Raw genomic sequence first — 288,358 nt, forward strand, 5'->3', positions numbered from 1 at the left:
AAGGCCAGTCAGAAGCGATTATTGTCTCCCCAGAAAAGCAGAACAGCCAGGACCACAGAAGAAAATAAAAGGAATGGGAATGAAAGTGAAGTGTGAAAGATGTTTATGGTACAACTACTTCTATACCAGACGTTCTACCCAATGAATTTGTTTAGAATAATCTTTTGTTTTCCTTTTTACACCCAATAGTGAATTCTTTATATTTTTCTACTTTTCTGCTTGGAATTTTAAAGGCACAGCCTAAAACTGCCACAACCAGAAATCACAGAATCACAGAATTCCAGGGGCTGGAAGGGACCTCAAAAGATCATCTAGTCCAACCCCTCTGCCAGAGCAGGATCACCTATACCAGGTCACACAGGAACACATGCAGGCAGGTTTTTAATATCTCCAATAAGGGAGACTCCACAACCCTCCTGGGCAGCTTGTTCCAGTGTTCTGTCACTCTCACAGTGAAAATTTTTTTCCTCATGTTTACATGTAACTTCCTATGACTCAACTTCCACCCATTGCCCCTAGTCCTGTCACTGGGCATCACTGAGAGGAGCCTGGCTCCATTCTCTTGTGTGATGGGTTAACACCCATCCTGAAAACAAAGGAGGGAAGGGCTTGCGAGTGCTTTGCCCTCCCTGCAGGGTGTTTTCCCCCTGGTAAACTGAGTCTTGGCACTCACTCTTAATGTGTTCATAAACATGAATGAGATCACCCCTCAGTCTCCTGTTCTCCAAGCTGAAGAGCCCCAGCTCCCTCAGTCTCTCCTCAAAAGAGAGATGTTCCACTCCCTAATCATTTTTGTGGCTCTGTATTGGACTCTTTCAAGCAGTTCCCTGTCATTGCTGAAATGAGGGTCCAAGAACTAGACACAATATTCCAGATGAGGCCTCACCAGGGCAGAGTAGAGGGGGAGGAGAACCCCTCTTGACCTACTATCTACACCCCTTCTAATATTCCCCAGAATGGCATTGGCCTTCTTGACCACAAGAGCACATTGCTGGCTCAAGGTCAACTTTCCATCTACTGGGACCCCCAGGTCCTTTTCCCCTTCACTGCCCTCCAACAGGTCAGTCCCAAACCTATACTGTTACGTGGGGTTGCTCTTTCCCAGTGTGGTGGTTTAGGCTGGGTGCCACTGCACAGGCCACACCTTGGAGGTCCCAAGGGGTGGGCCCAGCCCAGGGGGTGGTCACAGGGAACCAGGTATTCCATTTCCCATAATGGCCTGCTCCCCTATAAAATGTCTATGCGGGGTCTTCACCTGCTCTTTTGTCCCCTGCTGCTGCCTAGGTAAAATGGCGTGAGCTGCCTCCCTTGGGCCTGCCCAGGCCCAAGGCTGGGTTGCGGGGTGGGGAGGAAAGAGCCCTGGGGGGTTTGGGTGTACCCCCAGGTGGGGATGGGATGTTCTTGGGTATGTTCTGGGTTCTCTCTCTTTTGTCACAGTGCTTGTGGTTCTCTGTAAAACTTTCATTGTTGTTTGTTATTGTTTTCCTACTTACACTTTTCATCACTTTTGCAATCCGTTCATCTGAATCATTATTTCTGCCTGTGGTGGGGAGGGGATCTGCCCCAACCCATTACACCCAGGTGCAAGACTCTACACTTGTGTCCTGGAAGAGGCATTAATAAGACAGCTAAATCTGTTTTGAGCCACTGCCTCCCTCTCCTCCCTCTCTGTTGCAGGGTCTGGATTGAGGTCAAGGAGCCTAATAGGCAGGCACTGGTGACGCTGCTTGAGAGGGTGTGGAAGCTGAACCTGATCCTCAAGCCTCACATTTCAGAGAGGAAACTGCAGGTGTCAGATGCCATGAGAGAAGGTGTGTGCAGTTTACTTGCCATATAAACATTTTGAATTGGTTGGCGGGATTTGAACAGCTAATGTGCCATTGGGCAGTTCCATTTTCAGAAAGGGAATTTATAGGGGAAGACCTCCTAAGCTCATTGCTCGTTACACTCATTCCTCGCATGCTTGTTACTCTCTTATCTCTCTCCCCCATTCATTAATGGGATTCAAGGCAGTGACAAGTACCCTACTTGCTTCTTTCTTCAGGGCAATTAGCTTCTTTTGTTTTAGTGACATAGTGCTTGAGTTGGGCCTCCACTACAGCAGTGTGCTCTCTCATTTCCTCTAATTTTTGGATACTGCCCTGTGGCCTTTAACTAAGAACTCAAAACATCTCTTCATTCAGCAAAGATTTTGGTAGTTAGCAGCTTGTCAGTTCATGAGTAAATTACACTAATTTACCTGGTTATTTCTGAGGTTTATAGCTTGTTACCTGTTGGTAAGTTCCACTGTAAACTCACGGTGGTCCGTCTATGTCACCCAAGGCAGCATTGCTGTGTGGGTTCATGCAAATAAGGAGACTCCAGTTTGTTCCTCTGTATTCCATGTTCTGATTGTTCTAGACTGTCATTCTACTGTTTATCATCCTTCTATCATGTGTAATCAACCTTTCATCGATGGGACAAATGAACCTGAATCAAATTGGCTCAGGAAAACAATTTTTGATATTTAATAAATCATATTCATATTTTATCATATTTCCAGCCAATAAATCTATACAAACTAAAACCACTTGCCCTTGCTGAATTTCATTAAATTTCTTCCCACCCAGCTATCCAGCCTGTCCAAGTCCTGCTGAATGACAGCACAACCCTCTGGTGTGTCAGCCACTCTGCCCACTCTGCTCTGTCATCAGCAAAGTTGCTGGCAGTGCTCTCTGTTCCCTCGTCCAGGTCATTGATGAATGTACTGAACAGCATTGGTCCCAGTACTGGCCCCTGAGGTACTTCACGAAATAGAGGCCTCCAGCTGGACTCCATCCCATTGTCTACAACTCTCTGGCTTGTCCCTTCATCCAGTTCACAACCTACCTCACTACCTGATTGTCCAGACTACAATTCCTCAGTTTAGCTGTGAGGATGCTGTGGGAGACAATGTCAAATGCTTTACTGAAATCAAGATAAACCACAGCCATTGCTCTACTGTCATCTACCCACCTGGTTATGGCCTCATAGAAGGCTATCAGGTTGGGCAGATGTGTCTTTCCCTTGATAAAACCATGCTGACTGCTCCTAATGACCCTCTTGTTCTTGATATGCCTAAGGACAGAGCCCAGGATAAGTTGATACAACATCTTTCCAGGGATGGAGGTGAGGCTGACCAGTCTACATTTACTTGGCTCCTCCTTCTTACGCTATTTGAATGATGGAGTGACATTTGTTTTCCCCCAATCCTCAGGCACCTCTCCTGTTTGCAGTTGTCCTTGTGGGCAACTTTAACCTGCTGTGGATTGGACAGCAGCACCCTGAGCTGGGTTAGGAAGTGGCTGGAAGGCCGAGCCCAGAGAGTGGTGGTGAATGGTGCCACATCCAGCTGGCAGCCAGTCACTAGTGGTGTGCCCCAGGGATCAGTGCTGGGCCCCATGCTCTTTAACATCTTTATTGATGATCTGGATGAGGGCATCGAGTCCATCATAAGTAAATTTGCTGATGATACCAAGCTGGGGGCAGGAGTTGATCTGCTGGAGGGTGGAGAGGCTCTGCAGAGGGACCTCGACAGGCTGGACAGATGGGCAGAGTCCAACGGCATGAGATTGAACACATCCAAGTGCCGGGTTCTGCACATTGGCCACAGCAACCCCATGCAGTGCTACAGGCTGGGGTCAGAGTGGCTAGAGAGCAGTCAGGCTGAGAGAGACCTGGGGGTGCTGGTCGATGGTATACTGAACATGAGCCTGCAGTGTGCCCAGGCAGTCAGGAGGGCCAATGGCATCCTGGCCTGCATCAGGAACAGTGTGGCCAGCAGGAGCAGGGAGGTCATTCTGCCCCTGTACACTGCACTGGTTAGGCCGCACCTTGAGTACTGTGTCCAGTTCTGGGCCCCTCAGTTTAGGAAGGAGGTTGACTTGCTGGAACGAGTCCAGAAAAGTGCAACAAGGTTGGTGAGGGGCTTGGAGCACAAACCCTATGAGGAGAGACTGAGGGAGCTGGGGTTGCTTAACCTGGAGAGGAGGAGACTCAGGGGTGACCTTATTGCTCTCTACAACTACCTGAAGGGGGGTTGTAGTGAGGCAGAGGTTGGTCTCTTCTCCCAGGCAACCAGTACCAGAACAAGAGGACACAGTCTCAGGCTGCATCAGGGGAGGTTTAGGCTGGAGGTTAGGAGGAAGTTTTATACAGAGAGTGTGATTGCCCACTGGAATGGGCTGCCTGAGGAGGTGGTGGGGTCGCCGTCGCTGGGGGTGTTCAGGGCGAGGCTTGACAGGATGCTTGGTTGTATGGTTTAGTTGATTAGGTGGTGTCGGATGATAGGTTGGACACGATGATCTCGAAGGTCTCTTCCAACCTGGTTAATTCTATTCTATTCTATTCTATTCTATTCTATTCTATTCTATTCTATTCTATTCTATTCTATTCTATTCTATTCTATTCTATTCTCCAGAATTCCAGAGTGGAGGTTTTGTTGCTGCCCCTCTTAGTTTGACTGCATATTGAAAACTCAATTATTTCATGGTCACTGGACCCCAGACAGCCTCCAACCACCACATCTCCCACCAGCCCTTCTCTATTGGTAAAAAGAAGGCCGAGCAAAGCCTTACCCCTGGTAGGCTCACACAGCAGCTGCGATAAGAAGATGTCCTCCATCCATCTAAAAACCTTCTAGACTGCCTCCTCTCTGCTGTGTTGATTTCCCAGCAGATATCAGGCAGGTTAAAGTCGCCCATAAGGACAAGGTCTGGTGATCTTGAGACAGACTCTAGCTGTCTATTGAATAATTCATCAACCTCTTCATCCTGGTTGGGTGGTCTGTAACAGACTCCAACCAGGATGTCAGCCTTGTTGGTCTTCCCTCTAATTCTCACCCACAAGCACTCAATCTGATCATCCTTAATCTCTAGTTGTATGGCATCTAGAGCCTCCCTGATGTTCAGGGCCACCCCTCCACCCCTTCTCCCTCACCGGTCTCTCCTGAGGAGCCTGTAGCCATCAATTACAGTGCTCCAGTCATGTGCCACCACATTTCTGTGATGGTAACTACATCATAACTTTCCTGCTGTAACAAGACTTCCAGCTCCTCTTGTTTGTTACCCATGCTGTGTGCATTAGTGTACATGCACTTCAGCTGGGCTGCTGGTTTCATGCACTTCAGCTGGGCTGCTGTTTTCACCCCTGACTCCAGCTTACCAACCCAGATTCCTGTCTGGTGGGACCCCTTCCCCCTTCAAATCTAGTTTAAAGCCCTGTCAATGAGTCCTCCCAACTCCCTTCCTAGAACCCTTTTCCCTCTTTGGTATAGGATGTCTCATGTGCTATGATCTTTCATAGAATCACAGAATCATAGAATCAATAAGGTTGGAAGAGACCTCAAAGATCATCAAGTCCAACCTGTCACCCAACACCTCATGACTACGAAACCATGGCTCCAAGTGCCACATCCAATCCCCTCTTGAACATCTCCAGGGACAGTGACTACAACACCTCCCATGGCAGAGCATTCCAATGGCCAGCAACTCTCTGCGAAGAACAAACCTCCTCTGGTGCAGCTTGAGACTGTGTCCCCTTGTTCTGCTGCTGGTTGCCTGGGAGAAGAGACCAACCCCCTCTAGGCTACAACCACCTTTCAGGTAGCTGTAGACAGCAATAAGGTTTCCCCTGAGCCTCCTCTTCTCCAGGCTAAACAATGCCAGCTCCCTCAGCCTCTCCTCACAGGGTTTGTGCTAAAGGCCTCTCACCAGCCTTATTGCTCTTCTCTAGACACATTCAAGAATCTCAATATCCTTCTTAAACTGAGGGGCCCAGGACTGGACACAGTACTCAAGGTATGGCGTAACCAATGTTGAATACAGGGACACAATGACTTCCCTGCTCCTGCTGGCCACACTGTTCTTGATGTAGGCCAGGATGCCATTGGCCTTCTTGGCCACCTGGGCACACTGCTGGCTCATGTTCAGCTGGCTGTCAATCAGTATCCCCAGGTCCCTTTCTGTTTGGCAGCTCTCCAGCCACTCCAACCCCAGCCTGCAGTGCTGCATGGGGTTGTTGTGACCAAAGTGCAGCACCCAGCACTTGAACTTATTAAATGCCATCATGTTGGACTCTGCCCATCTGTCCAGCCTGTCATGGTCCCTCTGGAGAGCCCATTCACCCTTTAACAGATCAACACCTGCTCCCAAGTTGGTGTCATCTGCAAATTTATTGATGACTGACTCAATCCCCTCATCCAGATCATCAATGAAGATATGAAAGAGCATGGGGCCCAGCACTGATCCCTGGGGGACTGCATTAGTGTTTCTCCCCAACACTGACAAATGCACTCCATCTGTTGCGAGCAGACCTGGTTCCCTAGAAAGTTCCCCAAGATCAAAAACTCCAAAATTCTGTTGGTAGCACTAGCCTCTGTGCCACTTGTTACACCTACTTTCCTGTTCCTTTCAGTATTCCTTCCTGCAACTAAGGGTATTGATGAAAAAATTACCTGCTTCCCTGACCCCTCAACCAGTTTTTCCAGAGCCTTGAAGTCCTTTTTGATTACCCCTAGACCCGTGGTTTCAACATCATCTGCATAACTATTAAGGGATACTAATCAGGGGACTGTACCAGACTAGGCAGCCTTCTGGTAAATCTCTGACCCAGGCCTCAGGGAGGCAGCAGACTTCCCTGTGGGAAGGATCTGGCTGACATATGGGGTCCTCTGTTCCCCTCAGGAGGGAATCACCAATAACACTTACCCTCCTCTTGTTTTTAAGGGAACAAGTCCTGATGCAGGAGGCAGGCTGTTTTGCCTTAGGCAACACCTCAGATGGTGTCTCTTCTGTCTTCTCATTCACCTCACCCTCAACTTCCAGTGCCCTATATTTGTTTTGCAAGGGCAGGTGGGAAGGTGAGGGGAGTCATGAGTGGTTTACTTTGCATCTCCTAATAGGGACCTGTATCCATTTCCCACTGCTGTTTCAGTCACCTCCCTCTGCTAGGGGAGCCTGCAGAGCCTGGTTCCTCAAATCCAACTCCCTATCACATTCCCTTGTAGTACTAAGTCTAGCAACTTCCTCCTTCAGTGCAGCCACCAGGTTAAGCAGATAGTCGATCTGCTCACACCTAACGCAGGTGTTACCTCCATTGCCCTTCATTTTGGGTGCCAGGCTCCAGCACTCTCTGCAGCCAGTTGCCTGGACTCCTGCCTGCTTAAGTTTGACCTCAGTCTGGGTCAACACAGATCTTTTGAAAACAGCTTTACTATGAGTTACAAACATCCCTATCCATGGCCACTGACCAACTGGCAAAACAGAAAGGTGCCGCAGCACGTGCCACTGGCTACAATCGAGCGGGAAGCCGAGCAGCTCTCTGGCAAAATGGCAATCGTGCAACTCTGCCGCGTTTTGACTTTCCCGCAGCTGACGTCACAATCTTGAGCAGGCACCACTTGAAGCCATGGTTTACTCAGCCACAAGATGTTGGGTGATAGGTTAGACTTGATGATCTCTGAACTCTTTTCCAGCCTTATTGATTCTATGATTCTGTGATTTTATATCACCTGCATTCTCTTTGGCCAGACTTCCAACACTTCCCACTACACTGTATGCAAGTTAGAATACCTATACAAGACAAAAATGTGATTGGATGATTGGGTTCAGGGACTGGTGTTAAATAGATTGTGTGCTTTCTAAAACCTGTAAGACAGTGGTCCATACTGTGAAATTTTTTTTTCTGTAACATCTTCCTCAGTGGCTGGGGATAGGTGTGGGAACATTTGCCTCTCAGGCTGCAAAGTGACACCAAACTGGGGGAAGTGGCTGCTGCACTGAAGAGCAGGGCTGCCATTGAGAGGAACTGGAGTATGCTGGAGGAACAGTCCTTGTGCAGTCCAGGCTGGATAAATACTGAACCCTGTCTCTGAGAAAGCAGACCTCCAGGCATCAGTCCAGGCTGAGCACTGCCTCTCTAGACAACAGCTCTTCAGAAAAAGCCCTGAGGGTCAGCAAGCTGAACAGGAGTCACCCTTTGGCTGGCAGCATTTGGTACTGTAAGAACAGGAACTGTTCTCTGATTAGTAGCAGTTTGTTTACAATGACAAAAATAATACTAATTTATTAACACTTACTTAAATGTAACTTGTTTGTAAGTCTTTGTTTCAGCTGGGAGGAGCCAAAATCCTGTATTCCTAATTTGCACAGGATGGGTAAAATAGTGGTTTTTTTCTTTAACTGCATGTTTCTGAATGACAATGAAAGTCTCTTTTCCTGCCTATGCATTTGAAAGGGTGATCACCTGATGAGAAGCCTGAGAGCAGAGTCAGATTCTTTCACTGGGAGGAAGCAGCAGCATGTGCTGTGATTGTTTTGACTACATCAATTAGTGAAAGGTGAAGAGATGAGAGCCTGAGTGCTAGAATTTCTGTCCATTAGGCTAGAGGGGAAGCAAAAAAAACCGGCATAGGTGAGATGACAGATAAGGAACGTATCAATGGGATCTAAAATCCCAAAATTGTCCTCTAGCACAGGAAGAAAGTAGAAGTTCCTCCTTCCCTCCCCCAAGTGCTGGCTTTGCTCTATCTCAAACTGACCAGTAGTAATGCTATTTAGAAGAATTTACTTACTTTTATTTAAAAAAAGATGTTGCCTTAGTAGCTGCAAATATGTTTTTCTAGCCTTACAGTTCTGCATAGTTGGTGTTTGTAGTGTGCATTCTCTTAGAATGTCTGTAAAACTAGTTTGAGAGCTTTAAACTCTTACTAAGTTGCATAGTCCAAGCACATTCAATACTGATTTGGAAAAAAGTGTGAATATTTGAATGTAGATTTAAAAGTCAGACCAAATCTGGCTTTGAAAAGTACCCAAAGCTGATGGCATAAATTAAATTCCTTTTCTTGATAGTCTGTAAACACTAGGGAGTAATGGCAAGGTGCTCAATTGTATCTTTCCTCTCTTACTGTCCTATACTAGCATCAGGTGAAGTCAGGAACAAGGTCTGTTCAGAACATGGTCCTGCACTCTGTTGATTTTTCTTTCCTGGTTAATGAGTGCTTATGCATGATTGCACAAATGGAGATGCTTAATTTTGGGAACCACTGAATTATACTTATTGGAATACAAAATGTCAAAGGACCATACAGAAGATTTAAAAATATGCCTTCACAGTAAAGGATGCTGTCTCTGGGGACTTTGTCTGGATTAGAACAGAGATGTCAGTGTTACCAGAATGCAGTTTAGGTGTCTGGACAATGGCGAACATGATGTCGAGACACAGCTAAATGACAGGCAGGAAAGCAGGAGGGTAGCGCAGTATTTCTCACAGTAGCCAGATTTCACTTTCAGAGCAGCAAGCTTAAAATAACTCCTATGTTTGCATATTTTATAGACATTTGTCATTCTTTATGGTCCCACCATTTTTGAAATATTATAGAGATGCTGAAAATCAAGTCTGGTATTAGTGTCAAATTAACAGATACATGAAAAAGCTTCCAGGTCTGACCAAGAGACAAAGAGTAGCAGATTAGAATACACTGGAAAAAGTAAAGGAGACATTTAAAGATAGGAAATTTCTAAATAGATAAAGTTTCCAAATGAGCTTCAGTGAAAAAAATGTAAACCTGCGTACCTTGAGCTTGTACTGACAAGGAAGGCTCCATTTGCCTCTCTTTTAGTAAAAGTGAGCCAGAGTAATTTTGATTAACAAAGGCTGTGGAATGTCATATAGTTAATGGCATCCTGAGAGGCAGGGCATATCAGCTAGATTTAACTCCTCTGTGAAAAGTAGTTCATAAATAAAATCTCAAGATCTCCTGACAAAACATTTTCTGAGAAATGTAAAATTATAGATGTATGCTTGACAGTAAAATTTATACTAGAAGCAGTAAAAAGAACTTTATTAACATAAACAAGTCAAGTATCCTAATCCCTTTCAGAACTCTTAAGCTTCTCAATAAGATGAACTATGGACAAGAGAGTTGTCTTGAATATGATTTAGCCTTGGGAAAGACCCTTGTCAGCAGCTTTTTGAACAATTCTTTCTCCAAGGACATTAGAAAGGTTTGTACAACTCCTCCTATAATATGTTTACCATAAAGGCTGCATTTCTTTGCAGCTTTGGATGAAAAGGACAATGGAAATATGCATGGAAAGGGTTAATATTTTTTAGGCTAAAACAGATGCTCAATTATTTATCACATTTCGTGAAATTTGAAGGGCATTAAATGAGGGCAGCTGTACTGGCTCCTGTGTCAGGTTACTGTCTGACACCCAAATAACAGAGAAAGACCAGTTTTTCATGTCTTTGCCACCATGCATTGTATGCCTAGTGAAAACTGTCAATAATTATTGTGGGGTTTCTCCCTTCCTGAATGCTCATAGGTGACTTCAAACAGTCCTACTAGTACAGAATCAATACCTTAGCGCCAGCAGCCACGACAGAACTGTTATCATTATTGTGTTTATCCTCGATCAGGTTACACTCTTTACTCCTAGAGCCACTAAAAAAATTCCAGGAAGTGCACACAGCATCTCCTTGGCAAATTCTTTCTGCCTTCTACAGGTATTGAACATGCTTCATTTTTTTTCTTCTCATGGCAGGGTGCTATAAGTAAGAGATATACTGAGATAAAAATAAGCACTGAGAAAAAAGATTGCAGGGCATCAAAACACATGATTATTTCATTGGTGCCCTGACTTGTTAACTCCCCAAAATATATAAGTCTGTAGGAAAAATGGACTATGAAAAACTTTGAAATTATTATGATAGTAAACAATATACCCTTCCACTTATTTTATTCTCTTCTCAGACAAAGCACACACATGCAAGCTTACATTCAAAATGCCAAAGACAGAACCATAAAAAAGTGTGATTTTTTACAGACACATTTAGCCTACCCTTTAATTAATCAGCTGAATGCCTCATTTTTACTTCAACTCATTCACTATTTCTGGCTTTGTTGTGTCATTAAATATGACATTTCCACGTTTTGAAAAAAATGTCAAACTATAATGATACACCTACTGCAGTGCACTGCCTCTACTAAACAGAAGTAATGGCTGACTGACAGCTTAAGTCTCGAAAGGAATAATTTTTAGTAAATAGGAAATACATAACTTTCATTAGTGGCTTCAAAATACTTGTGGAAAAGTGAAACAACTTTCTTTTTCTACTTCCTTCCTGTTTACAAAAATCTTTAATCTTTTCTACTTAGTGTATTTCTTTTTATCAAGTTGTTGTTGTTGTTGTTGTTGTTGTTGTTGTTATTATTATTATTATTATTATTATTATTATTATTATTATTATTATTATTTTTATTATTATTATTTTTATTATTATTATTTTATATCTTGCCCTACGATCACCACAGACACAATGTTAAAACAACCGATTTACAATTTTGGCTTGAGTAAAATAGCTGTGTCATTTACTAGGAAAAGTGACATGCATTAATCACGGGTTTGTTCCTATTCATATTAGTAGTGAGAGCATAGGATTGTTGAGAAGGGGGAGAGTCTGATAAATGAAGAAATTTTGCAAAAGAAGATCATTTACTAGAGTTACTGCTCCTAGTTCACAGCCATTGCGACTTATATTGTAGACCTTTCATTCTTGGTACATTTGTGGGGTGTCTTTATTATTTTTTAATAAGTAGGAAGAAAGGAAACTCTGAGGTAAATATCAGTGAAAGTAATGGATTGAACTTGTTCATTAAGATCTGATTACAGATTTTTTTCAGGTGGGGTAACTTAATTTAAACAACTAAATTTCTGGTCAAACAAAGGAGTAAGGTATTCCTCAGAGATTTTCACCTTTGAGTGCTGATCTTCCTTTGACAATTATATAGGGCTAAATTTAGAAGCCAGTGTTCTGTTCTAGAAAAAAGCCCCATGAAGGCAAAGAAATAATACCAGCTGAGAACTTCCTTTGTCCAACAATGGAATATGTACAAAAATGGTTTAGATTGTCGATTCTCTTAGGGAGAGACAGCTAGGAAATGACTGTTCACTAAAACTGCAATGAAAAGGTCTTTTCTAATATTGTAAAATCTTCACGATTTTTGAAAACCAGGGACATACATACAAACTATTTATAAAGCATTGATTCTTTAAAATTTTATTTTGTTTACTTTTTTAATACATGGAGTGATGTACTTTGGCACATACTCCAAGGTGTCTTATCTATATTACTAAAGAAACATTTCACAGACAGCCATTACTTACAGCACTTTTCTTATTTCTTACTGCTGAGTTTATCTCAAGGGAAGTTAAGCTCAACCAGGACTTCAGCCTGAGCATTAATCTTTTATCTTCACCTTAATTTTATCTTTACCTTAATTTTATCTCAGTATACTTCCTTACTTGTATTCCCCATTTTTCCTCAACAGCACTTCTCAAAGAGATTGAATTGTCACCAGTCATCTCAGTAGTTAACTCCTCATATAGGTAGAAAGGGAAGACATTCATATTTCTGTTTAGAAAGAAGGCAGGGAGTGTTTAAGTTGATTTTGTAACTCAGTAGGACATTTAGCCAAATTTTACGGATTTGCTACGGTATCAACCTCCTAAATTTTGGGAAAACTGTTTTGAAAGGGGTCACCCTATGAACCTTTTCCATCTACAAAATAATAAACTACCTTTCTACTAGTGTAGAGGACTTTCTGTGGTAGTATACACTCAGCTACAACAATGGAACATTTATCATAATGTCGGAGAGTAAAGCCAGTGGCTGTAGACACGAAGAAATCTATTCTATTGAAAGAAGGAACTGTCAGTGAGAAATGAAAGGAGTTCAGGAAGAAAATGTATGTCATTGTAAACACTGCTTTCTGTGCGGTTTTGTATCTTGTGATCTCCTTCAGACAACTGAAAAGACAGGAATAAATGTAACCATTATGATGTACTGAAATAGCATGTCTCTCCTAAAAGTTTGCATAAATCATCCAGTCCTTAGAAATTCTGATAATATTTTTTGTTTCCATTCTATGTGTTTTTAAATTAAGTATCATAGATCAACATTGTTTTGATAGATATATGATGTTATTTCTTTGAATTACTTGAAAGAAAAGTGGAATGTAGGAACATATAATGTGAATTTGAAGTCATATGATGAAACTTTTCCATAGCCCAGTCTAGCCTTTCTAAAGACTGAGATATTCAGTGTGTGTCATGTTCCTGGATTCCAAACAGAAATGTATGTAATAATTCTATAAAGGAAGTAATTAACAGCAATGTAATGCTCACTTTTAATATGCCATTATATTACTGAGGTAATTGTGCTAAACTGGTACACATACTATTTAAGAAATCTACTTTTAACTCTGAACATAGTTTTCCACATGACTGTGAACAGTTAGAAGAAGTCATTGTCCAGTAGGATTAGCATTGCAACTTTTGAGACAGTTTGCACACTAGAATTTGAGCTAGTGGAAGGACCAGCAACTCTTTTACATTTCACAAAGTGTTTGCAAAATCTACTGATTTTCTTCTACTGGTACTGAAAAATGAAGCAGAGGGCTGACTTCATCCTCAGCTCCTAAATACACTGCAGTTACTCTATCTGCTTGTGATTGCAAATCAGAATTGGGATAGAAATAATATCAGACTATGTCTTTGTTTGGCTGAATCAATATCCACAACACTGTGTGCTGAATATTTGTGGTTTCACTTCTGATTTTTCTTTTAGCAGTGCTGCCATCCATAAATCCTATCTGCGTTTGCAGAAATCAAGGGTGAATGACCTTACAGTCATTTTTGGTGAATATGTGGGTAGTTTGGGAGCATGATAAGACATGGACTTCCCCCCCCCCACAAAACAATTCTTTACATCTTTTGAGTTAAGTTGTGGAGGCAACTAAGATCCGAGTTTCAGATCTAGAGTTCTTCTAGAACTCCCTAAGCCCAAGTTTCTCCATGCTGCTGTGTCCACTCAGTGGACACACCAGCACAGGCTCCTTTTGACTCTTAAAATTCAATATAGACATAGCCTCAAAGTTGGGTTTAGAAAAAGCAGTATTTCACTTCTGATGAAGTATTTAGAATTTTATCCGTCTAACAAAAGAACATTTATTGTTCCAAATCTAAGCCTAGTGTGGAAAGATTTAACTGTCTTGCCACTGAAAGCAGTAGGAAAAAATAAAGTTTGTTCCACATATTCAGACTTACAGAGAATTATTGCTCCTGTAACAATCTGAAGAAGTTAAATGATATCTTAATTTATATTTAACACATACAGAGGGAAAACAGCAGCAATTGAGAGTCCATTAAAAAAATTCTTTATCTCAGAAACCTGGCAACTCTTACTTTATGGTTTAAAATAAAAGCTATTTACATTTGAAAATAAGAACACTTAGTTGCTTGAATGAAATTTTTTGGCCCTCATGCTCTCCAAGTCCAACTTTTCATGCTGTTTCACTAATTTTTTTGGATCTGCTATCTTGTAAGTGTTCATAATATGTCTTTTAAAACCAGAGAAATGCCATAAACATGCTGGATAACTGGATTGTTGATAACTCTTAATAGCCATTGTGGTTCTGTCCTTTGTTTTCTACGCGTCTTTTCAATCTTAGCACTCCCTAGATGGTCTAGAATAATCTTCCATTGAAGAAACTACAATTTCTGGTGCCCTCTGATGGTCTATTTTGGAATGATATACACATAACTACCCATTTAAACATAATACTAAAATTTTTTCATCAGTCTTAGATATGAATATCATTGATATGTTCCTTTATTTCTCTTCTCCTTTTTGAAATAATATTTTTGAGACACTTTTAAACTTTGGTATATGACTCTCTAGCCAACCACAGGCATATTTCTAATACTTTATGTTCTTAAAATTGCGAATTAGCATTCTAGGGCTTTCTCTTTCCAGGTTTCCATAGCAACTCTTGTACAGCTTATTCATTAGAAAGAGTTCTGTTTAATTGATCTCCTAATGTATTGCTTAATAGTAACTGTTAAGCAGTCTTTTGTTTCCAGGTCATATTTAGGGTTCACATATTTGCATAAAAGCATTTCATTAGCTAAAACCAATCATTATTAGTAATTTTCTTTTTTTAGTTTAAAATAACTAAACCCTCATTGAGACTTTCTGAATAGCAAATATTTATATCTTGCTGAATGGGTTTTCACTGTGAGCCTGGGTGCTTTGTTTCTCTGAGCAGCAAGAAAATTACAGAGCTTCAAAATGTTAATCAGGAAAGACAAAAAGAAAGTGTTTTGTTTTGTTCTTTTCTTTTTTTTTTTCCAATTGAAATGTAAATGTGCAGTGATGATAACTATAGGCCACAGGCAATATTTGATGACAAAGTTGTAATGTATAAATATCCTTTAAAAATCACAGTAAGGCTGTGCCCAACTTGAATGCATTGGGATTTTTTTTTCTTTATGCATAATAATGTTTTTCCAACTATGGAAGTTTAAAATCTGAAAGAATTTTTTTTTTTTTTTTTTTGCAATTTGGTGCTGTCCAAAACTCTTCCCACTTAAGTCAGTCATCTTGATGAACATTTTTGCAGTCAAACATATTAATTCTTTTGGTTCCACATTCATTTTGGAGTTGCAAGGTAATTTTCAGCTTACTTGGGTACATGATTGTCAAGCGATTCACCTGGGGCCATATGTTAAAGTTTAGTTCTGAGAAAATAATTTAAATTCTTTCTGGATAATCATTGGTATAGATGACAAAATATATAGTTCCAAGAAACTACTCCTTAAACATCTTAGAAATCCTGGAATGATTTCTAATCAACTATCAAGACCTCACAGAAATTACAGGTTTCTGAGAACAGATCTCAATCTCAAAATATTCATAACCAGTTGTTCCTCTGAGTAGTTCAATGTAATAAGCATAACTTTATGGAAAAAAAATGTAATGTTGGTAAAAGAATTGAAAGAGTCTCTGGTTGAAAAAGAAAGAAAAGGTATTGCACTTGACCATCATATCCCTGGTAAAAATCATTGTAGTTATTGCTAATGTTTACAAAACATGATGAACTTATCCAGAAAAAGACATACATGCCATTACTACTTATGATAAATCATGGGCCATACTTAATTTACCTACTCAAAGCTTCTAGTTCTCATCTATACTAAAGGAAAACAGATGAGTACTTTTAGCATACTGGTAATTTAAAAATAGGTGGGAAGCATCTCTAAAGTAAAAGTTACATGATAGGAATGTTTCATTTGTTCCAGATACATGGGTCTATTTCCCAACCATTTTCTCTCATTTTGCAAAATGTCAATATGAAGAAAAGCTATGGCAAAAATCTTCCTGAGAAGGTCATTGACTGGTACAGATGTAGGGGAACTGACACCATTTTTTGCATACATGGAAACAATGTTAGTAAAAAGTGTTATGTTTTCACATGGTATGTTTGCATGAATAATGTGAATGTACATCAATTCTTTTTCACTTTTTTTGCATATTTGCTGAGATGCCTGTTGAAGGCTGAGGATCACTTTATCTCAAAGTCATCAGCAATGTCAAGAAATTTTACTACAGTCTTAGGAACATTATAGTAACATTTTTAGACTGTTACTGAAGAAGAAGATAATTTGTAACATGTAAACATTTTGCATTATATGTTTATGATACATAAAAGATTATAATTTTTCTGCAAATCTTGATGTAACTTCCAAATATTTTCTCTACATGGGTATGACTAATGAACTAGTCTCATAAAAAAATTAAACTACTTTCCTTCTCTACCTTCAGTAATTTTCACTTATTCTTTGAAAGGCTTTGATTATAGTAACAGAATAAGAACTTTATAGTCTTCAGTGATGACTGCTTCTTAGTTTTAGCAATCTGTCTAGTGAAACCAGCCTTAACAGTAATATACCAGCTAATACACAATGATCAAACACATAAAACAGCAGTAGTTCAGGGGCAGTTACACTTGCTTGACCATGTTGTTTTCTCCTTTCTTAGAAAGAAATGAAGCATCAAAAAGCCAAATATGTAAGATCTCTTAGTACCTTTGTCCAAATAGCACTCTTGACTATTGATGTCTGTGCACTCAAAGAAGCTTCAAGATTTCTCGACTATCTGTTGGTTACAGCAAGAGGGAGACAATCTATGATCACCAGTATTATTCTTTCAAATGAATTTATTTGCTCTGTGAAGTTCAGCAAACTAGTTTTTGAAACAGTATGAGAGGGACAGGATGTAGCAGAAGAATATGGAAGCTAGTACAAAGATCCACATTAGCCACCTTTAAAAATCTTCATTTTGGAGACCTTGTAGTTAGCACTGTGGTAAATCTAATGTGCCCTGCTGACTGATAAGGCTGAAGAGCTTGTGCATGATACTGCTGAAGAAATCTCAGTGTCTCACAGACAGAAAGTTACTTGTCTCTGGACCATTTATTTCTTACTGAACTATTTTTCTACATAGTAGGATACACAGTTATAGAACCTTTGAATCAATAAGGTTGGAAAAGACATCAAAGATTGTAGAGTCCAACCTATTACCCAACACCTCATGACTAACTAAACCATGGCTTAAAGTGTCACATCTAATCCCTTTTTGAACACCTCCTTGGATGATGACTCCACCACCTACCTGGGCAACCCATTCCAATGGCAAATCACTCTTTCTGGGAAGAACTTGCTCCTCACCTTGACCCTACACTCCCCCTGGTGCAGCTTGAGACTATCCTTTTGTTCTTTCACAGGTTGCCTGGGAAAAGAGACCACCTGGCTACAACCACCCTTCAGGTAGTTGTAGACAGCAATAAGGTCTTCCCTGAGCCTTCTCTTCTCCAGGCTAAACAATCCCAGCTCCCTCAGCCTCTCCTCATAGGGCTTGTGCTCAAGGCCTCTCACCAGCCTTGTTGCCCTTCTCTGGACACCTTCAAGAGTCTCAATGTCCTTCTTAAATTGAGAAGCCCAGAACTGGACACAGGACTCAAGGTGTGGCCTAACCAGTGATGAGTACAGCGGCACAATGACTTCTCTGCTCCTGCTGGCCACACTATTCTTGATGCAGGCCAGGATGCCACTGGCCTTCTTGGCCACCTGGGCACACTGCTGGCTCATGTTCAGCCTACTAGCAACCGGTACCCCCACATCTCTTTCTGCCTGGCCGCTCTCCAGCCACTCTGTTCCTGGCCTGTTGCACTGCATGGGGTTGTTGTGACCAAAGCGCAGCACCCAGCACTTGAACTTGTTAAATGACTTGTCTTGGGCATGGCACTCTACATATTTATCTTCCATTCTTACTTCTTTACAAAAAATATAATTCAACTGTCTTCCATTAACTATACTAACCTAACTACTAGACTGTAGCAGGAGACAGGCTACTGTCTCACATATAATCTTACATATGCAGACAACTAAATATATATGAGACATAAGTCCCACAGAATATGAATCAATAAATAAAGCAACACAAATTATGAAAACTATCACAATCAAGAACAATCTGAAATGGAGTGTCTACATCTTGTTATTCTTACTTCTGTGAATAATAGTTGCTCAGTTTACTATACCGTCTGCTTCTTTTATATGCTTTTATTTCTAGTAGCTAGTCCCCAGATTTGTTCCTCTTTCTGTTAGACAGCACTAAGGCTACTGCTCTAGTAAGACTTTCTTTTAATCATCCAGACTGTGGGATCAGTCTTGATCAGACACTGTTCTACTCTCTTGGATGTCAGTTTGATGACAATATTTGTCTTGTTCCTCCCTTTTTCACCAGGCCAAATATTATTATTTCTTTATGAAAAGGACCAAAAGTACCACTTTGGACAGCTTGCATCAGGAGCACAACAATCATTTCTAAACATCTCCAAGGTGAGAATATTGTGTTCTGGAGAATATTCACTCTGTTTAGGCAACTTCAACATACTACAACAGAGTGATTGCACACCTTCAATGAGAAGATTGAAAAGAGATATATTCTGCTGAATAAAAGGATAGAGATGTTATTTGCATGCCTAAAACCAAAGCATATCTGCCAATATATTAGAGTAACATTTGCTCTCAATTTTCAATTACATATTTGTTACAAACTTCTCTTTTTGGCACTGAAAAAGATGAAAAACATGAAAGACCATCAAGGCAACTGCCATTTTTTTTTAATATTGTTCTTTTATAAAACAAGTGAAATTTATCCCCTAATACTATTTTCCAGAATGTCTTTCTAATGGTTACTCTAATTACGTTGATGGCATAGTATCCAGTTTTTTATTAATCAATAAGACAATGATCCTTAAAATGAAATTATACAAGCAGCAACTAATCATTACCTCATATTTGATCTCTAAATTTGCAATACTCTGTAGCTTTCTCAACAATATTTTACATCTATAGTGTATGTCACAGCATAAGAATTGTCACTGTCAGATGTGATTTAATTTTTGTTCTAGCTGTATCGTTCTGAGCTGAACTTGGTATTTAAGGTGCAATGAGTCAGTAGCAGCAACAGCCACCATTCCTGCTGACTGTACTTCCCTGCAGAAGCTGCAGTTGTTTAAAACTGCATGCATATCCTGATACACCACTGCTCCTTTTCCACCTTTTATTTTTGTTTCTTTAATTATATTAAAAACAAAACAAAACAACCTAGAGAAAGAATTAAGTATTTGAAAAATTTGTGATACACTATGATCACAGTATAATTATTTAACTTACATATAACTGTGGTCCTCCCAAATATTACAGAGGAAAAAAAAATAAAATATTCTTCAAGACTGCAGGCACTTGTTTTTCTTCTAGGCCAGTGACCATGAAATAATAGAATTTTCAGTATTTGGTCAAACTAAGAGGGGCAGCAAGAAGACCTCCACTCTGGACTTCCGGAGGGCGGACTTCAGGTTGCTCAAGGAAATAATTCAGAGGGTTCCTTGGGAGAAAGCCCTTAAAAATAAAGGGGTCCAGGAGGGCTGGACCTGCTTCAAGAAAGAGCTGATGAAGGCTCAGGAGCAGGCTGTGCCAGTGTGCCGGAAGAGGAGCCGCCAGGGCAGACGGCCAGCCTGGCTGTGTAATGAACTTTTAATATAACTAAGGGAAAAAAAGAGGGTGTATAATCTTTGGAAGAAAGGTGAGGCAACCCATGGAATGTTTAAAGAGGTTGCTAGGGCATGTAGGAGGAAAATTAGGGAGGCAAAAGCACATTTGGAACTTAAACTGGCCTCTGATGTGAAGGACAACAAAAAGTCCTTCTATAAATATATTAATAGCAAGAGGAAGGGCAGGGACAACCTCCACTCCTTGGTTGACACGGAAGGAAATGTTGTAACACAGGATGAGGAAAAGGCAGAGGTACTTAACACCTTCTTTACCTCAATTTTTACTAGCTGGAAAGAACGTCTACCAGACAGCTGGCCTGCAGAGCTGGCAGAGGGAGCCAGGGAGCTGCATGGTTTCCCTGTGTTCCATGAGCAAGTGATAGGAGCTCTCCTCAGCAGCTTAGACCCCCACAAGTCCATGGGACCAGATGGGATCCATCCTAGGGTGCTGAGAGAGCTGGCAGATGAACTGGCCAAGCCACTCTCCATTATTTTTCATCAGTCCTGGCTCACTGGAGAGATCCCAGATGACTGGAAGCTGGCCAACGTGGTACCCATCCACAAGAAGGGCCGGTTGGATGAGCCAGGGAATTCCAGGCCTGTCAGCCTGACCTCAGTGCCAGGAAAGATTATGGAGCAGGTCATCCTGAGTGCAATCACACAACACTTAGAGGATGGCCAAGGGATCAGGCCCAGCCAGCATGGATTTAGGAAGGGCAGGTCCTGCCTGACCAACCTGATCTCCTTCTATGATCAGGTGACCCGCCTGGTGGATGTGGGGAGGCCTGTGGATGTAGTCTACCTGGACCTCAGCAAGGTCTTTGACACCGTTCCCCATAGCAAACTCCTGGCCAAGCTGTCAGCCCATGGCTTGGATGGGAGCACACTGAGATGGGTTAGGAACTGGCTGGAGGGCCGAGCCCAGAGAGTGGTGGTGAAGGGTGCCACATCCAGCTGGCAGCCAGTCACCAGTGGTGTGCCCCAAGGATCAGTACTGGGTCCCATGCTCTTTAACATCTATATTGATGATCTGGATGAGGGCATCGAGTCCATCATCAGTAAATTTGCTGACGACACCAAGCTGGGGGCAGGAGTTGATCTGCTGGAGGGTGGAGAGGCTCTGCAGAGGGACCTCGACAGGCTGGGCAGATGGGCAGAGTCCAACGGCATGAGATTGAACACATCCAAGTGCCGGGTTCTGCACATTGGCCACAGCAACCCCATGCAGAGCTACAGGCTGGGGTCAGAGTGGCTGGAGAGCAGTCAGGCTGAGAGGGACCTGGGGGTGCTGGTCGACAGTAGACTGAACATGAGCCTGCAGTGTGCCCAGGCAGCTAAGAGGGCCAATGGCATCCTGGCCTGCATCAGGAACAGTGTGGCCAGCAGGAGCAGGGAGGTCATTCTGCCCCTGTACACTGCACTGGTTAGGCTGCACCTCGAGTACTGTGTCCAGTTCTGGGCCCCTCAGTTTAGGAAGGAGGTTGACTTGCTGGAACGAGTCCAGAGAAGAGCCACAAAGTTGGTGAGGGGTTTGGAACATAAGCCCTACGAGGAGAGGCTGAGGGAGCTGGGGTTGCTTAGCCTGGAGAAGAGGAGACTCAGGGGTGACCTTATTACTCTCTACAACTACCTGAAGGGAGGTTGTAGACAGACGGATGTTGGTCTCTTCTCCCAGGCAAGCAGTACCAGAACAAGAGGACACAGTCTCAGGCTGCGCCAGGGAAGGTTCAGGCTGGATGTTAGAAAAAAGTTCTATACAGAAAGAGTGATTGCACATTGGAATGGGCTGCCTGGGGAGGTGGTGGAGTCGCCATCACTGGAGGTTTTTAGGAGAAGACTTGACGGGGTGCTTGGTGCCGTGGGTTAGTTGCTTGGGTGGTGTTGGATTGGTTGATGGGTTGGACGCGATGATCTTGAAGGTCTCTTCCAACCTGGTTTATTCTATGTATTCTATGTATTCTATGTAAATAAGTTCAGGTTAGAAATAAATTCCAGTTTTCCTATCATTCCTTAAATTCTTTAACTCTCTTCTCTCCAAAGAATGAACAAATTTAGAAAGAACAACTGATTTATCTGATCTCAGGTTCTCAGGAGTTTCCATTCTTTGTTGCAAGTGGCAATTTAGAAGCTTTAGCCATTTTTTCCTAACATCTGAGATAAATTATCAACTGATTCTCTCTTGGCTCAATAATAAAAAGCAGGGGAAAGTGTTTTGCCTTGTTTTCTCATTCCTACAATCCCTGTTGAAAAAAAAAACCCTCTCTCCTCAGTTTAATTTTGGTTGCCCACAATCAGAATTATAGAAGTCTTCTCTTACACCGTCCCACTGAGCAGCTTTCCCTTCATACCAGCAGTTATACCACCTGCATGACCTTGTCTTTAACAGCATAGCAACAAGCTGTCATGTGAGCATAATTTTTTTATTTGACTGTAGACATGATGAATAGAGCTATTTCCTGGGGGGGGGGAGGTGGGGGGGTGGGGGGGGTGGGTGGTGGGTGTTTGGGAAGTTAAAACAAAATTTTAAAAGACCACAATAAGAGAATGTCTCTTATGGATGAGATGTATGTGGTGTGCTCCATGAAGGTGAGAGTCTTGTTTGATGCTTCACTGCCCAGGACTCCCACTATTTAAAGGGGTGTAAGAATATTTGTATTATTCATAGTGTTAACTCCAATAAGTAGCACTTTCATTGTTACCTTACAGACTCTTAGGTCTCTTTCTTACTGAGATCATAATGGACCAGCACCTCCTGGTGCACAAGACCTTGCATGCAAATTAAAGAAATGAGAGAGCAAACAATTCTTATTATCTTTGAAAAAAAAAAAAAAAAAAGAAAAAACATGTCAGAAAAGACTTGAATCCTTGGAGTTTAGAAAAATTTACTTGTCTTTTCAATTAAGGAGAAAAGCTGTTCTTTCGAGGCACCTCAAAGGTATAAACTGTCATGGATTTAAAAAAAATAATTACCCAAATCTTAGCAGAAGAAATTATATCACCTCTAGAAATACACCACTTTAAACTGCAAATCCTCCTGTTTCACCCTAGGATCTATGATTCAGTCCAATATACAGCTGTGATTAGATTTAGTAATAAAATAAAAAAACACAGAATCACAGACTGATAGGGTTTTGGAAGAGACTTCTGGAGATCACCTAGTCCCCCACCCCACCTCCTGCTCCCCACCTAAAACAGGGTCACTCACAGAAGGAACACAATGTCCAGCCCAGTCTGGAATTTCTCCAGAGAAGGAGAGTCCACAACCTCTTTGCGCAGCCTGGACCAGGTCTCCAGCAACCTCACAGCAAACAATGTTCTCCTGTTTTTAAGGCGGAACCTCCTGAGTTCCACTTTGTGCTTCTTACTCCTTGTCCATTGCTGGGCACCCCTAACCAGAGTCTGGTCCCACTCTCTTGCTTTTTGCCCTCTCTTGCTGAACACTGAGAAGATTCCCTCTCAGGATCCTCTTATCCAGGCTAAACAGCTCCAGGTCTCTCAGCCTTTCCTTCTCACAGAGCTGGTGCAGTCCCCTCAACATCTGTGTAGCCTCCACCGGACTCTCTCCAGTAGTTCCTTTGTGTTGTGTCTGCAAAGTTAGAAAGGATCTGCTCATTGGTTTTCATTAATTGACAGCTAGTGACAAACAAATCAGATAAATCAGTCCATGCAAATATACAGTGGTAACATAAATTATTGAGGTAATTTGACCAAATTAAAAAAGTTTAAAAATCATATACAGAAAATAAGGCCAGAAAAAAGTTATAGAAATGCACCTCCTGACACCAAAGTGGGTAGTAATTTTGGCTTATTTCAAACAAATTTCAAACCAGAATAAGTGATGTCTTACAAGCAGGAAGAATATTTGATTTATGTCATTATTATTTGGAAACTTCACACCTAAAACCTCTACTTTTTGAAATAAAAGCATCAGTCAGTTAGCAAACCAATGAACTGACACTATTCATTTAAGGGAAAGAAAACTAAGAAGTGGCATTAAAATAAGCATATCTGTGAGCACAAGCTAGATAGTCAATGTGTAAATATTACCAAAAGGCTCCATTAATGAATAGGTACTATAAAATCTTTGAAAGAGATTTTCATTTGGATAATTTGTTTCCACTACAAATAATGGAATTGAATTTTCTGAGACTGGACCCTGGTCTTCAGGTGAGAGCATTTCCTAGTGAAAACATTTCCTTCTCTTCAGTGATGAATTTCTGGCCAGTGAGGTCATGTCGTCAGCTTAACTCGACAAAGTCCATGTACTGGGCATCTAAAGAAAGATGAGGATCCTGTCAGGAAGACATAAACAAAGCTATTTCAAAGACAGGGGAATTCTGATATGGCACTGAGGAAAGACAGAGAAATTGGTATAATAATTCAGGATTAGGTAGGATGAGAGGTAGCAAAACTAACAATCTTTCAAATGTGATTAGAATGAATTTCAAGCTTCAGTCTATAGACACTGATTTTCCTCCAGGACCCTGATGACTAAATATGTTTGATTTGATTGTAGGAGCACAGATTGATGATGGCAAACCATACATACAATTTAAAGTAAATAAACATTCACAGTCTAACTAACAAGAGTTTACAGGCTGCCCAATATATATTGGAAGATGTTCATGTGAACTGCTCTCTCTCTCTCTCTCTCTCCCCCTTTTTTTGAAAGGTTATAGCAAGTTTAATTAACATTTTTTTCTCAAAAAAAAAATAATAATCATAGACTTGTTTTATGTTGGTCTAGCAAAACTATTTCCTCCTTAATAAAACTGGTGGGGGAAAAAAAAAAAGAAAAAAGAAAATAGAATAAAAGATAAATGGGTTCAATAAATTATGTGTTTGTCTAAAGTTAGCAAAGAACACATCTCAAAACTAATGATGAGCAGAAAGGAAAAAAAAACAAAAACCAACACACTAAAAACTTATAATTGATAACATCCTGCATTGCTTACCTACATAAATTATTTTATATGGTACGAATGCTGATGTTTCTGCTAAATGTTAGTAATAAGTGCAGTTATTCTTGTAATATATATTTTAAATGATATTTGAATAAAGCTATGTGTGCTACTTTGGTGAAAAGAGCTCTGAAGAGTGTGGACTTGTACTTATCCAACCCAAGGAAAAAAAGAATATCTTGAAAAATCCTGTGACTTGCTTGCTCAGATTACCTGTTATAAATATATTTTCTAATGTTGCTTTTAGAAATTTGATCACCATCTTTTAATTACTTTGTATTCTTAATGTATGAGCACTTAGTGGTCTCTTCTCCCAGGCAACCAGCACCAGAAAAAGGGGACACAGTGTCAAGCTGTGCCAGGGGAGGTTTAGACTCGAGGTGAGGAAAAAGTTCTTCACTGAGCGAGTCGTTCGTCATTGGAATGTGCTGCCCAGGGAGGTGGTGGAGTCACCGTCCCTGGAGGTGTTCAAGAGGAGATTGGACGTGGCACTTGGTGCCATGGTCTAATCATGAGGTCTGTTGGGACAGGTTGGACTTGATGATCCTTGGGGTCTCTTCCAACCTTAGTTACTGTGATACTGTGATACTGTGATACTGTGAAATAGAAGGACATTGGTAGAGCCTTGAGCTTATTCTGTGAATGGAGATATTTGAGTAGGACATGTACAAAAGTACAGACAACACCACGTATACTATAAAACAATACAAAAATAATGCACAATGCGGACCTAGTTATATCCAGAATTTTGGAACGGCCTTCCAAACTTCATTTTGTCATCATATCTATTTAATTACAAGAAGAATCATACCACACATCACTTAAAAGGAATAGAAAAAAAGACATTTAAAAATAGATGGAATTTTCAGAGATAGAATTTTCAGAGAATTGTTCAAATAACATGAGATATAATTTGCAGCACTATAGCTATGTGAATGTATAGCAAATTTTTAATGAATAGTTGTATATCATTATGACTAGGGTCAGAATTTAGTACTTGAGTATTCTCTCTCACACACCATTTCACTATTGGGAATTTAAAAAAAAAAAAAAGAAAAGGAAAAAAAAAAAGACAGACAAAAATGCAATTCCTTTCTACCTGCAGTGTATTCTGATGACAACTAGTATGGAAAAACGTATTCATATCAGTCATCTATCTTCTTCCACTGTTAGGTTAAAATATTTTAATGTTAACACTTATATCTACATAATGATAAAATAGTTGAAGGGAGAAGTTTTAACCTCCTTCTCTGCCCTTTCATAATGTATGCTATTGTTCCAAAAATACATCTATTTTCAAAAGTAATGCATTTAAGAACTACATTTTTAGTGTTGTAAGTGTTCAAGAGTGTTGTGACCTGATAAAAAGGCTTAAATATGTCTAGTCTTGTAGCAACTTATTCACATTGTTCCATAATGGGGACTACGAGAAGAAAAAAATAGTGTAAAAATGTGCAAGAACTTTGTGACAAGCGAGTGAAGATTCCTCTACCACAGGCAAATTCCTTTACCACAGCCATCATCCAAAACCACAACTGAAGTAATTCAGCAGTTTGGCAGGGGCAAGTTCACATTGCTACTACTCATTGAAAAAAATTTTAAAAGGATTTGGATCAGATACAAGGATACATTGTATGTCCAGGCACAGAAACAAACAGACAACCCTTTACTGATGAACAACCTCCCTGAGTCCACTCAAATAATTATCCAGGGAGTATGAATGAAAAACAAGAAAACCAGAGCACAGGTTAAATTTCTGTCACCATACTTATCAATATTTCATGTACCATTCTTTCATTATGTTGTCTTATTATTTCTAAAGGACACCCATAAAAATTCCTAGCATGCAATGCCATTGATGTTAATATGCTCTGGGATACAATATTTCAGTTTATGAAAAGCTACATTTGTTTAGTGCATTGAAGCCTGTGTGTCTTGCAATTTCAACAGATATCCCTAAGGTCTTGCTACAGAAAACAGAAGTTAATAATTCTCTGTTTACTTTCTTTGATTCTACAGACTTCTGTTCCGTTATCACTCAGTTCCATATTTTCCCATTTTGAAGAATTTAACTTTTTATGAGTTATGTTTATGTTTAACTCTTCCACATATTGAAGGCAAAAACACCACTGATGACTCAGTCCTTCTTTGGAACATTTTCTAAATTGGTCATGTTATTTTGAAAATGTGAGATTAAACCCATGTAAAGTTGTCAATCCTTTCAGCTAATTGATTACTTTTGATTTATTATATAATCAGACTTCAAGAAGTTCAGTAGATTTGAAAAGTATTTTTGTTTCCAGAAAAGCTTTCTTTTCCCTTTGCTGCTATTGTAGAACCCTTCTTTGCCATTATAGAACTTTTTTTAATACTCTTACTGTTTTTATGCAAGCCATGCTAATGTGACCTCTAGATAATTCAGAATTTGTAGTCTGTATATCGTAAAACCTGACGTAAATTCTCTTTGCAAATATATACCATAGTGGATATCTATCTGTTCAACCCTAGGCAATTCTAATACTTTTTTATTTTTCTTTAGTTGCATATCTGTCATTATTCATTCCACAGCTTTGTTCTCAGGCTGATGCTTCAAATTATAACTGTTTGATTTGACAGACTCCTTAGGAAGGAAGTTCCTCAAACTAATTAGTAGTGAATACGTTTACATTTTTTTGAAAGATTTTTGTGTATGTGTGTCCACCTGCATACTCTTCACTCTTGTTGGGCTCTGTCCCCCATATAAGACAGAAAAAGAAATAGAGTTTTGGAATTTTATAAATATCCTCATGTTCATATGAAATCATTGTTAATTGTCATGACAGGAAGGCAAAACATTTCAGGTTTGCAGAAGAATTTTGTGAGAAAAGAGAAGGGGCAGAAATAAGTAATAAAAAGGGAAGTAGGATGAAAAATTTCCTCCTCAGTGAGCAAAGCTAAGAAAATACTAACTTTTACACATAGTTGATATTAGTTGAAAATATTTGTGTTAGCAGTGAAGAGAACAATTCAACTTTATGTAAAAAAGGGTCCACTTAGTTCTTTCAAAGCTGGTATCTATAAACATTATCTGATAAAAATGCTGTTTCTAACCAGATAACATTGAAATTATAGTACAGAAACTGCTACAAATAATAAGTCTTGTAAACATGTTTTAGAAAACAAATAAGGTTATTACACTGACTTCACTATTTTGCAATAATTGATACTTTGAGTTTAACAAAAAAAAAAAGAAAAAGAAGTTCAGTTAGGTGGGGTTTTGCCACCATTTTTAAGTGGCCATGCTAGTAAATTATTTGGTCTAATGGCACGCAGTGGTGTGCAGCAGCAGTGGTGAATGTACAATCAGTGTCTACAATAAATTTTAAAAGACAGAAAGTGAACTCACAATAGGAAAAATAATCAGTACCCTACAAATGATCATTTGTGCCAAGCTTGTAGAAATGAAGACTGGCACTGACTGTATTTACAGTCCAGCTATGGGGGTTTTTGTTATTCATGCTGAATAGCATTCCATTCTGCTGTGTCATTCATTTGTCTGCTGCCACTGATGGGATATAACACTCTTCTCTCTAAACAGGGCTATTGTAAAATGGCCCTAGATATTACATAACATCATCTATACATGAGGTAATAACCACATACATTTATACAGATAAGCATGAAATATTCTATGAATATATCTAAATATGGAGTTTGCCTATGTCTAATGTAAAGCTCACTTTATTTATTTCTTTATTTATTAAATGAGAATGCAAACTCAGTAGCATATAAACATTTAAAACCCCAGATGTTTAGCTTAAATTGCAACTACAGATCCTGTAAAATTCTCTGTTGGAATACTACAATCTGTTGGAAACAGATTGTAGCAAGATACTTCCACTATATGTCTAGATATTATCTGAAGTGATGCTAACAGCAATCTCTGATCTCAGTATTACTCTATTCATCTGCATATTAAAGGTAACTCAGTTGCTTTATAGGTTTCTCAAATATATATACATTGTGACAAGAAAGAATCATTGTGTTGTTTTGTGTTTTGTCAGTGTGCAATAGATACGAGATAAAGGACTTCATCTCAGTATCACACAGAACTACAGAAACATTCAGGTTGGAAAAGACCCTCAGGATCACCAAATCCACTCTACAGTATTCACCCCTAAACCATGTACCCAAGCACCACATCTAAATGACCTTTAAAGAGATCCAGGGTTGGTGACTCAGTCACCTCCCTCGGCAGCCCATTCCAGTACCTGACTACTCTTTCCATCACTTTTTAAAAATATTTTCTAATTACATTGCCCTCCTCTGCTCTCACTTCAGTACCTCCACATCTCCCCTGTACTGAGGTGTCCAAAACTGGACACAATACCTGAGGTGTGGCCTCGCCAGAGCTGAGTACAATCACAAGTACAAGGGGACAATCACCTCCCTGCTCCTACTGGTCATAGCATTTTTAATACAAGCCAGGATGCAATTGGCTTTCTACCTGGGCACACTGCTTGCTCATATTCCATTGCCCATAGATTAGAACCCCCAGGGCCCTTTCAGCCAGACAGCTTTCCAAGCACACTTCCCCAATCCTGTAGCATTGCTTGGGGTTGTTGTGACCCAAGTGCAGGACCTGGCATTTGGCCTTGTTGAAGCTTCTCCCATTGACATTGGCTCATGGATCCAATCCAGCTACTTGATGTCATCTGTGAACTTACTGATGACACACTTATGTTTTCATCAAGGTCATCAATAATGATGTTAGACAGAGTGGTCCCAATACTGAGCCCTGAGGAACACCACTTGAGACCAGCTGCCAGCTGGGTTTAACTCCATTACCACCATGCTTTGTGCCCATTTGCCCAGCCAGTGATTTATCCATCAGATAAATAATGGGAAGTGGCTTGGTGAGCACATCTGCCAATTCCCTCAGCACCATCAGGTGTAGCCCATCCAGCCCCTTAGACTTGTGTGCATCTAAGCGATGTAGCAGATCACTGACCACAGCCACAGTTACTGTGATGACTTCATTTTGATTCCCCTGGGGTTGCTTAGCCTGGAGAGGAGGAGGCCCAGGGAAGACCTTATTGCTGTCTGCAACTACCTGAAGGGAGGTTGTAGACAGGCAGAGGTTGGTCTCTTCTTCCAAGCAATCAGCACTAGAACAAGAGGACACAGTCTCAAGCTGTGCCAGGGGAGGTTTAGGCTGGAGGTTAGGAAGAAGTTCTACACAGAGAGAGTGATTGCCTATTGGAATGGACTGCCTGGGGAGGTGGTGGAGTCACCATCGTTGGAGGTGTTCAGGAGGAGACTTGATGGGGTGCTTGGTTGCATGGTTTAGTTGATTAGGTGGGTTGGTGTGGTGAAGGCACATTATGCCCAGATATTTAATCTTGTCCCGGCATGTGGACAAGTTCCCCCTCCTTCAGGACGAAGACAAAAGCCAAGGCATTAGCCAGGCCAGCACGCACTCAACACATGCAGTGCTCGTGCAAATACCAAGTATGGGCATAATTCTAGCTTCACGCTTTCTATAGGCTGAAGCCAGTTGTTTATGAGAGTGCCCATTGGTCAAACCCAGCCTTGAGGAATCTATAAGTATCACCCCAGTTGGTGAACAAATTGTCCCCTCTTTCACTTTGTCTCTGTGCTTGCTCGAGAGAGCAACTCTTGAGCCATAGCCTCTGCCATTGAGCTTATTGTTGTTAGCTTCTGTCATACCTGCACTCATACTGAAAGCCTCTGCATCGTGAGTAGCAATCGTGAGGATCATCTCCAGAGGGAGGACCTTCGCTGAGCCTGAGAAGGCCAGCGTCATCACAGCCAGTCGTACCGACCGGGAGAGCCCACCGTGCCAGTGGAGAACTGGACCAACCCCTGAGGGTAAGATCTGCCCAGCTGTTGGGGAGAAAGAATTTGATCAAGACTGAGTCTGCATATGCCTAGCCCCGCCACAGCAGGAGAGGAGCCGCCACGTGTGCCGCTCTGAGCCCTGTAAACCTCAAGGAACACTAAAGCACTGTTCATGCCTATACTGCACCAAACCTGGGACCACTCGGAACGTCCCATTATTCCTTTAAGCCCAGCAAACGATAAGCCGCCACTTAATGCAGCCACATTCAGTCCCCGAGGCCGTTTACATCAGCCCCGAGAACTGCCGTAGCCAGTCGACCTGATAGCTTCTGCCTGCTGCCATGTCTTCCAAGCCCGCCTACTGGCAACTGTCGCCCTGCCCTGTCATGCGAGCTGACTCCGAGGGCTGACCTGACAGGCCGACCCTGACCAGGACTGATCCCTCTTGTCTGGAGGGAATCGACAGAGTCCTGAAGGGAACCTGCTTCTGCGCTAAGCCCAGGTTCCATTATTCCCTCTCCACTGCTGTGGAGAGAGAAGATAATAACCCAACACTGCCATCCAACTCGACTAGAAACCAGACCAGCAACAGTAGTCTGCCGGACCTCCACCTCACTACAAACAGCAGCTACAGAGTATCTTCCACGTGCTTTCCATCCACTAGCACACAGTTCAAAGCATCCGCGTCTGGCAGAGTAATCACTGACGCACAGAAAGAGTATAATATTGCCATACATAGCCAGAAGCCACCCGCATCCCGCCAAGTCGCCATCTAGTTGCCAAGCGGCAGAACTGCACCCTTCGCTATATAAATATAGAAATGATCTATAGATAGTTCAATTAAGTTCTAATCATAACACTAAGCCATTTATGGAATGTATTTCACGAACATGCACTAGAACATGTATATAAGTTGGTGATTCATTGGTTATTAATAATTTTATAATTAATAAAAATATTTTCATATTTCATATTTGTAAATTTAATAACCTCTTCACAACAGTTGGATAATAGGTTGGATGCGATGATCTTGAAGGTCTCTTCCAACCTGGTCTATTCTTTTCTATTGTATTCTATTCTATTCTCCCTGCCTCATAGTTCATGAGACTGGGTGTCCAGGGAACCGCTGGATCCAGTGCTAAAGACTGAGGTAAAGTAGGCATTGAGCATATCAGCCTTATTCTCATCCTTAGTCACTATGTTTCCCTCTGCATCCAATAAAGGATGGAGATTTTCCCTAGTACACCTTTTGTTGTTGATGAATTTATAGAAACATGTTTTATTATCTTTAATGACTGTGGCTAGGTTGAGCTCTAGCTATATTTTGGCTCTCCTAATTTTCTCCCTGAATAGCTTCACTGCATCTTTATAGTTCCCATTTCCAGAGGCTACAGGCATTGTTGTCCAGCCAAAGGTCTCTATTCAGCCAGGCCAGACACCTCCCCTGCCAACTCATTTTTTGGCACACAGGGACAGCATGCGCCTGTGTCTTTAATACTTCCCTCTTGGAGTGTGCCCAACCTTCCTTTACTCCTGTATCCTTCAGGGTGGCCTCCCAAGGGACTTTGTCAATTAGTCTCCTGAACAAGCCAATGTTTGTCCTATGAAAATTCAAGGCAGCAGTTTTACTAACCCCTCTCCTTGTTTCCCCAAAGATAGAGAACTCAGTCATCTGAGTTCTGAGCCCTAGATAGTCTCCAACCTTTACTTCCTTGACAAGTTCTTCCCTGTTCACAAGAAGCAGGTCCAGGAGGGCACCTCCCCTGGTTAACTCCCTTACCAGTTGTGTCAGAAAGTTATCCTCCACACAGTCCAGGAACCTCCAAGACTGTTGTCTCCCTGCTGTATTATATTTGCAGCAGACACCCAGGAAGTTGAATTCTCCCACAAAAACTGCTTATAAAAATATTTCATCTACCTCTTCATCCTGGCTAGGTGGTCTATAGCAGATTCCCACCACAATATCACTTTTGCTGGCCTTACCTCTGATTCTTACCCATGAGGACGGAACCCTATCATCACCTTTATTAATGTGCATGATCTGCTGGATAAAGCACTGGCTGGGGGAAAGGGCCCAAAGAGTGGTGGTCAGTGGAGTTAAATCCAGCAGGCAGCTGGTCACAAGTGGTGTTCTTCAGGGTTCAATGTTGGGACCACTTCTGTTTAATGTCATTATTGATGACCTTGATGAAGACATAGAGTGTGTCATCAGTAAGTTCACAGATGACACCATCAGTAAGTTCACAGATGACACCAAGTTAGGTGGGAGTGTTGATCTGCATGAGGGTAGGGAGGCTCTGCAGAGGGACTTGGATAGAATGGATCAATGATCCAATATTAATGGAATGAGCTTCAACAAGGTTGTTATGAATTTATGAATTTATTCATATGAAGTTCTTACTAAAATATTAATAACATTTTAGTAATATGTAAAATTGCCCAAAACTATTAAATAGGTTTGATGTACGGTTGGAATATATATTTACAATGGGACTGTAAAATACTTAGTCAATACAACAATTTTAACAATTTTAAGCAAACCGGGAGGAATAACAGAAAGAGAGAATACCCAGTGCAAAATGATGCTTGGCTAAGGTGGGGGGAGACTTGACAAGAACCGCTAAGGAGGCAATGCAGTAATTATTCAGGGAGAGTTCAGCCTCAGGTAGGGGGGTGCTGTCTTGCTTCAGTTTCCATACAACTTCACTGAACTGCTTAGTGTATGAGGAATTCAATTCAGGAGCAAGTTCAGCTGTTGTGTATTAGCTGTCATAATTATGACCCTTACTTTCATATGAGGATATGTTTACATGAAATATTAACTCATCATCTTTAGAGTGGGTTAGGTAAGGATATTTATTCTAGTAGTAGCATTCACCTCAGTTTTATCATTCAATTAGTTTTTTTTCTTTTCAGATTCCGTCCATCAATATAGACCATTGTGGTCACATAGGATGAAAGACTCAGCTTTGTCAGATGTCACTGGCCAATGACTGCAGCTGCACTCCAGCACAAAACGTAGTTCATTGAGGCCCAGAGTGCATGGGAACAAAATCCAACCTTTAGAGAGGGTATCTGTGAAACAGGTTGTAGAAAACAGTGAACTCAGGTTCAGGTGAATTTTTTTGTCCAAGCTGAATAGTTAATGTTTCACTAATACTATTCACACACAATTACACCATAACAAACCACCTAGCTATTGTAAGAGATGTGAAGCTCTCTTAAACAAATAAAAAATTTGAGACTTGAAATCTCTCTCACTTATTTTTATCATAGCTTTATGATTTATTTGCTAATGCCATTCATCTGAATTTTTCTTTCTCCAAAATTTGTTATGTATGTCTGTATTTATTTGTTTTTAAATGTTTGGGTTGTTTGTTGGGTTTTGGTTGGCTGGTTGGTTGGTTGTGGGTTGTTTGATTTTTTTTTGTTTGTGTGGTTGGTTTGGGGTTGTCTCGGTCCGGAGAGGGAAGGAGACTAGTTCTTTTGAATATTCCCGTGCTGTGAAATTAATCGGCACAAACGAGGCCAAAATATCAACAGCTAGACTATTTATTACATACATAAAATGGAAAATGGAAATAAGAAGGGGAGAGGGAGAAGATAGAGAGGGAGAGAGAGAAGAGAGAGAGAGAGAAGAGGAAAGGAATCATATTACCACACCCCTCACCCACCCCAAGACAGTTTGAGTCTGCGGAGGAAAGGTGCTGCATGAGGTGCTAGGTTTGTGCTGAGGCTTTGGCTGGAGATGCGATGTGATCCCTCTGGGCAGCCTGGGTCTGTAGAGAAAGGGTGCTGAGGCTTTGGCTGGAGAACAGATGAGGTCCCTCTGGGCAGCGTGGGTCAGCTCCATGAGTAGAGGACATGGAGAGAGGGTTCAGTCTGCTTCCTTCCTTCTCAGCGGCATGGTCCTCCTTCAGCGTTTTTCTCTCTGCGTTTTTCTTCCCTCCATTGCGGTTTTCTTCCTCTGCGGTTTTCTTCTATACAGTTTTTAGTCCTTAGGTATGTGTCCGAGCATTGTCCCTCAGGAATTCAGGAGCCAGGAAATCATAAGTATCCAGATATCGTTCCCCAGGAAGTCTTTCTGTGTATTCATGTGAGTTTGGACAGTGGTCTGGATGGAGGGGGGGGGGGGCTCCGCCTCCTTCCTCTCCATCTCCCTGCCTACCCACTTATCACACATCAGGAGACAGGTGGAGAGTCCACTGACTCATCACCCTCCCTTCCTGGGGGTATCTGATAGCTGTCTTGAAGGCGTGATGGCTGGGTCCTTGGGTCATTGTTATAGGCCAGCTGCAGTCCAGTGTTATCACGAAGCAATCGCAAGGTGATTTGCATCCAGGATTGGTACTGTCTGGGCAAGCAGCAAGTGATTTTATCTTTGTTGAGTCACACCAGGAGTTTAGACTCTTACAGGGGTTGTTTTAGAAATTGTAGTTTAAATACTGACTCTGTTTTTTTCATGAAGTTCTTTTCCTTTCTCTTTCTTTTATTTTCCAGGGCTTTTGATCTTAACAAGGGCAAGATGATTCATGCTAGCTCCATGCAGCAAGCCTGTAGCATAAAACCACACTGGCTAAGGTGAGAGGGGCTCTTTCTTGGAACTTCCAGAAACACACTCTTTGAAGTATGTTTTGAGGCTACTATTAGTCTTCATACACAAAATTGAGGGTGAAGGACTGTAAATACATGGTCTAGTTGATGTGCTGGTGTTAGGTCATAGGCTGGACTTGATCATCTCAGAGGTCTATTCCAGCCTCAATGACTCTGTGATTCTATGATACCCAAATAACTAAAGAAATGTGTTTATATGTTTGTTTATGTGAGTATACAAGCATGCATGTGCATATCTGTTTGTCTATCTACATATTTCCTACTCATTCTAACAGGTTGAAGGGACTATTCACACCTAGAGACTAATCCAATTTGGATCAAAAAATGGTTTTGTGAAAGACAGGATATCAAGAGTTAGGGCTGGGCTAGAGACCTGGGGCTTTTTAGTCTGGAGAAGAGAAGACTGAGAGGAGATTTAATAAATATTTATAAATATACAAAGAGGGAGGGGACAGGTTCATCCCAGTTGCATCCTGTGACAGGACAAGGGGCACTGGGTGTAAACCACAGCATAGGAGGTTCCACCTCAACATAAGGAGGAACTTATTTATTGTAAGGGTCACAGAACACCGGAACTCCTCATGTCTCATGTCTCATGTCCCCAGGTCTCTTAGCCTGTCCTCAGAAGGCAGTGCTCCAGTCCCTTAATCATCCTTGTAGCCCTCCCTTGGACTGTCTTGAGCAGATCCCTGTCCCTCCTGAACTGGGGAGCCCAAAACTGGATGCAATATTCCAAGTGGAACCCAGAGAGGTTTTGGAGTCTCATTCCCTTGTGACTTTCAAGACCCATCTGCATGCATTCCTGTGTGACCTCCACTAGATTATATGGTTATGTGGCCCTGCTATGGCAGGGGTGTTGGACTCAATGATCAGTAGAGGCGCCCTCCAACCCCTAACATCCTGTGAGCTGATGAAAAGGAAAAAGCACACTGAACAGAATTAACTATGCACTAGCTCAAACCATGACATGACTGTAAAGCTAGAAACCATGCTACAGTTTAGAATAAAATATCTGTAGAAGGGTATCCATATCAGCTTCTCTCAGAGTTTGGCTCAAATTTCTTCTGTTTTGTTTTGCCGCAATACTTAGTATTGGACCTTCAGGAAACAACAATTCTACTTAGCACAGTCCTTGTTCAGAGAAATTTAATCTCTGGATTAGCTGTGGATGCTATAATAGGAACAGTAGAATGAGCTGTGGTCTTCTATTCACCTTCTTTCAGTACCTCAGCATTTTACCCTTTCCTTTTCCAAGGTAATTTTCTCAAATGTATGAGATGATTAATGAGAACAGCTTTTTTTCCTGTTTTCAACAATCCTATGTTCTTCTTGCCCATCTGTCCTTGCATAATTATAGTTCTGCTGTTCATGCCAATATTTAGGACTATGTCAGCACTTCCATTACAAACTCCAATTTTTGAGAGTTTGTAATAAGGCTTGTGCATTTGGTATTTGGCCGAAACTGAAAAGAGCTAGAAATCACAGTGGTCAGGGCACTGAATCCAAAGCATGAACAGTGATTTGTTTTGGGCTAGGCTCCATATCTGGCAAGAAAGAGTGGCTAACAACAAGTGCAAGTGAAGGTAAAGAGATCAAAGTGTCTGATAGTGCAGCTAAGCTTTACAAAATGTCAGAGCACAGTGCAAGTTAAGTAAGAAAGTCTTTCATAAGGCAGCCAAATCATGTTCCCTTTTTGGAAAGCAGCCAGTGTGGAGAAAATAAAAAGAGGAAGGACCCACAGCAAGGTTGGGTTTGTAGGTCTCTCAATGCCAATTTGTTTATTCATGAAGAAATCCCTAACATAAAGCAATGAATACCTGTGAATGCTTCTGCAAAAGAGGACAAATTGGTAGGGTATTTAAAGAAAAATTACTCCATTTTCAGTAGTGACTGGAGATTCTGATAGCAGGGTTATAGCCTGGATTCAGCTCGTGCGTTTTTATTTGTTTGTTTGTTTTGTTGTTTGGTTGTTTGATTTTTTTTTCCTTTTCCCTGTGCTGGAAACTTTCCAGCTGGATCCTTTTTATAGACAGACTCACAGAATCACCAAGGTTGGAAGAGACCTCAAAGATCATTGAGTCCAACCTGTCGCCACAGACCCCATGACTAAACCATGGCACCAAGTGCCACATCCAATCCCCTCTTGAACACCTCCAGGGATGGTGACTCCACCACCTCCCTGGGTGCTTAAATAAAGAATAAAAAGGAAATGCACAGGCAGTGGAAGCAGGGATGGCTGTCCTGGAATGAGTACTGGGACACTGCCCAGTTGTGTAGGAATGAAGTCAGAGAAGTCAAGACACACAGCTGGAGCTGAACCTGGCAAGGAATGCAATGAATAGCAAGAAGGGCTTCTATAGGTATATCAAACAGAATAGGAAGGCTAAAGAGAACCCAGTGTGACAAGCAAGAATGGCAAGCTAGCAACAACAGAGGAGAAGGATGACTTATAACTCCTTACCAGTCTTCACTGGCAGCGTCTCTCTCTCCACACTTCCTGAGCTAATGGACGAGACAACAAAGAATCCCACTGTTAGAGAAGATCATGTTCATGATCCCCTGAGGAACCTAAACATACACGTGTCCATGGGACCTGATGAGACTCATCCCAGAGACCTGATGTAGTTGCCAAGTTACTTTCCATGATATTTGAGAAGTCATGGTAGTCAGTCAAGATCCCTCGTGACTGGAAGAAGGGACACATTGTTCCTATTTTAAGGCTACAAAGGAAGATCCTGGGAACTACCAACACATCCCTTCTGTGCCTGGGAAGATAATGGAACAGATCCTCGGGGAGGATATGCTAAGGTACTTAAGAGTGCAGAGGAGATTTGAGACAGTCAGAGTGACTTTACCAAGGTCTGCCTGACCAACTTAGTGGGCATATGAGGTGGAATGACTACACCAGTGAACAAGAAAAGAGCTATGGATGTCACATATCTGGAATTCTGTAAAGCCTTTGACGCAGTCCTTCACATTCTTCATTCTAAATATGACAGATAGGGATTTGATGGGTGAATGAGTGTATTTGTTTTAGCTGCCTGGTCTCATGAGGAAGGACAAGAGGGGCTATCCCTCCCCCACCTGGCAGTGGCACAGCAGAAGCTGGAACTGGTGCTGCCAAGCAAGCTGAGGCAGAGCATTAACTTGTTATTCCATAATATGCTGACTTCTTGCTCACTCTATGAGGAAAGAGCTGGCTGGGGATGGAAGCTGTTTATGGGACTTGGAGTGTGTCTTATAGCCTGTTTACCCTTTTAGTAAAGGGTTTTCAGCTCCTGGTTTTTGTTGCCTTTTTCCCTCCTTCTGGCCTGGGGTCCTTCCCTTTCTGCCTTTGTTTGATCGTGGCATGTGTTATAGTTTATGAATTTATTGGCTGGAAATATGATAAAATATGAATATTATTTATGAAATATCAAAAATAGTTTTCTGCTCCAATTTATCCAGGTTCGTTTGCCCGGTCGATAACAAGTTAATTACACACGGTAGAAGGCTAATGAACAGTAGATTAACAGTCTAGAACAATCGGAACTTGGAATACAGAGCAACAAACTAGAATCTCGCTGCACACACGAAACTAAACAGCACTGCTGCCTCGGGTGGTATAGACAAACAACCGTCGAGTTCACAACGAAGCTAACTAGGAGGTAACAAGCTATAAACCTTAGAAACAGCCAGGTAAACTAGCATATTTTACTCACAAACTGCCGGGAAGTATCCAACAGATTTAGAGGAAATGAGAGGGCAGGCTGCTGCAGTGAAGGCCCAACTTTAGCACTACACCGCTAAACAAAAGAAGCTAATTGCTCTGAAGATAAGATCGAGTAGGGTGCTTGTCGCTGCCTTGAATCCCATTAATGAACAGGGGAGAGAGGTGAGAGAGTTGCAAGCATGCAAGCTTTGAGTGTAAAGATCGAGGTGCGAGGTACAAGCGAGCTACAAGCTATAAATTGCCTTTTCAGAAATGGAACTGCCCAATGGCACATTAGCCACTCAAATCCCGCCAATCAATTCAAAATGTTTAGGTGGCGAGTAAACTGCAGATGCCTTCTCTCACGGTGTCTGACACGTGCAGTTGCCCCTCTGAAATGTGAGGGTCGGGGCTCAGCTTCCACTCCCCTCCAGGCAGCCTTAAAGGCACCTGCCTATTCGGCTCCTCAACCTCAATCCGGACCCTGTAACAGAGAGGGAGGAGAAAGGAGCAGTGGCTCAAAACAGATTTAACTGTCTTATTAATGCCTCTTCCAGGACAGCATGTGGTTCGCACTTTGTCTGTTCCCCTGCCTGCTACATATACTGGTATTTTTCTTTGTATTATTTTTTACCATTTAAATTTTTCTCTATCTCCTTAGAGTTTTATGTTATCTTATCTGCCTCCTAAATCCTTCTTCTCCTTGTCCCACTTGGGAGGGGAGGGTGTTGTTGATGTGTTGTGCACTGCTGGTCCTAGTGATTCAGTGGTTTGACCTAACCATAACAAGTTTTTTTATCTTGCTCTCCTTCATGGGAATGAGCCTTGTTACACCAGACTGTGTTAAACCAGCACAATGATGAATCAGCTGGATGGTTGCATTCACAGGCTAATGGTCAATGGTACAATGTCCAGATGGAGACTGGTGATGAGCGACCTTCATGGGTCAGTATTGGAATGAGTGCTTTCTCGTATCTTGATCAATGGCTTAGTGTGATCAGGTGCACCCCTAGTGAGTTTGCAGACATCATGAAGCTGAGTGATGCAGTGAAAACACTAGAGTGGTATGGTGTCATTCAGAAGGACCTGGATAAGCTGGAAAAGCGGGCCTGTGTGAACCTCATGAGGTCCACCAAGGCCAAGTGTAAGGTCCTACTCCTGGGTTGGGCCAGTCCTCTGTATCAGTACAGACTGGGGGATGATATGATTCACAGCAGTTATACAGAGGAATTTCAGGGTACTGGGGGTGCTTGATGCAGTCCAACAATTTGTGCTCACAGCCCAGATGATAAGTCACATCCTGGGCTGCATCAAGAGTGTGGTCAGCAGGTCAAAGGAGGTGATTCTGCTTGTCTGCTTCACTCTGGTGAGACCTCACCTGAAGTACTTCATCAAGCTCTGGACCCCTCAGCATAGAGATATTAACCTGTTGGAATGGGTCCACAGGAAGATCGCAAAGATGATCAGGGGCTGGAGAACCTCTTGTATGAGAACAGACTAAGAGAGATGGGGTTCTTCACCTTGAGAAGTGAACACTCCAGAGAGGACCAACAAGACCAAGTGCAGGGTCCTGCATCTGGGTCGAGGCAATCCCAGGCACAAATACAGGCTGGGCAGGGACTGGCTGGAAAGCAGCCCTGAGGAGAGAGACTTGGCAGTGCTGGTGGACAAGAAGCTCAACATGAGCTTTCAGTGTGCACTTGCAGCCTGGAAAGCCAATCAGATCCTGGGCTGCAGCAAGAGAAGTGTGGCCAGCAGGTCAAGGGAGGTGATTCTCCCCCTCTACTCACTCTGGTGAGACCCCACCTGCAGTACTGCCTCCAGTTCTGGAGCCTCTATCACAAGAGGGATATGGGCTTCCTGGAACATGTCCAGAGAAGGGCCACAAGGATGATCAGAGGGCTGGAGCACCTCTCCTATGAGGACAGACTGAAGGAGTTGGGGCTGTTGAGTCTGGAGAAGAGAAGGCTCCAAGGTGACCTAATTGTGGCCTTCCAGTATCTGAAGGGGGCTTACAAGAAGGCTGGGGAGGGACTTCTCAGGATCTCAGGTAGTGATAGGACTAGGGGGAATGGAATGAAGCTGGAGGTGGGGAGATTCAGGCTGGAGGTGAGGAGGAAGTTCTTCCCCATGAGAGTGGTGAAGCCCTGGAATGGGTTGTCCAGGGAGGTGGTTGAGGCCCCATCCCTGGAGGTGTTTAAGTCCAGGCTGGATGAGGCTCTGGCCAGCCTGATCTAGTGTAGGGTGTCCCTGCCCATGGCAGGGGGGTTGGAACTAGATGATCCTTGTGGTCCCTTCCAACCCTGACTGATTCTATGATACTATGACCTTATTGCATATTTTCAGTATTTAAAAGGGGGCTTATGAGAAAGATGGGGACAATTTTTTTCAGCAAAGCCTGTTGTGATGGGCTAAGAGTTAGTGGGTTTAAACTGTAAGAGGGTAGAATTAAGCTTGATACAAGGAAGAATTGTTTTCACAGTGAGAGTGATGAAACCCTGCAACAGTTTGCCTGCTTCTTAACCTGGTGCAACCAGCAGGAGTTTATGTTCTTTTACCATGAATTGATTTACAAGACAGCAGACCTGCTGGTAACAGGTGGACAAAGCTTATCTTGGAAAGGTAAAAGTGAGAGCTTTAGAGTAGATTTGAAGATGGACGAGGATGTAACTGGGCTTGTCTGAGGGGCCCCTAGACATAGTAACTCAGTATTTATGGTGCAGCTTGTTAGACCTCTTGAGAACCAGAAGGCCTATCACACCTCAAGGGGGAAAGCTACACACTCAGCTACCTTCAAGAAATGCTTATACATCAATGCACACAGCATGGGGAATAAACAGGAGGAATTTGAGATTTGTGTGCATTCACCGTGCTGTGATCTTATTGAAATTACTGAGACATGTTGGAATACCTCACATGACTGGAAAACTGTCATGGATGGCTATTTTCTTTTAAATCAACTGGATATCCACAAGTCCTGATGGGATGTACCCATGAATGCTGAGGGAGGTGACAGAAGACATTGCTGAGCTGCATTCCTTCATCTTTGAAAGGTCCTGGAGAAGTGACAAGATCACTGAAGAATGGAGGAAAGTCAATGCCACTCCAGTCTTCAAAAGGGGCAAAAAGGAAGACCTAAGAAACTACATCCCAGTCAGCCTCCCCTTCATGCCTGGAAAGATGATGGGACTGCTTGTTCTGGCTGCCATCTGAAAGCATGTGGAGGAAAGAAGGTGATCAGAAGTCAGCACGCATTCTCCAAGTAGTAGTCATGTCTGACTAATTGGGTAGCCTTCTACAAGGGTTGTGACAGAATGGATAATTGAAGGGAGAGCAGTGGGCATTGCCCTGATTTCAGCAAGGCTTTCAACACCATCTCCCACATCATCCTCATAGGAAAGATTAGAAAGTGTGGGTAAGATCAATGGACAGTGGGGTGAACTGAAAATTGACTGAAAGACAGAGATCAGAGGGTTGTGATCAGTGACACAGAGTCTAGTTGGAGTTACATAACAAGTGATGTTCCCCAGGGGTCAGTAGCAGGTCCAGTCCTGTTCAATATACTCATGCACAACCTTTGAGAAGGACTATAGTGTACCCTCAGAAAGTTTGCTAATGACACAAAACTGGGATGGGTGATTGACACACCAGAAGGCTGTGCTGCCATCCAGTGCAACTTGAACTAGCTGGAGAGTAACTTTCTGAATTTCAACAGGGTCAATTGCAGGTTACTGCACTTAGGGAGGAACAGCCCCATGTATCAGTACAAGTTGTGGGCTGACCGACTGGAAGGCAGTTCTGTGGAAAAAGACCTAGGCATACTGGTGTATAACACAATGACCATGAACCAACAATATGCTTTTGTGGCTAAGAAGACGACAAATTACATCCTGGAGTGACTCATGAAGAGCATGTCCAGCACATCAGCCGAAGTTCTCCTGCTCTGCTTGCACTGGTGAGGCCTCATCTGGAGTACTGGGTCCATTACTGGACTCTTCAGTTTAAGGACATAGAACTGCTTGAGGAGGTACAGCAAAGGGCTACAAAGATGATTACAGAACTTAAACATCCCTCCTATGAAGAAAGGCTAAAGAACCTGGTGCTTTTTACTCTAGAGAAGTGAAAACTGAGGGAGGATCATATAAATACTTGAAGGGTGTCTGTCTGAGAATAGGGACAGTCTTTTTTGCAGTGGTGCCCAGTGATAGGACAAGAAGTAATGGGCACAAACTTGAACAGAGGAAGTTCCATCTAAACACTAGGCAAATATACTCTGAAGGTGGAAGAGAACTTTAACAGGCTGCTCAGATAAGTGGTAGAGTCTGTATCTCTGAAGTCGTTCAAAACTTTTTGGGACACCATTCCTTGCAGCCTGGTCTATGGGAACCTACTCTGGCTGGGAGGCTGGGCTTAATGATCTCCAAAGATTCTTTCCAACCCTTATCATTCTGTGATTCTGAGACAGAAGCCCCATTCCTGGAAATGTTCAAGGTCAGGTTGGATGAGTCTCTCAGCAGCCTGGTATTGTCAAAGATGACCCTGATCATTATGGAAGGTGGGACTAGATGAGTTTTAAAGATTTTTTTCCAACCTAAAGCATTCTATGATTCCATGATTTCTGTGACTTGTCACTCAAACAACACATTGACTTTTTGATAATCGGAGTCAACTAACCCCAAGACAAAAAGATCACCCTTGATTATATAGGAAAAAAATAAAACAAAGATACAAACAATGCGAAACAGATATAAATTTGGTTGCGAGAAGACAATACATTTAATATTATTTTTACTTTTGGAGAAGGAAGATAAGGCATGTAGGCAAAAAACAAGGCAGGGGCAAAAGAAAAGACATGGGAACATTATTAAAGTAGAACTATCTAAAAACTGAATAAACTCTAGGTTTTTCAGTCTTTAATGTAGTCAAACCACTAAATGTATATTTATAAAAACAGATTTTAAAAAAAAAAACAGCTAGAAAATCATTATTTATAAACTACTCTCATAATGATTTCACCATAAAATAACTCCATATTTATGAATAAATTATTTCACGCTCTGCAGTGATTCTGAGAGACCAGAACCAGAGCATATAGAGAGAATAGGACGGATAAGAAGGAAATTTTTCCCAGCTGGAGTAATGCCTGGAGCAAGAAATAAATGGACGTGTAACTGTACCACTGCTGAGCACACAGCAGCATTGCTGCATTTCTGCATTCTTCAATAAGCTTGGAGCAGCAGCTAATACCCTTCACACGGAGGTTTTAAAAGCATTTAGCATTGTCTGAATAACAATGGATTGATTCTTTGAACAAGGTTTAAGGTACAGGAAAATAGGAAGTAGTTTTATGTCTGGGAAAACTGGTTTCAGCTTTTCCAGGTTAAATAACCTACAGCTGCAAAGCTTCCAGCAGCCATCATTGCTCTTGAGTGAGTCTCATCAGCCTCCAAATTCCCATGTCCTCTGTCTTCCGAGAAGACTACCACTGTCCAACACCTACTTCCAGGACTTCTCAAATCTCTCCTTGGCTGCATTCCCCTTTATTCCCACAAATGCCACAGAAGGTGCTTTTTCCATCTAGAAGATATATTTTTTTTTTTTTTCAGAATTCTGAACATTTGTATAGCCATAAAAGATCTGAAAATTTCAGACTTTAGTTACAAAATAAACACAAATGTTCAGGTTCTGTATTTCTGGGAATACACCACTGCCTGAACACATTTATAATGGAATTTAGTAACAATTAAAAAATGTGAGAAAAACAAGTCTTAAGTCCATGTAATTAGGAGTCTGTGACAAAAAAAAAAAAAAAAGGACAAAAAAAAGAGGAATCATTGTTACTTTGTTGCCACATTTTATAATTTTCACATAACTTTCATTTCATAATCATTTTTAAGAAGATTCACTGTGCTCCTTATTCAAGTATTTCTGTATTAACTAAATATCCCTTTGCAAAAATCTCATAGAAATACATGTTTCTGTGGCATGTTGCCCCATTGTGTTTGAATCAGATGAGCAGACAGCATTATGAAATGAGAGTCTGACCCTTGATATACATAGAATACATAGAATACATAGAATAAACCAGGTTGGAAGAGACCTCCAAGATCATCGCGTCCAACCCATCAACCAATCCAACACCACCCAAACAACTAACCCACGGCACCAAGCACCCTATCAAGCCTTCTCCTGAAAACCTCCAATGATGGCGACTCCACCACCTCCCCAGGCAGCCCATTCCAATGGGCAATCACTCTTTCTGTATAGAACTTTTTCCTAACATCTAGCCTGAACCTCCCCTGGCGCAGCCTGAGACTGTGTCCTCTATCTGTATCTCCTGTCATGAACTGATACTAGAAAATTTTTTGTGAACATCTCACCTTTCATGCTGCAGAATTTCAGCTACACTGCTTGGAGGGGGAGAGGAGTCATAGTTTATACTCAGTACCTTTCCTTGAACTCTGCTGAGACTGGAGGAGGAAAAGGAAAATTTTCTGAGGAGCTTTCTAACACAAAATCCATTCTAACTCTTAATTTTGTAAATGAGAGAGGGAAGGCAAGGAAAATTGAAACAATTGTTGCAATACATGCTTACATTGGAAAGAACATAATGTAGAAAACTGGTGGTGAGAGATAGAAAACTAGCTTTTTCTTTCAGATCTGCATGGCATTGCAGAATGGATTTCACTATAAAACAGGTGAATATGTCATGTTCCTGTATATTTTACTTCATTCCTGTACAGCTCTTGTAGACTAAAACCTGCTTTATTAAGCCTCAGATAGAAGAGAAAACATCAATTTGCTATTCCAGCATACCAGGGAATTACAAGTAAACCAAAACGTTTGGTTTATTCTTTTGTTTGTTTTTAGGGTTGGTTTGTGTTTTTTTCTCAACTGCTTTATTCAGAAGGTATACATGTGTTACGTAAGACATTGTTTTAAATGAAAAAGAAAGAGAAAGACAGAAAAAGAGAGAGAGAGAAAAGAGAAAGACAGAGAGAGAGACAGAAAGAAAGAAAGAAAGAAAGAAAGAAAGAAAGAAAGAAAGAAAGAAAGAGAATGAAAGGAAAGAGAGAGAAAGAAAGAGAGAAAGAAAGAAAGGAAAGAGAGAAAGAGAGAGAGAAAGAGAGAGAAAGAGAGGGAAAGAAAGAGAAAGAGAGAAAGAGAGAGAGAAAGAGAGGAAAAGAAAGAGAAAGAGAGAAAGAAAGAGAGAAAGAGAAAGAAACAGAAAGAGAGAAAGAGTAAGAAAGAAAGAAAGAAAGAAAAGAAAAAGAAAGAAAGAAAAAGAAAGAAAGAAAAAGAGGAAAGAGAGAAAGAAAGAAAGAGAGAGAGAAAGAAAGGAAAGAGAGAGAGAAAGAAAGAGGGAAAGAAAGAGAAAGAAAGAGAGGGAAAGAAAGAGAAAGAAAGAGAGAGAAAGAAAGAAACAGAGAAAGAGAGAGAGAAAGAGTAAGCAAGAAAGAAAGAAAAAGAAAAAGAAAGAAAGAAAAAAGAAAGAAAGGAAAGAGAGAGAGAGAGAAAGAGAATAAAGAGAGAAAGTAAGAAAAAGAAAGGAAAGAGAGAGAGAAAGAAAGAAAGAGAGAGAGAAAGAAAGAAAGGAAGGAGAGACAGAGAAAGAAAGAGAGAAAGAAAGAGACGGAAAGAAAGAGAAAGAGAGAAAGAAAGAAAGAAACAAAGAAAGAGAGAAATAGAAAGAAAGAAAGAAAGAAAGAAAGAAAGAAAGAAAGAAAGAAAGAAAGAAAGAAAGAAAGAAAGAAAGAAAGAAAGAAAGAAAGAAAGAAAGAAAGAAAGAAAGAAAGAAAGAAAAAGAAAGAAAGAAAAAGAAAGAAAGAAAGAAGGAAAGAAAGAAGAAAGAAAGCGAGATAAAGAAAAAGAAAGGAAAGAGAGAGAGAAAGAGAAAGAGAAAGAAAGAGAGAAAGTGAGAGAGAGAAAGAGAGAGAGAAAGAAAGAGAGGGAAAGAAAGAGAAAGGAAGAAAGAGAAAGAGAAAGAGAGAAAGAAAGGAAAGAAAGAGAAAGAAAGAAGAAAAGAAAGAAAGAAAGAAAAAGAAAGAAACAAAGAAAGAAAGAAAGAAAGAAAGAAAGAAAGAAAGAAAGAAAGAAAGAAAGAAAGAAAGAAAGAAAGAAAGAGAAAGAAAGAAAAAGAAAGAAAGAAAGAAAGAAAGTAAGGAAGAAAGAAAGAAAGAAAAGAAAGAAAGAAAGAAAAAGAAAGAAAGAAAGAAAGAAAGAAAAAGAAAGAAAGAAAGAAAGAAACAAAGGAAGAAAGAAAGAAAGAAAGAAAAGGAAAGGAAAGAGAGAGAAAGAGAAGAAAGAGAGAAAGAAAGAAAAAGAAAGGAAAGAGAGAGAGAAAAAGAAGGAAAGGAAAGAAAGAAAGATGGAAAGAAAGAAAGATACAAACAAACATACAAACGACACGGCTGAGACCAGACCCTGTAAATATAAAAATTAAGAACAGATATTTTACAACAGACTATAATATATCGCTGTTACATGACGAAAATCAAAAGGTACTTTTTCATGGAAGATAATATTGTCATTAAAAATTATTTTCTTTGTCTTGAACATGAAAAAAAGGGTACTTTTCTAAAACAAAAAAAATCCAAGACTTTTCACAATACCTTAACATTATGACTATTGTGCCATTTTTATTGTCTCATGATATTCTTTGGAATAACAACATTGTGTTCAGTTGAACTATTACTGAAGTTGCTGAAGAAGTTATTCGGTGTGTCCATTAATACATTAATAAAACCAATCTCTTTATTTTGAGATGTCTCTCTGGGTATGTCATGATGGCATTTAGCTTTCCTGAGAGATAAATACCCCCAGATATTTTATCACCTCTGTTCCAAACTATATTTCATATCAGTATTGTCTCAGAAGTCAGCATTACCAGAGTTTGCTGTGCACTGCTCAAGACCAGAATAGCCTCACTGATAAAAGCAGAGTGAACAATGATTCACTCTGATTTAAAGTTCTACTTTCCTATTTATGCTGAAGACCATCAGAATGTCATCAGATGTGGCTTTCAAGTGAATTAATCCTCTCTAGTCAACATTACTGTTTCAGTGGCAAACTAGGGACTGTGTGAATGACCCTCCTCTTAGTTCAGAACTGATTAAGATTTTTTTAGATTCTTAATGTTAGTGAAAAATATATGATGTACATAAGAAAAATATTATGTCTAAAAGCAGAACTCCTTTCTAGATGTACCATGAATAAAGAATGGTTCTCTAACTTCCACTTATTGCTAGAGATCATGTCTCATTATCTGTATGTCTGAAAGCATCGTTATAATTTGATGAGCATAGTTATAATCTGGTGGTGTGTGTATGCAAGCAAATTATTTGGTTAACAAACTTTGTTGAATGTGTTTAATTGCACATGACTCTGCATTTAATAATCTTGCTTTCAGAATGTTGATTCCAAAATAGTAGCATTAGTCTACAATCTCTAAGCATGTGTTGCTAAATATTCCAGTTGGCAGAAATGGCAGAAATGCTTGAAGCTTAAAAATAGTCTTTATTGGTATTGCTGAATAGCTGAAATTCTCCTATAAAGACAACTTTGCAGTTTAAATAGGAAAACTTGCTCCTAGTTGTTCAACTACAAGTTGTGCTTGCCTTGTACTATAAGAAAATACAGAGACAATCTGTGTAGCTACTACTGATTGTCTATAACTGAACTGGTTGAGGAATGATAAAGTGAGTGAACAAACTGGTGGCAAACACAGTTGATATAATATCTAGAGAAGCAATATGTTCACATACAAGACATTGTGAACCATTATTTTTCTGTTTTGGTTTGCAATGGGAGCAGTTTTGTACAGAAGTTTTATTAATCTGGACCACTGAGAGGGCGTTTTAAAGTATGATTTTACAAGGCAGAAAGTTTTGAGTCAGAGGAAACTTTGCTTTATGCTGGAGATACATATGTAGCCTTACTTGACAAAGTAACTATCACTACAGTTTTGGCTACGAGGGGCCCTGCCTTCAAGAAAAGAAATCACAGTGATACTAGGTAATAGATAATTTCTTAATCTGATTTTTTTTTTTCCGTAAGAGATCAATTATACTGCAGATTCTGTGGTTATTTGAAGCTGCTGCTTATACTGATGACAAAGTGTAATTGAACACACTTTTATTTCGGGGCAGAAGACTACTGTTCTTCAATGTTCAGCAGCATAGCAAGCTATGTTTGCTGCTTGGTTTCTCAGCCAGTTAGCAAAGCTGAGTGAAATTATTAAAGCTTCTGGTAGCCTTGTCCTGGAAAATGCAGTTTTAATACTACAGGGCACCACCCTGAACCAGTGGCATGCCTTCAGGGACTCATGTTGGATGGTTTCTAATGCCAAAGAGGGCTTCAGCTTGACAGCAAGAATATAGCTGCTCAAAAATAAATGATCACTATAGACCATTAGTGAAAATAACCTGATGTGATTTTACTAGCAGCTGTAAATATTTACTTTGACAACCTGTTTTATCAAACTATGAGGATACAATTTCATGTCTGATAAGAGTGAAGGTCAATGTTTGTTTAATAAACTCTAAATAAAGAATTATGTGATACATTGTGCACATTTCACATCCAGTGATGCATTAATACATCGTTGTACTCTGTATAATCAGCTCAAATGACTTCCCCTCAGGAGACAGAGATTGTTTCACGTGTCTTTTTTTTATTATTATTATTTTTTTAAACACTTTAAATGCACTATTGGTTAAATGCCAGCCATCCAGCTAATATTTAAGTGAATCTTGTATGATATCTATTGAATTTTGTAATTTTAAATGTCTTAATGAGTGATAAACAAGTCCAGTTTATATTGCAACACAGCTTTTAAATAATTACCTGTTGTTCCTCCAGACAAACCCAATGTCAGACTGTCAGGCTCATACTTGAAATGCTGATATAACTTCAGTGTTTTTCATAGCATGTGTCACTATGACTGTTCTCTTGTATTTTTCTGCTTGCTTATTTATTTTGCCAAATATTATTGAATGTGGACCATTTTACTAGAGAGTGCAAAAAACACACTAAAAAACAGCGACACACACAAAAAATACAGACATAAATAAACATGCAAAAGCCGGTGGGTGAAACAACTTTGAATGGTTAAAACTGGATAGGAAATAAGACTGGTGATTTGTGTGGATAGATGTAGACAGATATATAGGGCTAGAAACTATCTCCTTCAGTATAGAATTTTATTGTCTGCTTACTAAATGTTACCAGAATTTCAGCTATTGTAAAAGCTGGTGTGAAGATGTTAAAATGGATGCTCCAGAAGTCTTTTCTAGGATACTAACTGAATGAATCCAGGTACATGGATCAATCCCTGTATGACTCCCAAAGCAGAGTCTGAAATTTTAAGATCTTGATAGAAATATTGAATTTTCACTATCCCCAGTTTTGATTCATTTGTTAAAATTATTCTTCTTCCTATTTTTTATCTTTTATTTCCCTTTTTTTTTCTTTTTTTAAAATATAATTATAGCTTCAAATTATTGATCAGGATCATGAATATTATTAGTGATCAGAAGTAAAAGATTGTCTCCTTTCTTTACTATGAGTGCATAAGGTAAATGCATCCATACAGGAAAACATGAGCATGTTGTTTAAAGAGTACAAAAAGTAAATTTCTTGTTCTACAAATATTTTAAAAAATATTTCAGTAAAGTGGCACCTGTGTTCTTTGTGTGTGTATGAATCTAATTACTTGTCAGCATTACTATTAAATCATTACCTTTCAATTGACCTAAGCTTACAGCAAGGCTGTTGAGATGTTAAGCAACTCAGAAAACTTTGAAATACTAGGGGCTGTAATTTCATGCAGTGTCCTTTTCCTAGAAGATCCTTCTGTCTTTGAAAGGAATTCAAGTTTGTTAACATCACAGACATAAGAGATTTACACAGACTCAGATGAGCTAACTGCAACCCAGGGAATTCAAATACGGTGTTAAATAGTTTTCTGTGTCTGAAGAGTCAGAATTCAAATTTCCTAAGAAATTCAGAAGGTTCAGTATTGAAAGGTGTTATCAATCACAAATTCCTTTTTCTGATCTGATTAATTAGCCTGTATCTCAGGTAGCAAGCTACCATTAGAACTATCTGGGCATGAAAACTCTGTAGGTTTATGCCACTTTAGAACTGGCCAGCTACATTTACCCTATAGTATTAATCACAAATCTAATTCTTAATTTCTTGTAAACTCTAGATTAATAGTAAGCAATTATGGATATGAATCCAAGTATTCTATGTCATTGGTAAAACATCATATTGATATATTACCAGTAGAAATAATTTACAGTGTTATTTGAGTATGTTCATGGTACCTGCTAATTAAGAAAAACTTACATATTTACAAGTGGTAACATCCTTTTAAGTCAAGTTTCTGGAAGCTATACAAGAGGATGGGGCAAGACTCCCAAAAGACAAAAGCAGCAGAATTTCTTTAAAGAGCAGAAGTCTATTTCTGTTTTCCAAGAGACCGTAAGAGACAGTGTATTCTCCTGAAGCACGAGAAAAGTGAACAAATGCAGCTTTTCTATAAAAAATCTCAACCACTCATAGCTAACCCAGGAGATCTTCATGGGAGTACAATTGAACAAATACAGCAGACGCTAAATACTTTGTGGTGCTACATGAAGGGAGGGCCTCCTCCTCTTATTCACCTCTACCTCTGTACCTATTCTCTGGCCTTGAGGTCTCTAGGATATACATACACTTTTTGTGTGTGTGCGTGTGTGTCTCTGTGCGTGTGGATATGTCTGTGCATCATTGACTGCTATAGCGCTGATGCATCCTGAAGAGATGCAGGGCCTGAAATGTTTTATCTCTTGTCAGAGCTTGCTTCAATTAAATTAATGGATCCATTCAACTCTGTCTTTCCTCTTTCAGCTGCATCACTGCTGAATACATTAAAAAGATCTTAAGTCTCAAGATGGTACATCATGGCATTAGCCAGGGCACTCATTTCCCTCTGTCTTCTTTTTCCGTAAATCAAATAATTAATGAGATCTCTACCTCAATGGAGTACTTCATCAATATTTTGTAGTAATAGGGGGAAAAAAAAAAAAGTGCTTTTTGCTCGTGGAGGAGCTTTTATCTCTGTCTGTGTAGGATTTGGTGGGCAAATGTAATTCTAAAGAAACAAAATATTGACTGTTTTTTCCAGTTTGCTCTTAATTTCTGACAAAAATTATTCCAAAGGCTAAGGTACTAGCTGCTTCTGTTATAAAGATAGGTGCTGGGTGAAATTTAGGCTTGTAATAAAATTTAATTCAAATTCAGTTACTGCAGAACTGCAAAGGATTACATAACTAACTATCACTATTTAATGTTCAGTGCTTCAAGCCAATTAAAAAAAAAAAAAAAAGATATTGCATAGAATGAGAGCTAATCTGTTCCCTTCACCAAAAAAACCAAATAATTACCTTGACATTGCTAACTTCTTTGAGGCAATTAATAATAATAATGATAATAATAATAATAGTCTCTATTTGAAGAGTTTCATATTTAGAATACCATAAACATTGTACTGTAACATAGAGGCACAGAAAAACGTAATAACTAGCCCAAGGCTAAATTGTAGGTTTGCAGCAGACAGAGACATTAAGTTTCATCCCTGTGGCTTTAGTCTTAAAATTGTTATTTTATTTTCCTTAAAGAAAATTTTAGATGAAGAAAAGAGTAAGCACTCTTTATGATTCTGCTCTTGACGTGACACTGATTGTTTATTTGAATACCAGGCCTCTTACTGAGAGTCATGCACTGATTTGTAATTACTTTTTGCCCTAGATTATGAAAAAGGAATATCATAAGTTTAATTTAATCATTTGGCTGCAAACTGCATGTGGATGGATAGAGAACATTTGACTGCAATGAGAGGGAATGAGTCAAGTTCAGTCTTACTGAGTTGTTAAAACATAATAGTAATTTTTACTGAAATGACAATTTCATTACATTATAATTAGAAAAACACCTTTTAATGAAAACTACAAACATGAAATACTGGCCTTCAAATGAGTCTCACTAAATATCACTGTTTTGCTCTGGTAAAAACAGTCCATTTCTGCAAGATAGGCATGTATGAGAAATATAAATGATAGAATCTTAGATTCATAGAATTGCCTGGTTGGCAAAGAAGCAATGATGTTGAAACCAGAGGTCCAAAGGCAATCAAAAAGGACTTCAAGGCACTGGGAGTACTGGTTGAGGGGTCAGGGGCACATGTAATTTTTTCATCAATCCCCTTAATTGCAGGAAGGAATACTGAAGGGAACAGGAAAGCAGCTGTAATTAACAAGTGGCTCAGAGGTTGGTGCCACCAACAGAATTTTCAATCTTTGGGAGCTTTCTAAGGCACCATGTCCACTAGCAACAGATGGAGTACACCTGTCCCAGAGGGGGAGGAAAATCTTAGCACGTGAGAACAACTTATCCCACAGAGGGAAAAAGGGTGCTAGGAAGGGAGTTGGCAGATCTCAATGACAGGGCTTTAAACTGGATTTGAAGGGGGAAGGGGATGAAATGAGTCCCCCCTGACAGGAGTCTGCGGGTGGTAAGATGGATTCAGGGGTAAAACCAGCAGCCCAGCTGCAGTGCATGTACACTAATGCACACAGCATGGGTAACAAACAAGAGGAGCTGGAAGCCTTGTTACAATAGGAAAGATATGATGTAGTTGCCATCACAGAAATGTGATGGGATGACTCACATGACTGGAGCACTGTAATTGATGGCTACAGGCTCTTCAGGAGAGACAGGCAAGGAAGAAGGGGTGGAGGGGTGGCCCTGTACATCAGGGAACTCTAGACACCATGGAACCAGAGATTTAGGATGATCAGGTTGAGTGCTTGTGGGTGAGAATTAGAGGGAAGACCAACAAGGCAGACATCCTGGTTGGAGTCTGTTATAGCCCACCCAACAAGGATGAAGAGGTTGATGAATTATTCTATAGACAGCTAGAGTCTGTCTCAAGATCACCAGACCTTGTTCTTATGGGCAACTTTAACCTGCCTGATATCTGCTGGGAACTCAGCACAGCAGAGAGGAGGCAATCTAGAAGTTTCTTAGAGTGTATGGAGGATAGATTCTTATCCTGGCTGCTGTGTGAGCCTACCATGGGTAAGGCTTTGCTCGGCCTTCTTTTTACCCACAGATAAGGGCTGGTGGGAGATGTGGTGGCTGGAGGCTGTTTGGGGTCCAGTGACCACGAAATAATTGAGTTTTCAATATGCAGTCAAGCTAAGAGGGGCAGCAACAAAACCTCCACTCTGGAATTCCAGAGGACAGACTACAAGTTATTAAGGAACTAACTCAGAAAGTACCTTGGGAAACAGCCCTTAAAAACAAAGGGGTCCAGGAGGGCTGGACCTACTTCAAGAAAGAAATCTTGAAGGCTCAGGAACAGGCTGTGCCAATGTGCCGGAAGGTGAGCTGCCGGGGCAGATGGCCAGCCTGGATGGGCTGAGTGAATTAAGGGAAAAAAAGAGGGTGTATCATCTGTGGAAGGAAGGTGAGGTAACCCTTAAAATGTTTAAGGATGTTGCTGGGTCATGGAGGAAAAAAATTAGAGAGATAAAAGCCCATTTAGAGCTTAGACTGGCCACTGCTATGAAGGACAACAAAAAATCCTTCTATAAATATATTAATGGCAAGAGAAGGGGCAGGGACAACCTCCACTCCCTAGTGGACATGAAGGGGAATATAGTAACTAAAGATGAAGAAAAGGCAGAGGTACTTAACACCATTACCACAATTTTTAATATCAGTATAGATTGTCTTCTGGACAACTGGCAGATGGAGGCAGGGAGCAGTATAGTTCCCCTGTGATCCAGGAGGAAGTAGTTAGAGGCTGTTAGTGGCTGTTAGCCACTTGGATCCCCACAAGTCCATGGGACCAGATAGGATCCATTCTAGGATGCTGAGAGAGCTGGCAGATGAGTTGGACAAGACACTCTCCATCATTTTTCTCCAGTCCTGGCTCACTGGAGAGGTCCCAGATGACTGGAAGATGGCCAACATGAGGCCTGTCCACAAGAAGGGCTGGAAAGAGGAACCAGGGAATTCCAGGCCTGTCAGCCTGACCTCAGTGCCAGGCAAGATTATGGAACAGGTCATCTTGAGTGCAATCACACAGCACTTACAGGATGGCCAAGGGCTCAGGCCCAGCCAGTATGGATTTAGGAAGGGCAGGCCCTGCCTGACCAACCTGATCTCCTCCTACAATCAGGTAACCTGCCTGGTGATGTGGGGAAGGCTGTGGATGTAGTCTACCCAGACTTCAATAAGGCCTTTGATACCATCCCCCACAGCAAACTCCTGGCCAAGCTGTCAGCCCATGGCTTGGATGGGAGCACACTGCGATGGGTTAGGAAGTGGCTGGAGGGCTGAGCCCAGAGAGTGGTGGTGAATGGTGCCACATCCAGCTGGCAGCCAGTCACCAGTGGTGTGCCCCAGGGATCAGTGCTGGGCCCCATGCTCTTTAACATCTTTACTGATGATCTGGACAAGGGCATCGAGTCCATCATCAGTAAATTTGCTGACGACACCAAGCTGGGGGCAGGAGTTGATCTGCTGGAGGCTAGAGAGATTCTGCAGAGGGACCTCAATAGGCTGGGCAGATGGGCAGAGTCCAACGGCATGAGATTGAACACATCCGAGTGCCGGATTCTGCACATTGGCCACAGCAACCCCATGCAGAGCTACAGGCTGGGGTCAGAGTGGCTGGAGAGCAGTCAGGTAGAGAGGGACCTGGTTGATGATAGGCTGAACATAAGCCTGCAGTGTGCCCAGGCAGCCAGGAGGGCCAATGGCATCCTGGCCTGCATCAGGAACAGTGTGGCCAGCAGGAGCAGGGAGGTCATTCTGCCCCTGTACACTGCACTGGTTAGGCCGCACCTCGATTCCTTTGTCCAGTTCTGGGCCCCTCAGTTTAAGAAAGACATCGAGACACTTGAACGTGTCCAGAGAAGGGCAACAAGGCTGGTGAGAGGCCTTGAGCACAAGCCCTATGAGGAGAGGCTGAGGGAGCTGGGGTTGCTTAACCTGGAGAAGAGGAGACTCAGAGGTGACCTTATTGCTCTCTACAACTACCTGAAGGGAGGTTGTAGACAGGCAGAGGTTGGTCTCTTCTCCCAGGCAACCAGCACCAGAACACAGAGGACACAGTCTCAAGCTGCTCCAGGGGAGGTTTAGACTCAAAGTGAGGAGAAAGTTCTTCACTGAGCGAGTCGCCAGGGGAGGTTTAGGCTGGAGGTTAGGAGGAAGTTTTACACAGAGTAAGAGAGTGATTGCCCATTGGAATGGGCTGCCTGAGGAGGTGGTGGAGCTACCATCACTGGAGGTGTTCAGGAGGAGACTTGACAGGGTGCTTGGTTGCATGGTTTAGTTGGTTGGGTGATGCTGGATGATAGGTTGGACATGATGATCTTGAAGGTCTCTTCCAACCTGGTCTATTCTATTCTATTCTATTCTATTCTATCCAATCCATGACTGTGACATTTGTGCTGCTGTTAAGCAGACAAAGTGAATTAAGCCTTTGTGGTATGGTGACTGATGGTCCAAGTAGAAGTATGGTGAACCCTGGTAGATTTAGGCTGTGCCTTTAAAAAAATTCAACAGATCTTGAACAGAAAGTGGTAAAATATAAATAAATTAGTATTGGGTGTAAAACGGAAAATAATGATAGCTGTAAATAATCCCATTGGAGAGTGTTATGGTGTGCTCCAAACCCCCTCCCCCCATCTCCATCAGTGGAGATTTGAATGGGGAAAGACAAAGGTGCAAAATTGCCGTGCAAGGTGCAAAATTGCCTGTGGACAGGTAATTAGTGCCTATTCTTCTTCCCAGGGTGGAGGTTGCTTCCCATTGTACATTGGCCTTGGATACATTGTCTAGAAATGCCTTAAATAGAGTGACCAGAAAGCGACTGGGGCTGTTGCCATCATCGTGCTCCTGCCCTCGCTCTCGCTTTCATTCTCACTCTCACTCCTGCTCTGCCTCCTGCCTTCATCTTGCTCACTCCACTTGGACCTGGCTTTTCCCCGGACCCTGCCTGCCTGAGGTCCTGCTTACTGCCTGCCATTGAGAGACCCTGCCTGCCATGAAACCTGCCGCTTTCTTGCAGTGCTGCTGCTCCTGAATTTCCCCCCATTACAGCTGTGTCCATGGACACTTTGATTCTGGTGAGTCCTTTTCCTTTGGATTGTGCTACATTATCCACAAATCAGATTATAAAACTTCTCCTCTTTTCTCATGTCCTTTTGTGCACAGAGGGGTAAGGAGGAGGCAGGGAGTGAGAAGCTGTTGCAGCTCCCCTGGCCTTTGCCCAGGGGGGTTCTTGTGCTGTTTATTAATTGTAAATACCTGTAAATATTGTAAATACTGTACAGTTTATACATTTTCATTGCATTCCATTGTAGATTGTAGTTTTGCTTGTAAATACATCTCCATTTGCTTCCAAGTGAGCTGGTCTGGCAAATTTAATGTTGGGGGAATTTCCACACCACACTGGTGCAAATGAATGATTCACTATGCATTTTTATTCCTTGGCAGCCATTTCCAGAGGTGCCACTTGTCTGCAGCAGCCACTTGGAAGTGTTGCATGTTGCTGGTGTACTTCAAAAAATGGTCAAGTATTGCTAGCACTAATAAATCAAATCAAGGGGGAGAAAATACTGAAGTAATGACTTGAATTCAGAAACATGTCATTGTTTTACATCTTTTCTTTGAACCAACTGTCCCTCTAGAATATTTACTTTCACATGTTGATGGTAAGCTGAACATGAGCCTGCAGTATGCCCAGGAGGCCAAAAGGGCCAATGGCATCCTGGCCTGTATCAGGAGCAGCGTGGCCAGCAGGATCATGTAAATAATGTCATATGTATAAGATTTAAGGTATGTGGAAAGAGAAGGAAAATAAACTGTGTGGTTCATATCTTACTATTCACTTCATTCATCTAGTGAGTGGTTAACTGCCTAAACCAGAATGACATTCTACAAAAACTTCCATGATTGTTTTGGAGGATTGGGTTATTATTGGAAAACTTCTGTTTTCTAATCTAAAAAGCACTGATACAAACTCCTAAGCAGAAAGATTCTCTAAGAATTCATGTCTCAATAAACTGTGTCTTCCTTGTTTTGCCTTCTGCTATCCCTTACTTAAAACTAAACAAAATTCAAACAAACAAAAAAATGTGACTTAATTCTTCTTCCAAATTCCTTGAGTCCACTAAATTGACACCAAGAGTTTTGTCAGCCTCCTGAGAACATGTACCATTTTTTAGTACACTGAGGTCCTGTTTTGCTTTGTACAAATTTGATACTGATCTATGACAGGCTTTAAACATTGTAAAAGGTGTAGGAGGCATGTACCATACGCAGTTTTATAGATATATCTCTATGTGTGTGTCTATAAATAATTATTTTTGTGTGTTTATGTATATGCATTTGCTAGTTGTATTTTCATACTCTACTAACTGCTACATTTTTGAAAATATAGCTTACCTTTTTCTTTTTGGTGTGTGTTTTATAAATAATTTCTGACCATGTATAATCTCTTTCATACACAGAAACTACCTGCATAAACCATACATGCACACACAGAGAATTACCTGTGATTTACTATACAGATAGTGCATGATAATGTCAAGCTTTTTAGTTGGTATAAATGCTTATACAAATAAGCTGTGTGACAGCCACTTAAATCTACTGAGTATCTGGCCAGGTTTCTGCAGACAATGACTTATGGTTACTATATTAAACACCAACCAGGTTTTTGCTATAATTCTGGAATTTAGGAACCATTTGCCTAAATTTAGGTCGTAGTCCACTGATACAGCTGTTGAGCAACCAAAATATCTCTAAGAGACTGTCAGATACACCACTGGCCTTCCAGGTTTACTCTACCATCAGTGTGAAAGCATAACAACTATACAACTGTCTACTCAACTATCTCATTGCTGTTTTCCTGTCTCTACTATTTCTTGAGCTTTTTGAGAAAACTATCAATCAGTCATCTGGTGTTTGGAACTAAGTTTTGGACCTAAACACCAAATCTGTCCCAGAACTTGGCTATTTTTGTCCAATATAATTTTGCATCATAATTTTGCTATTTTCTCCAAATTCAAATAGATATACTTTTCCTTATCCTCTCTTGAGCTCCTTTTTCAGTCTCTGTTGTTAATGTAAAAGCATGTTCTTTATCTACTGAGCAAAAAATAAAGCTATTAGCTAACATGGTTGAAGCATGCTCCACATTGCAAACTAGGTAGGATCTCTGTGCTCAGTAAGTGAATCATCTAACTGACCATAGAAACAAAAAGTATTGATCAATGATCATAGTCACATCTCTGTCCATAACACAAGGTCTAAGGTCTTGATATGCTACAGAGTCATTATGGTGACAGTCCAAGTGCAAGCACGTATCTTTTTAGGGCAGAGATATCCTTTTTCATTCCTGATACAAAGAATCTGCACTCAGGGCTCTGCTGGTTCACCTTAATACAGACAACAGAAAATAAGAAACTAGGCAGCTTGAGCTGTGCTTTAACCATGAGGGGTCATCTGGGTTGTAATGCTATCCCCTGGTATAGCTGTATTTGTGGCAAAGAAAGTATCAGGTTAGGAAAATGCAATGCATGTGGAGTGAGACACATACAGCTGTGCATATATGGAACACAGGGTTTTGTGGGTTTTTTTGAGTGCTTGCCAATACCAAAGCCAGACTTATTAGAAGATCCACATAGTTGTTTCACAGAAAAATGACATCCCCTGGCACTGATAATAATAGACCTTTCTCCCATAGCAGACTCTGTGTTTGGGCTGCAGGCACTCCTCCTTCGTTCCTGCAGACTGAGAGGTATCAAGTTATCCACCCTTTCAACAACTCAGTGGTAGAGGTATTGAATTAGAATGAGGTAGGTACAGGTGGCAGCAGCTGCTAAAATATAAAGACATTTAATTTTGTACTGTCTCTATTCTATCTTTTTGTTTGTCTGTTTTATTCAAGTAGTTTCCTGATGATAAAGTTTCATTGAATTGTGGAAAGACATTTTCTAGGTTCTTTCTTTGCCAGTAAAGACTGTTGTAACCTTCCAAACCCAGAAATCTTTAATCTCATTGTCAAAGCCTGTCAGAATCTTTTAAAAGTCATATTGTATAGCTTTCTAAAAGGAAAAAAAAAAAAAAAAAAGAAGAAGAAGAAGGGGGGTGGGGTGGGAAAAAAAACACACCAGTATTTCAAAATTAACTCAGTACTTTAAATGCAAAGGTAAAATAAAGCAAGTGTGATGCAAAAAGAAGCCTATTTTGTATGAAATACAAGCAAAATAAAAGGGACTGGGAGGAGGCCATTCAAATTCTGACAGTCCTACTGGGGCAAGTGATTTTGAAAAGAACTGTAGGAAAACCAGGTGATACACAAACATGTATCACCAATAGGACAGGTTTCTCAAGGAGTGGTAACGGTTATATATTGGACAGGTAGTAGTTACCTAGACACCTTGACCAGTAGAGAAAGTACTGTCCCAACTTTTTAATGGTTGTGGGTTTTTTTGTTTTGTTTTGTTTTAATTTTTAGATTTTTTTGGTGAACTGTGTGCACACAGTCTACAGTCTAGGCTAGACCTTTATGAGCTGGAAATTTATGCATCTGAAGGAAATTAATTATCCTCAAGTAACATACATGAAAGCAAAGCTACTAATTCCAGAAATATAGTACAAGAGTCAATTTTGGAACTGTTGGTTTGCCATCTTAGACATCACAGCACCAACTCCTTTCAGCTATTTGTGCAGTACATATATGCCAGGTGCAATGACTAGCAATGTTAAACCCAAAGAGCTTATTGGTGGATCACATATCTCTCAGTCAAGAAACATGAATAGTGTAGTCCTAGTAGCTTCAGAGCAGACAGATTCTTAGCAGATAACTATTGTCCAAAGCTGTTTTCCTCTTCTCCTTTTGTTCTCGCATTCTAACAAACACCTTTAAGCAAAGAGGACTTTCTTTCCATCTTTGTAGATATATCTGCCACATTAAAGGCTGATGAGACTGTTCAGCACATATGTTGGATAATTTGTTGTGGTACTTGACCCACCAGGTTGTTTAACCTAAATACCTGCAGGTTTTTGAAGTTACACCTATGATTATCCTGCAGCACAGCTGTAATTATGCAATAATTATATATAATTTAACTGTCACAGATAGAGAGAAAAGATTCATCTTCTCCCAGGAAAGTACCCAACACTACACAGAAACAATTAGAAACTGAAATAGTTAAGGCTGCTTTTCATAAATTAGATATTACCCCAAGACTATTAAAAGTAATTTTCTTGTTACACATACTCTAGGCACAAAGGATGAAAAACCTTACAGTTACAGTTATGTGAGGCCTGATGCTGAATTCTGTTATAGAATTCCCTTTAGAAGATAAAAAAACCCTTACACTGATTTATCTTACTGGGTCAAAAGAGAATGCACTTTATGAAATGTTTCTGGGTGTGACAAAGTATAGGAGACTGCCATGGAAAAGTCTTCCTTAGGAAGAAAAGCATAAGGATCTAAATACAAGCACAAGCCCTATGAGAAGAGGCTGAGGGAGCTGGGATTGTTTAGCCTGGAGAAGAGAAGGCTCAGGAGAGACCTTATTGCTGTCTTCTCTCTAGCAACCAGCACCAGAACAAGAGGACACAGTTGCAAGCTGCACCAGGGGAAGTTTAGACTCGAAGTGAGGAGAAAGTTCTTCACTGAGAGAGTCATTCGTCATTGAAATGGGCTGCCCAGGGAGGTGGTAGAGTCACTGTCCCTGGAGGTGTTCAAGAGGAGATTGGACGTGGCACTTGGTGCCATGGTCTAGTCATGAGGTCTGTGGTGACAGGTTGGACTCGATGATATTTGAGGTCTCTTCCAACCTTGGTGATATTGTGGTGATACTGTGATACTGTGTGATACAAGGGTTAACTGAAAACAGAAAGTTTGTTTTCTAAATAGGGTATCTATTGGGATTGTCTGGTGTGAAACAGCATCCTATATTGGCCTGGTTTCCCATGTGAGATAAACTAAGTTTAGTGGTGACAGGTTCAGGCCTTAATGGCTTTCACTGGTAGCTCAGTCTGAAATGATGAGTGTTTCTTCATTTGTCACTCAGCAATTAATATGCCAAATCTTGCCTGCTCTCTACTTGCTGATCACTTATGATTTATTAAATTGAGCAACTGTTAGATATGCCTTCCCCCCCCCACCCCCCCACCCCCTTTCCCCCCCCCCTTTTTTCTTTGTCCTCTTTCTGTCCATTTCCTGTGGGCCACGCATGACCAGGATAAAAATGGTTTTGCAAATCTAATAGACACTTCTCAGGAGAGCTGTATTTATCTCAGCTGATATTCCTTTCCAACCCTACTCTACTATCTTCTTCAACTATGGACCCACTGGATAACTGCAATCATGGGGGTTTTTTTGGTAGCAACATAATTTTTGGTAGAATCAAGCAGTACCTAACTCTTTTCCTTTACATTCTGCTCCCCCCCCAAATTCAGTCCTTATGTAATCAGCAAGTTAATATTCTTGTCTTAAGCCAAGAGCAGTATAAGCAATGAATGCACTGGTTTCAGAAACAGAAAACATTGCAGTTATTTATTCAGTTGTGATTCTTGTTAGTCTGAGGTGGAAAGTGTTGAAAATCAGCAGAATACAGATGTTCTGCTGTATCTGCATTTCATACAGGTATGTAAACTTCTGTGATATATTGCCAGACAGATAAAACCTAAACTAACAAGATAAGAAAGTGAAAGGAAATAGATATATTTTAGACTTGTCCCAACCCTTTTGGAGTAGCTCATCATAGATCTGAGCTATTGTTCATATCAAGGTTTACATAGAGAACTTAAAAAGGAGTACTGAAGAACTGATTTTTCTACAAACATCAAAAGAACCTATTTGTTTTTCTTGTAGACACCCTAGATGGGGATTGGCAGGCCCTCTGAGTTCAAACTCTTTTTCTTTGTTGTTTGGGTTTTGTTTGTTTGTTTGTTTGTTTTTCTCTTTAATTTCCTAACTCATTGTGATGACTCTTTACACTACACACATCTTTGATCGCCACTTTTAATGACTGAGCAATTCATGAACATTTAAGCATATATGAATAGAATAGAATAGAATAGAATAGAATAAACCAGGTTGGAAGAGACCTTCGAGATCATCATGTCCAACCTATCATCCAGCACCACCAAATCAACTAAACCCTGCAACCAAGAATCCTGTCAAGCCTCGCCCTGAACACCCCCAGCGACGGCGACCCCACCACCTCCTCAGGCAGCCCATTCCAGTGGGCAATCACTCTCTCTGTGTAAAACTTCCTCCTAACCTCCAGCCTAAACCTCCCCTGACGCAGCCTGAGACTGTGTCCTCTTGTCCTGGTACTGGTTGCCTGGGAGAAGAGACCAACCTCTGCCTCACTACAACCCCCCTTCAGGTAGTTGTAGAGAGCAATAGGGTCACCCCTGAGTCTCCTCCTCTCCAGGCTAAGCAACCCCAGCTCCCTCAATCTCTCCTCATAGGGCTTGTGCTCCAAGCCCCTCACCAACCTTGTTGCCCTTCTCTGGACACGCTCCAGCAAGTCAACATCCTTCCTAAACTGAGGGGCCCAGAACTGGACAGAGCACTCAAGGTGCGGCCTAACCAGTGCAGTGTACAGGGGCAGAATGACCTCCCTGCTCCTGCTGGCCACACTGTTCCTGATGCAGGCTATGCATTTCAACTATTCTGTTAGATGGAATTTTTGTTCTAGAAGAAATGTGAATTTATGTTTTACACACATTTAAGCATGTATCCAGGACAAATATCTGTTAGGTATAATTTCTATTCTACCATCTAGATTAGAGTATCACCAATATCTGGTTCCTACCCTCTGAGTTCAATGTTCTTTCTGATAAGCTTCTGGAATCCTCTTCTACAACATCTTCTCTGGTAAACAATATTTTCTGTATTCTCTCTAATATTTCAAAATCTTTTATTAATCTGGCATTAATCTACACAGAATATGTGTTCTCAGAAATTAAATGAAATGAAATGTAGTATGCCTTTCCTACTCCTATCACATTCAAGAATTAAATCTTCTCATAGTCATGTTCAACTCTCACATATAATCCAGCATAAAACCCAGATTTTTTTTCACAGCCATAAATTTTTAGAACCAAAGATTATGTTCTGTACATGCTGCCTGTATTCATTATTCATTGGTGTGTTGTTTGGGGGTTATTTTGGCTATATTAAAACTCATTCTGGATCCACTTTCCCAGTTTACCTACCACTTTCCCAGTTTAATTACATAACCAATTGAGGCCGACTGTCCTTATCGATGTTAAATGTCTATCATTTTTGTGTCATCTTCAAATTTTATCATCAGTAATTTTACATTTACTTGCAGATTATTTGTTAAAATGTTGAGTAGCACAGGGTCTTTGAGGAACTTCGAGTACTGTGTCCAGTTCTGGGCTCCTCAGTTTAGGAAGGAGGTTGACTTGCTGGAACAAGTCCAGAAAAGAGCAACAAAGTTGGTGAAGGGTTTGGAACACAAGCCCTATGAGGAGAGGCTGAGGGAGCTGGGGTTGCTTAGCCTGGAGAAGAGGAGATTCAGGGGTGACCTTATTACTCTCTACAACTACCTGAAGGGAGGCTGTAGACAGACGGATGTTGGTCTCTTCTCCCAGGCAGCCAGTACCAGGACAAGAGGACACAGTCTCAGGCTGCGCCAGGGGAGGTTCAGGTTGGATGTTAGGAAAAAGTTCTATACAGAAAGAGTGATTGCCCATTGGAATGGGCTGCCTGGGGAGGTGGTGAGGTCGCCATCATTGGAGGTTTTCAGGAGGAGACTTTATGGGGTGCTTGGTGCCATGGGTTAGTTGTTTAGGTGGTGTTGGATTGGTTGATGGGTTGGACGCGATGATCTTGAAGGTCTCTTCCAACCTGGTTTATTCTATGTATTCTATGAATCCCAATGACAAATCCACATTTGACAATGAATGTCTACAGACAGTTGCTTTTTGAACACCATTTAATGGCCATATTTCAACCTATTTAACCTGTGTTTTATTGATATTGTATAGTGCTACTGTCTCAAACAGAATGTCCTGTTATATTACTAAAAACATTCTCAAAAATCTAGACCTATTAAATATTTGTTCTTATCTTTATCAATCAAAGTGGAATCTTATCAAAAAAAGAATTTGTTTGACAGGCCCTTTTTAAACTAAAACAAGACAAAACCACTCTCAAGTTAACAAGTATTAAATGTATGACAGTTCTTCAATTCTTCTTTAATTGAATCCCTCTTCAACTTTTCATGTCACTTTGTCTAACATACTGATACCCTGTCAGCTCTGAGATACGAGATAGAAGCTCACTGGAATGTATCAGCTCTTCATCAGGTAATAAAGGTAGCAAAATACAGATCTCCAGGAATAACTTAGAAATATTTTCTGGTAAATAGACTTTAGAAAGCTTGGTAACTTGTAAATCCATATTATATCTTCTAATATTGTCTAATATAGGCTTTCTTGCATATTTCACCTCCTCAGCCTGCACAAATTGATGTGCTAACTGGAATTTCTAGTAGTTACATACCAAGAGAACATCACTTCTGCTGGCCTGGGGTGTTTAAATAAGATTCACTGAGGTGACAAGAACTAACATAAAATACTGAGATGTCAAGAATAAATATGTAATGTATGGTATTTATTATGTCACAAAGTTAATTTTTAAGAATTCCTCTTTTTCCAATGCTTAAGGATAAAACAGTGTACAATAAATGAAAACAAAAAAAAAATCTTTAACATAAAATCATAGAATTACTAGGGCTGGAAGGGACTTCAAGAATCATCTGGTTCCAGCTCCCCCTGCTTTGGGCAGGGACACCTCACACTAGATCAGCTTGCTCACAGCTACATCCAGCCTGGACTTAAAAACCTCCAGGGATGGGGCTTCCACCACCTCCATGGGCAAATTATTCCAGTGTCTCACCACCCTCATGGTGAAAAATTTCTTCCTAACATCCAATCTGAATCCACTCATTTCCAGTTTTGCTCCATTCCCCCTAGTCCTATAATTACCTGACACCCTAAAAAGTCCCTTCCCAACTTTCTTGTAGGTGCCCTTCAGATACTGGAAGGCTACAATAAGGTCTCCTCCGAGCCTTCTCTTCAGACTGAATAGCCCCAACTCTTCCAGTCTGTCCTCACAGGACAGGTGCTCCAGACCTCTAATCATCCTCATAGCCCTTCTCTGGACATGCTCCAGCACATCCAGATCCTTCCTGTAATAGGGGCTCTGGAACTGGACACAGTACTCCAGGTGGAGTCTCACCAGAATGGAGTAGAAAGGGAGAATCACCTCCCTTGACCTGCTGGCTATGCTTCTCTTGATGCAGCCTAGGATGTGATTTGTTTTCCAGGCTGCAAATGTACGCTGGTGGCTCATGTTGAGCTTCTCATCCACCAGCATCCCCCAAATCCTTTTCTTCAGGGCAACTCTCAAGCCAGTTAGTGTCCAGCCTATATCAGTGCTTGGGATTGCCCTGACCCAGACGCAGGACCTTGCACTTGGTCTTCTTGAACCTCATGGGTTGTCATGGGCCCACCTCTCCAGGCTGTCAAGGTCTCTTGGGATGCCATCCCTTCCCTCCAGCATGTCTGCTGCACCACACAAACTTGCTGAGGGTGCACTCAATGCCTCTGTCCATGTTGCTGTGCTGGGTTACACCCATCCTAGGGGGAGGGCTGTGAGAGCCTGGCTTCTACCAGGGGACAAAAAAAACCTGATCTGGGTGAATAGAGAGGGACTTGGTTTCCCCCTCCCAGGAGGATGGGTCCCCTGGGTCAAAGGTGGTCTATTCCACTCCCCCTTCCTGTCCAGCAAGCCTATAAAAAAGAAGACACTGCTGTTATTTTTGATCTTTCTTCTGCCTCACCTGCTTGAGAGGACCAACAGCTGCAGCCAGTCTCCTGATTCTTCCATGTGGTCAGGCCTGGCCTCTCCCTGCTGTATCCACACTTCTCTAAAGGACAGAACACACAGGGAAATCCAGGGAAATACAAGACCATCCAGGCTTGGTTTTGTATATTTTCCTATTTATCCTTATTCCTTACCCTTATAAACCCTCCCCATTTATATATATATATATAAATTACTTCTCCTACTTCCAAACTGACTCCAGATTATTTTAGGTAGATTTAACTCCTTCTTTTTTCCCCTACTCATTTTTTTTCTCTGTGGTCGTTTGAGGCTGTGCCTTTAAGAACAAACACTGCTGGAACACACTGGCTAATGTTTTTGGTACTAGAACCAAAACATTCTGATATTCTAAACGAATTTCATTGGTTGGTAAACAAAAATTCAGCTTTAGATTGTGAAGCGGTTGGAAAATTTTTTTTTCCTCAGTTCGGTTCGGTTTGGGAGTTGGGGGAGTTTGGTGTTTCAGCGTGTTCTCCCTGCCTGCTTCTTCTGCGAACTGCTGGACTTGGCCTTCAGATAAGCAAACACTAATCCTGCATGGGCTTTTGAAGCTTGCTAACAACTCTTTTCCTTAGTAACTTGCCTTTCTCTCTCTCTAACCCCTTTTTGGGAAAAAGGGAGGTAAGGGGGGGAGAGAGGGGGTTCCAAAGAGGGGATCCCTCCCTGAGGGAGGGATTTTTGTTGTGTTATTTGTCTTTGCTGTGTATTTCTGTGTATATATTGTAAATACCTGTATATATTGTGTTATATATAACCTGCTTTCCATATATGCTTGTAAATATATAGCTTTTGCTCTTCGACTGAGTTAGCTGTGGTTTCTTACTCTGTGGAGGAGGGAGAGCTAAGCCCTCTCTCAACCTACCACATTTATTGGCGCCCAACGTGGGGCTTGCTGACAAATTAGTTTGATTTATTGCTTGCTTAAGTCGAACGAGCAAACATGAAGGTGTTTTGGCTTTTTGAGCGTCTGTTCTTCTCGGTCTTTGGTGTATTGATCTACAAGTATTGCCTGGGTATGATTACCGATAAGATAGGTAAATATATAATGCAAAAATTATATTTGTGGTTTAAGTACAAGATTCGGCTTCTGTATGATCAGTGCCTGGAATTCTTTTATGTTAAAAAGTACAGGAATGTTACATCTAGCACACTCCCTATTGAGATAAAAGAGTTTAAGATTCCGCTCGGTGAAAGGGTAATTTTAAGTGATGGCTGGGATCCAAAGCTGATTTTCTCGATGTGTGTAGTCCTGCTGCTCCTGATAATTAATGTGTATTTGTTGGTAGCACTGTACCGGGAGAAAAAAGTGTCCAAGGCATGTTTTGTTATAAAACGGAGGGTTAAGAGACGAAAACGCCACCCTGGCTCTGTTTCAGGAACATCCAGTGAGGATGATAATGGAGAATCTGTGTCAGTTAAAGATAAAGCTAAAAAGTCAATCGGCAAGGCAGCTCTGAATAGCACTGCTAATGATTCTGGCAAGCAGCCAGAGGCTGCAGTTGCCCCAAACATGGCGGCTCCCGTGTCCCCAGCAGCCACCATTAACGAGGCAAAGTCATTTCCTCCTTCTTCCATGGCAGGAGCGGAAGCGTCCTCCAAAGCAGCTAATCTGTCTCAAAGCTTATCAGCTTCTGATAATAAGGCAGCTGGAAACCCAAACACAGCTCCAGTAAAGCAAGTAGCAGTTTTAACAACAAGGAAGGGTAAGACTAAAGCTGATTCAGGAGCTGACGGGGATGCACAGCAAGGTTCTTCTGCTGGGGAGGAAGAAAAAATTTGTCTTAAAAATATAGCTGAGTTATTGAGATCATCAGAGGATCGAGATGCATCTCTTGGTAGGACAGCAGCTAGTGGTGGTGCTTCTCAGCTTAAAGGGATCCTTGAGAGGTTGTTGGGACCACAAGTTGAGGAACAGGAGGCAGAGGAGCAAGAACAAGATGACATAACCGACTGCTCTTCACCACGTGAGGAGCTTAGAAATGTGAGAAAAGACTATCTCAGAGCAGATAAGGAGCCAGTTCTCGCTTGGCTTGGTAGATGCTATGATACAGGTGCTCCAGCTCTAATGGTTGGAGACAAGTCAGCAGCCCAGCTAGGAACTCTCTCAAAGGATAATGGAATAGATAGACATCTAGGCAAGGCTCTCGGTAAGGTTAATCTGTGGATACGCCTTCTAATGGCGGTTCTCATGAGATACCCTTCCCGAGATGATCTTCCATGGAATCCTAAGCCCTGGACTACCATAGATGAGGGAATCAAGCGTCTGAGAGAATTTGCTGTTAGAGAGGTACTCTATGGTGAACATGAATCTCTGAATCCTGATGATGTTCCTGTAGGAAATGGTCTTACTAAAAAGCTCATCAAGCTTGCTCCTTCCAATTATGCAAACATTCTGGCAAGCAGAATTGTAGCAAGAAATTATGGTGGAGCTCCTCTTACGGTTGGCCAATTCACTGATCAATTGAGACAATTGGATGATAGCATGACACGTGTTTCTTTGGTTTCAGCCATTGAAACTCTGTCTGGAAAACTGGAGAATTGCATGAAAGAGCTGAAGGATGAATTTAAAAACACCATCTCCCAATTGGCACAAAGAGATGATTCCAATTCTTCCTCCAGGTGGGTACAGGTTTCATCTGTGAGGAATAGACATCCTCCAAGGAGGACATTCCAAAACAGATCAAACCAAAACAGACCACCAAGGCAGTCACGTAGGACTATTTGGATTACCCTGCGTGATCAGTTTGGTGAGAACATGAACAGGTGGGATGGTCAACCAACTTCTAATCTTTTCAGGAGACTGAGAGAACTGCAAAGTGGCAGAACCCGAGGTAGCAATACCAGAAGGGTAGCTGTTACTTCTACAGTTCCCCAGGACAACTCTAGTAGCTCCAACAGTGGCTCCAGTTCTAACACTGCACAGTGTGCTCGTTGCACCTGTGGACATGTTCCCCATAACTAGGGGTGCCCTGCCTCCCGCCAGGGGGAGGAGAGGGGTAATACAGATAACAGAATCTATTGGGATGTGTACATCCAGTGGCCTGGCACTTCACACTTTCAGAAGTACAGGGCCTTGGTTGACACAGGAGCTCAGTGCACCATATTGCCATCAAATTATCAGGGATCAGAGTCCATAACTATTCTGGGAGTCACTGGTGGATCTCAAGAGTTAAGTAAAGTGGAGGTTAATATAAGCTTAACTGGTAAACAATGGAAAAAGCATACAGTTGTGACCGGACCTGATGCACCTTGTATTTTGGGAATTGATTTTCTGAGAGAAGGGCGTTTCAAAGACCCTAAAGGTTACAAATGGGCTTTTGGAGTAGCTTCTGTAGAAATTGATGGACAAAAACTGAAGCTGTCTGCTAGACCTGAGCTTTCTGATGAATCTGCAGTTGTGGGACAACACAAGATTCAGGACATTAAGTTGCCGGTTGCTTCTCGGACTGTGCATCACAGACAATACAGAACCAACCGTGACTCTTTGTTGCCCATTCAGAATCTGATTCGTCAGTTGGAGAGTCAGAAAGTCATCAGCAAAACTCATTCACCTTTCAACAGTCCAGTGTGGCCTGTGCGAAAGCCGAATGGAGACTGGCGTCTGACAGTGGACTACCGAGCCCTGAATGAAGTAACTCCGCCTATGAGTGCAGCAGTACCAGACATGATGGAACTCCAGTATGAGCTGGAATCCAAAGAGGCCAAATGGTATGCTACCATAGACATTGCTAATGCCTTCTTCTCTATTCCCATAGCAGAGGAATGCAGGCCTCAGTTTGCTTTCACCTGGAGAGGAATCCAGTACACTTTCAACAGACTGCCAATGGGCTGGATCCACAGCTCCAGCATCTGTCATGCAGTAATCCATGATGCTCTGGAGGAAGGTGGTGCTCCAGAACACATCCAGTTCATCGATGATATCATCGTCTGGGGTAAAACTGCTGAGGAAGTCTTCGAGAAAGGTAACAAAATCATGGACATTCTCCTGAATGCAGGTTTTGCCATCAAGAGAGACAAAGTGAAAGGTCCTACCACAGAGATCCAGTTTCTGGGAGTGCAGTGGCAGGATGGACGCCGACACATTCCAGTGGATGTGGTAAATAGAGTCTCTACCATGGCAAATCCCACGAACAAGCAAGAAACTCTACGTTTCTTGGGGATAGTGGGATTTTGGAGACTACACATTCCTGGATACAGTCAGATTGTGAAACCTCTGTATGATGTGACTCGAAAGAGGAACAGTTTCCACTGGGGACCTGAACAACAAGCAACCTGGCTGGTGAACAGTAGAGGTTCAGTGAACCGAGCTGGACCTGCACATTCTGATCTGCTACAGAAAGTAGAAGGTGATAGAGTTCCTGTTGTTAGGGAAAAGAATCTGTTAGGTAAAACTGTTTGGGTATTTTCGCCCTCAGGAGAGGCTAAACCTGTCCGAGGGGTGGTTTCAGCAGAAGGTCCGGGTCACACTTATTGGGTAATGCAAGAGAATGGTGAAATTCAGTGTATTCCACAAAGAGATTTAACTTTAGCTGAGAGAGTTTAATTTCAGAATGTTGTACAGCTACAGCGCGTCCAAAGGAAAGAGTCCCTGAGGAATCTACGGTGCACGAACCCTGAGAACCCTGAGAGCCCTGAGTCAACTGAGAGTCCCTGAGTCCCTGTTTCCCTTTTTCTTCGCTTCGTCTGCGGAGAGACAAACTGTTTTCCATTTTCTTGATTTTGGATTTTCTTGGACTTCTGAATCATCTACATCTGAGTATAGCCGGAATGGACGATGAACTTAACTTACGAACTGTAAATATTGTTCTGGATTGGATGGACAGTACGAACAGCCAATGAAATTGTTTAGAAAGGGGTGGACTGTGGTCGTTTGAGGCTGTGCCTTTAAGAACAAACACTGCTGGAACACACTGGCTAATGTTTTTGGTACTAGAACCAAAACATTCTGATATTCTAAACGAATTTCATTGGTTGGTAAACAAAAATTCAGCTTTAGATTGTGAAGCGGTTGGAAAATTTTTTTTTCCTCAGTTCGGTTCGGTTTGGGAGTTGGGGGAGTTTGGTGTTTCAGCGTGTTCTCCCTGCCTGCTTCTTCTGCGAACTGCTGGACTTGGCCTTCAGATAAGCAAACACTAATCCTGCATGGGCTTTTGAAGCTTGCTAACAACTCTTTTCCTTAGTAACTTGCCTTTCTCTCTCTCTAACCCCTTTTTGGGAAAAAGGGAGGTAAGGGGGGGAGAGAGGGGGTTCCAAAGAGGGGATCCCTCCCTGAGGGAGGGATTTTTGTTGTGTTATTTGTCTTTGCTGTGTATTTCTGTGTATATATTGTAAATACCTGTATATATTGTGTTATATATAACCTGCTTTCCATATATGCTTGTAAATATATAGCTTTTGCTCTTCGACTGAGTTAGCTGTGGTTTCTTACTCTGTGGAGGAGGGAGAGCTAAGCCCTCTCTCAACCTACCACATTCTCTCTCTCTCCTTTTTCCTTATCAGGGAAAAGGAGGGGAGAACAGGGGAGGAATTCTTGGTTTGCTACCATCTGAGCTCTTAAATTCCAGCTAAGGCACAAACCACTATAGTCACCAACAAAGATGTTGAACAAGACTGGTCCAATACTGATCCCTGAGGGACTCCACTTGTCACTGGCCTTCACTTGGACATGGACCCATTGACACCCACCCTTTGGGTGTGGCCATCAAGCCAGTTCTTTATCCACTGAATGGTCCATCCATCAAACCCATACTGCACCAAAATGGAGAGCAGGATGTCTTGTGGGACAGTGTGGAAGGCTTTTCTCAGGTCCACGTAAATGATGCCAGTTGCTCAGCCTTTATCTATTAATGCTGTTACGTTGTCACAGAAGGCCACCAGGTTTGTCAGGCAGGATTTGCCCTTGGTGAAGCCGTGCTGATTGTACTCAATCACCTCTTCATTATTCTTCTGCCTCAGCAGTGCTTCCAGGAGGATCTGCTCCATGATTTTACCAGGCACAGAGGTAAGACCGACTGGCCTATAGTTCCCTGAGTCATCCTTCTTTCCCTTTTTGAAAATGGGGAATATGTTTTTCCTTTCTTGTTCCCAATAAGATATGCAGTTCATAGTCTGGATACAGCTCCTATGGTGTACTTGCTGCTTGTGCAGGCCTTCTGTGATCACCCTGAAGGATTCCCTCAGCCCTTCACAGAATCAAGAGTGCTTTCTATTTAGACAGCAGGATAGAGGCCATGGGATGCACAAACCACCCCCAGATATAATTTCTTCTGAGACCCTGTAGAGAAGACAGTGGCATTACCAAAGGTAAGGGGGTAAATATGCTCTAGATAGTATGAAGAGATGGTCAAGACTGTATCTGGAAGCAGAAAAAGTGCTACTACCCTGAAAAAAACCCCCAAGATTCTTAAATGATCAGGGCATCAGCAAAGCTTTTTCAAGTATCTTGCAAAAAGCCAAGGAGACACTGATAGATGGAGTGCCAAGATCCTAATCTACACTGTGCATAAGACAAGCAAAATAACATGTGAACAACAATCCTTCCAAATAAATAATCTAAAATCCTTATTACACTTTAAACTAGATAAAAATTTTCTGGATATTATATTCTTATTCCATGCATATTGTTTAAATAATGAACATTATGTTTTATCTTGAACCTAAATAAAATTTAATCTCAGCTGGGTTTGGTAGAAATTTATCAGATTATATCAATTAAGATCAGATCATAATATTTCCATCCATTTAAAAATACTGTCTTTTACATCCTGGAGTTTGAACCCTTCTCCCACCATTACAATTTTATAAAACAGAATACCAAAACTGTATTTTGAAACAAACCAGAAACATTAATTTGCTTTGAAAATGTAAAAGCCATTCTGAAATAGTTTTAAGTGAACAGTCAATAAGATACACTCATCACCATGAATTATTTCAGCTTGATGAATTAATATTTTCATAAGGAAATGTAAAAATGTCAGATGATTTCCAACCCACTCTAATGGTGTGGTTATTATCTCTTTGTGGTACATGAAAGAACATTAGAAAACTGCTAAGATTCATTCCACTGTTTGAAAGAGTAAGACATATTTATATGACTGAAGATGTGAAGCTGTACAAGAATTCATTTTCCATTGGGTAAGAGAAAATCCTATGGTATGCTTGAGAAAAGCCTACATTTCTTCTGAGGGCTTATGTTAAGTGCCTTCGGGCATATGTTTCATTACAAGGATTTTTTAAGACCTGCTGTGAATTTTATAATAATGTAAAATAGTATAAAAGTGCAGCTGTAAAAAGTTGCAGATCCTGACAATAGAAAGAATTAATAGGAAAACACAGATGAAAATTAAAACCGTGTAATTTGAAAATAGTATCTGTTTTATAAGGCCTAATCTTCCTATATATCTGAATAATTAAACATAAGGTGCTTTCCAGAGCTTTAATAATGCATTTCACCCTAGTTCACATGGCAATTCTAAGTTCTGTAGAGTATGATTTAAAAAAACATTGTGGTACCAAAAAAAAAAAAAAAATTTCCCTGTAACCCTGCTTAATGTTTATGTCATCAGGTAAATTAAATGTGATAGGAACAGCATCTCTGAAGAATTGTGTCTCTCTGCAATTTCTTGTGCCCCATTGATGACAGAAGCTGACTCCATGTTAATCCAGTTTGGTTTTGCCTCTGTGGCCTAAAACACTTCTTGTCCTCTCACTTCAGGAAAAAATCTCAATTAGGGCATGAGAGCACCATTTTATTAGCACAGGGATAGCTGGAGGAGAAGGTAACCTTTCCAGAGAATTGTGTTAGATTGGTGAGATTCTTCTGAAGGGTTTTCAGTTAGGAAGTGTCTCACACAGAACATTTAGGCAAAAAGATGGGAGCAGGAGCATGCTTTTTGGGGACCAGGGGAAAAATAAGAAATAACAAAAACTATTAATGACATTTTTGAACAGAGACTGCTTTTCGAGATGACAAACCAACTCTGAGTGGCTGTTCTAAAACCCAGTCATTATCTGTATTAGCTGCTGTCAAACACAAAGCATTTTGCTAGTGTAAATATGTTTAAATTATTATGAAGATTCTTCCTAGATTTGAATGAATTTACATTTTGTTATCATTGTAAGCAGTGTGTCTCAGTTTAAGGAATGAGACAGGCTCTCTAACTCTTCTCAAAGGAGTTAAAGAAAATATACAAGGATTGGAAGAATTGGAAAGTTTAAATGGCAGTGCTATTCATAAACTACATGCTACAGTGAAAAGCATGTATCGTACACAAAATCCATAGTCTGGGCTTAACACTGAAGCCCATTAACCCAAAGTTTCCCCAAACTCCACCAAACCAGGCCAAAAATTCAGGCCTTCAGGCATGCTCTGAATAACGATTCAGACTGACACTTGTTCCCAGTAAGCATCACGGGCAAGGTCATCTATTTTACAGAGTACTGAGGTTTAGGCTTCTGGGCCAGAAAAGAGATGCTGGCCCCAGTGTTTACAAGTATAACTATAATCTACTTTTCCTCATTTCCAGGATCTACCATGCAGCTCCAGAAAGAAGCAATGGAGCTTTGTGGTGAGTCTGCTTATGGCGCATCTATCCAATTACCATGGTCTGACATTCTCCTGTCCACTGATGTCCCTGGCTCAAGGGCAAACATGTACCTGGGCTGACTGGCACCAAGTGGTCCACCTGTGAGAGGCCAATGACTCTTCTGTCTCAAAACCATACATGTGGCAGGGCAGGGAAGGTAGCCCCTAATTGCTCTATCTTCTCAAACAAGGTGTAACACCTGATCTGAATAGACAGTGATGCTTTTGATGGTAGGTCTGGAAGGGAGCTACTGGCCTGGCAGCATGGCTTACCAATTAAATGATATAATTTCTGTGTAGGCAAGAATTCCCTTTTTCCTTATTTTAAAACCACTACAACAGAACCACTGAAAGGTAGTTGTGTGCACATCTCACTGATGCTCACCTTTCTTTGTGACTTGGAGAGCCTGCCCTCCCTGCCAAAAGGGTATAAAAGCACTACAATTCTGGGGCCCCCATGTTGCATTCATCACAGAAGACCCTGCTGGGATGTACACCCACCACCAAAAACCTTCATTATTCTTGTGATAATACTTGTTGGATCCGAGGAGTGGTAATATCTTTCTTCTTAATTTTTTCTTTCTCTCTCCTTTTCCCATTTTCCCTCTGCTCTGGTCCATTATTGAGAGCTTTCACTGGCTCTAATAAACCAAAGTCATTAGCCATTTGGTGTCTATTCACTTTTATTTACTTCAAGGGAACTGTTTGAATCTTAGAACAACTTCCCCTGCTGCCCAGGGCTGGCATGGGATACTGGATCATGCCGACAGCCATAGTTTTGTCACTGCCCAGATGCCTTCGCTGAAGGACAGGGAGTGAATGGATGAAAAGCAGGGCACAAATACACAGTTCAGAAGTAACCTTCAGCTATGAAATTTTCAGAAACTCTCAAGAAGCAAAGCACATCACAGTTTTCTTGGCTAGACCACAGATGTTTTTAGTACAGATATGCAAAAGTGAAGACAATTGCAAGGAGGACGACAAGGCAGATGCAAAAATTGTAGGCAGACAACACCAAGAAGCACCAAAGGGAAAGCACAAGCACAGACAGGTTTTCTCAAAGCCACAGAGGTACTGTAGGACAGGAAATTCTGGGAAGAGAATCCAGATCATGTGAAATAGGTCTTGTAATCATCATAAACTGTTTCTCCTGTGCATAGTTCCTATTAACACAAGAGCAGCATAATGACATGTGAAATATTGCAAGGAACATATTTATCAATAGCATGCATATATGCACTACATAATCTAATCTTAACAACAGGAATAAAATATTCAATATTCAAGCTGCTCAAGTACATTAGAAAATGGAATCAAATACATTACTATTGCAAGTACATTTGAAGCACCTTCTTATAATAATTACATTTAAAAATTTAAATGCTACACACATCTATCTTTCAGTTAAATGGCCCATTAATCCCCCAACAAAATGTCACTACATAACGTTTATTTCAATAATTATTTTCCTTTCTTCAATGAAATTTAAACAATACATTATTTCAAAAATGGAATCATATAAAAGACTATCTGAAATGACCTATGATTTTACAACCACTTATTTCATAGCAATGAAGCTAAAATTAGGAGTTTTTAAAATACTTTACAATAAAACTTAAATACTAACATTTTCTCTCAAATATACTAGCACTTGATTTATATCTTCTTAAAGGGCTTGCAATCCATTTTTTTTTTCCAAGAAATCTGAAGTTTATGGCCATATATCTCATAACCAGATTAAACTGTGAGTATGGAAGAACTGTCATATAGAACTGATGTAAAATTATAATTATGCAGCAGTTGGGCAAGTCTCAGCTGTGGGGTCTTGAAGTATTTGCTCACTTTCTATACTTTGTCTGTGAATTATTGTTGAAGAACTCATACCAAAATTCAGCCATGTTCCTTACCTGGAGCATCAGTGGAACAGAGCTTCAAGATGAGCTGCAATTCATAATACAGCACTCTTTAGCCATATGTTAGTATTGCTCAGTCCTTTGCAGGAAAGTACTGACAGTCAGCAAGCGTGGTTTGGTAAGTGAACTTACAACGGCATGATTGAAATAAGTCTGGTGACTTCATGCATTTTCATAACAGATATGAGTTTAAACACAGTCAAAGAGATCCAGGAAATCCTAGGATATTCTGGGATCTAAGCCTCTATCTGCCACCCTTGGGTGCATATTGTTTCTCTCATATCCTGAAAAAAAAATAATAAATGCATGTGGTTTCCATTGAGTGGGAGTTCTGTAACTGCAGCCAGGATGCTTCTCACACCAGATGTGGGCTCCTTTCTAATGCAGCCTTGTCTCTCACTGTAGGCATCAAGCTTATAAGCTAAAACTTGCTCTGGTGGGACCCAACACTGAGAGTAGCAGTGTCCCTAAACAGAGTATTTTGCAGATCTGGTCTATTCTTGGTTAAAAAAAAAAGGAAGTGTATTCATTAAAAAAGGTGAAGAGTGGTATCTGAGAGTCCTTAGTCTCTGAGTCATAGAATGGTTTAGGTTGGAAAGGACCTTAAATACTACCATGCTGTTCCAACACCCCTGCCATGGGCAGGTACATCTTCCACTAGACTAGGTCGCTCAAGGCCTCATCCAACCTGGCCTTGAACCACCTCCAGGGAGGGGGTATCCACAACCTCACTGGCAACATGTTCTAGTGTCTCACCACCCTTACTGTAAAGAATTTCTTCCTAATAACTGGTCTAAATCTACCCTCCTAAAGCTTAAACCTCATCCGATCACTATAAGCCTTTGTAAAATATCCCTTCACAACTTTCTTGTAGGCCCCCTTCAGGTGCTGGAATACCTCTATAAGGTATCCCTTCTTCTTCAGACTGAACAGCCCCAACTCTCTTAGCCTGCCCCTTTGAGGTAGTTTTAGGCTATGACTTTAAAAATTTTTCACAGATCTTGAACAGAAAGTAGTAGAATGTAAATAAATTACTATTGGGTATAAAAAGGAAAATTATGTTAGTTCTAAATAATCCCATTGGAGAGGTATCTACTATAATATTTAGTTTGGTCAAAAACCTTTCTCTCTTTTCACTTCTTCACTCTGGGAAAGACTTAACTCGCTTCTGCTTGACCTTGGCTGCATTGCTTTGTTGTGACTGGTAAGGAGGAGGCAGGGAGTGAGAAGCTGTTGCAGCTCCCCTGACCTTTGCCCAGGGGGGTTCTTGTGCTGTTTATTAACTGTAAATACCTGTAAATATTATAAATACTGTATATTTTGTACATATTCATTGCATTTCATTGTAGATTGTAGTTTTTGCTTGTAAATACAGCTCCATTTGCTTCCAAGTGAGCTGGTCTGGCAAATTTAATGTTGGGGGAATTTTTAACCCACCACACCCTACAAGAGAGGTGCTCCAGCCCTCATCTTCTTGGTAGTCCTCTGGACTTACTCCAGCATTTCAATGTCCCTCTTATTCTGGCAGCACAAGAACTGGGTGCAGTACTCCAGGTGATGTCTTATAAGAGCCGCGCAGAGGGGGAGAATCACTTCCCTTGTCCTGCTGGTCACAATCTTTTCACACATCCTTGGACACAACTGGCCTTCTGGGCTGCAAGAACACATTGCCATCTCATGCTGAGTTTATCATCAACTCATACAGCCAAGTGCTTCTTCTCAAGACTGCTCTTGAGCCGCTACTTGTCCAGGCTTTATGTATGGTTGGGGTTGCCCTGACCCAGATGTAGAACCTTCACTTGGCTTTGTTGAACTCATGAGGTTCACATGGGCCCACCTTTTAAGCCTGTCTAAGTCCCTCTGGATGCCATCCCTTCCCTCCAGTGTGTCAACTGCACCACACAGCTTGGTGTCATCTGCAAACTTGCTGAGAGTGCATTCAATGCCACTGTCCATGTTGCCGACAAAGATGTTAAACAACACTGCTCCCAGAACTGACCCCTGAGGGACACCTCTCGTCACTGGTCTCCATTTGGATATTGAGCCATTGATTGCAACTCTCTGAGTGCAGCCATCCAGTCAATTCCTTACCCAATGAGTAGCCTACTGCTCAGGCCCATGCTTTTCAAATACAGTGACCACAATATAATATGGAATAGTATCAAAAGCTTTAAACAAGTCCAGGTAGATGACACCATTTGCTCTTCCCTTATCCATTGGTGCTGTAACTCCATCATAGAAAGTGAACAAGTTCATCAGGCATGATTTGCCCTTGGTGAAGCCATGCTGATTACCACTGATCACCTACCTCTTTTTCAATTTTATGCATACCTTAGCAAGGCCTTCAGAAGGATCTGCTCTGCGATCTCTCCAAGCACAGTGGTGAGACTGACTGGCCCACAGTTTCTGGGGTCTTCTTTTTTTTTCCCTTTTTGAAGATGTTGGTTATGTTTCCCCTTTTCCAGTCAATGGGGATTTCACCACGTTGCAATGACTTTTCGAATACAAGGGACAGTGATTTGACAACTTTATGTGCCAGTTCCCTCAGGACCTGTGGGTGGATCTCATTGGACCCCATGGATCTGTGCAACTTCAGCTTCTTTAGATGTCCTTGAACCTGCTCTTTGCTTACAGTGGGCAGATCTTCCTTTTCCCACTCCCCACCTATATTTTCTGAATCTTGGGTCATACAGTTAGAGCCCTTACCAGTGAATATTCTATGTATTCTATGTAATAGTGAGACACACTAACTGTTGAGCAGCTCAGTCTTCTCTGTATCCATTGTGACCAGGTTTCCATTCTCCTTTTAGAGAGCCCCCGATCCATCTTTTCTGTCCCTAATGTCTATTAGTTACTATTTGTTCAGTGACAGCATTTCAATATTCACATTATCAGAGGCATTCCCACTGTGTATTAATCTTTCTCCAGAAATTATTTCCTTTTTATTGCTAATTGCAGTGCTCTCTATTAAGATACACTCTTAGAAGGCATCACTACAAGAGCTTTTTGAAAGAAACTCTAAGCAAGGAGTTTGCAAGTTAGACTAAACTGTTTGTTGAACAAGTAGCAGCTGGCATCACTAACACCTAAACAAAAGAGCAATTTGAGATACCTTTGGTGAATTCCAGAACTCCCATTGGTTTTAATTAGAACAACTGAAAGAAACTGTTAATTTTAATCAGCTGGTGAAAGGTGATGCTGTCACAGTCAGTCAGACTTCTGTTGAACTTCTGTTTTCATTTTTTTAAGTAATAGACAATCCTAAGTAAAATGTAATGTTTCCTTGGGAAGATATGTGTATCTTTTTTACTAGAGAGTATCTACAGTGTTACAAGCCCAGAATGTGTGTTAAAAATCAGGAATTTTTAAATAGATTTTCTTTAATCAAACAGAACGGAAATTTAATAACCAAAGAACTTATACACAAAATAATAGTGCTTTAAAAAAATAATAAAAAATTCTAACAAATCATACTGAGTAATCTATTAGTAATAGACAACACTAGATGTCTAGTTCCTGGTTGCCTAATCACTGTAAAACAAGTTCCTTCAATTTTTTGGGGGAGACTTTCAAGAATCTCCTAAGTGAATTTGATGATCCAGGAACATTTTTTGAAACCTTATTTGGTATAGGTGTTTTTTATTTTTAATTTTGTTCTCTTCAGTTAAAGCACTTGCTGCTTTTGGGGGATTTCTTTTTCATTTTAAGCAACATAAAACTTTTAATAAATTCAACTGAAACTCAGAGGAGCTAGGATGTTTAGCTAGAACATGCAAGACACATGTTTGAATAATTTTTTTAGTCCTTCATTCACAGTTCAAAGAAGAATTTGAAGAAGAAAGCCTGCCTTTTAAGATATAGGTATGGGTTCTCCGGAAGTTGCCACATACTCCTCCCCTTTTAGAAAGAGCAACACAGTAATCCAGTGTGAAACAGCATTCCCAAACAGTGGTGAACTCATGAGTAGGGCACACTTCAAAGATGGAAAACTTTAATGCAAAAGCTTGCTTGTGCCATCTGAAGAAAGCCTCAGTACTAAGCCTCCTGCATGCCAGTTAACTTAGCGTAGGAAACCGAACAGTGCCATCCCCTTAGTTTTTAAGCCATCTAGAGAATCTCAGCAGTTATGTCTATTACTGTTTTAACTCCATTATAAAATCCATCTAAAAACTGACCATTATTATAATATGCTTTACAAGATAGAATAGAATAGAATAGAATAGAATAGAATAGAATAGAATAGAATAGAATAGAATAGAATAGAATAGAATAGAATAGAATAGAATAGAATAGAATAGAATAGACCAGGTTGGAAGAGACCTTCAAGATCATCGTGTCTAACCTAAAATCCAACATCACCTAATCAACTAAACCATGCAACCAAGCATGATAGAATACTGACATATATTTTTTTAAAAAAATAAAAGAAAAATCTGTCTTCTTCCTACTACATTTCCTCATATCTGGTCAAATAAATGTTTGAATTAGGTTTTTCTAAGTTATGTTACTATTGTGTCCACAGAATGTGCATACATTTTTTTAACATGACACATTGATTTACACATTTGCAGAATCCAAATGCAAGCTGCTCATAAAATTCAGAGCTTTGTACATATTTTGTCTTTATAGGTCTCCTGCACACACAAATTGGCCTCCAGATACAGCCCAAAGTTGAATTATTAGAAGCAGAAAACATTCTAAAATGCTCTTTGCAGAACATCCGCTGAATAAACATTTGGGTAAATATGCCACAGAAGACTAAGAATTTCAGCCCTCAGGATTGCACAGTTTCACCAGGGTATGAGGACTATGATCTGTAAGAGCTTAAATGATGGATTTCTTCTGAATATTTTGTAGAAAACATTGTCTTGACACAAAGAGATGTACAATAAAAACATCAGTGCAATACTAGATACTTCCTAACATCCTTTGATGAATCAAGACTAACTGCCAATATTCAATACAATTTCCTTTTACTTTGGTTGTAGCCATTAAGAGAAATTTCACATGCAATGGAGATCACATTCACACATTTTGTGCTGTTCTTTTGTTTTTGAGTCAGGGACTGAGAGGAAAAAAAGGAATGGAAAGAAAAAACCAAACAACAAAAACCATAACAGCAAGATCTTTTACCTATTATCCAGAGGAATGCAGAAAAGAAAATGAACCGTAAGAAATAAAAAGAAGCATAGGAAGAATGCAAATGAATTGATGGATTTGCATAGCTTAGATATGTCCCTACTTGAAATGTTTTGGTTTGTGGGTTTGGGATTTTTGTTTGTTTGTTTGTTTTGGTTTGGTTTGGTTTTTTCCTTACTAGGGCATTTTTGTAACCAGGGTGAATAAAAAAAGCCCTACACTAACTGATAACTAGAAATCACTTTCCTTTACCCCACATCTTTCCCTTTAGGAGATGAAGACAGGACGAACAGCTAAAATTACTAATTGGTTTACTGATCAGTTGTAGTTTGTTCGATTGATTTGCAATTAATTCTGGTTTGTGGTGCACAGCAGAGCAAGGTTGGCGCCAACCTTTGAGGCAGCTGATACTCAATATCCTCTGAGAGAGCTGTGGGCCAGAATATCAATAATCTGTTTTGAAGCAGCTTTTGAAAGTATTGAGACTGTGTCATGTGCATTTTTAAGACCTCCAGGGAATAGATTAAGAAGAATTCCTAATAAATAAGAATTCCATAACAAGTATTAAGAATTTAATAATAAATCTTTCTGTGAAGATGAGATATTTTTAACATAGCGTTTAGTGCCTTTATTAGTGCCATTATATTCATGGGTTGTTTTTGTAATCCTTATTACTACTGATCCTTTTGGTGATGCTTATATCAAGCATTCGCCTTTCCAGGATTTTTACAGATATGCAGCAACTATAAATTACAAGTCACTACAGGTTTTGCTTCATTAATACTCAGCATTCACAGAAAGGAGACCTGATAAAAACACAAGACCAATTTATGAGAGGTGTGTCACCTATTTTGAGACATATAAAATGAAATTTCAAACACGTATTGCTTATAGTGTCCCTTTTCAAGGATTTTTCATGTATCTTTATTTCCTTCTTATAATCCCTGAAAACACAGAAAAAAAATTCTGAAATTACTCCTAAATTTTCTGTTCAGAACTGAGAAGCATGTCTAACAATATAGTTTAGTATGGAAAACTTGTTCAGAAATAATAATTTAATTCTATTATTTTAATAAATACTTTGCAGTATTTCAATATTTATGTTATTCTACTTATAAAACATAACATTAATGAAATGTTTAATTTTTGTATTTTCTTTTAATTCTGTTTGAAGGCATGTTTATGTAACACACAGGTAACAAAATAGATGGGAGAAATCAATGTCTATTCACTGAGGCTATTTTTGAACCCCTAATAAATAAAACACCTGATTAAAGCTATAGAAGAGAAGTGATAAGGAAAACTGAACTGAGTTTCCATGCTACTTAAGACTTCAGCTTTTCACTGTAAATGTGATCTTGTTTCAAACTGTGAATGAGTCTAAAACTGCATATTAGTAGCTACATTAGATATACTGTAATAGTGGTGGATCATTCCCGTGAGAAAGGCAAGCAAGGCTTAGTGACTCCTGTGTAAGAGAGCTATCTGTCACAGATGTCAGTTTATCTGATTGAGACTCCTTAGCTGCTGGTATACTTGCACCCTTCTCTGTATCAAGACCTTTTACATCTACAAGCTGCCAGAGGGGAGGAAAAAAACCCTTCTTCTGATGAGATAGTGTTTGGATCTTTGTGCCTTTTTGTCTTAGCACTTAAACAGTGTATTTAATTGGCTGACATTTGAACTTTCAAAGAATCTTAATTCTTATGGGATGCAGGGGTTTTTTACTGTATTTCATAACCCTTCCATCATTTCACATATCTTATGTCATTAGCCTTGTATGCGGCCAGTCTGGCAAAATAATCTATAGATCTTAACTCTGATACACCAGTAAAACACTTGTACATTTTTGTTAGTTATAGTCAAAGCTTTCATGATCATTTTGCCGAATAAAATAGTAATGAGGAGAGCTCTCCAAATCATTAAAATATAAAATTAAGACAAGAAAAACTGTTCAGACTTTTAATTTGGTTTTTTTTTTTTCCTAATGTTTTATTTTGATCTTCATAGAGATTTGATTATAAAATGATGACTTTATTTTTATTTTTAAACCTTGAAAGCAATTCAAGGAGAGCACCATGACAGTCCTTACAGAACAAAATGACTTTCACTATGAGACAACTTGTGGGCCACATGCTGTGCTTACTTGGGAAAACACAAAATGTACTAATGCTTGTTACACAGATTGTTAACAGGTTTTGCTCTATTCATCCAACACACACATGTGCACACAACACTAGCAACTTAATTGCAACATCAGACAACTGTCTAACACTTTAAAAAAAAAAACTTTCTTTTGAGACTGGAGTAGATGTAACTGGCATCATTAGCGTCGCTGATTTATGTGATGAGTCAAAATCTGGGTTTGCTTTTGCATCACTTCATACACCACAGATTGAGAAAGTAACAAAGTTACACTAATTTTTTGATCTGTTATGAATTTCCATGGATTTAAGGTGAGAATAATACACCAAGACAAGAAAGCAGCCTGAAGAAGGAAGGAGGACTCAGCATTGTTACAGACGTAACTCCATTGTTTATGATTCTGTGTGTAAAGTTTATGGATTTACCACTTATTTGTAATGTATTTACTCAAGGAAGCTCTGCTGTAAATCAACTGTTTTACAATAGCAACCTACATTTTTCACCCTAATCTCCAGTTGAGTTCACTGAGGCATGAAAGGGTCAAATGACGAGCCCAGTCTTGCATGATGAGTCATTGAATGAACCAAGAGCACTAGGATCCTCCTTGCCCCTAGCCCTTTATATCAACAGGCCACAGGGGCTTTGCATTGCTCCTTTCATCTGCCTTTAAATCCAAAGTGTGTGTTAGAAACATCTTCCATTAAATCTCAGCCTGGCTCAGACAGTGCATGCAAATATAGTCCTTGAAGTGGTCTGTTCATGTACTGGAAATATTTCTCTGGTTTTTGTGAGACACTTTTTCAGCTGAGATCTGTTTACTGATCTTCATAAATCAGCATTCCCATCAGATGTTGTAATGACGTCCCATGACAGCCAACCAATATTTCCATAGTCATTAAGTAGTTACCTAAAGATTTCTTTCTTTTGGGGCTCGATTCACCTCTCGGTTTCTTCAGGATTATACTGGCATAAGTCTAATGGGTTCAAATTGATCACACTAAATCAACACGCAGAACTAGTTCCTGAGTTCCTGTACAGCATAGCTCCACTGTGTTCAGATGCAGCAATCCTTTATTCTGGCTAAGGATGTATCTATCCTGTGCAGTTCAGACAAGCCTGCTGCACATGCTGCTAGGCCAGGTTGAGCTTTGACAACCAGGTAGTCCCAGGAGGAGTGTTAGGGTTACACTTTCAAAAATTAAAATCAGGTTTGATTAGAATGATAAAGGAGAGACATTTTTGTGTGTAATAGTTTTGTTGTCATCTGTTTCTTTTTTTCTGTGCTCCCTTTCAAACTTGCTCTTCTGAGGTTTCATCTGCAGCACAAGAAAAACCACTGACTGTAGGCTCACAGTGGCAGATGTAAAATAAATCCTTTGGAAGACATTTAATACATGTGAAAAGAAGAAATGAGAACCCAAATCTACAGAAATTAAACACAGCGACTCTGTCTGTAATCCTTGTACACATTATCAATTAGGCTGTGAGCAGACAAAAACTTAGCCATACACTCAGATATGTCAGTCCACTGAAGTCAGAGCCAGTATAAAACTGGCTTATTCCAAGTTCTTGCCAGAAACATTAATCCCTTTTGCCTGGAAAAAAATGTTCCGTTTTCACTTCAGTAATTTTGGACATTTTTAATAGATAAAATTGGAGGAAGACTAGGAGCAAATGGTCAAGCAGATCAATTGCAAAGTTATAAAATGCAATTATTTTCTTTTTGATTCCACTTTTTTACCTTTTTTGTTTGTTTGTTGGGGTTTGTTTTGTTTTTTTAATTTATAACTGATCTAAAACATGAACAGATTAACATGCATTCACACAAATGGTATTCAGAAACCCACCTTTCACTATGGAATTTTTCAGGAAATTGCTTTTGTATACTTCCAAGGAGTTTTGATTCTGCATGTTTATGGGTAAGCATAGTGGAGTTGGAGTCTAAACTTCTGGAAATTCTCAGTGGCACAAAACCAAAGAAATCAACATTTTTATTACAATGTTAAAGCCTCTGTTTATTATAATAGCATCACACTGTATACAGGAAATATGTGATAATTCTCCACTAACAGCCATTTCCAGTGCATTCAAAAGCTAGAAGAATCCAAAGATAAGCCTAAAAGCATGGACCAAATTCCTTTTGCTTTCAACATGAGCAATATCTCAGTGACTCTTTATGTCTTTTATGTCCACCTTCTTGAAGCCTACAGTGAACTGTGTACGTTGTGTACAGGTGAGGGAAGATACATCAGTTTTCCTTCTGTAAAAATTATTCTATGTTTTTTGTTGGTCTTTTTTTAACATGTTTGTGTTTCTTATGTTATTTTACTTTTGCACCTATTAAATATTAAAGTGACCAAGTGTATTTAAATTTAACAGAAAATTAAGCACAAGAAATTGTGAAAATACAATTCCATTTTATAAAACATTACACTTCTGAACCGTGTTGTTTCACAAATCCATACAGATTATATTTTCACCATTTAAGCTAAATTCACAAAGTATTTTCATGTGGGTTTTTAATTTTTATATTTAGTAAAAATATTTCATACCTAACACTTAAAATGCAAGGAAAAATACTACCATAAAGTGTCCATTGAACTCTAATGATTAATAATAAAGACTTTTAGGATTATTTTAGATATGATATCGGTTCTTTGAGCCTATATATTTTATAAAATGAAATTTATAATGATTGGTAAACAAATTGCCTGACTGAAGTCATCAGCTGAAGCTGTCTTGCACAGATTTACTGTTCAGAGCTCCAGTGACCTGTTTAATGACCCTAAACCTTAGTGTCAGAAGTTCTTTCTAATCCTTAAATATCCATGTCTAATAAATTCAGAAGACTAATAAAAATACTTTATTTTTTGTATTGATACATGTATGGATTTATTTATTCTAAATTACTCACCAGAGAGAGACATTTCATGGAAAAATAGTCCTTCAAAGTGATTCATTAAAACCAAGGTGTCATCTTTAAACAAATTGCTGGAAATTGTGTCATTAGAGGTAATTGACAATATATCTTTCTAAATTTCATTTGTGGTCTCTTTATTGTTCGTCTTTTGAGGTAACTTTTTAACTAAATATATTTTCCTAAATTCTTCCATTCTGAGAATCATAAATGCAGATGCCTTCTGCTGCAATAATCACTCAACATGTCTTACACTCCAACAAAATAAAATAAATGAAAAGTAATATGTTTGTTGGATTAGTGGATGCATTAACATGGAGTTAAGATTAAAGATATGCATTAGAAATATTTAAGACTGAAAGTTTCATTCAGGTTTTTTTTTTATTATTATTTTGTTCAAAATGACATTTTGAAATCATAGACCATTCTGGATGAAAACAGTGCTTTAAAAAATCAAACATATTAAGATATGGAAATGAATACTGAAAATACATTAAGAGAATTAATTGTGTGCAGCTGCAAAATTATGCAGCAATAAAAATGGCTGTGATTTTTCCAATATTAATTATTTTCTTTCTTTTTTTCCCTTCCTTATTGTGGTTACAGAATATAGTTCTTTGAATTTCAAGGTATATTTGTACTCAAACTTGGCTTGACTTAAAAGCATTTTTGAACTATACTCTAAAAAATTAAGTTAAAAGTTCCTAACCAATTAAATTCTATCTCCACTGATAAAAATGACATCCTTCCCAATAGAGAAATTAGCAACAATGGAAAACAACCCCCACATTCAGATCAAAGTTGGGGAAGCTTTGCATCTAAGCAGAGCTCTCACGTGGGGCTTGGTTTGTTTGCTGATGTGACCACACAGAGATACATCTGCAGGATCTGCACTGCTCAAGCAGATTTGCTTTTCCTGTTGAACTGTTTGTAGACACCATACTTGTCAGTAAGAATTATTTATCAGCCTCTTTTTGTCAGCTCATAAGTCTGGTCTCAAATATATTTCAGACCCCATCTCTTTCAGTATCATCATAGAAATTAACTAGATAATTAAGCCATTTGTGGCATTTTGACAAGAACAGTTTGATGATTAATGGGGTTCTTTTAGTAGAGATAAAACATTTTGTAAGAAATTCTTTTAATCATCCTGGAGTTCTTGCTTTAGCTAATCCAACAATTATTTGTGTACAAAAATCAGAGAACTATTCTTAGGCATTTTCATTCACAAAAGTCTAGGAAAATTAAAGGAAAATATTGCTCAGAAGTTACCTTTTCATGTCACTGTGATTTATATTCTGGTTGCTGGGGGCACAGCTGCAGTTTTGGTTGCCGCCAGTAGAAGAACCAGTATTTGCAGTATCCCTCACAAAGTTGCTCAGGAAGCAAAACTCAGTGAATGGAATGACATATTTTCTACCTTCTATTTGTCTATTTTTTCATGAAACTTGAAACAGGGCACAGACTATGACAGAAAACAATATTTTAGAGGAGTTACATGCTTAGGATAAGCCTCCCATTTTCAGTTCTGTACTTATTACTGTATAAGGCTCTCTCTGTACAGCACTATAGAAATGAACAGCCCAGAAAGCTGAGAGAAATTCCATGACACAGTAATGTGGGACACTGAAAATTTTGGAACTCCCATTTTCAATAACTGATTTTATTTTTGCTGTAAATATATGTGACCATTCAGAGGACCTTCAATTTATAATCACAAAACACATTGTTTAATAATCTCTATGTGCAAAGAGTATAACATCTATAAGCTAACCTTAAGGAGGAATGACTTTCTAAAATAGAAGCATAAAATAAAATACCTACCATTACTTACATAAAGGAAGATATTCCACATTTAAACTGTTAGTGTGTAGAAGTATCCAGTTACTAAGAGCATAGTCAAGAAAGGTGGCTTGGTAAAACTCATTCTGCAGTGGGTTCTTTGATAAAAAAATAAAAAAAAAAAACAAAACCAAAAACATCAAAACATCACAATTTCCTCTTCCACTGAAGATAATGCTAATTTTACTGTGGATCTCAGTGGAAGTGCACGATGCAGCCTCACTTTTCTGACTCTTTCACCAGCTGCACAGTGAAGATGTCGAGTGAGTTCAGCTGAATTTCTTCCTCTCCATCATCTGCTATGTCTGCCCAGGCTGTGAGCTCTCTCCTATTGTACAGGGACTTTCTTGAATGAAACATTTAAGAAGGGAAAAGCAAAATGGGACCCAGTCCAGCAAAAGCTTTAGGAGTCACCACCAAACAGGTCAGAACTGTCTTCATAGACAAGCATTGGTTTAATGAAGGAAGTACTGAAAATGAAAGGTTTCTGGTTTTACTATTCCTGTTTTCCCATTCTTATTAATCCTATTCTCTTATTCCAGAATCTTCAAATTTTAAGTATTATGTCTTTCTTTAGATAATTAAATTAAGGAATCAGCTGCAGCTTATCAGCAGTCATTTACTGTATTTAATCACTTTTGAGTCTTATTCACTCTGAATGACATTAAATGGAGGTGTGAGGACTCTCTTTGGAGTGGATCTTCTCACTGACAAGTTACCAAAGAAGAGATAGAAGAAAGTTAGTGTTGTTTTTCTGATTGACAGGTAATAAGGCCCTTTCATGAAGACACTTGTAGTGTTGTTGCAACCTACTGTCCAATTAGTGAATCCCTTTTAGCACCACTTTCCTAGCTCATCCACCTCTGTGCTATATTATCTACCATGAAAAAAAATACAGACAAGCTTTCATGTTAATCATTAAAAACATATCTAAGAAATTAGAATAAAATATTTATTACATAAAAGTATGCATGTCTATATATTCACATACATACACATTACGTGCATATGACAAAGTGAGGGAGATAGTCACATTCATATGAAAATGCTTGAAGACTGTATTCAAATCTGCCTATGAAATGGTTAACAGGGAAATAAATCAACATTCCTTTCTACATGTGTTACAAATATTATTATCTCCAAGTCACATTTTAATTTCATACTTGATGCTTCAGCTCATGCCATGTTTTTAGTTAGCAATGGCCTATTAAGCTGCTAATTTATATACTGTTGTGAAGGCCTCTGTAAATGCTGCTCTATAAATAATAGAGCAGTGATCCATAACCACCTTCCATATAACAGCACAGAGTCCACTGCAGCTAATATCAAAGAACTGCTGGTTGCTAGGTGCCAAAATGCTGCCTGCCTATTTAGGAACTGCTATAGTTTTGTCTCCCTGCTAAGATGACAAAAGTGTAATTAGAGATTAATCAAGAGCTACATTAGTGCCACCATTTCCTGCAGACTGACTTTTGTTGCTCACCAGCAGTTAAGTGCATCTGCCTGTATTTACCAGTTCTCTGGAGATTTAAAAATTTATTGTCATATTTACAGGAACAGCTACAGTAAGAGTTATTAAATCATGGAAGAAACCTGGCAAAATGCATATAATTTGCAATTGCAGATATGAGTCTATTTATTTTTAAACATTCCCCATATGAGAAAGGTTTTACATTTCCTGATGCCACATACTTAATTCACTGGGGTGAGGGAAAAAGAGCTTAAACCTAGACTGTGTTATCCTTTACTGACGCTTCATTAACATAAGATTTTACATTATTTTTAATATTCTTATTTCATTCTGTCTTTTGTAAGCTTCATTTGACATCATATAGACACTCTCTTTATTTAGGTAGCAAGAAATTTCTAGAGCTGCTGAAACTTTTAAGTGATTCAATCTGCTTTTAGTACTATATATTACTAATGTATATATTTAGATTCCTAAGATACCACTACTTAACATATTTCTTGATAGAAATTAACATCTACTAGAAAATTACTTTACTGGGTTCTCTCCATTCCATTGTGGAGTACAAGACAGAGATGGATTTTTTTTTTTTCAAAAATTTATTATAATTAAAGAAATTATGATTTTAATTTATTCTTCCCAAATTTGGAACTTCTAAAATTTTTCATACAAAGTGCATTGCTTTTCTAGGCTTTTCCTAGTAATAACACAAAGAGGACCAACAGGAAAACAGATGGAAAGATTATGGGATTTATCCAAGGTTGCATAACAAATCATTGGTATCTGAGAACCGATCTGTCATTCTATGAATTGTGGAAAAACTTGTACTCTCTTTAAATGAAAGGCTACAGATAGAATTACTTAAATATCTGTTCCAAAACCTGCCCAGGAGTCTCAGCAAGCAGCCGGTGTTGATCTCTGTGTTATTTAGTATCTGAGCTCAAGGACAGATTACTTTGGCAGTATCATGTCTGACACAGCATAGTCACTGGTACATAGGAGAGTAAGTTTATTATGACAGTGAAAAGATGGCATTTCCAACATGTGAATATCAATCTTTATAGGCAGATAAAGAATAACCCACTTCCATTAATGAGAACAATGCTTCCAATCTAATAAGCCAATAAAAAGCAGAGAGAAGGCAGTAAAAACACAGAGATTGTGCAGCCTACTCTGAGTAACTTCATTTAAACCAAGCAGTTGGAAGCCACGCACAAGAAAATGCTGTATAAACAATGCCGCTGGGAATAGATTAATAGTATAAAACTCTGCAATACAGCTTTTCTTCCACACTAAAGCCCTGTAACATAAAAGAGGTATACATGTGTTAGCTGTTATACATGGGTAGTAAAAGAGTTTTCAATTACAATGATTGTCTGCTAGTCATTTGTGTGTGTATGTGTGTATATATATGTGTGTGTGTGAGTGTACATGCATGTATATAAAATCAATGCATGTATGTATATGTGTGTATATGTATATATAAACACCTATAGCTTTTTGTAAAGTCATATGCAACGGATTTTGGTCCTGGGGCAACAGAACAGGAATTCTGGGTTGAAGGGCTCATAGGAAAAATCATATTCACTTAGAAAGAGAACCTAGAAGAGAAAGCTGTTCTATGGTATATGTCTCTCTGCATTTATTCATAACTCATTTCCTCAAGGGAACATCAGAAAGTGATATTTTCAAAGCAAAAAGAATTAGACAAGTCTTCACCCCACCTCCTGTACTTGGAAATTTCTGCAGATATACAGGCCCTTTGACATTCATAAGGATAAGAGCTTGTAGATAATAGGATTAATGACAAGCTTCTTATTTAGTACTTCCTAATCTTTTTGTTTCCTCTTCCTTTTGCATAGATCTTTGCAACACTTACAAAGGTAACATTTGGACAACTTGGATTCTTTCTTACACAGAATCTGGGTTCCAAATCCAGCTTTTTTATCCTTTTCTTTTTTTTTTTTTTTTTCCCCAGAAGAGAATATTTTCTTCATTTTCTTAACTACCAAAAACAACATCATAAAGGATTTTTGGCTCTGCCCAAGGACTTATGAACCTCAGAATCAAAAGACAAACCTCAGAAGTTTTGGGAAAAAAAATAGTCTATATATTGGTCAAGTCTTATCTCCTGTGCTTAGAAATATGGAATCTGATTTCAGTCTAAATATGTGTTCTTACACTAAATGCTAAACTCATGGCATAATATATCTTCCAACTGGATATATTCTGTGATTCTGTGATTTTCTTTCCATCTTTTGTCTTATTTTTCTTGGAGGAAATCAGGTCACAGCCATGAGAACATTGTTTCAATAAACTAATATTTTTCTTTCTGAGGGACAAGGTGAGAACATTTCATCTTTTCAATACTCTGTAAAAGTCTTCTATTTTTCCATTAGCAACTTTTTATTTTACAAAAACAGGAAGCTTACAGTACAGTATATGAAAAAAAAAGTTTATGAAGTATAGATACTATTAATAATAATGGGGTTAAGAAGGGGGTTAATAAGAAGGGGTTAAGATTCGAAATCCAGACAAAAGTAGGGCTTATCTTTCATGTTCTCCAGACTGTTGCCCTTCTCAATTGATAGCACCTTAGCTTCAATATGAAGAGTAGCAGCTGCCAGAACTCAGATGTCACCATAATCATAAATTATTGTTAGAAACTGTAGTATAACTACATCCATAAGTTATCTGAACGGAAGTTCAAATACTTTCTATAACATGGGAATTGTGGCTTCAGACATCTTCAAACTGAAAAAACCTGATGTATCACAGCTCCCATTTCCAGGAAGGTGTCCAAACTCTATAGATACTAGCAGAACTGTATGACTTTGATCCTGAAGCCACACTGCCTTCCTACCATCTGGATTGTAAAAGAACAGGAGCCATAATCAGAAAAGACACCTTCTTTCTCACTATCTGATTACAGTCAGTCTAGTTTTAACTACTGAGGAAACATGAATATTGACCAAGGAACTAACTTTTGGTAACTAGTAGAGGTAATGGAGAGTAGGCAGTCTAGATGACCAGATTTTAGCACTCTCAATTCTATGATCTCCATCATAGAAATACAGATTATATCAAAGAAAAATAATAAAATAAAATATTGCTTTATTTATATCAAACCTACATATGTTGTACTCTCAATCTTCAGCTTTAAAGATGTGATTATGTATTAGAATAAACCCCAAGTTATCCAGGATTAAGAAAGAACATATGTATAACTCAGTCACTTGGGATCAAACACTAGACCCAAAAGGCAGCTGCAAAGCACAGATGAACAATTTTGTTCAACACAATTACCTTGATTGCAGCTAATCTGATTTGGGCTGCTGTATGTGTATGCATGTGTATCTAATCTTACATAAGGGTTGATCCTTTTGCTGGATGAATTGGGTCAAAATACAAAAGGCAAAATAGCTAATAAATAAGGAACATTATCAAAATTTTAAATCCAAAATTGTACTTTATTTCCACTACCCCGATGCTTTGATGAAAATTGTTTATTATATGTCTAAGGTCTTAGCTAGAAGGCATTTTCTGGTCTTTGAAGATTTTGCCATAGTCTTAGAAATAAAATTAAAAAAAAAAAAAAAGAAAGAAAAAAAGGACAAATTGCTGTGCTTTTCTGTAATTTTGTAAAACAGGGTGTTTCAAGAGAAATTATACTAGCGTACGATATCTGCCTTGTAGCGCATAACACATGTAAAATACCTGTAATTTCGTCCTTTCAAGCCATGCATGGAAAAAGATAATAAACACAAACACAACCCTACTAGTTTGTAGACATGAAGACTTCACAAGTTAGAAAGATCTCAGGCCTGCTAACTATCAAAGATGGGATTTGCACTACACACCAAACTACCTAAAATTGCCTTCAAATTTAAGGTGTAATTTATTTTAAATGACATAAAGTTGTATATAGCAGCACCAGCATACACAGACACGCTGGATTTCTCTGTGTGTTGGTGGCTGAGTTGAAATAGAACTCATTTCTGGGTTATAGATACAGTTGTGTTTATATAGATTGTACACAATGCATAGGTATATATGCATAATAAATGCTTCTCATGTCCTGATTTAATTCTAGTTCTACTTTTTTCTTAATAACTTAAAATGCCACTTGTCATAAAATATTTTTTCTTCCAAATATTTTTATTTACAAATTCAGACACTATACTTTAAAATATTATTATGTGTTCAGTGTGATTTCCTGTAAATTTTTACTCATTTTGCTACTCAGGAAAAAAAAAAAAAAGAAAGGTATCTACTGGACCAAACTACATTTTCTTTACAAGTATTTTCATTAAATCCAAAATTACAGTTGATGCTTCTTGATGTTAAATAGTTTAATTAACTTGAAGATTATGGTAAATTAAACTAGGTGAATCATGTTATTCATTCACAGACGTGCACAACCTACCATAAGTGCACAGAGCAAAGTAGGAAGCTTTCCACAGAGGTCAAGTTTTGGTGTTCTCTTCTCTGTTTAAGCAATGAGTATTACCATCATCAGATATGTCAGGCAAATTGTTTCATGAACCAGAAATAATAATGCCTCATTTTCAAAGATTTGTCTCTTGTGATTGATTGAAGGCAGTGATTAAGGCCTTCCCCCTAATTAGAATACACACAAGACACCTCTTGCATGTAGCTTCATAGATTCACAGATTCATAGAGCAGTTTGGTTTGGAAGGAGCCTTAGAGATCATCTAGTTCCAACACTCCTGGTGTTGGAAGGCTGGTGAGGGACTTTTTGGGGTGCCAGGTAATTATAGGACTAGAGGGAATGGAACAAGAATAGGAATGGGTAGATTTGGATTTGATATCAGGAAGAAATTCTTCACCATGAGGGTGGAGAGACATAGGAACAGGGAGCTGGTGGAAACCCCATCCCTGGAGGTTTTCAAGGCCAGGCTGGATGTGACTGAGCAGCCTGATCCAGTGTGAGGTACGCCTGCCCATGGCAGGGGGGCTGGAACTCGGTGATCATTGAGGTCCCTTCCAATCCTAACAATTGTATGATTCTAAGATGGGTTTTCCAATGGTTTGGATATTTTATGCTTTTACTCCTCTACCTGCAGTCTTGTATAGGCTACTTTTTAACTTTTAAAATCCTTGTTCAACTGTCAACATCTCTCACAGCAGAAAAACAAGGAAGGAAAAATAGACAAATTACATGATCACAGAAGGTTCATTTTCTTCAAATTCAGAGCAAATGAAAATGCTGCTTCATTGTTCAGGAACCGTGAAACACTAGACTGAAAATATATGACGTAACTAAGTTGTCAGAGAAATGCCTGAGAAAATTGAAAGCATCCTTCCCGTAGAGTCCTACCTTAAGGAATATGCGTGGATTTCAGACAGATATGAAGTTACACGTTCCAAATTATCTTGTCACAGAGCAGGCCTTCTAAAATGGATAAATCCTCTGGGAGCTGGGAGTTTTCCTGTATATCTCTTAACCTGCAGATGTAGGAGCTTCACACAACCACCACCACCATCTGCCTCTCCAAACCAGAGCTGTTCTGCAAACCTGGATAACTGCTTCTGAGAACACTTCTACTTCAGGGGCAGGGATCCAGGAATGACATTTTAACTTTGGCTAGGTGGATTAACTGGCTTTCATGTGTCTTCTCCAGATGTACTGCCTTTTGCAGACATTTAAGCATGGCAGATGTTTTTTGGAAGGCAAAAACAGGTTACCCAATGGGTGGAAGCAGATAATGGGCATTTTATTACAAATATACCTCTCTATTTAAAGCTGTTTTTCTCAAGGATTGTTCAGATGACCTTAGTCATGATTTTGATTTCATAAAATGGAATTGAAACACTGTTCATGGCCATAACTGATTATGTATCTAGGCAGTATTACCAGATTTAAGAGATTAACCTTTTAACTGCTGGGCATTTCTGAATAAAAGGATAATCCATTTCTATGCTGCTCATCCTGGTTACCAAAATTAACAGTTAAAGTGGAATGAAAGGTGGTTCGTATTTCTGACACATTCAGACTAGTCTAAAGACAGTGGGGGGCGGAAAAAATTAAACAACAAGCTCTTGCTTAATAATCTATTAGTCTTGTCCTGAAGCCTGTAGAAACAACAAATAAGACAGATTTGCTAGTATGTTAGGATTTTTTCCTAACATAAAAAGAAATATTTTTTATATATTCTTCAGCAAAGAAATTTCCATTCCTTGGTTAAGTAAAATAATTCGATACACACCTTCCTGTCTTTTGATAACATTGTTCCTCTCAGATGCTTGGCCATGTTCCAGGGCTGCAGGCACATAGTTCACATTTACCTCCAGCTCTTTTTTTCCATTCATTGTAAGTCACTTCACTTTCTAAAATGCTAGTGTACATGCAGAAGTTCTTTGCCCTTCTTCACTTCTAACAGTGCTCACCAAAAACAGTGAAGAAAGGATATGTTTCTTGGAAAGGATTGAGTGTGTCTCTCTTTCTAGGAGATTTTTCCATTCTTGAGTTGTGATTAAAGTGGGACAAACTAGCAGATCCACAAGTGGCTGCACTTCACTGGAGTATGATGATATATTTAAATTGCTCAGTCAACCCTATGGCATTTAAAATCTATTAATTTGCATTATGAGCTATGGTCTTTCCTTAGAAGACAAATTATGTTCAACGATGCCAGTTTGAATTCTTCTTCCAAATCCAGATATTTTATTACGATAAATATAAACATGTACAGATATATTTATGCCATATAATTATAAGTATAAATAGATTTTTATCTGGGAAAGTCAAATAGCATTGTATGTATTCAGTCTAACATGGATGTCTGTGTCAAAAGTTTTGGAAGCACAAAATAACAGCTGCAAGTATGCCACCTTGCACTCTCTCTCAGTGTCAGTCTGTGCTGGGTTACACCATCCTTGGGTTGGGTTGCAAGAGCCCTGCTTCCCCCACGGGACAAAAGAAACCTGATCCAGCTGGATGTGGTTTCTCCCTCCTGGGAGGAGGGGTTCCCTGGGTCTAAATTCATCTGTTCCACTCCCCCTTCCTGTACAGCAAGACTACAAAGGTGAGGGCGTGGCAGACATCTTGACTCTTTGCTCCTGCCTTGCCTGTTTGAAAGGACCTACAGCTGCTGCCAGCCTCCTGGTTCTGCCATGTGGCTGGGCCTGATCTTCTCCCTGCCACATCCATGCTTCTCTAAAGGACTGAAATCCACATACATCAAGGGAGATACAAGGCCATCCAAATTTGGTTTTGTATATTCTCCTATTCATCCTTATTCCTTACCCCTTGTAAATCTCCCCTGTTATTGCTATATATATATTTTGTTAAAAAATTAACTTCTCCTATTTTCAAACCAACTCCAGATTATTTTTTGGTAGATTAAACTCCAGTTAAAGCTCAAACCACCACAATATTTTGGTGCTCCAACTTGGGGTTTGAAAAATAATATTTTATTTGAAAAATAATACTTTGTTTGGAAAGATAGGAATGGAAGTAGGTGGGGAGATTCAGACTGGATGTGAGGAAGAAGTTCTTCACCATGAAAGTGGTGAAGCCCCAGAATGGGCTGTCCAGGGCCGTGGTTGAGGCCCCATCCCTGGAAGTGTTTAAGATCAGGCTGGGTTAGGCTCTGTCCAGCCTGATCAAGTGTGAGGTGTCCCTGCCCATGGCAGGGGAGTTGGAACTAGATGATTCTTGTGGTCCCTGACTGATTCTATGATTCTATGTTGATTTTGAAGACTCTAGTGTTCCAAGCTTTTGCATGGGTTTTTGGCTGGATCTTTCAGACCCATATCTATAAACTAATAACTTATCATGTGGTTTGGTTAATGATAGAGATGCTGCTTGACTGGATAAAGACTTTACCAATGCAGTTGGACATGTACCTCTTAAATTCTATGGATTTCACTGGCAGTGATGACTTCTCTGACACAGAGAATTTTTCTGAAGCAGGCTACAAAACTAACTGTGTCTTTGAGAGAAAATTACATTATATAATGATATGTTCTACATTTTAAAATGTAATACTCATAATAGCATTCCTCTAGCCATGTGGGGAGGAGGAGGTGCTAACCCATTAAGAACTCTAAGAACTCTCTGAAGAAAGACAATGGACACGATGCAGTCCTTTGTAAGTTCTGATGGCCTAGGGGTAGGATGTTGTGAACACTGTAAGCACTGTGGAAACCGGGACACAAAGAGGGTGGGGGGCAGGTGGTTGTGTGTGCTGCCCAGGGAAAAGGGTCACCCAATCTCAGCCTCAGCACCAGACGAAAGGGTCTACCTCCTCACCAGCAGTTCCGCACTTAACCCCTGATCCTCCAGCCCACGCAGTTTCTCTAGCACCTGTCATCACACGCTGGAAAAAGATGCAAAAATCATCTCTAAACATGGATGGTGAGGAAGGCACATAGGCAGGACCCAGCACCTTGCAGAACACACTGGTGGATGAGGATGACTCAGATAAGAGGATGACAACTATTACATCTCTGCCCATAAAGGAATTAAGGCAAACCCATCTGGGTTATGCATGGAAAGGGGGTGAGCCAATACTAAGCTGTGCTCTGAGCTTTTGGGAAATAATTCATGGAGACAGCAGCTCCCCTTGAACCCAGATGAGGTGCCCATGAGACGGTCCTTCATAAAGACACTCACCCAGGGTACTCCTCAAAAACATGCACACACACTAGGAGGGATGCTCCTGACTGCACAGGATGGAAGTCCTAAAACTGGCTGTGAGTTTGCTAGTGACTTGAGGGAATATGATGACAGTGTAAATCAGAGACCCATAATCTCAGCCACAGAAACTATGACTAAAAACCTTAAGGCCTATATGTCTGAAGTGAAAAAGGGTGTCGATACTTCTTTTTCCCCTTCCCCTTCTCCTTCAGACTGGGTCCATGTTTCAGCAACCAGGAATAGGCATTGTCCTCCTCCTAGGAGATCACCCCAAGCTAATCAGGGGATGTCAAGGGAATCTCTATGGAGGACTCGCTGTGACCATGGAGAAAACAGGGACACCTGCCATGGCCACCCAACCTCTGCCCTCTGGAACAGAGTGCAGGAACTGCAAGGTGGCCACAATGGGGATAAGTTGCCCAGTAGGGCTGCCTCAGTTTCCCGGAGGGGTCCCTCTTGCTCAAGAGACCCTTGTCCTAGTAACACAGGACCCTGTGACAAGTGCAACAGAATTTTGGGTTCTTTGATCAAGGGGCAACTTTTAGTGCACCCAGCACGCTGGACTTTGATGGGGTGAATTTATCTAGAAAGGCCAAGAGGGTACTAGCTTTGGAGTTGGCAGGGCTCATTGGGAAGGCTTTAAACTAGGTCTGAAGGGAGTGGGTGAGGAAACTAGTCTCTCCAGAGAGGAGAGAGAGGGAGATAAATTAGGGTTAATTGAGAAATCAACAGTCCAGCAGAAGTGCATGTACACCAATGCATATAGTATGGGTAACAAAAAGGAGGAACTGGAAGTCTTGGTCCACCAGGAAGGCTATGATATAATTGCTATTACAGAAACATGGTGGGATGAGTCACATAACACATCTTGTGGAAGGGCCAACATTGTGCCCATCCACAAGAAGGGCCGGTTGGATGAGCCAGGGAATTACAGGCCTGTCAGCCTGACCTCAGTGCCAGGCAAGATTATGGAACAGGTCATCCTGAGTGCAATCACAGCACTTACAGGATGGACAAGGGATCAGACCCAGCCAGCATGGATTTAGGAAGGGCAGGTCTTGCCTGACCAACCTGATCTGCTTCTATGATCAGGTGACCCACCTGGTGGATGTGGGGCAGGCTGTGGATATAGTCTACCTGGAGTTCAGCAAGGCCTTTGACACTGTCCCCCATAGCAAACTCCAGGCCAAGCCCATGGGGATGCCCATGGCTTGGATGGGAGCACACTGCATTGGGTAAGGAAGTGGCTGGAGGGCTGTGCCCAGAGAGTGGTGGTGAATGGTGCCACATCCAGCTGGCAGCCAGTCACCAGTGGTGTGCCCCAGGGATCAGTGCTGGGCCCCATGCTCTTTAACATCTTTATTGATGATCTGGATGAGGGCATTGAGTCCATCATCAGTAAATTTACTGACGACACCAAGCTGGGGGCAGGAGCTGATCTGCTGGAGGGTAGAGAGGCTCTGCAGAGGGACCTCGACAGGCTGGGCAGATGGGCAGAGTCCAACGGCATGAGACTGAACACATCCAAGTGCCGGGTTCTGCACATTGGCCACAACAACCCCATGCAGAGCTACAGGCTGGGGTCAGAGTGGCTGGAGAGCAGCCAGGCAGAAAGGGACCTGGGGGTAGTGGTTGATAGTAGGCTGAACATGAGCCAGCAGTGTGCCCAGGTGGCCAAGAAGACCAGCGGTATCTTGGCCTTCATCAAGAATAGTGTGTCCAGCAGGAGCACGGAACCCATTGTGCCCCTGTACTCAGCACTGGTTAGGCCACACCTTGAGTACTGTGTCCAGTACTATGGCCCCTCAATTTAAGAAGGACATTGAGACACTTGAACATTTACAGAGAAGGGCAACGATGCTGGTGAAAGGTCTTGAGCACAAGCCCTATGAGGAGAGGCTGAGGGAGCTGGGATTGCTTAGCCTGGAGAAGAGGAGGCTCGGAGGAGACCTTCTTTCTTTCTGCAACTACCTGAAATGTGGTTGTTGTCAGGAGGGGGTTGGTTTCTTCTCCCAGGCAACTAGTACCACAGTAGGGAGGTTTGGGCTGGATGTTTGGGAGTCATTGGCCATTGGAATGGGCTGCCCAGGGAGGTGGTGAATTCACCATCACTGGAGGTGTTTAGGAAGAGGCTTGATGGGGTGCTTGGTGTCATGGTTTAGTTGATTAGATAGTGTTGGGTAATAGGTTAGACTCGAGGATCTTGAAGGTCTTTTCCAACCTGGTTAGTTCTATTCTATTCTTTCTATTCTATTCTATTTTTTCTTCCACATAATGTGAAAGAAAAATAATTTTGTGTGTGTACCTGAGCAGCAGGTAGCATTTGACCAGATAAAATGAGAGATGGTCTATGCTATGGCTCTGGGACCTGTTTGAACTGGACCAGAGATTAAGAATGTGCTGTATACTGTGGCCGGTGAGAATGGCCCTATGTGGAGCTTGTGGCAGAAAGCTCCTGGTGATACAAGGGGCAGGACCCTAGGTTTCTGGAGTAAGGGGTACAAAGGCTCTGAGGCAAACTACACCACAACAGAAAAGGAAATCCTAGCTGCCTATGAGGGAGTCCAAGCTGCTTCTGAGGTAATTAGGACTGAGTCACCACTCTTCTTAGCTCCAAGGCTTCGAGTCCTGACTTGGATTTTTAAAGGGAGAGGCTCAACCCCACATCATGCCACAGATGCCACCTGGAGTAAACGGATGGCCCAGATAACTCAGCAAGCTTGGATGGGGAGCTTCAAACTTCCTGGCATAGTGGAAGTGATCACCAACTGGCCAGAGGGTGCTGACTTTGGAATGCCACCAGGGCAGACAGTTACCCGTGCTGAGGAGGCTCCCCTATATAATGATCTCCCTGATAATCAGAAGGGCTATGCTTTACTCACAGATGGATCTTGCCAGCGGATGGAGCTTGCAAGCAGAAATGGAAGGCAGCTGTCTGGAGCCCCACAAGGCAAGTGGCAGAAGCAATGGATGGAGAAGGCAAATCCAGTCAGTACACAGAGATAAAAGCTGTCCAGTTGGCCCTAGATGTAGCAGAATGGGAGAACTGGCCAGTGCTGTAGCTCTATACTGACTCCTGGATGGTAGCAAATGCCTTGTAGGGATGGCTGAAGGAATGGAGGAGGGACAGGTGGCAAAGAAAAGGGAAGCCTGTTTGGCTCGCTGACCTGTGGCAAGATATCGCTGCCCACCTGGACGGGCTGCCAGTAAAGGTGCTACATATCGATGCACACATCCCCAAGAGCAGAGCCACTGAGGAACACAAGCACAACCACCAAGCAGATCTGGCTGCTAAAATCTCCCGAAGAGACTTGGACTGGGAACACAAGTGTGAGCTGTTCTTAGCTCACTGGGCCCATGACACTTCTGGCCACCAAGGGAGAGATGCCACATACCAGTGCACTCAGAACAGATCGATGGACATATCTGTGGAGGACATCTCACAGGTTATCCATGAGTGTGACATCTGTGTTGCCATTAAGCAGGCCAAGCGCATGAAGCCTCTATGGTATGGGGGGAGATGGTCAAAATATAAGTATGGAGAGGGCTGGTAGATCAACTACATCACCCTTCCTCAGTCTCACAGTGGCAAGCAGTACATACTGACCATGGTGGAGGCAAGTACAGGGTGGCTGGAAACCTACCCAGCACCTCATGTCACCGCCCGCAATACCATTCTGGGCCTGGAGAGAAACATCCTGTGGAGACATGGCACCTCAGAAGGGACTGAATTGAACAATTCCATTTCATAAGGGACTGGGCAAAAGAACATGGGATTGAGTGGATTTACCATATCCCATACCATGCAGCAGCTGCGGGGAAGGTCAAGTGCTACAACGGCTTGCTAAAGATCACCCTAAAAGCCATGGGGGGTGGAACCTTTAAGAACTGGGAAAAACACCTCGCTCAAGCCACCGGGTTAGTGAACAGCAGAGGATCTGTAAACCAAGCTGGTCCTGCCCAGTCCAACTTGCTGTAAACAGCGGATGGAGATGGAGTTCCTGTGATTTGTGAGAAAAACCTGCTGGGGAAGTCAGTGTGGGGTTTCTCTGCTGCTGGTGGGGGCAAACCAACCTGAGGGGTGGTCTCTGCTGAGGGTCCTGATCACGCATACGGGGTCATGCTAGAGACTGGGGACATTCAGTGTATCACACAGTGAAACATAAATCTGGCTGAGAGGGGATAAACTCAGAAGGGTAACACAGATCAATGTAATATAGTCACTGCATCAACCAGCACCATAGAGAGACAGTCTGCCCTGACAGAGAGACAGCTGGTGTAAAGAAGGACTTGCATCAAGAATTCTAATACCACATTTTTTTCACAACTGGATAAAGGGAATGTGACACGAAAGTAGAAGTGGAACAGAGGGGTGGACTATGCTGGGTTACACCATCCTTGGGTTGGGTTGCAAGAGCCCTGCTTCCCCCACGGGACAAAAGAAACCTGATCCAGCTGGATGTGGTTTCTCCCTCCTGGGAGGAGGGGTTCCCTGGGTCTAAATTCATCTGTTCCACTCCCCCTTCCTGTACAGCAAGACTACAAAGGTGAGGGTGTGGCAGACATCTTGACTCTTTGCTCCTGCCTTGCCTGTTTGAAAGGACCTACAGCTGCTGCCAGCCTCCTGGTTCTGCCATGTGGCTGGGCCTGATCTTCTCCCTGCCACATCCATGCTTCTCTAAAGGACTGAAATCCACATACATCAAGGGAGATACAAGGCCATCCAAATTTGGTTTTGTATATTCTCCTATTCATCCTTATTCCTTACCCCTTGTAAATCTCCCCTGTTATTGCTATATATATATTTTGTTAAAAACTTAACTTCTCCTACTTTCAAACTGACTCCAGATTATTTTTTGGTAGATTAAACTCCAGTTAAGGCTCAAACCACCACACAGTCACACTGTAATTTCTTATGTTCAAGACATCCTTTAGTTAAATAAGTTCCAATTTCTCAAAAAGTTAGACAAACTTCAAAATGTCAATACTCTTGCAAACATATCTTTTGTCATCTGTCCTACTCCTAACAGATGTGTTATGTGGGTAGGCAGAAAATAATTTATTGGACCTCTCCCCATGACTGTGATTTAAATGGGAAGTCAGCTTAATGCAACTGTTGCCAGTGATCTTTACTGCCTAAGAAAACATCATTGTTTTGAATATCCTAATTATTCATTAGATGAATGAAAGTCTTTTTCACATGGGAATGTTTATCACTTTTTGAAGATGAAATATTAGCTTCTTCCTCCTTCCGTGATTTCCTTTCATTTGTGTTGATAATTGCTGACTTACTATCTGTCTTGTCTGCAATCTGTCGATGGATACTTCCCAGATCAGAACAAACATTTCTTCACTTCCATTGCTGTACAATGTTTGGCCAAATAATGACCATATTGCAATGATGTCCTGAAAACTCCTCCATATTATGAAAGGTAACAACTCTTCTGTAATACCTCATGTCCCAGATTCTTTTGAGCTTCAGCCGGAAACTGAGTTTGAAGTTAGAGAGCAAAACCACAACTCTAACCTACAATGTAATACACAGATTTGCAGAAAGACACCTATTAATAAATTGAGGGAAAATCAGTTCTGCCATATTCCTAGTCACAAGCAACAGTCATATAGAGGGTAGAAGACGAGCAGAACTCAAGTCTCTTGTTCACTAACACGTGCACCATCTTTCAAAAAAGGCAGCTTCAAGTAATTTTATTGCCTCTTCCTGCCATGGCAATTAAACAAAAAGCATATTTGTATGAGTATGCTAGCACTCAGACAATATGTACTTCATTAGCTCGATGAAAAATAAAAAAAGAAAGATTGCTATTGAACTAGTAAAGAAATTTGTTCTTAAAGAGTCCTTAATTCTTATAATAAGTTCAACTGAATGGTAGATGACTGTACTGGTAAATGTACAGGAAGAGATAGTGATGCCCTTTTTGAGGACAGAGTGTTTAGTGCATGCTAATGTATATATGTATAGTTTTGTTTTCTTTCCCAGTAAAAATTTGGTCTCATGAAGGCATAAGAGGCCTGGACTAGTTTTGAGTACAGATTTCAGCTAAAGGCCATCTTGTGACTTATTTTGATCTACGTGCAATTGGCAAGACCTCTTGATAGTTTTCCACTGATTGCTAGAGTTTCTGTTGTGGTCTGATAGTCACCAACAGTTGCAAATATTTACATTCCCAGGTTAGTCACGTACAAGGGCTAACTTCATTGTAATGTAACAGTGTCCTATGAAATAGAATGATTAATAGTCTTAAAACAACAACAACAACAACAGCAACAACAAACCCCAAAAACAAACAACAAAAAGAAAAAAAGCCTCTGCATGTAAGGGATAGTTTGTGTATGCTGTACTAGAATATCCTGCAACAGTCTGATAAATGGCCAGCTCAGAGGTTCAAATCCAAGAGTTGCCTGCACATACCTGTCACTTGTGAAAGCTCTTGTATAGGTCATGCAAAATTTATTGCCATTTTTTCATACCCTGTAGCTCTGCAGTCTGGAAGTGCTAGTATCTAGTTTCTGTTAGGAAATATTTACCAAAAAATTACTTTGAAATATAAAGACATTTCAGACCACATTCTTAAACTAGAAATAGTATCTTCATGCTTTAAATAGAGAAGAAAATGTGGTAAATAGAGTTATGTTTCCTTGGGAAATTGACACTAACTAAAAATTCTATTTAGAATGTTTCAGAGCATGAAAAGAGGTACTTTGAAATAAATGTTAGTTTCCTGGAATTTCTGCAAGTCTGATGGTCCATGTGTCTACTACATGGGTGTGGAAGGATTTAATCTCACGCTGTGAGAGGAGAAAATGCTGTATGGTTTGAGGCTTAAGAATTCAGATGTGTTTATTAACAGCTGGGTTGATTTCTACGTACAAATCCCACACAGTTTATTCACCTCTTTTGTGGAAAAAGTGAGGAAGCTGGATGTTTCCCTTACACTGACAGGAACAGGAGGATTATTTCTAGCTCCAGATTAGATTAGATGGAAGAAATGTGACTTTGCATTGTGTATTATGCCCCTTTCAGGCTTATAATAAACAGGCTTGCCCTGAAATGAGAGCAGTGTAACACACTGCAAGGGTATATGTGGTAGTTTGGAATTTATGAACTAATAGTATAAGCCACTGTCTGCTCATCTGCCTGAGGGCTGATCTCCAAGGCTGTTAGATTTTTAGAAGAATGTAACCAAAATCTGGTCAAAATCTTGGCAAAATAAATACTTCCAATATCTAATCTGCTCATACTGACAGAGGGCTCAGGCTGTCCTGTCAGAAAACAATGATCAGGAAAGTGTATGACAAAACAGCATGAATTCTGGTAATTTTGTCCTTTTTGCTTTCTGGGAAAAGGAAAAATACTTTTTTTTTTTTTTTTTCTTTTTTTTAGTAGATGAAGCACATCACTACATTCAAAATTCTATTGCGTCCTCCTTTGTCATTTCCCTCCTTTATTCAAATATTAATGAAAAATAATACTAAGAGCATTTGAAAGAACAAACAGGAGGCATTAATTTGCTGCTTTCTTTTTACGTCTTATTACATTATTCTTCTCTTTTCTACCCAGTCACTGGTGGCTTAAATTCATGTCTGGTATTCAGAAGGTTTGGAACTGTTACTCAGTTGCCAGAATCAGTGCATTCAAAAATGACTGTTGTAGCAAATTAGTACAACAGAACTGTGTACTCAAATTCACGAATACTGGAATACAACTGACAATTTCAATCTATTATGACAAAGGCAGAGATACGACCTTAACAAAAATAGATAGCTGGTTAGAAGAAAAAGGCACAAACCAGTCTCCAGTGAGGGAGAGCCTGCAGCTTCAGTTCAAAACTTATGACACCAGACCATCAATCACAGGAGAGAGATGTTGGGAAATGGCCTTCCCAACTTTCAGCTGTTCCAGAGTTATTTGTTTAGAGAGATAATAAATTTCATCTAGTAGCATAGTTTTCAGATCTGCTGTGTGACAGCACCACTGGTTTTGGGTCTGAGGGGCCCATGTGCCACAATTAGGAGGACTGAAAGGGAACAAGAGCCTTTGTTAGCAACTTGCTTAAACCCCCACTATTTTATTGTTGTTGTTAATGAAGTTTATTGCTTTCATCAATTCCAACCATCCTGTACTAGCAGTTTGGGCTATGTAATAGTAGTTAGAAAAAAGAACACATGAGCTACCATTTGTTGTGTTATTTTTTATGCCAAGAGAAAAAACATGTCAGAGCATCAAAGATGCCTCTGTCACCAGATGAGAGTATGGCAACTTGCCTTCCAGAAATTTTGTAGGAATATTTAAAGTAATCCATATCTCAGGAGTAAGTTCAATAGCTAATATGAGCTATTACAGACATTCCTGATATATTTTATAAAATGATTGCTACCCTTGTCTTTCCCTCTCTTCTTTCTTTAATTTATGATTGAAACAATGTTGACAAGATCAATTTTTTTTTTCTATTGCTATACTAATAGTTCAGAAATTTCAGAAAAGTCAGATCTTATTTATCTTATTTTCCTTCCTTCCTTCCTGCCTGCCTTCCTGCCTTCTTGCCTTCCTGCCTTTCCTGCCTTCCTTCATGCCTTCCTTGCCTTCCTGCCTTCCTCTACATTGCTGGCTCACATTCAGGTGACTTGACCAACACCCCCAGGTCCTTTTCTTCCAGACAGTGTTCCAGCCACACTGTCCCAAGTCTGTAGTACTGCATGGAGCTGCTGTAATCCAAGTGTGGGACCTGACACTTGGCATTATTGAACCTTACAGAATTGGCCTAAGCCCAAAAATTCAGCCTGTCCAGATCCCTCTGTAGAGCCTCCATACCCTCAAGCAGATCAATGCCACCACCTAACTCAGTGTCATCTGCAAACTTACTGAGGGTGCACTTGATTTACTCATACAGGTTATTGATAAACTATTAAACAGAACTGCCCCCAACACTGAGCCCTGAAGACCTCCATTTGTGATTGGATGCCAACTAAATTTAACTTTATTTACCATAATTATTTGGGACAAGTGATTCTGCCATATTTTTATCCAGTGAAGGATACACCCATCCAAGACATGGCAGCCAGCATCATCTATAAATCTTCACTTCTCTAAAGGGTGTATCACAAGGCAGCTACATAAGAACTGGAGCCTGGAGAGGAGGAGACTCAGGGGTGACCTTATTGCTCTCTACAACTACCTGAAGGGGGGTTGTAGTGAGGCAGAGGTTGGTCTCCCAGGCAACCAGTACCAGAACAAGAGGACACAGTCTGAGGCTGCATCAGGGGAGGTTTAGGCTGGAGGTTAGGAGGAAGTTTTACACAGACAGAGTGATTGCCCGTTGGAATGGGCTGCCTGAGGAGGTGGTGGGGTCGCCGTCACTGGGGGTGTTCAGGGCGAGGCTTGACAGGATGCTTGGTTCCATGGTTTATTTGATTGGGTAGTGTTGGATGATAGGTTGGACACGATGATCTTGAAGGTCTCTTCCAACCTGGTTTATTCTATTCTATTCTATTCTATTCTATTCTATTCTATTCTATTCTATTCTATTCTATTCTATTCTATTCAAAACTGGTTAGTATTTCTCGAAGCATTTCCTGTTAGCTCCTTGAACTTCTGTTGTACAGTTATAGTGACAGGAATATTTCCATTCTTAAATTTTAAGATGGTCAATGAAAAGACCAAATGTTAATATTTCTTGGGAATATTCATCACCAGTTGCAGGCTTCTGTCATTGGAGGTTACATGCCCAAATTTTGTTCTTCTGGTATTTTTCACAAATTCAATTTCTTCATATGGATTTGAAGGTTATCCTGTCTTCCTATTCTTTTACGGACAGCTATGGAAAGATGAATAAAGATGCACAAAAAGTGCAAATTTTTCCTCAGTATGAATATACATAAAGCATTATAACTTATCAAATATCAGCTGTCATAGCTTAAAATATTTATTTTTTTTTAGCAGTGCAATGTTTTGAATAACTGCTTCTGAGCATTTCAGCTCAGTGGAAATATTACACTTAATGTATAGATTCTTGAAACTCAGTGCTTTCAACAGAAATTCTAGCAGCCAGTTCATTTTTGTTACATGACCAGTACTACAATTAATTCAGGCAAATTACACACACGTAAACACCACAGAAACAGCTGTTTACTAAAGACTTGATGTGTTGGTCCTGTGCTTCATTCTCTACATGTGCTTCATTCTCTACAACTCTAAGAAGGGCTAGTAAACATAAAAGCTGAAGAAGGTATGTTCAATTACATTCCTAGCATCCCACCACATACTAGCAACCCTGGCCAGATTGAAACATAAAATGAGCAGCCAACATTCCAAGGTAACTTAGATTTTTTTAAATAAAAAATATATGGAAAAATAATTATTGTAGTAGTTTATTGTATTAAACATAACTCTCTCCGCTTTACCTACTGGATGGGGAGACTTTATTTCTGTCTACAACTGCCTGAAAAGAGGTTGCAGAGAGGTAGACACCGGTCTCTTCTCACAAGTAACTACTGGTAGAACAAGAGGGAATGGCCTCAGGGGAGGTTTAGGCTGGACATTAGGAAAAAAGTTTTCACAGAAAAGGTTGTCAGTCACTGGAACAAGTTGTACAGGGAGGTGTTTGAGTCACCAGTCCTGGATGTATTTAAAAGCCATACAGTTCTGGTGCTTGGAGACAGGGTGCAGCGACAGACTTGGTGGAATGGGAGAAACGGCTGGACTTGATGGTCTCAGAGGTCCTTTCCACCCTGGATGATTCTGTGAAGTAAAGAGACTGAGAGTGGATTCAGGCTTTATATCTGTTTTACATATTGCTTTTCACAGTATCACAGGATCACCAAGGTTGGAAGAGACCTCGAGGATCACCGAGTCCAACCTGTCACCACAGACCTCATGACTAGACCATGGCACCAAGTGCCATGTCCAATCTCCTCTTGAACACCTCCAGGGATGGTGACTCCACCACCTCCCTGGGCAGCCCATTCCAATGATGAATGACTCGCTCAGTGAAGAACTTTCGCTTCACCTCAAGCCTAAACTTCCCCTGGCACAGCTTGAGACTGTGTCCGCTTGTTCTGGAGCTGGTTGCCTGGGAGAAGAGACCAACCCCGTCCTGGCTACAACCACCTTTCAGGTAGTTGTAGAGAGCAGTGAGGTCACCCCTGAGCCTCCTCTTCTCCAGGCTAAATAATCCCAGCTCCCTCAGCCTCTCCTCATAGGGCTTGTGCTCAAGGCCTCTCCCCAGCCTTGTTGCCCTTCTCTGGAGACGTTCAAGAGCCTCAATGTCCTTCTTAAACTGAGGGGCCCAGAACTGGACACAGGACTCAAGGTGTGTCCTAACCAATGCAGAGTACAGGGGCACAATGACCTCCCTGCTCCTGCTGGCCACACTATTCCTGATCCAGGCCAGGATGTGATTGGCCTTCTTGGCCACCTGGGCACACTGCTGGCTCATGTTTAGGTGGCTGTCGATCAGCACCCCCAGGTCCCTCTCTGTTTGGGAGCTCTCCAGCCACTCTGACCCCAGCCTGTAGCTCTGCATGGGGTTGCTGTGGCCAAAGTGCAGCACCCAGCACTTGGACCTGTTAAATGCCATCCCATTGGACTCTGCCCATCTGTCCAGTTGGTCAAGGTCCCTCTGCAGAGCCCTTCCACCCTCTAACTGACTAACATCTGTTCCTAACTTGGTGTCATCTGCAAATTTGCTGATGACTGACTCAATCCCCTCATCCAGATCATCAATGAAGATGTTAAAGAGGATGGGGCCCAGTACTGATCTCTGGGGGACGTCACTGGTGATTCTCTGGCAGCTGGATGTGGCACCATTCACCACCACTCTCTGGGCTCGGCCCTCCAGCCACTTCCTAACCCAGCACAGAGTTTGCTGTCCAAGCCACAAGCTGACAGCTTAGCCAGCAGTTTGCTGTGGGGGACGATGTCAAAGGCCTTGCTGAAGTCCAGGTAGACCACATCCACAGGCCTCCCCACACCCACCAGACGGGTCACCTGATCATAGAAGGAGATCAGGGTGGAAAGGCAGGACTTGCCCTTCCTAAATCCATGTTGGCTGGACCTGAGCCCTTGGCCATCCTTCAGGTGTGCAGTGATTGCTGCCAGGATAATCTGCTCTATCACTTTCCCTGGCACTGAGGTCAGGCTGACTCTTCTTGTGGATGGGGACCACACTGGCCAGTTTCCAGTCATCTGGGACCTCACCGGTGAGCCAGGACTAGAAGAAAATGCTGGAGAGCAGCTTGGCCAGCTCATCTGCCAGCTCCCTCAGCACCCTAGGATGGATCCCATCCAGTCCCATGGACTTGTGAGTGTCCAAGTGGCTCAGCAGGTCCCAAACTAATTCCTCATGGATTTCCAGGGCATCACACTGCTCCCCGACCCCATCGCCCAGCTTGGGAGGCCACTCGTCCTGAACTCCTCCCTTGCTGTTAAACATTGAGGCAAAGAAGGTGTTCAGGACCTCAGCCTTTTCCTCATCTTCAGTCACAGTGTTCCCCTCCATGTCCAACAAGGAGTGGAGGTTCTTCTTGCCTGTTTGTCTTTCTATAAAAATCATTGCTTTCTTCTAGCTGAAGTTTTCCTTTTATAGTGTTTATTTTGCATTTCTTGGTTATGTTCTTACTTTTCTCTACTTCCTCTCTCTTACTATCTTCCTAGTTTTTCAGGAGAATTTTGCTCACATAACCTAAATTAAAAAATTGACTTTTTTTTTATGTGTGTGTGTGTGTGAGTTATAATATGTACAAGTCTGATGGATGGATGGACAACTCAGTGGATAAGGAGTTGGACAGAGTTATGGTCAATGGCTCAAAGTCCTAGTTAAGACCAGTGACAAATGGCATTCCTCAGGGATCATGACTGAAACTGGCGCTATTTGCCATGTTTGTTGGTGGCATGGACTATTAGATCAAGTGCACCCTCAGCAAATTTCAACAACAAGCTGAATGGTGTGGTCTACGGGTTGGAGCAGAGGGATACAACGCAGAGTAGCCTTGACCAGATTGAGAGGTGTGTCTGTGCAAACCTCATGAAATCCAACAAGGTGAAGTGCAAGGTCCTGCACCTGGGTCAGGGTAATCCCAAGCACAGATACTGGCTGGGTGATGAATGGATTGAGAGCAGCCCTGGGGAGAAGGTCTTGGACCTGGTGGATAGAAAACTGGTTTTGGGCCACAAATGTGCACTCACAGACCAGAAAGCCAGTCACATCTAAGTCTGTATCCAAAGAAGCATGGTGAGCAAGTGATTCTCTCCTTCTATTTCACTCTTGTGAGACTTCACCTTGGAGTTGCTCTCAGCTCTACGGTCTCCAGCACAAGAAAGACATGGTCCAACTCAAGTGGGTGCAGAGGAGAGTTACAAAAATGACCAGAGGACTAGAGCACCTTCCCTGTGAGGACATACTGTGAGGTTATTCAGCCTAGAGAAAAGAAGGCGCCCAAGAGACCATGTAGTGGCATTCCAGTACTCAAAGGGGGCCTACAGGAAAGATGTGAAGGAACACTTTATCAGGGAGTGTAGTCACAGGATGAGGAGTAACTTTTCAATTAAAAGAGGGTAGATTTAGATCAGCTATTAGGAAGAAATTCTTTAGTGTGAGGTTGATGAGACACTAAAGAAGTTGGGGATGCACCTTCTGTAGAAGTGTTTAAAGCCGGATTAGCGAGGCTTTGAGCAACCCGACCAAGTAGAAAGTTTCCATGTAATAATCACTTTCAGAGACATACACCCACACTCACACAAAACTTTATTACCTGATTTACAGGGACAAATCAGTACTCACCTGCAGATTAGGTAGAACATATCAAGGTTATGGATGCCGTTTGCAATCAACAGGGAAAAAACCCACAAGCTGAGTAGCTGAACAGGTTATAATAGTAAATCTAAGAAAATTGCTTTAATTCTTCTCTCAACATTCTGAAAGGAAGAAAGAAATAAACTCAAGTCTGAGGTCTAAAATCTCAGCCGGCATACAACTCGTGTTCCTTCAGTTGCTGCTGTAGAGCTGTGAGGATTTACATCAGTAACCTTGTCTCTAAATCTCTCAAATTATAGTTTTCCTTTTTATTGATTATTCAGCACTACTCTTCATAATTTTGTCAAGCTCAAAATAGAATAGATTTGGTGGGGAAGAAGCAGAAACAGAACACATTTGGAAGAGATTGCCAATCTGAGAACAAACTTACTGAAAGCTGGAAAATATCAGTAGCTCAAACAAGCAAAAGGACAACCAAGAAGGTGTTTCTCCACAAATTGTATTATTATTGTGTTATAGAAAATTGCATTTCCCTTTCTGGTTTGTATTAATTTTTTATGTGTAAGAGAGTGAAGATGTATAAAGCACAGCTCTCTCCCTGTAAACAGTCTTTGTGATTAAGTAATATAGACTAACTCCTATTTCCTTTATTAATGAGATCAGACATATATTTTTACTGGCCCCAGTTCAGCAAAGCACTTAAATGTATATATGCTGCTGATTTCAATGGGATTTACACATGTGCTTAAAATTATGCACATGCTTAGTTCAAATGCTAAATTGAGAATACAAGAAATTGAAGTGAATTTCTCATCCAATATTGTGAATTGGCTAATTCAGTAAGATTTTGCCATTTTCACAACATCAAGCAAGCCTAGGATTTTTGTGATGAAGGACATGAGACCAGGTGGGCTTACAAACCAAGTACTGGTCTCTGAGTAGTGACTATGGACTTACTTCTCGGTAACATGCTGTACTTCTTGGACATTAGTGGCAATAAACTCAAAGTACTTAGTGTACTGCTATCTCTGAAGGACATATTTGCATAGAGGAAGATGTCTGTAGATAAATATATTACTGATTGTATGCTTTCCTTTCAACCTCAAGATCTCATTCTGCCACTATGACTTCTAGGGTTTGCAGTATTTTCTTGTGCACACATAATTCCTCTGAGCAGAGTGTTCTGGAGCTAAGTAGACAGTATGTAGAGTTTTATGTCATGCTTACAGTAACTGGAGTCTTGCATCTTCAAAACATTTTAGCTAATTAATTAATTAATTATTTTCTCTCTCTTCAATTATGAGTGCTCACAAGAAAAGGTCAATGATGACACATTGCCAAGTCTCCAAGTGGTTATCACAGTTTTAGAGAGTCATAAATTCATGTTTGCAAAACTCTCTCTTCTCCTCAGACCTCCTGTCATGATTTTAGGACCAATTAGCTTCACAAGCAAAGCTTTCTGATAAATTATTACTTTAGGAATCTGCTTTTCCACCCTAGAGGAAGTCCATTTGTCCAGTACTTCAAGTTGTTTGGATGTGCAGCAAAGTTTTTGAACCTGCTTCTGAAATCTTTAGATTAACTGTTCTAGCTAGACTCTTGAAAGCTGTTAGTATAGCAGTAGATCTTTTTTCTTTCATATAATTCTTCAATTTATTTTCCTGAGCTGATATATAATACTTTAATAACTTTCTGTAGTAAAATGTGTTTACCCAATACACCTTTGTCACTTTTATTAAAATCTAGCTATGAATATATGTATTTATATGATAAATTTTTTGTATGTATGCATTGTTATGTTAATGAGTTACAGTATGCCAGGCAACCAAAATCTAAAAAACTTTCTAGCTAGTACTTCATGTACAGCAGCTCCTGGCATGCCTCTTCATCTCAATGGTACAGCATGGCTCCTCTTGCTACCACTAGCTCATCAAAATCTTCCCGCAGTGAATTTTCACTTGTAATAGAAGTGTGACTAAGAATCATAGAATTGGAAGGGACCTCAAGGATCATCTAGTTCCAATCCTCCTGCCATGGGCAGGGACACGTCTAGATCAGGTTGCTCACAGCCACATCCAGCCTGGTCTTAAAATCCTCCAGGGATGGGGCTTCCACCACCTCCATGGGCAAACTGTTCAAGTGTCTCACCACCCTCATGGTGAAAAATTTCTTCCTAACATCTAATCTGAATCTAGCCATTTCTATTTTTTTTCTTCATTCCTCCTAGTCCTGTAATTACCTGACACCCTAAAAAGTCCCTCCCCAACTTTCTTGTAGGGCTACTTCAGATACTGGAAAGCTACAATAAGGTCTCCTCCGAGCCTTCTCTTCAGACTGAATAGCCCCAACTCTTCCAGTCTGTCCTCACAGGACAGGTGCTCCAGACCTCTAATCATCCTCATAGCCCTTCTCTGGACATGCTCCAGCACATCCAGATCCTTCCTGTAATAGGGGCTCTGGAACTGGACACAGTACTCCAGGTGGAGTCTCACCAGAATGGAGTAGAAAGGGAGAATCACCTCCCTTGACCTGCTGGCTATGCTTCTCTTAATGCAGCCCAGGATGTGATTTGTTTTCCAGGCTGCAAACGTACACTGGTGGCTCATGTTGAGCTTCTCATCCACCAGCATCCCCCAAGTCCTTTTCTTCAGAGATGTTCTCAAGCCAGTTAGTGTCCAGCCCATATCAGTTCTGGGGATTGCCCTGACCCAGATGCAGGACCTTTCACTTGGTCTCATTTAACCTCTTGAGGTTGTCATGGGCTTTCCACTATCACAAACCTCTCCAGTAGGTAGTTCTTATCCACAGTTGTGGGATATTGCCTCATCCCCTGCTTCCCATCATCTAATAGGCTGGACACAGAGAGGGAGTTTTCTGAATCACAAATTATGAGATGCTGGTACCTCCAAGAGTAACACCATGAAAAATGAGGCATTATGTAGTGATGTTGCAGAACTGTGTTCTAAGTTTTTCCTGGCATTTCATGCATCTTTGGTAAATCAGCTAACCCCACAAAGCTGAGCAGGGGGGTTAAAATGGCCCTAAAATATTTTAGAAGTCACATTTGATATAAAAAAATGTCAATTCATTCCTTTTCCTGTGTATTTTATTTTATAATGAAGTTAGAGTTAATTCCTTATTGTTCCATTCTTAGGAAATGTGGATCCTGCACAAGCTGAGGTAACACCACCCCCTTCTGTTCACATTGATGCTAGCCTCAGTCAAGGACACAGGCAGAGTAGAGAAACACTGGAAATTCAGTAACATTTGTACAGCTGAATAGGAAGAACAGGTCTTACTGCTGCAGCTTAATCATGTTCACAGAATTATATCTTTTCAAAATATTTAATAATTCTTTGAACTAAGTAGTTCTGAGTATTTCTGGATAGCAAATTATTAACATAGCTAAAACAAATTGCAATGTTGTTTTATTTCTCTAGAATGACTAAATAAATACAAAATGCATAAAAAATTGATTTGGATGTCAGGGAGCAGCATTTTTTGTTATATGCAGCACATTTTCATTTTAACTTGCCTCTTTTGATCAGCTCTCAGAGCAATCTCTCTTCTGATTTGATATTAGTAAGTTTTCTCCATTGGTGAGATGGAAAGAATTTTATTTCTGTGTCTGTTTGCTTTACTGGCTCACTGTGGTGCACAGAAAATGCCTATTTCTGATATATTACAGTCAGGTAGGTTTCTCAGCATTATTTGTTTAGCTCTTTAGTTGATTAGTAGTCTAGTATATCAACTGTCTGGTCAAATTGTCCACTGACTTGGTTAAATTTGATGCCAAGAATATGGTTTCATGAAGATTTCTCTGAAGCTTGAGCAGTATGATGCCCTCCATCCAAGTATGTTCTTCCAATGTAATGAGCCAAAGTAGACAGCTGAACTAGGACTGAGTCAGGTTAAATATAATTTCACTGAAACCAGCCCTGTGGCTGTCAGCTTAATAAAGCAGTCTAGGTCATGGCACAGGTGTGAGAGCAGCATGAGTTGATGGGGCAGCCCTGGGACAGGAGTGAAGAAGAAGGTTGTAGGGGAATCTACTTAACACTTGTAATTTTTGCTGCAGAAACTTCAACAAAATATACTCGAGTAAAGGATTTGTTGTAGAGGGATTTTTTTGTTGCTTATTTATATTTGGGTTTCATTGTTGTTGTTTTGATTTGATTTTTTAAAAAATGTTTAAAAAAAAATAAAAATGAGTTGGTTTGTTTTTTTCCCTATGCATAATATAAGCATTTCAAACAGTAAAGCATAAGTAAGAACATTCTGGATGTTTTTAAGGAAGTCACAGAGGTAAAAATACCTCTGCAAATATTTCTAGTGTCCATACTTAAAACATACTTTCACATATTTGCACTGTAAAGCCTGGATAACACAAGTCCCATTTCTGTGTTTTCTAGAAATCACAACTGAAGATTTAAAAATGGACTATGATACATAACTTCCTGATGATTGAAAAACTCCCCATTCTTGTGTAAGTCATGCTTGTTTGCCTGTTTACTTTGTGAGGCCAGGGAACTTTGTTACAGAGGGTGATTTGTTCCAGGTGTCAGTCATCTAATGAATTTAAATTAAAAAAGGGAAGTTGTTCAACAGTCTGGAGAAAAGCTTTCAAAACCACTGAAACAGAGGAGTTATGTTAGTCATGAAGCAATGTACATGAAACAGCATTCACTGAAAAGATCTACAGAAAAGGTGAAAATATCTATAGAAAGACCAATCACATTACAGATACTGGACCTGAACTGCAAGCTATCATTTTGCACAGTTGTGTTTGTGGGATGCTGTGCTTCCTGGGCATCCTCACACCTATGTGGCCACATGATAATCAGCCCATGTGAAGCTCTGGGAAGTGCTAGGGTGTTGGAGAATTAGAGAGGGGACGTGGCAGATTAACAGGGAAATCTTTGTTACTTGGTTGGACAAAAAGAAATTTAAGATAAAACTGTATGTTTCGTTTCATACTCAGAGATCATTAAAACTAGTAAACTATTGAAACTTTAGAGTAAATCTCAATCTTTTGCAGATTCTTAAATAAAACCATTTCTGGTGTGAGTGATACTTCATTGGTTTTCATCTGTTTTTCACACACATACCATGAAATCTGGTGATTTCTACAGCTCTCTGTGACACCTGGCAGAGTAGAGCAGAGACAAAACAGTTCATCTTGAGTGCACTTAATGGCAGGATAATGGTGGGATCAGGCCCTGCCAGCATGGGGTCATGAAAAGCAGGTCCTGCTCGACTAACCTCATCCCTTCTATGACCAGGTGACCTGCCTAGTAGATGAGGCTGTGAATATTGTCTACCTGGACTTCTAGTAAAGCCTTTGACATCATCTCCCACAGCATTCTCCTCAAGAAACTTGTGGCCTGTGGCAAAGAAAAGTGGACTCTTTGCTGGATTAAAAATTGGCTGTATGCTCAGGCCCAAAGAACTGTGATAAACAGAGTTAAATACATCTGGCAGCCAGTCATGAGCGGTGTCCCCCAGGGCTCAGTATTGGAGCCAGTTCTGTTTAATATCTTTATTAATGATTTTGATGAGGAGATCAAGTGCACCATCATCGGGTTTGCAGATGACACTAAACAGAGCACAAGGGTAGGAAGGCACAGCAGAGAGATCTGGACAAGTAAAATCAATGGGCTGAGGTCAGTGGAATGAGGTTTAATAAAACAAAGTACCAGGTCCTGAACTTTGGTCACAACGACCTCAAGCAGCACTACAGGCTTGCGGAAGAGGGGCTAGAAAGCAGCCTGGTGGAAAAAGATCTGTGGGTGCTGGTGGATGGCCAGCTGAATGTGAGCCATCAGTGTATGGAGCATCCTGGTCTGTATCAAAAGCAGTGTGCTCAGCGGGAGTAGGGCAGTGATGGTGCCATTGTACTCCACCCTGGTGAGAGCACAGATTGGTGCTCAAGAGGGGAAGGGACATGACGCTTTGGTGCCATGGTTTAGTCATGAGGGCTCTGGTGACAGGTTGGACTTGATGATCTTTGAGGTCTCTTCCAACCTCGGTGATTCTGTAATTCTGTGAATACTGTGTTCAGTTCTGGTGGCCATAGTATAGGAAAGACATTGAGGTCCTGGAGAGTGTCTGGAGAATAGCAAAGAGGCTAGGGAGGAGTTTGGAGGGTTTATCATTCAAGGATCAGCTGAGGGAGCCAGGGTTATTTAGTCTGGGGAAGGGAAGGCTAAGGGGAGATCACATTGCTTTCTACAGCTATCTGAAAGGAGGTTGTAGTGATGCTGGTACTGGTGCCTTCTCCCAAGGAAGTAGCAATAGAATGAGATGAAGCAGGCTTAAACTGTGCTGGAGGGAACATGGTGTTGTTAGATTGAACATTAGGAAAAACTCTATTGAAAGAGTGGGGAGGTATTGGAAAAGGCTGGCCAGGTTGGTGGTGGAGTCAACATCCTTGGAGGTGTTCAAGAAGTGTGTAAATGAAGCACTTCAGGATATAGTTTAGTGGTCATAGTAGTTAGGCTACAATTGGACTTGATGATCTTAAAGATCTTTTCCAACATTAATGATTCTATGATATACAAAGATATTGACAAAGTAGGTTCTATTATCGACTTGAAAGCATTCAAAAGAGCTGATATATTTAAAGCAAAGGAAGGGTTTACAAATTAAAAATATACAAATTCTTGAAAAGAAGAAGTAACATCAAAACAAGAAAAGCTGTGGGTAGCAAACTAATTCTGATGGAATTTTGATGACATCAGTCAGAAGTAACATTTCAGCAGTGAGAAGCTTCCCAGAGAATCAGTAAGGCAAGTATATGATTAAGTTGTAAAAGGAAAGTGACCTGTTTTCATAGCTAAAAATCAATTATTTTTGAATATTCAAGCCACTTTTCAAACAATCCTTGTCAAAGATTCTTAAAAGGAATTAGATTGTCCTGGTCTTCTACAGATTAAAAGTTGACTGAAAGATAGGAAACAAAATAATAATAGTTGACCTAAGGAAAAGGTTATCAATATAGACCTCTAGGATTCTTGTGATCTGACCTGTGTTGCATGACAATAATAAATACGTGTGGAAACTGCATGGTTCTGAACTTCTCTCAATGTCATATCTGTGATGAGCTTGCAGATATCACACAGCTATTTCAGGAATCAATATACCATAGGCATTGAGCCCAGTATCCACTGGGTGTATGCCATTGGGGTTTTTTCTGAGAACTAGTAAGCTAATTTTTCAGAACATAGTGGCATACAGTTGCTGGCACAGGAGAAATAAAATTGAGTCTGGATTTTCCATCCAATTAACTGAATCTGTGCAAGAACCTGTGATCTTTGCATTGGGTTCTAATAGTGTAAAAACCACTACAAGCCTGAATTTAATTGCAACGTTCACAGGCATTTCATGGTAGTGCATTCTCCAACAACTGCTAGCAAGTTTATCAAGGTTCTTGAGACAGTAACACGGTATCACAGCCTACACAATGCATTTCAGCAGCTTCTCGTGTTTTGCTACCATCTTGTTACATCACAGTCAGAAAAAAACCAACAAAGCCTTGTTCTAAGCTCCCTATGGCAGGGTTGCCCTGTGACTGTGCTTGAGCTGAAACATGGGATGCACTAAGTACTGGAGCAGGAGCTTTTGGGATGGCTGGAATTCCCTGATAGTCCACTTCTCTGATACTTGGGGACATATCTGTGGCTAGATACTACTAGTTACATTTGGATGGAGCCTATGTACTCCTGGTCTGGCACATTTAACAGGTGATATAGAAGTAGCTCATGTATACCAAGCCAAAATCTTAAAGGCTTTTTTTGTTTTTTTTGTTTTTTTTTTTTTTAATACAACTTACAGTACAAAACATGATCAAATGTACTTCTGTAGATCTAATCTCTTCATGACCAGGAATGCGAGGGGCTGTAGCCTTACAGCTCCTCATACATACACATTGGAAGTTCTTTGAAAACTGGATGCATATTCAAATCTGAACATAGCCTGGAGAAGAGGAGACTCAGGGGTGACCTTATTACTCTCTACAACTACCTGAAGGGAGGTTGTAGACAGACAGATGTTGGTCTCTTCTCCCAGGCAGCCAGTACCAGAACAAGAGGACACAGTCTCAGGCTGTGCCAGGGGAGGTTTAGGCTGGAGGTTAGGAAGAAGTTCTATACAGAGAGAGTGATTGCCCATTGGAATGGGCTGCCTGGGGAGGTGGTGGAGTCGCCATCATTGGAGGTTTTCAGGAGGAGACTTGATGGGGTGCTTGGTGCCATGGGTTAGTTGTTTAGGTGGTGTTGGATTGGTTGATGGGTTGGACGCGATGATCTTGAAGGTCTCTTCCAACCTGGTTCATTCTATGTATTCTATGTATTCTATGTATTCTATGATAGAACACAGTTCTTTGACCTGTATGCATACAGGTAAGTCAGACAGTAGAAATGTGGAAGTAGCTAATGTTGGCAGGCATGCAGCCATTACAAACACTCAAAGTAGTATTTCTGAAATTTCTTCCAATATACAGGCCAGTTTCTTCTCTCAGCTGCATACTGGAATCAGCTGGGGACTTCAGAACTAAAAACATTTTGTAAGTCAACCATAAATAACACATGTGGATTAAAAATAAGTAGTTTAAAGTCTTCCCACTGAATTATCCTCACATACAACTAGCATATAAAAAGTACATGACTTTCAGGCAAAAGTAAAACCCATTAAGCATATGGCTTTTCTTACTGGGACTTTAAAAACGGAAAGAAAGGAAAGGAGAGTACAATAAATTGTCTGGTCTTGCAACTTCATCTCAAAATTTTACCTAAAGGGTTAATAACTAACTGTCTTTCAACACTGACTTTCTTCTTTTTCACTGTGGACAGTTTATTCTTAGATCAAGTCAAGGTGGTTAAATGGATGTATACAAAAGAGAATTCTGAAGCTTTAATGTGCCGTTTTGTTGCTTAAAATATGCAAAGCCCTAATAAATTATTGGCAAGTTCAAAAAGAATTGCATTTATTCCTTTGTGACTTTTTGTCAAACTGTGTATGATTCTGCTTTCTGTACATGAACCACCTGTGCAGATAGCCCCTTTTGCACGTCTTTATTAATCTGAAACAAAGTAATTAAAACTAATTTTCTAAGCAAAGTTCTAGCTTTTCCACATTTTGATATTTGCAGTGCTAAAACAACTTTACTGTTGCTCCCAGCCATTACTGGCACTTTCAAAAAGTACACATATTAATAAATAGCTTTACAGGCATCATTATCAAAATAAATTATGCTCACAGTAAGGGTGTGAGGGTAACAGAGCACTGGAACAGGCTGCCCAGGGAAGTTGTGGAGTCTTCCTCTCCGGAGATATTCAAAACTCACCTGGATGTGTTCCTGTATAATCTGTGTGTAGGTGATCCTGCTCTGGCAGGTGGGTTGGACTAAATGATCTTTTGAGGTCCCTTCCAGCCCCTGAAATTCTGTGATTCTGTGAAAAGAAAAGAAAACAAACAAACCAGACAAAAACAAATGATGAAGACATAAAAAAATGATGAATGGGCATATATCATAGTTACTATTAGTACTGTGATATTTGAAACAATTACTTTAGTAGGGAGCATGTAAAAGTTTGCAGAGATGTCTACTGAATAGGTTGATACAATTTCACCTGAGGATCTGAGAGACCTACATATTTCTCCATGACCCTTAAAATTAAACACTGAGAAGATGGATCCAAAGACATTGCCTACATAAGCTGGACCTTCTCAAAACACCCTCAGGATTTTGACCTGAAGAATCACCTACATTTTGATACATTTTCCCTCTGAACTTTATCCACTTCTTAGAAGGCAAAATAGTGTTAAGGTATGGATAATGTCTACAGAGATATCTGATTCTTATGGGAACTTCAATATTTAAAAGCCTACACTCTCTTGAACTTCCACATTAAAATGTGCTATACTGTCTTATAGGCTCATAATTTAAAAGCAAGAAGTATTGTTGGACTTTATCATGAGAACCTTTAAGAGTTGCCTTTTTAAATGGAGAATTTCCTCTTTTTCTAAGCTTCTGACTAGGCCTATTTCCTACAGAAAAAAAAATAAAAAAAATAAAAAATAAACTATTACATAATTTTATGTTTGAATCACCAGGAAAGACTGAAACATAGAATAAGATAAAATATAACTTTTCATTGTAATAATTTCATTTAGGGCATCCATACCCCTTATTGCAGCAATTTAGACTGGCCATACAAATGTCCAGAAGTCAAGAACGATCATATATTAGGTATCATGAATTTGAGTCAACTCTCTGTAAATGTTATTGTTGGCACCCTCTATCCTTTCTTACTGATTTGACGGTTGTGGGAAAGAGGGTAACAACTGCCAAAAATACCTGTGGACAAAGACTCATCCCAAGAAGTTTCAGCTTGTACATATTTTACAAATCAGTATTTTCAGCCTCTTATATTTTTGGAAAGACATTATAACCACTAGAAATAGTTCCAGTGGCCTCTATGACCGTACTTATACAACACATCCAAGAGCACCCCGAATACAGTGTAGGTGTTCATATTTATGCATATTAAACAAGTAGAAGATAATTATACAACACATCCAAGAGCACCCCGAATACAGAGTAGGTGTTCATATTTATGCATATTAAACAAGTAGAAGATAATTTTTTTTCTGTCTTCTAAGAGGATATATTTAATAGAGGGAAGAAAGTCAAACAGCAGAAAGCTTTGCATCACTTTTCAATAACTACAGGAAAAAATTACTCACTTCCTTGTGAAGTATTGCCAGATTTGTTGTGGGAAAACATACATTTATATTCTGGGCTTTTTCAGTACTGATCTCTCCACTGTATGTAAAGCATAATAATCCTAGAAAAAAACTAAAAGGGTTTTTACTTTTCAAGGTTTCTTCTTCCCAATCATGTCCTTTGTTGAGAACCTGTAGGTAAAATTTTAGTTTATATATGTGTATCTAATTGTTCATGCTCAGGTACGTAATGCATAAGTTTTCTTTTTTCTTTACAGTGACTATTCAGCTACTTTGTGTGTGTAAAGCAAACAGAAGTTTTTAATCTTAAAATTTTCTGTCCTTTCTGTCAATTCCAGAGGTAGATATTAATCCTAGTTATATTTGTTTAAAAAGAACCAGAATTTTGTGATTGCATGTCATCAAATTGTTAATCACTTAATTGAGCCCACCAATAAAGAAGTTAATTTATTTTCCCTATTACTTAGAGTAGGCTCAGAAAATATCCTGTAATATTTTAAGTCTTTCAAATCTATCTGCTTGAAGTGCTATTGCTGGGGTTTTTTTCTTTAATTAAACTACTACTAATTTTAAGGGGCTAATAGGTTATTATAAAATGATGTAAAGTTCCCACAACATCTGCATATGAGATTAGATAAAAATGTGTGGTCAATCATAAAAATAATGTTTACTTTGGGTAAAAAGTAAACATTGCTAAGAGATCAGCTTCAGTGCAGGTAATGTTGTGCTGGGCAAGGGATCTGGAGCCTAAAGAATCATCAAAAAGCTCTTTTTAGGGCTTTTAGAAGCCAGGAAAAACTGCTTTACTGTGTCAAGGGCTGGCAGGTTGTGGGCAGGCTGCTCAGCTAGAAGAAGCGCCTCTGCAGAAAGCAGAACCGTCCACCCATGTGGGCAGAACTGGTACCACCCATTATTGATGAGGTGGTAGGAAGTCTCTGGGAGGAGTTGATGAGCACACAGCACAGGGTTAGCAAATGGTGATTCTGTGTGGCCCAGGGGGCAGTGTCACAGCTGTTCACAGCTCCTTGGGGTCTGTGAACCCTGTACACTGAGCAAGGTCATTCAACAAGCAAGGTGAGTCATCTGTGTGTGTCCCAGCAGCCTGCGAAGTCAGTCCATGATAGAGATCCAGCTATGGTTACCACCAGGCTGAGGGCTGTTCTCAGCAGAACTGTGGGTACCCAGAGAGAGAGGTTTTGTGCAGACGTGTCGGTGTCCAGGCCTCTGGCTGTGGTGAGTGCCAGAGCCTGGCACTTGCAATGGAGGGTTGCAGAAACAACACATATATTATGAGCAGGTGAATGATCTACTCAGCCTCATGGCTGAGCTCAAGGAAGATGTTTTGAGGCTAAGGACTATAACGGCATGTGAAAAGAAGATAGACTTAGGGAGTCAGACTCTGCCATCCCTGAGGGAGTGACATCAGGTGTGGGTGGCACAAGAAACAGGGGATTCCATGCCCTCTTGTCACCTGGAAAAATAAAGAAGCCTAAGAGATGGGGAGGAATGGAGGCAGGTCCCGCTCCAGTGAAGCAGGAAGGGGAGGGAGCACAAGTGGTGTTCTACTCAATCCCTCTATGACAGGAAATAATATCAGAGGAAAGAAAACATCCATGAGATCAACACATGGTTTAGAGGTTTGTGCCACCAACAGAACTTTGGAATTTCTGACCATGGGGAAGTTTTCCTGACATCAGATCTATGGCAACAGATAGAGTTTCTCTCTCCCATAAGGGGACAAGAACACTTGCACATGAGTTAGCTGGGCTCATTGACAGGGCTTTAAACTAGTTTTAAAGAGGGACGGGGATGTAGCTGACCTTTTCACTGAGAACTCTGGGTGTAGTAGAGCCATGCTTGTGGAGCAGTGTGTACTCAGCCCCCTCCCTGAAATGTTTATACACCAATGCATGCAGCATGGCAATAAACAGGAGGAGCTGGAGGCCATTGTGCTACAGAGAAAATATGATATAGCAGCCATCACGGAAACCTGATGGGATGAATCCCACAACTGGAGTGATGCAATCAATGTGTACCAACTTTTCAGATGGGATAGGCAAGGAAGAAGAGGTGTTGGGATGGCCTGCTATGAAATAATGGAAATTAATGAAGGTGAATAGAACGGAACAGAATAGAACAGAACAAACCAGGTTGGAAGAGACCCCCAAGATCATCGCATCCAACCCATCAACCAATCCCACCCACCTAATCAACTAACCCATGGCACCAAGCACCCCATCAAGTCTCCTCCTGAACACCTCCAAAGATGGTGACTTCACCACCTCCCCAGGCAGCCCATTCCAAATGGCAATCACTCTCTCTGTATAGAACTTCTTCCTAACATCCAGCCTAAACCTCCCCTGGTGCAGCCTGAGACTGTGTTCTCTTGTTCTGATGCTGGTTGCCTGATGCTGGTGCTTGAGGATATGGTTTAGGGGTGAACTTTGTAGATTAGAGTTACTGGTTTGACTTGGTGATCCTAAGGGTCTTTTCCAATGTGAATGTTTCTGTGATTCTGTGAAATTAGGTTTCTCAGTAGAAAAACCAAACAAAAGACATTGATTTGAGCCCCAGCAAGTAAATCACATTAAGAAATACTCAGAAAAGTCTTTGATGCTCATGTGGACAGAAATCTTACACAAAAGTATTTTACAGGCTAAATCTGTTGGATTTAGTAATTGAAAATACTGTTTTGTTGTCACCAACATTAACTGTTTCATAGCCACAACAGTCACTCATCAGTGTGCTTTAAGATGGTTGCTAGAGCATCAAGCAGTCCAAAAGGTCACACATAAAGACATGAAGAATGTAGATGTGCCCTGTTCCTTCTTTAAATTGCTGGATGGAAAATCAAAAGCTAATTTTGTTTCAAAATTCTCAACATAGGAAAAGCAGGGAAATTTTTATGGAATCCATTGCATGCAGGTAAGAATACTGAGAAATTATAGTCAAAACCTGCTACAACACCTGTTGAGATTTAGCTGTATCTTGCAGTGCAATCTCAACAGGCTGAAGACTTAAGATCTGAATGAAGTCTCTTGGTATTTTATGTGTCAAGTAAATTTTTAGCTCCCAAATACAGCTTCAAAAAGGTCTTTTCTGTCCTAGATAAACTCAGAAAATAATAAAGGCCTGCATTTATGCCTTATTGATTGCAATATCATTCAACAGCCCACTGTTCATCATTTCCTTCCTAACATTCTGAAGCTTCTTCCAACTCTAACTCCATACATGGTTTGAAAGGCAGGTTGAGATAAAACATATGCATGGGCTGTCAGCTAGGTGGGACCACCATCCATGCAGTCCAATAGCATCCAACTGTTTATAATGATCATCATTAGTCAGGATGTAATCTTTCATGACAGGGTGTTGCTCATTGTATCTGCCAAAACACATACCAGCACTGTGCTGGGCTATCAGGCCACTTGCTCTTGTTACAGTATGGGAAGCAGCACTTTTTCAAATGAAAGGCAATTTTCAGAGTCAGACTGTAGCTTTCTTTTTGTAAAGTAACAGACCTTGTAAAAATGTTTGTAAGAGGGTTCATAATAACTTTTTCATTTTTTTTCCCCACTGGAGTGTGTTTAGCTGCAGTGTCATACTTCATGTCCAACCTAAATAAGATTTTACTTCAAAAAAAAATTACACATCCCTTTAATAATCTTTCTAACAGCTCACATTCTGCCCATGCTTCTGTAGAAGAGATAATAGGAGACTCAGGAAACAAAAGTGAAACATACCTTCTCAATTTAGCACATAATGAACCTGTCTGTTGCAGAAAGTTACAATTAATTTAGTTGATTCTGCTTATCAATGATGTCACTAAACCATTGCAAATCCCTACTGTGTCATGTTTAAAGTGATTTACTATTTCCTAAATTTAATTTGGCATAACAATTTCTATTGTTTGCATACTGTTACTCTAGTAATTTCTTTGTAAACTGCTTGCACTAATCTTGGTTATTTTAAGCTCTTTAAAGATTTTCTGTAATAGCTGACAAATTGATACAGAGCTTTGTAATATATTCACAGAATCGTAGAATGGCCTAGGTTTGATAGGAACTTGGAGGTTACTCCATGGGCTGGGATGCCTCTCAACCACACAAGGCCTGACCTTTAACATGCCCAGCGAGAAGCCATCCACTATCTTCCTTGGCAGCCTATTCCTATTCCCACCACTCTCATGATGAAGATTTTTTTCCTAAAATGCAGTCTAATCATACTCTCCCTCAGCTTAAAACCATTCTGTCTTGCCCTGGTGCTAGACAATCTCATGAAAAGTCCCTCACTAACATTCCCGTAAGATTCCTTCAGGTATTAGAAGGCAGCTATAAGGTCCCCCGAGAGTCTTCTCTTCTCTAGGCTGAACAACCTCAGCTTACTTAGCCTGTCCTCATAGCAAAGGTGTTCCATCCCTTGGGTCAACTTTGCGGTCCTCCTCTGGACTCGCTCTGTCTTTCTTCTGGTGGGGACACCTAAACTGGCCTCAGGGGTTATATTTCCCCTTTTCCAGTCAGTGAAAACTTTGCCAGACTGCCACAACTTCTCAAATATGGAGGCCTAGTAGTCTCAGTTGCCATTTCCTTCAGGACCTGTAGATGTATCCTGTCAGTTCCCATGGACTTGTGGACTTGCCGGTTCTCTAATTGTTCCTGGACCAGACCAGCGCTTACAGTGGGTGGTTCTCCATTTATCCAGATCCAGCCACTGCCCTCTGTGACTTGAGTGGCATGGCTCACGTGGTTACCAGTGAAGACTGAAGCAAAGAAGCCACTGAGTACCTCAGCCTTTTCCTAATCATCAGGAACCAAATAATCTGATTAGCTTTCCTAACCTGGTTTCTGGTTCCTTGAACAACTTTCTTAAATTTATCACACGTCACTTGTCTTTGCCTCCCCACTTGTGGTTAATTTTGACCAGGAGATCCTTGTTCATTTATATAGGCCTCCTGTCATTTTGCCTGATTTCTTCCTTTAAGGGATGTAGCATCTTTGAGCTTGGAGGGGATGATCCTGGAAAATCAACAAGATGTCCTGGGCTCCCAAGCCCCCTAGGGCTTCATCCCATGGTGCTCTACTAATGAAGCTCCTAAGGAGGCCAAAGTCAGCTCTTCTGAAGTCAAGGGTTTCAAGATTGTTAAGTGCCCTCTTTTTTGCCACCCTGAGGTGGCAGAACTTAAGTACTAAATTTACAAAGTTTCAATTTAAAAGTACATTAAAACTTAAGTACTAAATTTGGAGATCAGCACTGGTTTCATCTCTATAGGATTGTGTTGAAAACTGAAATAAAAGCTGAATAATTTCCTATGATGCACAATTCATGTTTCATTTTTCAGGATATTCTCTAAGAAACTGCCATCTGATTAGGAGAAAGTAGTTTCCTCTGTGACTACAGGATCAGAGAATCATTTGATTTGGAAAAGATCTCTAAGGTCATTGAGTCCAACCACCAACCTAACACCAAGGTCATTAAAACATGTTTTGACATGCCGTTCTTACATGAGTTTTAAACACTTCCAAGGATGGTGATTCTTATAACTCCCTGAGCAATGTATTCCAATGCCTGACCACTCTTTCAGTGAAGACATTTTTCTTCCCCTGGTGCAATATAAGGCAACTTCCTCTCATTAGTTATTAGGGACAACAGCCACCTTACTGTGACCTTCTTTCAGGTAGCTGTAGAAAGCAATGAAGTCTCCCCTCAGCCTCCTCTTCTCCAGACTAAACAATCCCAGTTCCCTCAGCTGTTCCTCAGAAGACTTGTTCTCTAGACCCTTCACCAGCTTTATTATCCTTTTATGAAATGTTCTAGCAACAAAATGTTATATCTTGTAGTGAGAGATCCAAGAATGAAGGCACTATTTGAGGTGCAGTCTCACTTGTGCTTGTGTCCAGTCACTAGTGGTGTCCCCCAGGGTTCAGTACTAGGGCCTGTCCTCTTAAATATTTTTTTTTTCAGTGATGAGGGTATTGAGTGCACCTTCCATAAGTTTGCAGATGACATCAAGCTGAATGACTGTTGAGCTGCTAGAGGGTAGGGTAGATTTACAGCAGGATCTGAACAGGTTAAACAGATGAACCAAGGCTAGCTGTATGAATCACAGAATCAGTAAGGCCGGAAAAGGCCTCAGAGATCATCAAGTCCAAAGTATTACCTAACAACTTATGACTAAGTAAACCATGACTTCAAGTGCCACATTCAATCCTTTTTTGAACATCTCCAGGGACAGTGACTCCACCACTTCCCTGGGCAGCCATTCCAATGGCCACTAACTCTGTGAAGAACTTTCTCCTCACCTCGAGCCTAAACCTTCCCTGGTGCAGCTTGAGACTGTGTCCTCTTGTTCTGGTGCTGGTGTCCTCTTGTTCTGGTGCTGGCTGCCTCCTTTCAGGTAGTTTAGAATGGAATAGAATAAACCAGGTTGGAAATCATCACCAGGTTTGAGATCATCGAGTCCAACCCATCATCCAACACTAATCAACCAAACCAAGGTACCAAGGACCCCATAAAGACTCTTCCTAAACACCTCCAGCGATGGTGACTCCACCACCTCCCTGGACAGCCCATTCCAATGGCCAATAACTCTATGAAGAACTTCTTCCTAACATCAAGCCTAAACGTCCCCTGGCGCAGCTTAAGACTGTGTCCTCTTACTGTGGTGCTAGTTGCCTGGGAGAAGAGACCAAACCCTACCTGGCTACAACCTCCCTTCAGGTAGTTGTAGAGAGCAATAAGGTCTCCCCTGAGCCTCTTCTTCTCCAGGCTAAGCAACCCCAGTTCCCTCAGCCTGTCTGTGCAGGGCTTGTGCTCCAAACCCCTCAGCAGCTTTGTTGCCCTTCTCTGGACACCTTCCAGCAACTCAACATCTTTCCTAAACTGAGGGGCCCAGAACTGGACACAGGACTCAAGGTGTGGCCTAACCAGTGCTGAGTACAGGGGCAGATTGACTTCCCTGCTCCTGCTGGCCACACTATTCTTGATGGAGGCCAAGATGCCACTGGCCTTCTTGGCCACCTGGGCATACTGCTGGCTCAAAAGTTGTGGAGTAATTCTAGAGAGTAGTTGTACAGAGCAATGAGGTCTCCTCTGAGCCTCCTCTTCTCCAGGCTAAACAACCCCAGTTCCCTCAGCCTCTCCTCACAGGGCTTGTGCTCAAGGCCTCTCACCAGCCTAGTTGCCCTCCTCTGGACACCTTCAAGAGTCTCAATATCCTTCTTAAATTGAGGAGCCCAGAATTGGGCACAGGACTCAAGGTGTGGCCTAACCAGTGCTGAATACAAAGGCAGAATGACTTCCCTGCTCCTGCTGGCCACACTATTCTTGATGGAGGCCAAGATGCCACTGGCCTTCTTGGCCACCTGGGCACACTGCTGGCTCATATTCAGCTGGCTATCAACCAGTAGACCCAGGTCTCTTTCTGCCTGGCTGCCCTTCAGTCACTCTGACCCCAGCCTGTAGCACTGCATGGGGTTGTTGTGGCCAATATGTAGAAGCCAGCACATAGATATGTTAAATCTCATGCTGTAAGAGCTATGTGATTGCACTTAAGATGACCTGTTCCATTATCTTGCCTGGCACTGAAGTCAGGCTGACAGGCTGTCAGGTCTGTAATTCCCTGGCTCATCCAACTGGCCCTTCTTGTGGATGGGCCTCACATTTCTCAGCAGATATAAGGCAGGTTAAAATTGCCCAGAAGAACAAAGTCTGGCAATCTTGAGACAGCTTCTAGCTGCCTATAGAATAATTCACCAACCTCTTCATCCTGGTTGCTGGTCTATAACAGACTCCAACCAGGATGTCTGTCTTGTTCTTCCCTCTAATTCTCACCCACAGGCACTCAACCTGATCATCCTGGAGCAGGGCCATGGAATAGGGCCACCCCTCCATGCCTTCTCCTTTGCCTGTCTCTCCTGAAGAGCCTGTAGCCATTGATTACAGTGCTCCAGTCATGTGAGTCATCCTACCATGTTTCTGTGATGGCAACTACATCATAACTTTCCTTCTCTAACAAGGCTTCCAGGTCTTCTTGCTTGTTACCCATACTTCGTGCATTAGTACACATGTACTTCAGCTGGGCTGCTGGTTTTACCCCTAACTCCATCTTACCACCCCCAGACTTCTGTCTCGGGGACTGGATTCAGCCTGTTCCCCCTTCAAATCTAGTGTAGAGTAGGTGTCATCCTGCTGGAAAGCAGCTCCATGGAGAAAGACCTCGGTCAGTAGTGGTCAATAAGTTATCCATTGGACAGCAGTGTACCCTGGTGGCCAAGAGGGTCAATGATATCTTGGGGTGTCTGAAGAAAAGTGTGTCCAGCATTTTGTGGGAGTTTCTCCTCCCACTCTTCTCTGCCCCAGTGTCCTGGTTTGAGGCAGGACAAATCCTCTAATGCCCCTGGGAAGGACAAAAAAATGACGCTTCTACAAATGGATTGGAAAGTGATGGAAAGTTTAAATCGAAAAGCAGTTGGTGTTTTACCAAAATTGCAAAGCATAGTGGCAGAGATTATCCCAAAGCATTCAGAGTCCCTTACAGTATACCCAAAGGCCTCCCAACACTTCCCTTCTCCCCACCTGAGGGTCTACCCAAATCCCCAGGGCTCTTTCTGTCCTCCACACTGCTAGGCTAGTCTCAGACTGGACAGGTCTGAGACTGCAACACCCCCATCTCCTCCTGGCATTAGGCCTAGACAGGCCTAAGAGGACTTGAGATACTCCCCCACTGTTACCCAATAGGGAGCATCTCCCATGGGAGCAGAGAGGGAAGAGAGAGGAAGAGAATGACTTTGCAGATGAATTTATAGGGCACAGGATTTATGGGTAGGAATATGCCATTTCCTGTGTCCACCCATTGAGTTGGACACTTGGGACATGGGAGGTGTAACTCGTGGCCTTAACAGGAGACACCCACCCTAAACTGCCACACCCAGTGAAACCACACCTGGAATATTGTATCCAGTTTTACATTCCTCAATTCAAGAGAGACAGGGCTCTATTGGAGAGAGTCCAATGGTTCGCTTCAAGGATAATTGCAAGACATGAGTGTCTCACCTGTGAAGAAAGACTGAGACAACTGGGGCTCTTAAGTCTTGAGAAGAGAAGGCTAAGAGGGGATCTTACTAATGCCCATAAATATCTGAGGGGTGGGAGTCAAGATGAAGGTGCCAATCTGTTTTCAGTGATGCCCAGTAATTGGAAAATAACAATGGTTATAGGCAGGAACACAGAAAGTTCCACCTCAAGATGAGATGGAACTTCTTTACTGTGAGGGTGATAGAGCACTGGAACAGGCTACCCAGAGAAGCTGTAGTCTCCTCTGGAGACTTTCCAAACCCGTCTGGATGCATTTGTATGCAGCCTACCCTATGTGATCCTGCTTTGGCACAGGAGTTGGGCTAGGTGATCTCTAGAGGTCCTTTCCAACCCCTAACATTCTATGAGTCTATGAATTCTATTTTCTCTTCCATTACAAATCTATATCCCACAGCTGCCTTTTCCCAACTGTTAAAATGTTGTGTCCTCTATGAGTTCTCAAAGATAATTTATAAGATACTGAAGCTCTTTCAGAGAGTTATAGTTATCCTAGGATAATTTTTCCATGTGATTTTTCCTTTATATTCATTAAATCTTGTGTCATCTCAACATTTGCCTAAATTAGGTGTGTAAAGAAAGAAGCTGTTTGAGACGTGCAGCTCCTGATACCATACTGGGGTTTTGAATGTTACCATCTACATCTGTTCACTGTTGTGGATGTATAGGAAGTGAGGCAGGCTGGTAAAAGCAGAGCACAAAATATGTGAAGGCATGCAAGCAGAGCATGAGGGAAGTAGAGTTGCTGTGAGGAATGTCTCAGAAGAAACACAGCAGAAAAATCAGACTTCTCTCTGGGGTGAAGTTTTCATCCTGGCCATATGCCAACACACAGACAGGTGCAGAGAAACCTCAATTGATTCTCAGGATTAAGTGAATCAGAAGATGAGTGAGTTGGTTCAGTATCTGCTTATGAAAGACCTGAAAAAGATCCCCATCAAGAGAATTATCCTGAAGAAAGACATCTGGAAATACAAAATTGTTTACTTGAAGATAATTAGCTGGACCATAAGGACCCTGCAGCAGCTATTTGCAGTTGTTGAAGAATGACACAAAACACCACATCTGCATCCCCACTAATGGCCTGTCCTGTACTGAAGGGGAGACCCTGGGCTGAGACAACCAAATGATGAATCTGGGGCTCCACATTGTCATTCTCAGTTTTATGTTCATGAGGAGCAGCTCTGCCAAAGACAGTGCCACGTAGAATTCTGACAGCAGCTCCAGGTGCAATCAGGGGACAATATAAAGTCTTAAGGGATGTGAAGGAGTTGATGATGGGGAAGTTTGTGTGGCAGGAATAGCTGGAGATCATGCCCCATCCTCTTGAGAGACCTCCTAAAATACCAGTGGGGGTTGCAAGTGGCCAAGACCTCCAATAAGTATATGCTCCGCTTTGTGGTGACAATCACAAGGAAGGACCCCACATTCTGCACAAGCCAGTAGAACAGGGGCAAGGCACTCTCCAACATTGCCTCCAAAAACCATAAAGATGCTCTTTTGGTTTGCAGCCCTACAAAGAAAAAAAAAATAAAAATCCAAGCTCGCTGCATGGAGGTCAGATGAGATGACCTTCAAAGGCCCCTTAAAACACACAACATTTTATGATCTTATAGTTTGCAAGGTGTTACCGCCACATCCAAAGGATCACAGTTGGAGAATCCTGAAGATCACAGAAGAGCTGCTATTTAGACAGGAATTCGTGGTTGTCTATGTTTTTTTGTTTTGGTGGTTTGGTTTGGTGTGTGGGTTTTTTTTTTTGGTTTGGTGGTTGTTGGGTTTTTTTGTGTGTGTGGTTTTTGTTTGTTTGATTGTTCATTTTTGTTTCTTTGGAGCTTCGAGGGGAAGGGAAAAAAAAAAAGGGTCCTGTCTACATATAAAGCAAATTGTCTTTTTCTTCACCAACCCTTTCCAAAGGGATTATAGAAAGTAAGTCATGTATCAGCTTGTATACAGGTTTCTAGCAACATGCAAAATCTGTATTTGCATTTTTAAAACACCCTGTGATATGGTAGGCATCTCTTCACAGATGCTATGTGGTTCCAATGGGAAAGCAATAAAACTGTACACAACTAATAAAATCTAAATTCCAATATCTGCACAATTTCAGTTAATCTATATAGCCTCTGAAACTCTTTCTCTGCAGAAATGGTGGTACATGAATCTGTTTACCTTCAGGGCTGGTAGAAGTTCATTTGTATTTCCAGACTCTTGCCTGAGGGAGTGATAATAAAAAGTACATCTAATTTATCCCAGATGAGAGGATTTTGCTTTAAGGCTGATGTTGGTCACTCATAGCAAGTGAGGTGGTCTGGAGCAACATTTAAATTATGTACAGCTCCCCAATGGATTTATCAGTAGATACCTTCTGTACTTCAAAATAAAAGACAGCATGTATAACACAGCCCATATCTGGTACAAAATCTAACTTCACTCATGCCCATGTGAGTTGAGTGCAGTATCTTTAATTAGACAAAAAGGTCTAGTCAGCTGATATTCGCATCTATCAGAAATGCCTAAAAAAACAGTTATTCTATAAGTGACAGAGACCACTTCATATTCATACATGGGCTGATCAGTCAGTCAGCTAAAGCCTCTGTCTTTCAACTGGATAGTATGTACATAGATTTGCACCCAGGAATAATTTTTTCACAGCATTTGTCAATATGTGTTTCTAAAAATATGCAGTTGATCAAACATATTCCACAGTATTGTTAGTATGGCTTCAATAAAATAAACTGTATAGTTGCTGACACCAGGGAAACTGTCCGCTAATGAAAGAAGGAGTTACTTCTTCAGATGAACCTCTGAAAGAATTTTGAGTAGGGAAATAAATACTGTAGCAAATATGTGGCCTGTAAAAAGCCTATGGGTTTTAGAAATTCCGTCAGTGGCAAATGGACTAAAACACTGGCATATTATTCTACAAAAAATAGAACCCCAGAATTGGAGGGGTGTGTGGAAGGATCGGCGAGGGAGAGTACAAAAAGCAGATACCAAGCTTCAGTAATAACAATGTGGACTTTTATGCGCAGAATCATGGCCTTTGTAAAATCTCCTCACTTATAAACTGAAATGCAGAGTGTTCAGACTTATACAGTAGTAAAAGGTAAATTATCTGTATGGCATCTGCAAATTGCAAATGCAAGTCACTTGTAACTTATCCTCCTATGCTTTTGAGAAACTGAGCTCAACTTTATGACCAAAACTTCAAAGAAGAAAAATGATTCATGAAAGTTGTAATACGCTTTTAAAACTACTGGGGATAATAAAGAAGTTTACGCTTTATGATACTTGGAAGATTACAAGCAAACCAGCAAGTATTATGAGAAGCACTATTTCTTAACCAAAACCAGACGTGAAACTACTGTACAAATAGAGAGTGGAAACCAATGAATAATGTGTTTGTGACTCAGTTAAATGATTTGGTTTTACAGGTTACATCATAATGTTGAGCCCATTTTCATGTAATACAAGTATTTATTTTCTCAAAAGTTAGTAAAAAGTTGTGACAAAAATTGCCTGACCATAGAAAACAAGATATTCTATTCCTGGTGGGGGAAGGTGGGGTAATTAAAGAATTCCTTTTAGACTTTCACTTTCCCCCTATCTTTGTAGCCCTTTTGTAATGGTTTCAAATCAGTGTGTATGGTTTCTCTATTATCTACATTCTATGGTTATATGAATCCACGGATTTGTTCTATTTCTGCTTTCTTGTAAACACCATGAAGACACCTAATCATGATATTCTCAAAAATTAGAGCACCTGCTATGTACTAGGTGTTAAAAAGCCTTTAAAATTAAAATTTAAAAATTTAAATAGTTTTTTCAGAAAAAGAAGTGGAAAATAGTCTTGTCCAGTGGAACTTTATAAATATTAAATGAATAGAATAGAATAGAACATGTTGGAAGAGACCTTCAAGATCATCGTGTCCAACCCATCAACCAACCCACCTAAACAACTAACCCATGGCACCAAGCACCCCATCAAGTCTCCTCCTGAACACCTCCAATGATGGTGACTCCACCACCTCCCCGGGCAGCCCATTCCATTATTTCTAAGAGAGTCATTGCTGCTCGATTTCTTAACATCAGTCTTTTCGTCTTCCGAATCTGAGCTGTCGCTGTCACTCTCATTATTAGAGGAAGATGGTGATGAAGGGGATCAGATATGCTGAACCACAGGTATCGCTTCCGTTTTATTGCTTTTTCTCTGCTTGGGCCCAACAGCAGTGGTGGTGTCTGGTGAATGCGGTGTGTTCACCAAAATGGTGAACGCAGTGACTTCTCGCTGTGAGTGTTCGTGCGTTTCATCCTCCATTTTTTTTATGCACATCTCCTCAGTCATCAGTATTTGCTTTTGTCACTACTGACGTAGTGGTAATAAGGGACAGTAATAAGGGAGCCACGATTCTTGTAGGAAGAGGGATAGCAGGTAATTGAAGTAGGAATTGTGATGAGGATGCTGACAAAGCAGTGGACAATGCAGGGGTGGTGAGCAGAACATGCGGAGCCTTCTGAATCTCCATTTTTCATCTTGGTTACAACAAATGCCACAGCAGCTGAATCGAGAGCAGACTTTTCATAGATTTCAGTGTATCTGTGACAAGTTCTCACAAGGTGCTATAGCAAAAAGCTCCTTTTGAGCCTTTAGACACGTCATCCCACAGCTGGACAATATCGTCCCAAGTTTCACAAGTAAAAGCTTGTGAAAGTCCCAGAATCATAAGAAATACCTCTCATAGAAAGGACATTTTGGAGGAGTTTAAGCACAGCCTCTTTACTGAGTGCCACCCCCATTTCCTCCCCAGCCACTCACCAGATGCTGGCGAGATTCCCTTCCTTCTTTGAGCATGCACGCTACTTATTTTTCCAGCACCAGGGCAGTGCTGGTCTGACCGGCTTGCCGTCCCTTCTCAGAGTGTACCTCTTATGCTGGGTTGAGCAACATTGTAGTCTGAGGGTCTTATCCACGAGTTCGGGTGCCACTTGTTGACAATGGAGTTTGGAATCAATACGGATGACCAATATGATCTAAGTATTGTTCAGTTTAATTAGGTCACCCCTACAGCTTACATAGAGTCACAGAGCATAGTTGGCATAGCTTCATTGGTTCCCCATAATTGTCCACACATCTTAATGTTATACATTAATGGTTAAACTACTAATATCACACGAGGCTGTTGATCAACATGTGCATCCTGTAATTCCAAGATCTCTGTGTTTATAGCTACCAGTACCTTGCTTTAGTTACACACTGGCAGCACAGCACTATTTTGCTAAACTACTAGTTACTTCTAAACTTACGCTAAGCATGGCCTACCACTACATCAAGCTCTAAGCTTATATTACCAGATTGCCCACACTACTTATTACTATGATTGCCACAGCCAACTCCAAAACTAGTACCCTCTTGCCCTTTCTAGATAAATCCACCATCAAAGTCCAGCAGGTCAGGTGCAGTAAAAGTTGCCCCTTGTTCAAAGAACCCAAAATTCCATTGCTGACACCATCTCTTCAGCCAATTGTTGATGGTGCGAGTTCTCCTGTTCTCTCAGTGTACACCCTTGCCACTGCGAGAACTGAGCAGAACACCACTTGAGCTCCCACCCCATCAATCAATTGACAGAGGGCCTTGAATTCCTTTTTAATCATCATGGTGCCCTTCTTATCAATCTCATTGCTTCCAGCTTGCATTACCATCAATGGGTAATAGTCAGTGGGCTAGATTAGCTCTGGGAGTCTCCTTGTGATGTCCCTTATCCAGGCCCCAGGTAGTCAGCAAACTTCTCTATGGGATGGGTCAGGATGACATATGGGTCCCTCTGGTCCCCTCAGGAGAGAGTCTCCAACAACTATAACCCTTCTCTTTTTCTTTATGACGCTGGTCCTTATAGTTGGTGGGGACTGCTTTGCCTTAGGCATCTCCTTAGATGGTTCCTCTTCTGCCCTCTCATCCACATTGCCCTCAGCCTGCAGGGCTTCGTACATATTGTGCAAGGGCAATGGGAGAGGTCCAGGATGGATTCCTCTTGCTTTCCCTAACAGGGACCTGTATCCATCCCTCCCTGTTTCCGGGGATGCCTCCCTCAACAGGGGAGGTCTGCAAAGCCTGTTCCTACATATCTAACTCCCTTTCACATTCCCATATAGTCCTGAGCCTAGATACTTCATCCTTTAGCTCGGCCACTTTGTCCTTAAGCTCAGCCACCAGGTTGAGGAGAAAATTCACCTGGTCACACCTGACACAGGTGTTATCTCCTTCCCCCTCCATTCCAAGTGCCAGGGTCCAGCACACTCTGCAACTAGCAGCCTAGACACCTGCGTGCTTGTGCACCAACTCTGTCTGGGTACCTACTGATTTTCTAATAGCCTTTGGCTGAGTTGTTACCATGGTTCAGGGGTTTATTGTTAGTTGTTAAAAGTATATACAAGGTTGGTGACGGGCTTGGAGCACAAGCCCTATGAGGAGAGACTGAGGGAGCTGGGGTTGCTTAGTCTGGAGAGGAGGAGACTCAGGGGTGACCTTATTACTTTCTACAACTACCTGAAGGGGGGTTGTAGTGAGGCGGAGGTTGGTCTCTTCTCCCAGGCAACCAGTACCAGAACAAGAGGACACAGTCTCAGGCTGCGTCAGGGGAGGTTTAGGCTGGAGGTTAGGAGGAAGTTTTACACAGAGAGAGTGATTGCCTACTGGAATGGGCTGCCTGAGGAGGTGGTGGGGTCGCCGTCACTGGGGGTGTTCAGGGCGAGGCTTGACAGGATGCTTGGTTGCATGGTTTAGTTGATTAGGTGGTGTTGGATGATAGGTTGGACAGGATGATGTTGAAGGTCTCTTCCAACCTGGTTTATTCTATTCTATTCTGTTCTATTCTATTCTATTCTATTCTATTCTATTCTATTCTAAAAAGAAACCAAAAGAGAAAGATCTCAGCTCAAGCACACTGGTCCCAGTGCCAGTCCCGATCAGCTCTCCAGCCAAAATGGCTCTTCTATATCCGTAGAAGAATTATCTTAACAGCAACCTTTAAAAGTAAATATTTTTTTATAATATTTATTGTTATGCTTAGAAGGAATTATGCTACGCAATCTCATTGAATAGAAACAATTCAGCATACAGGTTACACAGACTAAGCATAATTGTAGATTTCCTGCTACTTGTGGAAAAAAAAAATAGTATTATGGATGTTGTGGTTTGGCTGTGGCTGGGGATCAGATGCCCAAAAAAGCTACTTTATCACTACTTTTCTTAGATGGACAGGGCAGAAGGAAAATAATGTAAAGGCCCGTGAGTCAAAATAGAAGCAATTTAATAAGATGAAAAGCAAAGGCAATGTGCAAAAGCAAGAGCAAAGAAAGATGTTATTCTCTACTTCCCATCAGCAGATGATCTTAGGTCACGCCCTGGGAGCAGGGCTTCAATATGTGTAACAGCTACCCTGGAAGACAAATGTCATTCATGAATGGACCTCATACATCCTTCTTTCCCTCAGCATTTATATTTGATTTGATGTCATATGGTATGGTATGGTATACACTTTTGGTCAGTTTGGGTCAGCTAGCCTGGCTATGTCCCCTCCCAAGATCTTGCCTGTCCCTCAGCCTACTGTTGTGGGGGAAATATGGGAAAAGCACAGCCTTGGTGCTTGGCTCAGCAGTAGCCAAAACACTGGTGTGTTATCAACTGCCAGTTACATCATTGCAAAATACATAAAATATGCACTGGGGAGAATTAACTCCAGCTCATCCATAGCACATTTTCTCTTTTACAAATAATATGAAATCTTTAGTTATCTATGATAAAAAAGAAAAAAAAAAAAAAGAAAAAAAAAAAAGAAGCATAATAAAGTGCCAACTATGTCATCTGGCGTATAGTGTAATAAACTTTTGGCCCACCAAATCAAGAATGTACCTGACAATGTGATACCTGAGTTTAGTTTAGGACAGGGAGGAGCACAAATTAATACCATAGTTGTCTGAGAATCTGAATTAATGGAAGTAATGAAAAGGGGAAAGAAATTAAAAACTAAGATAGAAGAGATACAAGGTATCAAATACATAATATTCCAGCAGCATGTCAGGAAACTATTGAAATAAAGCCAAAGGCATTCATACACCAATGGTGGAATTTCTCATAATATAATCTAGTGGAGATATAGACGGGAAATCTCAGGGCTGAAAAACACCAAGATGGTAAAATCGTAAAATCAGTAAGGTTGGAAAGGACCTCAGAGATCAAGTCCAACCTGTCACCCAGCACCTCATGACTAACTAAACCATGGCTTCAAGTGCCATGTCCAATCACCTCTTGAACACCTCCAGGGATGGTGACTCCACCACCTCCCTGGGCAGCACATTCCAATGGCTAACAACTCTCTCTGGGAAGAATTTTCTCCTCAAGATCCAACTATCACTTCTGATTTTTTAGCACAATAGCAGCCCTGGACTCCCAGAGCACTGTGTACCTGCCTGGACACAAAGGCATCTCTGCAGCAGAGCACTGCTTGCTGTAACATGCTACCATGGTACCTGTGCTCAGAGACAAACTACATGGGCATTCTAGAGGGAAAGAATAAATAAATAAAAAATTCAGCATTTATTCTGTAGACCATTTTCTTCTACTCAGCCATTTTTCCTAAGTTACCTGAAATTCCAAAGGAGGAAATTACTGCTGTGATTCGTCCTGTTATTTATTTCTTGTTTCCCAGCTCTTGGTCTGTGTTTATTTTTTTTTTTTTTTTTTGGAGGCAGGTTGTTAAGAAAATTTTGTCATTTCCCATTGAAACCAAACTAGAAATTCTCAAAATATCATTCAGTCTCAGTTGGGGCATTACAAACATGCAGGTGGAAGACTATAATAGAGACCTTTTTACTGTCATCTAGAAACACTTACTGGGCTGTTATATCAACATAATCTTTTTTTCATTCAAATTACAATGTGATGTATGAGATAGTACAAATCAAGTTTAGAAATACCTCATTTTAATCATCCACATTCTTTTTCATATGTGATCAGTTGGGGTTTTTTATCTGCTTGATAAGATGATTGATTATGCCCTGCAAGCTTTGAGGAGAGTATTTACGTCTGCGGCTTTTGTCAGTGTACTGTATGCCCAAAAATGGCAGGAAGAGGGTTGGGACGTCTCTTATGCAACTTTTTTAAAGCAGACATTCAAAGGTGATGACTGAGCATTGACTTTACCAAATAGATAGAGCTAAAGAACAAAGCATCAGTAGAGTTTTCTTTGCCATCTCATAATGTAAACCCTGTCTGAGTGCACCATGATTGACAACACAGCAGGACTTTCCCTGCAGTGACTTCTGTTATGCAGGACAGCTGCACACAGAAAAGGTTTCTGGCCAAACTGATTTTGATAGCAGTGATCACTGCATAGGTGAGCAGGAAAAAAAAAAAAGTTCACTCCTTTCTCCAAAAAGTACTGTTTATTTGGATGCACCCAAGTGCTGAGAGATGAAGCAACATCTGCACAGGGGATTTAATAGCTTTATGTTGGAACTGTGATCCTCTGCTTTTTCGAATACAAACTAATGGCTTTGAAAGGTTATTGAAAAGATTAGATTCCTGAAAGGCCTACTCCTGTCCTGGTTAATCCTTGATCGAATAAGCATTTCAGAGAATGCTATACTGATTATGTGTCAGATCAGAATAGTTTTTATATCCATGACAAATTAAAACTCTTCCAATGAGTTAGAATGTGCATTTCCTGGTGATCCATAGGCAGCACTGCGAGTTAGTGGGCCAGGAGTCTCAAGTTGTGCCAGGGGAGGTTTAGACTCGAGGTGAGGAAAAAGTTCTTCACTGAGCGAGTCATTCGTCATTGGAATGGGCTGCCCAGGGAGGTGGTGGAGTCGCCGTCCCTGGAGGTGTTCAAGGGGAGATTGGACGTGGCACTTGGTGCCATGATCTAGTTGTGAGGTCTGTTGGAACAGGTTGGACTTGATGATCCTTGGGGTCTCTTCCAACCTTAGTTACTGTGATACTGTGATACTGTGATACTGTGTGTACACAAAGGAGATGCCGTAAAGACCTTCTCATGGAAGGCTCCACATCTCCCATCAAATCTCATCCTTTTGAAGCTGGTATTCTTCATACAGGTCACTGGGCTTTTCTTCACTTTGTACCCTCTAGCCCACTTCCAGACACCCAAAGTAATTTTGAGGGGAAGAGTCAAACACGTAGATTGTTTTTGGAAGGGCACAATGATTTAGGAACTTTAATTTTCTCATTCACCTAAATTGAAGCTCTTAAATGACTCTGTTCCATTGAGAGTTCTGATTCTTGACTTTAAACAGAGAGAATATCATCACACATCTCTGCTACAGAAGTGTAAAAAAAAAAAACAGTTACTAAGACATAGATTTCACTTTTATTCATAGACCTTTAGAGAAATAATTCTCAGCCTGTGACAACTGTAACCAGTGTTCTCCAAGATATTCTTTCTACCTAAGAAGCATCCCCTTTGCTCAGTTATGAAATTCTAACTTTCACAGGTTTAAAAAACAAGTTCAATTTCTGCAGTCAAGAGCATTGCAACCATATTACTCTCCAAGTATTTTTCCTAGTAAGTACTACAAGTATATGGAATTGCTCTTTCACAAGCTCCAGTACCACGATTTAATACTGGCATTTCCTCTCTGTCCAGTAAAGGACAGAGAGGAACATGGCAATGTCCTGAGACAGATTTCAGAGAATTGAAATCAGCCACACCAAGAAATAAGAACTAGTTAATAAGCTGCTGCTGCCAAATCCAGCTTCTCTGCAGGTGTTTTTTTTTTTCCTTCTAAAAATGTAATACTAAAATTATGTCCAATTGGCAAAAAGAAATAAAATGCTAGCTCTAACTATGCCCCCTTGCAGGATGATAGTATGGGTTTTAAACATATTAGTATGTATCTATTTTAAACATATATACTTCTACATCATGTTCCTCAATGTCTTTATTTAAATGCTTAGCTTGAGTAGTAGATTTTCAAAATCTTCATATATGAAGTGGCAACCTTAGGAAGGGGAATAAAGGAGAGAGATAAACTTTGAGTCATGTTCTGTGGGCAGGAATAGAGATACTACTCAGAGCATTATTCATCACTGTGGCAAAGAATCTCTTGGATTCCTCATAAATTCACTTCTGAACCTTTTGTCATATGTCTTGTTATGATGATATCTAAAAATACACTCACAGAATATATGCATTAATGTAAGCTTTTACTGAATAATGACTGAGCTGTCCATAAAATATTTCAAACAGGGGAAAACACAAGAAGGAATTATTTTTTTCTATTAATATCTAAGCAAAATAGCAGTCTGTATACTATTTTCTTTGGCCACATTAAAATTATAAGGAGCATATGTCTTGAAAACACTTTACAGTGATGTAGCAGTAAAGCAAGTTAATTGGATGAGAGATTTAAATTATACACTCCATAAGGATAAATCTTCTGGCTACAAAAAAAAATGAGATTTGACTTTTTTTGTGTAACACACAAATTTGAAAGTGTTTGTTTGAAACCAGAAAAATATTATTTTGTCATGGGAGTTACTTTAAATTTAGGAAACAACCTATCTATTTGGTGATAAGCAATTTGCACTAAAATATCAGTAGGTCTGTGGTTAGTATAGATTCAGCTTATGAATTTCAAGACAGATAAAGCAATTCTTTCAATGTTTTTGATAATGTATCCTCAGTGAAGGAGTGTAGTCACTGGGTAATGAAAACCAATAAAAGAAAAAACTGTAGGGTTTTGTAGATCTGGCAGTCTGAATAATATGCTTATTCACAGTAAGCATCTTTAAGGTATCTTTCACAGATCATTAGCTTCCTGGGATTAGGAATGAGCCTGCATAGATTTAGCAATGAATACCCTTCCTTGGGATATTGTAACAGGTATGAAACCCTTTCCAGGCCATATGGCAACAGAGGGCAGTAGTCTTTCCCAGGGGCCTTGTCAGACTTAGCCACAATCTGTTGTCAGGCACAGTTGGTTAAATCTGATACTCAGTTTAGTGCAACAGAAGTCTCCTTAAGGATACTATCAAGACTACAGTGATCACACCAAATTACTTGCATTTTGTTGGCCTGCCACATTTTTCACCTAATCCCATATGTGAATATCATATCATATCATATCATATCATATCATATCATATCATATCATATCATATCGATGTTTCACTCTTTTCCTTCTAAATCTATTCATATTTACATACAAACATTTATGCATTCTGATATCTACTATTATAAAATTCATCACAAGCATGGACCTATGACTAGAACATACTAAGGAACTGAAAGAGAAGAAAATACATTTCACGCTGTTAGGTTATTTCTATGATTTTCCAGGTAATCTAGAATGTATCTCTATCATTTTTCCATCAGACATTATATAAGGTTTGGATTACTGTTACTTATAGATGGAATTTTAAATTTATTATAAGAGACTATGCATTCATCTAGAATATGATTCTCTTGAAGCAAGTAGATCTGTTGCATCTGTACAGGTAAAATAATATAAATAGATTCCTTTTAAATGGCAGGAGAGGAGAGGAGAGGAGTGGTGGGGCACAAGAGATTTAGTCAGCAGAGTCTCTGTTTTTCTCTAGGAGAACTCTCTAGGCCTTCTGTAGTACAGATTTCAGTCAAGTAAAATGTTTAAGGCTGTGCTTTTGCCTACTGTCTTCAACAATCCAACACAAACTGACGTTCTTAATCCTCATGTGCTTCCATGAACTCTTATCAACATACAATACGTACAGCATAAGCCAAAGTGAAGGATTCATTCTATCACTGTTGGCTCACTCCACCATTCCAACTGCAGTTATGAAATATGGAAAGGCACAATGAATGCTTAAATCCAGCTAAAGTAAATCTGGATCTCAATTAGGCAGAAAGTAATTATTGAACATGTAATTTGACTTGGACACAGTAGCAGATGTTCCTACTCTTGCACTCAGTACCATGGGACCTTTAATTATCTTAAAATAGCCTCATCTTTGAAATTAATTCTCCATCCTCTTGGTCAATAATACTCTTAGCTTATTGAACTGTGAGGCTGATGTGTTTTCTCCAGCGGCGAGAGAGTCCCATCCATAATGTTAAACACATTTTAGCTTAACTTACCACATTTTTTGTAGAACTCAACTTATAAGACGTATCTATGGGAACTAATCAAAATGCCAGGCATAATAAGGGTCCTTAAAGCATTTTGACCCAGTTTAGATGTCAACCTAGAGAGCACACTTTCTACCCTATCCTCTATGTCTTCTAATAGAGGCAGGTTTTCAATGAAGACTCAGGAAGAAGCACATCAGCTGCTAAGTCACTGACCCAGGGGAAAATTCTATCCAGGTGCTGAATGAGCAAGTTGTTGTTTTGCTTTATTCAGTGAGGATAAGCATAGAGTCCTGCACCTGTAATAACACCATGAACCAGTACAGGTCAGGGGTTGACCTGCTGGAGAGTAAGTATCTCCACAGAGAAGGACCTTATATTCTTGGTTGATAAGTTATCTATGGGACAGCAATGTGCACTGGTGACCATGATGGACAATAGTATACTTGGGTGCATTGAGAAGAATGTGTCCAGAAGGTCAAGGGAGGATCTCCTGTCCCTCTACTTGGCCCTAGTTAGACCACATCTGGAATATTGTGCAGAGTTCTAGGCTCCCCAGTTCAAGAGGGACAAGGAACTATGAGGCAGAGTTCAACGGAGGGCTATGAGGATGATTAAGGGACTGGAGCATCTCTCTTACAAGGAAAGACTGAGAGTTCTGGTGCTGTTTAGTCTGAAGAAGGATGAGAAGGGACCTTACCAAAGTCTACAAATATCTGAAAGGTGGCTGTTGACAGAATGGACCCAGTCTCTTTTCAGTGATACTCAGTTATAGGACAAAGGGCAATGGAAGAAAATTCAATCACAGAAATTTCCATCTCAGCATGAGAAAAAAACTCTTGACTGTGGGGGTAATGCAGCACTGGAACAGGCTGTCTAGAGGAATTGTAGTCTCCTTCTCTAGAAATCATCAAAACTCACCTGGATACATTCCTGTGCCATCTGCCCTAAATGGTCCTGCTTTGTAGGGAGGTTGGGCTCAATGATCTCTGGAGGTCCTTTCCAATGCCTAGCATTCAATGATTCTATGATCTCACACCCAAATGATATAATGTGCTGGGTTGAAATTTCCTCCCCAACATTAAATTTACCAGATCAGCTCAGTTGGAAGCAAATGAAAGCTGTATTCACAGGCAAAACTACAACCTACAATGGAAGGCAATGAATATGTACAAATATACAGTATTTACAGTGTATACAGATATTTTCAATTAATAAACAGCTGAAGAATCCCCTTGGTCAAAGATCAGAGAAGCTACTATCTTCTCCTTCCCTGCTTCCACCTGACTGCCCTGTACAAAAGAAGGGATGAGAGAAAGGAGCAGAGAAGTTAATACCAAAACAATGCAGACAAGGTCAAGCAGAAGCAAGTTACTATCTCTCCCCAGAGCAAAGAAACAAGAAGAGAAAGAAAATTGTTTTGGGAACAAGATCTTATGGTAGATATCCCTCCAATGGTATTGTTTAGAATTATCTTAGTTTTCCTTTTTATACTCAATAGTGATTTATTTACATTTTACTACTTTTCTGTTCTAGATCTGCGAAACATTTAAAAGGCATAGCCTAAAACTACCACATGTAACATAAAGCCTCATATGACACTCTGTACTTTGCAATAAAATGAAACAATACTTGAATAAGGAAAGTTTTTTTTCTCTCATTTACCTGACTTTCTCTAGAAAACAAAACCCTGTATTCACTAAATCATATCTCTGTTTCCATGGAAATTGTAGAGGTTTTATACCTTGGCATTTTGCTGTTATTTCTGTATCATACAGAAGAAAGAGAATAAACAGGGAAAGTTGGCTAAAAGGGTAACATAATGATTTAAAGAAAAAATTCTCTCATAATTAAACCAAGATGTCAAGGATATGGAAAACACTGAAAAGATAAATGAATTTTAATGTAAATAGAAATTATTAAGCATGTTTCATTTATATCTTATGGTCTTACATTTATTATAAATTGAACTAGCCACCTGCTTTTTTTCTGATTAAAACCATGGAAATATTGGCTAATTATATTTTATCATATTGACAAACAATGGAACAGTTACCAAAGCATGTTAAATCCACCATTCAGTAGAAATTCAGTTGGGTTAGGAAGTGGCTGGAGGGCCGAGCCCAGAGAGTGGTAGTGAATGGTGCCACATCCAGCTGGTAGCCAGTCAATAGTGGTGTGCCCCAGGGATCAGTACTGGGCCCCATGCTCTTTAACATCTTTATTGATGATCTGGACGAGGACATTGAGTCCATGATCAGTAAATTTGCTGACGACACCAATCTGGGGGCAGGAGTTGATCTACTGGAGGGTAAAGAGGCTCTGCAGAGGGACCTCGACAGGCTGGGCAGATGGGCAGAGTCCAACGGCATGAGATTTAACACATCCAAGTGCCGGGTTCTGCACATTGGCCACAACGACCCCATGCAGAGTTACAAGCTGGGGTCAGAGTGGCTGGAGAGCAGTCAGGCTGAGAGGGACCTGGGGGTGCTGGTCGACGGTAGACTGAACATGAGCCTGCAGTGTGCCCAGGCAGCTAAGAGGGCCAATGGCATCCTGGCCTGCATCAGGAACAGTGTGGCCAGCAGGAGCAGGGAGGTCATTCTGCCCCTGTACACTGCACTGGTTAGGCCGCACCTCGAGTACTGTGTCCAGTTCTGGGCCCCTCAGTTTAGGAAGGAGGTTGACTTGCTGGAACGAGTCCAGAGAAGAGCAACAAAGTTGGTGAGGGGTTTGGAACACAAGCCCTACGAGGAGAGGCTGAGGGAGCTGGGGTTGCTTAGCCTGAAGAAGAGGAGACTCAGGGGTGACCTTACTACTCTCTACAACTACCTGAAGAGAGGTTGTAGACAGATGGATGTTGGTCTCTTCTCCCAGGCAAGCAGTACCAGAACAAGAGGACACAGTCTCAGGCTGCGCCAGGGGAGGTTCAGGCTAGATGTTAGGAAAAAGTTCTATACAGAAAGAGTGATTGCCCATTGGAATGGGCTGCCTGGGGAGGTGGTGGAGTCGCCATCACTGGAGGTTTTCAGGAGGAGACTTGACGGGGTGCTTGGTGCCGTGGGTTAGTTGTTTGGGTGGTGTTGGATTGGTTGATGGGTTGGACGCGATGATCTTGAAGGTCTCTTCCAACCTGGTTTATTCTATGTATTCTATGTATTCTATTCTATAATACCAAGGCCAGTTTCAGCCCAACTCACTAATAATATTTAAATGCTGCATTATTTTTCACAGTGTGAGTTTACTCATAAAACGAATACTGGAAAGGTAAACATCAAATTTGTGATTTGATGTTACATTCATCCAAGAAATAAAAGAAAATGATATCTATTATCACAGTAATTTGCTATTTTACCTAATATTGAAATAGCATTTAAAAATAATTGTATTCAGAATAATTAATGCATAAACATGTATTGTCATGTAATTGCCATGTAATCTTTGCTATTTCTTTATTTAAAGTAGATGTTTTCTGGTGAATACAGCAAATTTCTTTTTATGAATCAAAATGCTTATGTGCCAGAGTTCAAATGAAACTGTGACTTTAAGCAAGATGCTAAAATTCCAGGGGGTGGATAATTTCATCTGGGTTACTCTCTAATGCTATACAAGGGTTTCCATAGTACGGACAGTTGAGTCAAATGGTCATTGAGGAGACCCCAGAGAGTTACACCACTGAGGCTTTTTTCTCATGGTGAATGTTTTCAGAAGAGTTTGTCTTTATGCTCTTTAGTGGGTCTGTATTTCTGTAGTGTTGTCCTACTTTCCTTCATGGTTGCATCAGTTACAAAGTACTGAAATTAATATATTTGTGTTTTTCATCTCAACATGAAGAGAAATTTCTTTACAGTGAGGGTGACAGAGCCCTGGACCAGGCTGCCCAGTAAGGTTATGGAGTTTCCTCTGGACACATTCAAAACCCATCTGGATGCATTCCTGTGTGGACTACCCTAAGTGACCCTGTTTTGGCAAGGGAGTTGAACCTGATGATCTCTGGAGGTCCCGTCCAACCTCTAATATACTGTGATATTGTGTTATATTCTTGATTCATGCCAATTACAAGGGGCAGAGGGAGGGAAGACAGGTGTATATATAGTAAAAATGCTGTGCACAGTAAATAGAAGGAGGACTACGAATGACATGAAACACCAAGTATGCAAATACCTACTTCCGATCAGGAGCCACAGTATGCATGCTGGCAGAGCTGTCCTAAGAATCAGTGACAGTATATATTCTGGAGCAGAATATCTCAACATATCTTAGTCTGACTTTGGTATGTTGCACACGATTGCTGTCAAAGTGAGCTATATATCAATGCATCTATATTGTGTGGAAAAAGAAGGTACTGCATTTATGTTGTAAGTCTGCAGTAGCTCCACATAAGTTATTTTGATCTTACGATGGAGTGAAAAATTAAGAATTTAAGAAACTATTACTAAATGCAAAGAATGACAGAGGCTACAGCATCAGAGAAATCAGAGTGATGTCATCTGCACTGAGGTCAACTTCCTGGTGTCTGTCACATGAGGTAATGGCTGTTCATTTTGTGGAGGTCTACATCATGTCAAAAAGAGTGTAGGCCCACACCTCCACAATAGCATTACAAAAAGTGTGTACTCTGGTTTTACAATGTGGCATAAATAAATCACAGAATCACAGTATCACTAAGGTTGGAAGAGACCTCAAAGATCATCGAGTCCAACCTTTCACCACAGACCTCAGGACTAGACCATGGCACCAAGTGCCACATCCAATCCCTTCTTGAACACCTCCAGGGATGGTGACTCCACCACCTCCCTGGGCAGCCCATTCCAGTGACAAATAACTCTCTCCATGAAGAACTTTCTCCTCACCTCGAGCCTAAATTTCCCCTGGCACAGCTTGAAACTATGTCTCCTTCTTATGGTGCTGGTTCCCTGGGAGAAGAGACCAACCCCTTCCTGGCTACAACCACCTTTCAGGTAGTTGTAGAGAGCAATGAGGTCACCCCTGAGCCTCCTCTTCTCCAGGCTAAACAATCCCAGCTCCCTCAGCCTCTCCTCACAGAGCTTGTGCTCAAGGCCTCTCACCAGCCTTGTTGCCCTTCTCTGGACACATTCAAGTGTCTCAATGTCCTTCTTAAACTGAGGGGCCCAGAACTGGACACAGTATTCAAGGTGCGGCCTAACCAATGCAGAGTACAGGGGCACAATGACTTCCCTTCTCCTGCTGGCCACACTATTCCTAACGCAGGCCAGGATGCCATTGGCCTTCTTGGCCACCTGGGCACACTGCTGGCTCATGTTTAGGGGGATGTCATCCACTTGTCTTATAGTTATGCAAGATCCCTGAATGCACATGATATCACTGATAGTTTGTTTGTGTAAGTCCCTACAAGCCACTAGCCACTGCACTAGCTGAGCCCAGAGTGTGGTGGCGAATGGTGCCATAGCCAGCTGGTGGCCAGTCAGTAGTGGTGTGCCTCAGGAATCAGTGCTGGGCCCCATGCTCTTTAACATCTTTATTGATGATCTGGATGAGGGCATTGAGTCCATCATCAGTAAATTTGCTGACGACACCAAGCTGGGGGCAGGAGTTGATCTGCTGGAGGGTGGAGAGGCTCTGCAGAGGGACCTCAATAGGCTGGACAGATGGGCAGAGTCCAATGGCATGAGATTTAACACATCCAAGTGTCGGATTCTGCACATTGGCCACAGCAACCCCATGCAGAGCTACAGGCTGGGATCAGAGTGGCTGGAGAGCTGCCAAACAGAGAGGGACCTGGGGGTGCTGGGCGATGGTAGACTGAACATGAGCCTGCAGTGTGCCCAGGCAGCTAAGAGGGCCAATGGCATCCTGGCCTGCATCAGGAACAGTGTGGCCAGCAGGAGCAGGGAGGTCATTCTGCCCCTGTACACTGCACTGGTTAGGCCACACCTCGAGTACTGTGTCCAGTTCTGGGCCCCTCAGTTTAGGACGGATGTTGACTTGCTGGAACGTGTCCAGAGAAGAGCAACAAAGTTGGTGAGGGGTTTGGAACACAAGCCCTATGAGGAGAGGCTGAGGGAGCTGGGGTTGCTTAGCCTGGAGAGGAGGAGACTCAGGGGTGACCTTATTACTCTCTACAACTACCTGAAGGGAGGTTGTAGACAGACGGATGTTGGTCTCTTCTCCCAGGCAACCAGCATCAGGACAAGTGGACACAGTCTCAGGCTGCGCCAGGGGAGGTTTAGGTTGGATGTTAGGAGAAAGTTCTATACAGAGAGAGTGATTGCCCATTGGAATGGGCTGCCTGGGGAGGTGGTGGAGTCGCCATCATTGGAGGTGTTCAGGAGGAGACTTGATGGGGTGCTTGGTGCCGTGGGTTAGTTGTTTAGGTGGTGTTGTATTGGTTGATGGGTTGGACGCGATGATCTTGAAGGTCTCTTCCAAACTGGTTTATTCTATGTATTCTATGTATTCTATGTATTCTCTGATGGAAGAGGAATGGCTGCTTTTACATGCCTCCGCCTCTTCTCCCTCATTGGCCTTGGTCTCCATATGGTTGTCTTTCTCAGACATAAGTTGAGGAAGAAATGAACCTGACCTTTGTGATCCCTCATCTTTTAACAAATGTGGAATGGAATACCTGAGCTGTTTGCTCCTCTGCACAGGAGGAGGAAGAACAGGAAACCCTAATCATCCAGGATTTGTAGAAGTAGCCATGGATTGTTCAGAATGTAAAGTCTTTGGAATGCCACCAAAAAAACCTGTCATCTCACGCTAAAGAATCCCCACTGTATAATCAGTTACCGGATAATAGAGAGTAGTAAGTTCTGTTTACTGGTGGATCGTGTTGCTCTGTAGGAAGTTGTCAGAAGTGAAAAGTTGCTGTGTGGAGTCTCACACTATAAACTGCAGAAGCAGCTGAAGCATAAGGTAAATCAAATGAATTTGCAGAGAAAAAAAACCATATAGCTGGTTTTAGATACTGCTGAACAAGGAAAGTGGACTGCAGTCTTACACTGATTTGTGGATGATAGTAAATGCTTTTGGAGGTAGTAAAAAAAGAGTGGAAACAGAATAATGCAGAGATAAACCTATTTGGGTTGCTACAATGGGGCAAGATACTGACTCTCAAATAAAGGCTGGATGTTAGGAAGAAGTTCTTCATAGAAAGAGTAATTTGCCATTGGAATGGGCTGCCCAGGGAGGTGGTGAAGTCACCATCTCTGGCGGTGTTTAGGAAGAGACTGGATGAGGAGCTTGGTGCCATGGTTTAGTTAATTAGATAGTGTTGGATGATAGGTTGGACTTGATGATCTCAAAGTTCTTTTCCAACCTGGTTTATACCATTCTATTCTATTCTATTCTATTCTATTCTATTGAAACTTTTTAAAGTACATTATATAAATGATCACATACTTAAAAGTCAGGCCACTGAGGAACAGTGAAACAACCAGCAAGTGGATCAGGCTGCTAAAGTGTGACAAATAGACTTATACTGGGAAATGTTTTTAGATTGATGAGTCCAAGATAATTCAGAACATCAGGGAAGAGATGAAACATACAAATGCTCATGACTGAGGGGTGGATTTAGCTATGGACCTTATTGTGCGAGATATCCATAACTGAAACATGCAACAATCAAGTAAGCTAAATGGTTAAAACCTTTGTGATATGGGGGGATCAGGGACAAAATATAGGTATATGGAAGCCTGACAAATTGATTATGTCACACTCCCTCAAACTGATAAGTGCTTCATTCTTACAATTGTGGAAGCAACTACTAGATGGCTGAAAACATATCACACACAGTATGCCACTGTCCAGAATACTATCCTGAGCCTTGAAAAGCAGATCTTCTGGTGATATGACACTTGAGAAAGAACTGAGTCAGATAATGGGACTCATTTGAAAAACAAATTCATAGACAACTGAGGCAAAGGACATGGTATCACATCCCATCAGCCTCCAGAAAAATGGAATGATACAGTGGGCTGATGAAAACTCCTCTGATAGGAATGAGGAATTTAAAAGGGAATTTTAAAAATGGGATGAGCATTTAGTACAAACCACCTGATTAGTTAACACCAGGGTATAGAATATATAGAATAGAATAGAATAGAATAGAATAGAATAGAATAGAATAGAATAGACCAGGTTGGAAGAGACCTTCAAGATCATCATGCCCAACCTATCAACCAATCCAACCCACCTAATCAATTAAACTATGGCACCAAGCACTCCATCAAGTCTCCTCCTGAACACCTCCAATGATGGTAACTCCACCACCTCCTCGGTATCCATCAGTCACACCAGACCCAATCAATCAGATCATTTACATACAGTAGAAGGTGATAAAGTACCTGCAGTGTATGAAAAGAATATACTGGGGAAAACCTTGTGGGATTCCTTTTGCTCAAGGACCTAGAAGTCCTTGGTAAGTGATGATGAAAGATGGTGGAGTTCAGTGCGTACCTCAAAGAGATTTAACTCTGGATGAGAATACCTCATTTAAAGTTATATATTTAATTCCTATACTAAGAGTGTTCAACAATTGTCTTGCAGAATAACATAGCAGTGATGACAGGAACTAGCTTCATCAGGTGGTGTCCAGTAACCACTGGACATGAGCCTGTAATCTATGGCCATGAACTGCAATGAGTTTATTAACATCTTTCCTGCTTGAGAGATTGATAGGATAGATGGAAATCTGCAGTTCTGAACTAAATGTGCTTACCAAACTTTTCTGCAGAAGAAATCAGAGATTGGTATAATACAAGTGTTATGGAATAAGGGGTGGAATGTCCTGGTTTGAGCTAGAACAGAACTAATTCTGTTCAGTAATTTCTGTTCAATGATTTTACTTTTCAGCTCAGTCTCTTCTGAGTACAGCATTTTCTGAAATCAGTGTCATGTTTTTGCAGACAGAGCCTGCTTCTAGCAGTGATAATGTTCAATATTTCTAGTTAATACCAGGGATTGGCATGCAGACCACGATCACTGCTAAATCTTGTGTACTATGTAGGGCTGCAGAGTATTCTAAGGTTGAATAATAAAGCATAGCTAAACAAACTCTATATTAGTGTATGCAAGATATCCCAAATATCAAGGCTTTAATTATATTTTTTAATATTAAAAAAAAATTCTGAATCATGCAGTTTTCAAATATATAATAAAGATTGCATTTCATGGAAAAAAAATGACATCTCAACATCTAGCTTCTAGAAATATTATCATGTTTTAGTTTTCAAGAACTCAGTTTCTAATCCTTCTGTCATGAAAAAGAACTCTATTTTTGTCTACAGTTACATATAAAAACTACATAAGCATCATTCTTTCAAGTCATGATTTTTGTTTTATAGATGCTTGGTGTTTCTCATAGCATTTAAAGGTGGAAATGGGAAAGTTACCACTGCTATTACTGCAGAAGCAAACATCAGTGGGAACTGACAGGACTTGACTCCCCCTTTCCTGTTGAAGTTTATTACTCCACTGGAAGGCCTTGACACTGTTCTTTTAATTCACAGAATAATTAAAACAGGAAATAAACACGGGGGGGGGGGGGGGGGCACGAAAAAAAACACACAAAAAACCACAACTAAGCTGGTGCTGATTTGTCTGCTTCAGCATGTAAGGATTCCATTTTGTAAGATACTTCATCACCTTCATCCTTACTTCTTTACACAGAGAAAACTGCAAGAGGGCAGGACTCCACAGACCTGAGCACCATAGACCCACATTGGCTTGTTAACCCAGATATGTGAAGCAACCCACCAGACAAAACCATGACTCAGAGTAAATATGATGTGTCTGAGAGCACACAGACTGTGACAAAACCCACCCCATTAAATTTGGTCTAGTAACCATAAATAAACATTCAGAAAGGCACTTAGTGCTGACAGGCAGTGGATGTCCTTTAAACAGGAACAGTCTTACAACAGCAGGAGTTCTTCTAAAAGAACATTTGAGATAACATCATAAACCATTAAAATTATTTTCAGTATGCTACTACAGCATATTTCCACAAGTACTTTAAAACATTTGTACATTCAGGAAGAAGTAGTATCAATTTAGCATATGCTACCATCCAAACTGGAGTAATTAAATTGTCAGTCATTCATGCTCATTCAATCTTAAAAAGATATAATGATCATTTAATTAAACTATTCCTTCCTGCATTTGTGGCTTATGAGATAGTCATAGGCTATAAACAACAAGGATTTCATTCACAGCCATCAAGTCATTCTTTTTTTCCCCCATCAAAGTTTTGTCCTACACAGCTTCCTCGTGCACGTTGGAAAACTAACTGTGTTCTTACAGTTTCTTTCACCATTTTTTCCTATAAACTGAGTCAGACACAAAAGGAAAAAGTTGTGATTTTGTGAACAATTATACACTATGGATCTTGAGTCTGTTGGCACTTTTTATAGCATATATAAAACAAAAGGTAAACAACTGCAGCCTTGATCCAAATCCAGCTCAAGAAACCCGCGAGCATTATTTAATAGTGCCAAGTCAAAGTATAACTTTCAAAGTACCTGTATATAAGCAGCTACACACTCATATAAATCCATCACAATTCTGACCAATTCAAGGACAGTACATATACTGAGAAACACAGTAAATGCATTGTTCATATTGAACAATTTAAGTGTATCCACTTACTAGGGCTGAAAAAAATTATTTATTTTAGAGATCCCTGGTAGATGTACCCTCTTGTGATTCTTTTAAAAATGCTTAAGTCTCTTGAGCTTGTGAAATATCATTTATATCAATTAGATGAAGTGGAATCAAAAGATGTGTTCAGTGGCTAAGACAAGATACATGGAATAAATGTACCAGTAGATTGCACAACAATAAAATGACAAAATAGACATTTCATTCTAGACATTAAATCCTTGCTGCTCACCTGGATCCTCAATTTTTGGTCCTTAACTCAGAAGCTGATTAGGAGAATATGATAATTCAGGAAATTAAGTAACATATGCAGACTAGATTCACAGCAGGCCTTTCTTCCAATACAGCAACTGGCACAGCTGGTCTCCAAGTGCAAGTAGTGGCACAGCACTAGGTCCTCCACTTCAAAATCACTCCCCTGTACATCAGGCATTTCGTGCACTCTGGTGTTGAAAAAAGCTCCAACAAAACAAACAACAAAAACCAGAATTCCTGCACTCAATGTATTTTTTTAAAGTCATCTATTCAAGCATATGAAGAATTGCTGAAAAGGATGGCCATTTACAATAGCTTCTTTTTTCAAGTTATTCTTTAAGATACTGAAAAGATTTAAGTACAATTTAGTCTGTTCAAGGTGACCTCCGGTTTGGACCTTGAATACTTAGAGGCTGTTCAGGTACACAAGTTATAAAACTTGTGAAGATAAACAAACAGCTTAATATAGAGGACTGTATGGGGTGTTTATACTAAAGCTTGAGTGTGAAGTAGATGTCTCAGTCAAAAATCCCCTTGTGCTAGCTAATAAAGTGTGTGTCTTCTCTCAAAGAAACAGGGCTGTTCAAATGTTATTAAATATTCTTTAATTTATGCAATGTCCTGGCCAGCCCCAGAAAGATAGGAATATTATGTGGACAAATGTTTATAGCAACCTCTCATTGACATACAGATGAAGGCAATGACAATTCTTAGTACTGTAGAAACAGAATTTACCTACTTGAAACCTTTCACAGAACTCAATAATTTGTTGTACCACTTTGCTAATGTCATCAGAATTGCCAGTAACATTATTGTGTTCTGAAGTTAGAGGGAAAGTCCAAAGTTTTGTGACAAAGGAGATTAAATTTTGTGTATTGTCCTGGTTTTCTTCAGGAGGCTGACCCTGGTCCTTCAGAGTCATATGTGAACATTACCTGACTTTTGTACTGGATTTTTTCTTTCTCCACACATTTGAAAATCATCTTGTTTGAAACCAGTATCAATTATACTATGTTTGTAATGTCAGCATATCCATAAGAAAATTAGAAAAGGGGCAAAATCTATCAACAGCTTAACTTTCCTCATCTTCCCACACATTGGAGTGGTAAAATTTATGTTTATTATGAACATTTTGTTGGACCTGCTTCACTCAGACCACTGAACCAGGAAGAAGCTGTTGAGGCCTTCTACAAGCAGCTATAAGTAGCCTCAAGATCAAGTGCCCTGGAGCTCATGTGTGACTTCAATCACTCTGATATTAGTTGGAAAGATCACACAGCCAAGCATACAGTCAAAAAGGTTTCTGCAGTGCATGGATGACAACTTTCTCCTGTAGGTAGTTGAAGAACCAGCAAGGAGGAGTGCAATGCTGGACCTGATAGTAACAAAGAAAGAAGGCCTGGTTGTAGATGTTAAGGTTGGGGTAATCTTGGCAATAATGACCATGACATATTAGAGTTTAATATCAACAGTTAAAGAAGCAGGGTGATAAATAAAATCTCAACCCTGGACTTCAAGAGGGCCAACTTTGCCCTCTTCAAGACTCTACTTAGAAATATCCATCCTAAAAGAGATGGTTACTATTCAAACATTACCTCCTCCAAGCTCAAGGAATATGTATTCCTTTGGGGAAAAAAAATAAAAAACAAAAACCAAAAGGTAAGGAAGGCAGAAGACCCTCATGGATAAGCAGGCAGCCTCGAATCGAATCGAGTCGAATTGAATAGAATAGACCAGGTAGGAAGAGACCTTCAAGATCATCGTGTCCAACCCATCAACCAATCCAACACCACCTAAACAACTAACCCATGGCACCAAGCACCCTATCAAGTCTCCTCCTGAATGCCTCCAATGATGGTGACTCCACCACCTTCCCAGGCAGCCCATTCCAATGGGCAATCACTCTCTCTGTATAGAACTTTCTCCTAACATCCAGCCTAAACCTCCCCTGGTGCAGCCTGAGACTGTGTCCTCTTGTTCTGGTGCTGGTTGCCTGGGAGAAGAGACCAACCTCCGCCTGTGTACAACCACCCTTCAGGTAGTTTACAAGAAGGTTTACAATACATGGAAAAAAGGTCTGGTCAGTTGGGAGGATTATTGAAATATAGCCAGATAATGCAGAAGTGAAACAAGAAAGGCCAAGGCCCTCTTGGAACTGAGTCTTGCCAGGGGTGTGGAAGACAACAAGAAGAGTTTTTCAAATACATTAATGATGAAAGGAAGAGCAGGCAAAAGGTGGGCCCACTACTGAATGATATGGGAGATACTGTAACTGATGATGCAGAGTTGGCAGAGTTGCTGAATGCCTTCTTTGCCTCAGTCTTTACTCTTAAGACCAGCTCTCAAGAACCTGTCTCTGGAAGCAAGAGAGCAGTACTGGAGGGAAGAGGATGCTCCACTGGTCAGTCAGGACCAGGTCAGAGATCTCTTATACTAACTAAAGACAAACAAATCCATGGGTCCCGATAGATGGCATCCACAAGTGCTGAGAGAGCTGCTGATACTGTTGCTGAATCTCTCTCCATCATTTTTGACAAGCCATGGAGAACAGAAGAGGTGCCTGATTCAAAAAAGGAAAGAAGGACCCAGGCAACTACAGACCAGTCAACCTCACTTCCATCCCTGGAAAGACGGTGGAGCAGCTCATCCTGGGGGCCATCTCTAACCACACAGAAGATAAGAAGGTTATCAGGAGTAGCCAACATGGATTTACCAAAGGGATATCCTGCCTGACTAATCTGATGGCCTTCTATGAAACCATGACCAAATGGGTAGATGAGGGAAGAGCAGTGGATGTCATATACTTTGACTTCAGTAAGGCTTTTCTCAGAATCACAGAATCAACCAGGTTGGAAGAGACCTCCAAGATCATAAAGTCTAACTGATCACCCAACCCTAACTAATCAACTAGACCACGGGACTAAGTTCCTCATCCAGTCTTTTCTTAAACACCTCCAGGGACATTGACCCCACCACCTCATAATATCCTTATAGAAAAGCTCAAGAAATGTGGCATAGGCAGTTGGTCTGTGAGGTGGGGTGCAAACTGGCTTGACGATAGAGTTCAGAGAGTTGTCATCAGTGGCAGAGTTAACTTGGAGGCTTGTGCCCAGTGGTGTTCCCCGGGGATCAGTACTGGGTCCAGTTTTATTCAATATCTTCATCAATTACCTGGGTGAGGGGACTGAGTGTACCCTCAGCAAGTTCACTGATGATACAAAACTGGAGAGTGGGGCTGACACCCTGTCAGGCTGTGCTGTCATCCAACAAGATCTGGACAGGCTGAAAGCTGGTTGCTGGCAAAACTCATGAAGTTCACTAAGGACAAGAGCAAGGTCCTGCATCTGGGGAGGAATAACAAAGGCACCAGTATGAGGTTAGGGGTTGCCCTACTGGAAAGCAGCTCCATGGAGAAAGAGCTTGACATTCTAGTGGACAGCAAGTTCTCCATGGGACAACAATGTGCCTTTGTGGCCAAGAGGGCCAATGGTATCATGGGGTGCATCAAGAAAAGTGTGCCCACCAGGTCTAGGGAGGTTCTTCTCCCCGCTCTACTCTGCCCTGCTGTGTCCAGTTTTGGGCTCCCCAGTTCAAGAGAGACAGGGACCTGCTGGAAAGAATCCAATGGAGAGCCATGAGGATGATTAGAGGACTTGAGCATCGCTCCTATGAAGAGAGACTGAGAGACCTGGGTGTATTTAGTCTTGAGAGGACTGAGAGGGGATCTGATCAGATATGTTTATAAATATTTGAGGGGTGGGTGTCAGGTGGAGGGGGCCAAGCTCTTTTCAGTGGTGTGCAGTAATAAGACAAGGAACAACAGGTTCAAGCTTGAACTTAGAAGATTTCACCTCAACACAAGGAGAATCTTCTTTACAGTGAGGCTGAGGGATCACCAGAACAGGCTGTTCAGGGACATTGTGGAGTCTCCTTCTTTGGATGCATTCAGAACCTGTCTGGATTCATTCCTGTGCAGACTATCCTAGGTGATCTTGCTTTGACAGAGGGATTGGACCAGAAGGTCTCTGGAGGTCCCTTCCAACCTCTAATGTACTATGATACTCCAGAAGGCATATGGGCTCATGTGCTAAACTGCTTGGATGAGAACAGTTATGGAAGTCTCACAAAAACTCCAGGGTACCCAGAGAATTCTAAAATTAAAACACAGAAGCTGCTAACAAGATTAGGTATCCATAGGCTCTAGCAAGAGGCTCAAGAGAGCATTTTGAGCACTGAGTATAGGTGGAACTGCTCTTAATTTCTATCTTTCCTTAGACCAAATCCTAAAAGGCACTTGCTGCTTTACAGCATCTGGGAAACAGCAGAGATAACCTAAATTCTGTCCTCTTGAGACAGCATAGTTTACAGGGGCCTTCCTTTGACAATAACCTTAATTAACATAATTGAAATCTCATTATTAAATGTGATGTTTGGGTTTCATAGCACTATTCATGTTTCAGTATCTGGCCAGGGAAAAACGCATTTTAAATTTATATTAGAGTAAGATTCTCTCTTTTTTGCCATTACTACGTAGAAATACATAGAGGTTGAGGAAATGTGAAGATTTTCAGCATTAGGGTCTTAAGAAAGCAATTGGTAGCGTCTAATGAAGACTGCAAACTTGATACTACTGAGCAAATTACAATCTCTCTAGACATTGGCTAAGACCCTTACATTTGTTTTAATAGTTGTTGCATGAAATTACAGATCAAAGAACTCTTTTCAGCCTTGATCATGATGCTTATCTATTATCTACCTAAGAATCCTTTGGAAAACTTCCATTTGGCAAACTTAGATTAATTCTGTGAAATTACAGAATTAATTTATATTCTCACTTTTCTTTTTCTTATATTGGTATATTCAGATTCTAACTATCTGAAAACAATGCATTTTAATAAACATTAATTCAAGAGAGATTTGTGAACGGAAAGCAAAGTTTCATCCTTTGACTGAAGTATCTTCATCTTCATAATTTGCTCAAAGAATTTTCTTTGCCTAAAGTATCTTCATGTTTGTGGAAGGTCAGAAAATGTGATTTCCATTCACTTTATTAATCCTTGCTTTTAAGAAGTGTGACTGGAAAAAGAAATAAACATCATAAAAAGCATTCCTTACTATTACACAGATTTAAAAAGAGAATATAGTCGTCTCATTTGCCACATTAGATTTTGACATATAATACCATCTACCCACAAAAAGCTTACAGAACCAGGACTTTAGTCTCAGAACATGCTTTTCAAGTTTTTTATGAAAAGGCCAGAACAGGAAAGCACAACACAGCATATGGGTAAGTGTTTTAAAAATCACAAGGCATTTCTTGCTAAGAGATTGGTAATGGCTTATTTGGAGGAGAGTTGGGGTTTAAGAGGGAAAGCATGAAAGAGGGATTTGTGGAAACTATGTTTCACCTGAGAGCTGAAAACATCCTCATAAAGAAAAATACCTGATTTCATTTTCAGACTTCTGATATAAAAAAAAAATAACTGTTTATTATTTTGGATTCTTACAAAGTAAGTTCATCTTAAACACAAATTTGGAATAACAAAATCCAGATCTCTAGAGTTTTCATCAGTTCCAGTTCACAAGAATATCCAAAATCATTGTGAAGGTCTGATATGCCTTTGCTGTACAACATGTAGCAGGAGATAAACCCTTTCTCTAAGAACTAATTAAGAAAAACCACAGAGACAAGGAGTTGAAAATGATAGTAAATGAAGAAATAGAATAATTCTTACTAATATTATGAGGAACAGACACATTACAGATTGATTGAAGACCAACTGAGCCAGAGTTCTTCCTTCTGGGCTGCTTAGAGGATTGCCCGTGACCAGTTAATAGGCAGATCATGTACTATTGCTGTTTAGAATGAGCTTAGATACCTGAAAAGGAGATAGTCTTGTAGCCCATTTAATATATTCTCATCAGGTTTACCCTTTACAGGTAACTGAACGTTCACTCCCTGAGACAGACTTCAAATTTGTTCTGTGACATATCAAACTGAAGATCTCTAGCTCAAGAAATATACAGTAACATTTTTATATGAAGTATGCAGAGGTAATCAAAAGGCAAGAGACTCAGAGATGAGGAATGAAAACAATGGGAGCCACAAAGTAAGGGATTATCAGCAGAAAAGTATTTAAAGTCTGCTGAAAGGTTCTCTTTAGAAGGAAAAGAAGTGTTTTTACTTTATAATGGATTATACTGCTTTTCTTTAAATAGATATTTCTGGTGAGAGCTTTTAAAGACACCTGGGTTTCAGCCATGATAAATATGTTGTATCAAACTTTAATTTATTGGCACCTTAGAAAAGGCAAGGCCATAGCATAGACCTAAAATAGCATAGTATTTAGTGTGATTTTCTTATGTGTGCTACTGTTTAAACACTGTGTACTTGAAAGAATTTTGCAGGCAACCAGCACCAGAACAAGGGGACACAGTCTCAAGCTGTGCCAGGGGAGGTTTAGACTCGAAGTGAGGAAAAAGTTCTTCACTGAGCGAGTCATTCGTCATTGGAATGGGCTGCCCAGGGAGGTGGTGGAGTCACCGTCCCTGGAGGTGTTCAAGAGAAGATTGGACGTGGCACTTGGTGCCATGGTCTAGTTGTGAGGTCTGTTGGGACAGGTTGGACTTGATGATCCTTGGGGTCTCTTCCAACCTTAGTTATACTGTGATACTGTGTTTACAGCCCAGAAGGTAAATCACATCCTAGGCTGCATCAAAAGAAGCATGCCAGCAGATTGAGATATGTGATTCCACCACTTTGCTCTGGTAAGAGCTCAACTGGATTGCTGCATCCAGCCTTGGTGCCTTCAACACATGGACACGGACCTGATGGAGCAGGTCCAGAGGAAGGCCATGAAAATGATTAAGGGGCTGGAACACCTCTCCTGTGAGGACAGGCTGAGGGAGCTGGGGTTGCTCAGCCTGGAGAAGAAAAGATTCCAGGAAGACCAGCAACCATACAGTACCCGAAGGGAGCCTACAAGGATGGAGAGGGACTATTACTAAGATCCATATTGATACAACAAGGAGCAATGGTTTTAGATTAGAGAAGAGTAGATTTAGGTTGCATGTTAGGAAGTTGTTTACCATGAGGGGTGTGGAACACTGGAAGTGGTTGCCTAGGGGCATGATTGAGGGCCCGTCCTTGGAGATATTCAGCGTGAGGCTGACAAGGTTCTGGGCAGCCTCACCTAGTAAAGGATGTCTGTGCTCACTGACTGGGGGTTGGAATACATGACCTTTGGAAGTCCCTTCCAATCCAAACCATTCTATGATTCTGTGATTTTCTGTGTCTCAGCCATTAATATAAACCATAAAATCAGCACAAAGCATAACTTTTCTTCTATGCTAATAAGAAAAAAAATATATTTACATTTTTAATCAGGTAATATCAAGGCAAGTAAAGTGCAGTTTTACTCCATCTCACTTGACAGCCTTTTAATTCAGAAGCTGTGTATTTAGATAATGAGACATATCACCAATTGTGACTGAGCCTTGCTCATTGGAGCTTCATACAGATATAACAATGCCACAAAAGTATGCTCTAATTATGCTAATCATGATGGCTTGGCATTCACTCAGAGGAGTTACTCTGCATTTATCGTCAGCAAGAAAAGTGTCAGAACAGCATGCCACTACTTGGCTACTTCCTTAATAGCCCACCAGCTTCTGTCAAAGGCCTGAGTGTCCTGTTCCCATGCAGTTTGTCTAATCTGACAAGTTCTACAATTATTTTGTCATTGTGATGGCTGAAGGGTGGTCTGCAAAGAGCTTAGTATTTTTCTAATTGGGTGGTATTTGGCAGCCGCTAGAACACTAAAGGAAGATATTCTAATTTTGTTTAGACTTTATAGCCAATAAAAAAGGGGAAAAAAAGAAAGAATTAATTGGGAAAGGACAAAAAGGCAGAAAACCTTATAATCCATTGTATATGAAAATCACTGAAATTGGTTGTCTCTGTACAGTTGAGAAAAGTATGCTTATAAATATTCATAACCCAGTAAATTCTCTGTAGTGAAACACCCTTCCCCCTGTCACAAAATAATTAATTTCCTTAAGGAAATTATGTATGTTGTAGAATTGTACAGTATGACATCTATAGGAGACAGAAATAAATCATATTTTGGGGGGGAAAAGAAAAAAGACAATCAGAAGAACCCAGCCAAATTTAAAAGGACAAGAAGGTAGTGATTTTCCAATATCTCAGTAGTTGTTCTGTCAGCATGAGACACTTTAAAGGTCTGATTTAGAGTGCTCCATACCTTTACCGTGGAATAAAGCTCTTATTAACAATGTTTCAAGCATTAATGACTTTTCTATAAAATCATATTCAGTTAAACCAATAACACTTATAGTATTAGTAGTTATCACTATTTTAATTTGTCCTCACATGAGAGAGTATAAATCTACAATTTTTGTGGAACAGCACAGTAAGTCTAGTTCAATGCAAGGCTTATAGTAGATGCAAAGGGTATGGTCAATTGGATATTGCACTAGAAGTCTGACGTAAAATTAACGCAATAGAGAAAAAAACATATGAAACAAAATACTGTTTTCCACCAGTTTAGTGACTGTGTGAGATTAGAATGTATCTGGAGAATGAGAAGAGAAACAAAATGCAGCTTAAGTTACTTTGACAAATGGCCTCTTCATGAGGAATTTTTTTAATATCCTCATTCTCACCATCATAAATTAAAAAATCTGAATGAGACTCCCTTATCAAGTGCAACTCATCCCTGAAAGTTGTTGGTCTTGATCTTCTCCCTGATACAGAAAGGGAATTCTTTTCTATTATTTCAACCGGTCCTATTCTTGATGACGTTTTCCCATCATGACTGCAGAATGCACAGGTAAAGCCCTTCTGAAATACTTTACAGGAGACAAAAAAATATATCAAATCTTCTATATTCAGCCTGAACCTGTTTCCTCTTTAACCTTTACATTATGAAAACATTTAGAAAAATGTGTCTATATTTAACTTTAAACCAAAGGTTTCATTATTTATCTGGAAAATAATTCATTTGTGGCCCAAAGGAGGATTTCTTTTTTTTGCCTGTGTAGAGAAGCCAACTGTCAAGACAAATACTAAGAACACAATAGAAAAATCCATTAATCCTCATCTGTACAAGAGATTCATACCTAAATTTAATGTGGATATCACTAGATTCTGAACAGGAGCCAAACTAATTCTATAAAAGTGCTCTGTCTGCATATTAACTACTATAAATATGCAGAGATTCAATAATATTTATTCTTGAACATCTGATAGGATTCTTCTCATTTTTTTCATTTGTTTGTCTTTTGTTGTGTTTTTTTTTAAAATCATCAGACAGAACATAACTGAGCATTCAGCATCTCAATCAGTTGTTCTTTTTAGTCAGAGACATTTCTGCAAGGGTATTTTAGATATATCAGTTTTCCAACAGTTGTTAGTCTATAATCTGATTAGAGAGTTTCAATATAGAAAGTAACCAGTACTCAAATTTCATATTTTCTTTAATACTTCAGAGTTTGCCTAAGTTTTAACTTAAGCTGAGATCTACTACAATAGCACTTATGTTGACCACAAGTGCACAAAAATAGAAATAGAGCAGCACACACGACTGATTTAAGTAGTCCCAAATGACTTTCTTATTCCAAATATATATATAAATTTATTATATACTTTTGTTTATGTTCCTAAACATACATAGTTATGGTATCATTAGAATAACTGTCAAGTTATGGTAATATTACACCAAAATTTTTTCATTCTTAACCTGTCAAAATGGAGCAAACAAAGAAGACAAGACTCAAACTCTGTAATTATTGAATAGAATAGAATAGAATAGAATAGAATAGAATAGAATAGAATAGAATAGAATAGAATTCTATAGATCCTGCCATACAGTTTGCTTGAGGCTTGTATCTAGTACAAAAACCCTTCAAAATTAATTTTCTGTGTTTGAATAGAAGAGTTGTGCCTTAAAATAATTTTTAAAAAAATCAAAAGTGAAACGCTGCAAAAAAATTTGGAGCATCGATAAAGCTGTATCAGAAAGCTCCACTGCATGAGCAGAGTAATGTCAAAGTCTCTAGAAGACAAGAGGAAGCTGACAACACTGTATGGAAGACTAGCAGCTCCACTCAGGATTAGATTTCTTTTTTTGCCTCACTTGCTTGGGCAAATTTCTCATGAGAACTGCAATCTGCACCCCCATATGGCACAGGATTGTGCTTCAAATGTGGAAAATCCCGTAGGATAGCTGACTTCTTGACTGAGTCAAGAACATATTCCACTGTCTGGAAATTTTCTTGATACCTTTCCCAAACTTCTTTGCCTTCTCTGTCCTAGCAGAAAAATTCTGTCTAAAAGATGACATGATAAGTCAAAGACCTTAGGACTGTTCTTAGTCCTTAAGACTTAGTCCCCTGTCCTCCAAATTAACGTCATTGAGCCCTCAGTGCTCTTGAAAAGTCAAAATTCACTTCAAGCAGGAATATTTGTCCACAACAATGTCATAGTGAAGACTCAGAAAGCACAAGCAAACCACAGGGCTTCCCTTGGTCTCTTCATATGCCATATAAATGAAAGAGTCAGAATGTGATATAACAACCTGATTTTTATTGCACTGCATGTTGTTTATGAACAGCAGCAAATGAAACAGATGATTTAGCACATTTCTTGGTAAAAAGAAGTCCATCTTTCAGTGTGTCTGACACATGCAGACCATCAAAACACAGATATTTTGTGCTCTCATTTGAGGCATCCCAGTCCTGTTAACACAAGATCTCATAAACCCATATATGTAGAACAGCAATTTTATACTGTTTTTTTGTCTGCTACTTCAAGTTTATGGCAAATATGTATATACTTCACAAACCTATTATTATATATAGAGTTATATACAGTTATAGAGGTACTAAAACTAAAAATAAATCTAATGCACTAAATAACAGATAAGAAGATCACATTTCCACTACAGCTTTGTGTTCAATGATTTTTTGACTAAAAATACGTAGTTAACTTTGAAATAAATTTTCACATGACAAATAGTACAGAATTTCCCATATTTTAAAACTGTTTTTCTGTTGTTTTCCACAAAACAAGAGTTCCCTTCCAACCCCTAATATCCTATGATCCTATGATCCTGTGAAATGTGTTGATGTGGCATTTAGGGACATGGTTTAATGGCCATGGTGGTGTTGAGATGATGGTTGAAATGGATGATCTTGGAGTTCTTTTCCAACTGAAACAACTCTATGAAATGCAGCATGTGCATGGTAAGGTTTCAATCCATGAGGCCATTCTGTTATCAACTGCTGGCTATGGACTCTGAAGAGATCTGCCATCATCATTTTATAATGCTCAGAGAGAAGCCGCAGAGAAAATTTGTAGAATCATGGAATGGCTTAGGGTGGAAGGGAATCATAGAATCAAGGAATCAATAAGGCTGGAAAAGACCTGAAAGATCATCAAGTCCAACCTGTCACCCAAGACTTCATGACTACTAAACCATGGCATCAAGTACCACATCCAGTTCCCTCTTCAACACCTCCAGGAACTTAGGGATCATATACTCCAACTTCCCTGCCAAGCTCAAGGCCTCATCCAACATGGCCTTAAACACCCCCAGGCAGGAGGCATCCACAACCACCCTGGGCAGCCTATTCCAGAGTCCCACCACCCTCACACTGAAGGATTTCTTCCTAAAAGCCAGTCTGAAGCTACTCTCCCTCAGCTTAAAACCATTCCCTCTTGTCCTATTGCTAGACACACTTATGGAAAGTCCTTCTCCAGCCTTCCTGTGGGATCCCTTTAGACATTGGAAGGCCACTATAAGGTTCCCCCAGAGTCTTCTCTTATCCAGGCTGAACAGCCTCAGGAACCTCCACCTATCCTCATTAGCAGAGGTGTTCCATGCCTTGGATCATCCTTGTGGCTCTCCTTTGGACTCACTCCAGCAGCTTTGTATCCTTTTTATGATGAGACACCAAAATTGAACTCAATATTCAAGGTGGGGTCTCACAAGAGCAAAGGGGAAGAACCACTTCTGACCTACTGACCACACTTGTATGTGTGTCACAAAACTCATTCTTTCTGGACCCACATTAACGTATCCTAACTGAACCTTTCATCTCAAGTGATTGCCTTTGTATTGTTAAAATAACAAGAAACATACATGCATTTATTTATGGTAACACTTCAGAGTGGAAGTGTTTAGATGAACATAGAGTGACAAACAGTGTGTGTTCCAGCAGAGTTGTAAGTGAGAGTACAGGCAATGCAAGTCCCTTTAAGACTTCTTCTAGGAATAAAGAAAAAAGGTAGAAGTTGGTATATCTGATTGTAAAAAATTATCTTAAGCGTGATTTAATTATACTAAAAGAGCTATTTTTGAGTATTCTTTTTATTTTTCATTTTACTTAACCAGGTGTGAAGTTTCAACTGTGGGAGATAGGATGACTTGCTTGCATCATCTATAAACTTTTTAATCATGATCCTATACAAGTTCTCTTTTATATCTCACTTTTCAGTTTCTAAGTCAAATAGAACCATGACATATAACTGTTGAGATTAGAAGAGACCTTTGAAATCATCAAGTTCAACCTCTTGCCTGGAGTTTATAATCCCACAGCTAATGCTAAGACACTACCAATAATCCATGTCCCTAAACCACACAATAATGGTGCTTGTTATAGTGGGACACAAATAGTTGTGTTCAAACAGCCGGGATGTTTATACATTAGGAAGGTGGATAAACATTGGTTTAGTAATAAATGTTGTTTTCTTTGGAAAAACAGAAAAACCAAAACCAAAACCAAAACCAAACCCAACAACAACAAAAAAAATTAGTTCTTGAGTAAGTGTCCTCAAGGTTATCTCAGTGTAAATGAGTGTTTCCCTGCAGCTGGTGTTCAAAAACCTCTAGAGACTGTAAGGCAAGTCCTTCTCTCACACTTCTACTTATCAATTGCCATTAAATATTATTCCTTTCAGTATTCATTGGATTAACCCTCAACAGTGTTATGTAGAAGTCAACAGGTGAGTGACACATCCAATTCAATATCTTTCATCTAGAGGTTTCAAGTTCCTGACAGTAACTCTGATGTTCTCAGCAACTGGATCAGATCCTGGTTTCCATAACATATATGTGTTAATCAGAACATACATGATAAAGTGAATTTATTGAAAACCAAGTTTAAAGAAAATTTCCCTGCCCAAAATTTCAGGCAGGACTGTTCTGGCTGTGGTGCAGTCTAACTGAGTGTCCTAAAGGAATAAAGCCTCAGAAATGCCCTGAACCAGACAATGGAGCAGGAGTTAGGAGGTCTGTTTTTCCAGGATGTGCTTCTATGTGGCCTGCCCTATGTGATCCTGCTTTGGCAGGGATGCTCAACTAGGTGATCTCTAGAGGTCTCTTCCAAACCCTAACATTTTAGGATTCTATGTTCTGCTTTAGATGAAGAAGGAAGGATCAGCCAGACAACCTTCCTACCAGATATTCTGAAGACTGAATGATCTCTGGCTTGATGCATATCCTCTTACTCTTCACAGCTATGCATTTGCACACTATTCAATTTATATTACAAACATTGCATCCTGTATTTAAAAGACCATTGTAATTTTTCACTGGGAGAGCAAATCCCACCTGTACAGTCAGACGAGCCATTGCTATAGGACTTTATAATGTGTTCTCCTGACTTATACTAGCAATACTGGTCTAGGGCTACAGGTGTGAGCACAACTCAGGGCAGTTTATTCCTCAATAAGAAAAGATTTGGGCCTTAGAAAACTAGATGCCCACAGCTTTGTATTAGAGGCCAATACTCAAAGTTCTTAAATGGGAACCTCTTTCAACATCATTTAAAATGTAGCAAGATCTGGCACTTTCAACTTTATTTCTATAAGTGCTGAAAGTCTGGGACTGGCTTTTATGTACGCACATACAGTTGTTTTTTGTTATTTTTCCGTACAGCTTACTTTTGGGGAGATTCTTTATGGCTTGGAAAGTTTGTGTCTTAGAACTTAGAATACTCTTTGGAGTACATGAGACAGAACACATAGCACTGGCACCTAAGGTGTAAAAAATGTGTAGAGCTACAAACTTAAAGAATATGTGTTGCTCATAGCCTGTTGGAAACATCTTATCAAATGCGTTCTGCATTGTTGTCACACGTCAGCTTGTCTTACTCTATACCTGCTACTCCAACAAATGGACTGACATGTTTGAACAAGTGAATAAAGAAGCCAAGGCTGTGAAAGGGGAGAACCAAACCAATAGAGCAGATAGAATGCCCACCTATGGTCTCTTAATTGGACAAAATAAATTGTTGGGTTTTTTCTGTACCAGCAATTTGAGACCAAATATAATGACACCAAATGTATTTTATGAAACCAAAGTGTATTCTCCTGGCTAATCTGACAGAGTTTGCAGACAGTTTTCATCAGGAAGATGAATAGCAACTATGAACAATACAGTTTCTTGACAACATAGATCAGCTCACAATAATGCTTTTCCAATTGTTTTCTACTGTTATTCAAAGGATTTTGAAAGGGCCTCCTGATAACTGAAATATCCACTGTAGTTGCAGGCTTGTTGAAACAGAATAACTTTCATCTTCCTGTTTTCAAATTGCTAAACTAAGCACATAAAAAAATTGAATTGCACACACAATTATTCCCATGTGGAAATATTTGAGGAAGTTCATCTTTTCTACTCATACATGACACTACACTGAATGCATAAAATAGTACTTGTTTTCAGAACAAATAGCCTGGAAAAATTGCATGCACAATTGATAGTAATTTAAGTGTGCAACCTGAGGTCAGTGCTTATTAAGATCTATTCTGTTTAAGCAATCAGTGCAAATTCAGTCCATGCTGTCTTTTCACAAAGATTGTATCAGACAGCAGAAAGAGTGTGAACATCATATCAGTGTATGGTACAACTCAGAATGAAATGCAGGGAGAGACCACAGTGAAATGTAAAGACAATTATCTAAGTTTTCCATATGTTCCATATTGTGGAGTAAAATGACTCCACAACCTCTGAGCAGCCTGTTCCAGTGCTCTGTGACCCCTACAGTAAAGGCCTTCCTCAAGTTGAGGTGGAACTTTCTGTGCGGTGGTTTACATCCAATCTAACGTTCCCTTGGTACAACCTGTGGTGATTTCCTCTAATCCTATTTCTAAATACTAGGGAGAAGAGACCAACACCAGCCTCACTATAACCTCCTTTCAGACAGTTGTAAAGAGCATCCTGAGCCTCCCTTTCTCCAAACTAAATACCCTAGTTCCCTTAGCCACTCTCTGTTAACGCCTGTCCTCTAGATCCTTCCCTAGATTTGTTGCCCTTCTCTGGACACAGTCCATCCTCACAATGTCTTTGCTGTTGTGAGGGCCCCAAAACTAAACTAGTATATGAGGTGCAGCCTTACCAGTGCTATGTACAAGGGGACAATCCCCCTACTCCTGCCTGTCACACTATTGCTGATACAAGCCACTATTGCTGATACAACCTTTCTCAGCCACCTTGGCACCTTGCTGGCTCATGTTCAGACAGGTGTTGATCAGCACACCCAGGTCTTTCTCTGACAGGCAGTTCCAACCATTCTGTTCCAAGCCTATAGTTTTGCATAGGATTGCTGTGAGCAAAGTGCAGGACCTGGTAGTTGGCTTTGTTGAATCCCGTACAATTGGCCTGAGACTATCAATCCAGATCCTATTCAGAGCCTTCCCACTCTCAAGCAGATCAAAACTCCCTGGTTACTTGATATAACCTGCAAACTTACTGATGATTCATTCAATCCTCTCATGCAGATCACTGAATTTCAAGAGAACTGGTCCAAATGCCGAGGCCTGGGAAACACCACTTGCAGTCAGCTGCCAGCTGGATGTAACTCCATTCATCAACATTCTTTGAGCCTGGCAAGCAGGTCTTTTTTCTACCCAGTAAAATGCCCACCCATCCAAGTCTTAATTAGCATATTTCTTCAGGAGGTTGTTGTGAGAGACAGTATCAAATGATTCACTAAAATCATGTAAATACTCATATGCATTGGCAGTCCCTTATATTTACGGCTCAGTGAAAGTTTACATTCACCATGCAGGCAGTTCACTCATTAACTGTGGGCAACTTTTACTACCAAGCCATAGCAGTCAGAAAAATATGTGTAATTGTTGAGAACTACAGAGATCAGAACCACAGAAACACAAATATGAACATTGTGACTATAAAATAGGCATACATGGACAGAACAAGAAAAAGGCTTCTCATACAGAAAAGGATTTGTTAGACAGCAACCTGTCTTGTGTGAGGGCAATGGCGTGATGTCATTTTCTTAATTACTACCTATAAAATAAAGAGACCATAGCAACAGAACATACATAAGCAAAAAGATCATAATAATGTTTATGAAATGTCCTCTCTGCAATGACACAAGTACGTATACAAAACCGTAAAATCTTAAACAAATAACTGACAAATCAAGCAAATTGCTAAAAGTGTAAATTCACAATGGAACAAGGTTATGTATTAAATAGTACTGTTTTGCAGAGTATGTCTTTCAGCATTGATACACTACATAAGAGGATTTCACAAGGTTACAGTTTGTGTTACTAATGGAAATTCTTTCCAAGTGTTAACCTTTAGGCTACAAAGAATAATAGATATTCAAATATTTTCAAACGCGTATTTGAACTGAAAATTTCTATTCATTTTTGCTCCCCAACAGAACTTCTATTCTGCATTGCAGTGTGTTATACACACAATCAAATTCTTAACAGCTGCCATTCAAGGGACCTACAGTGGACCATTTGAAAGTAATATTTTGCTCTGTGTGACATCTCATTTTTTTCTCCTCAGAAATCATAATATTTTTTTACACACGTAGTAGTCTTCCTAACAGGAAACCAGCTCTGCCTGTCATTTTGATTGGGGAGGAACCTTGTTTTCCAGGTCACTGGCTTGAATTCTGGAGACAAGATATTCATGAGGGACCTGTGTGGGGAATTTACATCTCAGCACAGAGTTTTCCTCTCCATTTGTCAGCATGCCAGGTCAGTGAGCTGCTCTCTTGTCAGAGGGAAGATAATGGCTGCTGCACTGCCTCCTGCTTATTACACACTCAGTGCATCTGACCTTCATGTAAGACCCCCAAAGCATTCTGATTTTTGGCTTTCCTCATAACCTAACTCAACCCTTTTTCCCATGAATCTGCAATCTGTGACTTTGGGTAACGCTTCCTTTTCCAGATACAATTATATTTTAACATATCAATACTATCATTACCCATTCCTTTATTTCTCAAAATAATAGGATACTTCCATTTATTGTTACTTCAGTAAAGATAGGCAGAGTTGCTGCAGTCAAAACTATAATATACTCTAATTATTTATTAACACTAACAGTTTCACTTAATCACATATTGTTGTTTGTTATATCATGTTGTATTATAATCATTATTTGCACTTTCATCCATTTATTCCAACTGTTGTACAGTTTAAAAAGAGAACAGCACATGCTTGTATTCTGAGCTGATGAATTTAGAAAAAAAACACCTTAATACTAATTCTTATATATTTGTCACCATCCCATAATCTGTTATGCTCTCATATAGTGAATGTTTCTCATGTTAAAATGAACAGCAAAAATTGTGGCTATAAACGTGATATTGAAGTTTAATGCCAAGCATGACCTAACACATATGAAAGTCAACAAGACTGCTATTTATATATCACCTGGCTTTGCATGTGGCTCGTACTACATAGAAATTGTTACCATATTATGTGAACAGGCAAGGTAACTGTAAATTTATCATGAAGACTGTATGACTGATGCAAGGGCAATGTCATTTTATGGTGCCACAAATGTATATTTAAGATTAAAATATCTCTACCACATGAAGGAAGTATCATGATCTGCATTGTGTACATGCTTAAGCAACCTAGTGATGGGGTGTTTTTTCACTATAATTAAATAAAGCTTCCTAAATTGGGAGACTTGAGGGATTTTAATTGAAAAACAAATCAAAACAAAACAAGTAAAAAGAACCCCCCCCAAAAAAAATAAATTAAAGCTTTCAGAATTTTATTTTCAAAACCAGTCGACTATTTTTTCTAGTCAAAACTACTTTCCACTACAGATGACATGAGTGTAGTTCATTGGAAATAGTAAAGTTAAGTGGTTTATGCCAATGCTCTGAGCATCACTCAATCTCCACACATTCATAGTATGAACGACCCTCATGTCCAAATAGCCTGTGTTCCATGCAAATAGTTCCATGTACTGGAGTAAAGAAAAAAAAATTAGATTCAAAGGACATATAAACAATAACAGAGGATTTCAAGGTGAATAATAAGTGTGGGGAGAGCTGACTTCTATACACAACCTTTCCATAAATTTTTAGATATGTTTTTCTAATAAAAACATTCAGACCCCTAAGCTTCAAATATGAATAAATAGAATGTTCCATAGAACATTCTGATAATAGTATTTCCTAACATTCTACTAATTTGAACGTTCCAGTTTGTTTTCCGTAGCTCCATATGGGAAAATTATAAATGTACTTTTGTGCGTGTTTCACTCTGACCATTATCTAAGTCAGAAAACTCAGCCAGGCAGGTTATAACTCCGTGCCACTGTGAGGATGCCTCAATATAAGATGAGTCTTTGATGAATACTGCCCTTTATAATAAAACCTTTTCAGGAAACAACAGTTATATCTTAAAAACCAGTAACATACCCATGGTTGATATTCAAAATCCTACAATCTACTTTCCAGTATGATTTCACTCCTCTACAGGCCTCTACAGACTGGGATGAGTTGAAAGACTTAAAATTCTTGAATAGCCTGGTATTGGGGAAATTCTGGGAGAGAGAAAAGGAAAAAATATGGCATGTAATCCCATGCCCGTTTTGGTGCTGAGTTCTAAAATCTCAAAACACACCATTGGGATGGGGAAAAAAAAAGGCTCCTATGTGAATTGGTTTTTATATTTCTTAGACTTAATGTAAAATGCACAATTTGCAGAAATAGACGTGTATCTGAAAAAAATTAATAAAAAATGTAAGATGACTTCAGCAAGAAATGCAGTGTCTTTTTAAATCTGTACAACAGTAAGATTGCTGTTTTGCATTTGAGAATATTATTTCACTGTTTTATTTTCTTGCAATTATTTGAAAATAATCTGGATAACTTTACAATCAAGGTATTTCCTCTTGGCTCCCTGGTATACACCAGGCTGCCTGAGGAGATGATCGACATCCTAAGGTGTCCACAGTATAATCAGTCTGAAGAGCCTCCAGTGTTAAAATTCTAACTAATGATAATTAAAAAGAAACAAAAACAATAACAAGGTTGTGTAAAAAAATGCCAGTAGATAAAAGACTACATCTGATTTAATGGAGCAGGTAGATGATTTTTCTGTATGTTACTTATATGCATCCCTATGGTGTACGTCTTTACATGAGACAAAGAGACTCCCCAGTTGTCTCCTACTGTAGAAGTGACTTACTGTGCCCAGAGAAGACACTTCTGATTACTCAGTAAAAACTGCTCATGCAGATGTAGAAGTGATCACATAGGACACACACATTGTTCATTGTTAAGATATTTAAGTGTTTGGCATGTAGTTTATAGCAGTCAGTAGAGATGAGTAATGCAGATGCTGGAATAATCATGCAGGACCAGAGTCCAGAGGCATTTTAAGAACTGGCCAGAAAATATTTTCAGGAATAACACCAGATGAAGACTCTTGCTATGGAGACCTCTATAACTCTGGTCCACAACCATCTATCCTGTCTGTCTGAGAGATTTCATTCACCATAAAAACACTGTCCTATGCCTATGTCACAATATTTTTAATAAGTACTGTCTGAATCTCTGTGCAACACCTGATGTGATCAAATACTGGCAAGAGTTGTGCTTCAGAGTTATTATTTTTAAATAATAATTTATATAACAAAGCATCATCTAGATGACAAGAGGAAGGTGCAGTACAGTACTGTTGAGACTCACTGCAAGTCCTGTGTTTCAACAGAATATTATCCTGATGGCAGAGAATGAGGAGATCCTTTTCATCTGCCAGCATTAAGGTAGTACATCTTCACTGCATTATTGCTGGAAGACAGTACACGTGTCAGTTTATGGCATCATGTAAGAAAAGAAAGTTTGCTTGCTTGGCTGTTATTTTTCCTATTGGAAGAGATAAAAGAAACAATATTCCCCTGAGAGGAACAATATGGGCAGGCCATATTATATCTAATGAATTTCAGAAAGCATGTTAACTCAATGTGCTGGTTTAACACAGTCTGCTTTCACAAGGAAGCCCTACCCCACCACCTGCAAAGATTGTGAAGGAAAGTAACACAAAAAACCCTGGGTTGATATGAGGAGTTTAATGGAATTAATAAAATGTGCAGCATGTCTTAGCCTGTTTCACAGACAAACACAGCAAAACCAGAAGCAGCAGCAGAAGCTGGTGTAAAAAAACAACTTCCCCAACCCCCAAGCCAGCAGCCAGCCCAAGGGAATAGACCAGCACCCCAGAACTGGAAGTCTCTCATGTCACAGTGTGAAGTTTAAGCTACATGATACTTTGCTCTGGGCAGCACTTTCATTTTAAAGCTGGTGTGTCAGCATGGTATTGAATATTCATCTGCAGATTGAATTGGCAAAACCGATGACAACCAGTACAATTGCAGGGGGCCTAAAATGCCTATGCTTTTTTCCCTATTCATCTAAATGTTTCAGGACTTTTAAAAAAACACTCAAATCACATAGGCTTTTGCTATTCCCCAAATACAGATGCATAGAACTTGCAAAAATCTCTTCTGTTTAGTAACTTACTGAATAAGACATCACACTCTGGTCTAGACACGTATATGCAACATATAACATTTTTGCTTCATCAAGATAAAACTTCTGTCAAATAAAACTCACTGATTGTTTTCTATTTGTCCTATGGAAAGATGGGAATGTTTAGCACTGCACTCCTGACATAATAAGCAGCACCACAAAACTGGACCAAAACCAGTGCTTAAAAAAAAGCATTTAAACAATCACTAAGGCAAGAAAAAGGGCAAAATGACAAATTCAAGGCTTTTTCAAAATGTGTTCAGTATTATATGTCTTTACAGTCTGGAATATGAAATTATCTTAGTGCAAATAAGTCACAATCTATATTAACTGCAAAAGTATGTTCAAATAGAGTGGAATTTTTCATGAATTGAGGATCATCTGAGCGTTACTTCAATTTTTCCAAAAGAAAAAGGTATCATCTAAGAACTTAGTATGTTTTTTCTATTACTTACTTTGTCATGGGTATTAGATATGAAATTACAAGCAACATTAGGATATCTTGATAATAGATTTTTGCTTTACACTGAAACTTTCAATATGACAAACTAACAAAGTGCAAAGCAACACGGTCAACAAAACAAATTCATTCACTAATGCATTATACTGGAAGAATACGCAGATGTTATATAGAAATAAATAAAATGCAGAAGAAAGGCAAATGAAAATAATCAGGAGTGAAAAATTATTCTGGGGAAAAGAAAAAAAAAAAGGACAGAAAAAACCCAGAAAAATTGTGAATACAGAAACATCATAGTAAATTCTGAAAGTGTTGGTACTGGGTATGTGAAAATATGAACAGCTTTTTACCAAAGATGTTTACTTTACTTTGAACACTGATAGCTTGTTTTTGCAATGATATTCTTTCATGCAAAAAACTCTATTTTCCTTAACAAAATGTCACAATAAGAACATTAATTCATCAACAAGCCCTCACTTATGCTCTATGGACATCTATGCTGGTCCTAGATTTATCCTTTTCAAGTGATCACAGCAGCTTATGCTACTTCTAGTTCAGCACAGATACTGCAAGGGTCCATGAGAGCCTTTAGTTATCTTCCTGCAAACCTGACTGCACTCAGCAGAGACTTTACTGTTTGGTTGGTTTTGTTTAATATACAAGCATTGATTTAAGTTTGGTTTATCCACAGTGCACACAGAGAATACAGTAAAACATTTTGATGAAATAAGGATACTTGTTTCCAATTTAGAAATCTATAAACTGGTACCATTACTTTCATTCATTAATTCATTCAAGTTTAGTTGCAAGATTTGTCCCACCTTTAACTTATAGTCCACAATTCAGGTGTCTTGAGGTCTTCAAATAGTCAGAAAGACAGAATTTACTTTTTTTCAAATACAAGATACATTTGAGAGCAAAAATCTGTATACCACTTTTCTGTATAGAATATGGTCTGCATTCAACTTGATGAACAGTACTGGGAATTCTATCAAGATACCTGTTCTGGATGAAAAGCAATTGAAAACGGTGCTAATCTGTGACACATGAGGCCACAGGGAAAGGGTCTACTCATATCACAGATTCACCTATGATACTTTCATATATTAAGAGAAACATTATTACTAACAGTTGCCAGCCAATGGTTTTGTGAAATAAGTACTGATGGTAAATACAGTGCATCTAATAAATACAATTATTTGCTTTGTTCAATAAAATTTCTGTGGCAAACAGATGTCCATAGAAGAGCTTCAGAGCTTCAACTGACAATACAGAAGAAAAGGCTTGTTCCCATAAGGAATAAATACATTGAAGAATAAAAATCAAAAACATTGACAAATGTATTGGGAAATTAAACAGAGAAATCTGCACAATGCACATAAGCATACATAACAGATAACAAATAAATTATTCTACTTTGAGGAGAAAGGAGAAGAAATGGACTGAAATAGACTAAGCTTATACCATATATATGATACTAAATATTTTGGAAAATAGTTTATATTTGATCAGTGACATAATTACTGTAGAGTGTTATATTGCAAAATCTTTAAAATTTTGTTTTTCTCTGTTTCTCATGGAATCATTTCTTATTTCAAGTGATCACTATGAAAAAAATGAATGCCGTGATAAAGACAGCATTCTCTGTCCTGGAAACAAAACAAGAATAACTTCTCTATACTATTCTCAAGTGGCTTTTAGAGCTCTGCAGACAACTATTAATGATTTGCTATTTATAAGATTATCCTACTGAAGGACCGGCATGATAAATGGAAGATGAAATGCAAAAATCTGCTCTGGCAAAACCTTGTCTCTCATGCATCTTATAGCTTTATACATTAATGCATTTTTAATACACCTCTTTCCTTTTCTGATTAGACTTGTCAGAACTAGAGCTCCAAGATCACTAACAACTCAGCAGACCAGTGACAATTTTTCCAGAACAAATCTTCCATATTTGTAAATGGAAAAGCTGCTAGCAAAAGAAAAGCCATTACATTGATTTTATATATGCATTCTGGTTTTATAGTTCTGTCATCCTATAAAGTACTACAGTTCACTAAATAACTTCTCCTGTAGGTACAAAGGAAAAAAAAAGCAAAGAAATAAAGCAGTTGTTTTTCAGCTTTCTAACCATGCTAAACTAAAGGAACAGTAGCTGTGAGTTTGTCAACTACTTCAATGCTGAGTTGTGCTCATGCTTTAATGGGAGCCTTTCTGTTGGTGTAAGGCCACAAGTGAGAATTTACTACACAGAGCTCTTGTTCCTGGGTGACAATCACTGAATGTCTGTCCAAAAAGGCAACTTGTAGCTATGACAACTGACCTTCAAGATCATTTTATCCTTTTCCCATTATTAACCATTTAGGTGTTATTTACTGTGCCAATAGGGCATCTTCACAGTTTCTTAGCACATAGCTTGCTGCCCTTAAAGTGAAAACATTTCATTGACATGTCAATGAAGCCTCATCTGTAAATGCATGGGAAAGTGTAATGGTGCTCCCCTTTTCACATCCTGTGCAGCGGTGATTTGCACATAAGGAGTAGCTTCTTCACAAAAGCTGAAGGTAATGGCGCATGAAATTTATTCCTAAAAGAAGAATAATTTTGGGGAACTATATCTGTGATACATAGATTTGAGTTTTTCTTGTCAAGTCAGTGTTAATCCCTGGAGAAGAGAGACAAAGGATTTGTTTTCTGACAAGTTGAACATTTCTTAGACATTGAGACAGAAGACAGGATCACGGAAAATGTGTGATATTTTTTGATCTCTCAATTTGATACTGGGAGGTGAATGTAAATCAAAATGAATTTTTAGTATTGTATGAAGAGTGTGACTAATGTTTCTGCTGCACTGGGCTGGAAGTGGAAAATATTAATTAAATAGAAACCCACAGCAGAAAATAAATTCCATAGAAGGCCAAGGTTGTTTGGGTGTTTTTTTTCTAAAACTGGAGAATATTCACCATTGCAGTCAATTAAAAACAAACAAACAAAACAAACAAACAAACAAACTAACTAACTAACTAACTAACTAACAACAACAACAAAAACAAGTAAAAATTAATTAACTGGCCTCCTAACTGTGACAAACCAGCATCTTAGTGCTTGCAGAGTATCAGTTCTTTGCTCTATCTTGAAGTCAGGATCTATAACATTGTCATATTTTTTCAAAGGCAGATATAGAAACAGTCAAAAGGGAAAGGTATTCAGATGAAAATGCAACTTTATCTTCTAAAACTGCAATTCAAACAATTATTCACATTTTGTGGATTTCAGTAAGACACCATAGCTTCATGCACAGCTTCTCTGCATCTGCATTTTCTAACAAGAAGAACTTATATGAAAATGACTAATCCTAAACTAGTTTAAACTACTAAAGGATCATAACAGGTATGGTAAAATCCTTAATATGTAATCTATTAGGAGAGAGAAAATTAAGTATTTGCTTAACAAATGAGAAACCCAAGATACTAGTTTGAAAGACGTCAATATCACTACATAGGGCCTATTCCACTTTGTCAGAGTGTACCAGGCATTGCTTGCATGGTAGGTACTCTTCTTTTATGGGGAGTAGGGGAAAGAGTGCAGATACTGAATAATAGGAAAATAGCATGCAGGACATTTAGTAAAAAGGCAGTTACATCTGTCCCAGCAGCCCTTGCATTATATTCCAAATTACAAGCTCTAGTTGTGTATTTGTGTTATGTGTTTAACCAAGAGCAAAATATTTATCTTCCTTTTCCTACAAAGCAACTGAGTGAGAAAACATAAAAAAATAGACAAATTTCAAAACTAATGTGGAGGAGGTATTTTTATATAATTCAAAACAGGTGAGAAAAATACTTATTCCACATTGTTCCAAAGTACTAAGCACTATAAAGGCTAAAAATGTTTCTTGTGTCAGTCAGCTCATATCTATCAACAGGTAAGTTACTTTCATTTAATCTTATATACCTGATTTTTAGTCAAGCAATGTTAGTCAGAAATTATTAGCTAAGTAGGAGGAGATGGAAATAAACAGCAGACATCTGGTGGTGAGCAAAGGACATGGCATTGATTGTACAGAAAAGGGAAATACAGAGTGAGAGGAAAATCATAGAAAAAACAATAATTATTAAAAATTAATTTCTAAGGACTGGATGTGGCCTCATCTGAAATACTGGGTAAATTTTAATCACTCAGGTCTATAGGGACAAGAATGGATACAAAAGGAAAGAGTGAACCAGAGGAGGTGAAAAGAAGTGCAGAAGGAAATAAAATAGTGTACTTGGTTCAGGCCAGCACAATGAAAGTTGGGGAAAAAGTAAGGTGCAAGGAGAAGTTGTTACTAAGCTAAAAGGGTAGTTCTGAGACATAATAATGAATTAGATAAATAAATAAATAAACTCAAACCTGCAGAAACATGAAATTCTAGAAAAAATAATGCAAGAAATTAATTATGCTCTTGCAGTTATATGAGGTCAGACTGAAGTGCTGAAAAGAGGCCCATTCCAGTCTTAAGTCTGACATCACATGGGAGAACAATATCCTGATCACTGTGGTAACAAAGGACATAAAAATATGAGATTACACTTTCTTTTAGCAAATGTGCCAAATGGAAGTTATATAGGAAGGGAAACAGCTTCACATTTCTGACATTACAGAGTAAGAGAGTTAAAATACACCAAAAATCTTGTTAAAGTATAAAAGTCAGTTTCTGAAGTATTTAGCTTAATGGTTGTTCAATACATACAACATCTAGATATCTGTTGTTACAGTAGTCTCATGAGAGTCTGTATATGGAATATCTTCATCTTTCATTGGACATAATGAAGTATGGATACGATTAAAAAAAAATCAGCAACCTATGTTCTCAATTTTAATTGGTTTTATTACTGACAAACCATCTAGGCACCTGAAGAAAGCATGTCTATAATGGTGTAAAACCAGAAAAAGAGTGAATATTGAAGTACACCTTTTTTTACATTTTCCAATCCAATGTTCAAAATGTTTTACAACTGGCAGTCACTGGCTTTCTGAAATGGAAAGCATATGTGTGCATAAAAATTATTTCTGAAAGATTTAAATTAGTGGTAACTGACATTGTTAAAGGAGAATTGTTGATACTTTCTTGACAAAAATAATTAATAACAATTACTGAAAAATTACTACATCTGTTACAGGAAAATTGTAGGAATTTGAATTTGCACTGGGGCTGAGCTTCCTTGGCAGCTGTTTTATCATTTTTATATTGTCTTTGCTCCTGCTGTGATAATTTAGGACTTGGTAGAGCTTTGTGATTCAAGATAGCTTTTCTTTACGCTCTTTTATCTTCAAAGAAATTTTCATAGAGTTTTTTTTTTTTTTTTAATATAGGCTAATCATTGTAATGGTGATTTTGGAGCAAATCAAATGATAAAATTAGATTGTTTATATAGATCCTTTTTTTTTTTAGGTAAGTATTATAATGATTAGTCTACATGAAAACTAAAACATCTCTGAAATTTCATTTTAAGATAAAACAATATACTTAAAGGGGGAAAAAAACAAACCAAACCAAACAAAGCCAACAAAAAACCAAAACAACCAACACCACACACAACTAAACAGAACAAAACAAATACTGTTTTGAATTACACAATTCTGTCATGTTTCAGATTATCACAGTAGGGTAAAGATACTTTTCCCAAAGCTTGCAGGGCACCTTAGAATATTTTCTTCAGAAAGACAAAAAACTGCAGACACACGGACACAGACACACACCATGCACACTCTCTTGAAACTGTAACTGTGATGGTGAGAGACTTTCATAACACATTACTAATCCCATGAGCCATTGCATCCTGGGGGTTGGTAAATGGACTGGGAAGCCCTTTACTACAGAATGCCTGTTATGAATATCTTGAGTTGCTCAGCACAAGACATCACAACCACCCAATGACTGTTTGGTCAACTGTGTGAAATGAATTGGTGGCCTCAGTTCAGTTCCTAGTGGACAAGTAATTACTGCTGCTGTTGACTCATGGGCTCTTTTTCACTCTGTTACACAGGTACAAACAAGTAACTCTAAGTGAATTGAACTAGTGTAAATGCAATTAGATTCTGGCTCTTTGGTGGCCTGTTTCAAGTCTGTGCACAAAGTTTTATGCAGTTACATCAAAGCAAACATTGCCCACATTAATCAAAGTCCAATGTAAGCAAGGACATCTACTGCTTAATGCAGACATTACATTACAGCTTTAAACCTACAGGACAGTATAGGAGGAGCCTTCACAGCCTACTAAATGTAATGAGTGTGATGGTTGTTACCATCAACAATTATGAGCACGTTGTCAGAAGAATACAACACAAGCTGCATTACATTGGTAGCCATGTGAATTCAGGATTACACTGTTACAGCCAATGAAGTTTCACTGTGAAGAAATCAGTATCTTAATTCACACATAAGATTATGTGTATAAGAGTAAAGATATCTTTAAAATATCATAGAAAAAGGGGATAAGGGATGTATTTTTATCTTATTTTTTTCAAGTTAGAATATATATGAGTAAAATCACACCTACATACTACACATGTTTTGAAGAGCTGCCTTCCTGAATAGAAGTGGATTTAGGTAGCTTTTAAAATTACAACTGTAGAACTTTCAAAAAAGCAAAATTAATTTATTATCTATCAAAAAAAAAAATAGAGGCAATTGGGAAATCCTAGTTCACTTGGGGCAATTCAATGCAAATTAAGCAAGCACTTCTTATCTTTGCAACTCCAAAGCCCATTGGTGTAAATATAGACATAACAGTGTATTCATAAGCAGATTGAATAGAAAGCTCCTGGCAGAGATTTTACTTAATGTGTTGAGATTTGTCAAACATCCAGGTGAACAGTTTTCAGGAGAAACCTGAATAAAAGAATCCAATTCTGAACAGACAATAGTTTTGGATCTGAGTTCAAATGCTTTCTCTTTGGTGAAAAGAATGTACCTAAACATTCTCTGGAGAAAGTGAAAACCTTAAACAGTAGCTTAGTCACTCATTAATTACCATTTACTCCTGTTGGTATTACTGTCTTTGGTACTAATATAGAGAAAAATCTGAAAGGACAGGAATTATAGAATCGTAAAATTATTAGGGTTGGAAGGGACCTCAAGGATCATCTAGTTCCAACCCCCCTGCCATGGGCAGGAACAGCTCACACTGTACTTATAGATGTCTCCCAAAGCCAGGTGGCAATATGAGTGGTGATACGAGTGTCCTAATTCCTGAATTTGTGTTTATTCTACACAACATTCTACCTCTCTCCTTTAATTCAACCATCCCTACATTTTGTACAGTTTTTGCGTTGTCCATGATGTGGGATGGAACCACTCCTCATCCTGTGCATCCACAGAATGAGAAAGTGTATTCAACTTGCCTGTCAGAAAAGGTACACAGAAATTTGTCCACAAGTAGCACAAGCTGCTGTATCAAGGCATGTTTGGAGCTGAATGTGTTAACAATGCAGTAAGTGCCTTCAGTGTCTTTGTTAATAGAGGCTTAAGTCTCAGGCCTGATGCTATTTGAATGTATTTCTCTGAGGTTTAATTACTATCATTATTATTATAGGTACAGAGTAATTATCACTTCTTACTGTCTCATTATGTTTTGATCAATTTACATAAAAGTTTACTGTAAATACATGGTTAGGTAACATTAAAGAAAACATATCATTATGGAATATATAATCAAATAGCTTCTAAACAGTTGTATGCTTTCCAACAATTAAATGCTTTCAAAATAAATAATTAATTGTTTTTAATAGGAAAGATGCATATTCTGAAGCAACGAATATATGAAGCTTTATTTGTTGACCTCAAATTACTTTACTCTGGCTACATTGATAACATCTAGGTTTCTCAAAAACCTGCTGGCAAAAAATCTTTTCAGCTTTATTAATGATTCAGATGGCAGTTTCTGAAGAGACAAGTCCCACAGAGAAGGAGCACTTGATTAATGACCTGGAAACACTTTTCCTTTTCAGCTGATTAAATAAAATTGACTGGATTTTTACATTTTTATAATAAAATGACCCGCAGGGCTGAGATGACACAGTGAAAGCAGCATGTTCACTCTTCAACAGATTTTTATTTTGTCACTTGTAAAAATGAAAGGGCTAACCACCCAAGCAGAAAAATGCACTTTATCACCGTCCACTGCCGACATGCTGACAGTTGCTGCATACAAATACAAAAACATGGAGGAAACTAGGCTGTGTTTACACTCAGCCTGATTTTGTCTAATGATGACAAAAGGTCTATGATTTCTTGGGGTTGGAGTGATACTATTTAATTATTATGCAAAACAGATTCATAACAACATAACTGGCAATCATATAAAGCTTCATAATATGGTCACTTAGAAGTGATACCAAATACCTTTCCAGAAATTTACATATCACAAGAACTTTGGTTTTCTAAAGTATGACAGCATCTATTCTTAAAGGACAAGAGAAACTCCAATACAGTTCCCAGCTAAAATAAATGGACAAATACCAGTAGCTCTTGCAGAATCAAGATAACATATATTTTGCAACAATTAAAAATAACAGATGAAATGTATTGTCTCTAAACACATGCACTTGCACTCACAACAGCATAGAGCTGTTGCATGCAAAGTCATAGAAGTAGCTGCTATTTCTGAGTACAATTCTGCTTAAGACCTCCACTGAAGTTGAAGTTTCTCATTCACAATCTCTCCCTTTTTATGTTCTTTCTTTCTTTCTTTGACCCTGCCCTTTGCATACCAGCACTTAGCCTGATAAAAGGGGACAATAATTTCAGTCTGGGTGAATAATCAAATGTGTTTATTTGTCTTCCTAATGTTAAATTTTATCAATATCAGTAATGCCTTGTGGGTTCAAGGCTGATAAAAATGAACAATACCTCATATGAAGTCTTATGTGGAAACTGTATCTTCAAGCTTAACTCTCCCCTCTAAAACACAGCCACCTTATCCTGGCTACTGAGAACAGTTTTTGACTAACCCTCACACTGTTATCAAGCTCAGATATTGGCTTAGAGTTTTAAATGGACTGATACAAATACATGACAATGAGTATGGCAATTGTTAAACACTATCAATTATCATATCCCATAGCCCTGACACAGCAGTAAATCTAGGGTTACACCTAAGAAAACACACACACACAAAAATGTACAGCATATCCAAACCTTCTCAGAACTGCTGGTGTTATTGCACACATGCAGAGTTAGTGGGCAGCTTCTTTCTCTGTTTTGTTTTAAGACTAAAGAATGCAACTGTCTGTTTTGGAAATTATTTGTTTTAAAATGGATGCATTGGATCATTCATCAGATTTCTTCTACTCTATGTGAATAACAGAGACACTTACAAGCTTTGAACCTGCAAGGAACAACTTTAATTCAATATTTCATTTTCAAGTTAGATCACTTCCATCACACCTTTACAATTCTGTGTTTAGCTGTAGTACGTAAACATGTTGGTACAGTTAAAACTGATATTTCCATGATTTCCACTTGGGTGGTGCTTAGACAAGGCAGCTGGTAGTACCCTTGCACTCATATTAATGATACCAGATGTAGAATAGCTTGCAAGATTTTTGACATCTGCCTGATTAGAGCTAAGCTAGGATTTCTAATGTGTCTGTGTCTTCAACATAAAGACTATTTGCATATTTAAGAAAATACTTCCTATATTTTTTAAGGTGGTGTTTCAATTAATTTAATCTTCAAATACATACTGTAACAGATATCGAGGCTTTGAAAACTTGCCCAGACATTGTTGTGTGCAGTCTGCTCTAGGTGAAACTACTCTAGCAGACTGTTTGGACTGGGTGATCTCCAGAGGTCCCTTCTAACCCCACGCAATGCTACAGGCTTTGGGAAGTGTGGCTGGAAAACTGCGACTTGGAGAGGGACCTGGGGGTTCTAATCTGCAAGCAATGAATATGAGCCAGTAGTGTGCCCAGGTAGCCAAGAAATCTAAAGGTATCCTGGCTTGCATTTGAAATACTGTGTTCAGCAGCAGTAGGGAGATGATTGTCCCCCTGTACTCTGCACAGCTCAAGTATTGTGCCCATCTCACTACAAGAGAGATATCAAGGTACTGGAGTGAGTGCAGAGGAGGGCCATGAAGGTGGTGAAGGGCCTGGAGAATAAATCTTACAAAGGGCCATTGAAGGGGCCAGGGCTGTTTAGTTTGAAGAAGAGAAGGCTGAGTGGAGACCTCATTGCTCTCTACGACTGCCTGAAAGGAGGTTGGTGCTGGTCTCTTCTCACAGGTAATTTTCAATAGAACAAGAGGGAATGGTCTCAGACAGGGTAGGTTTAGATAAGACATGAGGAAAAAAATTTTCAGAGAAAGAGTGGCCAGACATTGGTGCTAGAGTCACCATCCCTGGAAGTGATTAAAGGTGATTTAGATGCTTGGGAATATGGTTTAGAATCACAGAATCAGAATCACAGAACGTTAGGGGTTCGAAGGGACCTTGAAAGATCATCTAAACACCCCATGTCAAAACAGGATCACCTAGAGTAGATCACACAGGAATGCATCCAGAGAAGGACACTCCACAAACTCCCTGGGCAGCCTGTTCCAGTTTCCATCACCCTCACAGTGAAAAACTTCTTCCTCATGTTTCTATGGAACTTCCTGTGCCTCAGATTCTGTTCATTGTCCCTTGTCCTGTCATTGGGCATCACTAAGAAGAGCCTGGCTCCATCCTCTTGGCACTCACCCTTTACCTATTTAGAAACATGAATATGGTCACCCCTTAGTCTCCTCCAAGCTAAAGAACCCCAGCTCCCTCAGTCTCTCCTCGTAAGGAAGATATTCTACTCCCTCACTCACTTCTGTGGCTCTGTGCTGGACTCTTTCAAGCAGTTCCCTGCCCTTGAACTGAGGGACCCAGAATTGAACACAATATTCCAGATGTGGCCAGAGTAGGATGGGAGGAGATCCTCTTGAGACCTACTACCACACCCCTTCTAGTACAACCCAGGATAGCATTTGCCTTCTTGGTCACAACAGCATATTGCTGGCTCATGGTCACCCTTCCATCCACCAGGACCCCTTTCTACTTCACTGCTCTCCAACAAGTCAGTCCCCAACTTATACTAATGCATGGGGTGGTTTTTCCCCAGGTGTAAGTCTCTACACTTGCCCTTGTTGAATTTTATTGCATTTCTCCCTGCCAACCCTCCAGCCTGTCCAAGTGCCACTGAATGGCAGCACAACCCTCTGGTGTGCCAGCCACCCCACCAAATTTTGTGCCATCAAACCTGCTGACAGTACAGGTTGTTGATGAATATATTGAGTAGTGCTGGTCCCAGTACTGAGCCCTGAGGGACTCCACCAGATACAGGTCTCCAACTAAACTCTATCCTGTTGACCACAACTCTCTGACTTCTTCCCTTCATCCAGTTCACAATCCACCACACTACCTGATCCTCCAGACCACACTGCCTCAGCTTAGCTGTAAGAATGTTATGGGACATGGTGTCAAATGCTTCACTGAAATCAAGATAAACTACATGCACTGCTCTACCATCATCTATCCACTGGGTTATGTCTCCACAAAAGGCTATCTGGTTGATCAAACATGACTTATGGGGGCCAGTTAGCTCAGTTGGTTAGAGTGTGGTGCTAATAATGCCAAGGTTGTGGGTTTGATCCCTGTATGGGTGCATCTTTTTGACAGGAAGGGGTTGGTCTCTTCTCCCAGGCAACCAGCACCAGAACAAGGGGACACAGTCTCAAGCTGTGCCAGGGAAGGTTTAGACTCGAGGTGAGGAAAAAGTTCTTCACCGAGCGAGTCATTCGTCATTGGAATGGGCTCCCCAGGGAGGTGGTGGAGTCACCATCCCTGGAGGTGTTCAAGGGGAGACTGGACGTGGCACTTGGTGCCATGGTCTAGTTGTGAGGTCTGTTGGGACAGGTTGGACTTGATGATCCTTGGGGTCTCTTCCAACCTTGGTTATACTGTGATACTGTGACTTCCTGTGATGGGTTACACCCATCCTGTAAGCCAGGGGGAGGGCTTGTGAGAGCCTTGCTCTCCCCCACATGGGGTTTTCCCCCTGGGAAACTGAGTTGGTCTGTTCCATTCCCCCTCCCTGTCCAGCAAGCATATAAAAAGGAAGACACTGCAGCCATTTGCTCTCTTTTACTTCTGCCTCACGGGGACAAAGAGAGTTGCTGCTGGCTTCCTGGTTCCACGTGGTCGAGCCTGGTCCTCCTCCTCCCTGCTACTTTCATGCTTCTTCAAAGGACTTCAAAGGACTGGTTTGGTGTATATATATTTTTTTCCCTACCCATCCTTATTCCTTACCCTTGTAAACCTTTCTTATTACTTTTTAATTTATTTTTTTATATATACTTTTTTTTTTTAAAGAAAATTTTTACCTCTCTACTTCCAAACCAACTCCAAATTATTTCTCAGTGGATTTGCCCCCTTCCCTTTTTCACTTTCTATTGGGAAAGAGGAGGGGGGAGGGATTCTCAGTCTTGGCCCCCATCTGAGCTCTTAAATCCCAGTTAAGACTCAAACCACCACACTTCCCCTTGGCAAAACCATGCTGACTCCTCCTAATGACCCTCTTGTCCTTGATATGCCTAAGGACAGAGCCCAGGATAAGTTACTCCATCACTTTTCCAGGAAGGGAGGTAAGGCTGACCAGTCTATAGCTACCTGGGTCCTCCTTCTTACCCTTTTTGAAGATTGGAGTGACATTTGTTTTCTTCCAGTCCCCAGGCACCTCTCCTGTCTGCCATCACTTACCAAAGATGGTGGGGAGTGGTCTGGTAGCGACATCTGCCAGCTCCCTCAGCACTCATGGATGTATCACATCAGGACCCATGCAATTATGGATGCACAGATTACTTTGCTGTTCCCTAACCCAGTTCTCATCAACCAAGGAAAACTCCTTTGTCCTGTCTTCCTCTGGGGCCTCAGGGGTCTGGGACTCCTGAGGATAATATGCAGCAGTACAGATGGAAACAAAAAAGGCATTCAGTAACTCCACCTTCTTTGTATCTGTCACAAGGCACCCACCTCATTCAGCTGTGGGCCTACATTGCCCCTGGTGTTAGCTTCTCCTGCAATGTGTTTGAAGAAGCCCTTTCAGTTGTCCTTAACCTCCCTTGCAAGACTGAATTCCAAGGAAGCCTTAGCTTTCCTAGTAACCTCCCTACCCCCTCTGACAACAGTCTTATACTCCTCTCAAGTAGCCAGCCCCTCCTTCCATGATCTGTAGACTCTCTTCTTCCACCTGAGTTTGCCCAGCCATTCCCTACTTAACCATGCAGATCTTCTGGCTCCCTTTCTCAACTTCCTACTTGTTGCAATGCTCTGATCTTGAGCCTGGAAAAGGTGGTGCTTGACTGTTACCCAACTATCTTGGGCCCCTTTGCCTTCTACTACCCTGTCCCATGACATGTCCCCTAGCACTTGCTTGAAAAGGCCAAAGTTGGCCCTGCTGAAGTCCAAGGTTTGGTCTTGCTTGGTATTCTGTTCCTACACAAGATCCTGAACTCCGCCATCTCAAGATTCCCTAAAGCCAAGGCTGCCCTCAGCCTTTGTCGCTTCAACCATACCCTCCTTGTTAGTGAATATCAGGTCCAGCAGTGCTCCTTTCCTAGTTGGCACATCCACCATTTGCATCAAGAAGTTGTCAATGCAGTGGAGGAACCTCCTGGTGGCTGGTTGTGTAGGCCTTCCAGCAAATATTTGGGTGGTTAAAACCCACCATGACAATCAGGGCCTGTGATTGTGAGGCTGCTGTCTGCTGCCTGTTAGAAGGCTTCATCACCTTCTTTATCCTGATCAGGTGGCCTACAATAAACACCCACAGCAGTATCAGTCATGCCAGCCTGTCCCTTAATTCACACCTACAAACTCTGGACTCACCTCTCAAGTCACCTCTCATCTACCCCTGGGTTGAGCTCAACACATTCTAATTGCTCTCTTACATGGAGAACAATACCACCACCTCACTTAGCTGAGCTATCTTTCCTAAAAAGGACATAGCCATCCATGACCACAGTATCACAGTATCGCAGTATAACTACGGTTGGAAGAGACCCCAAGGATCATCAAGTCCAACCTGTCTCAATACACCTCACGACTAGACCATGGCACCAAATGCCACATCCAATCTCCTCTTAAACACCTCCAGGGACAGTGACTCCACCACCTCCCTGGGCAGCACATTCCAATGACAAACAACTCTCTCCATGAAGAACCTTCTCCTCACTTTGAGTCTAAACCTCCCCTGGCGCAGCTTGAGACTGTGTCCCCTTGTTCTGGTGCTGGTTGCCTGGGAGAAGAGACCAACCCCTTCCTGGCTACAACCACCTTTCAGGTAGTTGTAGAGGGCAATGAGGTCACCCCTGATCCTTCTGTTCTCCAGGCTACATTCCAATCATGTGAGCTGTCCCACCATGTCTCTGTAATTGCCACCGGATCTTAACCCCTTGACTGCACATGGATTTCTGACTTTTCCTGTTTATTCTGCATGCATTGTTGTACAGGCATTTCGGGGACTGAGCTGGGCACACTGATCCTACCCTGAGAGCATGGGAGGACTTCTGGTCTTCATTAATATTAGAACACTGCCCCACTGGTGCAAGCCCAGCAACAACTCCATCCCCCTTCAATTCCAGTTTAAAGCTCTGTGAATGAGCCATAGTAGTTCTTGCCCTAGAATCCTTTTCCCCCTGTGAGATAAGCCTTTCCCACATACCACCATCAGTCCTGGTGTCCTGCAAAACCAATCGTTATCAAGGAACCCAAAGCCCTGCCTGTAGCACCAGTCTTGGAGCCCAGTATTTATGGACTGGATCCTTCTACTCTCTTCCATATTGTGGCTAGGTACTGAAAGTAGGGAAAAGAAAATAACTTGTGCCCCAGACTCTTTCACTGTCTATCCGAGGCCTTGAAATCTCTCTTCATTCCCCTCAGATTACAGCTTCCTCCCCACCCGTCTGGAAGATGCAGAATGGATAATAGTCTGGTGACAGCACCATGTTGGGGAGTTCTCTAGTTATATCCCTGATTTGGATGCCAGGAAGACTGCAGACTTCCCTATGATGAGAGTCAACCCTGCATGTTGGGCCCTCTGTCCCTGACAGGAGAGAGTCTCCAACAACCAGAACACTTCTATTCTTCCTTAGGGGTGAACTTTGTAGAGTAGGTTCAATGGTTGGACTTGCTGATACCAGGGGTCTTTTCCAACTTGAATGATTCTGTGACTCTATAGTCTTGCTAATTTGAATTTTTTGAATAAACACTGTGTGATAGAGCTTTTGGTCTCCTAAAGTTAAAGTCAAGTTTTGCACTCATTTAAAAAGAGCTAAGTTTGTAAACATGTAATTTATACTTTAACTATGTAAAAATATAGGTTCATGATTACCATGTTTCTTCTTCTTAGTCCCAATGGCTTTCACTAACGAATTGGAGGTTTTCACAAAGTTCCATAGCCATCTAATATTGAGTTTTACCCATAATAAAAACACAGAAAAAAGAGCAATGAGAATTATTATAAATGTGACCCATTATTTCTCATTTGTGAAATTTTCCTTCCCATTTTTATGCTCATCCTTAGTCTTAAAAGTAGCCAACAGAATTTTTTTTTCTTAATAAGACACTAATATTTCACTAAATCACACAGCTCTGTGTTAATCTACAATTGTTCTGTAGAAAACAGAGAAAAATAAATAACCAATCCTCATTTGCAATATGTGTATCAAGTCTCCCTTATTGCTTTCCAGAATCCTTTCATTGTTTGTTTAAATGACTGGTCAACTGGTAAAAATCTCTTTGAAAACACACTCATGCATGTGTTCATCTCATGGTTTATTAATTCTATATGTATTTTTCTTAATTTATACAATCTGATAGTCTTTCATCTTGCAAAGACTTTCATTATAATTTCTACAGTAAGGAGCATTCACAAAATTCATGTTGCATTAATGACGAGTGTGATTTGAGAATAGGTGTTGAAAAATTTGCTTAGGGAGTGCTGGGCTCTAAAACATCTTAAAATAACATTGTCTGTGCAGCTGACTCAGAAAAGTACAGGAACATTTATACCTTGCAATCAATTATAAAGCCTTCTAATCTTATGTATGAGGCCTTCTGCAGAAACATGGAAGTGACATTAAAAAAATAAAACATAAATTATTTATTTGTCTCCATAACAGAATCTGAGCTCTGCAAATCCATAATGAATAGAGTATATGGCATCATTCAAGCACAGTGGCGGTGGCAAGGGCTGCAGGGAGATGGCATTATACCGGCTGATAAATAATGGGTCTATTTATCATTGAACATACAAAGCAACATTTAGCTTTTTATTAACTTTTGTTCTTTTTTCACTCTCTTATGAAGAGGAGTGTCTCAAAGAGACCCATCAGTTCTACACTTCAAAGTGAATTCTAACAAGATGTCTGAAACTCTTGTTTCTTAAACATACATATAATACAATTTAAAGAGCTGTAAATATGCAACCTCAAAAACAAGAAATAGCTCAAAGAAGCATTTTACATACCTAAGCAGGTTTTCAACACAGATTTATTTTTACTACTGAACATGGGACATGTCATGTCTGTAGTTGCATAAGTTAGAATTGCATAGGTCTGGGAGTATATTGTCTAGCTCATCTTGGCGATCACATAAATAACTCATTTATAGATTAAGTTTTCCAGATTAGCAAGCAGTAAGACACGTAACATCTACAAGTTGTCTGTTCCTATGACTTTTTATTATTTATTTTTTAATGGTCATTATCTGACATAGATACTACCATTATGGAAATATGTATTTTAGTATGTTAGTATTTTTAGTTTTCAGTTTCTCATTGACAGCAGCTTTAGGTGTAGTTATAGTGTCATGACTTAGTCTTTTCCTTTCAAGTTCAATAAATGGTTATTTCAGAGATCTGACAATGGCCTACCTTAGCTGTCTCAGACTAAAAGGACTGAACAAATTAATCTCCCATTGTGGTATCGTCATGTTGCTTCCTCAGGATACTGCATTCACACATTCTTCCTTCAGATGATATCTCAGAAAGACTGACTCTAGTTACAGACTTTTGTTTGAGAAAGACTGAATCAATAAATTGGTATTTCCCAAAGCTTATTTCCATGGATATGTCTGAAAAATTGGTTAATATGGATACCCTTGGGGATTGAAGAATGTATCACCTTGTGAAAGCAGTGCTAGAACAGCTGGTGCTCTCCTTACCTTGCAGAAATAGCATTTCTCTACATTTCTGGTTGTTCAACACCTCTAGAACTGTCAGCTACCAAAACATACAAAATAATTGTAGAACACTCCTCAGATTACAATGCAAAGACTCACCAAGGGAATATGACAAGGTTTTTCTACCTGATATTTTAATTCCCACTGGATTTCTTTGCTTAAGGGAAAGTCTGAACTATCATTTATTTTCTTAATTTATATATATATATATATATATATAAACAATTGTAAGAGAATATCACTTAAGGAAATTTCCATGCTATCATGCAAGTGTTGAGCTCCTTAATGTCCACTGACCCTGAGCAGCATTTATAGAAGTTGAGTCATTGCTGGCAAAAAGCTGTTTTGTGACTGCGAGATCTAAAGTGATTTTTGGCAATATAATAAAATCAAAGCAAATCGCCAATAATCATTTAGACAGAGTAGTCAAAACTAATTGCCAAATCCTTCATAGCTTTTTCATATGCATTTTCTAAGTACTTCTTAATGCAACACTGTAATAAATTAAAGTATACTTTTACAAGCTGTGTGTGATTTCATTATCAAAATTGGAAGAATGTCTATTTTAAATATCTATTAAAATTTCACTAGTACGTCTTAATCTTTTTGCTTAACAAATAGAATTTCAGAAAGAACTCAACCATTCTGACATACAAACCCTTGTCCTTTTATTAGCCCTGCCAAATGGTGAAGAAGGTCACTGAAGGTCATCTGTGATGTCAAAAAGTGTTTGTTCGATACATACTTTCTAGTAAAGCTTTTTCTTGTTTGCACATCTACATAGAAATAACACCTTACTAAGAGGTGTAAACCAGCCTGAGTATATTGGTAGTACTCAGTAACAGGTATGCTTCCTGGCACATGCATTTTACCCTGTTTATATTGGGTATAAAAATAACCCAAAGAGCAATTGTTGGTTATTTACATAATAGTAAATTTTACTGTGGTATGGGCTGAGAAATTTAATTTTCCGGACTCCAAACCCCATGATATTATTTGTGCTGCAGAATAACCTTACCTGGTATTTAACTTCACCTGAAGTTTTATGTTACTGTCTTTCACACAGGTTTGAACTTTTGGCTGCAATTAGTGACTGGAGTCTGAAAGTTTTTTTCAGAAGAGAAAGGTTTTCTGGATACCAGGAAAGACTGCTTGCCAGAAAACCTGTCACAGGTTACTTCTTCAAACTGAACTAGAGCAGCAGTGCTGGTCAAGCTATCAGCAATTTTTTGTCTGTGCTGGCTATGACCACACTCTGTCGGTTCTGGGCAAAACAATAAGAAAGCACATGAGGAGTTTTCTGCAGAAGACTTCTTGTATGTACAATCAAAGTTTCTTATTAGCAAGAAACTTGTTGGCATTCTCCTGGACCCCATTGACTTGACTGTGGGTAAACACCAACATTTTACTCTGGAATTTTAACAGCACTTCTGGTAAATTTATTCATGAACACTGAAAAAAAACTCCAGGGCTCTCTCTTCCCCCCTGGCCTTGGGCCCAGCCAGGCCCAAGAGGCTGCGAGATGGCTCACCCCATTACCAGGTAGTGGTGAGGGAGGGAAAAGAGAGCATGCAGCCCCCCCACTAATGGTTTTATAAGGGAGCCAGGCATTATGGGATGAAATGCATAGCTTCCCATGTCCACCCACTGGGCTGGACCCCTTGGGACACTGCAGGTGTGCTTCTGTGGTGGCAACAGCAGAACACTCAGCCTGAACCACCAGGCGCCCAGTCCTTTTCCTGTGAAAAGAGAGCATGAATAAGTCCTTCTCATTTTGAGAATAAGCAGAAACCTGAAACTTTTTTGTTTTTTACTCAATCATTAAACCAAGATCTGTACAATCCTGTCAATGCTAAGAATTCCTATTCCTTTTCAGTATATTTCTACAACCATTGGATCCAGCAGATGATATATAATGTTTCCAAATTGTACATGCTGAAAAGCAAACTGTTACTGCTTTTGAAATGATCATCGAGTTACTGTTTTCCTCAGTATCTCAAAGTATCTAAAATGTTAAGATATTACAATATTTTAATAGTAATAAATAAAAAAAGAAGGCTTCCAATGACAACCCAGGTAATTATAGGCCCATAACCCTCACTTCAGCCCCTAGGAATAAATCCTCCTGGAGACTGTCACAAGTCAGCAGAAGTTTGTGATTGGGAAAAACCAAGATGGATTTACCAGAGGCAAATTGTACTTGACAAACCTGATTGTGTTCTATGACAAACAGATTTGATCAGTTGATGCAGGGTGAGCAGCTGACATTGTTGACCTGGACTTCTCCAAGGCTTTTGACACAGTACTCCACAACCTCCTCCTAGACAAACTGACACATTATGGCCTAGATTGATGGTCTGCGCAGTGGGTAGGGAACTGGCTGACAGGCCATACTCAGAGTATGGTAATAAATAGTTCTTTCTCAGGCAAGTAGCCAGCCACAGCTGCAGTTCCCCAGGGATCGATATTGGGCCCAATGCTGTTTAATGTCTGTATAAGAGATCTGGATGCTGGGATCAATAACAAACTGATGAAGTTTGCAGATGGCACCAAAATGACTGGGGTAGTCAACACTCTAGAAGGGAGAGCCACATTCCAGGAAGACCTGGACAGGCTGAATGAGTGGATTACCAAGAAACTTACGAAATTCAGTGGGGACAAATGTAGGATGTTGCACCTAAGAGTATGTAAACCAGAAGTGCATCTCAGAATGGAATCCACCTGTCTGGAGAGTAGCCATGTGGAAATGGACCCGAGCATCTTAGAGGAGAACAAGCCTAGCATGAGTGAACAGTCTGCTTCAGCAGCAAATCAAGCCAACAGGATGATGGGCTGCATCAACAAAGGCATCACCAGCAGAGATAAAGATGCTGTTACACCACTCTACACAACATCTGTCAGACCACACCAGGAGTGCTGCATGCAGTTTTGGTTCCCTCTATGCAAAAAATATGTGGATGGGCTGAAGAATGTCCAGAGAAGGTCCATGAGGAGGATCAGAGACCTAGAAGACCTGCCATATGTGGAAAGGCTGAGATAACTGGGTTTGTTTAGCCTTTCGACTTTGAGAAGGCTTAGGGTACACCTTGCTACCATATACCACTACATAAAGGGTGGGTAACAGGAGGATAGAGCCTCCCTTTTTACAAGGAATTACATGAAAAAGACAACTAATGAGTAAAAGTTAATCCTGGGGAGATTCTGACTGAAGTCCAGAAGAAAAAAATTCACCATGAGAAAAGTCAGGCATTAGAATAATCTTGCAAAAGTAAGTAGTGGATTCCCCTACATCGGACAATTTTAAGATTGAGCTTGGCAAGGTGTTGGGCCATCTTATTTAAACTATGCTATTACCTAGAATGTTTGGACCAGATGGTCATTGGGGTTCCTTCCAACTTGGCATTCTGTCATTTTGTTGTAGCATTTTGGCTGAGAATTCTCATCTCAGAGTATTTTTAAAAGTCTATGCAATTCTACGTGGATCTAGACTCTCTATCAGGTTTGTGAAAACACCTGGTTTTGGCTTGCTCATTAAACCAAAATTGTAAGAAAATAAGTGTGTTAAAATTAGAGGATTTTTCCAAACAAAATGAAGCATTTGTTTTTATTTTAATGTATTTTCTTTCTTGGTCATCTTGGAATTTCACTTTGCTGTGAGATATTCAGGATCTCCATTGGTAAGTGCAAAAACATAACCAAAATTTTGGCTGTGTTAACTTAAATGCATCCAGTAAAAATGAATGTTATATTTGGTGCAAACCCATAGAATTAAATACCACAAAGGTAAGCATTTGATTTACTTACCTTATCACAGAAATTGTTAGCTCATATTTTAATATGTGGTTATCAGCACTGCACTTTATGGAAATTAGAAGTAAAATTGGCATTTCTATTGTGGTACCATGATAGTTTCTGTAGCTTAAATTCTCTTCTTTAAGTAAAATAGGAAGCTACAAGTTTGCACTCTTTCTGTGAACTCTCATACTACAGACATGTCTTTCAAAGTTAGCAGGAAAAGTCTCTTACCGGAGTCACAAGAATTACAGTTATTATGGCTGTACCTGTCACATGGCAGAGCCAAGAATATAGCCAGATCAGACAGATCAGATGGTGAACCACGACTCAAACTCTGTTTACCAGCTGAAGGTAAAAGATACAATTGTAATTCTGGTGACCAAAGTTTAAACAAAAAATAGCATTTGCAGAGCCATGAGTTAGCACGTGCATTTGTCTATGCACATATTATTGTATTGGCAACACTTCATGTAGGAAAAATATTTTTGCCTAGGGTGCATTTCAGTCAGGGGTAGGTGCTTCCTTTACCAGATATAAGGAATGACTCTGGACATTGAGGCTCATCATTTAACTTACACATAATTTATATATACACACACGTAAGTCAGGAAGTAATGTTCATGTACAACCAGTTAGCCACAAGTTTCAAGTCTCAAAGGCACAGCACTGCATCAATACTAGTGTCTCTGAAGGCAGGAATATATCCTCACAGAGCCTATTGAAGATCAGCTTGATTGACCAGGAAAAAAAAAAATGAAATCTTCCTCCCATGGACATTTGTAAACATACCTTTTCTCACACAGACACATGCATGTATGCATTCACAATCACAGTTCATTAGCATCCCACATATTAATCTGACAGTTCTCCTATGTGAAAATATTCTACAAAGAAGCAAATGCAAGGAATTGTTATTATCCTATAGTGAAATAATACTAGATTGTCCCAAGACTTTGATCAGAAGGCATGCAGATCATTGCACTTTCACAGGAAGTCTGTCTCTATTAGCATCAAAATCAGTGGACTGAAAATTTTGCAGTGTTTAAAATCACATAAACAATGTTTCCAGTTTTGCTGCTATGTCTCTATTTAGTGATACAGACCCTTCGGCTTCCTGACATGTGGCTGATGGCTGTTCATCAGCTGAAGAAGCAAATGGAAAATCTACTAACGAAGCTTAATCTATTTTCCTAAGTCTCTGTACACTTTAAAAAAAAGGGGGGGGGGGGGGGGGGGAGCGGATTTTCTGATTGGTTTTGTGGTATTTTTGGTTGGTTGGCTGGTTGGGGTTTGTGGACCTGAAAGTAGTATGAAAATGTTCATAATTAACATAGAACCAAATAGCTAACGTCCTGGGCCTCATTCTTATCACCTGTGTTTATCTGATGAGTTGTATAGTGGGCACAGGCTCACTGGCAAAGGTCTGTTCCATACTCATTATTGTTGATTTCTGCAGTATGTCCCTGTATGACCTGATAATGTAGGAATACCTATCTTCTGTTTCTCCCTTCTCATTTCTTCAGATGAAAAGAGAAGATGGGAACTAGATCACTGGTTGACAGTAATTTCATATGACTAAGGTATATAGAATCATAGAATGATTTGGTTTGGAAGGGTTCTTTAAAGGTCATCAACTCCCCTAAATATTAAAAAAAAAATAATAATCAATATCTTTAACTAGATCAATATCTTTAACTAGATCGAGTAGCCCAGAGCCTCATCCAACCTGTTTTTGAACGTTTCCAGACATATAATTTCATCTGAGCATATGGTCTGATCTATATCTCCCATTTTTGGCATGTTTTTTGTGGGAAAAGGACTCGAGTCCATTACAGGGAAGGAAAAGATTAAGGTGGTTTGACTTGCAGAGTCTGGTCTAGATGTAGTCTAATTTTAAGCATAAAATTCAATGTTTAATCAAAAGAAGTATTCCTGAGGCTGGATGAAGCAAATGTAGGACACATAAGGATGCATGTAGGAATTAAATCTTGCAAAAGGAACCACTAAGGAGGTTTCTTTACTGCAGTATTTAGTTTTTTCACAGTAGGTATTCAGTAATTTGATTGTCTCATCAGTGTGTAGACATAAAGTTTGGCTTTTCATTGGTTACTGGAAGTTAACACATTTCACCAGAGCAAAGGAAGTGATTTTCCAGCATAAAGAAGCTCTGTCCCAGAAATAGTACCATGTTCACAGGGCTTACTAGCAGAAGAGGGGGGAACCATACCTATCCTCCTGATACTATAGTCTTCTCTAATGCAAATGTAGTCTATGTTTGTGAATTATGCATAATTCTTCCTAATTATTTGTATAGACTTTTCCATATTGCTGAACATTACAATACATGAGTCTTCAGATTAATTTAGTTTCAATAACCTTCAATAGACTATATATAAAACAAGCCACATCTGCTTTGACAAGTACAGATGAATTTTGCTCTTATTCACTTCTTCAAAGTCCAGTCTTCTAGACAAAGTAATAATGTATGAAATTAAAATGGTGAAGGGCAAGAAAACGGTCTAAACATAGCTCAATACACTCACTGAATGAGAACAGAAAAGTAACACCTGTAACTCACTGTTTTCTATCTCAGTCTTGGTCTGCTGACTATCCTCAAGTTGGTTTTATATATATAGTAAACATTTACAGAGACACTTTTGGCAGAAGAGTGCTGACTTTGGCAGCTTTGCAAGTAACTGTCAACTCTGAGTTGTCCCAGGCCTCTGTGCAATACATCAGAGATTACGTGGAATAACTGGTCTGTTCCAAGTAGCAATCTGTATCCTCTTCTCTGAAAAATTCTAAAAAATTGCTTTTTAAAGAATTCTAGTGATTGTTAAGAGTGGTTTGGTGCAAACAAATAGTCAATAATCCTGTCAGTAACTTCCAGAATACTTAGTCCAATTTCCTTGTTACCCTACCTCAGTGTGTTTCAATAGATATTTTTGTCACTATTTTAGGGGGAAAAGATGTTCATGCCCATTGAGATATACAGATATCAACATCTATATGTATCTATATTTATATATGTCCAATTTATTCTTACCCACTTTACGCAGGATGCCTCCAGTGGTTTGCCTAGTCTTTCTACAAGCAAAGCATCACAAGCTGTTTAAAACAAATAATGGTTTTCTACAAAATTAAGGATTACAGCAATTAAGAAAAAAATATTGTTGTAAACTTTATTCAATATTATTGTTTTAACTTGAATAATGTTGACTGAACTCTATGTTCTTGTTCCTGTGAAGGAAAACAATACTGTCCCACTGATTCTGGCCTACTGGTTGAACTGCCATACACACTACTATACAAGTTTAGAAGTTACAGATAAATAACTCTGAACTAATCAGTCTGAACTAATCAGATATACTTTCTTAAAGTTTCAAGAAAGGATTTGGTAACTGGTCAGTTTCTGACATGAAACAAAAACGTCTTCAGATAAAAGAATTTTAAAATATGTTTAAATTCATCTTGTCCCTATTAATAGACATGGTTTTGCATTGTCAGTTTATGTTTTGAAGAATGAAATAAATTCTACTTTCTATTGTCTACTACCTAAGAACATTTATTATTGAGCAATCAGTGTCATTTTAGAAGAGTGAAAATAGTCTCAATACCTGTAAAAGGCTTTTTTAACACAGATGACAATCGTTTTTACAGGATCAAAAAGGTAAAAAAGAATTATTGCAGCATTTTAATATAAAATAAATAGTGGTAGATATTGGGGGGGAAATAGAGTTTTTTGCATGAAAGAAATTTACTTGATTATGCAGATATAACAAGTTAAAGAGCTCTTAAACAAGAAGCATGCATAACAATGTTGTTCATATTTAGATGAAGCTAGGCTAAAGACATGATTATATGGCAGCTGTTGAAACAAAAACTGCTTTTTTTTCTATTTTATTGAAAAAAAAATATTTTTAATTGAAACTGTCAAAACCATTATTATTAAAATTTTGTATTTTTCACTACAAGAAACTTTAATCAAGATAGTTGAGAGAAAAATTGTATGTGTTAAATTTAATTTTGCTTTCTTCCTTTGACATTTTTAATATGAGAAGAATTTGGAAGAATTTATATATTTATTGTTTGGGGGTTTTGCTTGTTTACAAAAAACATTTTGTAGCTATTTGAAGGAGCAAGTAGAAGAGGTTCAGACATTGAATTTCAGAAAGAGAAGAGAAGAGAAGAGAAGAGAAGAGAAGAGAAGAGAAGAGAAGAGAAGAGAAGAGAAGAGAAGAGAAGAGAAGAGAAGAGAAGAGAAGAGAAGAGAAGAGAAGAGAAGAGAAGAAAAGAAAAGAAGAAAAGAGAAGAAAAGAAAGAAAAGAGAAGAGAAGAGAAGAGAAGAAAAGCGAAGCAAAGAAGAAAAGAAAAGAAAGAAAAGAGAAGAAAAGAAAAGAAAAGAAAAGAAAAGAAAAGAAAAGAAAAGAAAAGAAAAGAAAAGAAAAGAAAAGAAAAGAAAATAAAAGAAAAGAAAAGAAAAGAAAAGAAAAGAAAAGAAAAGAAAAGAAAAAAGAAAAGAGAAGAAAAGATAAAAGGAAAAGAGAAGAAAAGAAAAAAGAGAAGAGAAGAAAAGAGAAGAAAAGAAGAAAAGAAAGAAAAGAAAAGAGAAGAGAAGAAAAGAGAAGAAAAGAAAAGAAGAAAAGAGAAGAAAAGAAAGAAAAGAGAAGAGAAGAGAAGAGAAGAAAAGCGAAGCAAAGAAGAAAAGAAAAGAAAGAAAAGAGAAGAGAAGAAAAGAGAAGAAAAGAAGAAAAAAGAAAAGAATAGAAAAGAATAGAAAAGAAAAGAAAAGAAAAGAAAAGAAAAGAAGAAAAAAGAAAAGAAAAGAAAAGAGAAGAAAATAGAAGACGAGAAAAGAAAAGAAAAGAAAAAAGAAAAAAAGAAGAAAAAAGAAAAGAGAAGAAAAGAGAAGAAAAGAGAAGAAAAGAAAAGAAAAGAAAAGAGAAGAAAAGAGAAGAAAAGAAAAGAAAAGAAAAGAAAAGAAAAGAAAAGAAAAGAAAAGAAAAGAAAAGAAAAGAAAAGAGAAAAGAAAAGAGAAGAAAAGAGAAGAAAAGAGAAGAAAAGAGAAGAAAAGAGAAGAAAAGAGAAGAAAAGAGAAGAAAAGAAAAGAAAAGAAAAGAAAAGAAAAGAAAAGAAAAGAAAAGAAAAGAAAAGAAAAGAAAAGAAAAGAGAAAAGAGAAGAAAAGATAAAAGGAAAAGAGAAGAAAAGAAAAAAGAGAAGAGAAGAAAAGAGAAGAAAAGAAGAAAAGAAAGAAAAGAAAAGAGAAGAGAAGAAAAGAGAAGAAAAGAAAAGAAGAAAAGAGAAGAAAGAAAAGAGAAGAGAAGAGAAGAAAAGCGAAGCAAAGAAGAAAAGAAAAGAAAGAAAAGAGAAGAGAAGAAAAGAGAAGAAAAGAAGAAAAAAGAAAAGAAAAGAAAAGAAAAGAAAAGAAAAGAAAAGAAAAGAAAAGAAAAGAAAAGAAAAAAGAAAAGAAAAGAAAAGAAAAGAAAAGAAAAGAAAAGAAAAGAAAAGAAAAGAAAAGAAAAGAAAAGAAAAGAAAAGAAAAGAAAAGAAAAGAAAAGAAAAGAAAAGAAAAGAAAAGAAAAGAAAAGAAAAGAAAAGAAAAAAAAAGAAAAGAAAAAAAGAAAAGAAAAGAGAAAATAAAAAAAGAAAAGAAAAGAAAAGAGAAGAGAGAAGAAAAGAAAAGAAAAGAAAAGAAAAGAAAAGAAAAGAAAAGAAAAGAAAAGAAAAGAAAAGAAAAGAAAAGAAAAGAAAAGAAAAGAAAAGAGAAAAGGAAAGAAAAGGAAAGAGAAGAGGAGTTTATCTAAAAATCAAAACAAAGGGAAACTCAGTGTATTTCATAATATGAAGATGCGATGTCTTCCTTCAAACAGAAAATATTAAATGGAGCCTAGTTATGCATCTATAAGAGTATAAGATAGAAGCATTTTTTAAAACATAAAAACATGTGACCTAAAATAAGTTCTTGTCTCTCTAAAACTCACAGTTTTGAACACTCCATAATTTATAAATATAAGATCAAATTGCTGTCTTTCTTGAAAAATGAATGTATTTGTTTACATCCTGAAAGTGCATTTCTGTTTACAGGGTTTCTGAGTTTTGGTGTTGTTTTTTTTTGTTTTTAATAAAAAAGGAATTTAGATCCAAAGTGAATTTTAAGATTTTTAAGCTATTTTGCAATGTGCAGTATTCTGGAGCTTTTAATTTCAATATTCTCCAAGCATTTAATGATATAGTCTATTCCTAGAATTCACGAAGTACTTATTTTAGCTACAAAGAAAGTAAAAGTAAGTAAAGTTGCAGGATATTTATTACCTTAAAAGGAGTAGATGTATCAGGATATACTTTTTAATAACACACATTAGAAGAAAAAAAAAAAAAAAGCTTTGAAATATACCCCTGCTCTCTACCAGTTTTATATATAAATGTGTGATGGGTTACACCCATCCTGAAAGCAAGGGGGAGAGGGGAGGGGGAAAGGGATTGTGAGATCATTGCCCTCCCTGGAGGGGGTTTTCCCCCTGCAAAACTGAGTTAGTCTGTTCTACTCGCTCTCTCTGTCCAGCAAGCCTATAAAAAGGAGGACACTGCAGCCATATCTCTCTCTTATTTCTGCCACATGGGGACAAAAGAGTGTTGCTGCTGGCTTCCTGGTTCTCTGCCACATGGTCCGGCCTGGTCCTCTCCCTGCTACATCCATGCCTCTTCAAAGGACTGGTTTTGTGTTCATGTTTTCCCCATCCATCCTTGTTCCTTACCCTTGTGAACCCTTTCTGTTATTGTTTTACATATATATATATATATAAATATTTTAAAGAAAATTCTTTACCTCTCTACTTCCAAGCCAACTCCAAATTATTTCTTGATAGATTTTCTCCTTCCCTTTCTTTCCTCTCTATTGGGAAAGCAGGGCGGGGTGGGGGGGGTGGAGCAGGGGAGGGATTCTCAACCTTGCCCCCATCTGAGCTCTTAAATCCCAGTTAAGGTTCAAACGACCACAATATGTATATATGTGAATTCTTGTGTGTGAATAACAGAACTTGAATTGAATAGACACTACTGAGCTACTAACAAAACTATTGAGATAACCGGAGATTTCTTTGAGCAACCTGAAGCACTCAGCACTTACAGGATGGCCAAGGAATCAGGCCCAGCCAGCATGGATTTAGAATACATACATAGTTACATACATAGAATACATACATAGAATAAACCAGGCTGGAAGAGACCTTCAAGATCATTGTGTCCAACCCATCAACCAATCCAACACCGCCCAAACAACTAACCCACGGCACCAAGCACCCCGTCAAGTCTTCTCCTGAAAACCTCCAGTGATGGCGACTCCACCACCTCCCCAGGCAGCCCATTCCAATGGGCAATCACTCTTTCTGTATAGAACTTTTTTCTAACATCCAGCCTGAATCTCCCCTGGCGCAGCCTGAGACTGTGTCCTCTTGTTCTGGTACTGCTTGCCTGGGAGAAGAGACCAACATCCGTCTGTCTACAACCTCCCTTCAGGTAGTTGTAGAGAGTAGTAAGGTCACCCCTCAGTCTCGTCTTCTCCAGGCTAAGCAACCCCAGCTCCCTCAGCCTCTCCTCGTAGGGCTTATGTTCCAAACCCCTCACCAACTTTGTTGCCCTTCTCTGGACTCGTTCCAGCAAGTCAACCTCCTTCCTAAACTGAGGGGCCCAGAACTGGACACAGGACTCGAGGTGCGGCCTAACCAGTGCAGTGTACAGGGGCAGAATGACCTCCCTGCTCCTGCTGGCCACACTGTTCCTGATGCAGGCCAGGATGCCATTGGCCCTCTTAGCTGCCTGGGCACACTGCAGGCTCATGTTCAGTCTACTGTCGACCAGCACCCCCAGGTCCCTCTCAGCCTGACTGCTCTCCAGCCACTCTGACCCCAGCCTGTAGCTCTGCATGGGGTTGTTGTGGCCAATGTGCAGAACCCGGCACTTGGATGTGTTAAATCTCATGCCGTTGGACTCTGCCCATCTGCCCAGCCTGTCAAGATCCCTCTGCAGAGCCTCTCTACCCTCCAGCAGATCAACTCCTGCCCCCAACTTGGTGTCGTCAGCAAATTTACTGTAAGGGCATTTAAGCAAATTTAAGCAGGGCAGATCCTGCCTCACCAACCTGATCTCCTTCGATGATCAGGTGACCCCCCTGGTGGATGTGGGGCAGGCTGTGGATGTAGTCTATCTGGACTTCAGCAAGGCCTTTGACACCATCCTCCACAGCAAATTCCTGGCCAAGCTGTCAGCCCATGGCTTGGACAGCAGCATTCTGCAGTGGGTTAGGATGGGAGCACACTGCAATGGGTTAGGAACTGGCTGGAGGGCCGAGCCCAGAGAGTGGTGGTGAATGGTGCCACATTCAGCTGGCAGCCAGTCACTAGTGGTGTCCCCCAGAGATTAGTGCTGGGCCCCATGCTCTTTAAAATCTTTATTGATGATCTGAATGAGGGGATTGAGTCCATCATCAGTAAATTTGCAGATGACACAAAGCTGGAGGCAGGTGTTGATCTGTTAGAGGGTAGGAGAGGCTCTGCCGAGAGACCTTACCAGGCTGGGCAGATGGGCCAAGTCGAAAGGCATGAGATTTAACACAAATAAGTGCCAGGTTCTACACAGTGGCCACAACAACCCCATGCAGTGCTACAGGCTGGGGTCAGAGTGGCTGGAGAACAGCCAGGCAGTAAGGGACCTGGGGGTACTGCTCGATAATAGGCTGAATATGATCCAGCAGTGTGCCCAGGTGGTCAAGAAGGCTAATAGCATCCTGGCCACACTTCAGGAACAACGTGGCCAGCAGGAGCAGGGAGGTCATTCTGCCCCTGCATACCGCACTAGCTAAGCCATACCTTGAGTCCTGTGTCCAGTTCTGGGCCCCTCAGTTTAGGAAAGATGTTGATTTGCTGGAACATGCCTAGTGAAGGGCAACTGAGCTGGTGAGGGGTTTGGATCACAAGTCCTATGAGGAGAGGCTGAGGGAGCTGGGGGGTTGCTTTGGCTGGAGAAGAGGAGGCTCAGAGGATACCTTCTTGTCTACAACTATCTGAAGGGAGGCTGTAGCCAGGTGGGGATTGGTCTCTTCTCCCAGGCAACTACCAACAGAACAAGAGGACACAGTTTAAAGCTGCACCAGGGGAGGTTTAGGCTGGATGTTAAGAAGAAATTCTTCATATAAAGAGTGATTGCTCATTGGAATGTCCTGCCCAAGGAGGTGGTGGAGTGGCCATCACTGGAGGTGTTCAGGAGGAGACTTGATGGAGTGCTTGGTGCCATGGTTTAGTTGATTTTAGATGGTGTTGGATGATGGGTTGTATACAATGATCTCAAAGGTCTCTTCCAACCTGGTTTATTCTATCCTATCCTATCCTATCCTATCCTATCCTATCCTATCCTATCCTATCCTATCCTATCCTATAGGACAAGGAGAAATGGTTTCAAACTAGAGGAGTAGATTTAGACTGGATGCTACAAATATGTTCTTTACCTTGAGGGTAGTGGAACCCTGGAACAGACTGCCTAGGGAGATGGTTGAGGCCCCATCCCTGGAGATATTTAAGATGAGGCTTAATGGGGCACTGGACAAACTGATCTAGTTAAAGATGTCTCTGCTTACTGCAGAGCAGGTTGGACTAAATTACCTTTAAAGGTCCCTTCTGGCTGAAACCATTCTATGATTCTATGACAGCCTGAACATCTGTCCTGGTTTAGAGTGGGTGTTACTGGGTGCTCCAAACCCCCTCTTCCCCCACCTCCATCAGTAGAGGTTTGAATGGGGAAAGACAAAAGTACAAAAATTGCCTTCCAAGGTGTGAAATTGCCTTCCCCTTCCCCTGGGGAGAGGTAAATGGTGCCCACTCTTCCCACTGGGGCAGAGGTCCCACACACATGTTTACTGGTGGGGGAGGTATGCTGGGTTTGGGAGCTATGATTAGCAGGGTGCTTCGTACCCAGTATACATTGGGCTTAGACACATTGTCTAGAAATGCCTTAAATAGAGTGACCAGGAAGCAGACGGGGCTCTTGCTTTCATATTCCACTCTTGCTCCCATTTTCTGCTCCCATCTTGGACTTGCTCTGCATTCACAGCAAAACTGCAGAAACCAGCACTCAGACCTGGCTTCTCCCTGGACCTGACTGTCTTGGGATCCTGCTCCCTGCCTGCCATTAAACTGCGGCTTTCTTGCACTTCTCAGACAGTGCTGTTGCATGAGTCTTGCCTCATGGCAGCTGTGTCTACAGGCACTTTGATTCTGGCAGGTCCCTTTCTTTTGGATTTGTACCACGCTATCCACAAATTGGATTCTAAAACCTGCAGTTCTGGAGCCTGCCACCAGAGACCTAGGGATCATCTCCAAATTCCTGCTCTGTCCTCGTGAGTAAAACCAGAATTCTTATCCTTTTCCCTAAGGTCCTGGCTTGCCTCTGATTTTATAAGTGGGATGAAGCTATTTTGTGACTTAGCCTTTTCAGCTTTCTAAATTCTCTAGATGGTACTAGAGTTGCCCATAAGCGTCCTCGTAGAATTCGTGACCAAATGGAACCTGTAAATAATTTAATCAGTTTGATGCCTAATTTTGGGGTAGGGTCTTTGGCAAAAATAAAGATAATTTTATTTTTGTAATTCCTGCCTTATTAATTTAAACCAAATCAAATCAGCAGGACAGATAGCCTATTGCCCTAAGAGGGGCAAAAGAATGACTGTCACACAAATGGATTGGATAGTGATGGAAAGTTTAAATGGAAAAACAATTGGTGTTCTACAAAACTACAAAGCATAGTGATAAAGATACCCCAAAATGTACAGAGTTCCTTTGTACCACACCCCAAAAGCCCCCAACATGTCCCTTCTCCCCACCTGAGGGTACACCCAAAACCCCCAGGGCTCTTTCTTCCCCCGACACTGCTAGGCTGGTCTTAGGTTGGCCAGGCCTGAGGCTGCCCTCTCCCACTTCTTATCCTGGCATTAGACCTAAACAGGCCTCAGAGGCCTGAGATACTCCCCCACCATTTACCCATTGGGAAGTACCTCCCATGGGAGCAGAGAGGGAAGGAAGAGGAAGAGAGTGACTTTGCAGACAGCTTTATAAGGTGCAAGATTTATGGGTAGAAATACATTGTTTCCTGCGTCCACCTACTGGGTGGACACTGCACAAAGGTGTAACTTATGTGGCAGACCAGGAATCACCGAGCCTAAACTGCCACAACGTCATACATCATTTATGTGAATTGATACATTAAAAATATGACTGCAAAATGGCATAAATTAATATTCAAAACAAAACTTCTGAAATGGAATTTTCCACTATGACATTTCATCACCCCAAAGCAGCGCTTTCTACAAATGAGGATGTGCCAACAACTACCTATTTTCCTAAAACTGTTCAATATCATAAGAATAGGACAGAGGAATAAAAAAAGCATACTAATACTGTTAGATGTGAAAGCAGTTTTGACACGTGTGTTCTTACTAGTATAGGACTTTACAACTGATAATTTTCAGTTTATTGTCATCTCACAATAGAGAAAGGGTATTTTCTTGGCAAAATAATATATACTTTGTATTTGGTATGCAATTTATCAAACATATATCCGAGAAGCAATGTTTTTGATTGTACATACCGGATTTCATGTAAAAATGACAAAACAAAGTGGGAAAAGATGACTGAAGTTCATCTAATTCACTCCTTAGGCAAATGGGAAAACCAGATATTCATCTGTCATCCCAAACAGATATGTCTAGGCTGTTCTAAAAAAACATCAGCTGATGCAGAATACAGAATTTTGTAGTGCTGTCTATATAAAAGAGGTGCCTGGGAGGCATCAATTGTTTTTTCTAGCCAAGCAAGAGGAGTTTCCAAGCGTGACACCTTGTGCTAAGAAAATGTATAGAATACATACAATACATAGAATAAATAGGTTGGAAGAGACCTTCAAGATCATCGCATCCAACCCATCAACCAATCCAACACCACCTAAACAACTAATGTATGGTCCAGCCTTGGATTTGTTGAATAAAAGATAGATAATTGCCTTCTCAATAAGGAGTCAGTCTAAACCTCAAGTTGTTGGTTAACATTGATGGCTATGAAATTAGAACTTTGCAATACAGTTAGTGGTTTAATTCTGAGGGAAGTCTGTGGAAACAGACCTGTCCAAGATTCCCTACTGCAAATGTCCTGGGCATAATTCTTTTTTTAGTAGTTGTGTTCTTAAGTTTTGTTCTTTCTTGTGGAAAGTACATACCAATCTATTTTAGACAGGGGATTCTGCAGAGTTCCTGCCAACTGGGGCTTGAACTGCTTAAAATTTTTAAAAAATGAGCATGGATTCTTCCCTTCTACTTTTGCTGTTGTTTTGTCATTTTGTTTTCCTTTCCTCTGTCATGAAGTGCATCTAAAAGCACTGATTACCTTTTCTTATTCCTATGAAAGAGAGAGGAAGGAAGTAAAAAATTATGAGGTAAGAAGTAAAGAAAATTTTTTACTATTTTGCAATCGTATTTTAATGCTATAACTTTACTGACTATAGTTTTAGAAAGGAAACTTGTTAGTCAGTTACCAACAAGAAGTTAATCACCAAGTTAGTAATCAAGCCCAAATGCACAACTGTGGTTCATTCTTCTAGTCACTGTATTTATTTTACCATTGTATTTGTTTAAAACATAAAAAAGATATGTGAAAAATGCTGGCACAAAAGATAACCATTTGAAATCCGCAGAAGGCAGAATCCTTCTCTGATGACACTGTTGGCTTTAGCACACAGGATATATTCTTGGCTAGAGATGAGGAGGTTTGTTGAATACATATGTTACAGTAATTATTAGCATCTTAATTACATCTTTCATTTTTTTTCTTTTTAGTTCACTTTTGAACTGAAGCTTCTACATGAACTACTAAAAGCAAGTGGGGCAAAGGGTGAATTCTGAAATGGACCGTAAGCACAAGCATCTTAGGTGAACATCACTTGAAGGAATGAAATGCTGAGATCCCTTCTAATTTTAGTTATTCTATAACTATGAAATTAAATGACAGCTAAACTTCTATGGATGTGAAAACTTCTGTTAATATACAGAATTAACAAATAAACAAATTAAACTTGTAGAAACTTACTAGGATTGAACTTCTGTGTAATCCTGTTCACAAACCAGGTATGCCAGGCATCTCAAAACATCTTTCAGTATGCTCCTATGTTACATTGTCTTTTAATAGCAAACCATTAAAATAAAGATATATATTAATTGCTCCCATGAGATGTTGCTGTCAACATCAGGAAAATAGACAGGTATAGAAGTTGCTTAGAAGATATTTTTATTAAAATATGGCTTGTTCAGAACATAATAAAGTGAAGTTATAGACAGGATATAAGACATTTTCTGGAAAGAAGAGAATGTATCATTTTTTACATTACTAAACTTTCATAAGAGTGGTCAGGAAACTAGTCTTCTACCTGTCCTTTGCTAAGGAGGCTATATTGACAATGAACAAAGAAAAGCCCAAGTATTATCACTAAAAAAAGCAGCAGGCATTGGATACCTTGGCTCCTGAGTGCAATGAAAATATGTGTAGGAAATTATTTTGGATATGAGGGCAGGCATACTCACAAGTTTTGTGTTCTTCTGCTGGAAAATCAGTCTTTTCACTTTTAATAGGGATTTTCTTTAATTTTTTCCAACTGAGATGATGTTTTTAGACAGGATTTTCTACTGAGACTAAGAGCACTAGAATCATAGTCAGATTATTAATCTAGTTTAAGTTAGGAAATCATTATCTTTCATGATAACTAAAAATCTTGTAGGATTTTGTCAGATATATTTTTTTTAAATCTCACTTTCCCATTTTCATGCTTTGGTAGAATCTCCCTAAAAAGTGTTTTGGATTTTCCTTCAGTACTAATTTTTTTCCTTCTATATATTTACGCACAGTAAGTGTAATTTCTTTAATCTATATTTCAATGAACTCATGAATAAACAATATTTTTGCCTTACTGATCTACCTTACCCATTCTCAGAACATATTAGCAGTAGTCTCAACTTCTAATGAGCTCATAGAGTCATATAACCATAGAAACAATTCTTATGCAAAAGAACTCTAAGAACATTGAGTCCAACCACCAATCTAACCCCACCATGGCTATTAAATCATGTCCCAGAGTGCATGTCTACAATATTTTTGAACACTGCCAGGGATAGTAACTCCACCACCTCCCTGGACAACCTATCCCAATGCCTGACCACCCTTCTTTCAGGAAGGTAGCTTTTCCTAATATCCAACCCAAACCTCCCCAGGCACAATTTCAGTCCATTCCCTCCCATCCTATCACCAGAGAGAAGAGACTGACCCCCACCTTGCTACAACCTCCTTTCAAGCAGGTTTAGAGAGCAATGAGGTCTCCCCTCAGCATCCTCTTTCCCTGATTAAACAATCCCAGTTCTTTCAGCTGTTCCTCTTAAGTCTTATTCTTCAAACTCTTCACCAGCTTCACCAGCTTTGTTGCCCTCCTCTGGACATGCTCTAGCACCCCAATGTCCTTTTTGTACTGAAGGCCCCAAAACTGAACACATCATCTGAGGTGTACCCTCACCAGTGTTGAGTGTTCAATCATTTGCCTTCTCCTGATGGCCACACTATTTCTGATTAAGCCCAGGATGTTGTTGGTCATCTGGGTGCACTTCTAGTTCACATTCAGCCAGATGTCAACCATTTTCTGTCGGGTGGCTTTCCAGCTACTCAAAGCCTGTAGTGTTGCATGGGATTGTTGTGACCCAGTTTCAGGACCTGGCATGCAGCCTTGTTAAATCTCCTGCAATTGGCCTTGTCCCATCAAAACAGCCTGTCCAGGTGCCTCTGTAGAATCTTTTTACACTCAAGCATATCAAAACTCCCAACTTAATGTCACCTATAAACTTACTGAGGATGCACTCAATGCCCTCATTCAGATAATTGATAAAGATATTAAACAAGAATGGTCCCAAAACTGAGCCATGGGGAACACCACTTTTGACCAGCCACCAACTACATTTAGCTCCATTCACCCCCACTCTTTGGACCCAGCCAGCCAGAGAAGCTTCCACTCATCCAAGCTGTAAGCATCCAGGAAGATGCGGTGGAATATGGTGTCAAAGGCTTTACCTAAAGTCCTATTAAACAACATCCACAGACTTTCATCCACTAAAGTAGATAATTTTTTCATAGAAGATCAGGTTCATCAAAGCAAGTCATGAACCCATGCTGACTGGGCCTGATCCTCTGGTTGCCCTGCACATGGTGCATAGTGACACTCAAGACCTGCTTCAACATATTCCCCGCACTGAAGTCAAGCTGATAGGTATGCAGTTAACTCTGGTCCTCCTTCCAGCCATTCTTGTAGATGGACATCACACTTGCCAGTCTCCAGTCATCTGAGACCTCCCCATTTAGAAAGAGGTGCTGGTAAATGATGGAAAGTGGCTCGATGCACTCTTCCACCAGCTGCCTTAGTACCCTCAAGAGTATGCCAACCATCCCCACAGACCTGTGTATGTCTAGATGATGCAGCAGGTCACTAAATGTCTGCTCTTGGATTATGGGGGCTTTGTTCTGCTCCCCACCCCTAACTTCAAGCTTAGGGTGCTGGGTGTCTAGCAAACAACTGGTCCTACTACTAAATATTGAGGCAAAGAAGGTATTGCATAACTCACCCTCTTCCTCATCCTTGACCACTATGTTCCCCACTGAATCTGACAAAGGACAGAGATTCTCCTTAGTCCTCCATTTGTTGCTAATATATTTGTAGATGCATTTCTCATTCTCTTTAACAGCTGAAGACAAATTAATTTCCAGATGGGCTTTGGCCCTTCTAATTTTTTCTCTACATAGTCTCACAACTTTGTAGTGCCCCTGAGTGGCCTGCCCCCTTTTCCAATGACCATAATAAACTCTCCTTTTCATCCTAAGCAGTAATCAGATCAGTTCAACTGGGCTAACCTTCTTTTCCACCAACTTGCCTTTTGGCATATGGGGACAGCCTGTGCCTGTAAGACTTCCCTCTTGAACAGTGGCCAGCCTTCCTAATCTCCTTGGCCCTTCAGGACTGACTCACAAAGGGAATCTGTTCAGGCCAGTCTGCCTGCTGAAAGTCCCAGGTGCAGTTCTGCTGACCCCCTTCTTGACTACTCCAACATGTTCTATCATGTCATGACTGCTGGTCACAAAATGATGCCCAGTTGTTACATCACCCGCCAGTTCTTTTCTGTTCACAAACAGAAGGTCCAGCAAGGTGCTTTCCCCAGTTGTCTTCACCTCCACCTGTCTCAGAAACTTGTCTTCCCCACACTCTAGGAACCTCTGGGACTGCTCCCTCTCTGCTGTATTGTATTTCCGGCAGACACCAGTGATGTTGAAGTCTCCTGTGAGATCAAGTGCTAGAAATTGTGAAACTTCTCCCAGATGCCTAAAGAATATTTTACCTGCTTCTCTTTCCTGGATGGGCAGTCTGCAGCAGATTTCCACCATGACATCTGTTTTGTTGACCTTCCCCCACATTCTTACCCATAAACACTGGACCCTATCATTAACATTATTAAGCTCATGACAATCAAAACACCCCCTGATATAAAGAGGCACCCCACCACCTCTCATTCCTTGTTTACTGCTTCTGAAGTGTTCATAGCCACTGTCTGTGGCACTCCAGACATGTGAGACATCCCACCACATTTCTGCAATGGCTACTAAATCATAGTTTTCCTGCTGTAGAATGGTTTACACCCTGCCCTTTTTTTTTCTTTTTAATGCTGCATGCACTATTGTAGATGCACTTTAGTTGGTCTTGACACCTTTTTGCAGGAAGAAGTCCTAATTTCTACCTGTGTTCCTGTGATCACAAATTCCTCAGTAACCCTTGTGTCTTTGCTGCTGCATATGTCTCCATTCCTTGTGACAATGACCTATCTTCTTTACTAATGAAGTGCTGACTAAGCCTCATCAATTTCTCCACACTAGGTGATCCATCATCCTTGTCACTCTATGTGTTTTGCAAAATCAGCTGGGAAGGTGTGGTCATTACTGGGGAGACATACCTGTGGTACCTGTTGCACTGGGCAGGGTGCTCGTGCCCTTTCCCACTGTGTTTGGAGTCACTGCATTTTTCAGGAGACAAGAAAACAGGGAGCTCTCCATAGCATGAGCTCTGACTGCCTCTTGGGCAGAAGGGTGGCTGTTACTTCCTCAGTTTCCCAGAACATCTCTAATAGTTCCAACAGTGATTCCAACTCTGACACCAGATGCTGTGCTAACTGCATATGCAGATGTATTCCGTAATTGTGGGTGCCCTGCCTCCTGCCAGGGGGAGGAGAGGGATAATGGAGACAACAGAATCTATTGGGATGTGTACATCCAGTGGCCTGGCACTTCAAAATTTCAGAAGTACAGGACCTTGCTTGACACAGGACCTCAGTGCACCATAATACCATCAAATTATCAGGGATCAGAGCCTATAACTATTCTGGGAGTCGCTGGTGGATCTCAAGAGTGATTCCCTGCTGAGGGGAACAGAGGGCCCCATATGTCAGGCAGATCCTTCCCACAGAGAAGTCTGCTGCCTCCCTGGGGCCTGGGTCAGGGATGTTATCAGAAGGCTGCCTAGTTTGGTACAGTCCTCTGATTAGTATCCCTTAATAGTTATGCAGCTAGGGAACAATGATGTTGAAACCAGAGGTCCCAATGCAATCAAAAAGGACTTCAAGGCTCTGGAAAAACTGGTTGAGGGCTCAGGGGCACAAGGCAATTTTTTCATCAATCCCCTTAGCAGCAGGAAAGAATACTGAAAGGAACAGGAAAGCAGCTGTAATTAACAAGTGGCACAGAGGCTGGTGCCACCAACAGAATTTTGGGTTTTTGATCTTGGGGAACTTTCTATGGCACCAGGTCCACTAGCAACAGATAGAATACATCTGTTGTACAGGGGGAGTAAAATCTTAGCACATGATAATGGCCTATCTCTCAGAGGGAAAAGGGTTCTAGGAAGGGAGTTGGCAGGTCTCGTTTACAGGGCTTTAAACTAGATTTGATGGGGGAAGAGGCTGAAACCAGTGCCCCCAGACAGGAGTCTGAGGGAGGTAAGATGGAGTCAGGGGTGAAACCAGCAGCCCAGCTGAAGTACATGTACACTAATGCACACAGCATGGGTAACAAACAAGAGAAGCTGGAAACCGTATTACAGCACGGAAGTTATGATGTAGTTGCCATCACAGAAAGGTGGTGGGATGACTCACATGACTGCAGCATCATAATTGCTGGTTACAGGCTTTTCAGGAGAGACAGGAGAGGGAGAAGGGGTGGAGGGGTGGCCCTGTACATCAGGGAGGTTCTAGATACCATGGAACTAGAGATTAAAGATGATCAGGTTGAGTCCTGGTGGGTGAGAATTAGAGAGAAGGGCAAAAAGGCTGACATCCTGGTTGGAGTCTGTTATAGACCACCCAACCAGGATGAAGAGGTTGATGGATTATTCTATAGGTAGCTAAAGCCTGTCTCAAGATTGCCAGACCTTGTTCTTCTGGGTGACATTAACCTGCCTGATATCTGTTGGGAACTTAACACAGCAGAGAGGAGGCCGTCCAGAAGGTTCTTAGAGTGTATGGAGGATAGCTTCTTATACCAGCTGCTGAGTGAGCCTACCAGGGGTGAGGCTTTGCTTGACCTTCTTTTTACAAACAGAGAAGGGCTGGTGGGAGATGTGGTGGTTGGAGGCAGTCTGGAGTCCAGTGACCATGAGATAATTGAACGTTCAATATGCAGCCAAGCTAAGAGAGGCAGCAACAAAACCTCCACTCTGGAATTCCAGAGGGCAGACTTCAGGATACTCAGGGAAGTCAGAAGGTACCTTGGGAAATAGCCCTTAAAAACAAAGGCATCAAGGAGGGTTGGACCTACTTCAAGAAAGAAATCTTGAAGGCACAGGAACAGGCTGTGCCAATGTGCCGGAAGATGAGCTGCAGAGGTAGACAATCAGCCTGGATGGACATTGAACTTCTGGTTGAATTAAGGGAAAGAAAGAGGGTGTATCATCTTTGAAAGGAAGAAGTGGTAACCCACAAAATATTTAAGGATGTTGCTATGTCATGCAGGAAAAAAATTAGAGGGGCAAAAGTCCATTTAGAGCTTAAATTGGCCACTGCTGTGAAGGACAACAAAAAATACTTCTACAAATATATTAATGGCAAGAGGAGGGGCAAGGACAACTTCCACTCCTTAGTGGACATGGAGGGGAATACAGTAACTAAAGATGAGGAAAAGGCAGAGGTACTCAACACATTCTTTGCCTCAATTTTTAATAGCAGGATAGGTTGTCTTCTGGAGAACTGCCCTCCTAAGCTGGCAGATGGAGTCAGGGAGCAGTGTAGTTCCCCTGTGATCCAGGAGGAAGTAGTTAGAGACCTCTTTAGCCACTTGGATCCCCACAAGTCCATGGAACTGGATGGGATCCATCCTAGGGTGCTGAGAGAGCTGGCAGATGAGCTGGCCAAGCCACTCTCCAACATTTTTCAACAGTCCTGTCTCACTGGAGAGGTTCCAGAAGACTGGAAGCTGGCCAGCGTGATGCCCATCCACAAGAAGGGCCAGAAGGAGGAGCCAGGGAATTACAGACCTGTCAGCCTGACATCAGTGCAGGGCAAGATTATGGAACAGGTCATCTTGAGTGTAATCACACAACACTTACAGGATGGCCAAGGGATCAGGCCCAGCCAGCATGGATTCAGGAAGGGCAGGTCCTGCCTGACCAACCTGATCTTCTATGATCAAGTGACCTGCCTGGTGGATGTGGGAAAGGCTGTGGATGAAGTCTACCTGGACTTCAGCAAGGCCCTTGATACCATACCCCACACAGCAAACTCCTGGCCAAGCTGTCAGCCCGTGTCTTGGACAGCACTGGGTTAGGAAATGGCTGGAGGGTTGAGCCCAGACAGCGGTGGTGAATGGTGGCAGCCATTCACTAATGGTGTCCCCTACGGATCAGTGCTGGGCCCCATCCTATTCAATATCTTTATTGATTATCTGGATGAGAGTATTGATTCCATTATCAGTAAATTTGCAGATGACACAAAGCTGGGGGCAGGTGTTGATCTGTTAGAGGGCAGGAGAGCTCTGCAGAGGGACTGGACAGGCTGGACAGGCTGGACAGATGGGCAGAGTCAAAAGGCACATTGGCTACAACAACCCCAAGCAGTGCTACAGGCTGGAGTCAAAGTGGCTGGAGAGTGGCCAGGCAGAAAGGGACCTGGAGGTACTGGTTGATAGTAGGCTGAACATGAGCCAGCAGTGTGCCCAGGTGGCCAAGAAGGCAAATGGCATCCTGGCCTGGATCAGGAATAGTGTGGCCAGCAGGAGCAGGGAAGTCATTCTGCCCTGTACTCATCACTGGTTAGGCAACACCTCAAGTCCTGTGTCCAGTTCTGGGCCCCTCAGTTTAGGAAGGATGTTGACTTGCTGGAACGAGTCCAGAGAAGGGCAACGAAGTTGGTGAGGGGTTTGGAACACAAGCCCTACGAGGAGAGGCTGAGGGAGCTGGGGTTGCTTAGCCTGGAGAAGAGGATACTCAGGGCTGACCTTCTTGTTGTCTACAACTACCTGAAGGGTAGTTGTAGTAGAAGGCAACTACCAACAGAACAAGAGGACACAGTCTCACGCTGCACCAAGGGAGGTTTAGGCTGGATATTAGGAGGAAGTTCTTCACAGAAAGAGTGATTGCCCATTGGAACAGGCTGCCCAGGGAGGTGGCAGAGTCACCATCACTGGAGGAGTTCAAGAGGAGACTACGAGTTCACAAAACTTTTCACAGAAAAAACCAGTTTGTCACTTCAGGATTGTGTCTTTTAATCACCATGTTGAAGTATTTTGTTGTGATCAAAATATGTCTGTACTCTTCTTTTTGAAAGATATATGTTAATTGCAGTTTGCTCCAGGTTCCTTACATCCTGTTTTTTTATTAAAACCTATATTTATTCAGGATCAGCTCTTCCAAGATAGAGTGTGGTTGTGGAACCTGTGTGAGGGACTGTCTTAGCATTCAACAAGAGGAAATTTAGTTCAGCATACTTAATTTTTGTCTGTGGAAGAGAATGGGAGAGTATGTGAAATATATTAAAATTGCCTAAAAAGTCAGTTGACTTTAAATTAAATATTTTATTTTTATTTTGGGAAGAAATTATAATATTTAATCTGAGATTTATTAGAGTATTTTAAAATGCCAACAAATTAAGTAGTTGTTCAATCTGTTGCCTGGTCTGCGTCGGTTGATCAGAGAATACATTTTCAGTTAATAGCCACAGTAGTCATGCTGCTACATATCTGACAGAGCTAAAACCATGTCTAGTTTCTAACTATGTTTCAAGACCTGACAATTCCCTTAATTGCTATTGGTAACTCTTTTCTATCCCAGCAAAGATTCTATCAGGAGACTGTAATGACATGTGACAAAACACATAAAATATGGTTTCTTCACTAAGGATTGTGTTATATCTACCTGATACATAATTGTTATGGTCTGGGTTTTTGGGAGTGGGAAGATGGGAGAAACTGAATTAAAATTACTTTTTAATGAAAAAAAAAATTGTTTTTTTCCCCCAGAACTGAAATATTTACAGAAGACACATTCAGTAAAACTGCTGTATTTTTTGCCCCCAGAGTGCTGGCTGGGCTGGGAACCACAGAACATTGTGTACCTCACGGGAAGTCCCTGTGTCAGTTATTTACCTGCAGATTTTTCCAAAGGTAGAATAGAGTTTGCATTGGTGTTATGGCAAAGAATGCTGGAAAGAAACCAGGTCTCAAAAAGGTGGCAGTGAGGCACTAGAGCATTCTGTCAAACTTTTAAAACTGATTAATCACTATCCAAAATAGCAAGTCAGATTTCACTCTTTTGCTAATGTTAAATATGAGGAGTATTTTCTTGCTATATAAAACCTAAAATTACAACAGACCACACTCTATTTTTTTAATTTTCAGTCTTTTCAACTATTTTTTAAATTATTTATCAAAAAGGAAAGAAACAAAGCAAATTTTCAGTTATTCATCCATTCAAATCCATATTCTGACCACTAGAACTAACTACCTTTCAATGAAATCTCTGCTTACATAGGATATTTGTCAAAAACATGGTGATAATTTGTTAGAACACAGGTTATGAATTAGGCTGCACCTTGAATACAGCACTCAGGCTTGGAGTCCTCACCACAGGAGGGATATTGAGGTGCTGGAATATGTCCAGAGAAGGGCAACAAAGCTGGTGAAGGATTGAGAGAACACTTATGAGAAGTAGCTGAGGAAACGGTGATTAATGATTCTGGAGAAGAGGATGCTGAGGGGAAACAATGATTCATTGCGCTCTGCAACTACCTAAAAGGTGGTTGTAGTGAGGTTGATGTTGGTCTCTTCTCCCTAGTATCAAGTAATAGCATAGAAAGAAGTGGTTCCATATTGCATCAGGGAAGATTTAGGTTGGAAAGTAGGAACAAATTATTTACTGCTGGAGTAGGTGAGGCATTGAAATAGGCTGCCCAGGGAGGTAGTATAGTTGCCATCCCTGAAGGTGTTCAAGAGACATATAAAACCGGCACTTTGGGACATGGTGGTGTCACATCATTAGTTGTACTTGACGATCTTAGTGGTCTTTTCCAACCAAAATTATTCATTGATTAATATTTATTATGATATATTAATTAATATTATCAATTATAGAATTGCTTACAGAGCATATACACAGTAAATCATCAACCAGATTGGATGCAAAAAATCTACCCAAATAACAAGAGGATCCAATATGCTGCCTCAAGTAACAAACAACTGACATAGGAGTAGGTAGTGAATAGTGGGAAATTCCAAAGAAGAAAGCTATAGAATAGAATAGAATAGAATAGAGTAGAATAGAATAGAATAGAATTAACGAGGATGGAAAAGACCTTCAAGATCATCCAGTCCAACCTATCACCCAACACCATTTAATCAACTAAACCATGTCACCAAGTGCCTCATCCAGTCTCTTCCAAAACACCTTCAGTGATGATGATTCCACCACCTCCCTGGGCAGTCTGTTCCAATGGCCAATCACTCTTCCTATGAAGAATTTCTTCCTAACATCCAGCCTAAACCTCCCCTGGTGCAGCTTGAAACTGTGTCTTCTTGTTCTGTTGGTATTTGCCTGGGAGAAGAGACCAACCCCCACGTGGCTACAACCTGCCTTCAGGTAATTGTAGACAGCAAGAAGGTATCCCCTGAGCCTCTTCTTCTCCAGGTTGAGAAACCCCAGCTCCCTCAGCCTCTCGTTCCTGCTGCTGCTGACTTCCCTGCTCCTGCTGGCCACACTAATCCTGATAAAGACCAGGATGCCATTGGCCTTCTTGGCTGCCTGGGCACACTGCTGGCTCATGTTCAGCCTGCTATCAATCAGTACCCCCAGGTCCCTTTCTGCCTGACTGTTCTCCAGTCACTCTGATCCCAGCCTGTAGCACTGCTTGGGGTTGTTGTAGCCAATGTGCAGAATCCAGCACTTAGCTGTGTTAAATCTCATGCCGTTGGACTCTGCCCATCTGTCCAGCCTGTCAAGTTCCCCCTGTAGATCTCTCCAACTTGCTAACAGATCAACTCCTGCCCCCAGCTTGGTGTCATCTGCAAATTTAGTGATGATGGACTCAATCTTATATCATACCTATACTCATATCATACTTATGTCATCCATCGTGTCACAGCCTGAAAGCTTTGAAGAGCTCCTGGTAGACATAAAGTCTGTTTCTCCTTGAGAAAAATGTTGTAAAATTTAACATTTGCTACATTTGCTTTCTCTAAATGAATATAGGCTGCTGCACTTGGATTTTATTCATACAAAGTGCCGTATTTTAGGAAGATATAAAATTCTCAGCAGACTATAAAGCATTTTGTTTTTCAGATAATGGCTAAATAGTGCAAAATGCTGAACAGTGAAAAAAATAAAAAAAGAAAAAATAAAGTAGTTATATGCAATATAACACAACAGAGAATACAGCTAAATTCAAACATGATTTTGACTCCACAGTTGATACTAGTTTGTCAAATGTTCTAAATTCCATACTGATTAGAATGTAGTAAAACTTTATAACTTGTATTTTAAACACATCCACAACTGCACAAACTGTGTGGCAAGCCAGTCAGCATAGTCCATTCTCTCTTAAGCAGAATGACAGACAAATGGCACCAACCATGCAGGTGTTCATTAATGCACAGCTAAAGCCATCACATCGCAACCTAGAAACAATGCAATGCAAAAATGAGACCTCGAAATAGTCATCTACAAGCACATCTACCAGGAGCTGTTACTCAAATAAACAAGCATTTAATTAATTTATAATTGCTGGTCCTGAATGTACAAAACCATGCTTCAAGAAAAAAGCAAAGCACAACAGTCACAATCTGTTTAGTTCTACTGAATTCAATCAAAAGGACTTGAAGAGTGCATGATGGTGCTGTGAGACTGAGGAATGCAAGTGGAAGCACAGAGTCTGAGGAACCTCCACAGCCTGTTTTGAACCTGGTAATGTGCTCTGTTCACTTAATGGCATCTTATAAAACATCTGGTCTCAAATGCTCAAATATTGATTCAGTATATGGAAATCTGGTATTACACTACTGCTGTTTCTAGGAACAGCTTATACAAACACATCTGACATGGTTGTGCCATATGGTTTTATTTCTGGAGTGCTCTGACTACATTTTTTAGGGGAAGAGTGTGATTAATTGGAGTGATTTATAGGTCCCCCTCACTTCCTTCGAGGTGAGTGGTGACTAAGCTGTAAAAGTCACAAGTTTTGGTGTCCAGGTTCGTAAGGGTTTTCAGTTAATGTTTAACTGAATAACAAATCTCTGATGTGCATTCACGTGTGGCTCCAGTGAGTGGGTGATAAGACCTAAATCCTCCATAGAGTACAAATGTGCAGGCTGAAAAGGAAGTATATTTTACAGGTTTTATGTGCTTTTACCATGCCACATTTACCACACATTAGTGAAGGTAAATATAGGGAAATGAGAGGTTTTGAAGAGACAAATAGGTTGTGGCCCTTTTGCAAACATCAATAACTTAAATATTGTACCTGAGTAAAGAGCAAAGCTACAGGCTCTGGGCTGGGTTTAAAGTCTAAGGAATTTGGTCAGCTTGAAGATGATGTTTGTACTGACATTCTTCCCTCACCAATCCAACATTCAGGCCCTGCTGTCTCAGGCTGTCTCACAGAATTGCCATATTTTTGCCAAAACTCTTTATTTGTCTAATTAAACACACCAAAAATATCCAGTACCCAGTGATATTTAGACAGAGGATCTACAGAGTCATGTGGGTAATCCTGTGATATGACCTGGTATGTGGACAGTTAAGTAGGGAGTGACAAAGGTGTATGCAGTGGCTGGCCTGGTTTCCTGTATCTTTGTTCCATGTATCTGTGTGTCAAACATCTGAATGATGAAAAACTGTTTTGTTCAACTGAATTTGACATACTCCCTATTCCCTTCACAGATCTTTTGCTCACAATGTGGGTAATGTTCATCCTTATACTTCTGCTGTGGTGTTACCAGAAGAGACAAGACAATAACCACCTGGTAGCATAGAAGAAATTCGCAGCTGTGCAACCATCCCCTTAAGTATATTCTAAATAAACCATCTCTTAAATATTTGTACCACTCCAGTACTTTTCATAAGTTGCTAGGAAAATACCAAATTATTTCTATTGTTCATGCGGTGCTGCCATTTATTTACTTGATACTTACCTATTATTCTCTTGCCTGTGAATGTTGTAGGGCATGGGGAAGTGAGAGCAGAAACAGCATTACATACAGAGATGTCTAGGTACACTGGGCAAAGATAAATCCTTCAGTGAGCTGCCCCTAGCAACCCCTAGACACATCCATGAAGTTTTTAACATTCAGTTCATGTAGGACCTAAACCAACCCAGAATACTAGATTGTAAATATATAAATTACTGCATCAGATGGGACTGGTACTTCATCTTGAGAAAACCTTCATACTGTAGAAACAGGGAATGTTTTAGAAGAAACAAACCTGCAATAAACAGTTTTCAATGCTTAAACAGGGCATTGCAGTCAGCTCAGTTGCATTTTTATATTAGCAATATGTAACAAGTTCTGTTGACTCATTTTGTTTAGTGAAGACTATTCTCTTGCCTTACCTTGGAGAGACAGGTTTATCTAATGCATTAATTGCTTTTACATTCATAAGAAAGTTCAAAGAATGTTTTTTGAGTGCCTCACTGTTATTCATCATTCTATTATACAACTTTTGCCTTTGTTACATTAATATTTTTCCCAAAGGAAAATATCTCTTCCCCTTTTTTAGTGCAATAATTTCTTAATTTCTTTATTATCACCACTTTGTGATTTCACCATATATTTCATCATGTAGCAGTACAATCTTTTCAGCTGGAAGTGATAAAGCTTGAATACAATTCTAAATATGATTGGCATTAGGTTTGCACATGACACTATGGATTTTAAAGTCTTCCTCCTTAAGCATATATAAGCAAGTTACAAAACAAGCTTTTAAAACCAGTGCTAATATAGTCTAACTTTTCTAAGGTGACACTACATATTGAACTAGTTTTAAATGTAAATATGTTATTTATTTTAATGTCTTCTGTGTTTTAATATCTTGACTATTAACTTTTGTTTATAGCTTCATTTCTTGTTTTCTCTTTTCCCACTGCCTCCTCATGCAACAGGGTAAATATATTGATCTCCACAGTTTTCTTTTTTGTCTACACTAAAAATCAGTCTGCTAATTTGCTCTAATTGGAAACGGAACTTAGGAACACTATTTCTCCATTAGGAAAGCTCTCCTTTCTCAAGTTTGATGGGTCAGAAATACCAGTGTTTATTTCTTCCACACAACTTTAAGTTATGAAAAAATCTTTCATATGCAGCTTCTCTCCACCAGCCCATGCTCTAACTGTATTTGGTAGGGCTTATCAGAATAAGTAGTGGTGAAACCAAGGAGGGAAGCCAAGAAATCTTAGATGTTGCCCTTAGGGAGGCAGTCTGCTTTAGGATGACACACTTTGCCAAGGGTACATAGAGGTTCCCATTCTCCTCTTGCCAATTCCTGTGCCCCTGCTTAACTACTCTCTAAAGCTAAGGGAGGAAGCAAAGAAGTCATACTGTTAAAGTGTTGTGGAATGTAGTAACCAGTCTGTACAGTGAAGTAATGTGTGAGGATCCCTAGGCCACTGCACATCATGAAGAAGTATTAGAAGAGCATAAAAGGAAGCACTGAAAGTACTGACTGAAAGGGCGGTAAAGTCAGATGGCCAGGGGCAGTCTGACTGGTGGAAGAAATCCCTTTGGGTGGCTGGATTCTTGCTGGATTCTGCATACCCTCTCAGCAAGATCCAGAGGTCACCAGTGAGTGTCCCCCAACCTGAGCAGCCCAATTGGAGAGCCACTTTCACCCTGTTCCACAACAACCTCAGCCAGAGCTCTTCACTCTGATTCAGAACCATGATGCAGGAAGTCAGTCAGATTCAAGGAACTCAAATGGCACCTGTGCTTTGATATTTGGACTAAGTATCAACTCAGGCATCCTTAACAAATACAAATTAATTTCAAATAATATGAATATGTTGCTTCTACAAGTAGAAGCCTCGATGACAAATCCAAAGTTGAAAATACTTTGAGAAAGTCTGATTATTTCTTTTAAAACATACCCTCTTCCTTAAAACATACTCTCTTCCTTTTCTCTGTGTTTCTTCATAAGTCAATAAGACTTCATGCCTTTGAACCTTTGATCTCTTCTTCCTTGTAATGCTTGTAACCTGTAACTCTCTGATGCTTTCATCTTTCCACAGGCATTTCTTTTGCTTCTGCCATACAGCTTTTACTTTGACAGACCACTGGGCCCATGAATATGATTAATACTGTGGCTTTCTGAGTCACTGCAAGTCCACAAAAAACAGAAAATAAAAAGATTTTCAAAGGATAGGAAGATGAAAAGTCAAGTATAGGTAGATGTGCATACAAGAAATAATCATGAACATGCATTTAAGGCTCCTGAAAGTCTAATGATATTCAAATATAACAAGCTTATACCTCAGCATAATTAGAAACAAAATTAGTTGCATCTGAAACATTTTATATGTTAAAAAAGAAAGTTACACTCAAAATGCTATCTTTTAGAATAAACCTCAGAAATTCTTGACAGGTTTATGAAAAGCAGATGAGCTCTTTCAAACCCTGACCTCTCATCTCCTTACTATACAAATTCTTCATCCCCTCTTCCTGATTTGATTTTAGCTTAGGTGCAAAACCAGATGGAGGCCAATTTTTTTGTTTTGTATAAACATGGCCCAAGGATTTATTATCTCTCTAGAAAAAAATTATTTCAAAAGAACCTAAGTGATTAGTCAATATTTAATAGTGATTATTCATGGAGTTTCTGTTATTAGCCATTCTTAGTGTAAAATGTCCCATGATACAGGCTTGAATGTGAGTTCCAGCCAACACTTACTGCTATTTACAGGTTTAGGATTGATATTACTTAGTGCAGGACTGATGATTTTAATCTTTAAAATACTTTCATGCAGGCCATAAAGAAAACACCTCCTTTGGCTATAAAATATTCTATTGTACTCTTCCAGAACATAAGTTCACTTTTTTAGATTTGCTTATATACTATATTTACTCTCAGCCTTTAGAGTGGTTGAGTGATGACTGAGAACAAGTTTAGGCCTACTTTACTCCCTAACATTTTAAATGGCATTACTATGTGCATGATATACATTGAAATTTGGTCTAGTTTTATAATAACATAATACTATGTTTGACAATAAAAACAGCAAACATGACCCATATCAGAACAAGGGGACACAGTCTCAAGCTGTGCCAGGGGAGGTTTAGACTCGAGGTGAGGAAAAAGTTCTTCACTGAGCGAGTCGTTCGTCATTGGAATGTGCTGCCCAGGGAGGTGGTGGAGTCACCGTCCCTGGAGGTGTTCAAGGGGAGATTGGACGTGGCACTTGGTGCCATGGTCTAGTCGTGAGGTCTGTTGGGACAGGTTGGACTTGATGATCCTTGGGGTCTCTTCCAACCTTAGTTATACTGTGATACTGTGATACTGTGATATCATGACAAATTGCTCTCACATATAGTCTTTAGTCATTAGCCACAGGTCCCAGCAAGGATATCAGCACAGTGAAAATGCATCGTATCAGAGCTCTGTTATCCAGATCAAGGTTCTATTAATGATGATTGTGCTTCTGTGTACTTCTTCTGTGTTACAAATATCCTCATTCCTCTTGATAATGAAAGAGCATTAGGCTCAGCTAATTTTAAGGCCAGAGACCTAGGAGGCACCCTGATCACAGGTGGGACTCGGTGTGTCTGTGCTCCAGTTCTTTGCTCTAAAAGTGAGACAGTTAGACAGGCCTCATTTATCAAGCACAACGTAAATGCCAAATGTTTACTGACAGCACTTCTGAGAACATCATCTGTTGGCAAAAAAGATTATGGTAAGAAATATCGTATTTCTAAATATGAGGAAACAGTCAAGGTTTCAGATTTTATGTTTCTCAAGTAATTCTTGATATATTAATTTAATACTTTCATTAGTTTACTTTAAAAGCTGATGAAAATAACACCTGTCTGGAAGACAATAGATGAATTTCATTTGACTATGGAGAACCAAATACATTATTTTTATGTATATTGTCTCCAAACTGTCTTCCTCCTTTGCAGGCTATATTCAATATATAATTACTGTAGCAATAGTACAGTATTATTTCTTTTGCATTACAATATATTTGAATGATGTAGTATATGATTATCTTGAAGAAAAATTCATGTGCAGAGTATGTGCAGGAGAAGACGTGTAACCAGAAAGAAAAAATCACTGTAACTGCATTTTTACCAGTCTTCCTCAAAAGTAGGAAAAGTTTGAGTAAAACAGATGAAACACAGAAGGCAAAATTAACTCGGAAATACATTTATAAGTACATCTCATTTGAAAATTGTTGCTCTGAGCTTTAGGTACTTTCAAATTGAGCTGTGTTTTTTCAGTGCTATGAGATTAAAAACTGGGGAAACTGTGTTGCTACTGTTAACAAGGACAGCAGTATTTTCTGCATATAAAAACTAAGAATTATGTTTAAAAATATATTCCATAAATTTTGCTACAATATAACTCATGAGATTTGTGTTACTTGGATGTGACACTTTCTGGATAGTAGCAGACTTACCTCTGTGTAAAGCTGTCACAGAAAATTCCTTATCACTCCCTGGAGAAGCAGAACACTGCTGAAAAGTCACTGGAATCTGGCACAATCCCCAGCTCTTCCCTATAGATACTCTCCTCCTCAAACTTCTGGTGGGAGACTCTGGCATACAAGCAGCTCAAGATCATACGGTCACATAGAAGGCTTGAAATCATCTTTCAAAGTACACACAACAGTACAGTAGCTATACTCACAAAAAGCTGTGCACTCAGCAGCACACTTGTAGTAATCTGTGGGTGAAGAGTGGACTCAAAAGTAGAGAGTTTTATTTTCTCCATTAGAAGCTGTCACTAGCATAAGATACGTGTTTTTCTGAAGCCTTAAATCTGCATCTAAAATGTACTTAGTATACAAAGTAGCCCTACATTCACCAAGGGTTAAGGCTTTGAGAAGGTTGTGAGTATAGAAGTGGAGGCAGTTTGAAAAGAAGTCCTCAGAGCATACCTAAACATGAAAGTATTTGCAGATGTGGCAGTTCTTGTTTGGCTCTCTTTTGTCACCATGACTTCCTGGAACGAGTCCAGAAAAGAGCAACAAAGTGGTGAGGGGTTTGGAACACAAGCCCTACGAGGAGAGGCTGAGGGAGCTGGGGTTGCTTAGCCTGGAGAAGAGGAGACTCAGGGGTGACCTTATTACTCTCTACAACTACCTGAAGGGAGGTTGTAGACAGATGGATGATGGTCTCTTCTCCCAGGAAGCCAGTACCAGAACAAGAGGACACAGTCTCAGGCTGTGCCAGGGGAGGTTTAGGTTGGATGTGAGGAAGAAGTTCTACACAGAGAGAGTGATTGCACATTGGAATGGGCTGCCTGGGGAGGTGGTGGAGTCGCCATTATTGGAGGTATTCTGAAGGAGACTTGATGGGGTGCTTGGTGCCATGGGTTAGTTGTTTAGGTGGTGTTGGATTGGTTGATGGGTTGGACGAGATAATCTTGAAGGTCTCTTCCAAACCGGTCTATTCTATTCTATTCTATTCTATTCTATTCTATTCTATTCTATTCTATTCACCTCCTCACAATTGTAACAGTTATACAGCAAAGTTATATACTCTATCAGAAGGCACAGGTGTCACATCTTAATTGGTTAGATTCTACTGGCATGTGTGTAATTGAGGTATACAATAGGCTAAAACAACAAACCAGTATTTTACAGTATCACAGTATCACTAGGGTTGGAAGAGAGGTCAAAGATCATCAAGTCCAACCTGTCATCACAGACCTCATGACAAAACCATGGCACCAAGTGCCACGTCCAATCTCCTTTTGAACACCTCCAGGGATGGCGACTCCACCACCTCCCTGGGCAGCCCATTCCAATGACGAATGACTCGCTCAGTGAAGAACTTTCTCCTCACCTCAAGTCTAAACTTCCCCTGGCGCAGCTTGAGACTGTGTCCCCTTGTTCTGGTGCTGGTTTCCTTGGAGAAGAGACAAACTCCATCCTGGCTACAACCACCTTTCAGGTAGTTGTAGAGAGCAATGAGGTCACCCCTGAACCTCCTCTTCTCCAGGCTAAACAATCCCAGCTCCCTCAGCCTCTCCTCATAGGGCTTGTGCTCAAGGCCTCTCACCAGCCTTGTTGCCCTTCTCTGGACACGTTCAAGTGTCTTGATGTCCTTCCTAAACTGAGGGGCCCAGAGCTGGACACAGTACTCAAGGTGTGGCCTAATCAGAGCTGAGTACAGGGGCACAATGACCTCCCTGCTCCTGCTGGCCACACTATTCCTAATACAGGCCAGGATGCCATTTGCCTTCTTGGCCACTTGGGCACAGTGCTGGCTCATGTTAGGCAGCTGCCAGTCAGCACATCCAGGTCCCTCTCTGCAGCTCTCCAGCCACTCTGACCCAAATCTGGAACCCTCAGTTCTTGAGGGTTCATACCCAGGGAACTTTACAAATAAATTTCTTAAAGAGGCTGAAGTTTGCCCTCCAGAAGTCCAAGGTGAAGGTTCTGTTGGTGCTCCTTCCTATCTCCCTGCATATTGAAAACTTCACTATCTCGTGGTCACTGCACCCCAGGCAGCCTCCCACTGTCACATCTCCCACCAGCCCTTCCCTACTGGAGAACAGCAGGTCAAGCCGAGCCTGACCCCTGGTAGGCTCACTTAACAGCTGCCTCAGGAAGCTGTCCTGCATGCGCTCCAGGAATCTTCTGGACTGCCTCCTCTCTGCTGAATTAAGTTCCTAGCAGATATCTGGCAGGTTAAAGTCACCCACAAGGACAAGATCTGATGATCTTGAGACAGCCTCCAGTTACTTATAGAATAATTCATCAGCCTCCTCATCCTGGTTGGGTGGTCTATAACAGATTCCAACCAGGATGTCGGATTTGTTGGGCTGCCCTCTGATTTTAACCCACAAGCTCTCAATCCCTTCATCTTCCACCATATACAGAGCCACCCCTCCTCCTCTTCTCCCTCGCCTGTCTCTCCTAAAGAGCCTGTAACCCCCCAGTGCAGCACTCCAATCGTGTGTGTTGTCCCACCAAGTCTCTGAGATGGCGACTATATCATAGTCACCCTGGTGGACCAGGGCTTCCAGCTCCTCTTGCTTATTGCCCATGCTGCGTGCATTGGTGTACATGCACTTCAGCTGGGCTCTCGACTTCCCAATTAACCTTAATTTTTTTCCCACTCTTTCCTCTGCAGAGGGACCGATTTCCTTACCCACCCCCTTCAGACCTAGGTTAAAGCCCTCCTAATGAGCCCTGCCAACTCTAGTGCTAGGACTCTCTCACCCTTTCTAGATAACTGCACCCCATCAGGACCCAGCAGGTCAGGTGCAGTAGAAGTTGCCCCATGATCAAAGAAACCAAAGTTCTGCTGCTGGCACCATCCCCTGAGCCATTTGTTGATGGTATGGGTTCTCCTGTTCCTCTCAGTGTACTCCCCTGCCACTGAGGGAACTGAGCAGAACACCACTTGAGCTCCTGCCCCATCAATCAATTGGCCATGGGCCTTGAATTCTTTTTTAATCGCCCTGGTGCCCTTCTTGTCAATTTTGTCACTCCCAGCTTGTATTACCAGCAGATGGTGATAGTCAGAGGGCTGGATTAACTTTGGGAGTCTCCTTGTGATGTCCCTTACCCATGCCCTGGGTAGGGAGCAGACCTCCCTGTGGGATGGGTCGGGACGATATATGGGTCCCTCAGTACCCCCCAGGAGAGAGTCCCAAACAACTATAACCCTTCTCTTTTTCTTTGTGGAGCTGGTCATTATAGTTGGTGGGGACCGCTTGGCCTTAGTCTCCTGTCTGGATGGCTGCACCTTGGCCCTCTCATCCCCACTGTGCTCGGCCTGCAGGGCCTCCTAGTTATTATTCAAGGGCAGTGGCAATGGAAGTGGAGGAGAGGGCTGGGATGGATTTCCCTTGCCACCCGTGGCAGGGACCTGTATCCATCCCTCCCCATTTCCAGGGACCCTTCCCTCAGCAGGGGAGATCTGCAGAGCCTTCTCCCACATATCTAAATCCTTTTCGGTTTCCCTTATTGACCTGAGCCTAGATACCTCATCCTTCAGCTCGGCCACTTCATCCTTCAGCTCCACCACCAGACTGAGGAGAAAGTTCACCTGGTCATACCTGACAGAGGTGTTCTCTCCTTCCCCCTCTATTCCAAGTGCCAGGCTGAAGCACTCTCTGCAGCCGGCAGCCTGGACTCCTGCATGCTGATGCAGCAACTCTGTCTGGGTAGATGCTGTTTTTCTACTCTTCGTCTGAGTGACAACCATGGTCACTATTTTAATTTTTTTTTCTTTTTTTCTGTTTTTTTTTTTTTTTTTATGTGAGCAGCCTCAAGGCTAGTTCTCAAGCCAAAATGGCATCACGCACACAGCCCGGGAAGGATTTAAACCTCCCGCGGCTGACATCACGCTCCCAATCCCAAGCAGGCTCGCAAGAGGATGATCCTGCCAGCCCTCCCTGCCAACCAGGGGTCCTCCTGACTGCAAAGCCCCAAAAGGAAAATGAAAAGCCAAGCAGAAAGCTCATGGTTCATGCGGAACACATTTTAACACATCTAACCAAATTCTGCCCAATTTCTTCTCCTCAGTCACAAGATGTTTACATTCTTTTCCAAGTCAGAGACCACACATAACCTTCTCAAATTCGAGCAAGGGCAAATCTTCCCCATAGCCTTCCAAAGCTATCCAAACCAGCCCTTCTACGCTTGAGTATTAAGCAATGTAGCCCTGCTTAGCTCTTTTGTTGTCTTTTGAAGAATCTGTTTAAATTTATCTAAGCTCTTTCAGCGGGTGCTAGCAGTGGTTAAACAATCAGTGTGGCAGCAAGTTCCAGAAATTCACAGACTGCTGTACAAAGATGTGTTTCATCTCCTTGCAAGCGAACTCCTACAAATGCCATAAATTGCTTCATGGTTCTATTATCATAGCATTTGATTAAGGGAATACTTCTACTTTCACCTTGTCCACTGTCTTCATGACTTTGCAATTCTCAGTACTTGCATATTATATTAGTTCAGTAGGTACAAGAGATTCAGAACTTGTGATTCTATGATCTTACATAAGGGGTCCTACTGAAATGTCCTAGGGTACATTTATAAATTAGATATAATCCTGAATGAATAATAATACACATTTGTGAAAGAAATATGACAGTAGAAGAGTTATAGTAGATGACACATTTTACCACAAGAAAACAGGAAAGATGGCAAAAAGAATTCTTCAATGTTAAATACCAGCAGTAGAAATTTTTTTTTAAATAAGATGATTGGAAAATATTGATATTTAAAACATAAGAAGAGTCTGTCCTGTTGTTTCTTTTCCCTCCTTTTAAGGGAAATTACTTAAGACTGAGCAATTTTAAATTAGTTTCCTAATTTTGCATTATTAAGCAACGAATAATGATTTTCAGCCCCTTTTAATGGATTTAAAATATTACAATAATAAAAAGAAATAAAATAGTATACAGAAACAATACTGAAATTCTGTTCTTCTGCTTATGGGCAGAGTCCAATGGGATGGCATTTAATAAGTCCAAGTGCCGGGTGCTGCACTTTGGCCACAACAACCCCATGCAGAGCTACAGGCTGGGGTCAGAGTGGCTGGAGAGCTGCCAAACAGAGAGGGACCTGGGGGTGATGATTGACACCCGCCTCAACATGAGCCAGCACTGTGCCCAGGTGGCCAAGAGGGCCAAAGGCATCCTGGCCTGTATTAGGAATAGTGTGGCCAGCAGGAGCAGGGAGGTCATTGTGCCCCTGTACTCTGCATTGGTTAGTCCACACCTTGAGTACTGTGTCCAGCTCTGGGCCCCTCATTTTAGGAAGGACATTGAGACACTTGAACGTGTCCAGAGAAGGGTAACAAGGCTGGGGAGAGGCCTTGAGCACAAGCCCTATGAGGAGAGGCTGAGGGAGCTGGGATTGTTTAGCCTGGAGAAGAGAAGGATCAGAGGTGACCTCATTGCCCTCTACAACTACCTGAAAGGTGGTTGTAGACAGGAGGGGGTTGGTCTCTTCTCCCAGGCAACCAGCACCAGAACAAGGGGACACAGTCTCAAGCTGTGCCAGGGGAGGTTTAGACTCGAGGTGAGGAAAAAGTTCTTCATTGAGCGAGTCATTTGTCATTGGAATGGGCTGCCCAGGGAGGTGGTGGAGTCGCCATCCCTGGAGGTGTTCAAGAGGAGATTGGATGTGGCACTTGGTGCCATGGTCTAGTCGTGAGGTCTGTTGGGACAGGTTGGACTTGATGATCCTTGGGGTCTCTTCCAACCTTAGTTACTGTGATACTGTGTGATACTGTGATACATACTGGGTAACTTACATACAAGTGTTGGCATAGGGTAAAAGCATCAAAATTTCAGGGGATTGTGATTTGTAATGAAGAGTTCAAACAGAGTGGTTATGGAGCCATGCTAAATACTGAGATTCTCACAAGTTCTAAACTCCTTTAACAAATAGCTTAAATTTTTTGAAGAACTGTGTTTAGGCCAGACCTCATGTAGGTGAACATGCTACACAGGTGTGTTTATTAGTCTGGCAGAGGAATAACTGCCAGTGGAATGAAAAATAGAAATGAAGAGACAGAGTGGGGAAGTCTGACACAGAACTAGAATCATGTGTTCCACCTACAAAGAAGCTGTAGCTTTGAGTAGAGGCCTGGTGTGTGTGTGCAAGATCAGGCTCCATGTTATAAATACTTCATCACAAGGACCTGGTCTTCACTTGTGTTTTAAAATGTGAATTCAGAAGCAGTAAGGAAGATTAAGAGGGTCGAATTTATACTTGATGTAACTCCTTCGCAGTAAACCAGGGATATATTTGGCCAATGTGTACAGACAGAAATAACTAAAAATGTGCAAGTGTTACAGAGCCAGATAGAGCAGCAAGTCAAGGGAATATAAAGCACATCAGCTTGAGTGGCAATCAATATGCGTGGGAGGCTGGAAAAGATAAGCAAGACCAATGTCAACAGAAAGTCAGAAGTGGGGATAGATGGGAAGCTATCACAAAGTGGTAAAATAAAAACTTTCTTTCTTTCTGCATCCACCAGTGGAGTTTGACTTTCATTAATTATTTCATTTGTTTAGGTTATGTCATTCACTTGAGTACACTAGCATATAAAGTGGAAGTAATTAGGATTATTTCAGTTTTTATTTTTTTTTAGACAAAAAAGTCTTAATATTTAACTTTAATGAGAAAAATTACAATTTTGTTTTCAGTTCTGCTTATTGGCCATGACCCACAGCCTAAAAATGAGTCATTTTTAGATGAAGTGTACACTAAGATCAATGTATCTGGAAGGATCAAATAGATATTTTCAAACAGAAAATCTGTAATTTTTCCTGCTCCAGTCTGAGTATTTTCTAGTACATGAAAGAAGCTTTCTCATGAATGAATAGCTATCTAGGCAGATCCCAATATGGTAGACATAAGACCTTGTGAGTCCAGATGTGCAAACAGATAAAATGTTCACTGATCAGGGAAAGACTGAATATGCCATGCTTAGTTCAAGTCAATACATCTCTTTTTATTTTTCTTAGTTTAGAATGTAGTCTACAGCATAATTTTGGAAGTGGAAAGGCTAGGTTTCAAAAAGTAATTAGGTTAAATGAATATCTGAATTAATCGTTGCCCAATATTCCATGCAGCCATTTATTTACATGAAATGAATGCAGATATAAACAAATTATGAATTGTGAGAGTTTACAGTCCCCTAATTCAGAGACTGCTGTGTTTCTGTACAGCATAATTTAGATTCATAGAATCATAGCATGCACTGGGTTGGAAGGGATATTTGAGGGTCATCTAATCCAACCCTGTCAGAGCAAGCAGGGACATCCCCAAACAGGTCAGGTTGCTCAGAGCTCCATCAAGCCTGACCTTAGATGTCTCCCATGGATGGGACCTCCATCACCTGCCTGGGGAAACTGTTCCAAATTCCCCCTACCCTCATAGTAAATAACTTCTTCTTAACGTCCAATCTAAATCTATCCTTCTCTAGTTTAAAACCAATGTCTCTTGTCCTTTTGCTACATGTCTTTGTAAACAGTTCCTCTCCGGCTTTCTTGTAGGCCCCCTTCAGCTGGGCATAGTACTCCAAGTGAAGTCCCACCAGAGTAAACAGTGGCAGAACTACCTATCTCAGTATGTTGGCAACACCTCTTTTTGACACAGCTCAGGATGAAATTCACCTTCTGAGCTGCAAGTATCTGCAGGAATGTTCTTGATATGATCATCCCCCATGCTTTATTGATAATGAAAATTGTCTCCACCCAGGTGCAAAACCTTGCACTTGGCCTTGTTGGACCTCATGAAGTTCACCAGGACCCACTTCTCCAGCTTGTCCATGACTGTCTGGATGACATCCTGTCCCTCTGGCATATTGGCCACATCACTCAGCTTGGTGTCATCTGCAAACATGCTGAGGGTGCACTTGATCCTACTGTCTGTATCATTGATGAAGATACTAAGCATCAGTCGTCCCAGTAAGAACTTGTCCCAATTTAGAACAAATAGAAAACTGGTCTTTGTTAGTTTACCTGGCAGAAAGTTCTAAATACATGCATGTCTTGTTTCCTTCCCCACCCACTCTCAATACTCATGTAGCCATGTAAGGAAATCCTCTGATCACTAAGTGCATTTTGTTTTGATAATTGAAACACATAATCTAAACTGGTAACTGGTGCACCTTTTAAATATATACTCTTTTTTTTTTAATCATATCTGACCAGTGTGCCTTTTCATATATGAATTTAAATGCTGCAGATATGATTTTCACTAGCAGAAAACAAAACCCAACATTATAGTGTGTAAGATGGAACAGGGAAGTCTCAACTTTAGATGGCTTATGAGAACCATCATATAGCAGAACTAGTACTGAATTAAGTGAATAGAATAGAATAGAATAGAATAGAATAGATTAGAATAGAATAGAATCATAGAATCAATAGGGTTGGAAAAGACCTCAAAGATCATCAAATCCAACCTGTCACCCAACACCTCATGGCTACTAAACCATGGCTCCAAGTGCCACATCCAGTCACCTCTTGAACACCTCCAGGGACAGTGACTCCACCACCTCTCTGGGCAGCCCATTCCAATGGCTAACAACTCTCTCTGTGAAGAACTTTCTCCTCACCTCAAGCCTAAACCTCTACTGGTGCAGCTTGAGATTGTGTCCTCTTGTTTGGCATTGTGACAGTGTCCCTTGACCACAGCTCCTTATCTATCCAGGTGGCTACAGGCCACACTGAATTGACCTTTGCTCATTACAACATGTCATTCTATTGTGTCACATTACAAAGTTTAGCTTTTGACTTTGTGTTTATTGATGTTGAAAAAAAAGAACCTGACTGATTTTAGCCTATCTGGTAATTTCAAGAAAACCCTTTCTTTACCCCTGCAAATACTAGACATCCCAAAGCATATATCTTGCCATTTGTAATTGCACTATGATGACAGTGATCGTGGCTTTATCACTGTGGTCACAAGAAAATAATGGAGGTTCAGTAAGTGCAAACAAAATATCCCTTGCTGGCACCCTTGAGGGGCTGCTTGTGACCTGAATCTAAACTCAGGAGGGACTACAGTGTACTGATGAAGGAGTGGTCACAACCCCATCCTATCACCCTGGCTTAGTCAAAACTTCCCTCTGTTCCCAGACTGAACTCGGGGAACAGACAGCAATGCCTCTGCTTCTGATATTATTTAATATTCTGTAAATTCTTCCACTGATATGAAGAACAGAAAATCATGGTTAGAGCTAGTTAAAGAGAATTGTTCACACTGGCACAAAGCACTTACGTAATACATGTTCACTTCCCTGGACCTGCTGGCCACACCATAAACCAGGTTGGAAGAGACCTCCAAGATCATTGCATCCAACCTATCATCCAACACTACCTAATCAACTAAACCATGCAACCAAGCACTCTATCAAGTCTTTTCCTGAACACCTCCAATGATGGTGACTCCACCACCTCCTCAGGCAGCCCATTCCAAAGGGCAATTAGTCTCTCTGTGTACAACTTCTTCCTAAGATCCAGCCTAAACCTCCCCTGGCATAGCTTGAGATTGTGTCCTCTTGTTCTGGTGCTGGATGAGTGGGAGAAGAGACCAACCTCCACCTGGCTACAACCCCCCTTCAGGCAGTTGTAGAGAGCAATAAGGTCACCCCCGAGTCTCCTCTTCTCCAGGCTAAGCAACCCCAGCTCCCTCAGCCTCGCCTCACAGGGCTTGTGTTGCAAATCCCTCACCAGCTTTGTTGCCCTTCTCTGGACACATTCCAGCAACTCAACATCTTTCCTAAACTGAGGGGCCCAGAACTGGACACAGGACTCAAGGTGTGGCCTAACCAGTGCTGAGTACAGGGGCACAATGACCTCCCTGCTCCTGCTGGCCACACTATTACTGATCCAGGCCATGATGCCATTGGCCTTCTTGGCCACCTGGGCACACTGATGGCTCATGTTCAGCCTACCCTCAACCAGCACCCCCAGGTCCTTTTCTACCTGGCCGCTCTCCAGAGACTCAGACCCCAGCCTGTAGCACTGCATGGGGTTGTTGTGACCAATGTGCAGAACCCAGCACTTGGATGTGCTCAATCTCATGCCGTTGGACTCTGCCCATCTGTCCAACCTGTTGAGGTCCTTCTGCAAAGCCACTCTACCCTCCAGCAGATCAACTCCTGCCCCCAGCTTGGTTTCATCCATGAATTTTCTGAAGATGGACTCGATGCCCTCATCCAGATCATCAAAAAAGATGTTAAAGAGCATAGGGCCCAGCACTCATCCCTGGAGCACACCACTAGTGACTGGTCACCTGCTGGATGTGGCACCATTCACCACTACTTTCTGGCCTTGGCCCTCCAGCCAGTTCCTTACCCAATGCAGTGTGCTCCCATCCAAGCCATGGGCTGACAGCTTGGCCAGGAGTTTGCTGTGGGGTACAGTGTCAAAGGCCTTGCTGAAGTCCAGGTAGACTACAACCACAGGCCTCCCCACATCCACCAGGCAGATCACCTGATCATAGAAGGAGATCAGGTTGGTCAGGCAGGACCTGCCCTTCCTAAACCCATGCTGGCTGGGCCTGATCCCTTGGCCATCCTCTAAGTGCTGTGTGATAGCACTCAGGATGACCTGCTCCATAATCTTGCCTGGCACTGAGGTCAGGCTGATAGGTCTGCAATTCCCTGGCTCCTCCTTCCAGCCCTTCTTGTAGATGGGCATCATGTTGGCCAGCTTCCAGTCATCTGGGACCTCTCTAGTGAGCCAGGACTGATGAAAAATGATGGAGAGTGGCTTGGCCAGCTCATCTGCCAGCTCTCTCAGCACCCTAGGATGGATCTTGTCTGGTCCCATGGACTTGTGGGGATGCAAGCGGATAAGGAGGTCTCTAACTACCTCCTCCTGTGTTGTAGTTTGAGCTGGGTGCCCCCCTGGTGGGTTCACTTCCTGTGTCCAGAAGTCCAGCCCAGAGGGATGGACACAGGAAATTGTGTATTTCCTACCATAATTCTTTGCACCACTATAAGATCCAGTGCGGAGTCTGGCACTTCCTCTTTCCTTCCCTCTCCGAGACTTGGTAACTGGGGGAGAGATCTCCCGGCCATGGGCCTGATTGGGCCCAAGGCCACAGGGGGATGGGCAGTCTCAGGCCTGGCCAGCTGAGACTAGCCCAGCAGAGGGAGGGGGAAGAAGGAGCCCTGGGGGTTTTGGATGCACCCTCAGGTGGGGATGGGATCTTTCTTTGTCACTGCGCTTTGGGTTTTCTGTAACATTCACTGCTTTCTATTTAAACTTTCATCACTTTTGCAATCCGTTTGTCTGAGTCGTTATTTCTGCCTGTGGTGGGGAGAGGATCTGCCCCAACCCATTACATCCTGGAACAGAAGGAAACTATGCTGCTCCCTGGCTCCTTCTGCCAGCTCTGCAGGCCAGCTGTCTGGAAGACATTCTGTCCTGCTATTAAAAATTAAGGCAAAGAAGGTGTTAAGTAACTCTGCCTTTTCCTCATCTTTTGTCACTACATTTCCCTCCATGTCTACCAAGGAGTGGAGGTTGTCCTTGCCCTTCCTCTTGCTGTTAATATATTTATAGAAGGACTTTTTATTGTCCTTCACAGCAGAGGCCAGTCTAAGCTTGAAATGAGCTTTTGCCTCCCTAATTTTCTTCCTGCATGACCTAGCAACATCCTTAAACATCCTATGGGTTACCTTACCTTTCTTCCAAAGATGGTACATCCTCTTTTTTTCCCTTAGTTCTTTTAGAAGCTCATTGCCCATCCAGGCTGGCTGTCTGCCCCGGCAGCTCGTCTTCCAACACATTGGCACAGCCTTTTCCTGTGCCTTCAAGAGTTCTTCCTTGAAGTAGGTCCAGCTCTCCTGGACTCCTTTGTTTTTACATGCTGTTTCTCAAGGAGCCTTCTGAGTTTAAAGATAGGAAAATCATGAAGGACAATCTACTGCTAAATTATGAAGTGTACATCCAGTGGCCTGGCACTTCAAAATTTCAGAAGTACAGGGCCTTGGTTGACACAGGAGCCCAGTGCGTAATGCCATCAAATTATCAGGGATCAGAGTCTACAACTATTCTGGAAGTCACTGATGGATCTCAAGAGTTAAGTAAGGTGGAGGTTAATATAAGTCTAACTGGTAAACAGTGGAGGAAGCATACAGCTGTGACCAGACCTGACACACCTTGTATTTTGGGAATTGATTTTCTGAGAGAAGGGCGTTTCAAAGACCCTAAAGGTTACAAATGGGCTTTTGGAGTAGCATCTGTGGAAATTGATGGACAAAAACTGAAGCTGTCTGTTAGACCTGAGCTTTCTGATGAATCTGCAGTTGTGGGACAACACAAGATTCAGGACATTAAGTTGCCAGTTGCTTCTCGGACTGTGCATCACAGACAATACAGAACCAACCGTGACTCTTTGTTGCCCATTCAGAATCTGATTCATCAGTTGGAGAGTCAGAAAGTCATCAGCAAAACTCATTCACCTTTCACCAGTCCAGTGTGGCCTGTGCCAAAGCCGAATGGAGACTGGCGTCTGACAGTCGACTTCCAAGCCCTGAATGAAGTAACTCCACCTATGAGTGCAGCAGTACCAGACATGATGGAACTCCAGTATGAGCTGGAATCCAAAGAGGCCAGATGGTATGCTACATTGCTAACGCTTTCTTCTCTATTCCTATAGCAGAGGAATGCAGGCCTCAGTTTGCTTTTACCTGGGGAGGAATCCAGTACACTTTCAACAGATTGCCCATGGGCTGGATCCACAGCTCCAGCATCTGTCATGATCCATGATGCTCTGGAGAAAGGTGGTGCTCCAGAACACATCCAGTTCATCGGTGATATCATTGTCTAGGGTAAAACTGCAGAAGAAGTCTTCAAGAAAGGTAACAAAGTCATTGACATTCTCCTGAATGCAGGTTTTGCTATCAAGCGAGACAAGGTGAAAGAACCTACCACAGAGATCCAGTTTCTGGGAGTGCAGTGGCAGGATGGACGCCGACACATTCCAGTGGATGTGGTAAATAGAGTCTCTACCATGGCAAATCCCATGAACAAGCAAGAAACTCTACATTTCTTGGATATAGTGGGATTTTGGAGACTGCACATTCCTGGATACAGATTGTGAAACCTCTGCATGATGTGACTCGAAAGTTCTTCACTGAGAGAGACATTTGTCATTGGAATGGGCTGCCCAGAGAGGTCGTGGAGTCACCATGCCTGGAGGTGTTCAAGAGGCGATTGGACATGGCACTTGGTGCCATGGTCTAGTCATGAGGTCGGTCCCAAAACCCCCAGGGCTCTTTCTTCTTTACTCCTGGACATGGAGAAGGTGATCCTTGAACACTGACCAGCTGTCCTGGGCCCCTATTCCCTCTAGGACTTTGTTGTATGATACTTTGTCCAGCAGATCCCAGAAGCAATCAAAGTCTGCATGCTTAATGTCCAGGGTTGTAAGCTTGGAATATGTCCTCATTGCCCTGAGGATCTTAAATTCCATCACTTCATGTTCACTGCTGCCAAGGTTATCCCTGAGCCTGGTCACCAGCCCTTCCCTATTGGTGAGAACAAGGTCCAGCATAGTACCTTTTCTTATTGGTTCCTCTACCATTTGGAGGAGGAAGTTGTTATCTATGCATTCCTGGAATGCTGGTGCCTAGTTCTGTTGTCCCTCCAGCAGATGTCAGGGTGATTGAAATCCCACACCAAGGACCAGGGCCTGTGAACATGAAGCCACTTCTATTTGCCTGTGGAGGGCCTCATCTGCTTGGTTTTGCTGGTCAGGTGGCCTGTAGCAGACCCCTATGGTAACATCACCTTGCCCTGTCTTCCCTTTACTCTTAACCATATTCCCTCAACCAGATCATCATTCTTCCCCAGGTAGAGCTCCACTGATGCCAAATGGTCACTGATTTAGAGGGCAACAACTCCCCTCCTACTCCACCTGTCCTTCCTAAAGAGCTTGCATCTTTCTATCCCTACATTGCAGTCGTGGGAATCCTCCCACTAAGTATTATGCACTTCTGAACACTGCTCAGCACTTTTTTTGTCTTGTAGATTGTTTATTTGATCCTGAATATGATTAATTATGGAGTGTTACATAAAAAGGCAGAAAGAATAAATGGAAACTTAATTAGAAAGTCCTTTGGATAGTCCTCAAACTGATCCTGACTAGCTTCAAAAGTAGACACTGAAACCTCATTTCAGGCTATCTGTAGAGGTAAGAGTTTCAACAGCATTATGTCTTAAAGCTGTTGATGTGTATGTTCAAACAACTCAGGCCCTTCTGAATATACTTATTCAAAACTCTTTATCTACACATGAAGCCCACATCAGTGCTCATTCTTATGGAATAACTACTAACTCAGAACAGCACAAATGATCTCCATGACTCTACCACAGCTCATTGATGATGTTTTCAACAAAGACAGTCACAGATAATGCTCATTTAAAAAAAAAAAAAAACAAAAAACACACCACAAAAACTGTAGAAGTTTTCTGCTTATTTTCAGTGGACTTCTGAATTCCACCAGTGAAATCAAATCCAGTAGACTCCAGCTGTAGAAGGAGCTCCAAGTTTATTTCTCTTAATCTATAAAAGATACATAAGAAAACAAATTTATTTAAATGCATAACATTTCTCAATGATTATATCCTGCCACTACAAATTTTTGAGGAGGTCCACAAACCTCATATCAGTACAAAACCTCTATCATTTACAAGTGGAATTTTCAAAATATTCACTGCTAACTTAACTGACATCCTGCTTGAGAAAATCCCCCTGTGACTTTTGACGCTAACTTTACCAGAAGCAGAGCCAGGCCGGTGCATTTTAAGGGTTATATCCCAATATATAATATATATATCTCATGATTATCTTTCTCTTAGTGTTTGAACCATTTTTTTTAACCTCAGCATCTATGAACTTCCTAATCTAACTGAAAAGTTCTCATAAAATATTGCAGATTTGCCCTGGAGAAATGAAACTATTACAAGATGGCTCAACAAGACAGATTTATAACATCAGAAATTAGTAATTTACCATATGGCTGGTGCAGTGGGCAGGTGAGGGATTTCAAATATTTGTACTGGTAGAAGAGATACTATCTTTACTATGGTACAAGGTAATGCAGAATGTATTATTTTGGACTTTGCAAAGCACTTAATAACCACTTGAAATTCTAAATATAAAGGCCTTTAACTTGATTAATATATTTCATTAGCATTAGTCTTAGAAAATTCAGCAGATAAAATTCAAACTATTGATTTTCTAGAACTATTTACATCCAATCAATTTTAAAAAAATTGGAATTATTTCACAACAAAAAATTCTTTCTGGGTAACTGTTGTATTTATAATGTTATGTGAGCTCAGTAACACATGCTTCTTCTTCTTCTCTTTTAATTTTTTTTTTAAGGTTATTTCATTTACCTGAAAAGGATATTTATTAAGATTAATTATAATTTGTTTCACCTTAAAATAAAACTAAAATACCTGGTGTCCAGTTTACAGCTTCTCCTTTGTTTATTTATCATAATTGTACTTTTGAATGATTTGAAAATCCCTTTTGAAATGTTGAACATTAGAAAGGCAGCACAGATGCTGGCTCTGTTTGCAATGGCCTAAAAAATAAAAGTGCAAGCTTTAATCTGATGTCTAGGCTGCATTTAAAAAAATTGGATTGAAAAGGATTAGATTAGATTAGACCTTCTGGATTTAAAAATGTTAAAACTCCATTTGTGCTTTAACATAATCTCCTTCCACTCTCTGGAACCATCAAGCTGAGCTCTGTCTCTTGCAAGTTTGGGGTATTTTTATTATATTATTATTATTAAATTTTATTCTTTTCCATTTTAACATCCTGGTTTCATATTTGTAATAGCAAGAAATCCTCTGAGACAGATCTGAAAGTTCTTTCTGACCTGGTGAATGGAAGGGCAGGCACTTAAACCTCTGGCTTTTATGATAATTTTATGTATTTGTGCACAGTCACAAATGTAAATATTAATAACTAGTTTTAAACAGCCAAATGAGAGTGAGTGCTTTTAAGGACTTTAAAGGCTTGTGAGAGAGCGGTGTGATGTTTTACAGTGCAACAATTTATTTACAATGCATTATTATGAAGAAAGTTTAAAAAGCAATCATACCATTTGGTAAACCTGAAGTAAATATGACCTATAGTATGTATGCGTGTATGACCTGTATGTTATACACTATTGGGATCTGCAAATGCAGAGCACCAAAGCAGAACCCAGGCACCCACTGTGGGGAACAGCACGTTACACCCATTACCTTGAGCCTGCTTTCCTCTCCTGAGAGGCCAGCGTGGCTTGGGTGGAGACTGCTGCAGCACAGGTGCTTTCACCAGAGGGAGGGAGGTGCTGAGCCATGTGGGCTCATTCCTGCATTGTTCTCCAGTCAGGTCATGTGGCCAGGGATAGGGATGGTGGTGACTTGCTGTAAAGCTGTTTTCAAAAGGTCTGTGTCGACCCAGACTGAGGTCGAACTTAAGCAGGCAAGTGTCAGGCAACTGGCTGCAGAGAGAGCAGGAGCCTGGCACCTGAAATGGAGGGCAACGGAAATAACACCTGCATTAGGTGTGAGCAGCTCGATTATCTGTTTAATCTAGTGGCTGAGCTGAAGGAAAAAATTGCTAGACTTAGGACTGTAAGGGAATGTGAAAGGGAGTTGGATTTGAGGAAGCAGGCTCTGCAGGCTCCCCTAGCAGAGGGAGGTGACCCAAGATGCAGCAGGAAATGGATACAGGTCCCAGTTAGGAGACGCAAAGGCAAACCCTCACATCTCCCCTCACCTTCCCAGCTGCCCTTGTAAAACAAATATGGGGCACTGGAAGCTGAGGGTGAGGTGAATGAGATGACAGAAGAGACACCATCTGAGGTGCTGCCTAAAGCAAAACAGTTGCCCCCCGCATCAGGACTTGTTCCCTCAAAAAAATGCGGAGGGTAATTGTTACTGCTGATTCCCTCCTGAGGGGAACAGAGGACCTCATATGTCAGGCAGATCCTTCCCACGGAGAAATCTGTTGCCTCCCCGGGACCTAGGTCAGAGATGTTACCAGAAGGCTGTCTAGTCTGGTACAGTCCTCTGATTACTATCCCTTGATAGTTAGGCAGGCAGGGAGCGATGATGTTGAAACCAGAGGTCCAAAGGCAATCAAAAAGGACTTCAAGGCTCTGGGAAAACTGCTTGAGGGCTCAGGGACACAGGTAATTTTTTCATCAATACCCTTAGATGCAGGAAGGAATACTGAAAGGAACAGGAAAGCAGCTGTAATTAACAAGTGGCTCAGAGGCTGGTGCCACCAACAGAATTTTGGGGGTTTTGATCTTGGGTAACTTTCTATGGCACCAGGTCTGCTAGCAACAGCTGGAGTACATCTGTCCCAGAGGGGCAGAAAGATCCTAGCACATGAGAACAGCCTAGCCCAAAGAGGGAAAAGGGTTCTAGGAAGGCAGTTGGCAGGCCTTATTGACAGGGCTTTAAACTAGATTTGAAGCAGCAAGGGGCTGAAACCAGTCCCTCAAGACAGGAGTCTGAGGGAGGTAAGCTGGAGTCAGGGGTGAAATCAGCAGCCCAGCTAAAGTGCGTGTACACTGATGCACACAGCTTGGGTAACAAACAAGAGGAGCTGGAAACTTTGATACAGCAGGAAAGTTATGATGTAGTTGCCATCACAGAAACAAGAGGCAAAAGCCCATTTAGAGCTTAGACTGCCCACTGCTGTGAAGGGCAACAACAAAAAATGCTTTTATAAATATATTAATGGCAAGAGGAGGGGAAAGGACAACTTCCATTACTTAGTGGACATGGAGGGGAATATAGTACCTAAAGAAGAGGAATAGGCAGAGGTACTTAACACCTTCTTTGCCTCAATTTTTAGTAGCAGGACAGGTTGTCTTCCAGACAACTGGCCTCCAGAGCTGGCAGATGCAGTCAGGAAGCAGTATAGTTCCTCTGTGATCCAGGAGGAAGTATTTAGAGACCTCCTTAGCCACTTGGATCCCCACAAGTCCATGGAACTGGATGGGATCCATTCTAGGGTGCTGAGAGAGCTGGCAGAAGAGCTAGCCAAGACACTCTCCATCATTTTTCAACAGTCTTGGCTCACTGGAGAGGTCCCAGAAGACTGGAAGCTGGCCAGCGTGGTGCCCATCCACAAGAAGGGCCAGAAGGAGGAGCCAGGGAATTCGAGGCCTGTCAGCCTGACCTCAGTGCCTGGCCAAGCTGTCAGCCCATGGCTTGGATGGGAGCACACTGAGATGGGTTAGGAACTGGCTGGAGGGCCGAGCCCAGAGAGTGGTGGTGAATGGTGCCACATCCAGCTGGCAGCCAGTCACCAGTGGTGTGCCCCAGGGATCAGTGCTGGGCCCCATGCTCTTTAACATCTTTATTGATGATCTGGACAAGGGCATCGAGTCCATCATCAGTAAATTTGCTGACGACACCAAGCTGGGCGCAGGAGTTGATCTGCTGGAGGGTAGAGAGGCTCTGCAGAGGGACCTTGACAGGCTGGGCAGATGGGCAGAGTCCAACAGCATGAGATTTAACACATCCAAGTGCCGGGTTCTGCACATTGGCCACAGCAACCCCATGCAGAGCTACAGGCTGGGGTCAGAGTGGCTGGAGAGCAGTCAGGCTGAGAGGGACCTGGGGGTGCTAGTTGACAGTAGACTGAACATGAGCCTGCAGTGTGCCCAGGCAGCTAAGAGGGCCAATGGCATCCTGGCCTGCATCAGGAACAGTGTGGCCAGCAGGAGCAGGGAGGTCATTCTGCCCCTGTACACTGCACTGGTTAGGCTGCACCTCGAGTACTGTGTCCAGTTCTGGGCCCCTCAGTTTAGGAAGGATGTTGACTTGCTGGAACGAGTCCAGAGAAGAGCAACAAAGTTGGTGAGGGGTTTGGAACATAAGCCCTACGAGGAGAGGCTGAGGGAGCTGGGGTTGCTTAGCCTGGAGAAGAGGAGACTCAGGGGTGACCTTATTACTCTCTACAACTACCTGAAAGGAGGTTGTAGACAGACGGATGTTGGTCTCTTCTCCCAGGCAAGCAGTACCAGAACAAGAGGACACAGTCTCAGGCTGCGCCAGGGGAGGTTCAGGCTGGATGTTAGAAAAAAGTTCTATCCAGAAAGAGTGATTGCACATTGGAATGGGCTGCCTGGGGAGGTGGTGGAGTCGCCATCACTGGAGGTTTTTAGGAGAAGACTTGACAGGGTGCTTGGTGCCGTGGGTTAGTTGCTTGGGCGGTGTTGGATTGGTTGATGGGTTGGACGCGATGATCTTGAAGGTCTCTTCCAACCTGGTTTATTCTATGTATTCTATGTATTCTATGTAAGATTATGGAACAGGTCATCTTGAGTGCAATCACACAGCACTTCCAGGATGGCCAAGGGATCAGGCCCAGCCAGCTTGGATTTAGGAAGGGCAGGTCCTGCCTCACCAACCTGATCTCATATTAACACGTGACCCTCCTGGTGGATGTGGGGAAGGCTGTGGATGTAGTTTACCTGGACTTGAGCAAAGCCTTTGATACTGTCCCCCCACAGCAAACTCCTGGCCAAGCTGTCAGCTCATGGCTTGGACAGCAGCACTCTGCACTGGAAGTGGCTGGAGGGCTGAGCCCAGAAAGCAGTGGTGAATAGTGCCATATCCAGCTGGCAGCCAGTCGCTTGTGGTGTCCCCCAGAGATCTTACTGATGATCTGGGGGAGGGGATTGAGTTCATCACCAGTAAATTTGCAGATGACAGAAAGCTGGGGGCAGGTGTTGATCTTTTAGAGGGTAGGAGAGCTCTGCAGAGGGACCTTGACAGGCTGGACAGATGGGAGGGGTCCAGCGGCAAGAGATTTAACACATCTAAGTGCCGGGTTCTGCACATTGGCCACAGCAACCCCATGCAGAGCTACAGGCTGGGGTCAGAGTGGCTGGAGAACAGCCAGGCAGAAAGGGACCTGGGGGTACTGGTTGATAGTAGGCTGAACATGAGCCAGCAGTGTGCCCAGGTGGCCAAGAAGGCCAATGGCATCCTGGCTTGTATCAGGAACAGCGTGGCAAGCAGGAAGGTCATTCTGCCCCTGTACTCAGCACTGGTTAGGCCACACCTAAGTATGTGAGTCCTGTGTCCAGTTCTGGGCCTCTCAGTTTAGGAAAGATGTTGAGTTGCTGGAACATGTCCAGAGAAAGGCAACAAAGCTGGGGAGGGGTTTGGATCACAAGTCCTATGAGGAGAGGCTGAGGGAGCTGGGGTTGCTTAGCCTGGAGAAGAAGAGGCTCAGGGCAGACCTTATTGCTGCTTACAGCTACCTGAAAGAAGGTTGTAGCCAGGTGGGGGTTGGTCTCTTCTCCCAGGCAACTACCAACAGAACAAGAGGACACAGTCTCAAGCTGTGCCAAGGGAGGTTTAGGCTGGATGTTAGGAAGAAGTTCTTCCCAGAAAGAGTGATTGGCCATTGGAATGTGCTGCCCAGGGAGGTGGTGAAGTCACCATCACTGGAGGTGTTTTGGAAGAGACTGGATGAGTCACTTGGTGCCATGGTTTGTTTGATCTGATGGTGTTGAGTGGTAGGTTAGATTTGATGATCTCGAAGGTCTTTTCTAACCTGGTTAATTCTAGTCTATTCTATTCGTATTCGCATCCTGATACTTTAGAATGCAAATTGCATTTTACTTCTCAAAAAGATTTACACAAAATATTGTTTGGGTTTCATAGGACAGCATCTCTTGGGAGCAAAATGAAGAGAAAATAAAGAATTATTATATCCCTCCTAGGATGAATGCAGTATTTTCAGGGATGATAATGATCACTCCTACTGCTAATTTTCCGAGCACTCACTCTGTACTGAATACATTCTAGGGAAACCAACAATATCTAAAAATATTAGAGAATGCTATCTCATATGTGAGAGAGATTATGGAATCATAGAATACTAACTTACGTGATAATATCAAACCTCTGACTCCATTTGTGTTCAGGTATGGTGCATGTGCTCTTTCTGTTCATCTCTGATAAATCATGAGATGGGGTATACAACTGCACATACACTTTTTTTTCTGTCACTAAGAAAGCTCTGGATGACATCCAAAAGATCCATTATTGTGATTTGGTCTGACCTTGTGATACAAATGAGGTGCTGTTATCAGAATGGTTGTGTTTGCTGAGCTGGACTGGAGATTCCTTGATTTATTCAGGGTATCTGGTAGGGTCCAGCAAGGAAATATGCTTGCTCTAAGTGATGAACCCCACATAGGGAACCTGGTTCAGGATGGTAAAAGTGATCTATCCAAACCAGTGTGAGTTGTTGTGATGCAATAATAAAATGAACAAATAATCTGATCAATAATCCCCGTTCTTAATGTAGCCCTCTTATTGATTCATCCAATAACTCAAAAGATGTTTATCAGATCCATAATTATGAGTATAGGTCATTGGTTGAAAAGTTTTAACACAATTTGCTGTGGCCTTTGTGAGTCTCCAGGCTATCAAGAAGCTGTAACTACCAGAATACCATTTTCCCCTAACATGATTAGAAAAACTGAAATATTTTATGACTTCATTGGTTTTTGGGTTTGGTGGGGTTTTTGTTTTGTTTGGGGTTTTTTTCAAATCTTAATATTTGTTTTCATATATTTTTGTCAGCTGTCTTTGAGAACACAGGTGGTTTATTTTCACAGCATGCATTGACCAAGTGCAAGGTTCTGCATCTGGGTTGGGGCAATCCCAAGCACCGATATAGGCTGGGCAGCAACTGGCTTGAAAGCAGCCCCAAAGAAAAGGACTTGGGGGTGCTGGTGGATGAGAAGCTCAATATGAGCCACCAGTCTGCACTTGCAGCCCATAAAGCAAATCACATCCTGGGCTGCATCAAGAGAAGCATAGCCAGCAGATCGAGGGAGGTGATTCTCACCCTCCACTCTGCTCTGGTGAGACCAAACCTGGAGTACTGTGGCCAGTTCTGGAGCCCATATTACAGGAAGGATCTGGACAAGCTGCAGCGTGTCCAGAGAAGGGCCATGAGGATGATCAGAGGGCTGGTGAGGGACCTCTTACGGTGTCAGGTAATGATAGGACTAGGGGGAATGGAGCAGAAAATAGAAATGGGTAGATTCAGATTGGATGTTTGGAAGAAGTTTTTCACCATGAGGGTGGTGAGACAATGAAACAAGTTGCCCAGGGACATAGTAGAAGCCACATCCCTGGAAGCTTTTAAGACCAGGCTGGATGTGGCTGTGAGCAACCTGATCTAGTGTGAGATGTCCCTGCCCACGGTGGCAGGGCTGGAGCTAGATGATCCTTGAGGTCCCTTCCAACCCTAACAATTCTATGATTCAGGTCCAGTACCTGAGCCACATTACTTCTAGTAAAGACTTGCTGGGTTCCAAGACCTCATTTCCGTCATCTATCAGTGATAAGTTATTATATATTTCCCATACTTTCTCATATTCTTAAGCCAGTAAAACCCCACTATTTATTATGTTATTTAGTACAGAAATTCAGTATGACTGGATAAACCAAAACTACATGGGGCTATGAAGAGGTGAAATCTCGTGTAAAAGAATACCAGATAGTAACTTAGAGTAATTCTTATTAAGAGAATTATAGTTATTCCATAGGAATATAGTTACAGCCACAGGAAAGCGACGGGAGAAGCTGGTAGCCATTCTCTATCAGGAAAATTATGCTATAGTAGCCATCATGGAAACATGGAGGGATGTCTGTCACCAAAAGAGTGGCACAGTCAATGACTACAAACTCTTCAAAAGCAACAGGCAAGGAAGGAGAGGTGGGTGTGGTTCTGTATGTCACATAGGGTTTTGATTGTATTGGGGTGATTGTATTAATGGTGTCCCCCAAGAATCACTTCTGGGCCTCATCCTCTTTCATATCTTCACTGATGATCTGGATGAGGGGATTGAGACAGTCATCAGTAAATTTGCGGATGACACCAAGATGGGACCAGATGTTGAGCTGTTAGAGGGTAGAAAGGCTCTGCAGAAGGACCTCGAACAACTGGATAGATGGGCAGAGTCCAACAGGATGGCATTCAACAAGTCCAAGTGCCGGGTGCTGCATTTTGGCCACAAAACCCCCATGCAGAACTACAGGCTGGGGTTGGAGTGGCTGGAGAGCTGCCAAACAGAATGGGACCTGGGAGTGCTGAATGACAGCCTTCTAAACATGAGCCAGCAGTGTGCCCAGGTGGCCAAGAAGTTCTTCACTGAGAGAGTCTTTTGCCATTGGAATGTGCTGCCCAGGGAGGTGGTGGAGTCACCATCCCTGGAGGTGTTCAAGTGAGGATTGGATGTGGCACTTGGTGCCATGGTTTAGTCATGAGGTCTGTGGTGGCAGGTTGGACTTGATGATCTTTGAGGTCTCTTCCAACCTTGGTGATTCTGTGATTCTGTGAGGTTAATGATGGTGATGACAGAGTTGAGTGTTAATGCGTAAGAATCAAGGGGAAGGCCAACAAAGCAAGTATGCTGGTGGGAGTCTGTTACAGACCACCCAACCAGGACCAAGAGACAGATAAAATATTCTTTAGCCATTTGGGAGAATTCTTGTGACTGTTGGCCCTTGATCTCATGAGGGACTTCAGCTTCCCTGATGTTCCACAAAACCACCATTCACATTATTTCTATTAAACAGAACTCCCAATCCTATTTTAGCACATGGGGTTTTTTCCCATGAGAAAATGGCAATGATGTAAGGTGTGAATCTTAGCAGGTTTCATTAAATCTTTGCAAAGGGCAGCCCACAGTAGCTTCACATAGTCTAATTTTAAGTTAATTTAGTAAGGATGAACAACTGAAACAAAACAAATAAACTCAAATGACATGCACAATGTTTCTGGTTTTGGTTTTGTGCCAATTTAGAAGCTAATGCATGTTCAACTTCCTCTTCCAGGCAAGTCTTTCCTTTGACCACTTCCAAAAAAAACATTGTTTGCCTGTAGTACCTAAACACTTCTTTATATCTAGATGAGTTTTTATTGCCTTTCTGTCTTTTCTTTATATGTATCTATAAATGTAGTTATCTGTGTATATAAATAATTTACCAAATTTTCTACACCAAATATCGTTGTGATCAATTGGCAGGTAATACTCTAAGAAAAAGATTCTATGTTTTGGACTTCATCAAATATAATTTAATCACTCTTTTAAAACATTGTAAAAGAAAACAATGAAAAAATACATCTTATATTTTATTTTCTAACTCATTCTTTGGCATTAAAAGTGGAAAGATTAATGTACTGTATAGTCAATATAGTTTCAGACAGATACTGTGTCAGTGTGTTTCCTTTGTTGGTTGCATTTTCATTAATAGTTTTTGGTGGTCTTTGGGTAGCTGAGTTTTTTTTAGTTTATTTGACCACTGCAACATTCTTGAATTTTATGAGGGATTTCAGGTAGTAAAACAGAGTAGGAATCCAAAATTAAGATTAGCATATTACAATTAAGTCACCAGACTAAAGTACATAGACCGGTTGATGGATTTAATTGGGCTGCTTTTTGTTCACAAAAATAATTGTTCTTTGTCCTGCTTTAAGACATTCTGTTCTAACAGTTCAAGAAGGACAGGAACCTGATTGAGAGGGTACAACAAAGGGTTACAAAGATGGTTACGGGACTAGAACATCTGTCTTATGAAGAAAGGCTGAGGGAGTTGGGACATTTTAGCCTAGAGAACACAAGAGTGAGAGGGGATCTTATTAATTATTTACAAATATCTGAAGTATGGGTGTCAAGAAGAAGGGGGCCAGTATGCTTTCAGTGATGCCCTGTGGTAGGATGAGGGACAACTGACACAAACTTTGTGTGTCTCCTTCTCTAGAGATTTGCAAGACCTGCTTGCCCTGGGTGAACCTGCTTTGGCAGGGGGATTGGACTTAATGGTCACCGGAGGTCTGTTGCAACCCCTACCATCCTATGATTCTGTGACTCTATGATTCTATGATCAAGTCACAAATTATTTTGATTGCTGGACAAACTATTTGGAATCATTGCTCATTAATAATTACATTGGAATGGAATGGTAACTATCATGAAATTCTGTTTGTAATTCAGAGCAAACAGACCAAAAAAGCATGCACTTTACTAGAACTAATACAAGAAATTTTAGGAAGGTATCACAGATTAACTCAAAATATTATAGATTAAGTTACAGCTGTCAGAACATGAGCCAGCAGTATGTACAGGTGACCAAGAAGGTCAACAGCATCCTGGCCTGTATCAGGAATAATGTGACTAATAGAGGATTGATTGTGCCCCTGTACTGAGGCTGTACTTCAAACGCTGTGTTCAGTTTTGGGGCTTCCTACAAGAAAGACATTGGGTTGCTAGAGCATGTCCAGAGAAGGACAATAAAGCTGGTTAAGGGTGTGGAGAACAAGTCTCATGAGAAGCAGCTGACGGAACTGGAATAGTTTATTCTGGAGAAGAGGAGGTGGAGGGGAAACTTCATTGGTCTCAACAACTGACTGAAAGAAGGTTGTAGGAAGGTGAAGGTCAGTTTCTTCTCTCTATCTCGGGTAATAAGATGAGAGGAAATACACTGAAATCGTGTCAGTGGAGCTTTAGGTTGGATATTAGGAAAAATTTATTTATGGAAAGAGTGCTCAGGCATTGGAAGAAGTTACCCAGGGAGGTGGTAGAGTCACTGTCCCTGGAGATGTTCAAGAGACACCAGTTCCAGTGAAACTTCGGATGTGTTTTAATGTCCATGGTGGCGTTAGGTCATTGGTTAGATTTTATTACCTTAGAAGTCTTTTCCAACCAAAACAATTCTATGATTCTATAATCCAACATGGTTTATATATATATGTGTAACAGCCTTCTCATTTCAGTACAGCCTGAGAATATATTCCATGCTCAGTCTCCTGTGAACAGCAGTCCCTGTGTTCATCTCAGTTTTCATTTTGGCAGAAACAAATCATGGAAGTCCAGTATAATTCTTTTCTAGGGCTTTGGCAAAGGAGTTACACTTTCAGTCTCCAGTGTGATTGTACCACACACATCTTGCAGCTGATGAAATGCTTGTGTGACACACACAGCTAACAAGTCAGTCTGCCCTTTATCCACAGCACAGAATTGAAGTTCTTGCTTCTGGTGGTGTCTACCCTTCCTTGGCAGTGGGGCTGGAAGGCATGCTGCTGGGCTGGGTCATGCTGAGAGCTGCAGCTGTCCCTGTTTATAGCCATTTGAAGTGTAGAATTTTGAAAGATAACATTTAGTTGCCAATTTCTCATTGTAGTGAACAATTGAGCTCATTCAGAGAGAAGGATATGCAATAAGGGTGACTATCACACTGGTGCAAAATGAAGTGTTTCCAACTCCGTCATAGAAAAATAACCCTTACTGCCAGTGTTAGGCTCACATCTACTACAAGATACAAGAAATTATCCATCATCCTATGTGAAAACTTTATTCAGCTGCTCTCCCACAATGGCACATGGATAACTGTCTGTCACAGCAGTGGAAGAAAGGTTGAATCTTTGTCTCAGTAACGATTCAGTCCCTGACATGTTGCTGGGACAGATCAGATATGTACTACTCCCTATCAAAACTATTTGCAAGATTACAGACTCTTGCAATTCAGGAGTTGAATCCTAAAGTGCCTGTGGTTGTGAGCTCTGAGCTGAACTATCTGTGTCTTGTACAAAAGTTCTGACATGTATTTTTTGTATGATTTTTAGATATTTTTTTGTGTGCCGCATTAGAACTTTGACATTTGCTGTAGTGCATTGGTTGTCTTGAGTTTTTTTTATTGTTGGTTCTTTTTTTTTCTGTCCTTGAGCTTACCCTTCTGCATCTCCCAGAAGCCAGAAATCGGTGAAACTTTCCACTGCATAGAGCTACTCGTGAAATAATAACCTGGTTTGCTTTGCGCCTTTCTGCACTTCCATTAGCTTTGATTTCACAACCTTTAGCTCTTGCTAAAGGATCAATGGATTAAAGCAACAGTGCCTGTAAACTTGCTTATCATTTTGCATTCTGCAAATATTTATACAAGACAAAGCAAAATACATCTTAACTCAGGATGAGCTAATTAGCAGCTTCTCTTTATTGCAGTAAGACTTGTAACACTTGTAATGTCTAGTCTGTCTACGCATAAGGCAAGCACTGCTGTGGTTCTATCTGCAAGAATGTGTTTGGTTTAACTGGCTGGTCTCAGGAGGAGGGATGGGGGACACGGTGGTGCAGTGTAAGCACCAGGACTAGTTAATGCATGCTAATGAGTCATTCAATACAATGTTAACATCATGCTTGATGAAAAAGCAAAGGGCTGACTGAGGGTGAAAGGGATTTATGGGAATTGGAGTTCATCCTATAGCTTGTAAAGTACCCTGTTCTGGGGTTTTGTATTTTATTCCTCCCTTCCAGACAGGGGTACTGCTTTGTTGTCTTTGGATTGCTTGTGCATGCATTTTCATGTTTTTGTCTCTTTCCCTGCCTTCAGTATACACCTGTATTTTTCTTTGCATTATTTTGTATTATTTCAGTAAATTTTCTTTAGCTCAACTCCTAAGGGTTTTCTGTTATCTTATCTGCCTCCTGGATCCTCTTTCTCTTTGTCCTTCCCAGGAGGGAAGTGGAGCAGTGGGGGAGGGCTTGTTAGAACAGACTGTCTTAAACCAGGACAAAGAACAATGGTGGTTATTTCAGAACATCACAATCCCATAAGCAAGTACCCTTGCCTTCATATTCCAGTCACTGTGGTTTTAATGAAACATAAACAATCAAGTGGGCACATAAAGGGAGGTCAAAGACAAATGTGAAGACAGAAGGAAAGGACAGACAAAAGGAGGAAAGAAAGAGTGGGGAGAAAACAGAGGGTCATACTTCAGTGGCATTTGTGAGAGGAGGGAAATGCATTCTAGAGTATACACAGCCCTTTGATGTGCAAAGTTTATGTAAGCACTTCTCCCGTAGGGGCAGTCAAATGTGAAGTGTAAAAATACATTTATACTTTTAATTTGTAAAGCTTGTAACCCATCATATGTTGCTAGAAAAAATTCTTCTCCCTGCTTCCTTCCAACTTTCATTTACCCTAATAACTGAATCATGCTTAAATAACTAAATAGCATTCTAATTAGATGACAAAAATATAAAATCTCCAAGTTGCCATCTAATCCTAAAAGCAAATAAAGTCTGAAGATGTCTGAATTTTCAGTGTAGCACCAACACTTTGAGAGTTTTAGCTTTGGCAGAGTCAAACATCTGTGTGATTAGCAGAATTAAATACCTCAAACCCTGTTATGATTTAAAGGTGACAGTCTCTCTGTGTTTCATCTGAGAGATGAACTCAATACACAATAAACACCAAAAAACACGTAGTTTAGCCACAGCCATAGCAGTGCCTAGAACAGTTCTGGGGCTTTATTATTTAACTTGGATAGCAGCAGGTTCAATTTCTTTTTCAGCATGAGGATTAAAGATCCTGAAAGTAAGCACTGACCACAAGGAAACTAGCTTTTCATTGGGAAGCTGAAAATGGTCTGATTTTCATAGCATTACCTAGAAATTAGACAATTAGAACTGACCAAGTTTTTTGATGGTTCTAATCCCTAAAGCAACTTTGCTGCCATTTTTCATGCACTGTTATGTAAGTATTTGAACAGTGCCTTGAGTATTTAGATTATGCAGGAAATAATATATTAAAAAATAAAAAGTAAAAAGTGGTTTATAGAAAAAAATCAGAAAATAATTAATTGAACATATCAATTTTCTTACAAAATTTCTAACATCTGGTTTTATACTTTTTGAAAGCATTTATTATGTGGCCAGATGCATATTGTTGTATAACTGCTATATAAAATTTCTGTTTATTAGATAAGTAAAATCCATGAGGATGATTAAGGGAATGGAACATTCTCCATATGAGGAGAGACTGAGGGAGCTGGGGCTCTTTAGCTCAAAGGAGACTGAGAGGTGACCTCATCAACATTTATAAATATGTAAAGGATAAGTCCCCAGAGGATGGAGCCAGGGTCTTCTCAGTGGTGCCCAATGACAGGACAAGGGGCTATGGGTGGAAGCTGAGGCATAGGAAGTTTCATGTAAATATGAGGGAAATTTTTTCACTGTGAGGGTGACACAGAACTGGAACAGGCTACCCAGGGAGGTGGTTGAGTCACTGCTGAGTAGATGTGGGTGGAAATAAGGTTTAGTTGAGAAGATATGAGGTACTTCCAGGTGACCAGGATGTCCATCGAATCCATGAAGAGCTTGCACCGTAGAAGAGTGAACTCTGTGTTGCTGGGAGGCTCTGTCAGATGAGGGACATGAACTGGAATGAACTGTTACCTGAGCCTGAATGAGAGACTGTTTGAAGATGCCCAGATGAATACTTGGACTTTGCTAGATGTATCATCTGAAGATTTCTAATTTTATATGTTTAGGGTGCAGGAATTATGGTATGAAATAAGGAATGATGTGTGGCAGTTTAGACTGGGTGCCTCCTGCTGCTGCCACACAAGATACACCTCTGGTGTCCTGAGGGTCCAGTCCAGTGGATGGGAACAGGAAATAGCGTATTTCATACCCATAATATCCTGCGCCCTATAAATCCATCTGCAAAGTCACACACTTCCTCTTTCTTCCCTCTCTACTCCCAGGAGAGATGCTCCCTATCAGGTAATGGTGGGGGGAGTATCTTGGGCTCCCCAGTTCAAGAAAGAGAGCTATCTACTGGAGAGAGTCTAACAAAGAGCTACAAACATGATTAAGGGACTTGATCATCTCTCTATGAGAGAACTGAGACTCTTTAGTCTGGAGAAGGGAAGGCCAAAAGGGGATCTAATCAATATCTATAAATACCTGAGATGTGGGTGTAAAGATGACGGGGATAGGCTCTTTTCAGTGCCCTCCAGTAATAGGACAAAGAATAATGGATATAAGGTAGAACACAGGAAGTTCCACCTCAAAGTAAGGAGAAAATTCTTTCCTGTGAGAATGACATAGCACTGGAACAGGCTGCCTAGAGAAGTTGCAAGGTCTCTTTCTCTAGAGACTTTCAAAGCCAGCCTGGACATGTTACTTTATGGCCTGCCCTAGGTGATTCTGCTTTGGCAGCGGGGTTGGATCCAGTGATCTCTGGAGGGCCCTTCCAACTCCTAACATTGTGTGATTCTAGGAAAGGTTCACTAGTATATATGTCACAATTGGAGTAGTCACTGATTCTTATTTGTACAGGTTATGTTAATGTAGTATACCTGTCTAAGTTACTTGCTCTTGGCTGAATATAGTGTAGACAGGAACACATTCTGCCACCAGACCAGTGAAAATTCAATTTTACCACCAATAGTTGCCTATAATGTAGCACATACAGTAAAAAAAATATTCTGTGTCCTGAGTTTTGGAAATGAAAGGGTCATCTAGCCTCAAAATATTGGGGGTGGGGAGTAATGTATTAAAGTAAAAGTAGAAAATAATATATTCCTACTCATCTCCAATCTACTCAGTAGGGCTTCAGAAACAACCTTTATTCCAAGTATTAAGTTTCACTTTATCAGATATAGTTACACAGGTGTGGTTTGGTTTTTTTGTCTTTTCCAAAAAAAAAAAGTTATTCACCTTTCCTCTGAAAACTTACGGCACCAATGAGGCTGAACTGCACAACACAGAGTGAAAACACTACTATTGGTAATTCAATGAACTTAAAGAAAGTAATTTTTATATGTGCCTCTTGTGTGAAACATAGTATGACAAACTTCCCATTAAAATTGAGTTTTGGGTACAGCAACCATCTGAATTCAAGCAGCCACTGAGAGTGGGAAACAGACTGCATTTGGAAAGCAGTAATCCTGTTGTGTGTCTTCCATCAGGAGCAAAATGTTGCATCTATGAAAGGATTGTCCAAACTGTTGGAGATGTTTCATAAAACATCATAGCAGGGTTTTTTTCTATACATGTGCATAGAAAGAGGGGGTGAAATCTGGCCAGAAATTTGTTAAATGTAATTTTGAATGCTGATATGAAATATAGAACTTCCATGTAATATTTAAGAACTGCAGAGAACTGGAGAGTGTTGAGGGACATTTTCCTTTCTATAAAGTCTGGGTAAAGCTGTGCCTTCCACATTTTTTACACTTTCATTTTCATTCTTTCTAATAATACTTCCATAAAAATGGCTCTACAGGGAGGAACAGAAACAGCTGCAGGATGTTGGCATATTCTCTTGCTATTTGCTGAGTAACTCCAGGTAAAACACCTCAACTATGTTTCTGTTCCCTTTTCATGAAGCAGAAACTGTTTCTACCTTACTGTCTTATTTTTCCCCTAGAAAGTATTTATTCATAAGTAAACTCTGCTACATCTTTATACAAAATGGTTTGACTAAGGATCACAAAGCTGTCTGAAAGTACCACTTTTAATTCAGCAATTTACATTAACAATAACTCTTGAGATTAATCTCAGATTATTTGTCAATACTATTAAAATAAGTAATGAAAGGTGGCTCTTTGGGTGCTAAACCTTGCTTATTCTGCCATAAAAATCTTACAAGGTTACAGTAAAATTGCCTTCAACACAATATGAGCTATTGATTAACGGTGTTGTGAGAGCAAATATTTATGTTTTCCCCTACTCAAAGGGTATTAACCTTTCTGTAGTCAGCACTCTCCCATTTGTGAAGTGAAACCACCAATACTTTAGGAAATGCTAACAACCTTTGAAATGTGTATGATCCAATTTTTCACTTAGATCTCAGAGAACTGAAATTTGGATGACTCAAAAACTAAAAATCAGTTGTACCCCTCCCTTTCCTTGGAGAACCTTTCTTGCTTTTTCCATCTTTCTTTCTCTTTCTTTCTTCCTTTCTTTTAAAAGGAAAAAAAAAAAAAAGTTGCAATAATACTACTTAGTTTCAAAAAAATAACCAAAATAACAAATTCTTTGTCATCACTAATCTGCTCTATAATACTGCTGCCAAAGCATGAAAGAAAAAAAAAAAATAAAGAAAAAATGCAGGAGAGAAAAGGAAAGGTATCTCTGGAAAAAGCTGCATACACAGATTGCCAGTTTTGCAGGACACTTACCTCTCAAGTGCATGCTGCACACCATTGCTAACCTTCTAGCTTTTAAACTCTCGTTCTTTATGATGATAATGAAGATGGCAGGCAGCAGATTCTTCATCTTGACCATGAAAAAAAGGAAAAGTGTTGCTGAATGTTCTTAAGAAAATGAAGGTCATGATCAGCAGACTCTTGGTAGATTAGCATAAACACTCTGATCAAAGCACATTCGAAAAATGTGGAGAAACTCATTAATGTTATAGCATATGGCTATTCTCCAGAATTAAAGAAACATGATGAAGTTTATTTTGGTGCAGATAGAAGTGGGCCTACAAATAAGTAATTCCATTGATCCAAACTCTCTACCTTTTATTGGAAAGACCCTCTCCTTTATCCCTGATGTATGTTTCTTTTTTCCTTTGTTCAGTGGAATTAAAAAATAGCTGAGCTTGCTGATTGTGTGTGTTTGTTACCAGCATTTGTTGTCTGTGAGCTAGTTTACAAGCTCTCTGAAGCCACATGATATTAAAAGTGGTCAAGCTCTTCAATTCCTATGAAAATTAGAAATCAGATAGAGGGAGTTCAAGGGAAAAACAGAAAATGGCAGGATATATTTGAAAGATGAAAGGAACCTACAAGAGAAGCAGTCTAATTAAACTAGAAGTGGATATGCTACAACCAGAGCTCTCTTCTGCAAATGATGTATCATTAAAAGACATTAAAGCTTCCTTCCTGAGGAAAATTTGTCACTAGTAAACTAAAAGAGAAAAGGGAAAAAAAAAAAAAAAAAAAGAAAGAGAGGCCAAATTCATGTTAGGAACTCCTGCCTGAAAGAAAAATACCTTCTAAATAAACTCATCCTTGAAGACACCAGAGAAAACAAAATACAGACTATCACAATGAGAAAACAGAAGCATAGTCATAAGAGTTAAAATGCTGATTGCAATTATTTTCATACTTTCTGCTATCCTATTCATTTGATCAAAATATTCCTTATAAATTTGACTAAGGTGTCAGCAATTAATAGTAATATTTTTTAGATGTAGATGGAGGGCAATTTTTCAAAAACGATCATAATTTTTTGATACCATAGCATTTAGGTACCCAACACCTGACTCATAATATGCCTGATTTCTAGGTGAGCTAAGTACTCCCTATTCCACTTGAAGCCTGCAAAATTTCCTGCTTAAATTTCCTTTTAGGCCTACATCATTACTCTCTGGTCAGAAAAAATAGATACATCAACTACCTGTAGCCAATTCTGCATCTGTGGATTTAAGCTATGAACCACAGAAGTCCACAGCAAGGTCAGAAATGTAAGGATTTATATCTGTCTAATAATTTCTATTTTTCAGAGCTTGATCAATCTATTAATCTATGTTATGAAAAGCTGTGTCAAAAAATTAAGGAAGAGGCTCAGTAGCTTTGCTATGAAGATACTCTAATAGTGATAATTATGCTTTTGCTTCCTTTTGACAAGTATACAATAAAACACAAACGCTCAAGTGTAACTGAACAACATGTGATACTAAAATATGTATTAGCAATGTGCAAAATTCTAGTAGTTGACCTTAACATCTGTGACAAGAATAGCCAAGCTCATTAGTAAACTGAGCTGATTTTATAAGTGACTCAAAATAATAGTCCATTCCAAGAAGACAGTAACAAATGTTTTCCCAGGTTTTATGTTTGTTGGTTTGTGTTTTTTTTTCAACTGAAGTAGATGGATTTACAACGTGTTTTTATTTGCTTAGATGAGAACTTGAACTGCAAAGCTATTTGCAAGGTTAAGTTTGTTGAATGGAAAAGCTAGAGTATAGACCCTGTTGTGAGAATATGGTAGTATTTTAAAAATTCTATTTCAGCACAGTTAATGAAGGTGAGTTTGACTTTCAAAAGAATGAAAATATTTTCATCTTTAATTCTAGGAGAAATAGAAAATGAAGGACACAAGACCCTAGTCTCTCTCAATGCGATATATTGCGGTGATATTCATCACAAAGTGTTTTTTCACAGTTCCCACCAGATTACACATTTTTAAGAAGTGACTGTGCTTCTCTTGCTCGAGAAAGCCACAAGGATCGTAAGGTTTCTTACTACTAGATCAGTGTAACTGATAAACAAAGAGTTGCATTTCACTATGTTAATACAGAAACAAAACCAAAACAAACAACAACAAAAAACCACAGTTAAGAGTCTCACATTATCATTAAAAAATACATTCAAATCTCCACAGATTATTGCTATGGCATCTGATGCTTGAAGAAAGACTAAATCAAAGCAAAGTTTAAGCTTGCTGCAAGGGCGGTATTCATGCTGTGAGCTACCTCTCAGGAGAGCTGAAAATGAAACAGCTAGTTCAGAAATCCTGTGCAAGATCATGAGCATATTGTTAGTCTGTAAACTGAAATAACAGTCAATAGATAGTGGGATGACCTAGGAAGCAAAAGCAATACTTTTGTCATATCACAGGGTAAAGTGCACAGAAGAAAACAAGCAGGAACAAGCAGATGAAAAAGAGATCACTAGCCTCCACTAGCCTCCAGAGAGAGGACCTGAAAGAAGTCACGTACTTGCCTTTTCTGTGCAGGTACTATGGAAATCTATTTTTTGTTCTCTGCATTTTAGATTCAGAGTTCTGACTATCTCCAAAACAAGCCTAGTTTAAAATGTTATTCCATTTGCAATCTTAGCAATGGTGATAAAAGCATTCAAACTTTGTAAAATATGAGATTGCTCCAGCTCTTGTTATATTCAGAATCGTAGTACTAGTTTCACATTATGGAGTTGTTAATTCCTCTTGTATTACATAAATATTCCCTGGCTTTTTCCCCAGTAAGAATGGAAATAAAGAGCTTGAGTTGTAATATACTCCTTTGAGAAGCCTCCTTTGCTGTACATAGTAACAATTATCTGCACAACTCCCATGAGACAGTTTGATGTTAAGCTGTCAGATATGGTATAGGTAAAAAGTGGGTCATGGCTAATCCATTTGCATAGCACAGAAGCATTCTCCAGCCCTTTTGAATGGAGAAGTGGCAGCAGCATATATACTGAGAGGAGGTTCTTGAGTCTCAGAAAACTGACTCTAGCAACCCTCTGAGAACTACTCACAGTTTACCAGGATGTTCAATATAACATGTAGTTAGAAGATCAGTAACTTTCAGTCAAGGCTTTGGAGAGGTAAGGGTACAAAGAAGTGAGGAGTATTGTACCAAAAACACTAGCAAGACAGAATAATTTTTAGACAGAGCTTCTATCACCAAATAATGTAGCAAGAGAAAAGAAAAAAAGAGAGGGGGGGAAAAAAACCCCAACAAACAAAAAACCCCACACACACTTTCTTTAAGACTAAATGGCCTCCTGAGAAATCCTGACAAAAATAATGGAGACAGTAAATCCAGTAGCGATGAAGAAATGCAGCTGGGGTCAGTTTATATTGTGCAACAAAGGTCAAACAGGCCATGGCACAGACTGAAATAGCAGTCAATTGTGGAGAGAATCAATTCCTTCAGTGCTGCACTTATTGATATTAGTTCATAAAAGTAAAAGGAATTTGTTCTATTCTCAGATAATCCATGGCCTTGTTTTGTTAATACAAATATTTTGTTAATACTAATACTGGGCTGCAAATCTTACTATTTAATACTTTAAACTGAATATAGAATCTTTGTCAAAGTAAGCCTCTTTCTTACTCTGGTGTAAGGAATCAAGTGGTTTTCAGTGAAGCAGTTTTCTGTACACAAAGGTGTAAGTATGAACAGCATACTGGGAAGTTTGCTGGGGATTCCTAAGGATTTGGAACAATTATAACTTATTTCCCAGATCAGTAGTTTTAGTGCAGCAGAGTACTCTACTTTCGACATGTACAATATGAATGTTTACTGAGGATTAAAAAATATTATTAGATGTCAAAAATGTTCCTAATGTTTAGGTTTCAGAAATGCTTTCGGATAAGCTATATTGAATTAAAATAGATAATGTGATGGGGGTTTTTTCCAATATTTTTTTTGTCCGAGAAAAAAATAGCATCTGTTAGGATTTGTAACCTAGTGAAGTGCATGAAAAATTATAAAAGAGAGGAGGTCAAGTGAAATATCTGCTGCTTTGGATCTTCTGTAAATGGAATTGAAAGACCTTTCTTGTGAAATAGGAAATTTTACTAACATACATAGACGCTCAACTAGTATATAAAAAGTAAAATTCTCTGAGATGTTATATTTCCAATTACATCCCACTTTTTCATTCTTGAATGAGGGGCAGCAAGAGGAAAGGGGGAGGGACAGTGAGTGAAAGAGGATGGTGGGAGAAGTGGAACAGGAATTAATTTCATGGAAGAATGACATAATCCAAAGCACATTCCTAATCTCACTAGGAGAAAGCTAAAATATATATATACCTTAAACTGACACCTAGTTATTCCTTCAGGTTTGAAGATCTTCATGAACTCTACTTTTCTAGTATTAGAATCTATAGTGTTATTTTATTCTTGTACACCGTTTCACTCTCTGGAACTGATATAAAATAATATGGATTTGGTATTGCAAGGATAGTTAATGTTGTTAATGACTCCCTTGCACTGTAGTGACAGGGCAATCACTGCATAGCATAACTTATCTCTAAGCACTTTATGAAACTGCACTTTAGAATTTATTTTTTTAATCAAGTAAGAAAGAAACATAACAATCGGCAAAATCTGTTGCTATTTTAAAGTGGTGCTACCAAGGGGAATGCGATGCTAAAGATCTGTGTAGAATGATCCTTATTCTTCATTTCATCATATATTTTCTCTTGTCCAGTGCTGGACTAAATTTGGGTCATGTTGACAACTAAGATTCACTTTCAGCTAATGACTGTTTTCTCCTGGTTTAATCTAGCTTCTAGAGCAGAATACACTCTATCAGCTGCCCTAATTGTGGTATCTCTGATTAACATTCTGAAGACTATAAGTGTTAACACCTTTGGATGATAATGCTGAAGAATGTGTCACCTGCCTTGTTGAAAAGGTTCGGTAAAGAATAAATATCAATGACCTCTCACTTGTCCATACATTTTAATCACTGGGTATGTAGCCTTTCAGGAAATAAAGAAAGGATCACACTCAACTCTTCCATATTTCCATCTGCCATTGCTACTGAAAGCAGCATACCTGGCAGTCAGAGAGCTAAAAGGTAACTGAGTTAATGAAATGGAAATAGCTAAGAACTGTAGTTAGCTCTCTTCCTAAAAAGGACAAAGCATGTGTCAGACTTACTGTTGGCCCAATGAATAAAGTGAAATCTTACCATCTGCATTAAGAGGGGGAAAAACAAGAGAAGAGCCACTCATATTGCCTTGTTACTTGCATTGTTTCAATAAATTACACTGTTTCTTTGTACAGATGGTAAATGTTATCACCTCTACAAATCTTAACTAAGCATCCAGTGCTGATGTTCATAACATGTCTCCTACAAGCTTAAAGCTGAACGATTTGTCATCTCATTAAGCCCTTTGAAGACAGTTATGCCTCAGGGGGCTCAGTCAATCAACAGCAGTAGAGAGGAGCTGCATTTCAAATTTTCTTATTTATAGGACTTGAATAAGCAATGAAAGTGGGTGCAAAACACTTTTAAACTAAATGTGCAATCATCATCATAACTTGGAATCTGAACACATGACATTCAAAGTTGAGCAAATTGCTTATGTTTCAGAAGACATATTATAGTTAATCGGCAATCAGAGACTGCTCAGCTGTATGCAAATCAGGAATAAAGGAGAAGAGCAGCAAAATTACCAGGAAAACGGTGGACATGAAAAACTGAGATTGTTCAGTCAGTAATATCATCATCAAAAGGTGCAATAATACAGAATAATACAGTTGTCATTGATTGTCTTGTGTACATCAGCAGGGGAATACCCACAGAAACCATGACTACAGTGTAGTTATACTCTATCCCAACAGGTACCCAAAGGATACTGCATATAATGTGCTGAGCTGGAAAATGCAGAACAAACAGGACAAGGTGAATGGTGTTTTAAATTACTAGCATATATGTGTAATACTGGGATGACCAACAAAAGAAGTGGCTTGCTATTTCCAGGAATGAGATTTCATTTTCTTCTGGTGACAGACATAACTATGTCTGTCTGAGCTTTCAGGCCACATCACTGCACAGCCTTTCAGACTTTGGATGCCTGGCTCTTGCAGGATCATTTAAATATTTTTATATCTCTTGGCTTTTGTGTGTAAGGACATGCTAAATAGAGAAAGATATGGAATGGGTTCTTCTGTATCTGCTGTTTCTTTTGTGTTTGATACACATGTATCCAGAGCAAACACATTACACTGAGCATAAGCCTCTAATAGGGCAGCATTCAATTGCAAAGCCTTTGCTGCTTCGGATACTTCAGTGCTGCCAGGCACTTCTATCCTTTTTTCATAGTTTTATTCCATATTAATGGGCATGTGAAAAATGTTGTGTCAATGTTTTCTATTTCTGCACAGTTCTGTTACCTGTGTCTTGCAGTTCTGTGTAGAAGCAGTGGGTCATATCCACAAACAATATGCATTAGTATAGCTTTAGGGAAGTCATTAAGCAAAACATTCTTCTACCAGTACTCCTTTTTCAAAGCTTGTAGCACATGGATTGTGATTTCTAAACTGACAGCAACAGCTTTTCTACTTACCTTTTCTTCCTCTAAGGCCTAGACCATCTTAAATCACATGTGCATCTTTGGACTTTTAAATACTGACAGATGCCATTTCTGTTATTGATTAGATCCTCCATTTATTCTGTCTCATTAAACTATTCTTGGGGAAATTATGTTGCATGACATTTCTTAAGAGCACATAGGACAGTCTGAGGATATTAGCATAGCTTCTCCTGATTTGCAAACATCAGGCGAACATCTAAGTGATTAAGTGTGCATATCCCAAACTACAATTTTGTTCTGTAATTATCTAGTGGTGTAGGCTTCACTGTCAGAAATTATGTCTGATTATACTGGTATACTTCTTGTTTAGTAATATCCCTGCAGATCCCCTCAGTATGAAAGCCTTAAAATCATGTGATCAGCCAGAGGTTTGTTCAAATCGATATTTCAAGAATTAAACTAAGGAATGTGGGAAGAAACTATTGTTAGTCATGGAATACATATTTTCACATAAAAGTATTAAAAATCTTTTTTTGTTTCTGCAGAAACAAAATATTTCTTCATTGCTGAATGTTATCTTCCCGTGAAGAAAACAAGAATGCAAAACAGTCTGCTTTGGCACAGGGACACCCCTATAAAGAGATGTTCTAAATCAGGAAGTGAGCAAGGTAGTTTATACTAAGAATATTACTTGTCTTCCATAGAGGTACCTGAAGAATTGCAAACTCCCAGTAATTTGAACAGGAGCTGAATTTGGAAGGATGTTTACAAACAATTGCCAAGAATTTTGATTAAGGAAAAACATTCACAGAAAAATGTATTTAATAGAAATGGTATTAGAATTAGAATAAACCAGGTTGGAAGAGACCTTCAAGATCATCATGTCCAACCTATCATCCAACACTACCCAATCAACTAAACCATACAACCAAGCATCCTGTCAAGCCTCGCCCTGAACACCCCCAGCGACGGCGACCCCACCACCTCCTCTGGCAGCCCATTCCAGTGGGCAATCACTCTCTCTGTGTAAAACTTCCTCCTAACCTCCAGCCTAAACCTCCCCTGACGCAGCCTGAGACTGTGCCCTCTTGTTCTGGTACTGGTTGCCTGGGAGAAGAGACCAACCTCTGCCTCACTACAACCCCCCTTCAGGTAGTTGTAGAGAGCAGTAAGGTCACCCCTGAGTCTCCTCCTCTCCAGGCTAAGCAACCCCAGCTCCCTCAATCTCTCCTCATAGGGCTTGTGCTCCAAGCCCCTCACCAACCTTGTTGCCCTTTCTTGGACACGCTCCAGCACGTCAACATCCTTCCTAAGGTGGGGAAGAAAACTCTATTCTTCAGCAAAAGGGAAACTTAAGAACTACATTATTTTAACTGAAAAATAATTAATTAAAATAAATAAATATATAGGAAACAGACTGAACAAGTGCAATACTTATGAGAAGGTGCACTATTTACAGGTCATTTATAGTTTGCTAAAAATATTTTTTAAAATATCTCTATAGACTATTTAGAAAAAAGTTTGATAGAGTAACCAGTATATAAGGTTTTGCACTGTATTGTCTTATAGGAATGCATAATAGACACAAAGTTATTGCTTTAGAGTGCTTATGTAAGTATTAAGCAGTCATGAAAAAAAATCAACCAGAAATTAAGAATAAATACACTGAAGTTGAAGCATGTAAAATTGCTGTGCTCTGAGACTGGAATTTAGCCAGTGTAGTAACCTGACAAAGTGCATTAAAAAGTCAGCATTTACTCAAAAATTAAATGAACATAAAATAGATATATTTTCACAGACATTTACAGATCTGCTACTGCCAGGATGTATGCTGCAATATGTTAATACATATGTCTGTTTTTAAAAGAGCAATTGATTTAATGCTGCACTAAAAATTGTAGGCAAAACCACCTCGTATCTTCCTCTGACTAATGTAATAGACTACCAAATCCCTTGCAATACAGTTTCAGACCCAGACATTGGAAGTCTAATAGTCATGTTGTCTAATGGTCTGACTATCTGAAATAGGAACCCATGTTCCTTGCCAAGAAGTCTGAAGTAACACCATAATATTAAAACATGGCTGTTTCTCCACTCTTAGCATCAAGTATCTTTCATTCATATTCAGTAAGGAAGTAGTCCCCAGGCATCCAAACCTCATACCTTGATTCCAGTTTGAGATTTGATTATCCACCTTAATTCCATTAGACACTGATCTTTCAAACAGCAGGGAAATTACTGACAAAACACCACCAAGGCCATTAAAATTCCTTTCACAGGGGGAATTTAATATTACAATTAGTTGCAGTAGCAACATAAGCATTGTAATTGTTTACATTTATTTAGCTACTGAGTGAGAATTTAAAAATGTTGAAGGAAACAGCAAGAGCAATTGTTCTATAAATGACAAAATGGAGGAGGTAAGCAAAACAATTTCAGCTTTTAACTGCTAGGACTAAGTTCCATGTGTTTCTAACTTAGGTGTTTTTGACAACTTCAGTGTAATAAACAGAAAATGGGACTGTTTGCTTCTATGCATAAATGAAATACATGCATTCCTTTTAAGTTTATCAGAAACAATGTCTTCAAAAATTGTGAGGTTTTCCATCCCTTGGAGAATCAATCTGATGGCAATGCCTAAGCCCTCTTTGAAAAAAACAGCTGTATTAGAGGGGATCTCATCCGTGCTTCCCTTCACTGAATGCCTGTATTCCAATATAGATGCATCCAGCCTTACCTCTTGCCTGCCAAATATTTGCATTATCCAGTTGAAACAATCTCTAATAATAGGGATACGAGAGTCTTCTGACACAACCAGTTTAGGTTTTTCAACCTCATTACTACTTACCTTGTCTTTGTAACATCTAAACTAGATTAGACCACATTCCATCTTTCTCCCTTTTGTGGTTATGACCAGTACCTTTTTCCTATCTTCATGCAAGTTCATCATGTTCAAACAAGGGAATGAGCAGACATTAACACCATGAAGCTCAACAAAGGCAAATACGACATCCTGCTCCTTAGGAAAAGTACCTTCATACATCAAGGCAGACTGCGGCCTACTAGGTAGTAGCAACTGTGCAGAATGAGTCTTTGCAATCTTGGTCAATATTGTCTTGAAAATGAGTTCATCCTTCCTTTTCCCAGTCCTTTTCGTAGATGTGTTAATGTATTAAAAAAAAATAAAAAAATAATTAAAAAGTCTGGAAGGTGCACAGTAAAAGGCTCTTTAACATCTTTATTGATGATCTGGAGGAGGGCATTGAGTCCATCATCAGTAAATTTGCTGACGACACCAAGCTGGGGGAAGGAGTTGATCTGCTGGAGGGTAGAGAGGCTCTGCAGAGGGAACTCAATAGGCTGGACAGATGGGCAGAGTCCAATGGCATGAGATTGAACACATCCAAGTGCTGGGTTCAGCACATTGGCCACAACAACCCCATGCAGAGCTACAAGCTGGGGTCAGAGTGGCTGGAGAGCAGCCAAACAGAAAGGGACCTGGGGGTGCAGGTTGACAGCTGGCTGAACTTGATTCAGCAGTGTGCCCAGGCAGCCAAGAGGGCCAATGGCATCCTGGCCTGCATCAAGAACAGTTTGGCCAGCAGGAGCAGGGAGGTCATTCTGCCCCTGTACACTGCACTGGTTAGGCTGCACCTCGAGTACTGTGTCCAGTTCTGGGCCCCTCAGTTTAGGAAGGAGGTTGACTTGCTGGAATGAGTCCAGAGAAGGGCAACAAAGTTGGTGAGGGGTTTGGAACGCAAGCCCTATGAGAAAAGACTGAGGGAGCTGAAATTGCTTAGCCTGGAGAAGAAGAGACTCAGGGGTGACCTTATTACTCTCTACAACTACCTGAAGGGAGGTTGTAGACAGACGGATGTTGGTCTCTTCTCCCAGGCAGCCAGTACCAGAACAAGAGGACACAGTCTCAGGCTGTGCCAGGGGAAGTTTAGGCTGAATATTAGGAAGAAGTTCTATACAGAGAGAGTGATTGCCCATTGGAATGCGCTGCCTGGGGAGGTGGTGGAGTCACCATCATTGGAGGTGTTCAGGAGGAGACTTGATGGGGTGCTTGGTGCCATGGTTTAGTTGTTTAGGTGGTGTTGGATTGGTTGATGGGTTGGACGCGATGATCTTGAAGGTCTCTTCCAACCTGGTTTATTCTATTCTATGTATTCTATTCTAGTCAAGTCTAGTCTAGTCTAGTCTAGTCTAGTCTATTCCATTCCATTCTATTCTATTCTATTCTCTACAAGAGACCTGAAGTCAAACAAGGGGAATTCCAGATGGACATGGAGACAATGGTTCTCCATGAGACTGTTTAAATACTGAAACAGTTTACTGACAAAGGTTTTGAAATCTCCATTCCTACAGTTGTTGAAACCTTAACTGGACAAAGCCCCAGCTTTCCAGTTTTAAGTCTGAATTTAGTCCCACTTTAAGCACTTAAGATGGGAAGATAAAGTTCTAGTAATAACATTCAATCAACTAGTAACAAGTGAATTAACAATCAGAAAATTAAAATGTTTAATATTTAATATTAAATATTATAACATTAAACACATTATAATATTAGATTTAATGTAACATAATAATAATTTATAGTAATATTATATATTGCATATATAAGGCATATAATATTAACACAATGAAAAGCATAATAAAAGAGTGCAGGCTGAGACAATTCTAACATGATGTACAAATGTACAGAATTCAAAAACTGCATCAGTGCAAGAATTCACCAACATATGCATAATTCTAAGTATTATATTCATAATGCTCAATGTGCCTTCTGACAATAGCTCATAGCTGTACCTTCTATCCTCAAATGCCATCCCTACACACTTTCTATCAAATGTCTTCCAATTAGTGAAAAGCAAGCAAAAACATCTTCAATATATTGTTACATTATTTTCAAGTGTTTGTTTGTTTGTTTAAAGGCACTCTGGATTTGTAAAAAACAAATGAACAAAACAAAACACAAACTGCAACAAACAAACAAACCACATAAATGCCCTAGCATTTTTTAAAATCCCACATGGAGGACATGGAGAAAATTTGAGAAAGCTGGCATGGCTGTACCCAGGGAAACTCCTGCCTGACCAAACTGGTGGCCTTCTCTGGTGGACTGACTACATCACTGGACAACGGAAGAGGTACAGATGTCATCTATCTGGACTTCTGTAAGGCCTTTGACACAGTCAGAGGACAACAGCCTTTTATCTAATCTGGAAACAATACATACATAGAATACATACATAGAATAAACCAGTTTGGAAGAGACCTTCAAGATCATCGCGTCCAACCCATCAACCAATCCAACACCACCTAAACAACTAACCCACGGCACCAAGCGCCCCATCAAGTCTCCTCCTGAAAACCTCCAATGACGGTGACTCCACCACCTCCCCAGGCAGCCCATTCCAATGGGCAATCACTCTCTCTGTATAGAACTTTCTCCTAACATCCAGCCTGAACCTCCCCTGGTGCAGCCTGAGACTGTGTCCTCTTGTTCTGGTACTGGCTGCCTGGGAGAAGAGACCAACATCCGTCTGTCTACAACCTCCCTTCAGGTAGTTGTAGAGAGTAATAAGGTCACCCCTGAGTCTCCTCTTCTCCAGGCTAAAAGTATGGATTTGATGGGTGGACCATTTGGTGGATGACAGAATGGTTGGATGATGACATACAGAAGGCAGTGGCCAAGTGCTCGATGTCCAGATGGAGATCAGTGACAGGTGGTGTCCCTCTGGACTTTATGCAGGGACCTGTGTTGCTTAGCATCTTCATCCATGACACAGACAGTGGGATTGAGTGCACCCTTAGCAAGCATGCAGTTTACACCAAAATGAGCAATGAGGTTAACACACTTGAGGAACAGGATGCCATCCAGAGGGATCTGGACAACCTGAAAAATTTGGCCCATGTGAAAATCATGAGGTTCAACGAGGCCAAATACCAATTCCTGTGCCATTGTTAGGGCACTCCCTGGTATTGATGCAGGCTGAGGGCTGAAGAGATCTACTCTGTTCTGCTCTGTTAAGACTCTATCCAATGTATTGTGCTGAGCTTCGAAGGCTTTAGCAAAGGATAGAATAGAATAGAATAGAATAGAATAGAATAGAATAGAATAAACCAGGTTGGAAGAGACCTTCAAGATCATCATGTCCAACCTATCATCCAACACTACCCAATCAACTAAACCATGCAACCAAGCATCCTGTCAAGCCTCGCCCTGAACACCCCCAGCGACGGCGACCCCACCACCTCCTCAGGCAGCCCATTCCAGTGGGCAATCACTCTCTCTGTGTAAAACTTCCTCCTAACCTCCAGCCTGATCTGTTGGAGCAAGCCCAGAGGAGGGCAACAAAAATATTCAAGGGGGCTGGGGCAGCTCTCCTATAAGGAAATATGAAGAGAGTTGGGAATGTTCAGCCTGAAGAGGAAAAGGCTCTGAAGGTACCTTATTGTGGTCTTTCAATAATTAAAAGAAGCTCCAAGACAGATGGGGACAGCCTTTTTTAACACACCCTGTTGTGAAAGGACAAGGGATAACAGCTTTCAACTAACTGGCTGGATGTTAAGAAGTTCTTCCAAGAAGGAGTGATTGCCCATTGGAATGGTCTGCCCAGGGAGGTGGTGGAGTCACCATCACTAGAGGTGTTTAAGAAGAGACTGGATGGGGTGTTTGGTGCCATGGTTTAGTTGATTAGATAGTGTTGGGTGATAGGTTGAACTTGATGATCTCAAAGGTCTTTTCCAACCTGGTTAATTCTATTCTATTCTATTCTATTCTATTCTATTCTATTCTAAAAGAGAGGAGATTTAGACTAGATATAAGGAAGAGCTTTTTTAAAACATGGCTGGTGAAACACAAACACAGGCTGTCCAGAGGAGTGGTAGATGCCCTATGCCTGGATATATTCAAGGTCAGGTTGAGTAACTTGATTTATTCAAAGATGTCAATTGCAGGGAAGTTAGACTAGATCTTTAAAGGTCCTTTCCAACCAAAAACATTCCATGATTCTATGATTTTTAGGATTCTGTGATTTGTTCTCCCTATTAAAAAGAGAGATATTGTTAATTCCTTCTTTGCTTTTACATGGCAGTTAATTTTTCCCCCATGTTTTTCCATGTTTAAAGACTAGGTACTGTGTCAATCATTTTTCATGCAAAAAATGTAAAATGTAATAGCTGAAAAAAAAATCCACAGCATGCATAAGTCTGTGCATGTGTGAAGGCAATAATACACATTCACAGTGGTCAGAGTTAGTCAGCCATCTTTATGAGAAATAGTAATGTGAACAGTAAAATCTTCAGTAAATTATCTACATATATGCTAATTTTCAGATTCTTCTCTGAGAAGAAAAACCTAATGTATTAACTTTCAAGAAGTCTTAATTTCATCCCTTTTTTATCCATTCAGCCTTTCTGAAGATGTGTTTTGGTTCTACAACCCCTTAACTGTAAGAAATCTAAATCCTTATTGCAAAAGATTTGGAGGCTGGATCTAGCTGATCTTCAAGGTCCTTTGCAACCCAAACCATACTATAACTCTATAAAAATTGTTTGTTTGTTTGTTTCCTTCATGCACCTTTCTGTTCAGGAGGGGTGGCTATTTATTTTTCTACAATCCTTTAACTATTAAAGTAGAAAAAAATAATGATGAAATTGAATATGGATGCAAAGGAACCTATGAGAGATGTTATTCTGAAATGCAGAGATTATTTTGTTCTGTCTATTCTGAATTGTGTTTTACTAGACCAACAAAAAGATAAAGTCCAGCATGCAGTTTCATTCACCTGTTAATATTTGAAAAGATGCATATTGTGTAGATGAGTCCATGAGGAGAGCATCCCTTCCTCAAAAAATCCGTTTTGATCATAACAAGTACTTTAATATGCTAATATAGAAAAGGTCTGCCTCAGCCTGCCATCGATGACCACTGCTGACCAGAATGGAAAAACACCAGATAGGCAGACATTTGCTGCCCTCTTTTGGAATACGTAAGTGAAGATTATTCAGTGTGGGTTTCCTTTTATAAGTTGACATTTGTTATATTGCTCTCAATTAATGGATTTTTTAATCAATTAGTTGACCTAGTGAATTAGAAATTCATTGTTGAGTCAGGTACCTAAACTTCCACTAAACCAAAAAATAGACAAATTTACCAAGATGGATTTTTCTAATAATTGAGCCATATGGACAGACTGAATTCATTCTTTAATGACTAAGTAATTAAGAATTTAATTTAGTAGATAATTCCTGTATTTTTTCTGTTAACTTTTATAAAAGGGGTTTTATGAAAATGTCCTTGAAAATATAATATAGTTGGTCTTTGTGTTGTGATAGAAAAAAGAATCCATAAAGAATTATGATAACTCTTTAGCAGTAATAACACTTTATTCAATATTTATTCTTTATTTTGCCTTCACTTAGACCTGACAGGCAAGTAATATATAAGACTATAAGAACTAATATACTAAGCATCAAATGAGATTCAGAATAAAATTTTAATCTGAAATACTGTAGAAGTTTGAGTACCTTATCCATACTGTCATTATGTTCAAACACAGGAAGGAAATTTTCAGCAAGCTATCAGAGACAAAAACTGGGCCATTAGGACAACAGAAACAGGATATAATACCTGTCAAGGTCATCAGAAGTCCACTAGAAATCAATGACTGACAATAAAGGAAGGAAAAGTCTTTTGAAGCAGTTATGTTGCTAAATTAAGGAGCTTCTGCTAAGCAAGACAGAATGCTGAACATAGAATTATTGTATGCACAAAGAAAAGTCCATTTACTCTATCATCACAATGCACACAGGCTAATTTGTACCAGTGTTTTTTTCCTGATTTTTTTTTTTTCAGTCATGATTGTAAAAGACAAACATCATTTTCACTACTGTTTAAATGTTCAGACTGGAAAATATCAAGTAAGCTCCATGCCCCATTTGTACTCTTAATAAAAACAGTCCTATGCCATTTTTATACATGATCATTTCAAAGGTGGAAGAGGGAAAAGCCAGACTCACTGAAGACAAGCCTGAGACAATTGTGAGGTAGGGTACCAGCTCCACTGCTGTCCCAGAGGTAGTAGGGGATGATGGATTTTGATACCCACAATGGCAGCAGATGCTCCCATACTAAGTCGATGAAGTGTCTGTAAACCAAGGCAAGAAGCATGGGAAATAAGCAGGATGAACTACAGATCTGTGTGCAATCGAAGGGCTATGATCTCACCGCTATTGCAGAGACATGGTGGGAGAACTCCCATTGCTGGAGCGTGGTAATGGACAACAATGTGCTTTTCTGGAAGGACAGACTGACAAGGCAAGGTGGTGGAGTTGCTCTCTGTGTGAATGAGCAACTAGAACACATTAACCTTAACCCAGAGGGGAGATGATGAAAGTGTTGAAAGCTTATGAGTCAAGGGCCATGCAAATACGAGTGATATGGTTGTGGTTTACTACAGGCCACTAAACTAGGAAGAAGCTGTTGATGAAGCCTTCTACAGGTAGCTGGAAGTAGCCTCAAGACAACTGCCCTGGTGCTGAGGGGTGACTTCAATCACTCTAATTCTAGTTGGGAAAGTCACATAGACAAGCATAAACAGTCAAAAAGTTTCCTGCAGTGCATTGATGACAACCTTCTGCTGCAGGAGGTTGAACAATCAATGAGGAGAAGCGTGGTGCTCGGCCTCGTATTAATAAACAAAGAAGGAATGGTTGTAGAAGTTACTGGCTGTTACAGTTTAATATCAATAGACAAAGTGATAAATGAAATCTCAACCCTGGACACTAAGAGGGCTAACTTTGCCCTCTTCAAAACTCTACTTAGAAGTATCCAGTGAGATAGAGCTCTGGAAGGAGGGGTGACCCAAGAGAGCTGGTTAATGTGCAAACATTACCTCCTGCAAGATCATGAAAAATTTATTCCCTTGAAAAATAAATCAAGTAAGGGAGGCAAAAGACCTGCATGGATAAGCAGGCAGCTCTTGGGAAAGCTCAAATATAAAAAGGAGGTTTACAATACATGAGGAAAAGGTCTGGTCATTTGGGAGGATTACAGAACTATTGTCAGAGAACACAGAGAGGTGGCAAGAAAGGACAGGGCTCTCTTGGAACTGTCTTGCCAGGGAGGTGAAAGGAAATAAGAAGAGCTTGTTCAAATACATCAATGACAAAAGGTAGAGCAGGCAAAAGATGGGTCCATGTGGCAGTTGTAGGCTATGCCTTTAAAATTTAGATTTCAAGCAGAAAAGTAGAAAAATATAAATAATTACTATTGGGTGTAAAAATGAAAACAAAAGATTATTCTAAACAAATTCATTGGACAGAATGTCTGGGATAGACACAGCTGTACCATAACAGTCTTTGATATTTCACTTCCATTCCCATTCCTTTTCTTCTTCTCTGTCTTAGCGCTTTCTGCTTCACTCAGGGAGACAATAATGCTTCTGGTTGGCCTTGAAGAAAAGAACTAACATTCCTTCCTCTCAACTCCTTTTTTTCTTCTAGTACAGGGGGGAGGAGTTTTGGGGGGCAGTGGCACAGCTTCCCTGCTCTCTGGGGAAACTAGAAGGGTGCCAGGGAGGTTTCCGTGTTGTTTGCTAATTGTAAATATCTGTATAATATTGTAAATACTGTATATTTTGTACCTATTCATTGCATTCCATTGTAGAGTGTAGTTTTTGCTTGTAGCTTTCATTTGCTTCCAACTGAGTTGGTCATGCTAAGTTAATTTTGATGAGAAACTTCAACCCACCACATTACACAAAATAATTGGTGCCTATTCAACATGGGGCAATTGTTTGATTAATTCCTACTCAGATTAAGGAAGCAAAATGAAGCTGTTTTGGATTCTGTGGCCTTTGATATCATGGTGGTCATTTACAAATGGTGTATTGGTATGATGTCTGATAAGCTGGGAAGATATTTAGTATATTATTATTGGAATTCTCTGAAATAAAATACATTTAGTGCTGAAACAGGACAAGAGGACACAGTCTCAGGCTGCGCCAGGGGAGATTCAGGCTGGATGTTAGGAAAAAGTTCTATACAGAAAGAGTGATTGCCCATTGGAATGGGCTGCCTGGGGAGGTGGTGGAGTCGCCATCATTGGAGGTTTTCAGGAGAAGACTTGATGGGGTGCTTGGTGCCGTGGGTTAGTTGTTTAGGTAGTGTTGGATTGGTTGATGGGTTGGATGCGATGATCTTGAAGGTCTCTTCCAACCTGGTTTATTCTATGTATTTATTCTATGTATTTATTCTAAATGTGTAGACAAAGGAAGAGCAGTGGATGTCATATATCTTGACTTCAGTATGGCTTTTGATGCTGTCCTCATAGGAAATGTGGCATAGATGGTTGGTCTGTGAGATGGATTGAAAACTGGCTTGACAACAGAGTTCAGAGGGTTGTTATCAGTGACACAGTCAGCTTGGAGGCCTGTGTCCAGCAAGGATCAGTACTGGGCCCAAAACTGGGCAGTTTTGTTCAACATCTTTATCAACAATCTGGATGAGGGGATTGAGGGTACCCTCAGCAAGTTTGCTGATGATGCAAAACTGGGTGGGGGTGGCTGAGACCCTCTCAGGCTGTGCTGCCATCAAATGAGATCTGGACAGGCTGGAGAGCTGGGTGAAGGCATACCTCATGAAGTTCACTAAGAACAAGTGCAGAGTCCTCCATCTGGGGAGGAATAACAACAGGCACCAGTACAGGTTAGGGGCTGCCCTGCTGGAATGCAACTCCACGGAGAAAGAGCTTGTAGCTCTGGTGGACAGCAAGTTCTCTATGGGGTAAAAATGTGCCCTTGTGGCCAAGAGGGCCAATGGTATCCTGGGCTGCATCAAAAAAAGTGTGTACAGCAGGTCTAGGGAGGTTCTTCTCCTCTTCTGCTCTGCCCTGCTGAGACCACACCTGAAATACTGTGTCCAGTTTGGGGCTCCCTAGCTCAAGAGAGACAGGGACCTGCTGGAGAGAATCCAACAGAGAGTCATGAGGATGATTACAGGACTTGAGCATCTCTCCTATGAAGAGAGACTGAGAGGCCTGGGTGTGTTTAGTCTTGAGAGGACTGAGGGAGGGACCTGATCAATCTATATAAATATCTGAGGTGTGGGTGTCAAGTGGAGGAGGGCAACCTTTTTTTGGTGGTGCAGAGTAATAAGACAAGGAACAATGGATTCGAACTTGAATGAGGAAGATTTCACCTCAACATGAGGACAAACTTCTTTACAGTGAGGCTGACAGAACACTGGAACAGGCTACCCAGGGAAATTGTGGAGTCTCCTTCTCTGAAGACTTTCAAAACCTGCCTGGGTGCATTCCTATGAGGACTACCCTAGGTGATCTTGGTTTTGGCAGGAACATTGGACTCCATCATGGGAGGTTCCTTCCAACCTCTAACATTCAGTGATTCTGTGATTCTGTAATTGTTTCACTACTATGCTTCAATGAACATGCTATGAGGTAAAAGAAGAATGTGGCAATTCCTGTTCTTATGAAACTCTCCGTAAGGGCAGTTCTGAATAGGCCTCACTAAAATCAGTTCTCTGTGATACATGACAGGTCACAACACTGAAACCTTATCCTGACTTGGATATTCTCCATATTTAAGTAACAACTATTGGACTTTCAAGCAATGCCCGTTTTGTGTCTAAAACAGACTCTACAAACCTTCACATTCTACTTCTACAGGAGTTTAAAATTGTTATTTCTTTTGTGATCGAGCTGGTTCTGAGTAAGAGAATACAGTTACTGGGTTGTGAAAGACTAGAACAAAGTATGCTGCTTGGTGTGAGTTCTATCATTGAAACTACTAAAGTAATGGAAATGTTGATAATGTTTTATCAACATCATTAAACACAAAGAAGAGGATTTTAAGTGACTGCATATCTTTTAGAATGTAACTATGTGGTGACATATTTGATACATTCAGTGAAATGACTTTACAGCCCCAATTCAGTGAAGCATGAATAAGTAAGGCACTTATGTAATACTTTTCCAAAACAGGGCTTGCTTCCTGGAGAGGAAGTTTGGGAAACCTGAAGCACTCTTTTATTGCCCTCTACATCACTGTTAACCATGTTTATTTTCTACTCTTGCTAATCCTGACAAAAATGTGTAAGACCACATAAAGCCATCAGCAGGCTTAATGAATCAGTGGATTTCTGTATTTTTTTTGCATAATGATTTCACATCTGCAGTGGAAACTACTGAAGAAATACTCTGAAGAAACCTCTCTACAGTTTAGTTCAGCCTGATAATCCCTCATGCCCATCCTTAGAAAGTAATTCAGAGAGCACTGGACAAATTTCCATTATTTTCTTTACAAACTCAGTGAATAATGTTAGTCTAAGCCTATGAAGACAAAAGGTGCATTTCATCTACCACAAACATTGTTCTATGTGATTCTGATATAATCCTCCCATTCAGCCAAAAATTTCTCTACAGTTTAGCCAGAAACTTCCCTATAGCAAGAGAGATTTAACTTGTTTTAAGTGGAGTCTGCAAGGATTTATCACTCTGTCAGCAGCCAACATGAGAATGCTAATGAAGCAGATTTATCAGATGCTAGAGTAAAAAAAAAATAAACTAAAATACATATTTCACTTCCATTTCAGCTGCTGTACAGAAACTTGAAAATTCTCAGATTTAACTAGAGCATCATTTCTGACAGCGGTTCTTCCAAATATGCAATCAGTCACTGATACACATAATAACTTTAGAAAGTGGTATATGGGGAAGAGAGTTTGGGAGCCACAGCACTGATGATCTTGGACAATAGATCATTACAATGTTCTTCAAGGCCATCAGTGGAATGGCTCATCTACTGCCTCTACAGTTCCCCATGTAGCTGTTCAGCTGAACTGATTGTGATAAAGAATTTGTATAGGCAGCATTAGTGTTTCCATAAAAGATCTTAATAGCTTATGTTATAGTGGCCATTATTAACGTTATTTTGAAAAGATCTTTCCAGCCATACCTACAAAATTCACAACTACACTACAGAATTTGTAAAAAAGCTTACTTTTGTGTTTGCACATAAAATCTGAGTGCATGTATTCTACACATATGTATTTGTGCTTTTTCCCAGACTGATGAGGAATGTCATCATTACAGCAACAGGCATCTACAGCTAGAACAGACTTCCTGTTAGCTGGACATGTTCAGATTATAGCTCCTTTTCCCCACTGGCCAAATGCAACACGAAACTTTTAAAACATGTAAAAATTACTGTACCACAAAATTATGAATTTATTTTCATCTTTCCTTCTTCCTATCAAGATTTTGATAATTTTTCCCAGCCAATAAGTAAATTAGTTTCATAGTTCTCTTTAACCATAAACTGTTTGCTGTCTGGTTATTATTCAACAGCATCCAGATTTCAGAATTCACACAGTCATAAGGATACCACATATATTACAAACTTTCCCCATCTTAACTCTTTGAGCAACTTGTTCATATCTTAAGGGTCATGTGTTTTGGTAGTACAAATAATCTTGCAGAAGTAATAAGGATATATATAGTGCACTTGCAGAGGACAAATGGTGAGTGTTGTTTCATCATATGTGAAGTATGAGTTGTATTTCTCTCCAGAGATCTTCAGGGGTTTAGCATAGTGGGTAGTCAGAGAGACAGAGAGAGCTGAACCACAGCTGTCAGCTTCTTTATTCACAGCTCTACCTTTTTTAAAGGGTTTTAAAATGTCACTGTGATCAAAAGCCTAGCACGTAAGGCAGCCCTCAGGCATCCAAAGGAGAACAACACTTTCATGGTTAGTGTCTCCTACCAAAATCCATCAGCGGTTGCCTATCATTTCCACCATTGCATTTTATATTGGTATAGTAAGTATCAGCAAATCTATGGTTCCATCCAGCTGCACTCTCCAAAGCAAACTTCAGTTGGCTGTATGTTCCTCTAATGCAGGAAATATTTGTACCCACAACATTGGCTGCTTTGAAACACAGCTATCCATCCACACCAATCTGCATCTGGCTATAAAAAAAATAACTTTTTTAAAAGAAGCCATCAAGACATGTTACAGGATTAAATCTCTGAGACATTTGCTAACTCTGCTTGTAAGAATTCATCTTGGCAATTATTAGTTTTGCAGTTTTATTGAGTGCTTCCCTGATAGGGGTCAAGATGAAACACACATTTAAATAGGGGCAAATAATCTGTGGTGTTTTACTGTAACCAAATGTAAAACAAGGAAAATGGATAAGTATGGAAAGACTGCTCCTCTCTCTTTTTTTTTTTTTCCTCTTTTCTTTTCTTTTTTTTTTTTTTTTCTTGTATTTCTATCCCACTGTCAGGAAAAAAAAAAAAAGGGGGGGGTAGGGAGGGTGGGGGAAGAAATAAAAAGCTTAGGAATATTCTAGAAAGCAAAAGTAGAAGCCTAGTGCATCAAAGGGGCACCTCAGTGCCATAGTGCACCCCTTATGATCTATACTGCATTGTCAGGAAGTAGTTGCCATTGTCCCCAAAGGACAGTGGAAGTAGGAGCAAGATATGTTGAGGGGATGCCTCAATGCTCCAGTACACTGCCTTTGACAATCCATGTTTGACTTTCCAGTGGATGGTTGTGTGACCCAAGGAGGGAAGTTGCCCCCTTCACCAAGTGGCAAATGAGTGAGGAAAAATAATCACACATGCACCCCATCAAGCAAATTAGTATTTATTCACCTCTCTATTGGTATTACTTGTGGTCTAGACTTGGCCAGTCATCTTCTGGGTTGTTCTGAACAAATCAATTATTTTTTCTCCTCATTTCCTATAAAAAAGAGCCAGCAAAAGTGCCAGCACCATTATCTCCTTTGGGAAGGTCTCTGGAATCTCCTGACGGTAAAGAGATTGTTATGTTGTCACTTTCACCCTCACCAGAACCTGGATTAATTTTGCTACTGATTCCCAGTGAAAGTAACTGTTTGGGAATTCCAACTTTATTTCCAAATCCTCTCAAATTTACAGTTATTTATGGTGATAGTATATATTTCTGCACAGCAGTACAATATCCAGAACAGATACATTTGCAACCAGATGGGGTGCAACAGGGAGCATGATAGCAATAATATACAAGTTTAGAGATGATTTTTGCTGTCCCACACTAGGGATGAAAACTGTTGTTCAGACTCCTGATTTTTAGAGCAGTTGTTGCTCAAACAGAGCCAGCTTTCCCCTTTCAAGAGATAGAATAGAATAGAATAGAATAGAATAGAATAGAATAGAATAGAATAGAATAGAATAGAATAGAATAGAACAAACCAGGTTGGAAGAGACCTTCAAGATCATCATGTCCAACCTATCATCCAACACCATCTAATCAACTAAACCATGCAACCAAGCATCCTGTCAAGCCTCGCCCTGAACACCCCCAGTGACGGCGACCTCACCACCTCCTCAGGCAGCCCATTCCAGTGGGCAGTCACTCTCTCTGTGTAAAACTTCCTCCTAACCTCCAGCCTAAAGCTCCCCTGACGCAGCCTGAGACTGTGTCCTCTTGTTCTGGTACTGGTTGCCTGGGAGAAGAGACCAACCTCTGCCTCACTACAACCTCCCTTCAGGTAGTTGTAGAGAGCAATAAGGTCACCCCTGAGTCTCCTCCTCTCCAGGCTAAGCAACCCCAGCTCCCTCAGTCTCTCCTCATAGGGCTTATGCTCCAAGCCCCTCACCAACCTTGTTGTCCTTGATGCTTAAGTCCTGCTTAGAACCACAGTTTGAATTGTGATGATCATGATTCTAGGATTAAAATTCTTAGAATTGTGTGAAAACTGTTGGTGAAAAGAATACTACAGTAATCGAGATGCATTATCTATTTCAATGCCATCTGATTTTCTGGTTTGCAGGTATTTGCTAGAGATAGGTGTTGTACTTTGTGCTCTTATTGACTTTTTTTCTGACATTACCTGATAGCTGTGACACAATATAACAATTTGATGCACCCAGTAACCCAGTACAATCCAGTGAAACAGTACACAGGAAATCTTAAACTACAGTGTTTCTCCCATCTGCAGCTCATACCATCTCATACCTGACTCATCTGGACGTAAATGAGCAGGTGAGGGTGCAAGGAAAGTGTATCACTAGTACCATACAATGTGAAAAGAGAAGTGCATTCCTTTAATTCTACATAGACATCCAGAAAAACATAAAAACATGAAGTAATGTTGAACAAACTGTAAAACTTTCACGTTGTTGAAGTAACTGTGTCAGAAAATGTTATTGTAATTTGTGGCCTTTTATTGATGCTATACAGCATTCCAATAACATATACAGCTAACCAATAACATGAAAGGAAAGCTCAGAGCATACCTTTTCTGGGCTTCATAGTAGTGAATTACAAAAAAACCCTACCAATTAACTAATTAACCAATTAATCTAGCTTTGAGATAAACGAGTAAGACATGTCATACACTTTGAATCAAATTTCTTATGAGTACACCAAACTACTAGTAATTTTAGTAAGTACTAAAAGGCTTATGTATTTTCAACTGATTCAAAAGAAAGCTACGACTTGGTAAATCTTGGCACAATTTCCTGTCCTGCTTTATTTTTAGGATGTGCTGGTCCTCAGTTACTCAGTTCTCCACTGTCAAAATGGAAGTCAGTCTCTCCTCTTGTTGGCAGGATAATTATGGTCTGAAGGACCATAATACCTTTCTCATCCTGCCTCCTGTAGTCCCAGTTGCTCTGAAAAAAAATTGCCCCCAGTGTTAAATGGAAAGAAATGCATCAGTGTTCAGATTCTCCCTTGCAGAATCTTTCTACCAGACTACATGGGTGAAGAAGTTACATAAACCGTTAACTGTGGCTTACTTGAAAATGAAAGTCAGGAAGATGTCCATGTTTATGTCTAGCAGTTGCAAGCTATCTGGAATGGAGTTCCTAAACATTGACCAAGTATAGCTGTGTCTCTCACTCTTGAAAACACAGTGAAGCTATCTTTTCTCTAGCTTTTCTTAGTCCTAAGTGTTTGATCCCAGGAAAACAGGGGTCTGTATCACAATTCACTCTTTCTCACACCTATCAATTAATTTTAATAGATTAATTTAACAAATAAATTTACTATTAATAGATCTATTATTGTTAATTTAATAAAGCTATTAATTATGTTAAGTGAATTTTACATTTTTAATACATTTTAATTTTTATCCTGGAGAAGAGGAGGCTCAGGGGAGACCTTATTGCTGTCTACAACTACCTGAAGGGAGATTGTAGCCAGGTGGGGGTTGATCTCTTCTCCCAGGCAACCAGCACCAGAACAAGAGGACACAGTCTCAAGATGTGTAAGATGAAGCTTAGGCTTAATCTTAGAAAGAGATTTTTCACAGAGAGAGGGATTGCCCATTGGAATGAGCTGCACAGGGAGGTGGTAGAGTCAGTGTCCCTGGAGGCATTTAAGAAAAGACTGGATGAGGCACTTACTGGCATGGTCTAGTTGATGACATAGGGTTGGGTGATTAGTTGGACTTGATGATCTTGGAGGTCTCTTCCGACCTGGTTGATTCTGTGATTCTGTGATTTTATATTGATTGAATTGATCTTGATATTTATATTTGGTAAGAGGGAAAATGCAAGGAAAAATAATTGTTTCTTTCCTTACAGAGGGGATCAGCTGTTTCTTCTTCAAACATTCAACATGACATTTCCTTAATTTTCAAGAACGTATTTGGATCTCATTACTGAATGCAACCATCCGTTGTACACAACTGTTTTTAAAGCACGCTTTTCTTGCCATTTATTATTTTATAAAGTTAAATACTGATTAAGGTATCACTGTGCTTGGGAATGCAGAAATTTACCACACTTAAAAAAAAAAAAAAAAAAAAGGAGTTTTAAGAAAACCCAAATATTTGTGCATGCACTACTGCAAGGTATACAAAGAAGGAATTTATTTTTAAACTTAATTCAAAACCCTCCATGACAAGCACTTTCGTGTATTCCTCTGAGAAAGAGGTCTTTCTGTCAGTTGTCACAGCCTGAAAGTATCTTAGACACATAAAGTGAAGTGCTCATATTTCTGGACAAGAACATGCTTTTTGCTTGTACGTTAGAATCAATGTGAAGTGTATTAGAGTAAAAATTCTAATGTAATTATGAAGTTTAAACCTACTACATCTGAAAAATATCCATGGTACCTATGGAACCCCTTTATCCCTATTCATAATATCACCACAGTATTCTGTGGCCTAAAAGTCCTAGCTGATGGTTTAAAGCCTTGTTGTACAAGGCACTGTGCATGCAATGCTGTAAAAGCTTCCAGTGGAGAAATGTGAGAGGCTACAGGCAATGCTATAGACTGTAATAAAAGACAAAATAGGAAAGCTGGAGTAGGAGCTGTAAAGAAAGAACATTGTGTCATGTGGCCCAACGGTAAAATAGAAAAATTGCATGTAATTATTTCCCAAGCTGAGTGTGATGATGTGAAAGGGAAGAACTAATGATGATGCACTCTGCTTGTTAGAGGTTTTTCCTTCCAGGAGCTCAAGGTTACAAGAAGTGCTCTTCACTTGGATTCCTTTTTTCTTCCTTCCACTAGAAATGTGATGGGTACAAATAATTCTGTACATAGGGAGTTCATAATGCTTCAAAGATGTAGTGAAATAATTTTAGTTACTAATGTCAGACATACAGTCTTGGCAATATTTTTTCCTGACTTCAAGCATCCTGTATTGATTGATTAATTATTCTACC

At 40.4% G+C, this 288,358-nt stretch overlaps 1 pseudogene; it reads left to right on the top strand.

Annotated features, from left to right (window-relative positions):
* The first annotated feature begins 134,080 nt into the window (after positions 1 to 134,080).
* Positions 134,081 to 134,812, top strand: LOC104304343 (melanoma-associated antigen D2-like; annotated as a pseudogene).
* Positions 134,813 to 288,358: the final 153,546 nt, after the last annotated feature.

This window comes from Dryobates pubescens, chromosome Z, assembly GCF_014839835.1.
Source record: "Dryobates pubescens isolate bDryPub1 chromosome Z, bDryPub1.pri, whole genome shotgun sequence".
Classification (NCBI taxonomy): Eukaryota; Metazoa; Chordata; class Aves; order Piciformes; family Picidae; genus Dryobates; species Dryobates pubescens.